Genomic DNA, 249,321 nt, shown 5'->3' with positions numbered 1-249,321 from the left:
TCCTCAGAAAAAATATAGATCGAAAATGGACGTTTATACCGGAAGTGGGGGGTAGGAGGGGGGAGGGGGTCTAAAAATTTTTTTTTGGGACCTTTTTACCATGTACTATAACATACCAAAAGCGCGTCAAGATCGGTGACATACGTGCGCACGGTTTTGTAAAAAAGTATTATTTTGACCCATATATATCTATAACTAAGCGAGAGAAATATTTCCGCGTCACTTTGTCGATAATTTTCCATACACGTAATATATCATCGCATAACCGATTGCTAATTTATCATATATATCGCAGCGGTGGGAGGGGGGGGGGGCACGATCGAAAAATTATTTTATATTACGCGTCGTGGTTCATCGTTCGAATTTCTATAAATAAACGATTAAGCGAATCGCCGTATTAATTTTTGCCTCGTCCTTTGTAACATATACGTCAATCGAAACAATTTCATTTCCCATTGGTTTTGAAATTTTAAATAACATACAACGACCATTTCGTATTTCAAGTTGTCATCCGTTCGCTTCCTTTAATTATTTTCCGCGTAATTCCTATTTTTCAATACCATACAAAATATCGACGTATATATTATAAGCCCCCCCTGAAGAAATGCCTGGCATGGAAATAAAATTCGCCGAAGGCGCGGTTCTCGTTTCTCGAGTAGATGGCTCGTGCTCGGTATATACTTTGCATTATGTACAAAAGCGAAGACACTTCTGAAATTGAACAAATAAATTGCTGACTGCGGCGAGCGGGGCTGGAATACAAGTTCGAAGAGCAAAGAATGAGTTATTTGAGTCTTGATAAATTTTTTATTCATTAAAAATGCATTACTCGTTATAACCATGTATATAATGATGTATACGATTTGTATATATATATTTATTATTATGTAACAAATAAGCATTCCTCCGATGCAATCGGGGACATTTATACATATATAATATTTATACGTTTTTTTTTGTTGTCATTTTGATATAATCGGGAACGAACATACACGGAGGATTATCATCTGAAAAAACACGTCGTTTTACGCTTCTTTTTTCTTTCTTTGAAATCATAATCGTAATAACAGCGATAATAATTAATCATCGAAAATCGTTCATGGTACAATTATTATCGAGTAAACGTGATCCCAAATATCCTATATATGTACACGTACACGCACGCGCGCGCACGATGTCAATTACACACATGTCGTCGTCGTCGTCGTCTCTTGCTCGTTGGTCCTGTATATATGTATGCGTGCAAATATCATGTCTCGATCAGATATATATATGTATGCCTCTGCACCTAGACACACACTCGTTTGACGATGATTATCATGCGCGCCGTATACACACGTAATAAGCGGGTTCGTACAGTGTATATGTGTGTGCACTTGCACCAACACACAGACACACACACAGATCAGATGTAATGACGCACCACGACCCCCTGCCTGCGATTGACCGCGCGTCTGCGTCTCCGGTGCCTGCAGAGCAGCTTCTTGAAGGCGTTGCGAAACTCCGGCGAGAAGACCGTGTAGATGGCCGGATTCAGGGTCGAGTTCAGATACCTGCCGAAACAACGGGAGCAACGTTATATTATTTCGTTTAAAAAAATAAATAAATGAATGAATGAAAATGAAGATAAAATTTGTCAGTCGCTGCGCGTACGAAGGGCTTGGTATATATATATGTAGAAATCAGCCCCTCGTAAATTGCGCGCGAGCACACTGCTAAATAAGTTGAGTAAATTACATTCGACGTCATTATACTACTGCGAGAGAGAGAAACAAAAGGCGACGACGATGTTTGCAGGCAAACAATCGGGGACGGCGAAAAGTAAATTCGAAACTCGCGCGCGCGCTCGACAGTCAGTCAGAGCAGTAGGTTAGCAGGTATATAGGTAGTGGTACACGAAACTCGATTAGTTTTTTTTTTTTTTTAAAGACGACGATACAATTGAATCAGGCGCAGTTAAATTAACCCCCTCCGCTGCTCGTGTATACCATATACTACTTTGTTGTATCAATTACGACTTTGAACGTTTTAATTGACGGGCTTTTAATCACTCGATGCTCGAGTGATTTTTTTATTTATTGAAAACGAGAGTCATTAGTATATCAGCCGTCAATGATGAATACATATTCTCTTTCATTCAGAAATTCAGGAGTAAAGTATATTCATGTGACTCTGATTATTTCTCCGGCCGTTGAGGCTTTGAAGCTGAATTTCTATACATTATAGTCATACATACGGGTGTATTATGTGGGTATGGCCGGTTCTTTATACATTACTGCTATATCGCTGCTCGTCCTTTAAAATCATTGCTCAAAAGTGTTACATATTTACGTACAGCCGTCGGTCAAAAATTCTGGCAAAAGTCGATTTATAAGAAGCATCGCAGACTTTCCTCGACGTGAAAGCACAATTAAATCGATCGATTTGCTTATAGATCTTTCATTCAGTAATTGGCAAATCGTTCCTAATGTTTTGAAGCGAAATTTCTTCGTTACGTTATAAATTCAAATAAGCGCCCTATACGTGTACAGTCGGTTCAGTACTCGTTACGACACCAAAGCGTAAACAATACATCTATATATCGCGCACCGTTTGCGGCACACCAGCAAGTTATTTTCGCGAGAATAAATAAAAAAAAAAAAAGTGAAAGTAAAGACTGATGTCCTCGCCCGAGAAGCGCATGAAAATGGCCGTGGACCAGCTCAACGATGATTTTGGCAAAAAGTTGAAGATCATCCGCGAGGAGTTCAGACGCGAGTGTTCCGAAAGGAGATACCAGTATCTTCACAATTCCTATTCCTTGTTCAAAGACATGAAGAATCGATCCGATCTCGTGGTCGCCATTCGGCGCTCGGAGATCGAGACTCTTCTCGATAAATCCGTGGAGTTCTGCGGCGAGGAGGCCGAGCACAAGTATCCGGGCAAAGATATCATCGAGTTCGTGGTCGGCAGCGGCTTCAAGGACGAGCCGGCCCCGGACCAGCTCGACGAGAACGGCGTGCCTAACTCGCGCCGAGCCACCCTCGTACATCGCGCGGCCGCATTCATATTCCCGGTGAGGGAAAAACTCATACCCGACCTGTTCGAGATCTACGACAGGGTAGACGTGAATTACGCCGACGAGACCGGCCTGACCCATTTCCACGTGGCCTGCGAGAACGGCTGCGTGGACGTGGTGAGGAGATTCCTCGAGCAGGGCCAGGTGGATCCGAATCTCGTGGCGACGGAGACGGGCGACTCGCCGCTCCACTTCGCCGTGAGGTACAACAAGCCGGAGGTGATCGAGATGCTGCTTGAGAGGGGCGCCGAGCCGAACGCGGCCAACGCCAAGGGATGGACGCCTCTGCACCAGATGAGCCAGGACTGGTTCGACGAGGACATGGCGAACAAGTTCCGCGAGATCGGCGAGAGGCTCTCGAAGCCCGTGGAGATCGACGCCAGGGACAAGGAGGGCAGGACGCCGCTGCACTTGGCCTTGCGATCCAGAGGCGACTGCGCCAAGACGGCGATCAAGTGGCTGCTGGAGAGAGGCGCCGATCCCAACGCGGCCAGCGAGAAGGGATTGACGCCCCTGCACGTGATTTGCGGCCGGAAGTACGACGACGACGTGACGGAGCTGTTCTTCAACGTCACCAAGGAATTGAACAAGCCGGTGCGGATCGACGCTAAGGACAAGTTGGGCCGCACGCCGCTGCAGTGGGCCGTGGCGACCCTCAAGCCGAGCGTGATCGGCGCCCTGGCGAAACGCGGCGCCGACCTTACCGGCTTCCAGTTTCCCAGCGAGGCCCACTTCGACGAGGCGTTCGGCGCCTTCAAGGATTACCACAAGCACGAGCTGAAGCTGCGTGTGGCGTCGGGCTTCTTGGCCACCCTCAAGAGCCTCGAGGAGAGGGCCGGCTACAAGCTGGCCCGCGGCGACGTGCTCACCATCATGAAGCTGTTCGTCGTGCACGGACTGCTCGACAAGTCGTCGGCCGCACAGTTCAAGCGGCTCTGGCGCGAGGACCAGGACTTCGTGAGCAAAGTGAAGAGCATCGAGATCGAGGCGAGCCTGACGCTGCACGACCTGTTGCGGCTGCGACCCGAGGAGGTGGCCAATCGTGTCGCGAGCATGGACTACCGCGACTTCTGGCGCAAGTGCCGACAGTGGCGGCTGCCCGACGAGCACAGAGAGGCCTGCGAGCAGCAGCTGTGCGAGTCGATTCTGAGATACTTCGTGCACCGCTGGACGCTGGATTCTTTCATCGAGCTCACGTGTTATTGACGCGCCGATTCAGCTGCTGCCGCTGCTGACCTGATCGGGTCGTCGATCGCAGCCGATCAAAGCCAAAGCTCTCGATAGCGATCGACATAATTGCGCTATTTTGTTTTTTGTGTCTTGCGTTATTAATTATTTCGGATTCATATAAATAGATTTAAACAACCGCTGCCACTCATAAAAATATTATCATTCCTATAATTCATTTATAAATATTAATAAAGCTATTTTTCAAACTTAAAACCCTGTGCAAAACAATTTAATTCTGATGTGTTTGAACTTTAATTTTTTCAAGACTTTATTTTTGTAAATTTTTCAAAATTTTTCTACTTTCATAGCTTGATGTTTTTAATCAATTAATTTTGACAAGTTTCAATTCTGATGGCTGTCTATAGACAGCTAACTTAATATTTTAGATTTACTTGTTCAAATTTCTAGTTTTTATTTGTCATTGAATTTTAAAAAAGAATTAATTTCATTTTTCATAGATACTTTTCGGTTAGCTACACGATTCCGTGATCATATGGAAAGAACAGAATAAGTAGCTGAGAAGATGACAGCTGTTATATACAAAAAAAAATTTTTTTTGATTCTTGCGAGTTTTCAAAACACCATCTGTTGATAGAATTTGAAAGTTTATGATCACATATGACACCTAATAAATGTTACGATGATACGAAATACTATGTAAAAGATATAGAAGAATAGATAATGAGGAACAGTTTAACCGTATACGAAGGCAAGGCCTAAACGTCGTACGGTGGACAAAGATATAAAAAAATTTTACAGGGTTTATTTATCAGTGTTTTGGTTGACGGAGTTTTTCTCTCGGTAAGCAATATACGTACGACTTGTAAAAGCAAGAAGCAGATGCTGCATGCAGCACATTGATTAATATTTTAGATTTACTTTATCGAATTTCTAGTTTTTATTTGTCATTGAATTTGAAAAAATGATTAGGCCTGCTGACGCGACGGTCTATGCAGGATACTTTTCTGAAGATTTTGAAGCCTATCAGGAACTTACACCTGAATAACTCTGATCTGAACGTTGTGCACAGTGCTGAAAGATTAAAATTGCAAAAATAAGCTATTTTAAGATGCAAAGGCCTATTTTGCAACCTTTTTTACATTTTTTAGGGCTCGAAGATGTCAAATTTATGTTGAAAATGTAGATTGATATTAAACTGTGGTTTATCTAAGAAAAAAGACGAAGAGGAATGAATCGATGTATGACTCCTCAATTAACTACAAACATCATTATACGAAAGTAGATACTGTAGATAGTAAATCTTGAAAAATTTGCAAAAAAAGCATGAAATTACAAATCACGGAAGGTTTGGAGAACTAAGCTCTAACTAACGAGGAAGAAAAGATTTCTCACGCTTATTTATTGAGGATTTGAATTTTTTATTTCGAGCTTCAGTATAATTTTGTTTTTTAATATAATATTTGTATTTGCGCGTATTTGGATAATTTTGTTCTCGATCAGACGCCGAAGGTAATGAATAAACATAATTGGCGAAACTCGTGGTTTTAATTTATTTATTCGATGGACCTTAAAAAAGTACAACGTTAAGAATCATCACACATTCAAAAATACTAGGAATATTCCCATCATGATCAACTTTCGATTGCAGTTGCCAAGCAAATATTACACAAATCTTCGTTCGTGAATGATTCGTCGATGATGATCTCACAGGACTCGAGTGGCAGTCGGTAATTGATCAGCTCCATGAAACACACCAGGGCCCAGTTGCGAAAAAATCTCCTCGACATTTTCTCGAAGAGATACACGTGACAAGCCTGACTGTACTTCTCGGGAAAGCAACGAAATTTTCTCTCGTGGTCCGAATTCAAGAGTAGCAGTCGTAGTGTTTCCGCCTCTTCGGGTCGCATTAGGATCAGGTCGTAGACCGACAGGTCCGCTTTTATCATTGTCCCTTTCGCGAATTTCACAAACTCCTCGTCGTTCAACAATTTTTCAACGGCTGGCGATTTCTCGAAAAATCTGTGCTTGGCGAAAAATTTCATCACTATCAGAACGTCGCTTCGGTCTGGCTCGTAACCTCCGCTCTCGAGAAATTCCATCGCGAGCAAAGCGTCGGAGGCCTTCTTCAATTTTAAAAAAAACCAACAATCAATCGGGTCGAAGCCCGCGCCGTAGTAATCCTCGGTGGGGAAAACGAAGCGAGCGATCTCGGCGCCACGATCCAAGAGCGCGCGGATCGCGCGCGGCTTGACGTTCGCCACGGCCCATTGCAGCGGTGTCCGGCCCAAATTGTCCTTCGCGTCGATCTGCAAAAGCTGACGATTGTCGTCGCAGATCTCGAAGAATTGTTCTACGCTAAAATAAAAGAGACAGTAGTTGTTTTTGCAAAGCAAGTGTAGAGCAGTCGATCCTTCCGCGTCCGTCAAGTTCGGATCGGCACCGTTTTTCAACAGTACCGCCACCATCCTCGCGTTGCTGTGGCGCAGCGCCAAGTGCAGCGGCGTGTTACCCTTACGGTCCCGAGCGTCGACGCGCACCCTGCGTCGCTGCGTTCGCTCGTCAACGATCTCGAACAACGTCTCCACGGAGAATCCAAAGCAAGCGTATCGGCTGCAAATGTCATGCAGAAGCGTCGATCCTTCCCGCTTTCTGGCCAGATCCGGATTGGCGCCTCGTCTCAGCAGCAGCTCGACCGTCTTCTTGCGTCCTGTTTGCGCGACCCAGTGTAGCGCCGTATAGCCCCATTTATCCCGGGCGTCCAAGTTCACCTTGCGCCCGATCGCGTCGCAGATCTCGAAGAACGCCTCCACCGAGTCGTCTCTTTTTTTGCAAACGATGTGCAGAGCCGTCTGTCCGTGCTTGTCGGCCGAGTTCGGATTCACGCCGCGTCTCAGCAGCGACTCGACCTTTTTTCCATCTCCGTCGCGCACAGCACCGCGCAACGCTTCCCGCTGTCGTTCCTCGAGCATCTCCGATATGAGCTCCGACAAGTCGTCGTCGTGAAATTTCTTGAAAAAGCGCAACGCCCTCGTCCATCGTTCGTAGAATCTTTCCGGCAACGCTGAATTGACGTCTGGTTCGGCGCATTTTCTCAGCAGCAATTTGGTCACGTTCGCGAGGCCGTGGTACACGGCTCTGGCCAGCAGCCCAGCGACCCGCTCCGTGTATTCGCCATTGCTGAGCTCGAGCATCGTCTTTACAAAGTCGGCGTCGTCGCACTGACCCGTGAAAAGGATTTGCAGAGGAGTCTGTCGTTTTGCATTGGGCGAGGTCGGCCTGGCGCCGCTTCTCAGCAGCATCTCGGCGATCTTCTTTCTGTGGTGGATCATCGCCAAGTGCAGCGGCGAGTCGAGTGTTTCCGGCACGGCGAGATTGGGGTCCTGGCCGAGTTCTAAAAATTTCTCGACGACGTCGTCGCAGCCGAACTGGACGGCCGCGTGGAAATGCGTCAATCCGGTCTCGTCGACGTAATTCGCGTCGCACTTGTATACTTGGAACAGCTCGCGGACTACGGCAGCCAAGTCGACGTGCTGAGAGCGTTTGGCCGCACGATGTATCGGCGTGGTTCGACGCAACTGTGGCTTGCCGTCTTGGTCGACTAATTGGGACACGTCCTCGTAGCCGCTGCGAACTACAAACTCAACGAATGCTCGATAACAGCTTCCGCCCTCGAAGATGTTTTTCACACAATCCGATAGAAGACACTCGATTTCTTCGGCTCGAAAAACGTGCAGTAGATTTGGAGGTTGGCCCGTCCAATTGCTGATGGAAGGCTCGAGTCGACGAAGAAATTCAAGTCTCTCGTTTTCGATACTCCAATCCATAGGATGATCCTCTTGAACGAGCTGGTCACAGACCGAACGAAACATTTTGCGCACTCACACACGGTACACAATATCACGAAATATTTTAATTTTAGTCGCGAGTGCCCCGCACGTGTTTACTCGGTCGATGTGATCTTCGTATGTAGCTGTTCACGTTGCGGCGTGGTAACTTGTACTATCTGCTTTTACTCCGCTGGACTTTTACTTTCTAATCTTTACCGAATGACGCGGCATATATACGAAACTACAGATGCGTTACAACGGCTACTTTCACCTAAAACTTGGATAGGCTGCGACTGCGACTGTTGCAACTGACCATTTGGTGCGCAACGAGGAAGACCACGTCAGCTACAGGCGACGAATCTTTTCCAAACATTTTTTTGGGGTCTCCTGAAGATGCATGATAATAAAGGCTTACTATGCTTCGTTTGGACCCATGGACCTTGAGGCTCTTTTTAAAAGCGTTTTCTATTTTATTCAGAAACCTTTTCGATTTTTTACTTCGAGAAACGAGCACTTGAACGAAAAAATGCAAAGACAAAGAAGTTTCAACCTTTCTGAAATAATCTGCTTAAACTTTTTAAAAATTTTTGGAATTATGCACCAATTTATTAAAGAAGTCCTAAAATCAATAAAAAAAACCAGCGGCCTCGGAACTTTTACTCCAAAAATGTGAGAGAAAGTTTTGACCAAATATTCAAAAAGTATTTGAGAGGGATGAAATCGATTGTTTCTCAAGGCATCGATGGATGTTGATGATCACATGAAAGCGACAGAACAAGTAGCCGACTTTTTGATCGAGGTTGGCTACTATGACGAGCCTGATCAGTCGATTCCACGTCGAATCACAGTAGTACATCATACGTATAACACCTGGATATGTTTCCTTGTCTCTTTCACATTTATGACAGAGTCGAGGTGAACTACAGCGACGAGACTCGGAGAACAGCTGTGCAGACGTCGCGAGGAGATTCCTCGAGCAGGGCCGGGTGGATCCGAATGTCATCGCGACGGGAACGGGCGACGCACCGCTGCCCTTTGCCGTGACTTCGATGACAGAGGGCGGTCAGAACGCGTAGGTGATGGGACTGCTTTTCAACAATGATACCGATATAAATCTCTGTAATACTCAGGGATGGATACCTCTACGCCAAATGAGCCACAAGTGATGTGAGGATTGTACTATGACGCAGCTGTGTTTTATACCAAAAAAACATTTTTTTGCTTCTTGCGAGTTTTCAAAACCCCACCTATTGATAGAATTTAAAAGTTCATGATCACATATGACACCTAAGGTTATGATATATAGAATAGATAATAAGGAACAGTTTAACCGTATACGCAGACAACGCCTAAACGTCGTACGGTGGACAACGATATAAAAACATTTTACAGTGTTTATTTATCAGTGTTATGTTTGAGGGAGTTTCTCTCTCGGTTAGCAATATACGTACGACTTGTAAAAGCAAGAAGCAGATGCTGCATGCAGCATTGTTTGTATTGATGCGCGACACTCGTACGAAACGAGTCGTTACATTGTCATTTGCTCCGGTGTACATGCATCAACAACATTGACGTACTGACAGCTTTGTGTAAGTATAGCCATCGATGCCACAATGAGCCGCTTTAGTATGCAATTCAATAAGTTGCGAGGCTATCGAAATCAACTTGGTGAAATACTGGTGCGACTTACGAGGAGACCACTCCAGCTCCGGGTCATGGATTTACTCCAAAAATTTTTTGGGGTCTCCTGGTACCCAATACTGAAGCTCCGTGCGCTTAATTTTATCTCGTGGGCCTTAGGGCCCATTTTTTAGAGGATTTTCCACATTATAAAAAATTTTTGTTATATTCTATATCGGTATAGAAGTACTTAAACGAAAAAGTGCAATAATAAAAAGTTTTAAATTTTTTCAAAGAATTTGCTTGAATTTTTTCAGAATTGTTGGGACCATCTACCACTCTCTGTGAGAAGTCCTGTTAAAATAGTAGTTTATTCAGTCGCCGAGAAGGGTAGAATGTAGGTATTTAAATAAATGATCTCTTGCGTCAATCGTACAGTTAAAAACAATGAACGTCTTTATTGGTAATTATAGTTAAAATTAAACGAATAAAAACAAAGACTACAATCCGACTCGCTCGTTACGCAGTGCGAGGCTGTCGCTATCGCGACCGATCGACGGACAATAACAATCGTGTCGCGCGCGAACTTATATATACGTAAATTTACGCGCGAAACTCTCGTTGACGGTTACAATTCTCAAACTAAACGTACAATTATGAAATATATCTAGCAGTCCTAAAATCTATAAAAAAAGCGTCAAATTCGGGCCTCTTGAATTAAGCGGTAGATGGTCCCAAAAATTCTGAAAAAATTCAAGCAAATTCTTTGAAAAATTTTAAAACTTTTTATCGTTGCACTTTTTCGTTTATGTACGATATAGAAAATGACAAAAAAAATTTTATAATGTGGAAAATCCTCTAAAAAAATGGGCCCTAAGGCCCATGAGATAAAACTAAGCACAGAGAGCTTCAGTATTGGGTACCAGGAGACCCCAAAAAATTTTGGAGCAAATCCATGACCCGGAGCTCGGGTGCTCTCCTTGATAGCGAAAAGTCGCTGGAAACTGAGCAAGCTTTTCGGAAACGCTGACTATTTTTTTTCCATAAGTCTCAATAAATTTATTTTCGTTCAATTTTCCACTTCATTAAAACAAACAAATTGTAAAAATTAATTAAATGCATCACCGTGTCTTTTCATTCAAACGAAAACTCTCTCTCTCTCTCTCCTCGTCGAATTAATCTTACCCGAGCCACTGAAAGAAGGCGAAGAGCAGGGCGTTGATGTCGCAATCCTGGCAGATGGGCAGCAGCAGGGCGATCGTGAAGAAGGGCATCCAGCAGACGACGAATGCCCCGGTGATGATGAACAGGGTCTTGGCGGCTTTGCGCTCGCGCCTCGAGTCGGCGGCGATCTTTTTGCGACGGGCCTGCGTCGTGGTCGAGGTCGCGCCGTAGGGCCGCCCTCCGGGCGACGACGCGTCCAGCTGCGTCGACGACATGTCCGGCTGCAGCTGCTGGTCCGCCTGATTATGATGATGATGATGATAGGACGTGCGCTCCGGCGACGTGTTGTTCGACGAGACGTTCGTGAAGACCGTCGTCGTGGTCTCGGCTGTCGGGAATGAAAGCGCAACGAATATTTCAGTTTTATTTTTGACGTATTCACTGGAAAATTTAACGAAAACTTCAACTTCTGTTGAAAAAAAGCTCATCTAATTCATCGGACTCAATTTGGAAATTGCGTACTTTTTTTTATCCTCCCCAAATTACGGGGTACTTTCGAGCACGTATTAAGCGCTGTGCTCTTCGTTCCGTGTCCGCGCGCGTTTATACCGGGGATGTCTCTTTCTATATCACAGCAGCAGCAGACAACCACAATTAATGATACTTATATATATTCTACCCGTGCTGCACGCGCGGCGGCTTGTGTACTTTCCTCGTATATATTTTCCCTTCCAATCGTATAATGGAATACAGTACCAATTAAGGGCCGTCTGATAGGCTCCTTAGTCAGATCTAACTGACAGCTCCTGCGAGAGAGAGAGAGAGAGAGAGAGAGAGAGTAAGTTGCGAGAAGTAAATCGAGGGGCATTTAAGACTCGGGAAATGTATAGTCCCTTGTAACTATGAAGTAATCGCGGATCGCTCGATCTATGTATCGTGTGTGGGTGCTCGAAATTTTGGACGCTTTATGCTAGACTTATATTTTTCTTCCTTTTTTCTTTTTCGATAATTCAAATGTCAACCGTGAAATTGCGAACAAATAAGAAACTGAAGAGAAAAAAAATCGTTCTCATCGCGCGATGTTTTCGTAGCAGCTTAAAATCCGATAATTGAAAGTGTGCGTGTGCGTGCGTGAGCGCTTGTAAGTTTGCCGAGCGAGAGAGAGAGAGCAAATTTTTCATTGATCCAATTTCGCGATGTACACGTATATCGAACGTAAAGGGTGGAAATAGGGGGTAGGTAAAGGACAGCGCACAGGTGAGATATGTGGAATATAAGCCGATGATCAGCGAAGATATTGCAATTACCTAAATCAACATAATACATGTACGTCGTTACGTGTAAATATATATCCATCGTCCTCGTGTGTGTGTGTGTGCTTTATCCCCCCGCGCGCGCACACCTGCATGCGTATAACTCAGCTCTCTCTCATTCGCCTGTTTCGGAATATATCGATTCGATCGATGCTCTCCTCCTCCCGCCCTCCCCGCAGTAAAAACTACATCGGTCCGATAAATTACTCATTTTTTTTTTTTCAACGATACGTCATCGGGGGGCTCCGAATACAGCATAAATTGCACGTACACAAAAGCAGCTGATATAATTCGGGCAAAGTTTTGCGCGCGAATCGAATTCCGTACTCATATAAAGCGCTTCTAAAATTCACTTTAACGGCAATTAATGAATCTCTCTATTATGTATATTTAATAATGCCGCGAGATCGCGAATAATTAGCTCGTCTTGTGATATAATTTTAATTAGACGCCGCGCGTCCGACGCCTCTCTCTCTCTTGCCTTTTTCATAACTTGTATTCATCATTTCTCATTTCCGCGCGATGTGTATATTATTATAAATGCAGCATAGGGTACGGTAGCTGATGTATTGTGTGTACTATACGCGCGAAGAGGACGACGTTGCGCGCCGTTCGGTACGATGTGTCACGCGGCTAACTGCCGCTGCCGCTGCTGCTGGAGGGAAATAATTATGAAAATTTTGATATACATCAGCCGGCGTTGTGCTTTTGTACGTGCGCGTGTCCGACCAAATACTTATGATGCAGCTCGTTGAATTGATTGCCACGCTGGTTAAAATATTTTCAATGTATCTCTCTCTCTCTCTCCTCGTTGAATATTAACGACGCGGGATTTTCCACGTTTTGACGTGCGGATATAACGAAATAATAATAAAAAGTAAAAAAAAAACGACGTATCTTTTTTTTGTAGCTCTATTGATCGTACACGGTATACGAAGCAGATTTTCTTGATGAACATCTGTAAATTTTTCAAAGCGGTAAGAATAAAATTTAAAAAAAAAGAGCTGAAACTGCACAGGATTAGTGTATCGCGTCTTCTGTATACCTTCTTCATTCGATCGAGTTTTTGAGAAGTTTCGTATCAATCGGTCAAACGGTGTCTTTCTACACAATACCGCATTGATCGAATTAAATCGAGCGCCGAACGAATTCGTGGGAAATTGCATTTTACTTCTTTTTTCCTCCTCCTCCTCCTCCTTCCCTCCACAGTCGCAAGCACATACTGGGCACGATATTAAGCTATTCGCGCGCGCTCTATACAGAATCGTTCGTGTATAGTATATGTTTTATCTGTACGTATAGAGATAATATTTTATAAACGCGTATAGCCAAATGCACAGCGCGAGTATCGCCCGGCCGAAAGTAATTAGATCTTCGATTTACGGCGATAATCCGTATATGTACCTACCGTTTCGCGCATTGTTTTGTATGTACATTTGCGTGTCCGTCTGCGCGCGAGCTTTTGAAAAACCCGATATATATATATATTTACGATTATGCTTATATAATTCAGCGCCGTGCGCTTGTATCCAGGCCTCGATAACAATACTCCAGCCTGGAATTTCCGTCTATTAGACGGATTTTTTTTTCGTTTCTTTTGGTAAATCGGAAAAATTTAGATCGGATTTGTGAGTTCCGTTGCGCCGATAAACGCATGATTAACTTAGCGCGATCGATTTTATATTCGTGCTTCAACGCGTCATCGTCTATGATGCTCCGCGTGTAATATTACGCAAGCCGCTCGCACGCTCGCAAATGCAAAATTTGCTCGGCGTACGGTGAACGATATTTATAACCTCCGACGCGTTCACGAAATCGCGAATTGATTATTTTAATTGCGTCGATCGGAGCCAAATATTATCTCTTTATATTTCGGATCTATTGTCGTTGCGAACGCGAGGGCATTTTTTTTTATATATAACGACGACGTCGACGTCTACGATAAACGTGGTACACCTCTCTGCGTTTCGATCCAGTTGTACATACGCGAGGCACGAGGGCTTTTACTTTTATTTTTATTTTCATTCGAAAATTACCTCGCGAATGGCTCGGAGTCTTGTCGGTACACGACACATAACGGAATATAAATAACGATGTATAAATTTTGTGCCTCTCTTCGCGCCACACACACAAGTCCGCGACAGTGTGTCCGTCTGTGCTTGTGTGTGTGTGTACGTCCGATGTATATAGCCTCAGAGAGTACAGAGCTAACGCGCGGAATAATAAACTTCCACCCTCGCACGCACATTATCATAAATAATAGAGAGTTCGATATGCGCATATAAAAGTTTTTATTTTAGAGATTCGAGTGTGCGTATTTTTTTTTTTTTTTTTTTTTTTTTACGAGATGAAGCTGGTATATATATGGTAGTAGAGCGCGCGGACACTGCGTAAGCATACGCGTACCATACGTATATATATATACATAAAGGAGGTTCCGCGCGCTGAAGAAACATCCGCGCGCGGCGAGCGGAATCTTGGAAAGAAAACTTTTATTCGCGTATCGAAGCGTCTATTTTTCATTTTCAATGTGTGCGCGTGTGTGTGCGCGCGCCTGTGCACACGTACATACATATATTTTTTTACACCCGCGAGGTATATGCCATGGCCCGTTGTGCGCGCGCCCGCGTTTGCAAACCAAAACTTTTTTTTCTTTGCTACATACGCAATAGCAGCAGCATCGGCGAGCGAGCGAGCGAAGAAAATAACATTTTCATGAAGTCAAGTGTACCGCTTCGAGGGTTTGTTATTACTTTTTTTTTATAAACCAAGCAGTCCAAGAGTGACGCATTATACAAGAGGCGAGCTTTTTTTTGTGTAGGCAGTGCGTCTGTTTCAGCACGAGCCTCGAGGCCCCGATTAACGCGCTCCCCTCCGTGTCAAGGCTGCACTGGTTTGAAGCGAATAAAAAAAAATAAGTAAATAAACAAATAAATAAAAAAAAAACAGGTACGATATACAGAGCCGGTCGCGGCGATATTTGCTTAAACTTTAACTCTTGCGAGCGGGTGGCAAACTGATTTACGATCGAAGCCGATACACCGTCGCCTGCTTGGTATATAGCTTTTGCATATACACACGAGCTCGGAGAAAGGTAGCTAAACGTTAACTGGCCTGGTGCGCGCGCGAGGCCCACCCCCATTTATTATCATCTAGTCGCCTTTCCGCGTCCCTTTCTCTCTCTCTCTCTCTCTCTCTCTCTTTTATATATAACTCCTCGCGTTATGTCGCGCAGTCGTATTGCACGAATAATATACCCGTGTGCGCCACCGTTGACTGTTATACACAATCGTATACTATATTTCACACGGACTCGCGAGCCGATAAGGCATTATAACGTGCGATATTATGCCCATATAATAAACGTATTGTGCGTCGAATGTTTCGGGAGGGTAATAATAATAATACGCGCCGTGTGTATTCAGTTTGTATATTGAAGCTAGCACAGCTCCTTGGGCTTCGAAGCTCGAGGTGCGATATTACACGAGTCATCTTTGTGTATACGCCTCGATATACCGATGATGACCGCTAGATGTTGTATATGCCTTTCCACAAACGATTCGGTCGAGCTGCTTTTATAAATCGTAGTCTCCGAAATCTATATGTCAATATAAAATATTATCATCGCTAGACCAACCGAAACTAAACTTTTTCGTCCCTGCGGCCAAAACGAAAAAGTTAATTGCTGCTGGGGGATTCATGAAAAATATTATACGCACACCTATGAAGCGAAAAAAGAAAGCCTCCGAGCACACGTTTATCAATCTCGGCTTCGCCTCGGCCGATAATTACGCACCGAGGCTTTCCAGTTTTTCGCTCCCTCGGCACGTAATATACTATATTTGAACATTGAAAATATATCATGGCAATTATAATTATTATTATTATTATTATTATTACATATACACGTTACCGGAAATGGTGGGCAGAGGCCTGCCTATCACGGCCACCACGGCCGCCGCTATGCCGCCGCTGGTCTGCGCCTGGGCCAGGGCGCCGCCGACCGCGTGGCTGCTGCCCATCTGCTTCGGCATCTGCATCAGGTTCGTCGTCGTCGCCGTGCTCGGGCCACCTCCCATCGGCCGAGTTTCTAGACGGAGTTACGATGTACATATATTACAATGTATTAATAATATATTTCATAAAGTTTCGAGCTTGCAGCGAGACGCGACGCGAGAGTCGAGACCGATGGCTCGTGTGTGTGCCCGGTGCAGTACGCCGCACGCAGTTTCTCCGGAGCACGTAGTACATGCATGCAAGCTCGTCGCGTCGCGCTGCAAGCTCTCTCGCATATATGCATGTTTGGTGGTGTTCGAGCAAGCCTGCACACGACTTGGACATTTTGTTTACGAGGCCACTGCTGCAAGAGAGAGAGAGTGGAGCTGTTGTGACGTACCATACTGCGCACCAGTGGCAGTAGGAGCTTCCGTGGCGCGCGCGGCAAGAGCATATCCAGATCCGCAGGCAATATAAACGCGTGCCACGCGCGTTACACACCGTTCGTATATATATATATATATCATTATTATTATTATTATATATACGTTATATTACATACGCCCGAGAGAGTCGGTGCGCTTGCCTTACAGCACGGACGTACTACATGTATACAGGTGCAGCAGCAGCGGCAGCTGTATTACAACTACATCCCATAGTTCGTACGGCGAACTATAATGCCGTAAAGTTACAACTACGTATATATAAGAGCGAAAGATAGATATACGGCCGAGATAGCATATGTAATAATATAGCTTCGGGCTAGGTCCTAGTAGTAGTCCTTGTTGTTGTTGTTTTCGCATAGTATATAACAATAATAATAGTTGCCCGCGAGAGTAAGAGATCAGATCGTGTACTACTACTACTGCAACTCGGGTAGGATCCCGACCTTTGGCGCGAGGAGGAGATGATGCAGCTATATACCACTGTATCAAGGACAAACGGACCTATAGACGCGCGGGAGGATTGTAATCTTTGGCGCGCCGTTGTTTCGATCGGGAAATACGAGAGTGACGCGCGTACGTATATTTTTGCGCGGTACTCCGCATGCCTTTACGACACACGATACATTTGCGCCGAAAATGATTCCTATATATGTGTATATACGGACAGAGCTTGAACGTTGCGTTCGATTCTCTGACGTACGTACGCACGCGATGGGTTTACCTTATCATTATATCGACGCGCCGCGGACGAGCTTTATAATTAGAATGATTTTGCGTACTTTACACGCACACATATATATTATATATATATACCTACGTTGTGCATCGGTCGACTGGCCCACTCGCTTGCGTATGCGCTTGCGGGCGGTCTGGAATATCCGCCAGTAGAGTATGAGTATGACGAGCAGCGGCAGGTAGAACGACGACACGGTGGCGAATATCTGCGGCAAAAGAGAGACAGACTGTGAGAGTATAACAACAACAAACAACAAACTCGCATCGACGATACAATTGATGAGATATATATAAGTACAAGGACAAACGTGTGCGGCGTGGCATTATATATATAGAAATCACGAATGCTGCTGTTTTCCGCTACTCCACTCGCGCAGCAGCAGCTCGTGATTTTACTTCCGAATCGACGAGAGAGAGAGAGAGAGAATTTCGTACGTGCGGAACGCGGTATATAGCTACTATAGTACTACTGTACTGTACTGTCGTCCTCGTCGTCTCTGATTGCTGCTGCGGCTGGTCGCTGCTGCTGCTGTAGCTCTAGCTCTCAAAGCATCTGATATATCCGCGCTGCAGCGGCAGCAACGTCGAATGTGGAACCTGATATAAATTTAAACTATGCCAGCTGCACGAATACGCAGATAGAGATGTATATATATCATCTTTCGTTGTGTACTACGTACGCAGTGTGTGTGTGTGTGTGTGTGTGTGTGTGTGTGTGTGGTCATACCCATCCCCCCAGTTCCTAGGGTTATATCCAGGCTAACATTTTGTTTTCCTATTTACTGCATGCATGCATGCATGTGTGTGTGTGTGTGTGTGTACATTACGTAGTGCAAAACGTAAGCTTACATCATTTGCGTAACTGCGCAATAATTAAGACGTTGCCGCTGCACCACCGCTTACTGCTTAATTTACAAATTATATATACTGTATATAATAGCTGAAATTGCTGCGCCGCGCGGACCCTCCCCGTGCACGCGATATATCCTCTCGCGCTTTATCATCGAAATATACAGACACAACACACAAACACACAAACACACGATACAACGAGTTGCATAGCTATGCGCCGCGCTCCATCCAGCCGCGCGCGTTATCATTAACGCGCTACATTATTTACAAATTACTGCTGCGCGCGAATTTCTGCCTGCGTAAACGCAATACTTACGTTCGCGCGTACGTAGCTATTTGTACGTTACGTGCATTTAAAAATTGTTTTAAAAAATAGCCACACATACCTGATAATACATGTCCTGGCTGACGAGGCAGGCCTTCTCCACGACGACGCGCTGCTCCCACTTGGGATCCTTCCAGCCCAGTAGGGGCGCGATACAGACGAGGAACGAGACGAGCCAGACGACGCCGATCATGAGGCCGATTCGGCGGGCCGTGCGGTGATGTATGTAGTCGATGTTCGTCACGGCCCAGTACCTATTTATGTAAAACGTACGTTTATAATAACGCAAAATTGTCAACTATAGCCGATGTAAACAACGAGTGCGTGTGTCTGAGTGTCCCGTCGATTTTTTTTTTTTTTTTTTTTTTGAGGGTAAACGTTTGCGTAAACCGAGCTAGCTGATGCCGAACTTTTACTGCGCTTCAGCAGCACATATAGCTATCCTCCCCTGTATATATAGCGATTTATGTATTATGCGCTCGCTCGCGCGCGATAAAACTTATAAACGCGCCCGGCCCCCGAAGTATTTTCCAAAGTTATATACATTTACGAAAATCTTCCGCGCCGATCGAAACAATCTTTCGTTATATAAACATATCGGAGCTGCGCCGCTGCTGCAAGCTCCTCCACGCGCACCAACTTGCTCGGTGCGGGCGCGCAAAGTTTGTATTCATTCGCACGTATTATCATTATTATTATTATAATATAGTTTAAGGCGCTCGCTTGTGTACCCAAGTAAATTACGTCCACCCATCTCCCTGTGCGAGATTTTTTTGCTTTGTTGCTTTATACAACGATACAGAATCGATTAATTCAGTGTAGTGCAAGAAAATTTTCGGCGGATTCTTCGCAAGCTCCAGAGCTTGCGGCAGTAGCGAATAATAGAGATGAAGTATATTTCGAAATCGTAAAAAGGCGTTGTAACGGCGGCAGCGTATAAACGAAAGAATATCTAAAAAAATAAAAACCTTTTCTGATCTTTCTCTCCCTCTTCCTCCTCCTATATCACCCCCACGCGCGCGTATTGGTGTATAACTCCGCGTGGGTATAGGTGCAGCAGCAGCAGCAGTAATCCGCTTGTTGGTACACGCGTATATATGAAAAATTGTACATACGTGAGTAATACAATGTGTTGATACTATCGCGCGTACTGCGTTCGGGCAGGGACGGAGGCCGAGGGAGGGAATGAAACACTGCGCCGAATAATAAACAAAAATTTCTATCGAGCGAAAATCAAATTTATGGACTTTACTTCGACTGAATACTGGTTAAAAATTATTTCTCTTGCTCTTGCTCTCTTGGGCACGCGCGTATAACGATTCCGACCGAAAAAAGAGAGAGAGAGGAAAAAAAACATTTCGAAAAAATCGCGCATTCGACGTGCGTAATATCAATCGATGAAAAAAAAAAAAAAAAAGAAAAAGCCGCATTGGTTACGTGTGGCGAACTACTGCTGCCATTACTATTGCCGCTGCCGCACATGCGACATTGTAAGTTTGAAAATCGTCGCGCGGTTACATGGGCGCTCGTACTATACACGTAATATACGGCTGGAATCAACAGTACGACGACAATAACAATAACAACAGCAACAACAAAAATCGAGGGTAAAAAAAAATTTAAATGTTTATTTTATTTACGATATACAAGCACCGTAATGGTTAAACGGGCAATTTTTACGCGAGTCAGCGGCAGTAGTAAAGCTCGCGCAGTAGCAGCGGCACACATGACTTTAAAAGATTGATTCCGTACACACGCACACATACCCACACACGCTCACACTGCAGAGCACGGAGAGTTTCGTGCCGGCGAGCTTGCGAGCTGCATACGAATCTATTTGATTGAACGTACAAAGAGGCGGTGAAATTGAATCGCGTTGCCACTCTCTCGCTCCCTCTGTGCCCAGAGAGAGAGAGAGTATAGTGAATTTTTCGACATCGCTGTAAACGCGGAGAAACGTTTTGAAATCCGACTGTGTAGCGCGTGGCACAAAAGTTCCTCTCTCTCTCTCTCGGCTGCCTTCGAGTTGAGAGCACGTGTGCACGTATGTGTGTGTCTGCGCGGATTATATATATATATATATATCGAAAGCTGCTGTATTATATAGAGGATTGTAATGCTTTGTGCGCGACGAAGTTTGATCGCGTCGAACTCGGCCGAAGATTAAGAACGTAATGTCGCGCATCTCGAGCGAGTGTATGTACCGGGTGTATACGAGGTAATTATTATTTTTCGACGAAAAAAAAAAAAATACTCGATGAATATCGAAGTAAGCGAAGGCGCTCGATATATGTATGTACGTGACTGCGTGAGAGATCCGATGTATGTACGAATCCAATCGACTGAGTGGCAGCACACAAGCATCATCATGGTGTCGACGATCCAATCGGTATTGCGATTTTAAAAGCCGTGCGCTGCGGCGTACATCGTCGCGAAAAATATCCGACAGATTCTTTTCTCCATTTATAAACCTTAGTAAGGCGCCCAGAATATAACATTACGCGCGATGTAATGTTATATAAGAGCAGGTCGACCAAATCGTTTATAGAAAGGCATGCGACATCTAGTGGTCATTGTTGGTACCAACGTAGAGAGATGACTGTAGATTCTCAGAGTCATTTTATTATTGTACCGAGAGTCGCGTAGTTTTATCGAGCTTTAGAAAAATACACCGTTCATTATATTAATTGTTATAAAATTTTAGTTAGTTTCGACACTATACGACGTGTTTAAAATTTCCTCAGTTCGGACAAATATTTATAAATTTGTTGTTCACAAATTTGTAAACTATCATCTCGGTTTTGTAGGTGTGTCAAATTTTATTCAACAAGCGTACAGACAATTTTTCCATCTCGACCTTGAGAGACCTTGATGAATTTTTCCCTCTTTCATCGTCCGCTCGGTAGCTGTTATAGAAATTTTTTTTCAAGGTTTTAATAACTTTCGCGAATTCCACAAATATAAGAGCTAATATTATTTCTATACAGCCAATTTAGAGAACAAAAAAAGGACTTATGGCGGATACCTTGAGTTCTTGAACTTTATGTAAGAACGGGTTGACTATGTCGTTTACGCAAAGGTGCACGACATCTCATAGTCATAATTGGCATTAACATTATGTGACTAAAAACACTAAGTATCGATCTAAAAATTGCGCCGGTATTGTTGTATCGAGATATCGTACGACTGTAATAATTGTAAACGCACAGAATTTTTTGAATTATCATTATAGTCATGTTGCATCATTATAAGTTGACTTATCCAAGCTTAAAAAATGGATCGTTTATTTTAATATTTTTCTTACATTTTTCGAGTTAAGACGACGCTATACCTTTGTTTTTTGAAAAAATCGATCATATTAAATTTCTGAAAGCAGGTTTGTTAATGTTCATTTTTACTGTAGTTTCGATCGGTCGTTGAATTCAACGAATCGTTACGCGTGCGTAACATCAGCTTCAAAGAAAGATAAAGACGATTTCTTTTAGATCTTGTCTGGCTTTTCTCAAAAATGCAGAATAAAATTAATTTTTCGATTATAATGTACAAAGGAGACAGTAAAATAAACAACATAGTATATGAAGACCACATTTGGATGTTAAAACTATAGATTATAAGAAGAGCTCGAATAATTTAATAGTGTATTTATTGGCGTTCATTTTATACATTGCCACGAGTAAATCGTTTGCGGAATGGCACGCGACATCTAATGGCCATTATAGAACATTATATACCACGATGACTCTGTGTTACTCTTAAAATCGCGCTGTAATCATTTTCATTTCATCATCGCGTCGAGCAAGCCACACCGTCCCAACGATTTGATTTCATGTTTTTTTGCCATAAAAGAGATTTAGAAGAAGAAGAAAAAAAAATCAAAGTTTCGATCGTCGCGATCAGCGTGAAATATTATAATCCATTAATTTATTATTCGGCGCGCATTATCATACGCATTGCGCCCATTGTGCAAATGGCAATTATCATAAAGCTTTTTGCGCAATTAATCGTCCAAGACATTATCGTTCCGGAGGGGGAGAGGCCAGGCCCGCGCCGTATATGCGCCCGAAAGCTCGTAAAACACAAATTAGAATGCGCGCACGAGCCCATTGTGAGAGATCGTATACAAGTGTGTCGCATAGTCTGTATGTGTGTGTGTGGAAAGCAAAGCAAAGCCTTCGTACCCCCCAAAAAAAAACAAAAAAACGAAGAATAAATCGCGCCTGGACGTTTTAATCATGCATTGAAAGAAGAGAGAGAGATGATATATCGGTGTCAAGAGCAAGCCACACGCGATCTTCTCGCTCCCTCTCTCTCAGGCTACCTTTGTATCATAAAAGCCTCGTGCGCCCATCAGGCCTTGATCAAAAAAATAGATGCGAAAATGAAGAGGTCTGGGCACACACACGTATCTATACACACGTATCTACACAATAGCTTAAACGACACAGAAAGAAAACAACAACGACAACAGCCCAGTTTATATATTAGACTATTGAAAAAGATGCATGGACGTGTGTCCGTGTATGTATAAAATGTATGCATGCGTGTGTACGTGTGTATCGTTAACCAACCTGTCGAGGGCAATGGCGACGAGATGCAGAATGGATGCAGTGCAGCATAATACATCACTGCTGGTCCACATGTCACATAACTTCGGACCGAGAGCCCATTCATGGGCCACCTCGTACAGAGCTCCTGCCAACAATACTTCACTAAAACGACTGTTTCTACACAAACACGCGCGCGCATCTATATATTACGCGATAATGGTTTAAAAGGGATTATTTTCGCGAGGGGTCATTATCGCGTCTAAACGCCGAGATTACAGCTGTATAACGCGTGTATCTGATTTAGTATAGTATCATCGAAAACCAAAAAGATCGTATCAGCGACGATCGAAATTTGACGCTCGAGCGATCGTTTGAAAATACACAATAACGCTTTCTAATAATCTTCGAGGTAAAGTATTATTACATGCATGTATGCATATCGTACATGCGGGCCCGCGCGCGGTGAAAAGTTTAGATTGTGTATCAAAACTTTTAGAATGCGTGTCGGCGGGGGGTGACTGCTGTAGGGCTATTACAATTTACAAGTTCGCGCATAACTTAACGAAAGGAATTACAAAATCATTATTATTATTATTATTATTATTAATACTTTTAATTTATCATGTATTATACAAAGTAATAAATGACGTTCTTACCCAAAGGCATGACGAGACAGGCGACGAGGAGATCGGCCACGGCCAGCGACAGTATCAGATAATTCGCCACGCTCTGCAAGTTGCGCTCGAGCAGTATGGCCGCGATAACGAACACGTTACCTGCGAAAAGAAGCACGAAATAAGAATGAATGAGAGTAAGTAGAGCTGCCGCTGGAAGAAATTCAAATTTATTTTACGTCCTATGGTGCAGTAGTATAAGCATAATATATAAGGCGCGCGCCGTACGCACGTCGTTTCTTTCGGGGGAATAATAATAACGTGGCGAGGTGGAAAAAAAAGGTGAGAGAGTAACATATTGGCGGGGGTTGCGGGCATTAAAAGTCGTATCGTCACACGAGCGAGAGAGATTACGTAGCGGTGTAAATTACGCAATATTTTTTTTCTTTTCGTCCCTCTCTCCCTCTCTTTGAGCGGCTCGCGATTATTAAAAATTAAGCGCGCGTACGTATAAGAGCTTGACGCTATATAGGGCGCGATATTACGACGCGATGTTTTTTTTTTCATCGCAGCGCGCGCAACGGTATCGTTACACGCGCCCGAACGTTGCGTTGTCCTTTACTCCTGTGTACAGCAACGCGTGGGTATACAATAACAGGGGTTTTTTACTTTTTTTTTTTTTTTTTTTTTTTTAAATACGGAGCAGAGCCAGAGCCAGTGCGAGCGGCAGTGCAGTAGCGAGAGCGCACGAGGTAAGCTTCGGTAATCCCATTTGCGTATACGCACAGCGGTGCACATACGGCATGCACCTACGTAGTAGTACATAACACACGACGATATCAATGTGTGACGTTGTTGTTGGCGTACGTTGCGCTCTGGTCGTGTATACACATATAGCGGCGGCATGTCGAGGCATTTTACCTACTATACTAACTCTGGCGCGAGATAACAAAAAAAAAGAAAGGGGAAAAAATTTTCTACCTTGTTTAACTATACTTTTATATAATAATATTCAGGAGCCTCGACGTCGTTGTAACGCGCTACACATATATTAAGAGTGAGCGCGAGGTTATACCACGCGTTCGAAATAGGATATAGAGTGATGAAGCGATACTGCTGTGCTGCTGCTGCTGCTGCTGCTGCTGCATCGGAATAAGTAACGAAACAAAAGAATAATATACCGCACTGCCGAGCACTAAAAAATTGCCTCGTTCTCCTTGCCTGGGCTTCGAGAAATGGATACACACTGCATATGCACACACACACATTTCGTCGATAGGTACTGGATATAAACTCGGGACTGCTTCTGCGATGCTGCGCACAGAGAGGAGAGAAAGGCATCGAGTTTTTTCCTGTGCATATGTAAAGTAGGTAGCAGGCAATCAGTTATTATCTTTTTTTCTTTATATACTCTCTACTTTTATCGCTTGGTAGTTGTTTTTCGGGGTGGTTTGTATTTAGGTTGGTGTGTTAAGGGTTTGATTATTTATTTTTAAGACAATCTAAGAAAAAATTACATTGATATAAAGCATTCTGAAAATTTGATTGTCTTAATGTATAACAAAATGGGACGCTTTTAATTATTAAGGACCATAAATAAACAAATAAATTGCTGACTTGATTGTAAACAACGATTTTCATATCGTCAATAGAATACTAATTATGTTTATAGGAAAACCAAATTAGTTTGAATGTTGCCTTTCCCGATGAAATAAGCCATAATAACACGAGGAAAATTGTACTCGTTCACTTTCTGAAGTAGAAGAATAAATCGTTTAATCTAGGCACCAAAATGGATACAAGTGAACGAAAATTCGAAGAAATCGTTTCAAAAGATAACTCGCGTGAACAAGATGTTGTTGTTTCAGGCGACAAAAAATACGTTAGTGATATTTGTCAGAAAACATTTACTCTACAATCAAGCATGATAATTCATCGAAACACAATTTACATTAAGCAAAAAGATTTTGCATGTGACAAGTGCGAAAAGACATTCGAGTTCCGAAGTCAATTGAGTAGACACCAAATATCAGTACACAAAGGCCACAACGATTTTGCATGCGACCAATGCGAGAAAAAATTTTTGAAAAAGTCGAGTTTGTTTACGCACCAAAAATTAGTGCACAAAGATCGCGACAATTTTTCATGCAACAAGTGCGAGAAAAAATTTGAAAATAAAGCAACTTTACTCAAGCACAACAAAATATTTCACGATGTTTTCAAAGACTTTTTATGTGAAAAGTGTGCGAAGAGATTTGTAAACAAACAGAATTTGCTCACACATATAAAGACGGTACACGAGCATCACCAAGATTACTTATGCGACAAGTGTGGAGAGAAATTTGGTCAAAAATCGCAATTGCTTTTTCATCAAAAGACAGTACACAAATTATTCAAAGATTACTCATGCGACGATTGCGAGAAAAAATTTGGAGAAAAATCGCATTTAAGAAGACACCAAAAGACAGTCCATCAAGGTCAGAAAGACTCCACAAGCAATAAGTGTGAGGAAAAATTTGGGAAAAAATCGACTTTGGTCGGCCATCTAAATACAGTACACGAAGTCTTTGAGAATAACGTTTGTGACAATTGTCAGAAGAAATTTACATCAAAATCTCATTTATTGACGCATCAAAGGACAGTACACGAAAATCGTAAAGACTACGCATGCGACAAGTGTGACAAGAAATTTGCACATAAATGTAATTTGCTCTTGCACATAAAAACAGTCCACGAGAGTCGAAAAGATTTTGTGTGTGACAAGTGCGAAAATAAATTTGGGAGGAAAACGACTTTGCTTACCCACCAAAGGCTAATACACGAAGGTCGGAAAGATTTTGCATGCAGTGAGTGCGAGAAGAAATTTGGACATAAATGTAATTTGCTCATGCACATGAAAACAGTCCATGAAAGTCGCAAAGATTTTGCATGCGACAAGTGTGAAAAGAAATTTGGACGAAATTCAGATTTGTTGAAGCACCAAAAGACAGTCCACGAAGGTTCTAAAGATTATGCTTGCGATCATTGCGAAAAAAAATTTGGATTTAAATCGACTTTGCTTTTGCACCAAAAGACAGTCCATGAAGGTCGAAAAGATCACGCTTGCGACAAGTGTGAGAAGAAATTTACACAAAAAAATCATTTGCTCATGCATATAATGGCAGTCCATGAAGGTCGAAAAGATTATTACCCATGCGAAAACTGTGATAAAAAATTCGTCAATAAATCGTATTTGATCAGACACCAGAAAACAGTCCACCAAGGTCGGAAAGATTTTGCCTGTGACAAGTGTGAGAAAAAATTTGGACAAAAATGTAATCTGGTTGCCCACCAAAAAACGGTGCACGAATTACGCAAAGATTTTGCTTGCGATAATTGCGAGACGAAATTGAGAAGTAAATTTGAGTTGTTGAAGCACCAAATGGTAGTGCATGAAGGTAGCAAAGATTTCGCGTGCGACAAGTGCGAGAAGAAATTTGGACGCAAAACGACTTTGTATTTGCACCAAAAGATAGTACACGAAGGTCGCAAAGATCACGTTTGCGATGAATGCGGGAAGAAATTTGGTAGAAAATCACATTTGCTCGACCACCAAAAGACGATACACGAAAAGCGTAAAGATATTGCATGCGATAGGTGTGGAAAAACATTTGGAAGACAATCATCTTTGTTCTCACACCAAAAGATTGTTCACGAAGGTGACAAACATTTCTTATGCGAAAAGTGCGGAAAGAAATTTGGACAAAAACCGGATTTGTTAGTGCATCAAAGGACAACACACGAAGGTCACAAAGATTATAAATGCGACAAGTGCGAGATGACATTTGGACAAAAAGGGAATTTGTTTAGGCACCAAACGAGATTTCATGAAGATCTGAACGATACGCATGCGATGAGTGCGGGAATAAATTTGAACTGAATTTAAGCTGGCTCTGAAAAACTGTCTACAAAACTGGCATAAATGGCTTATCTGACGAGTGCATTAGGATGTAAAATAAATCGTTCAATTCATTTCCTAAAAAAAATTCTCGAAGTTTTTTGCACATGTGATTAAATACAATAATTTCATTGCTTAAAAATATAATGTTATTCATCATAATTTATTGATTTATGAAAGCCAAAATTTAGCATGCGAAAATATGTAAAAAATAAGAATCAATTTGACCGATCATAGACGATTATGAAAAATATTTTAGACTTTGAGTTACAACAATATGTGCTAAATAACAAATTCGTATACTTAGTACCTTTTCATCAATTCTCAATCTTACGTCAGATTATAATCAAGTTTACATGAATAATTTATTGTCTATACGAATGACACGTACTTGTTACAGTCGTATGCTCCTTGCATTTCATCAGTGGAAAAACGAAAAATGCTGATTTTTTTCTTGCCAATTGTAAATATATAGAAAACTTATATAGATGTTCAATTAAAAGTTTTTCTGAAATTTTAATAAAAATTGCGTTCAATATGGATTGTGTCTCATTTGAACATCGCGCTCCAACTATCATTACACTTTAGTTTATTTTCGGGTTGGTATTTTATTTTTGAACCAGACAAACTTTCGTGTAGTGCTAATTAATACTCTCAGGGCATTATTTGGCTACTTGATTCTAGCAAACTTTTTATTTAACGATGTACTTCGCACATAAGAGTGCCTTCTAAAATTTGATCAATTCAATATAAAAAGTTCTCTAAAACTTTACCATTTCGAAAGTATACATTCCAGGTCAAAAGTCAAAGGTCCTCCGTAGATTTCTACGTCGGTGTTTCGAATTTCCACTTTTCAACCAGTTCAAAAATTGTAATCATAATGTATAAACAGATAAATAGGTAATTTAATTGTAGATGTTATGATTAGAAACGATTTTGATATCGACCGTTGACAGTAAAAACAAATTAGTTTGAATGTTGTCTTACTCGGTGAAACAAACCATAATAGCAAAAGATCAGTTATAATCATTCATTTTCCGTAACAGTAAATCGGTTATGTTAGACATCAAAATGGATACAAGTAAAATAAAATCGGAAGAAGTTGTCTCGGAAAATAATTCCAGTGGACACGACATTGTTGTTATGGACGACAAACAATATGTTTGTGATATTTGCCAGGAAGCATTTACACAAGAATCAAGCATGATAATCCATCGAAACACAATTCACAGTAAGCAAAAAATTTTTGAATGCGACAAATGCGAAAAGACATTCGAGTTCCGAAGTCATTTGAGTAGACACCAAATAACAGTACACAGAGGTCACAACGATTTTGTATGCGACCAGTGCGAGAAAAAATTTGTGAAAAAATCGAGTTTGTTCACGCACCAAAAATTAGTCCATAAAGATCGCGAAAATTTCACGTGCAACAAGTGCGAGCGAAAATTTGAAAATAAATCAACATTACTCAAGCACAACAAAATATTTCACGAAGTTCTCAAGGATTTCTTATGTGAAATGTGCGCGAAGAGATTTAGAAATAAACGAAGTTTGCTTATACACATAAAGACGGTACACGACGGTCGCAAAGATTTCACCTCGAGAGTCTTGAACATAACAACAGTCCATAATGGTCGTAAAGATTTAGAATGCGATGAGTGCAAGAAAACCTTTGAACGAAAATCTAATTTGCTTTTACACCAAAAAACAGTTCACAAAGGTTGGAGAAATTACGTATGTGACAAATGTGAGAAAAAATTTGGACATAAAAATACTTTGCTAATTCACCAAAGATTAATACATGAAAAACGTAAAGATTACGCATGCGATAAGTGCGAGAAAAAATTTGGACATAAATGTAATTTGCTCATGCACATGAAAACAGTCCATGAAAGTCGCAAAGATTTTGCATGTGACAAATGCGAGTGGAAATTTAGGGACAAAACAGATTTGACCAGGCATCGAACGATAGTCCACGTGACTCGCAAAAATTTCGAGTGCAATGAGTGCGAGAAGAAATATAGTCAAAAATCACATTTGGTTTTTCATCAAAAAACAATCCACGAAGGTCGAAAAGACTTCGCATGCGTAAAGTGCGAGAAGAAATTTGGAAGAAAATCACGTTTACTCTCTCACCAACGTGTAGTCCACGAAGGTAGGAGAGATTACGCATGCGACAATTGCGAGAAGAAATTTGGTCTAAAAATCAGTTTACTTAGGCACCAAAGAACAGTTCACGAAGGTTGTAAAGATCATATATGCGATAAGTGCGAGAAGAAATTTAGTTCTAAATCGAATTTGAACTTCCACCAAAAAACTATCCACGAAGGTTCCAACAAATTTGCATGCGGCTTTTGCGAAAAAAAATACGGGAGCAATTCTCATTTGCTCCAGCACATAACAACTGTTCACGAGGGTCGCAAAGATTTTGCATGTGACAAGTGCGAGAGAAATTTTGCAAAAAAATCGCATTTGTTTATGCACAAAAAAACAATTCACGAAGGTTGTAAAGACTACGCATGCGATCAATGCGAGAAAAAATTTACACAAAAAGCGAATTTGTTAATCCACCAAAGGTCAATACATGAAAAACGTAAAGATTTCGCGTGTGATAAATGCGAGAAGAAATTCGCAGATAAATCGTATATGGTCAGACACCAGAAAATAGTCCATGAAAATCGTAAAGATTTTGCATGCGACAAGTGCGAAAAGAAGTTTGCAACAAAATCGAATTTGTTTTTACACCAATGGACAATCCACGAAGGTCGAAAAGATTTCGCATGTGACAAGTGCGAAAAGAAATATACACAAAAAGGGAGTTTGCTCACCCATATAAAGATGGTCCACGATGGTCGCAAAGATTACGCATGTGACACGTGCGACATGAAATTTGGAGAGAAGGGGAAATTGATTAGACACCATAAAACAGTCCACAAATGACAAGTGTAAAGAGAAATTTGGACTTGAATGTAATTTGCGCAACCAACCAAATTGCAGTCAGCCCCGAAGGTCTTTTTATAAATTATCCTCAGTGAAAGTGCGAAAATAAATTTGGTACTATAGAATTTGAATTGACATTGAAAAACTTTTCATAAAATGTACGAATTATTTTTTAATAAAACCGCTAAATATCTCAATTTATGAAGAATAAGTGAACAAGCACATGAATTCTAATGAATAGTGGTAAAGAAATTTTAAGCGTCTTTCAATTTCAAATATGCGCAATCGCATCCAATCGTACGTCAGATTATAATCAAGTTTTTATAAGTAAAAGTTTTTATAAGTAACGCATCTACAGGAATGGCTAAAGCTTATTGCAGTCATGTGCTTTGAATAGTTTCTCGGAGAATAGCGATGATTTCATCATTGTCAATGTTAATATGTATGAATAGATATTTTTCTAATAATTCAATAATAAATTTTCCGAAATGATTAAGTCTTATTTTATATCAATTATAATTACACCTTTACTCGTGGGTTTCGACGAGGTGGTATTCTACTTTTGAACCGGATTTCGCGTGCTACTAATTACTACGCTCTGTGAATTTTTCGGCTACTTGGTTTCGGCAGCTCCCCATGCGCAACGATTGGCCGAGAATTTGTTTTACATCTTGTTAGGAGCTGTGACTGGAGGTCGAGCTTTTAATTGGCTACTGGATTTTTTATAATCCTCGCGTAATTATACGCGACTCTGAATCGATCCGACACGCGCTAGCGAAAAATTATGACAATTTTTCTTTTAATCCACCCCAGCCCATCATAAAAATTTAGGCGGTATTAGTTCATACTGCATAAGAGAGTTCTGTAAATTTTTCGATGCGTGAAAGTCCGGACGGAACTTGCTTCGAATTTGATTTTTATGTTTTTCTCCGTTGTAGCGAGCTCTCAAACTGCTCGGATCGGATAGAGCAGACCAGACTGACATGCCGAAGTATTTTTTTCTGAAATGTTGAGCAATTTCACGTAAAAAGGTCCGTAGAACTTTTTTTGCAAATGTAGCTTAGGACTGAGCTGGGAGTTTTTCAAATCCATCATCTATCGCCGAGTAATTATAAAGAAATTCAACGGGTAAAAACATTAATTCGTTTATTGATTTTAATTCTTCTCAAACGAAATTAATGCAAATATCACATTTTTACTATTGAATTTCCTTCTTAAAGTCACGTGTGCTATGCGAGAATGTACTGTATCGTTGTGAATTTAGAAATATACTTCTCTTTTGCACCTAGATGAATGACATTTTCATTGTAATTTCGGCATAATTTTAGCGATTGTCTCTATGCATTGCACATGACAATACATTACTGCTTACAGATAGTCGACGGTAGAGGGGGAAAGTATCTCTAAGGAGCTATATCAAAATCACAGAATAACCTCGCTAATTTTACACGAGTAGTGCGTTCGGTCGGAGGAATTCCTCAGTGAGCAAGTGTTTACGAATTGGTGTATTCGAGATACAGTGCTGTTGGCTACTCGTGGTGTTTAACCTCAAATATTTTTTCGGAGTATATCGTGAAAATTTACAGCGATTACACATAATCAAACGAGTGATGGAAAACATAGAGGACATAATTAGGTATTACTTTTTTTTTCGTTGATGCCATGATATTGTTTATAGCGATCGGTTAATCAATTGTTTGTTAATTCTCCAGAGTGAAGGAAGAACCGAAAGATGCAGGCGATGATAATATGTTGGATTCAGTGGGCTCTTGCAAAACCGAAAACTTTGAAACCTCGTCGTTTTATGAATCATCGGTGAGTTTAATGATTCAAATCATTTTCTGTTTTTCAATTATACAAAACTATTACCATAATTTTAATTTGTAGGCAAATCACGATAATGAAGCAACTGCGTTATCCGAAAAGTCGAATAAAAAAATATTCGTTGACTTTGAGTGCAAAAATGTTAAAACTGAACTAAAGCCTTTATTGGCAACCGTCTGCAAAACTGAATATCAAAATAGTCTACCTATTGTGAAAATTGAGAACGAAAATCAGATCAATGACATCGATGGAAAAATATTCATTGATTTTGAATGCAAAGATGTTAAATTTGAACTGAAGTCTAAATCGGAAACAAACTGCAAATCCGAGTATCAAAATGTTCAAACCCTTCTTAAAGTAGAAAACCAAATTCAGACAAATTACTTGAACGATGAATTTGGCGAATCGGAAAAGAAAAAAATATTGGCAAAAAGGAATGAAACCAAGTCGTTTCATAAGCTTAATGTGTGTGAAAAATCTTATGATGGAGAAGCGAGTACAACAACGAAAATCAATACGACACATAAGAGCAATAAACCGTATGAATGTGATTTTTGTCACAAATTATTTTCACAAAGAAGTAACTTAACTGTACACCGAAATTCAGTGAATAATCAAGGTAAACCCTTCGAATGTAAAATTTGTCACAAATCATTTGGATGCAAAGGTAACCTTAAATCTCATGTAATGACTGTACACGACGGCAAGCCCATAGAATGTGAAATCTGTCACAAATTATTTTCATACAAGAGTATATTGAAGAAACACGTGAGTTCAGTACATAGTCTTAGCAAACCCTTTGAGTGTGACACTTGTCAGAAATCATTTAGACAAAAAAGTGATCTCAAAATTCATAAAAATACATTACATAATCGTAGCAGACCCTTCGAATGTGAGATTTGTCACAAATCATTTGGATACCAAAGCCAGCTAAAGACTCACATAAACGCAGTTCACTATAAGAGCAAACCATTTGAGTGTGACATTTGTCATAAATCCTTTGGATACCCGCAACTAACCAAAAGTCACATTATGACAGTACATAATAATATCAAACCGTTCAAGTGTGAGATTTGTCACAAATCATTTGGAATACTGAAGGTTCTGAATAGGCACATAAATGCAGTACATTATCGGAGCAAACCCTTCGAATGTGACATTTGTAGCAAATCATTTGACCGGAAGTATACCCTCAAATTTCACATTAATACAGTACATATGCATAAAAAACCCAATGAGTGTGACATTTGTCACAAACCATTTGAACATAAAAGTCGACTCAAAATTCACATAGATACAGTACATATGCATAAAAAACCCTTCGAGTGTGATGTCTGTCACAAATCATTTGGACTAAAAAGTCACCTCAAGCGTCACATAAAAGCAGCACATGATCGGAGCAAACCTTTCGAATGAGAGATTCGAAATTCAAAACTCACATTAACGTAGTTCGTGATTGTACCAAAATTTGATAGTGTGAGATTTGTCCGGAGACAATTGGACGCAATTACACGAATACTTTCTATAATTTTGGAAAATCTTTCTCATAAATATCCTTTAATTTCTTCTTTAATAATAAACCATTTCAAACTGTCATTAATTTTGTTGTAATTATAAAAAACCTTCTACTCACCTTTCTTCCATTAATTAATTTAAACTAGCGGCGTTCCTCGCTCGCTAACGCTCGCTCGGTCTCAGATTGTTTCAAAGAAATTGTAAGAAATATTGGAGGAGTAAGAATATTATAAGACATATTTATGAAATATTTAAATTTTGAACAAATTTAGATGTTGAAACATAATAGAATATAATAGAATCATGTTTATCGATATATTATGTAATTGGTCATGATTCATTGAATACAAAATAACCCAAGAACTTGATAGATTTAACTTAACGAAACATCATTTCTCCTTCTCGTCTTAAATATAGCACAGTGACTTTCTAAAAGGGCTTTAATTTGTACGTCGAAATAGGTCTATGAAAAATTTGGAGATTAGTAGATTTAAAAAATAACTAAATAAAAAATCTGCTACACTTGAGTGGAAAAGAATTTAATTATAAAAATTTTGAGACCTAAAGGATCATTGATTAAATATTGATTAAATATTATCAAAATCATCTTGACAAGGACTTAAAGATTACAAGTCAATATATATGTATCCTGGATGAATTATAATAATAATAAGATCCACAGACATATTTTTTTTTGTACAAAAACCTGCAAAAACATATGTTATCTTCCGAAACAAAAAATTTTAATATTAATCCTTAATTTTCATGCTTTTGCATTTATAGGCATAAACACAGGTGTGTTTCCTTAAAGAAAGCAATCGTTTACGCTATAGTCGACATAATAAAGGTTTCTGATAAAAAATTTCCATGGCCTGAGAACGACAATCTTTATACTTTAATTTTCGATTCTTTTTTTATTATGAATTTTTTAATTTTCATTTTAGCGATGAAAATCTTTCACAGAATACAGACAAATACTCAAGATCATTGTACCCGTTCACTTGACTTATCTGTAATTATATACTTAAATAAACTAACTTGTCTGCTTTTAATTCATAAACATTAATATCTTTTTCTTTTACATTACTTTAAGATAAATAATAATTTTCAAATGTACATTTTTTTCTTGGTCGAAAGTCTAGTTTGATATATTGTTTTCGAATATGGGATAAATGAATTTTTATTAGAATCAACAAATAAAAGAAAGAAAAAGGTTATATTGAAAAAAGCCCTTTGGTCAGTCATATTAAAATTAATTCATAAACATTAATGGCTTTTTCGTTTACATTACTTTAAGATAAAGAATAATTTTCAAATGTACATTTTTTTCTTGTTCGAAAGTCTAGTTTGATATATTGTTTTCGAATATGGGATTAATGAATTTTTATTAGAATCAACAAATAAAAGAAAGTTCAAGTTCTTCGCCACAAACTCATCCGCGAGAACAGGAGAACCAAAAAATTCCCCGAAGAAGTTTCAACAGGTGCCAGAACGGGGACTCGGTGCACCAGGTCGACGCGTTCAAGATCTCCACCACAAACTCATCCGCGAGAGCAGGAGAACAAAAAAATTCCCCGAAAAAGTTCCAACGAGGGCCAGAACGGGGACTCGGTGCACCAGGTCGACACGTTCAAGTTCTTCGCCACAAACTCATCCGCGAGAACAGGAGAACCAAAAAATTCCCCGAAGAAGTTTCAACAGGTGCCAGAACGGGGACTCGGTGCACCAGGTCGACGCGTTCAAGATCTCCACCACAAACTCATCCGCGAGAGCAGGAGAAAAAAAAATTTCCCGAAGAAGTTCCAACAGAGGCCAGAACGTGCACGCCACAAAAGAAGAATGTGTAAAAAATGTAAAAAAAGGCTTAAAACGTGCGAAATCGTAAAAAACGACCAATTTTTTGGATATATATATATATTTATATATATGGGTCAAAATAATACTTTTTTACAAAACCGTGCGCACGTATATCACCGATCTTGACGCGCTTTTGGCATGTTATAGTACATGGTAAAAAGGTCCCAAAAAAAAATTTTTAGACCCCCTCCCCCCTCCTACCCCCCACTTCCGGTATAAACGTCCATTTTCGATCTATATTTTTTCTGAGGACATGAAGCAAGTAAAAAATCTGAAAAAATTCATAAAAATACTTTTCCACAATCCAAACAACCTTGAATTTTTTCAGATTTTTTGAGTGCTTCAGGCCTTCAGAAAAAATTATTGAAAATTTCAAAAATCGAGATACGGCGGTATGAGCCGATGTAGTACTCGGAAATTTTTTCAGTTATTTTTCGCATTAAAAAACATAACCTCAATTTTTTTCAGATTTTTTCAGATTACCTAACGCACCTTTTGAAGCCAAAAACCGATTTTTTTGACGAAAATAATTTTTTTAGGACAGTACGGAGCCTCGAAAAATCTGAAAAAAATTTTTTCTTGTTTTTTTCATCAAAATACGTAATCTCAAATTTTTTCAGATTTTTTAATTGAAGGCGATAGCTTCTAGGGCCGAAAAATGCTATTTTTAACAAAAAATGGTTCCTAGAACCCGATGGTTCCGGTGAAAAAATTTGAAAATATTTTTTTTGAATTCCTTGTCAAATTTTAATAAATTTTGACCGTTTCAAAAGTTCGATTGAAGCTTCCTAGCTCATTTTAGAGCATCAAACGAGTTTTATCATTCCTTAATGTCTTCAGAAACGTCTTCAGATATTTTGCACTAATCTTTGTCCTGCTCTAAAATGAGCTAGGAAGCTTCAATCGAACTTTTGAAACGGTCAAAATTTATTAAAATTTGACAAGGAATTCAAAAAAAATATTTTCAAATTTTTTCACCGGAACCATCGGGTTCTAGGAACCATTTTTTGTTAAAAATAGCATTTTTCGGCCCTAGAAGCTATCGCCTTCAATTAAAAAATCTGAAAAAATTTGAGATTACGTATTTTGATGAAAAAAACAAGAAAAAATTTTTTTCAGATTTTTCGAGGCTCCGTACTGTCCTAAAAAAATTATTTTCGTCAAAAAAATCGGTTTTTGGCTTCAAAAGGTGCGTTAGGTAATCTGAAAAAATCTGAAAAAAATTGAGGTTATGTTTTTTAATGCGAAAAATAACTGAAAAAATTTCCGAGTACTACATCGGCTCATACCGCCGTATCTCGATTTTTGAAATTTTCAATGATTTTATCTGAAGGCCTGAAGCACTCAAAAAATCTGAAAAAATTCAAGGTTGTTTGGATTGTGGAAAAGTATTTTTATGAATTTTTTCAGATTTTTTACTTGCTTCATGTCCTCAGAAAAAATATAGATCGAAAATGGACGTTTATACCGGAAGTGGGGGGTAGGAGGGGGGAGGGGGTCTAAAAATTTTTTTTTGGGACCTTTTTACCATGTACTATAACATGCCAAAAGCGCGTCAAGATCGGTGATATACGTGCGCACGGTTTTGTAAAAAAGTATTATTTTGACCCATATATATATATATATGTACATATATGTACATATATGTACATATATATTATATATAATATATAGATATATTATATAATATATACATATATGTATATATATGTTTTTTCTTTTTTTTTTAGAAATCGAAATCAGAAAAATTGGGGACGCAAAAACGTTTAAAAAGTTTTCAAGGAGTAATATATAGGATATAAAAAACAATTCAAAACATTTAAAAAAGAATACTTTTCATTTTCAGCATGTAAATTTTAAAATGTTCGAACGTTTTCAACATCTACTTCAGCCCAACGAAAAAAAAAACAAAAATTAAGTTTCTGCGGCATCGCTTATTTCGATTCTTTTCTACAACACCCGGTACAAAAATTTGTTTTCGAGTCCATCGCACAAGAGCTTTCCTCTCGGAGCAACCAAAATAAAAAAAAAGGTAAAAGAAAAATACGATACCGTCCAGACCGTGTGTTAGTGGATAAATCGTGGCAAGCATCGGAGATTAAAGCTCAACAGAGCTTGCGGCTCGTCGAGCTCTATCCACACGAGCCAGCGTTATTATTATTTTTATTTTATTTATTTTTTTCGAAATCAATTCGCTCGGAAAAGTCCTGCACTTCGACTTTGGCGTCAGGGAAACCAAAAGCACACGTCGTTTTACGCTTCGTTATACACCTCGCGCGATAACGCATCGCGTATTACATACAAATGTACATGTTTACGTACAAGATATTTACGTATAATAATAACGGTATCTCGCGGGCGTCGTGGGGTATTGGTACAGTAAACGTTCTCGCGCGCGATCGCTTGATAATGCCCTCGTACACAAGCAAACACATACACACTCTCATACACACGAGTGGCTTTGCGGCCTCCACTGCAGCAGCAGCTCTCCCTCTCACTAGCGCGCGTGAAAGATAATCTCGCTCGCAAGCTCTCGCGTCGTGCATATTATAAACGCGCGCCGCGGCCTCGCTCGCCTCGGCGTTGTTGTATTAAAAAAGAAAATCCGACTGATTTGATTAAGAATTTCGCTCGTCTACGTGAGCTCGCGCGCGCGACGGCAGCGGTACTACTATTACCGCCGTTACTGCTACTGCTGCTGCTTGGCAATTCGAAACTCAAGGGAAATTTGTTCGGGCGTTCAAGAGCGTGTTTACGGTATGCGTATAGCATAGCTGTATATGTATAAAGCAGCAGCAGCGATGTAACGACGAGAATGGCGTACTGACGCTGCAGGAGTAGGAGAGCTAGCTTTTTATGAATACGCAAAGTTGTTGGCCGAAGCACTTGTTTCGAGTTATAAAAGGCGAGAAATTGAGGTGCAGTTACAGCGGCAGCAATGACACGGCTCGATTGTTAGCTTTCTTCTTTCTCCTCGTCGTCGTCGTCGTCGTCGTCGATCTGTGTATGTGCGTGTATATATGTCACGCGGGAGCACTACCACCACCGACGAAGCCAGACTTTTTACTACTCCTCTTGATAACGTTTATAAAATATTTATTAAGCCCCGAGTCACGCGCAGATGTACCGGCATTCAAAATGGATTTTACACGCGGCGGCGGCGGCAGTCATAGCAGCAGTAGTAGCTTACGGCAGCAGCCCCCGAGCCGCCCAACCCCCAGAGCGGCTATACACGTATTATATACGCTCAGCAGCATCGGGAGAAACCCAGAGCACGTGTATATATAGACAGGCCCCGCTGGCATTGTCGGCACTTGAATAATTTCGGAGACGACGCGAGCGAGCTTGCGAGCTTGCGAGCGGCGCGGCAGGGCTTTGCAGAGAGAGAGAGAGAGAGACAGAGGAGGATCTCTTCTTGACGTGTACACACATATCTTTGTGTGTGTGTGTTTGTGTTCTCGCCGTGTCATATTCGAGCTCGTAGCTCTCTGTATATATAAGCTTGTGAATATGCATGTATATCATGAGCGGGGGAGGGAGGGAGGCCTCGCTGATTACCGATAACAAAGATCAACCCAGGTGTCCAAGTTTACCCTTCTCCCCTTTGTATTTTCCCTATGCCGTGTAGTAATACGCTTATATAATAGAGCTTTCGCGATATAGATAGGTGGTAGTGGTTGCACAGCACCGGCTGTCTCGCTCTCTCACTCACTCACTCACTCTCTCTGTGTACATGGACCCGAGAATCCCAATGCGAGTCCGCTCCAATAGTATATAGGATATATATAGAGAGAGAAAATTTTGCATGGTGGCGTCAGCTGCAAGGACTATTCTTCACATATACACACAGATGTATGTATGATATGTGTACCCTCCGGTGGAGCCGAGGCCAAAGCTCTTCTTCTTCTTCTTCTTCTTCTTTGTAGCGTGCACATATATAGTATATTTTCTATTGACGACAAAAAATCCGCTTCTTCCAAAGAGACGCATATGTGAGTGTGCACGTCGTATATAAAGGTCCTCCTGCTCCTCCTCTTTTATATATACGGGATAAAAATATACCCCCTCATCCGTGACTCAGCCCCGTGTAATTTTTATTATATGCGCGCAGCGTCTCCTGTATATACTTGCAGTGCTTCCCTGCTGCTTCTTTAGCTGTTGGACTTTTTTACGCAATCGTCCCTTTTTTTTTATTATTATTATCATTATTTCCGGAATAACGAATCGCATCTTCTTTTCTTTTCTTTCTTTTTATTTTAATTTCGAAGCGTTTCTCGAAAAATATATATAAAAATAGATACAAATATATAATAAATATCCGTAGAGGTTCTCCTTCGCTGCTGCTGGTGCACACAATGTTTGGTTTATATCGCGATAAAGACGATAAACGATCGTGAAAGTAGGGCTAGATACGTGAGAAATAGCTGCTATCGGTATAGCCTGGATGTATAATAAAATTAAGTTATAAAAGAGATTAGAAGATGTATATGTATCGGGTGTAGGGGCTGCAATGCACGTTCTTCTTTCTCGCCCCCCCTGCGCTATCGCTCGCGCTGGCTCTCTCTCAATTTATGCGATGTACATTTGGAAACTCGGAAATTAATCGTGCGCGCGCCTCGGCGAATGATATACCTCGTCGAGGATCGAAGTAAATTTAATACAAAAAAAGTAGCAGCAGCAGAGAGAGAGAGAGTTCAATGAGTTGGCTCTCATATTTTTCACATTTTTCTTTGTCCCCGTCGCGCCACTGCCGCTGCCTACTGCTGCTATACAACCGTAAAATTGGCCATGGTTCCCGAGGCCAATTTCTCTCTCTCTCTATATGCGCCTCGCTCGCGACAGATTCACTGAACTTTCATTTTTCAATACCATCCGGTCGTCCATCCGGGAGGCGCGAGCGTATACGTATAGGCGCACACACGCAAAAAAAAGCCCATGCGCGCGAATCGAGAGAGAGCTATAACTTGTAAAGTTAACGCGGTGTGTGCACCGATATATCTCATCGATTAGCGTGTGCCGATTTTTTTTCCCCTCGTTTTTTTTTTTTCGTTCTCGTCTCTTTTATTTCGAGCGAAGCTGCTGCTGCCGCTAATTTACGCGCGCTCACACATCGATCAGATAACATCATCTTTCCTCCGCCTGGCTAAAAAGATATATTAAATTCGTGTGTGTATATGTGTGTGTGTGTGTGTGTGTGTAAGGGGGCTTGCAAATTGCAAAAGTCTTAAATTGCGCCACGTACACTTTATTTCTATTAAAACTGGGTTACGCGCATATTTCACTCTCTCTCTCACCCTCACCGCGGCGGCTATATCTTGTCTTCTTTTAGGGTGAGTAAGAAGAAAAACCCCCGCAACATACACACACACACACACACACATACACACGATTATAAAACGAGCCGCGCCGCGCGCGATACAATATAGCAAATTGAAACATGCACGAAGTAGTCGCGTGCGTGTAGGATAAGAAACGTGTACGGGCGAGGCGAGCTGCCGCTGCACATGGGCCGAGCAACGCTAAACCTAATTAATTCAGAGAGAGAGAGAAAAAGGTAGACAGGCAAATTGTCAGCTAGATTAGCTTTAAACGAATTCTTTATCTTAGTCTTGTATTCATTTATCTCACTCTATAACTCGAGCAGCGCGGCGTTATACACAGCTACACAGCAGCAGCAGCTGCGCAAGCTTAGAGAACAACACGCTCTTATAATAAATTCTCGCTTTCTGCATTTTTAGTTACGTTCATTTTATTTTAATCGAGAGCAAAATGTCTATCCACTTTTCTCTCTCTCTCTCTCTCTCTGTCGACTTGTATATATACCGGTATTTTCGCTTCGCGTTGTTGATTCTGCGTTTAATCTGCCTGAAGAGGAGCGCGCGCCGAGCCGTAGCCTCGCGTCTATTAAAATGAACTCTCTCTCTCTCTCTTATATACATGAGCGCGCGCGCACAGGACCCGTGTGTATACGGAGCAACAACGAAAAAAAAAAACAAAAAAAAAAAAAAAAACGTANCAAAAAAAAAAAAAAAAAAAAAAAAAAAAAAATACGGAAAAAGAAAACTGCAGCAGCGGGAAATAAAAGCTCGTATTGTACACGCGAATTTTAGAGCTGGGACACAACAAAGTTTTTGAAATTCCAGTCTCATATAAAGGGTACATATAAATAGGAGGGGGCGTTTTTTGGAAAAATAGACATCTGTAATTTAACTTGGAGAGTCTCCGTCGGCGGCGGCGGCGGTCGACTCGTTGTAAATGCGACATCGCATTTCATGCTGCCCCGGGAGAGAGATAGAATCAAGGGCATTCGTTAGAGCTCGTATAGCAGAGATGGAGAGGCTGTCCTCCTCCTCCACCTCCTCCATGGCAAATACACACAACGTAGCAGTAGTACTAGTAGCGGTATTGACTCAGCATCTTCAAACATATATACCGCAGAGCTATATACTGACCACAGACTGCGACGAGGACGACGACGAGTAGTAGTACAACATATAGTACACATAAGTAAGAAGAAGTAGAAGAAGAAGGACTCACCTGTGCTTACACATATATACCGCGGCGACCGTAGGCTATGTACCAGTGAGATCAGTATTTGAGAGAGGAGAGGACGCGAGCAAACAATTTTTAATGAAAAAATTGTCCCTTTTACCCCCTACTAGGACGACGACGAGAGCACGTGAAAAGCTCAGAGCTCCTTTAGAAAGATAAAATTCTGCGCGCAATTCGCTCCTCTCGGCTCTCGCTTATTTTATTTTATTTTCAACTCCGCTCCCTTACCCTCTCTCGCCAAAGAGAAATGATATAAGGAGCTTTATTACGGACAATCTTCGTTGACCAATGTAAATACGTCGTCGTCTAGGTACTTTTCCATGCCTGCTGCCGCTCTCTTTTTCTCGTTTTCCATCCGAACGAGAGAGACGAGATCTTAATGTCGGCTAGCAGAGTGAAAATTCAATTTCGCCTCTATAGCCTCCCGGCGGCGGCAGCGGCCTAGCCTTCTCTCCCTCTTTTTTTCCTTTTATGCCCACGGATAGTGTCTTCTTTAACGACTCATATGTGTTTTTATGGTTACTACTCGCACGTCATAACACGAGCTCCCGGTTCGTAGCCGTAGCCGTAGCCACCGCCACCGTATGCGCAGTCGTTGGTATATATACAATACCACTGCGGCAGTTTTGATTTCCGATGGAAAAATTTTTACTCTCTTTCGCTCGCCCGCCAGTCAGTGAGAGAGAGAATGCAAAAAGCAAACGTGTAAAATTAGATTTTATTATGCGTTGCTGCCGCCACTGCTCCTCATTAGTCCGAGCAGCGCGTCGAGCGCGCGGAGAAAAATAAAGACAAAGCAGCAGCCAAAGCCAAAGCCAATATACTGGTTGTTGTGTGCGCGCGCGCGCGCGAGCCATAAAATTCGTAAGTTTTTTTTCGTGTCGTGCCGTAATCAATGAAGCAACAACGATACGCACCACAGGACGACGCATCGTTATTATTTTTGTGGTGGTAGTTTTCGAAACGCCCATAAAAAGGCAGTACAGCGCGTGGGCGAGATTGACATCTTTTTGCAATTTTTGCGAAAGTACCTCGAAACAAAATGAAATCTCACGACTTCTCTCTCTCTCTCTCTCTCTCTGTTGCCTCGTACGGTAACCCTTTGCTATATAGGTATATCAAGGATTGTGCTTGCAGCAGAGCTTGCAGCAGCTCTTATACTCCTCTCGGGGGGAGCCACGCCAACGCCGGGGCGATGTAACGCTCTAATTACGAAACTTCTCTTAATATTTATCTTGTAGCAGTGTAGCAGTTATGACGGGGGTACAAGAGAGCTTTTAACGAATGCTAGCGAAACGTTATTTTCTAGTTTTCCAGTTTTAAGTATATATGAGGCATTTCATGCGAAGTGTCCTAGCGTTTCGCCGCGCGGCCCAATTAAGCAAAATCACTCAGTTTCTAACTCACGTAAAAAGTATCAAAATATACTCAGAAAAAATAACTAACTAATGATTTCGATAGGAAATTTCCTCAGCTTTCCGATGGTGGGGTCAGATTTTCCGAAATTTTCCATTTTCCCCGAAAAAATTTGACATAAAGTTTAAAACGCAAATATCTCAAAAAGCCCATTTTTAAGATTTTTTTAAATAGTCCCAATCGAAAGCTGAGGAAATTTCCTAACTGTATGCAAGTTTTCAGAGTGTGCAATTAATTATTACTTAGTGAAACACAGCTGTGAACATCGGGCGCTCGGCCGCGCGGCGGTATGACGCCAGCCGCCGCGCCGTCAGCCATCGCGCGGCACCCACTGCCCTATTCTTGTGTATGACACGACTCTAATTTCTCTTTAAAAATTAAACAAATACATGATTTCGATGTATTTTTTTCTCAGCATTTCAATGGTGCGGTCAAATTTTCCAAAAATTTCATAACACGAAAGAAATGTAAATTACAAAAACTTTGAAAGTTTATGTCAAGTTTTTCCGGAGAAAATGAAAATTTTTGGAAAATTTGACCGCACCATTGAAATGCTGAGAAAAAAATACATCGAAATCATGTATTTGTTTAATTTTTAAAGAGAAATTAGAGTCGTGTCATACACAAGAATAGGGCAGTGGGTGCCGCGCGATGGCTGACGGCGCGGCGGCTGGCGTTATACCGCCGCGCGGCCGAGCGCCCGATGTTCACAGCTGTGTTTCACTAAGTAATAATCAATTGCACACTCTGAAAACTTGCATACAGTTAGGAAATTTCCTCAGCTTTCGATTGGGACTATTTAAAAAAATCTTAAAAATGGGCTTTTTGAGATATTTGCGTTTTAAACTTTATGTCAAATTTTTCCGGGGAAAATGGAAAATTTCGGAAAATCTGACTCCACCATCGGAAAGCTGAGGAAATTTCCTATCGAAATCATTAGTTAGTTATTTTTTCTGAGTATATTTTGATACTTTTTACGTGAGTTAGAAACTGAGTGATTTCGCTTAATTGGGCCACGCGGCGAAGCGCTAGGACACTTCGCATGAAATGCCTCATATATAACACGCTTTTAGCTAATACACTGCTGCTGCTCGCGCGCACATTTTCTATATCTGAATTTCAATTTTAAGCCGTGCGCGAAGAAGAAAAGAGTTCGAGCTCATCTCCCTCTCTCTCTACGACTCTGCGAATGTTAATCCTGGGAGGTAGTACACATATATATAAGATCGAGCAGGAGTCCCTCTGTGTGTGTGTGTACACTTTGCCGAAGATATAGCCAAGTTCTCTACAACTTATTCGAATTCTCTCGCTCGCTCGAGTTTACAATCTCTCTCCGACGTAGACGACGACGACTACGACGACGAGAGTCTAAATGTCGAACTGCCGAGGTAATTCGATTTGTTACGCATTCGCGAGGGATATTCATCGACGACGAGAGAGAGAAGATACGTCGCTCTGTGTGCGCCGGGTACGACTACGACGACGACGTGGTACTATATAATAAAAGAGACACGATCGGTTGAACGATTACAATTCGCGTATTATATAGTTTATAATTGAATGGTACTATACACCCCCGTGGCGGTGACGCTTGGTGCTGGTGCTGGTGGAATATTATATTGTAACCGAAGAAAAGGATACTAGCTGCTCGTATAACATAAATTTTCGACCGATAAAACGAAGGCTATTTTTCGTTACCGAAGATTACTTTTCCGTATCGTTTTTAATCAATTTTAAGAATTATCATCGCGTGTCTCTCCATTTGGAAAAATTATTTCCCGAACGCACACGAGGCTGGGGAGACGATCATTTTTCTTAGTTAGGAAGCGCGCGAACATTTCGAAATTAACACGAGAGCCGCGAGAGAGGAAAGTGCAGCGGTAACGAAAACTACGTTTTTATGTTTCGCGCGAGGTCTCCGAGGGCCTATCTTAAAGCTCGAAAAGTTTTGAACGCGCGAGAGTGAATTAAAAAAGGCACTCTCGCCTTTGATACGTACACCAGATAAATACCAATTAGCGGTCGTGCTATACCCGAATTGTACCCATATATATCGATAATGGCTGCTTTTCAGCAGAAATTTCGGCGAGTAAATATATATGAGGAACGAGAGAAAAGTATACGATCTTGTTTTCAATTTTTTTAATAATGGATATCGCGTTTGATATTTTTTCCTATTCCGAAAATCGAGTTATCCTACCTTCCTCTTCTTCTTCTTCTTCTTTTTTGATATTACGAAGCAAAGATGAAACGTACGCGGGGAAATGTAATTTGGGTGAATCCGAAACATCGCGTAGTATACTACTACTCTTGGAAAATGGATAAGACGGGGCGAGCGAGTATCGTACTCGCAATCGTCGATTTCTGCAAGTTTCAAACTCTCTCTCTCTTTCTACTACCGAAAAAAGCTCGATATCATTTCAAAACAAAGCGATCACACAGAGAGAGAGAGCATATTTTTATGCATCGAAACAATTCCAACTCTTGCTTACTCTATATTTCCAACTTATATGTACGTTCGTATATACTTTTTTCTTCGAAAGTCAAGGCGCAATCAATATTTAAATTCAATACGATGCTATATCCGTCTCTTACCAATTATCGTGGCGATGATGAGAAAGCTCAGGAGGATGGCTATGAGCACGGTGACGAGTAGATCGTAGTCGCCCAGGGTCTCGATGCTGACGTCGTCTTCCGGCCAAGTCGAACCGTTGCCACCGTCGCCGCCGCTGAAGTTGAAGGCAATGGGATACTCCGTCGACGACGAATCGTTCCACGTCGGCCAAGTCGCGTTGATCGACGTGCTGCGGGTCTGCGAACCCCATGACCACCATGTTTGCTCCCCACCCATAGCACTCTGCGGAGAAAAGATTCGTTTTGATGAATTAATCATTATAATTTGCCCTGTACGAGGCTGCAGTTTAAAGTTTTAAAAATGTTCGTTAAATTTTTGATTACGCGTTGTAGCTATTGCTCTGGTACTTTGATAAATAATGATACCTGTTGTGGCTCTTTATGAATGAAAAATAATCACGTTACATCAATTTTAATTAATCTGGCTTATGCCACGTCCGCATAAAATATTCTCGTATTAAATGCGACTATTTAATGAAAAATGTTGAATGTTCATTATTTAAAGGGATGCGTCGAGGATTACAATTTTTTTTTGCGAAATTTCGAGCGTTTAATGTATACGACTGTACTTACAGCGAACAATTTCAACTTTATCAATGTCGAATGACGGCGCGGGCATTAAATGCCATTTTCGTCTACTACTACTGCTACTTTTTAAATTAATTGGCTACAAAATATTATACAACTTAAAATGAGGTAAGCTAATGCCTCATCAACCCTTGGCTGCACAGCCTCGCGAGTTTATGGCTAATAATATTTCCACACACTTTACTATTAAGGAATATTATATATTTCCTGCACTGAAAACTTATATGCATTAAAATTATGTATTCCCGAGGAAATTAATGATACGCGCGTGTGAGCATTATTACGTTGTTTTTTTTTATTATTTCCTTGTTCAAGGACAAGAATCAATTTTAGTCAGTTGCGCGTCTCTCCGGTGAAAGGACACGAGGAAAACAACTTTCGGACTGTATCAACATCGGACAAAAAAAGCCACTCAGAAACGAGTCACTTTTTTGTACTTTTAATTTCACTGTTTTATTATTTTCCATATGCTCGCGCGCGTGGGAGGGAGAGTTTGCACACAAAAAAAAAAAAAATAATCAAGTTCGCAGGTAGATATAGACGGCGCATAGAAAGAGAATAGACCTTGTTAACCGCATTTTGATTAGATTTGAAAGATGTGAAAGCATGTGTGTGTGTATGCATGTTATATATCGTGTTCACCTCCGACGTGTAGAGAGAGAGAGAGAAAGAGAGAGACATCATGGGCAAACTATAACCACGTCGACCTTCGGCGCATCTCGCTGTACTGCTGCTGCTCACAATTCGAAAATTGAACTTTTGCCCGATGTACCGTGCAAAAAAATTTTGCATGTCAATGATTGTAAATAGGGTAAAATTCTCTCTCTCTCTCGTCGAACATCGAACGCGTTCCTGCCCTCCATTTCCCTCCCTTTCCCTTCCTCCTTCCTTCCTTCCTTCCTCGCCAGGTAATTATAGCCTTGTAATGAAGGGTATATTTCACGTTTCGCCGATGTTACGTGTACATATTTCTCTAGTGTTTGACAACGCGATAACGTGGTGTATACGCGCGCCCGGTCCAAACTTCATTATTACATATCTCTCGCGGACCTGGTGTGTATACGGAGGGAGAAAAAAAATTTACAAAAAATCCAATTATCGCGAAACGAAATGTAGGTTATGCTCGCGCGCGCGCGCGGCCCAAGTTATAATTTTTCATTTGAGAATTTTATCTACTGCCGCGATACCGAGTGTTCCACCACCACAACCGCGTTATGATGTATGTATCATTTTGTTGATTTTTTTATACCCATCAAAAAAAGCTCGAAGACACGGCCTGGCGGTGTCGGCAGCCTTTTAAATAATTCAAAAATAAATCTAAAGAAAGTGGCGCGGTGAATTTTTCCTAAAAAAAAAAAGAATGTATCTACGATACTCTCTTGTAAATTGTTGCTCATAAAAAATGTTGATAAGAAAAGTCGCTCGCGTGCGCGCTCTGAATGTGTGTGTGTTGTTGCCAGGAGGCTCAGCAGAGAGCGATATAAATTCACGAACTACACTTGACATTTTTCATGCCGATGGTAGGTAGGTAGGTAGGTACACACACATATATAGTAAAGAGTCGTGGTGGTATAGAAGCAACAGCAGCAGCGGCGGCAAAAGCAAATGTTAATGTCATGAGGTGCATCGGTAATTGTATTTCGTTGCTGACAGCAAACTACGGCAGCGCAGGGGGTAAAATACCAAGTTTTACGCCCCACTAAAAGCTTTTCAAATATGAGGGAAAGTCACACTATATTATGTGAGTGGGCCATCGATTCTATCCCTTCGTGTACAGCAGCACACTGCACAGGGGCAGGAGCGAGAGAGAGAGTGAACTTTTTAGCTTCTTCGCCGATAAATTTCATCCACGCGCGCGCGCGTGTGTATAACAAAAATATCTCTCTCTCAAGGCAGAGCACCAGCAGTAGCAGCGCAAAGTGATCGAAAAGTTTAAAAATGTCAGGTTTACAGAGGAAACCATAATTTTGCAGTGAAGAAATTTTTTATCATCGTCGTCATTTTTTTTTCTTTTCTTTTTTTTTTTACGCGAACGTGCTCCACCACTACGACGCGTTATAGGCCGCTCGCACGCACACGACGAGTATATGTAAATTTTCTCGAATCTCGGATGAAAAGAGGGGAATTTTTTTTTTTTTGCACTTTGCCGGGGCGGATAAAATGAATCGCGTTTCGAGGTCGATCGTACTAATTTTGACTCGGCGATACACGACGACGGGGCATTTTTTATTATGAAAATGAAAAGCTATACGTCGCGCTGGAAAAATGAACATTTTTAATTACACTCGTTTTACTCCGACGTGAAATTTTTGCTCCATGCCCTCCCCAAAAAAAGCTCCGCGCGTCTAATGGATTTGGAATTGGATACTCCGCGCGCACGAGGGTGGCTTCGATTATAATCTTGTAAAACGAGAGAATTACCTCTTAAAGAGCTTTAATAATTCGTGATCTTTTCGTTTTAATAAGCAGAAAAGAATTACGAAACAAAAAAAAATAATGATAATAACAATGCACGCCGCAACGGGTGCCTTTGTACTGCAATTAGCGCCCGTGTCATAATAGCAACGCGGCCAGCAGTTCTCGCGCTCGGGTCGTGCAGTGCCACGTGTGTACATCCAAAATAGCGCAGTGTATAATACGCAACAACACGTAAGAACAAAGATCCGGCCGAGCCAGAGCTTAAGCTCCAGCGTGCTATATACCGCAAGACTTGGTCTGTGTACCATACGGGGGGGGGGGGGGGGGGGGGGNGGGGGGGGGGGGGGGGGGGGGGGGGGGGAGGGGGTCGGCGCGAATTATTCGGTGTATTTCGTCGCTGTAAATAATTATTGTCTAGCGGAGCAACAAAGGCGAATATAATCTAGTCAACTTGGGGATCTCCTTATTAACCGGGGGTTCGCGCGATAAAAAAGAAGTTTAAATATGAATCAAAAATTTTACAAAAATTATATAAGGTATGATCTGTGTCGATGGAATAGACAATATTTTACGAATTTGAACTACCGATCAAGGCAAATTATTTATTATGAATGTATTGTAAGCGCATGTTAACTTTAAAAATCTACTTGAATTCGAAGTATTATTAGATTACTTGAACGTCGAAAGTCTGATTCTGTACTGAGATACAGCTATTTCCGTGAGCCTTTTTCCTATACTTTACGCGTTACATTTTTTCACACGTAAAGATTCATGGAAATAGCTGTATCTCAGTACAGAATCAGACTTTTGACGTTTGAATAATACAATGGAAAGAGGAGGGAAAGTCGTACTCAAAATTTCCAAAAAGAAATATTTAGTTTAAGGTGATATATAAGCTCATAAAGCTGTATGCTTTGATACATTATTAAGTTTTACTGTGCTCATATAATTTAGTAGTTGAGTTATCAGCGATTCCGGAAGAAAATGTTCCAAAAACCCGAACCCCCGTCGAACAACGAAGCCATTCGAACAGTACTTGGAGGTAAGCCTAATACGTATATTTTACATTGCTATGTTGTGCCTTTTCAGAAATATATTTGCCCTGATATGTACATGTAATCACATCCTCAACAGCGTACTTCTAGATGTGATATAAATCCTTAGTACATACTTTTACTGTAATATATTTTTTTCGTTTGTAATTTAGAAGTGATCGATGAGCCACCAACAGTATTTAGAACACAAGTTACAGAAAGATTTAACTACTCAACTTGACTACTTTCTCTGCGTGAAGCACATTTCGCCCCGTGCCACCTGGCGGTGACACGTCTAACTACCTCGCATACATTCCAATATAAGACTCGGGCAGCGATTCGCTATATCACTTGTCACATTACACTCGAAAGAGAGTTTTGATTTATAAAAAAGATGTGTAATTATCTACGTAAATTGTGACAACTGTCATGATTTTGACAACTCGTATAGGATAAATCTCCCGTGCTCATACTCATTCATTTTCTTACATTTTCATTCACAAGACTCGGTATATTTCTGTAAATTCATACAAACACTCCAATTGTCTTACATCAGTGCAGAGGACGATTAAATTTTACCGTTACACGTATGCATCTTTATCATTGTAACACGACTTTTTTTTTTTTGGAGAGGCCGGGAGTGGGTGGATACGGGTATTTATCGCATGCATGCGTGGGCATTCCCAACCCAACGAGAAATAATTCGAAATAATAAAAGTTTTCATCCGGTCGCGCGTAAAATAGACAGAGGGAGGAGGCCGGTGTGTTTCGTGCCTCCTCCCCCGCACACGCAAATACGTAACTCGAATTTTTAAGAGACAGAGTAAAGCAGATTATTATTTTTTCTGTTTTGCATTCGTAAACAATAGCCTCCCCCAGCGATAACAAAAGTTGAATATAATTTTGTGCGCGAGCGGGAGAACTTTTTTTCTCTCCAGCCTGTTTTTATTTATCTTTCAGCAGCAGCAGCAGCAGCAGTAGCAAAAGCAGTAGGAGAAACGATGCAATGAGCAGCAGCCGTCATCAGCGCCCATGCCTGGCAGAGGTGGTGGAGATTACAAATACCAATAAACAGTTTATTATGTTGGCCGGCCGCCGTTATCAGCTCAATAAATTGATTATAAAAGCCACTATAGTAGGAGAAAGGGAGGCATCGACAGACCTTATACACAGTATAGAATTTTTCATAGTCCTCAGGAATTCTTTGCGCGCAGTAATAGCGCAGCAAAAGCTGCGGTATATAGGCGACTGTTTCTCGATGTCGCGCGCGATGATGCTGCTCGTGCGTCGAGGGAGGGAGAAAGAAAAAAGAGTAGGAAATATATAGGTATTAACCGGGGGAAGAAATACAATCCACCGATTATATGTACTTTTCATTTTTCTAAAATGTCCGGTACACATCGTGCCACGGCCGTAGAGGCCAGCGGCGGCGGCAGCAGTCGAGAGTATGATTAACGACTTATGTGTCGTTAGGTAATTACTCTTTTGCACTCGACCTCACTCACTCTCTCTCTCTCTTGAGAGAGAGAGAGAGATGGAGGCACAGCAAATAAAACAAAAAACAAAAAAAGAAGGGAAAATAGAACCTATTATTGCACTATTTTTTTGCGTCAATATATATAAGATGACGACGCGAGCTTGCAGCGAGCTTAAACGCGCAGAAAAAAGCACACACCCGCAAAGTCAATCGATACATAAGAAATTGGGGGATTCCAATGAATACATCGTATTTAATCCCTCTCTCAATCAATCGGTAATAACAAACGCGACGAAAATTTGGGAGATTTAGCGTGCGATTATGTACATACATACATGGTAAGAGAGAAAGGCTATATAGTATACGAACGGCTCGTACATTCAAAGGGGGGCTTCTATATAGAGAGGAGAATCATATCGTACGCGCGCCGCTAATATAATACCGCAGCAGGCAGGAGCAGCATCGCTTCGATGTTTGGGGAGGAGGGTAAAGAGAGGCGCAGGTCGAGTCTCTCCCCCCTCACCGAACAAAGTTGTCAGGGTCCATTTGAGTATGAAATTGGATCCCGGAATCCCTTTTCAACAAACATAAATGGAATTTTGCTACTATAGGTAGCGCACGGCCAAATCCCTTGCCGATATATAATTAAGAATTCCCGTGCGCCGCGCGCGACAAATTCACACACACACAGACACACACTCACGTATAAACGCAGAGAGAGGGAGAGACGTGCGAAGAGTACAGCATAGAAAGCAAAGAAAGCAAGCACAGGCAAAGAAAAAAAATCTCATCGAAAAAGTTTTTAGTATATAAAGCACGGCGCGAGGCGCGCGGCACAGTAATAGCAAGTAGGTAGGTGTACGGCGCGCAGTGGGGCAGCAGTGGCAGGCAGGCAGGCAGAGGCGTATACGTATACATTCGGCATAGTCGGTCGGGGGGTTAGTAGGTATAACGGTATATAGAGTAGAGTCGCGCGGCACACAGTCGGGATAAAAGCAACAAGTTGGCACTTTAAAAAGGAACAAAAGCTGCTGCTGCTGCTGCTGCTGCTCTGGCAACTATTACTCAATCGGTGTACGCGGGGGGTGCACACGCACACACACACACACACACACAGAGCGTATAGTATATGGCCTAGGCTGCTGCATGCCACCCTCTCTCTCTCTCTCTCTATCTCGCGTGCTGCGTTCGAAAGAGGGAGAGAGAAAGAAAGTTAACCCAAAAGCAGAGAGTGAGTGAGTGAGAGAGAGAATGCGAGCATATACAGTGGTGCACACACCCGCAGCAGTAGTAGTAGTAGCGGAGAGCCTGACCCTTTCTCGAGGAGGCACGAGCGCGACCGACGACGACGACGACTACGGCCAAGTATTGGATGGCAATCGCCTGGCCTCTCCTCCTCCTCCTCCTATACACGTACGTGTAGATCGATATATCCATGTGTGTGTGTGTGCGTTGTACACTCTACTATACACGTGTGACGCAACGACCAACCCTTGGGCTCTCTCTCTCTCTCTCTCTCTCCGATGTGCGTATTATATACAACCGAAGTTCACGCGCGGGCTCGCAAGCGCAGCAGCAGCAACAGCAGCAGCAGTAGCAGCAGCAGCGGAGGCCCTTTATATACATCGTAAAATTGATGTGCACGAGGAACGACGACGTCGTCGTTCTTATGTACACATACACACACATGTCTATGTTATATACGCGTGGACGAAAGTTATCGAGCTTGCGAGACGCGCCGCGAGTACAATCGCCGCCTCCCTCGACCTACACCTCTTGACGAGCGCGTTGGGGAATAAATTTATTTTTTCGCTCTATGCGTACTTTTTTCGAGGATATATATTTTCCTTGATGCACACATGTATACATATCGAGGTACACATACATTATATTGTAAGAGACGTCATCCGTGCATATATATGTGTTACGTTATATACATATGCGATATAGGATTCGTGATGGAGTGCGCGTTGGTCTCTACCGCTGCTACTATTATACGACTATAGCTTTAGAGTGCGCCGCTCTGCTCTGGTCGTGCGTATCTGAATTTACGTGTGCTGCTGCTCTATACGTACTTATGCGCAAATTGAATTGAGCATTGCACGAAGAGTGCATGGTTATACACATGCGTCTGTGTGTATGTGGGTATAGGGTATAGGGTAGGGGGTAGAGAAGCTAGCCTAGCATCTAACTTGGATAATTTGGATACCCAGTTTCAGGACAGACTTTGAAATTCAATTTTCCGCGCGCGCGCGCCCCGCACGTGTGTGTGTGTACGTACTTATACCGTATATGTACATGTGCAGTGTTTGTATTAGAGTGCAGTGCGGCAACTGCCTCCCTTGCATATTATACAGCTGCAGCTCACGTGGACGACTACAACTACTACTACTGTAAGACTATTATTTTATTTAATATAAATCGATGGGCGCAGAGAGAGAAGGTAGGAGGGCGGAAGCTATTCGAGGGCAAGGATTTTTCGAGGTTTTTTTTTTGCCTTTAAGCAGGAGCGTGAGTCGATTCTCTCTCTCTCTCTCTCTACGTAATATAACGTCGACGTCGGGCAGGCGTACAAACAATTTGCTCTCGATAAAGAGCCGAGGCCCGTCGACGCTCTTTACTATATGCTCGCTCGCTCGCGCTCGCACGCGAACCCGTTTATAATAACGACGAATGGAACGGGCGGGAGTGCGCGCGTGCGAGCGAACGTGTCGTGCGGTGCATATACGACGACGTCTTCGTCAAAATTCAAGGGAAAAGTCTCTCTCTCTACTCTGTATGTGAAAGAGAGAGAGACGGAGGGAAATTTCGCGTTAAATTCATCGAGCGAGGGAGAGACTGCATAAAGAGAGAAGCGAGAATATATATCTATAGCGGTACCAGCAGCAGCTGCTGCTTTCCTTTTTTTTTTTTTTTTTATTATAGATATATCCCACCACGTGCACGCAGCGAAAGAGAGAGAGAAAGAGTACCACCGCTAGGAGCAGCAGCAGCTTCGCTCTTTCGAGCTTTCTATTGTCGTGGAGGCCATTGACGTCATCACGGTACAGCGGCGGCAGCGTAGCACCAGTGCAATCTCTTGCCCTAGGGCACACACATCTCTTCCTCCGTATATATAGCTATATATATACGCAAGATTACACAGATGCGCGGCACATTCATGCCTTTACGAGAGACACAGAGAGAGAGAGAATATATATATGGCGTATATAAAATATATATATATTCTTATACTCCTCTCTCGCGAGCGCTATATCTATGTTTTTCTCGTTTTCCCTCCTTTTGAGTAGCGCTAGAGCTAGCTCTCTAGCGAGCTTTCGCGCGCGCTATACTGTTTATTTACTATATCACACACACACTGACGGGACAGAAGGCGGGAGCTTCTGCTGCTGCTGTGCGGCTAACTGTGCGTTGGCTTTCTAGCTCTCTCTCTCGCTCGACAATGAGTATATATGCACACGCACATTTTACAATTCGAGTCGTGTAACGCCTTTTTTTCTTAATTAATTTTTCCCTTTTTGCATTAATTATCGTTACAATTTTATCATCCTCAACGTTGTTATATATATATAATCGCGTCAAAGACATGTACACACACTCTTGCAAGTTGGGTGCGGGTTTGTTCTAGTAACAATTAACTTTGTAACCGAAGCGCGAGCAGCGAGGACGAATAATATTTCTCTCTTTCAACGCGATAATTATCTCTCCGCGAAATCTTATATACCGTATAGACTTGAAAATGATTTTCTCCGGGTGTAATTGGCTTTTTTTATTTTATTTCGAAAAATTAAGAGCTCAATTTATATTACGAAGGATTTGGAAATTCATGAGCTTTGCTGCTGCAAGCTCGAAACGAGAGAGAGATTGTCAAAGTGTCACGGATCAAAGTATAAAAAAGAAGCAAAAAAAAAAAGAAGAAGGAGAAAATTGTAATTTTCTAAGCTTTGATTCCTTTTATGGGCGCGAGTAGCTGAAATATTCATTGTTTCTACCGTGTATAACGAACGGGACTTGTCTGAGCCCAATGATAAAATTTAAATGAATGGAGGAAGGAGGCGGCGGCGGCGGCTCTTTTTTTTTTATCTAACCCACTCCCCGAGAAATCGTTGAAAAGTCATTTAAAAACGTTCTCTCTCATTTTTTTTTTATTTCTCACGGTTGAAACTTCGACGATCGTTACAAACGATCGCTTTATTTTTATTATGAAAAAAAAGACAACGTATCGTTGCGCAAAACGAGTATGAACAATTTTTTCGATAAAAAATACAAGTGAAGCAAATAAAGAAGCGAATATTTACCTTTACGATTGAGATAAGAGAGCATCTCCAGCATATTATTTCAACGATTCGACCGCGCCTCGAAGAAGACCCGACGACTCGTGACGGCTGCAGCTGCGTGACTACGACTACGATGATGATGACGATGATGATGATCGTCGTTGCCGTCGTCCTCCGCTTCCTCCTCGTCGTAGTTTTTCACCTCGTCCATCGAAGTCATCCTCGCGGAACGTGAAAAATTATCCTCCCATTACTCCTCTCCAGCGGGGACACGATTTTTTTCCTCTTTCACTTATATATTAATATACAAAAACTATAATCGAATCGGCAAGAATTTATCCGTATCTATTTGTCCAGGCGCGATCGCACGCCTCGCACCTGCCGATGTACGCCTCGATCAAAGTGTTCGCCGAATGAAGCAGCAGTACAATTAGAGCGAAGAAACAGCAGAGGAGACAGAGCAGAAAACGAAGATCGCTCTCCGAAGCTTCTCCTCGTAACGGACGCCTCGAAAAATCCACGATGAAACAAGAGAGAAAGAGAGAAAGAGAGGGTAAGAGAGAGAGAGTGACTGACTACCGACCGACCGCTGCCTGGCGTCGTCGAGCACGTGCGAGTTGAACGGAGAATCGCGCTGAACTGCACAATGTAAGGTGCAATTTGCTCTACCGCTGGCCGGCTGGCGCGCAAGCGCTTCGCAAACGACGACGACGTACAGAGACTACTGCTGCTGCTGCTGCTGCTGCTGCTGCTGCTGTGAAATTGTGTGCCTTCATTGTATATAGATATATGTATGTGTGCGTGTGTATAAAGGCATCCCCCATGCTCTCCAGCATATAGTAGCATAAGAGAGAATATATATAGCTCTCGAGCGCGCGCAAGCTCGCGCGCAGCGATATGTATAAATTGTATGCGTGTGTTTCAAACTGCCAATATCTTCTGGCTGTTTATACTCGCCTACATACACACGTACATCGCGGAGAAGCGCACGTTGTAATATTATAGCATTTACATTTTCGCGCGCTACAGAGAGTGAGATATGCGGCAGTGGTTAACTTCGGCAGCTGCTGCTGCTGCTATTGTTGCAGTTAACACACTGGCGTGAGTACGTTACAATCACGATCTTCGCGACGACGTAACTTTGACGATGGTATATGATTCTTAATAATAAACTTGTGCGCTGCACTCGTGCGATTGCAGTCAGTAGCGATAATTATTTTTCATCGTATTGTTTTACTTTATATCGGTGGCCGAGTAATAAAATGATGACGATGACGAGTTCGAATAGCCACGTTAATAACCATACACACCATCCTTTGCGATTCGCTACGGCGACTATATACGTATATTATCTATCTATTTTCCTCGAATAAATCGAATTTTTCAAGAGTGAATAATTTTCCTTCGCGTGGTTATAGCAGGTCGCCGTAGTACAGTCTCTGGCTCGCGCGCGCGCCGCTAAACGATGAAGAATGGAAAAAAAGCGCGACTAATGAAAAAAGCATATTCGCTCGCTCTCTCTCTCCCGAGACAGCCGAGACAATCGCAGGGAATGAAAAAATTTTTGATTTATCGAAGTAATTTTTTAGATATCGATTAGAGTTTCGACATAGTTTTCTTTCCTCCACTCCCTCTCCCCCGAGCTGCCTGAAAATCGTAGTCTTCAGCGAGCGGTAGTTTTCGAACTGTTGATTCTCGCGTGCGAGCGCGCGCGAGGTGAATACGACATAGCTACTTTATCGATATTTTTTTTTAAAAAGTATGAAAAAAATCCAAGTTGCGTTGACGACTTTGTAGCCGAAGCTCGAGAATAGACAGCTGTTCAAGGATGTAAGGATTTCTAAGAGCTCATGCATGTGGTAATTTTACAAATTTTCTATTTCGCGACGTAGTTCGCATGTATGCGACGAAAATTGAATTCCGAGTTTATTCATTTTCAATCATTTATAACTCAAAAACTACGCACGCGTTTCAGGAGGGCGGAAATTTTCTGCGAAGCTTTCACTCTTTTAAAATGATGCGAACTGAATAAGAAATTGGTTCTCTCTCTGGGCGGCACCGCGAAAGCCGCACCACCGACGCTTCAAAATTTTTGCAGCGGAAATTTTTTTTTTAACTCGCACAGAGAGAGAGCGACGCGTCAATATCGCCTCGAGCGCAAAAGCATAAAAGTATACGTTCGACTTTTCAAAGGGTAAGGGTTAAATTATGACGGTGAATGTAATAATTAAAAAACGGATACGAGAACGAAGCGTATTCAGATAAATAAGATTCTGATGATTAAAAAATTATCTTTAAAAAAAAAATCCGTTTGTTGTTTTGTTTGCTAAAAGAAGAGATTGAATCTTTTTTCAAAATTGTAATCTCTCGCAATCCTCCTATTGTGTAAAAAATACTCCTTTTTTTTTCATTTCACAATCCTTTTATGACTACTTTTTAAACAATAAAAACCCATTTATTCCTCGAACGACCCGCGTTGTAAAAGTCGCGATTGTAAATTATTCAACCGATCGTTTATTACTCATATTACTAATCCAAAGTGCAACGATCTAAATTCCAGACGGATGAGTACATGCATTATCGGATCTCTAAATATGTATATTTCGGCTGGCTCGAGAGCCACGGAAAGATATTTTAGAATTTTCAAAGTCAAAACTTCCTCCGAGTGTCATCTTGACGTACACTTGAATATATCTTACCTTATTATATATACCTGCCTTCCGACCGCTCGTGCAGTTTGCCCGCAAGTTTGACGCGAAAAGCCAACGCGATGTTTTTCAAATTAAAACCGACTCAAAGCCCGAGACTTATTTTACGACGTATTTAAAATTATATATAAAACGCGATGTAAAGCTCGTATTATAACGTGGGCGAATTATGTTTATTTTCAGCTGAATAAAGTATACAAATCGAAATAGGTTGCTCCGCACACGTGCCGTGATTTTGCCTCATTGTCCGGCTTAACGAGCTGTCGTTTTATATTTTGCATTTTATTTCATATTTATCGTCCACGCGTACAAGCCGTAAATGGGTGTGTAACTATTTATAAAGTTCGATTCAATTTTTGCGCTGCGCGTGATCGACGCACATACATCGGTAAATATACCAGTAAACGTCAAGCTTCGACTTATTTTTTGTTTCTTCTCACCCCTCGTTACGCGTATATTTTCCCCGCAATGCCCGGCGATACATATTCAAATTATCCACGGGTGCTCGCATCATATATACTTTTCCCACGCGCGCGCACGGGTCAAATAGATAATAATACAACGCGCGGAGAGAAGGGGATATATATATGGGATAATTTATTCACACGCGATTCTCGCAATCAATGTTAATATTTGAATATGCAAGAGGTCGCCCCCCGCGCCGTCGTGTGCTCGGGTATAGAGGACTCTAAACGAGAACTAACTGTCGCGTCAGTCGGATCGTTGGGATCCGATGCGGGTGTACTGTATACCGTTATATATACTGTACTGCTGCTGCTGCTGCTGCTGTATATGCAGTCAGGCGCGGCTCACACAGGATCCTCCGCAAATATACTTGAGGTATACCTGAGTTGTTCCTATAGTTTGGAGCTGTGTGTGTGTGTACACCGGCATATATATACTATATATAAGCTTAACGAATGATTGCGGAACCGAATGATCCGGTCAGTACACACACGCACACTCCAAACAACAAAAATAATAAAGTCGTTTACGCTGCGGTTACTTTTGCGATCGATAGTTCGAATTTTCTCCGCGTTGTAGGCTTGTTGTTTTTTTAACGAAAATGGCTTTTCCACGCCGCGCCGAGTGCAAAAAAAAACTCTCGGCACTTTTTAAATCTTTCGCAAAAGTAAAAGCTGTTCCCCTGGAATTGGAACGAGAGAAGGATTTTACGATCTATCTGACAAAAATCCATTACCCTTGATATTTTGAAGAACCGGTGCAACAAAAAAAAAGTTATAAAGCTTATCATCAATAATTTATGAAAGCGTGCGGGCTTCCGAAATATCGAAGCTACTTAATGACAAAAAAAAACCTTCTTGACCCGCATTATTTATCAATATTATTTTTTACCAATTTTATAAAACCATTCACAAATTATGTATTGCGTAAATACGTTTCAAAACAATCATTAATTATCGTTCGATCGAGCTCTCGGAGTTGAATAAATTCAATTCAGAGCCGAGGATAAAGGGTAAGATCGTGTGATTTCTTTGAGATTATTCTTTTTTTTTCGGCTAAACAAATAGGTTTTAATAAGTCGGTCGTATTATATAAGTCTCTCGGGTGTATATAGCGTCGCTCTCTCTCTATATATATACCGAATAAATTGTGAAAGGTGCGCAAGCCGGAGAGAGCTTGATAGGACAATCAAGAGTTGGCCATTGAGTCGAAAGAGCGAGAAAAAGGTGGAAAAACAAAGGGAAACTAAAATAAAATCCTCCTCCCTTCAAAAAAAAATAGAAAGAGAAAAAAAAGACTCAGGCGTGATTGTAAGAGCTCGAATCATTAAGAATTTTTATTGCGCATTAAATCAAGCGGAATAGTTTTGTTATACATATAGGCAGGAGCTCAATAAGAAAATAGAAATGTTCGATCTGTAAAACTTCCCTCTCTCTGGCCCTTGTTGTAGTTCGCGTGGTAGCCGATGTAAACCATATTTTTATTCTCTTTCCCCCCCTGCAGCCCTTCGAGCCAGTGATAAAGTATCTGTGCCGTAGCCAGCCCAGAGAGTTTCTGGCCCTACGCCCAGTGTGATACGGCCAATTTACGGACACACATACACGAGCTGCCGCACTGCACCGGTGCAGTGCAGCGGTTGGTTTTCACGCTAGCAACGATAAGCTCACATTCATTATGTGTAAATACAACATTTCGAACGGTTGATTTCGACACGTACATATATGGGTCAGATTCAGAATTTTTCAAATAAACCTGCGGGCGAGGTTCACGGATTTTCCTGAAATTTTGGTATGTTATAGTACATGATAAAAAAGTGCCAAAACCAAAATTTTGGACCCCCTCCCCCCTCCTACCCCCCTCCTCCCCTATAGACGTCCATTTTCTATCTATATTTTTTCTGAAGGCCTGAAGCTATTAAAAAATCTGAAAAAATTCATGAAGGTACTTTTCAACAATCCAAACAATCTTGAATTTTTTCAGATTTTTCGAGTGCTTCAGGCCTTCAGAAAAAATCATTGAAAATTTAAATTATTTTATTTTCGGTGAAATGGTTCGATGTACCAGACCGGAGTATTTTTTTCTGAATTCTGACGTCAAAAAACGATTCCTTGAATTTTTTCAGAATTTTTCATTCATGTCCATTCAGCCTAGAGCTGAAAAACCGCTTTTTTTCACGAAAATAATTTTTTTAAGGCGCTACGGAGCCTCAAAAAATCTGGAAAAATTTTTTTCTCATTTTGTTCATCAAAATACATAATCTCAAATTTTTTCAGATTTTTTAATTGAAGGCGATAGCGTCTGGAGCCGAAAAACGTTATTTTTAACAAAAAAGGTTCCTGGAACCCGATGGTTCCGGTAAAAAAATTTGAAAAAATTTTTTTTGAATTCCTTGTCAAATTTTAATAAATTTTGACCGTCGCAAAATTTCGATTGGAGCTTCCTAGCTCATTCTAGAGCATAACAAAGATTAATGCGAAATTCTGAAGACATTCATCATATTTAAATTTTTTTCAGATGTCTTCAGAATTTCGCATTAATCTTTGTTATGCTCTAGAATGAGCTAGGAAGCTCCAATCGAAATTTTGCGACGGTCAAAATTTATTAAAATTTGACAAGGAATTCAAAAAAAATTTTTTCAAATTTTTTTACCGGAACCATTGGGTTCCAGGAACCTTTTTTGTTAAAAATAACGTTTTTCGGCTCCAGGCGCTATCGCCTTCGATTAAAAAATCTGAAAAAATTTGAGATTATGTATTTTGATGAACAAAATGAGAAAAAATTTTTTCCAGATTTTTTGAGGCTCCGTAGCGCCTTAAAAAAATTATTTTCGTGAAAAAAAGCGGGTTTTCAGCTCTAGGCTGAATGGACATGAATGAAAAATTCTGAAAAAATTCAAGGAATCATTTTTTGACGTCAAAATTCAGAAAAAAATACTCCGGTTTGGTACATCGAACCATTTCACCGAAAATAAAATAATTTAAATTTTCAATGATTTTTTCTGAAGGCCTGAAGCACTCGAAAAATCTGAAAAAATTCAAGATTGTTTGGATTGTTAAAAAGTACCTTCATGAATTTTTTCAGATTTTTTAATAGCTTCAGGCCTTCAGAAAAAATATAGATCGAAAATGGACGTTTATACCGGAAGTGGGGGGTAGGAGGGGGGAGGGGGTCCAAAATTTTGGTTTTGGCACTTTTTTATCATGTACTATAACATACCAAAATTTCAGGAAAATCCGTGAACCTCGCCCGCAGGTTTATTTGAAAAATTCTGAATCTGACCCATATATATATAATAATAATAAAAACGGAAAAAAGGTCGAACGCGTTTATTTAAAGCTGTATATACAGTATCGGAATTTTTCAATCTGCGCGCGCGCGCGGCAAGATACAACGCTGCGTATATAAACTTTTGTTGACATTTTTGTAAATGAAATATATACTCCTCCCGCGATCGGGATCGTTGCAAAATTATCGAGCGTAACGCGATACGAAAAAATACAACGAATTTCGGCCCTTTATTTCGAGTGTATACGATAATAAAAACGACGACACAGGCGTTCGAGCGTATACCGATACGCCAGTAGGCGAGCGGGAGGTTGCCAAAAAGTCGCTTAGAAAGGGGACATACCGACCACGGAGAGGGGAGTGGCTAAACGACATGATTCCTTACGTATTTTTCGTCGCTGAATCCGAATATAAAATTTATTTTACTCTAAAATTTCAGCGTCATGGAGAAAAACGCGATTTTCATGAAAATCGCGGTATTATGAATTTCTCATTTTTTCGAGTTCAACTCGCTGTAACTTTTTTTGTAGTAAATATTTTTTGATGAAATTTTAACAGCATATTCTAGCACTCAAAAGGAAGAAAATAGCGTCAAGCAGGTGTCGAAAAGTTTATTAGAACCAAAGATATGATTTTTTGAACATAAAAAACGCGAATTCACGAATTCTTAACTTCGGATTAAAAAGTTGAGTGACGAAATTTCGAAATTCAAAATATAAACTTCATAGCACTAAAATATATAGTATAAGGAAGTTTTTGGTAAAATTTGAGATCAAAATATTAATTAGGGAAGAAATGGCAAGAGTTTCAATATTAGCGCACCGAGCGCGCGCTCGCCGCGCATGCAGCGCAGCAGCCGCCTCGCCGGCTAGCGTTGCGCGTTGGCCCGTGTAATGGTGCATACAGTTTAATAATTAATATACGAAATCCATTTCATCGTTTTTATTGAACATATGATCAAATCTGAAAATAAAATTCAGTTTCGTTAACAAAAAAAGGTGAAATTTTTTTTTGCGTGCCCAGCGGCCCGGACCCCCGCAAATTGTTCATAGGACCTTCAGAAGTGAAAAAAAAACGCGTGAACGTGAAATTTAAAAATAGTTAATTTTTTTGGGGTCACTTTTGTGTTTTAGATGCCGAAAAGTCATCTTTACACGAAAATACGACTTATTGCTCGATTTCCAAGTCGTTGGAAAAGTATCAAAAATCATCTAAAAAGTTTAACTTACCACTGCATTCGATAGGAAATTTCCTCAGCTTTCCGATTGTACTATTCGATTTTCGGAAATATCAAATTTTCACCGCGAAAATCGCCACCAAACATTGATGGCTAAATATGTCAAAAAATTCAGTACGGAAAAAGTGAAATTTTGGATAATTGTTGATTTTTCCTTGTGAAAATGAAATTAATCGGGAAATCTAACTGCACCATGAGAAAGCTGAGAAAATTCCCTATCGAAAGCATGTCTTCATTTATTTTTTCAGACAAATTACAATCCTTTACAAGCGTATTTTGATTGTCCTGTTCTCCGTTTTTTCAGAGCGGTCTTGAGGTTTTTAGCGTTGCACGGTTCGCTACAATCAAAATTCGCTCGTAATAAGACTCAAAAAATAAATGAAGATATGCTTTCGATAGGGAATTTCCTCAGCTTTCTTATGGTGCAGTTAGATTTCCCGATTAATTTCATTTTCACAAGTAAAAATCAAAAATAAGCCATAAAAAGCACTTTTTGTTAACGATATGTTCAATAAAAACGATGAAATGGATTTCGTATATTAATTATTAAACTGTATGCACCATTACACGGGCCAACGCGCAACGCTAGCCGGCGAGGCGGCTGCTGCGCTGCATGCGCGGCGAGCGCGCGCTCGGTGCGCTAATATTGAAACTCTTGCCATTTCTTCCCTAATTAATATTTTGATCTCAAATTTTACCAAAAACTTCCTTATACTATATATTTTAGTGCTGTGAAGTTTATATTTTGAATTTCGAAATTTCGTCACTCAACTTTTTAATCCGAAGTTAAGTATTCGTGAATTCGCGTTTTTTATGTTCAAAAAATCATATCTTCGGTTCTAATAAACTTTTCGACACCTGCTTGACGCTATTTTCTTTCTTTTGAGTGCTAGAATATGCTGTTAAAATTTCATCAAAAAATATTTACTACAAAAAAAGTTACAGCGAGTTGAACTCGAAAAAATGAGAAATTCATTATACCGCGATTTTCATGAAAATCGCGTTTTTCTCCATGACGCTGAAATTTTAGAGTAAAATAAATTTCATATTCGGATTCAGCGACGAAAAATACGTAAGGAATCATGTCGTTTAGCCACTCCCCTCTCCGTGGTCGGTCAACCCTGTTTTTTGGGTAACCTCCCGCTCGCCTACAGTGATTAACTACTTGAGAGTGCGTATGTTCGCGCGCTCGTGTGTGTGTGTGTGCGCTGGGCTACTCTCTACTACCTCACCTATACACCTTAATATTATCAAATTAATCATTGTCAGAGCAGCGGCAGCAGCGCCCCCCGTGTCAATTATGAATTTCGCACTCGCCGCCGCGAAACGAGACGTATACTACTACTACGCGTCGACGCGCGCGAGAATTGAAATAATTTCCTCGACGTTGCGGGCTTATATTATATTACCGAAGTTACGCGAAAAATTAAAATCGTCGTAACCGATGTAATTTATTTATAACGCCAGATTTATCTTGCAAGAATTCGAGTATATATACGCGCAGTGGTTTACGTGTATATATTCGTGCCCGACCGACACGTTGACTTTCACTACTTGGCGTGTAGCTATACTACTTGCTACAAATTCTCTCTCTCTCTCTCTCCCGTCTTTCCTTCTTCCGTCATTATATTCCGCGCATAAATAGCATTTTTTACATGGCTCGCTCGTTTTTTTTATCATTTTTATTTTTCTTGTAATATACTCTCCACGCAGCGCAATTTTTATCCTCTCGAAGGCCACAAATTATCCGCGCAATTTCGCGTCGATATCACATTTTTCCCCCCTTTCTCTCGTAAGTAGATCTATTAACATCCGCAGTTGGAACTCTCTCGGATTATGAAGAATAATTTGCTCGATCGGCAGGGGGGTGGTCATAATTATTATTATTATTATTTTTCTTCTTATTCTTCTTCTTCTTCTAACGTCCTCCCAACGCAGCTTGTCAGTCAGCTTATCCGCTCGCTACACACTAGTCTCTCTCTCTATATATATATCGTCCGATTCCTTACCTTCAGCTTTTAACTTTTAACGACACTTTTTACTTTTCTCTCACACTCCGCCGCCGAGAAGCAGCAGCACAAGCAGTAGCAGGTTTATCTTTCAAGGGCTTCATCGAAACTTGGTAATCTCTCGGAGTTCTTCAGATGTGTGCTGTGTGTGCAGCAGCAGTCGACGCGGAGGCCAAGAAGCGTGCTGTATCCACCACGCCTGTCTGATCGAATGCATTTTGCGCGTTGATTCTAATGCCACTAGTTCAGCAGCAGCACAAAATAACTTTTATCTCGATCGAGGCAAGTTTGTGTGTCGATGTAGCCAACAGCAGCAGCAGCCGTAAACCCGTGTATATATACACAACGTTATGCTCGTCCTGCTGGATATAATCTTTCTTGATGTTCTCTATTCGCATTTGTGTGTGGCGCTGCTTCGTAGATACACGATAATCATTGAGGAAATTAGCATGACTCGTATTTCAAATAAAAAAAGAAAGGGTAAATGGTGATTTCGGAGAATCAAAAATTCCGTACGGAGATAACTTGACGACGAGGACGACATTCCCCATACACATTGATTTATTCCGAATTATAGCCAGTTTTGATGCACGACTCGCGCGTGCTTCGAATAATGAATATTATCCGTCGAATTCTTATACACACGCGCGCGCACACACACGGTAGACGCGTTGCAGCGGCCTTTTTTTTGTGCGCTCTCGCAGTCTGCCTGCGCAGCAGCAGCACGTGTTGGTTCCTCGCTCGGTTATTATTAGTTTTTACAACTACTCGCGCGAGCGAGCTCTCGAGCTTTAATTCCTCGTATTAAATTAATAAATTTGTGCGGCGAAAATGCAATTTAGAATTATACTTACTTCTCTACCTCCTCCATGCGCCGCGCGTCGTAACAGCTGTTGGCTTTTTCTTCTCTTTCTCTTGGCGCTGCGGAGCAGCAGCGACTCGTTATACCCTCGCGCCGCGTTTAATTTGAGTTAAAAAATCGATACTAAGCAAAAAGGGATTAGATTAAATGAAATAATCCCGTTTATATCTTGCGTTAAATTGTTACGTGTAAAGCGTTATATGTAGGGTACGACTTAAAAGCCGGAGAATAAGACTCTTGATTCAAGATGTATAAATAATCTGGTCTTTAAAGTCTGAGATGTATATAACGAGATCTATATCCGAGAGGGAGAGAGAGGCCAACTAATGCACTTGTTGCTACTTTACTCGGCTACATACTTTTCGCTATATATATATACACACGTTCGTTTGTGTGTATTATGGCCCCCCGCATTGACGCGAGCGCGAATCGATTTCGCATTATATTCGGGCTGCGCGACACGTTTCCTCGTGCTCTGGATCCAGCTGCTGCATTATTATCGCGTGTATATCATATATATTTTTTTGCAAAATTCAGGAAAATTCGAGAAGAGTATCTCTATCTGGGGGGCCATTATTACGTAGCTCCGCGCGATCCGATCAGCGAAATGATATAACGAGCGTGTACAGCGATGAAAGAGCTCTCTTCGGAAAATTATTGAAATACGTGTCCTACCGACGTCGCTACTGCTGCTGCTGCTGCGCATTATTATGATTATATATCACTCGTCGAGGTGTCCGCGCGTACTTATCGTTGCCGAGCAAAAGACGCGAACCCGGCTGAATTTTCGATAACGGCGGAATTAGGGAGCTGCTGAGCTTCCTCGAGGAGCTGCTGAGAGAGCTGAAGTTTTTCCCGAAAAAAATTTTGGTCCTAAACGCGGCCACGGCGACCCTCGAAAAATATTTACGAGCGTTAAGGGCGCGGCAGGAAAAAAATTCTTATCGCGAAAGGACGAGAGAGAGAGGAAAAGGACGGAAAACTTTATAAGCGCGTTACACGAAAAAACGCTTCACACCACGTCCGCGCGTGTATTGTTTCTCTCTTCAAAAAAAAAAAAGAAGAAAAAGAAAAATCTCTACTCGTCGTCGTCGTCGTCGTGAAAATTAAGGCTACATAATGAAAGCAACTTCAAAATAGCACTCAATCTTTCCATCATTTTAGCTTTCACTGTTCGTCGATCCCCACCACCACCACCCTTCTCTTTTCTCCCTTCGTTCCACCACCGCCACTGTCGACGACTTTGCTTTCTTGCTCTCATACGCGTTTTCCTTCGTCGAAGCTCTGCCATTGTCTCTCTCTCTCTCTCTCTCTCTTGCTCTGGGTTCGAGTAGTTTGCTGCTGCTGCAGCAGCAGCAGCACTACAGCGAGGCAAAGTTCAAGTGGGCGTAACAAGAGAGAGAGAGAGTACGAGGGGGTGAAAGAGACTGTGCGAGGCAACGTGCGCAAATTGACGTGAAACTCGAAGAGAACGTTAGAGAGAGAGAGAGAGAGAGAGAGAGCAAGAGAGACCAGGTAGGCCGACTCGATAAATCACAAATCGTGTCGAAATGTATCATGCCGAGAATTTCAAGTACTGTTAAACCTATCTTCACCTCCAAACCAATAAGTGGGTCGTTTTTTGCCCTCCCCTCTCTCTTCTCTTCGCTCTTCTCTTACTCTCTCTCTCTATCTTTGCAGCTTCGCGAAATTAGGTATACACACATTTGCCGCGAGCTTATGGGCTCTCCTTATCGCTTCCGCATCAATTACTCGTAAATATGCATTATACTTACACTCATCGACGGCTTATTACGAGAGCTGGTGTTGAGACAAAAAAAAACGCTGAAAACATAATCGTATGATTTTTTTTCTGTTTGACATTTTTATTATTCTTAAAAATTCAACGACAATTCTTTTTTTTTTTCACCATTTTTCTCTGTGTGTATAATCTCGGTTTCTTTCTGTTTTTTTTTTGTTAAGATTGAAGATCTACAGAATATTATTGTACGTGATACATGGACGTCGTAAATATAATAGCTTGAATTTTTTTTTGCCCCTTTTTAATCCAAAATGAAATATATATTTATATACTTTTTTTTTTGTTATGCACATATTTCAACGCAATCAACACATGATCTATGCCTTACTACTATTGCAATACATGTTATAAACTTCTGGTTTTTTTTTTCATTACTTCGTAAATTCTTCGTATATAATATCGTACACAGTTTTTTTTTTCACACACACTCAACAGTGACAACAACACAACGCACACACCTTTCGCATTCAGTCGGCAAACATTTTTTTTCCGCGTCACAAATAATCTATTTTATTTTTTTTACTGTTTTTACTTTTTTTTTCATCTCCGTACGTGTGAAATTTTTTTTTTCGATACTCATAAGGCATTGGCGAGAATACAATAAAAATATATTCATCTGAAATGTGTGTGTGTGTGTGTGTGTGTTTCATCGTAACGGATCAACGAAAGTGTATACATGATCGGCGCGTTCAGCGCAGCTATAATGGCTTTAGAGCTGCGTGGCGTTACAATTTAAAAATCGTAGTAGACTCAATTTAGTTAGTTATCCGGGCATTCAATCAATTTCCATTTTAATTCATTCGTGATTCGTCGAAAACTTATTATTCTCTCTCGGCGAGTACATGACCTGCACATTGTTTTTAATTTTTTTACTTTATTTTTGAAAATCTAGACGAACTTTTGCTCTTTTTTTATTTCATAATAATTCAATTTTATTCATCAGTTTCGCTTGTTACATCCATTACTATCAACATTTATCCAACGGAATTTCCATACAATAAAACGCAACATCGATTTTGATTACTTTTTGTAAAACATTTGTACATTTGCAAAATATAATATACATTTATCGAGATATGCGAGTGTTTATATCCATAGATGCGATATTTTATTTACTTTACTACAATAATCCATCTCTTTAATCGTTAATGCCTAAACAGTTTCTCATTTATTTTACATGGTATTTTCGTACTACGATGATCGATGTATGGTGTAGTGCATAATGATTATGTAATTCGTGTCGTGAATGATAGCTCAGTGTTACGTGTACGTATAAAGTGTCAGAAACGGTGCTTTACCCCGCTTCATAATAAATCTAAGGAAATTTACCACTTTGCAGACGCGCGATAAAACGAGATTGAACTTTTATAATTCAGGGGGGAGAGCAGTAGCAGCATCAGCAGCAGCAGCAGCAGCAGCAGCACAGAGAGCGAGAGAGTACTTAAGCCACATTCGAGAATCATTATATGAATATAATAATATTGATTGGACAGTTCGGGGAAGGGGAGGCTAAGCTCGTCCAATAATGGTACACACAGTATGCGGTGTACAAAGAGGTGGTTTGATCTTGCTGCCTCTCTCTCGGCCCTGCGCGCATAAAGCGTAATGCACTAATTTTGTAGCATGCCTAGGTGTATGCATATGCACATATATAGCTTAGAGAGGAGAGGAGAGAACTGAAAAAGGGAAATATTTGAACGTGCGGTTTAATACTCGTGGTTAAATTTTTGTTCGTATACGATTTTCCATTTCGTAATTGCTGAAAATACTACTACTACTGCTGCCCGATGTAGATTCGAGGAGTTACTTTATATACCCATTGAAACGTATTATTATCTTTGAAGTATTTTTAAAGAAAAATATTTTTCTAAATTGAAAAAATATTGCGCGATTCTTTTTTTTGCAATTCTCCTTTTGTTTCGAAATACCTTTCGCCCTTTATTTTTATTTTTTTTTTTGCGTTAAATTCAATTCATTTCGCGCGAAGCTTTTTTCCCCGCCGGAATCCTATTTATTATCTCGCAAATCGTAACAGGCAATTACCATAGATTTACTTGACGCGCGTATCAGTGTATAGCTTTTTGGAATAGCAGCAGCGGCGCTGCTGGAAGCACAGAGAGCAGCAGCAGCGACTATTTTTCTTGCTCGCGCCATGGTCGAAAGTTTCGGGACGCGACGCGCTGCTCGTTACTCAAGAGTACGGACACTCGCTTTGACATTTTTGTATTTGATTTAACTGTAGCAGCTCTCACTCTCTCTACCTACGAAAGCGCGGAGGACGCGCGACACAAAGCCTTTCACGCTGGATTGACGTTCAGTCGAGCTTCGCAGGGGAATTTATATCGCGGCGTAAGTTACGCGTAGCTGATCGCGCGAAAGGATGATACGTAAAGCGTAATGATAGATTTCGGATGTAACGATGTATTTTTGTGTCTCTCTCTCTCTCTCGGTGTGTAATGTCTGCGGGCGCAACACGTGTGGCAAATATCGTGTAACGGAAAATATCGGCCAAACTAGGTGGAAGATCGTGTAAGCTGTTTCGAAGTCTCGCGTAGAAGTTTTTCATTACGTTTTTGGAAAGTCTGGCGAACGCGCGTAAATTTCCGGATCACTTTTTGGAGGGAATTTGAAATATCGCCGTCTGAAAAGTGGTAAGATTAAATTTGCTCCCATCGGTCGAATTACAAAAGTTTTTCAATTTTTGGCAATAATAAAGAGATTTGGAGAAAGGAATTTAGCTGTGAACGATTTTTTTTTAAATAATAAACGCTTCAAAAACCATTATAAAGTAAGTTTGCTATTTGAAATTTAATTTCAAACAAATCTGGACATCGAGGTTGGATCTAAGTACCTGATTTAAGTCGGCTTGGGTAGTGCCCAGGATTGGATGAATGCGTTTTCACTATTTTGAAAATGTACTTTTCTGCGAACTTTTTTTGACGCGCCAACGTAAGATTTTTCAGTTTAACGTAACTTTTAGCGCGTAAACGAGCAGTATTGATAAAAATAGTCAGAACACATTCTTTCAATACCTGGGTGCTTACCAAAGCCTTGGACATACCAATTTCGCCGTTGCTTTTGATCATAAAAATGGTAAGCATGGAAAAAATAATGAAGGACCATCATCCCCTATTTCCAAGACCGGCCTTGCCGAGGGTACCGTTTATTTTTTAGGAAGAAAATTTTTTTAACCTTATTTTTGCCAATCAAAGTAAAAAACGATGTCTTTACGCGACGGTACTTTATTATTTCTAATTTTTGGCATCCTTGACGCACGTCTAGTCCACTTTCAACTACAAAAAGGCCTCCTGGAGGTTTACCAATTCTACTGATTCGACACACCTTTAATTCAAATCAATCGCATTAAGTTGTATCTGTAAAAAAGCAAGCAATATTTTGTAACTTTCAGGATATTGGATTTTCGTCGCTATGCAACAATAATATGGACAATACACACGGTTTTCGATGTTTCAATGCTCCGTGCCAACGTATTTGGCATTTTTTCCGCGAAATCCGCTTATTAGTTAATGGCTTACCCGATGCTTGTAGATTCCGAATCTACGAAAAAAACATATGAACCTTCAACCCTGCAAGAACTTTCTTTTCCCTTTATTTACTCTAGAAATAAAATAATTTTCTATTTAAAGTCGAGAAATTTATTATATGTACAAGACACGTGGTTTTCAACGTTTTTAGAGCCACCGAGCACAAATTTGTTGATATATTTAGTGATTGATTAAAAAAATCAAAACTGAAAATTCGAATTTTTCGATAATGTTTTTCAATTCCGAAAAAATATATAAAAGACATAATTTATATAATTGTATATTATTTAAATCGAACATTGATTTTAATTTTACTTGTATAGTAGAGACCGCTTAAGGAATCACAAAGAAATAAATGTTATTATTATTATAACCAGTTGACTCTTTCAAGTGCAGTAGCAAGAAGTAAACATGAACATTAATGAAAAACATAGTCATGTGAAGATTAATCCTTGATCTAAACTTAATAAGATAAAACCAAAACAAAATAATAATTCGTAGACGTTTGCTGGTGTTCGTTAGGCATTTTCAAAACAATATTTATTTATAAATATTATTATTTTTATTAAGAAAAAGTAAAAAATTAAACAAATTCGTCAATTTATTTTCGTTTTATACTTGAAACCGTGTAAAAAAATTCTCCATTCGATGACTTTAAAATTCGATTAGTTCAATTTTGCTGCCAAACTTGATACTGGCAATTCTAATAATTGGCTCTTTACCAACATATTTTTGTCACGCACTTCGACAACATTATTTTTGTAAAACTTTTTCTTCGTCTTTATCTTTACTAGTTCTTTACCCTTTAAGATTTTTATTTTCATTTATAATGCAAGCCGATTCTACTTCGAGGCGATTTAATAATTATCACCCATCAGTGGCTGTGAAATTCCTAACTATGCTGCTATTTAACCTGGGCATTTTTTAATTCAATCAAATTGATTCAATTAATTTGTTTCGAAGAAACTTAATATTTAGCTTAAACAACTAAGCTTTAAGTTTTATCTATGTTAACTCAATGATTTTTCATTGGAGTTTGATTCAAATAATGGGATTCTTAAAACAATAAACTAAACTCAGGACCTAACGTAATCAACTTGATTTCTTTTTTTGTTTTAAATATTAATTTCGAGTTCGATTCTATTAAACAAGATGATATTAATCTGCTCATAAAGGCAGTCGAAAATTATAGATTCTACATGGAGTTATACACAAAATAATCAAATTTTGACAAAAGGGATTACAAATTTGCGATTAGTGGCTCTAAAGTCGCCGTAAACTACATGCCTGGAAGCATATAATATAAATCTCGAATTTAAATAGAAAAGTGATCAATAAATTTGTAAAAATAAAAAAGCGGGAAAAAAAAGATCGAACAACGTTAACTGTTCATATATTTTTTTACGTAGTTACGTAATCCGCAACAATCGGAAAGTTATTAACGAATAAGCGAATCTAGCGAAAGAAATGTCAAACACGTTAACACGAACCAAGGCAACATCGAGAACCGTGTATATCATCGACATATCATTGTTGGATATAGACGAAAATCCAATATCCGAAGTGCTACAAAATGTTGCTTACCCATTTACAGGTACAAATTAGTACAATTGCTTTGAATAAAAACGTGCGTCAAATCAGTCGAACGAGTAAACATCGAGGAAGCTTTTTATGTAGTTGAAAGTGGATTAAGCGTACCCAAGGGTGGCGATAACAAGAAATAATAACGACACCGATGCGGGAAGATATCGTTTTTAACTTCAGCTGGCAGAAATAAGGTTAAAAAAATTTGCTTCTCAAGAAATAAACACCACCACCGGAAAGAACGATATCAAAAACAGGGAATATGGTACTTTATTATTTTTCCCTCCCAACATTTTCATGGTTAAAAACAACTGCGAATTCGGTATGTCCAAACCCTGCCCTCCTGACGTTAATGGGTTAATGGTACTTAGGTTCATTACGCAAAAAAGGACGTAAGTTTCTTGTAAAATTTATTTTTCTTGCGTTTAAGCTGTGTTATTAAAACTAAATAATAAACAAATGAAATTATTATTACTCTGATTCATGCGTGCAGAAATATAAAAATGTGAAATAGTGTAATGGGTCAAGAGTTTTGTAGAAAATATATGTGTTAGAGTTTTAATCTTTTTGTAACCGTGTAAGTTGAAGATTTACTTTTATATTTTACTTGAAACATTTAGCAATGGAATGCAGTAAATGAGTATATGATGAAAAAGTATGTGTTATGTTTTTGCGTACATTTTGATTATTTACAAATGGTAGAATAGTAGAAGTTTTCTTGGTCACATTATGATAGATGAAAATCGTTGATTTAGGGGAAGAAACATTTTCAAGGATTATTTTTATACTTTTGCAGCAGTTGGGATACGAAGAGAATCGGCTTGCTTGCGTAACATTATTTATATACTATATTGTGGATATATCTGAACATCTTGAACGTTATTTACTTATAACGATATAAAATACCGACGTATAAAAGTTTACTAATATCAAATAAATGCACCTCTCGTTCCGATCGAACATAAGGTTCACTAGTAACTTTACTTTTTTTTTTTTTAGTAATTTCACAGCCTTCAACCTATAATAATCAAGGTTTTGATGTTTTTGAAAGAACGTTGATTTTGATGATAAGGGAGACCGCCCTACCGCAGGTGCACTCGAGAAATTTTCGATCGTAATTAAAATTTAACGAATCAAAATCGTGTGCGCTCGAACTTTTTTTGAAAAATGTAACTTTTTTTTTCTAATGTAAATGAGGATTAAAAAAATTTTGTTCAAGGCTCCGGAAAAAGTTACGAGGGTGGTGCGTGCCACGTCATTACGCGACACTCGACTAATTTACCAATAATTTTAATTATCATAATATAAATATCGAGCGACGTAGAAAATTGCAGTGCACCGTGACAAGTCAATCTCCCTCATCTGAAAATAATGAAAAATACTTTATCCTTCGATACAAGTTGAAACGATCGTCAATCTGTATAAAATCTAATAAGTTCGTAAATACGGTATATATATAACTTTATATATTTTTGGCACTCTTTCTTAATATACATGAAAAATGTTTTAGTTATTTATTTTTTAAGCATATCTCATTCTCTGAAACTTAACACTTCATTTACGCCCAGGTTCCGATTATTATTATAATAATTATTATTATTTATTATTTTTATCATTATTATTTTCGTAATATTTTAGCTTATATGTACAATAAACTTCGACGTTCGAACGATTACACGTTCGATCTCTCTCATCTCCTTCACTCTAATAAATACTGATCTGGTCTCTTCGCATTACATACCTCTTGGGAACAAGGAGAAATGCAAATTTTCTTACTACATAGTTCATCCGAGCGAAATTGTAAATAAAAATAACAAACTCTCTCTCCTGTAACGTCGCTGAAATTTGCATCGTGGCGCGCGCACGAACGAGCGAGTTCACGAATCTCACCGAAGTTTACAACACCCAACAACGAAAACGAGAGACGCATGTACACGCGTCGATACACCAGCTAAATAAAAAAATACAGTCCCGTCTGTCGCAACGGGTTTACGTATATATCCCAAAGTTCAAACTATATGCACATATTATATATTTTGATTCGTTTATGTATACCAAGTCCTCAAACCTTTGCACGACATCGGAGAGATATTCAGCGTCCGGCACCGGGCCTCGGCGGTACCGCATTACCTATGCGGAGTATGCGCTTGAACGCCTGCCGAAACTCGGGCGAGAATATCGTGTAGATGATCGGATTGAGGGTGCTGTTGAAGTAGCCGAGCCACAAAAACACCGAGGCGACGAGATCCGGCGGCTGACAGCTCGAGCACATTGCCTGCAGCAGGGCGACGAGAAAGAAGGGCAGCCAGCAGGCGACGAAGGCCCCGGTGATGATGGCCAGGGTCTTGGCCGCTTTGCGCTCGCGCTTCGATTCCAGACTCTCGCGGGCGATCTTGCGAGTCGACAGTGCGCTGCAGGCTTGTTGCTGTTGTGGTGGTGCTGTGTTCGTCACGGTCGTTGTCACCGTCGAGTTCGGACTCATCGTCGTCGTCGTCGTCGTCATTGTCAGAGTAACTGTGGTGTTGGCGGTCGTAGTCGGTTGGGTCGATGTCGGCTGCTCCGCCCCCGCAGCAGCAAGATTAGAAGTTGGAGCAGCGGCGGCAGTGGCGGCGGCGGTGGCGTTCGATCCGTTGTAAGACGACGATTTTTCCGGAGATACGGACGAGTGCTCGGGCGTCGAGCGAGATATCGTGAACGCCGTCGTCGACTCCTCTCTCGAGCTAATTTGACAAAGTAACGTATAGAGATAGAGAGAGATGTTGGTTGAAGGTGCTTTTGTTTAATTAATTTAATGAAGACTCGCGAGAGTGATCGATGGGTAAGAGGCGATTATTTTTTTCTTTTTTTTTTATACAGTAGTACGAATCGTAACGAGAGGATATAATTTAATTCGAATTAAAAGTACGTGTACTATCTGCTTAAATGAAATAATAATAAAGCGCGCATAATTGCCGAACGTAGCTTCATTTGCACAATTTACAATTATATATACGCGTAATTTAATTAGTTTTACATGATGAAACAATAACTCGAATTCGGAAAATAATTATCAAGATGAAATTGTTGATAATTATAATATAGTTCCATATATCGAAAAAAATTTCAGGTCAAATCGCATAGAGATCGAGTTTTTCATTTCGAATGCTGATCAAATTTTCTCTTATTCTCTGCAGCTAACGTCGCACATAGCTCGCGCGCAGTACGCCGTAATTTATAATATGATACACAGAGGCTGTTCTGCTGGTGGTGGTGGTGCTGCTACTGCTCTGCGTTACATATCACGAAGCAATTTCGTTATTTAACCGGACAAGCCGCCGGAGTACTCGAGCGCGCGCGCACGCAACGCGGCGGACTATATATTTTTTGGGGAAAAATTTTACGTGATGAATGGAAAAGATCGTTTCCCACTCTGGAGACTATAGATCAAATTTTTATGAAAAACAAGGAGAAAAAATAAATAAATAAAGCTCTGGTCTAATATACTGGTACATCATTTTGCGATACGAGATATATATAACGTTTGTTTTTTGTTTCCTTGTAAATTTAAAACTTTTTCGCTCGGTTGACTAACTAATCCTTATCCTTTGCGTATAGTTTGCGTATACATTCGCGCGATAATTAGCGTTAAGTAAACAAGTAATAGCTGTAATTGAATCGAGGATTACAACAAACAAACGTGCGAACGTGCATACGTAAGTATACGAGTATTATTGCAACGACAAAAACGTATAATTGAAAGTAAACTGGATGAGAGCCTCGGTTAAAGATTAAAATCGAAAAGGGAAAAATACTCGGAGCTCGAGCCCACCACCACCGCTACTACCACCCGCATCACGTATTATATTTAATCGTAACGCAGGTTAATATGCTATCCTTAAGCTGATTTAAACTTCGAGACTTGGGCGGAGAAAGTTTGGTATTATAAGCATCGAGTGTATATGTATATAGCGCACGGTATATACGTACCCTTTCTTCACGAGCCTGAGTAGTCCGTGACGCTCGCGCTGCGGCTGTATTATCGTGCCGGGCCGCTTGCGTATTCGTCGCCTCGCCGCCTGGAATATCCTCCAGTAGAGCACGAGTATGACCAGCAGCGGCAGATAGAACGTCGCGCAGGTGGCGAATATCTATATGTGCGAACAATTTTTTTAACATAAGTCATTCATTCATTTCCTGGGTGTTATTGATGTTTTTTATAATGACGATGATCCGTCGTACTTGATAGGCAGGATCTTGGGAGACGAGGCAGCGACCGGCGGCGATGCGATCCAGGTAGCCCGGATCCTTCCAGCCGAGCTGGGGCGCCACCGAGACGCCCAGCGCCACCACCCACACCGCCACGATGAGAAATATGATTCTGCGAGGATTTCGTGCCTGATGACGACGATACAAGAGCAAAAAAAAAACAGTATTTAGATTGGTACTCGTATCGAAGAACTATTCGATGTATACATTTGTTTTTTAATGAGTTGTCATAAATTATTTAGATCGAATTCTTCAATTTGCAGCATGGCATACGGATGATAGGGAATTAGCGAGCGCGCGCGAATCCGCGTCGAATAGACGACTACGACGACGACTACGTAGACGTGTATGTGCAAAGGAAGAGGAAAGAAGAAGAAGAAGAAAAAAAAAATTGACATCATTTCGATGAAATTGAATTTTATGTGATGAATCTGACAATCTATTCGTTGCCGCGCTCGCTGTCTCATGCTGTACTGCTGCTGCTGCGTACTACTGTATATGTATATACGAGATGGGAAAGCGACGAGTGCAATCAAAAGGCATGTACACATCTCTCCCTCTCTATATAATACGGAGCATATACTTTTTGTCTCGTTGTATTCGCGCGTAATAAAATGTGCCATTTGATCGAGTGTACCCGTCAATTTTTTTTCAAGAACTCGATGATTTCGCGCGCCCTTTTTTCGTCGATTGTTTCAAAACTGCCAATTAATTTATTGGCTTCGTTATACGAATCTATTCGCGAGTATTTTGAATGAATAAGATAAGAAATGAATAATTTACGTCGAATTTAATTTCAATCTGTATCAGTTGTAATGTACTTAAGGCGATCCAATGTAACGAAACGTCTTCTCTTTCGCGATTGGATTACCATCTCTCAAACGACGCGGGTTATTGAGTTTTGCACTTTCTCCAAACTATAAATAATTAACTGCGAAAATTATGATCTTCAACGCGTTAAAGTCCGTCGCGTTGTTTGTTTTGTTTTGTTTTTTTTTTTCAGCGCCATGTAACGAAGTGCTTCAGTTTATTTTCTTCTGTACGCCGAGGCCTCGAGAAAAGAATCCACGAGCAGAGAAACTTGCGAGCTCGAGTTTTATTACGTTTATTACGTGCATTACGCTCGCGCGAACTTGCGCTACGTTTGGCGCGTTGTAAGGCGGGCCCGCCGCCACCGACGCATTCATTTAAAAACTTGTAAATGATAAATATATGCACACGGAGCTTGGCGCGTTGCTGTAGTTTTGAACCAACGGGTGAAAATTTATATTTTATTTGCCAACTTACACGAGTTGAATTTTCGCGAAAACTGCGAATATTATTTAACGCGTTACACGGACGGCGAGTTCCAGCGCGAGAAAATTCAGCCAGCAGCGAAAAAGCAACAAAGGGCACGTGCAACAACAGCAGCAGCAGCAAAAAAGAGAGAAAAAGAAACATGCGTCATTGTGCGGTCGTATCAATTAACCTGTATATAATTCAGATCGGTGACTGCCCAATATCTGTCGACCGCAATAGCCACCAAATGCAATATCGAGGCGGTGCAGCAGAGTACGTCGCTGCTGGTCCACATATCGCACAGCTCCGGCCCCAGAGACCATCCCGAGTTTATCTGCAACAGTCAACCAAAGCCACGTGAGCGGAATAAGAGTGGATCAGAGGTATAACGACGAAATTAACGGCAAAAAATAATCACAATATAAACGTGGGTATGTTATCCGGGTGGATCGTATCCGGGGCTTAGTTACAGATTCGTTTATTCGGGGGCTAATAACATAGTTAGCCGCGGGAATAGATGAAGATTAATTATGTCCCGACATTCGGGGGGGTACGAAATGTTGGGTATACGCGTACTTTTAATGAAGTACGTGAAAAATTGATTCTCGAATTAATAATTTCCAGTACGTCTACTTTAATTGAGATTGTTTACGCGCGTCGTCGCTAAACAGCTACGTCGAATACACGACTCGCTGAATTGTAAAATGCTCCCCCTCGCGCGAGCCTTATAATCTCGATCGGGTCTCTCACTCTCTTGCTCGATGAAACTCTAATCGATCCGTAAATAAGTTAAAGAAGAGACAGGAAGAGTACATCGGGACGCTATTTCCGGGCTATCATGCAGCTCTTCCACTTTATGTACGCAGTCGTCCCGCGCGCACCCAAATAGAATTTTCTTATTTCCTTTTGCGTAAGTTTTATGTGACTTGCGACGAGGAAGATCTATTTGCCGGATGTCAGTTTCTCTCTCTTTCTATTTCCCTACGTAGTAGTAGTATAGGTACGCAAAATGCAATTCGCACCGATGTTAATTGAATGCGATTTTCATTTAATCGTTATATAATATAGTCGAGCTCTCGTATACGCGAGTTGGAGAGATTTTCATATTTATTAAAATCAAATAAAGGGCAATATTGCGCGTTTGGAATTATTACGATTATGAAGTAGTACGTAGGTAGTAGTAGCAGTATGGGGGGAGAGAGAGCTTCGCAATTCAGTGATTCAAAATTGATTGTTGAAAGTACCGAGATTTAGACCCCGAATGCCGGAAAGGGCTTAAATATCGAAATTATTGAAATGCCTTTCTCCCGCACTGTACTAGCACTGGCACTGCAGTGCTGTGGCGTGCACGTTGAATTGAAAAGCTAGTTCGACAATGCTTAATTGTCATAGAGGCATCTTATTGAGTATGTGGGGATCGCTATGAAGGTCGATGGAAAGATGGTTTTCATCATGACAATTAAATCATCTGTCGCATTCGACTCTTCTACATACGTACGTATGTGTGTAGGAAGGAAGGAAAATTAGTAATAATTCCAGCTAGAATTTCGAAATTATTTCTACGAGAACGAATCGTATTTACGGTAATGAGTTGAAAATATAGACGCAATTTATTTAAAAAATTATCGCGAGTATTTTTTTTTTCTCGTTTAACGCAGCGACCATGACTTTCGCAACCTGTATGTATTACTGCGCGACAAAAAAGGGACTCAGTCGTTTCATTCATTGAGCCGGGGATGGGGCTGCAGAGAATGAAACTTCTGGGGCTACAAGCTAATTTGGACTAACTTTTTATATATGATTACCAGCTTACTCACCTCAATCACTGTTAAAGTGTACTACGAGTCAGATAAAATGGAGTAGTTAAAAGTATTATTGCGAGCAGCTTCGGTTGGATAAAATGATTCATGGTGCGCAGGCATAAATATATTCATCATCATTTTACCGTTGTAATTTTTTTGTTAATTCATTTAATTAGCAAAAAGCCAATAGAGACTTAATTATCTTTACAGGGTCACAACACTGGTAGCAATGTTCAAGATTAATTATGGCTCATTAATCAAAAAATGACCATTAAAAATGTAATTGACTTGTTTTGGGCGACTTTTGGGTTACAATTAAGTTACAAGTATCGAGCGCATTTTAAATTAACTGAAAGTGACACTTGCATTGTTTAACAAGATTTGGACTAGTTTTCAACTACTTAAAATACGACAATACTACTTGACTTCGCCACTAGATGGCGAGGTCTCTTATTAGTAAATCTGCAAGTGGTAAAGAGAAAATAATTGTATAAGTGATGATGTGATTGTAACTGTGCAATTATTATAGCAAATTACAATTTTTGAATTTATAACAGAAATTAAAATTGTAATTTGTAATTGGTAATACTTTTGGATTCAATAAAGTGATGAAAATACTCCTCGTTGGGTGACACGCACCTTAATATAAAAACAAAGTTGTATAAGTCAACGCGTAAAAATTTTCTAAATATTTATTCACAAGCGCAGTGAAGCTGAAATCAAAATCATACACGTTAACTTTACCCGGTATATTCGCGATTTATAAATTGCTCCCAACGTAAAAATTAGTTCCCCTCCCAAACGCGGTGCACACGATGTTGCAGCTTCGCAACGGGCGCGAGAAAAGCTCGCAGATTCCCTCGCGCGAGATTAGCTATTAGCGCGCGAATACAAATACGAACTTAAAAATAGTGCCAGTAGGTCGAGAAACGAAATTTGAAAAATACATCGGATGGGCGAGAACGTTTTCGCACGGGTTTCGAGATTAAACTTTCGCTCCTTTTATTTTTTATTTCGCGAAGTAGACCTCTTTTGTTTAAATGTTATCTTTGTTTGTGGGTCATGAATTATGTAGTTCGATTTTTCAAACGAATTTTTTTTTTCTTTCTAGTTACACGCTGGCAACGATGCCATTTTTTTTAAATGAAAAGCAATCGAAAGACTCCGCTATAGGGCGCAATATTGCAGTTTATGAAATTTGCAGTTCTAGTACGGCCAATTATGACGTAATGGTAAGATCGCATCTACATTGTAAATATTTCTACAGCCCATTTTGATGATTATTTTAACGTTAAAATATTTTCCTGCAAATAACAAAGATTCAGGTGGTGAATTTTAGTGATGAATCTTTAATGCATAAAAAATGAGTAATTGTTTGAAAATTTTTCTTTTGAAAAAAAAAATACTCCACACGAGCGTATAACACGAGCGTAAATATTACAAATCAACTAAAGACGAGAGAGAAGAAAGACGAGGGAAAGAAGAGTTTAATACCAAGAATGGACTTTCAAGTAGTCATACATCAAGCTCATTCGTAGCCTCTTTCCTTGATACGCTATCTTTACTCTCGATAAAAGTATTTCGTAATTTTGGAATATTATAAATAAAGGGTACGCGCAATCTCACTTTGAATTTTCGAGCGTATGTAAATTTATATTATTGCATTAAATATATCGAGCTACATTATTTAGGGAATAAAAATATAAAAATCTTTTTCTTTCCGTATCTTGCAGTGTACACAATTTCGTGCCATGAAATATCTGACTTATTCCGGTGTGCGCCCTATTGTCAGAATCGGTGTAATGGTAACGACTAAAGTAGCAAAATTCAACGAAAGTCGCGTTTCACTTTTTTGCACGACAAGCTTTGCTATGCCTCTCCCTCCCCTTTTCTTCGCTATCTGTTTTTTCTCCATCCCTCTCCCCCCACTTCTTCTTTATTTCTATCCGTCTCTCACTCTCTCCCTCTTTATCCGTACAATTTATCACTTCGAAATGAATCTTTTACTTTTTATCTAGCAATATAATTATTTATATTGCTAGATTTACGCTACTACCCGCCCAATTAATCAACTGCGTTGTACCATGGGAGTTTTTTTTTATGGGTGATCCGAAAACTTGATCTCGGACTACTCTCTGTCTGACAGTTCTGAAATTGAACGCACAATAACTTTCTCAATTTTATGTTGATATAAATTTCTGAGGATAAATAATGTGGAAAAATTGAATTGTTGCTTGCGATTTCTTTTTTTTCTGTTATATTTTTTATGCTCATGCGAATAGCCACGGCAAAGAGCTCACGCAATTCTTTTTTTTGTTGAAACTGGCTTCGTTTTTCATTTATTTCAGTCGTATGAGCAGTTTTTATCGAATTTTAAATCTTCTGGCAATAGAATGGAGGGGGATTCAAAATTGAATAAAATAACGATGAATAAGATTCGTTTGCCGTTTTAAATTCTGATACACAAATAGTTGGTTCCACGGGTGATTTAAAAAAAAAACAATAATTCTTGAATGAATGAATATTAATCCGAATGTTTTGATAAAGAATATGAAATACGCGATACACGACTCGATCAATTTTCACGCACGCGATCGTTCATAAAGAGCGCGAAATTAATTTCTCCGACATATTGCGGTAAACAAGAAAATTCAAGCCATATATTTTAAGTACTTGTCAAAGAGTTTGCGTTACAGTCTAAACGAAATATAAATGCTCATAGTAAATTCTTGAATTTAAATTCATTTTATTGATGCGACATAAAAAAACTTAAGCTCGGTATTGAAAAAATCGCGTTTAATTTAGCGACAAAGTTTTTGGTTTCAACCACAACAGCAACAAAAACAACAACAACAACAACAACAACAACAATAGAAACAGTCGCGCGAATGAATGTAAACACGCATAAAAAGGCGCCTTTGATTCGGCGCGGGGTAGCGATCGGGCGCTTCATTTGCTATAAAAATCTCGGCGATGAATGATTACAAAAGTTAACATAGCTTTATGCTCGATTGTTCGCTTTATATTTTATCTATTGTCTTTCTTTTAAATAGAGAGTGCACTAAGAGATTATCTCCTACTGCAGCGAACGGGCCGCGCGCGCGGTATATATATGGTACGCATGGGGCGGGGGTGTATACGCTCGCGCACACGACTTTTGTTTGTGTTCCCACGGCAATAAAAAAAAGTAAAAATAAAAATAAAAAAACAACACCAACCACCACTCGCTGCGCTGTGTCGTTCAAAAGATTTTTTGCGCCGTATCATCATCGATATCGAAACTTTTAGTGTAAAAAAGGATTACGGTATTTCGCTTTATTTTGATTTTCCTATTTTTCTGAATAAATTTCCAAAAGCTACTTATTTTTTTTATCAATTTATAGAGTTGATACTTTTTGCCCACGAGCGAGTTTGATTTTCTGTTAAATATTGCCCGCGTGAGTGTGTGTGTGTGTGTGTACACGATTGAGGTCCTGCAGCCGATCGATGATATGGTTATTTACGTTTTCTATCTAAGCCGTTAATGCCTCGGCACATGTGGGTGATGCCGTGATTTGTGGGCAAAAGACAATTTAACTCTCTGCTACACGAGATTGAGTTACACGCGATTAACATGTAGCTCATGCCGCCGCTGGCCTCTATATACACAGAGAGTATATACTTTTATCTCTGCGTAAGGAGTATCGAAAAAATTGAAACGAATGATTCATCGTTGTCGATTCGACTCTCGCCACCACCGAGTACAGCCAGAGGAGATTTTCCATCGCCACTTCTTCTCCGATTTTGATGCTTTTTTATTTCGTGTATTTTTATGTATTTCGTATATTACTGGAAAATATTGATTTTCAAAAATAACGTTTGAGACTCACCTCGTAAATGGCTCCTAAAGGCATTACCAAGCATGCGACCATGAGGTCCGCTACGGCCAGGCTAACTATCAAGTAATTTGCCACTGATTGCAAGTTGCGTTCCTTGAAAATAGCTGCTATCACAAACCCGTTGCCTGTCGACACACAAGCGCGTACGAGAAAGTTTGTTTATTAGAAAACACTTTTTTTACATCATTTTTTTTATGCTCGATCATTAAAAATTAATGAATCGAATGATTATGAAAAATTCGTTCGTTCGGTGGACAACGTTACACGATCAAAAGGAACACTTTAAAAATTCAAATAATTGATAAATCATAACCATTGACCACTGGTACGAACAATACTTACAATGCCCACTCGTGCCTGCAAAAATTTATTTAATATTATACTATATCGAAGTCAAATAACGAATCAACGAACATACGTAAATGTGAACCACCACCGATATTACGTAGCCTCAAAGTAAGAAGCAGATAGTCTAAGCGTCTGCGGTCTGGCGGCAAAGTGGTAAACACAGGTTTATCGAGTAGCGCAAGATCGATGAGGTGCGAGGGATATATTCTCGCTTAAAAACCCTTATACTATACGAGCTCGGAAGCGAAGATCGCGCAAACGAACGGAAAACGCAGACACGCACACACACACACGCCCCATATCGAAGGATAGCAGAGACATCGTAATACGTACGTACGCTAACAAGGCACTCGCGTTCGCAGAAAATCATCGTCAGAAGTTGGATCGCTGGGGGTGAATTTGGTGGAGATTAGTCGCTGATTTATCGCCGAGTGGAATTGTAAGAGCTAAATTGATTAGAGGAGTAGCCCACCGAGATAACGATAAAGCGTTATGTACCCCGAAGTGCTCGATCGAACCCGAAATTCGATAATATATGGAGAGAAAAATCCAGAGCTCTCCTCGAGCATCGAGAAAGCTTACGATGATACGGAAGTTACTCGGTACTCGATAACAGGCCTAATAACGATTTCTTTTTTTCGTACTAATCGCTAAACAATGGAGTTAGAGAGCCGCGTGGGCCAATTTTTTTGCGCCCCTTAATTTATGCTCGTTTTTCCAGCCATACCTACGCGTACACGTATTCTCATCCTCGACGAGAGAGCCTCCGTGTCTGCTTTATGAATCCCAAGCGATAAAGGCGCGCTGCAGCAGAGCTCTAGGCACACACACACACACACACACACGTGGCACACATAGACACACACCGCACGTACATTACTTAAGTCGAGAACGGGGTAAGCGTATCGATTAGCTCTATGTGCTCTGCTCCGCTCTGCTCTGCTCTCTCTCTGTCTCTCGGTCGCGTCGTCGAGGATATAGAGACTTTGAAAAAAATTAGATTAGCGTGACAAGTCGGTGTTACACACAAAGTATGTACATTTTATATATATTATATTTTTACAACGTGTTTTTCCGAGTCCGCTTATTTTACTCTCTCTCTGACTACGGAGGGGGTATATTTTGTTTTGTACCTTTTAATCGATGGATTATAAAGGCGAAATTTTATAAAACTTTTATTTCGCGATTGCACACCGAAGGTTCTCTACGACTAAAAATATTTTGCCCCATAAAAGGGAACGATCGTTTTATATTTATTGCCACTTCTTCAAGATCTTGCATGTATAGTGCATCTATGTAAGTTACTCTCGATCACTTGCCAAGAGAGCTGCTGCTGCTGATCGCTATTTCAGTAACACACTCACGAGTTTGGATAATATTAATAAGTTAAACTATGGTGATTAGCGTAGCCGAACTTCGAAAAGGGACATCCTCCTCCTGCTCCACCTCCTCTTTGGGCTCTTGAATCTTTGACGCGATAGATTAATAGATATACTTCAAAGGGGCCACACGACTCCGTCTTCTCTATCTATTTATCTCTCGGCGAAAACTTCGATGCTAGAGTGCCAACACTTCGTATCGCGTCTAACTTTCCCCGTCGAGGGTTAATTTCTTTTTCTTCTTCTTTTTTTTTGGCCTTTCTTTCGCGGTTGAGAGCCTATATATATAAACGTATGATCGAGCGACTCTTGGGTGTGCGAGAGTAACAACAACGCATTTAAAATGTTAAGATATCAGAGAGAGCGAGTAAGAGAGAGAGAAAAGGGCGCGGCATAACGGCGGTAGTAGTGTTGCCGCTACCGCTACTACTCCTGCTGCTGCTGATGCTCTGCCCGTCAAGTGCACGAATACAAACATATTGCAATATGCCACGCGCGTAGTTGCGTTTGCTCACGAGCTCGCGCGAGCGCACGAATAAACAGAGAGAGAGAGTGAGGCAGAGTAAAGAGTGGGAGAGCTATTGGAGTGGCATGTCTATCAAGACGGCCGTAAAAGTAGATTTTTTTCTCTCTCTCTTTCTCTCTCTTCTCTTTCTGCGTTTGGCTATATACACGTATAACCACGCGGGGGCCGTAAAAAACCGAAATTTCAACAGAGAGAGAGAGAGAGAGAAATAATTTTTCTCTTTTCCGTACGCGAAATTATATAGCGTTGCTAACTCGCTCGTGAGATCTAATAATATCCTTTTGCGTGCGCGCGTGTGTGCCCTCTGGAGCGATTTTTTCTCTCTCGCAAAGTGTCATAATTCCAAAAACACACTTACAATTAGCGAATTAGAACAGCGTTAAAAAAATTGAATCATATATACGTTCTCTTACCGAAAGCGGTCGTAAATATCATAAGGAGGAGTACGAAGGCTGAGACAATGGCAGTGACATCGTAATTCAACAAATAATTCGACGCCGAGCTCGCGTTGTTCGTGGCCAGCTCCAGAGGTTGCAGCTGCATCAACGAGGCGTTGTCATTCTTCTCCAGGGCATCCATGATGAAGATGACCGATCAGCTCTTCCGTATTGATTGCATCGTGCGTGGGGATTTTTATCTGCAAAAATATAAAATCGTTCGATCACCATTACGTATCGATGCAACGTAATTTTGTTGATTAAAATCGGTTAATGTCAATCGCGAATCAGTAATTTTAATTCGTAAGCTCTATTAAATTGGGGATTGATTCGAGAATAATACATCTAACAATTATTGGAAATATGATTATAATTAAACGGCCCGCGCGTCGAGTGTTAGTAGTTAAATCGGTATGAATCGCGCGCGGCTTCGAGTATAAGAGCGCGCGCGCACGAGCGAGTAATTTTATACCATTTATATATATAACAACGATGAATTTTAAAAAAGCAGCAGCGGCAGCACGCAAAAGGAAGGAAAATCGATACGTGTGTATACGGATGTATCAGTAATTGAAGGGGCACACGCCGGGGCAGTACGGCAACGATCAAATGTTATACATCGTAAAAACGCTCCAATTAATCCGAGTCGATGCTGCCTGCTGCTGTTAGCTGGGTGTAAGTCGCTAACAATTGCGCGCGCCCCCCACTCGGAGTAGCATTCAAATGAATTGGACATCGGCAACTTTGAAAAAAATGGATAACGAAGATTCGTGTACGCGCGTATGCGAGAGAGCAATTACATAAAAACTTTAACGCGCGCGGCGGTATAATAGATTTTTCGGTGAACTCTTCGCAAACAAACGGAAAAAATATATCGGGTTTATTTTCTCGACCGTGTAGTATATATGCGCAAATAAGCGATTCGCAAACGCGACGGGGTTATTAGAAGGTATTCAAAACATATTTTATGCGCTGCGAGACTGATTACTAGTCCTCGAGGACGTCTAAGTTGAAGATGCGAGACGTGTAGCAACGGCGGCAACATCGAGGCAGGAGCTCGTACGTGTAAGTAATGAAGAACCGCCGCTGCGTATATGAGAGGCTACATACCAAAACTAAAGCCATTAGCATCAGCTCTTTGTCGCGCGCGAGAGTATTGGACACATAAGTGGAATTATAGTTAATTATTGGATGAGTTAGTTTGAATTTGCAGCTTTGCGAGCCTCTCGGGTGTATATACGCGTCTTTGCGCTCGTAAAACAAAAAAAAGAAAAAGAAAATCGCTCGCGTAATAATCGTAAATATTCACCTGCCAACGAGATCCATTAAACTATTTATCAAAGGTACTTAACGGGTTTGCTAATGATATCGTTTACGACAGCTTCCCGCGTTTACAAGGTGGATGAGTAGTATCGGCTTATTATTCCTTCGTATTATCCTCGGCGCGCGTACATCAATATTTTCTTCCGTTTGCATGAATTATAGACGCAGCGCGACAGCTCATTGGCGCGCTCGATGTTTTTGACACATATGATTCAACGTTATATTTACAAATTGTTCCCACTCGATGATGTCGGAATCGCGTCGTTTTGTTTATTAAAAAAAAAAAAAATGATCGCTACCCAAATATTTACCTTCGCTATTTATTCGCCATAAATATCGTTATTTTTTTTTTTTTTTATACTCTTATAAGCTTGTTAAACTGGATGGGGGAAGAGTTCGGGGCATCGAACCGATAGCTATGGGGGATACATAACGTCGGCTTTATACCGCGAGAGAGATCATTTATAATATGAGAAAATATGGTCTCTCCTCTCGCTATTCGCATAACATCGTAAGCTCTTTGATAATATTTGTAATTCCAGAATTGAAGCGATTAAAACGTTAGAGCTGGTAACGCTCGAACACGCTCGAACAATTATTTTAGTCCTGCTGCTGTTGCTGCTGCTGCTGTTGTGTGTATTAGTATAAAGCAGCTTTCGGGAGAGAGAGAGAGAGAGAGACTATTAGTATCCCCGGGTACAGGAGTAACCGAACTTGACGGTATGTCACTAATTACATATACCGAGCAGATGCCCATTAAAATCTCCGGGCGCGTGAAATTTTTAAGCCAATCGTGTTTTTTCTCATCACTTAACGCCGCAATGCGAATTGGATAAAAAACGAGATTCGTTCGTTTATACGTACGTTTATTTTTTTTTGGTCGTAGAAAAGTTTTAAGAATATGCACAACGGAACGCGAGGCAGCCGCAGCAGCAGCAGCACCGGCCAGAGCGAGTGTATTTTTTAGTAGATTAAATTTTTACGCTTGCGTAAAACTTTTACGCCGTGGAGGAGTTGATACCTAATATTGCATTAAGTGTAAAAACATGCAAATGAAATTTGCCTGGACAGGCGTTTGAAAGAAAAAGGCACGAACAAAAAAAAACAACAAAAAAATTGAAAATTACAATCTTTTTGAAATAATACGCTGTTACGGGGGGATAATGGAAAAAGTGCATCCCTCCTCTGACGCAGTTACATGACCATTTAATTATAAAATCTAATTTTTTACGAGAGAATAAAATTAAAATTTTATCAGCCGCGCGTCTGTGCCGGTCCGTGGGTCTCTGCGCGTTTAACAGCGAGCAAATCTAAATGATATTGATTTAAAAGGGAAACCTGCAGCACTTTTAGCGCGCCGTATATAGTTTGTAGATTTCTCTACCCCCGTGTGGTAACGTTATAAAAATGTACCCAAGGGGAGAATGTAAAATTTATATTTTCTCAAAAAACAAACGTCATTTCATGCCGGTGGTGGTGGGATCTAAGTCAACATTCGGCGTTGACATAATAGCGAATAATCTCTCGGTAGCAATTATTATTTGTTATATAAACTGTTCGGGGGACGCGCGCGCGCAACGCGACGGTTCATTATTCGCAAATTGAACTCAATTTCCGTTATCATTCATGACGTCCATGGAAGATTATGCAAGATGCCGAGAGCGAGGGAATTTATTATTTTGCGTTTAAAAATGCTCGAGATTGGATGTACAGTTTAAAACGAGTATACGTAAAAAGTTATAAAATGTAAAGCATGGGATATCCTCCGGATGAAGCTGAGGCGTGGTACAGTGACTCGTGATCGGTTTGTTAAAAAAAAAAGCTAACGACGCGTGCGCAGCTCGCTGATGACGTATATATCGCTAGTCTCTCTTAAAAAAAAAAAAAAAAAAGGAAAGAAAAAAAAGGAAGAAAAAACACAAGACGCTATTACCATCTTATATACGAGTGGTGTCAAGCTGCACTGCACACGTTAAGAAGAAGAAGAAGAAGGAGACGATGCGTTATTATTATGGGCAAGGGTGCGCGACTATACGCGCACCTATATACTTTATGTTTATATCAAGTAAGAGCGTTTCGTATAACGGTTATACAATCGATCGTGTGTCGAGAATCGCCAAAGCTCCGACCGTATTTTTCTTAATATCTTAAATTTTAAGGATGCGACGTTTCGCTCGCAAGAGGGGAAAAATCAACCGTGTAATAAATGGGGAAAAATAAAAAAAAAAAAATAAGGGAAACGATCAATTAGCCTAATTTCATCGTCGTACGTGGCGATTATAAATATGAAATTAAGAAACTTTGTGAATCAGCTCGCACGGACGCGCGTACAAACAATTTTATACAAGTATATTATCGTTTAAAATTGTTTCGTCGCTGAAATTCGCGTTTAATCCTCTCCACCCCACCTCCGAATCGATGCTTCATAAAATACAGCTAATCGCAAACTTTTTTCTTCTTTCGTTAATGCGATAGGTGCGCGCAAATAACTACAGTAAAAGTATTTCGCATTTTTTGCGTGGCTCTTTAAAACATCAAAATCCCGGCTACGCGACGAGCTTCGAGGCGCGTTTGAGTTTTACCATATTCATGCTCCATGAGCGTAATATAATGAATAAACATGTTTCACAGTTTAATTCAAGTGTTAAAACGTGTGTATGTATATATACTCTTACCGACTTACGGCGGCTGCAACACGCTGGGCTACTGCTACTATACTACCTACCTACCTACCTACCCATGCTCCGCCAGCCAAGTGTTTCTCTTTATGCAATCCAATTAGTGCTCGTTATACTTTTTTATTTTGTTGATTTTTCGCGCGCGCGCGTGAAGCAGAGAGAAGAGTGTGATACTCGAGAGAGATAGACTGACAGACGGGCGGAGAGCCTTTTTCTTTGATGAGAAATAGAATGTATATATGTAGAGCGTAAAAAAGGAGGTTGAAAATTTGATGGTTTTGAAATTCAAATGATATGACGTATGTATATAAGTTAATTTCTGTACGCCGGGCTAATTCGCTTGTACTTTGTCGTATTACCTTGGGCCAGGGGCGATTTTCTTAACGTTTCGCGAGGAAAGTTTACGGGGGGGAGGTAAACTCCGAAACTGCGCTGCTATTTTATGTTTTACTTTCAAACGTTCCTGATATTTGAACGTCGAATAGATTAAAATGGCAAGTTGGCGCTGCTCGGCGACGCACGAAATGAGAAACTTTTGTACATTGTCGATTACACATTTTCGTTCTCGAAAGTCTCGCGCATGAAATCAAATTTGCAATTGGCTATTTTTTTGACATTACACGTTAAAATATCGTACATGCATGGGTGGTACAATCAATGAAATATGAATCATAATAGACCGCGGAGTGATTTATCGTTAGTAATTAGTCCATTATATATAGATAATTGCCCCGCTCGCCAACCTCGAGTCTTCGCGTCTATACCGTACACTTTTTTATGTGGTTCGATCGATCAAAACGAGAAGTCGAGGATGTATTCGGTCGAGTTATATACATCGAGTGTAGGCTCTTTAATAAAGAGGAAAGAAATAAAATTACTTTCAGCCGCTGTAAAAAATTGACAGAGTGAAATGTATTACGTTGTTACGTACATTTCAACGATGAAAATGTCATATTTCGCGCTCTGCGTTCGATTGCTAATTGATTCGTTTGTATATACATTTCCACGAGGTGATTTCGAGAATTGTAAATACGTATCGGGTATCACAAGGGTGCTACACTATTTGAAATAACGGCATTTTTCGAAAGCCCATTTTATTATACCGGAGAGCCACTTATATAGCTCGCGAGAGAGAGTAAAACAAAAACAATTTAAAGTTGTAAACGAAAAATTGATAACTTTTTTTCCGATGCTAACCCAAATATTTAATCCCAAAAAGATGTAAAATTGGATAGTGCAAAGTATAAGCGCGGGGCACGTAACCCGTTACCGCGGAAAATTTCCTCGATAGTTGAGAAATTCAAATTAGCTTTTTAAGAAAGTATTATAAACCCTCCTTCCAACCCCCCTCCAAGTAAGTGCTTATTTCGAATGATTATACGATGTTTTAAAAGTTTCTTCATCGTTACTGGCAAACACAAACACCATCCCACACACACCAACACTCGCGATAACAAAAAAAGTTTTCGATCGGAATAATTTTGTGTGTTTGGCGAGTGGCTGGGGCTATCCAACTGAAAATATTTAATATTCTTTTTGATTTTTAACACACACACACACACGCCACACGCACAAGCACACGCACCCACGATGAAAAATCCATATCGCTCGGCGAACTATATGTATAGAGCCCATTCCTGAACACGGAGCTCTCACGCGCGCGCGGGAGGAAACTTATATTTCTTTTCCGTGGGAGTATGCGCGCGAGCTCTCTCAGATTGATATCGAGCTTCAAACTTTTAATGCCGCGCGTGCGGATAATACAAAAATCCATATCTAATACACCACGCGCTTGTCGTTTTTTTCTCTCTCTCTCTCTCTCTTTTTTGCGTGATACTTTTGCGCGCGTGCAAAAAAAAAAAGAAGAGAAGAAAATGAAAAAAAAAAAGAAGAGGGAGGAGAAGTTGTGATAAAACAAGAACATTCTTTTTACTATCTTTAAACTTCTAACAAGTGCGATCCCTTTTACGAGTACTCGAATATAATCTAAGTGTACGAGCTTACACGGCATCAAAAGTACACGACTCTCTCTCTCACTTGCTCGCTCCCAAACATTTTGAGAGGTCATGATTCAGAGCGGCGGTAGTGGCAGCGGAGGAGGAGGACCCCCCACATACACATACACAGCAGCAGCCCGTGAGTGAGCGAGAGAGAGTCTCACTCAACTAAACTGCGCACGGGCGAAAAAAGGTGGGTAGAAAACTCCGCGCGCCCGGGTAAGAATGAAAAACTTTTTTGATTCTGACGAGCACTGTGTGCAGCGGCGGCAGCAGCAGCAGAGAACCTTCTTTTATCTAAATTGTCAAGACCACTGCGCCGTTGTGTGTTATACTTGGGGTATACAGGGCAGAAGGAAACTAGAAAGAGGGAATAAAGAGGGTAGACGGAGAATGACAGAAGAAAGAGAAGGCGAAGGAGAAGGAGAAGAGTGAATGAAAGTAGAAGAGAAGAGAAGAGAGAGAGTGAGAAAGAGCCAAGTTGAAATTACAATAGACCATTTCAACTGTGCAGGCAGTCGTGACTATATACTTTTACGGAACGCCAACGTTTTACGTATACAGATATGTTGTTCATTTATACAATTACTTCAGTCGCGCGCGCCAGCAGCAGCAGCAGCAGCAAACTTTGTTGTTGCCCCCCGAGATTATTTTTGAAACAACCCCATTAATTTTTTATAGAAGAATTAATTGCTCCAATAACAAAGGCGAGCAATTAAATGCCCGACGACGTAATATAGATATACATCGCGCGATTGTCCTCGCCCGATGTAACGCCGTTTCGTAATCTAGGGTACGCGCGCGCGAGCTTTTCTCAAGTACATTTATATATAAATATAATACTCTTCTCCTCCGCGCGGCAGCTTATTATCGTAAATATAAATGCGTCGCTGCTGCGCTCTTTGTGCTGCGCGCCGCCCGCAAAGTGCACCAAATTTATACAGCTATATACACGCCGAATATTTCGGGCTGTAAAAAAAAAACCTCGCCCGCGCGTATTAAGATATTTTCGTGTTACATTCCCGCGGTGGTGGAATAGTAAAAAAAAAAAAAAAAACTCGGAAAAATTCGTGAAAAATAAAATTTTTTTACATCCATTCGACGCGAGTCGAGTTTCGAGAAGAGAGAGAGGGTGGGAGGGGGAGGAGGAGTTAGGGCAGAGAGAACAAACTGAATTTACTGCGAATGCCAGTTGATTTACATGTATTCGCGTTTTCCCCGAGCCTTATTGAGCTCACTTGTTGGACATCCTTTGGCTGCACGCCAAAATATCTGCAATACTCTCTCTCTCTCTATCCACCAGCACTCCGCGCAACCATATGCTGGCTCTGGCTTGAGCTCGGCTGGCACGCGAAGGTATTTAAAATCCGACCGTAACATTTGTTTAAGATTGTTAAATTTTAATTGTAAATTTACTCGGTGCCGTGCAATTTTCAATAAGCAAATACACTGCTTTTATGCGCATTACCTAGGTCGTAAAACCCTATATTTACGGTGTTTTCGAAAAAGGATACAACCTTTTTTTTTTTTCGCTACGACCGGTTTAAATTTTCATCTTCTTTTGATCGAAGCGCCGTGGGTAAGTGGCATTTTATAGCGCGAATCCATTCTCTCGGCCGGTGAAGAGAGTTGATTGCACTTAACATGTAACGACAAGCGATTAATTTAATAAATTGATTAATTTGAAAGCTTCGCCCGCGCGCTAAGGCTGGCTATATATATATTGAAACAGCGCCGAACGAAATGAAAAAAAAAAAAAAAAACCAAAGAGTCAAAATGAAAACCTTAATTATGAATACGCAGAGTCGTTACACGATCGCATAAAAGTGTTATTTATTACCGAGGCAAGAGTCGAATGCGACATTTCGACAGAAATTCATTAAAATTTCGTCCCTTTGCGCGTCGCGCAATGATAATTGTTTCACGATTTAGGTAAATAATGACTTTCGACGTTGGACGACGCAGCGGCCCGCGGAACTGGAAATTGGACAGATTTGATTTTTGCCCCCGATGGAATGCTGCACGATCAAAGGGCGCAATAATTTACTACGCCCGATTTACTTTTGAATCATCTCGCTGTTGTTTCGAAAGATTACTCGATGAACGACCCAATTACGGACTTTTTAAACGCTGTATTAATATTTATGCTTACGATTCGTCGATGATAACTCTCGTTTTCTTTCCGCCTACACCCCCATTCACGAGCGCTCGGCAATTTTCGCCGCCCGCCCGCGCCCGAGTACTATAGAGATATCGCGTCAATGGGGACGGAGGGAGGGAGGGGGGTTAAAACTTGGCACAATCTATCTCTATTGTATGCGTACTCGGCCGCAAGACCACCATATACACCGTCGTCGTCGGCGAGAGAGAACTTGGAAGTAGTTTCTCGTCTGTGGTCTTATATACTCGCGCGGCGCACACGCGAGAGCTTGGCTCCTATAGCTGGGAGTGTAAACTAGGAATCAAAATCATGTTTATTTTATGGGGTGGCCCATACACACGCTACACACACACAAAAGGCCTAATTTCACGCGCGCGATTAATACACAGCGTCTGCAACATAAATCATCTCTGCGTAATAATGAGGCCGGATGCAAAGGCACACGCATTTTTGGTATGGACTGTACTTGATAAAAGCAAAGTGTAATACTTGTAAAATAATTTCGAGATGGAATATAAAATAATATCTGTGATTGCCCCTCGCCTCGTGTTTATATTTACTGCTATACTTAAATTCAAATGTCATGCCGCATTAAACTCGCGAATAGACATCGTGGGTTAACCGAGGATGATTAATACGTCGTCTACTTTGAGGAAGAGTAGTTGAAAATAATTATGCTTTGAATTCATAACTATCTATCTTGGTTGAAACGAGATACAAAAATTCATTCTAATTAATTATAATAAAATGTACTTGTGTATTACCACTATCCTTTCTTACCGGTTACATTTTCCTCTTAATAAGCCAACGCCATTTCTGTTTTTCAACCAACCCCCGTATACATGTTAATCTGTGCAAAGGGCACGAGTACATATATATAAGCGCTAAAGTTGAAGCTCTTCTTTTTCAAGCATAGTTGTAGTTAAGTACTTTTGTTTCCGTATATATAAGCTGTACATTTTTAGGAGCTGCGGTGCCCTCCTGTGTATAAAATCATGGGTTTAATTTTCTTATCTCGTTTCTCTCGCAGTTAATTTCCAGCCAGCGCGCTCGTCGTCGTATCGCGGTTGAAGTGTTTATGTTTACTCTTTCTCTCTCTCTCTCTCTCTCGAAAGAACAAATCGATACGCTTCGGAAAATAAATACACCACTGTACTACCAATGCTGCTGCTATAGGGTCCGCGGCTCTTGTGTGACTGATACTGGCAATTCGCGAAACATAAAAAGAGAGAGAGAGAGAAAAGAGGAAGAAAAAATATAAAAAAAAGGCATAATAAGAAAACACAGTGGAAAACAACATAAAATTTGTCATCAAAATCACTATAGCTCTGATCGATCCGTACTGGCGCGCGCGCGCAAATCCGCAGAATTATTTGTGCACTTCGGATTAATGGATGGGACAGAGCAAAAAAAAAAATATCGAGTTAAAAAATAAAGTTGATCGTTTTAACATTGAGCTATCGGAACTCGGAGCATAAATTGTTTTTTGTTTTTTGTCGAAATAGTTATTGTTGATGCGCATGGTTCGTAGAGAGTTATATCGATACGCAGATTTACAACGTACGACAGAGCCCGGAATCGCGCCGTATATACCTTGTTTATGTATGTATAGGTACACGTAAAAAATCTCAAACAGAAATAACTTTCGAGTGTCCAAGGAGTTATTACTCGGTAAGAATTTTTAAATTTTCGAGCGCGCGCGAGAAATAGTTCAAGGACTGCGTCAACAACTTTTGGATCGTACTTGTCGGTTTGATTTTTATTTTAATTTCGTATTATATACCATTTGTTAAGTAGAACCACACGATTATACCCCCAGTCTAGTTTATACGAAACTTCGAAGAAAGTATTTTTGCACAATTTCAGAGATCGAGGTATAAAAATTCATCGAGTCGTGTTTGTTCTTTTTTTAATCAATCCACTCGTAAGGAATTTCAAAACTCGGGGCTTCTTCGAAGATTAAACACAAAAAAAATCACCCCTTACACGCCCAAACGGAATGGTAAAACACGGGTACGGTAGCGAGAGAAGGAAAAAAAAACATTGATTAGTTTAATAACTCATTTCGAGAAATATAAAGTGAAGTAAAGTAAAAAAAAAAAAAAGAAGCGATGGTAAAATTATACGCGCGCAGCGATCATTCTTATAAATCACGAAAAAAAGCCGATGAAACTCTTATACGAGAGCAGCAGCAGTAGCAGCAGCGCCATGTGTGTGAGCTCTGCAGCGAGCCTTTATACTCTCTCGGAGGAGCGTTCACATTAATCAGAGATTGTCTGCTAGCTCCGCGAATTGTTCTCGCCTGCAACTGCAGCTGCAGCAGCAGCAGCTCGCACCGAAATTATCCGCGCGAGAGTTTCTATAGGACTCTCTCTCTGTCTCTCTATAGCACTCAGGAATCGGCAATATTACAATTAACGCTAAATAGTATTATCTCGTGAATTAATGAACTACTTAATGAATGCTACGATTCCTTCTTCTCTCTCATTTTTTTTCTTCTTCTCTACTTCTCTTTTGAAATTTTGTGCTGCCAGCGTGAAAAACTCTCCCTCTTCCTGTCTCTCTCGCTCCTACCGAATACACGTCAGGAATTCCAAATGAACTTATTTACATTTTTATCTAATAATAACTAATGGTCAAAGTAAAATATTTCCCAGCGAGTCAGAGCGAGAGAGAGAGAGAACCTTAGAAATGTTAAATAAGCAACTACATAAATTTTGGACGCACACGTTAATTAAGAACTCAAACTTGAACGTGAGCGCGCGCGGTAGGTGCGCTCGCTCGCTCGCGTACAGTAGCTAGCTAGCAGTAGCAGCAGCAGTAGTAGCTATACTAGCTAGCTGCTGTTGTAATGATTTTCAAACTTGTGCCAAGGGCTTTTCAAGTCTTAAGTTTCAAACGACTGCTTATAAATTTCCATATAATTTTACACTTGAAAATTTCGGGACAAATCACATTACACTTGTTACAAAGGATTAATTTATTTTATTTTTTTTTCTCTCTCTCCCTTTCGTTCGACTCGTGCGCGCGGCTGGGCTAAAAGAGAAAAATTACGCGAAAACGATGCCATATACGGGGCAATTGATATTTTTAAAATTGTTTTCTTTTTTTTTCATCTTCCCGCCGGCTCACAAAGCGTTTAAAAAGCTACATCTTTTGTGAACTATCAAACTCGAATATTACCAAGAAAGAAGCTGGCAGCGCGGCGTGCTTATGAAATTTTTTTTTTTTTCAAGTAGCAGTAGTAGTTCACAGCACCACGCGTTCAATGCTGGGGCTGCTTTTACGAGGATAGTCCTATAAAATTTTGAAAGAACGACCTCGCGCTTTAAAAAAGAAAAATCTCTTTCTTACTAATTTTTCTGCGCGCTACACGCGGCGTATGCGCGGAAAAAAGGCTGTAAAAAATTGTTCTTCTCCCGAGCATCGGCTCGATATTACTCGCGTATTAATTGAAATGAAAAAAAAAGACTACCCCCTGCTTCGTTATATACTCGTATACAAGTACAAGAGTATCTCTCTAATTAATTGGATGTTAATATTGCCAATCGATCAGATCCACTGGAGCACGAGAATTAATATTTTAAACAATCGCGAGCTCGAGCTCAGGCTCGAGAGAGATAGGTGCGAAATTATGAAGAAACGAATGAAGAGGAAAAAGAGAAAGAAAGAGGGTAAGAGAGAGAGAGAAAAAAAGCAGTGCGACGATCTCGCGCAATCGGATAACAAAAGGGATCTCTCTCTAATTACCTCTTTCTCGCTTCTCTGTATGCCTGAGTGAACGTAACTATTCGAGCGCTCCTCTCTCTCCCTCAGGAGGGGGCTAAAGAACTCACCTCTCGTATATACCGTCAGCAAAAGTAGTAGCAGCAGCGGTACAGCAGCGGCAGTTCGTAGCTACGAAGCAGCAGCGGCAGCAGCGTTTTGTGTTGTTCGAGAACTGCCAGCGAACGACGCAGCGGACGACCGGACAAAAGCCACTCGCAGCAGCAGTAGCAGCAGCAGTTGGAGCTCGTCTCATCATTGACTTTTCTTTTTTTTTTGGGTAAAATAAATTCACCGTAAGAATCGAGCAGCAGCCGTCCTTGTTGTTAGAAACATAGCGCACTTATTTGAAACTCGTCTTGGTGGTCGTCGCTCGACTCGACGACGCAGCGCACTCGTCGAAACGATCGGGTCCCACGACGACGATGAACAAGGAGGAGGTCGCTCCGGGAGGACGAAGTCGATTGTTAACGCATCGCAGTTTCATGATTACAATCGGTTAGTTAGTTAGTAGTATTAAAGTGCGTGAAAGCGCGCGAGAGACGACGAGCTTTGAATTTGGCGCGCGCGCTCACGGATTTTCAAATATATCGCAACGGCGAGCGAGCTAGAGTTGCCTCTGCACAGTTTTAGTTATTATCGCTGCTTCTGTACAGAAATTCATCACGAATATAAAGGAAAATTTAACGGCAGATCGTTTCACAGTCACACACGCACTTATTTGACAGCTCAATGTACGTAAGCGCGAGATAGTACAGGATGTGTGCGGGCACACTCGACCGCGGACAGACTCTCTGCCTCTGCTCTCTCTCTCTGTACTCTCGTCGGCCCTATGCGCTATACTATCGCTGCTGGCGCTGCGAGCAGCGAGTTTATACCCTCCGATCCTCCGAGTAGAGTAGAGAGTAGAGAGCAGAGTAGTCCCTCTCTCGTGTGCGCCGCCACCACCACCACCACCACCTCCCTCGGCACAGCAGCATACGACGACGACGACGACGACGACGACGATGCCACTGCCCCTATGCAAACGGTCCGTCTCTCTCCCTCTCGCTGTATATATATACGGGACAGCGCAGCGTCGAACCGGCTATATAGCAGCAGAGAGAGAGAGAGAGAAGGGAGGCAAAATGCCATTGCGCCACGCCGCTTGCAACGCAGCGCAGCCAAGCAATAGCGCAGAGCGAGAGGTGCATGTGCGGAGGCTGCTGCTGCTATATACGTATCCGCAAGTGTAGTATCGCGCGTGCTATATACTCTCTCTCTCTCCACGACGACGACGACGACAATGCTCGGCAAGCGCTAAAGCTGCAGCTGAGAGAAAAGCTGCTGTGCTGCTGCTGGCGCAGGCGTACTATAGCACGAAAATCGCATCCACGATGCCGTCGCTGCCTCCTCCTCCTCTCAGCCCCCCGCCGACCAACCGCCCCCGCTTACACATCCCTCCATCCGATCTCTCTCTACTCTACTCTCTCTCGCTCGTGCCTTTTTCTTTTCTGCAGTTTCTCTCACTCTCCACCGACTCCCCATATACATAAGCTTTTCCGTGCTATTTCCGTTGCTCGCTCTCTATACCACGCTCTATCTCTCTCTCTCTTTATCTCTTTTCGCTAGACTGCAATAATATATGATCTATAAATGTGCCGCCCGCGCGCTGACTATAATAAGGACAACTTGCCCGTGTATATGTGTGTGCGTGTGTGTGAAGCTTGCGATGCTGCTGCTTCTGCTGGCCCCATAAAAAATCCTCTCTCTCTCTCTCGCTCTCCTTTTTACCCGATGTTTCTTCCTTTTACTTATATATAATATATATCCTCGACATTTCGTTTCTCTCGCGCGCAGCTCGCGACGTGTCTCACACGTGCTTGCTTGCTTGCCTCGCTGCAGAGAGCCCCGGAGTGCTTGTGCATTTCCTATGAGGATTTATATATAGCGCGTATAACGCAATGAAACGCGAGACGATCCCAATCAAATATATCCTCTTCTACCCCCAGACTGTACCCCCTAAAACATTCATTTAAAAACTCATTTCATCCTCTCTCTCTGGCGCACGTGTATATATAGTATATACAGAAGGATCGCGCAAATGCCATGCCACGCGCTCGACGCGCAAGTATAGAGTAGCGTAGCGTAGAGAGAGAGAGAGAGAGATACCACAAGATAGACGCTCCAATTAAATAAAACTTTTGTCATCATTTCAAAGAGGCGCGCGGGACACACACACCACGCGCTGCACAGCAGCACCCGACTTTCGGGGCTAGGCCATCTCTCTCTATTCCGTTGTATCGAGGTTTGCGCGTTGTTTGGGAGTGGATATTTGAGTTTCTGACGCGTCTTATTCGAAACTGTGCTCCGCGAGAAAGCTGTCGATAATTTATAACCGAAAAAGTAGAGTGCACCCCTCACCTACCTACCTATACACTAACAAGTCGATTCGAGCGCGAGGCTGTGTGCGCGGCGTCCGTGAAATGTCAAAAGTCCGCTTTTGTACATGATATATTCAAGTTAATTAGAAAAAAAAAGAATATTGTATATATCCATTGTCAGTCATGAAACATTCAAGAGAGAGAGAGAGAGAGAGTATTTGCATTTTTATTCGCGGATATTATGCACGCGGGTAAAAATTTCATCGATCACGTAGTCTTCCCCGCCACTGATAACTACTTCGTTTGTGTGTGTGTGTATGTGTGTGTGTGTGTGTTTTAGTATATATATAACGAATTGCATAAATTATTTTATTTGACGGCGTTACGGCACGAAATAATGCTCTAAATAGTCGTGCACCCGTTATAATATACTTGCGGCTCTCGATCGGCGCACGCCCGGCTCATCCTCATTTTCGGATGTACTACTTTATAGGCTCGTTTCCTCGCTCACCCCGTTTACTTTTTATCTCTTTTCTATCCTTTTCCTTTTTTTTTTAACTAAATCCACAACCGCGATGATTTGAATCGATTTCGCGTTTCTCGTTTTAAAATTGAACACCTCGGCTCGATTCACTGCAAACGTGTGTGTATATGTGTGTGCGTCAGAAATTCCAATACATCCCCTCTCAGCAGCAGCAACAGCGCGAGCGTGTGTGTGTATCTGAATTTGAAATTAGATTTTTCAAATTAAATGCCGAAACTCGTTTTTTCGGGGAACGCGGATTTAGAGAGAGACAGAGAGGAAAGACGCGAGCAGTTGTTGCGCTGCGCTCGCGGGAGGAGTTTTACAAGAATGTTTTCTCTGTATTGTCTCGACTCGAATCTCGTTTCACCGATAAATAAAAAACAAAAAAAAAAACGACACAGAAGGAAAAAAGGAAAATTTCAGCGAGAATAGCTCAAGGAGTTTATATTCACTCGCGCTACGCTACTACGCAACAAGAAAAGAAAACAACCGAAAAGTCCCGTTGCGTATGTTGCACCGAACGAAACGTACTACGCGGAACTCTTTCTCTCTCTCTCTGAGACGTCGGATTCAGAGCAGAGCAGCCCCCGGTAATTCTCTTGTGTATAAAACGCAACGCAACAACGACGACGAAGAAGAAAAAAAAGAGATTCATACGTCAATGCAGCATAACCGAAATGCAGAAGCTCCACGAGCTATCCTCGCTTTAGCATTATCTCGGTTAATTTATTTCTCGGCGGAGGTTAAATAATTGATGCCGAGCGATTGTAAAATTTAATTTCGCAAAAGTAGGAGTCGAACCATCATTGCCGAGGTAATTCGTCTTCTCTCTCGGCACAGCAGCAGCAAGCCGCACTACCTACCTACCACCTATATCCCGAGGAGGCGAATCGTCGTTAAGGCACACCATTGATTAAAGGAGAGCGTCTGTCCCCGCCGCCGCCGCCGACACGTCACACACAGTTCAAAATTTTCAATACTATTTTACACCGAAGTTTTCAACAACTTTTATATTAAAAGAGTACGCGCCGATATCGATCGCGACGCCCTTTGTGTCGCGCTCGCTCGCGTATATATAGTTTTCACAAATTGACTTCTTACTTTTTTTATAAAATTATTATCATTACGTATAAAGAATGCGGGATAATTAATGTTAGCCATTAGTGTTCGACTTTGCGAAATTGTCTAAATATTTATCGTTAAAAAATATGTAAATAATCGCTTTAATTTTCACAGCGAGCACACGGACGAACCTGGAGTAACAAAAGATAATTATACCGAGAGAAAGAGAGAGAGAGAACCGTTTAATACCTACGATGCGGCTCTCTCGAGGGCTCGTATAAAACGGCTTTTTGTTTAAATGGAAAATAATACTGAGAGGGCCGTAGCCGCCGTAGCCACCGCAGGAACGTGTAAGGCTCCTGAGTTAATATAAAAGCAGAGACCCTACAATGGAACTTGGCGGCGGCGGTGGTGTGCGGTGGCCAAAACGAGAAATGGTCAGTGAGAGCAGCAAGAGTCTCGTATCACTCTTTTGGCGAACACACACACACACACAGACGGGCCAAGGTATTTCAAATTTTCCATACAGGCCGCGCGCGCGAGCATATATGTAGATAAGTAATCTCTTCTTCTGTCTGCGGCAGAAAACCAATCTAACTCTCCCTGCCACGGTGGGGGGGGGGTAAGGATATGTGTGTCTCTCGGCCCCCTACTCGAAGGTATTATACCAGCAGCGAAACGTACGATATTTTAATTTTTGGAAAAAAACGCTCTTATCGAGTCGCGATCGGACGAGCGATATCGAATCTTGGGTTTCATAATGTATACGGAATGTAATATCGATCGAGCTTTAACAAATTGTTGTGTGATTTACAACAGCCCGCCACTTTATTACCATAAAAAGTACATAAAAAAAACACACACACAACAGCGCGGCAATCATTGTTTCGGTCGTATATTCTAAAATACCGTGTGTACTTGGAATAAGTGTGAAAAATTTGAATTTCAAAGTACTCGAAGAGTAGAGAGAGGGCAAAAAAGAGCTGCCGCCGCTGTGACACGCACTCCGGTAATTCCTTTGTTTTAATGGCGATTCTCACCGCGGTGAAAAATTCACTGCGTTTTTAGATTGATTACAGAGCCGTGTGCCACCGCGCGAGTAGAGAGAGAGCAGCTGCGCGTTTCTGATACGTCAGTCTCAGGCATTTTCTCCGACTATATCGGCTGAAAGCGCAACTCGCAACCGCGCCAACGAATTGATAAACTATATGGGCAGACAGGAAGAGAGACTGCGAGTTGGCGAAAGTAAAACAACAGCCAAAAAAATGTGGATGAAGAAAATCTCGTGCTTATAACTAGAGTTTCCTATATTTTATTATTTATAGTGCCGTATGAACAAATTTTCAACGCTTAGAGATTCATATGTTCGAGATTTGTTTTGCCGTTCGCGAGAGAGGGAGGAGATGATTTCCTCGTGAATATATAGTTCAGGCCGATGATAGATGTTCACGCTCGAACGACGACTAAAAAGCGATTTTTCTTTTTTTTTTCTCTCTGTCGAGAGAAACGGCAAAACTATTATGCGATTAAATCAAAGGATATTCGCCTATTGAATATTCGCTCTCTCTCTCTCGCAGTGACAATTAAGTCGAGCTCGCTCGTCGGAAAGAGAGAGACAGAGAGTAGGAAAAAAACTTTTTTTTCTCTCTCTCTTTCATGCATGTGCAACGAGCAGCGGCAGCAGCAGCCCTCCGAGCTGCTTAAGGCTCTCCAAGAGTTCGCAATAGATTTACTCGTAAACAAGGACGACGACGACGACGCTCTTGACTCTCTGCCTCTAACTTTTCGCGAGAAAAGAATTAAAAGATCGGCGAGTCTCGCGCGGAAATGAATTAAAGTTTCGGCCTCTCTCTCTCTCTCTCTCTCTGCGCAAGTGCTCAGTTATTATACGATTAATGTTTCCTCAAAAGTGCGTGATCCTGTATGAAAAAAAAAAAATTGATAAGCTGTCAAAAGATATCTCTCTCTCTCTCTGTCGACGCGCATTTTCTGATATTTTCGCTCGACTCTTTTACAAAAAAAAAAGTCTTTCGCGCAAGTTTTTCTGCCTCACGGTGCGTAGTAGTAGTAGTAGTACGGTATATTTGTTCCCATCGCGTTTTAGGTCAGGCTTTATTTTACGCGCGCGCCTTCGGCTAAAACCCCATTCTTTTCCCCCGAGCCAAAGTCCGAGAGAGAGAGCGAAGCTTATTCCTTGTATTCGTTTATATACCCAAGCTGCAGTATTAGCACAGCAGCAGCAGAGAATATCGTGAAGTCAAAAAAGAAAAAAAAAAAGAAAATCGAAAGTATCGTTTCTATCTCTCGCGCTCACTCAGGTCTAATCTTTCGATTAATAGAAAATGACGATTATAACGCTGAGCTTTTCATGGGGTTCATTATACGAGAAACATTTCTTATCTCTAAATTTTTTTGTTATTTATACAAGCTTTCTCATGCTTCTGCGGAGTTTCGCGAAATGCTCACATCACTAGTTTCAAAAGCACAAACCCTCGGCTTGACAGAGAAAACCCAACTTTTTTCTCTCTGTCTCTGTCTCTCTTCCTTCCTTCCTTCTTCTTTTTTTGTTGCTAAAGCTTTGGGCTTTGTGGGTGGGTTAATGCCTTTTTGAAACATTTATATATATTTTTCCCCGGCTCTCTAAGCCTGGGTGCAGTTACGTATAAACGTACACAATAAAGCGTTTACCTTACTCTCTTTTACAATGTATATATACACACAATATGTATTCGATACGCTTATTCCTTATTCAAAAGCTGCACCTACAACAAAGACAAAAATATACATGTATACACATTCGCATGGAAAATGTCGGACACGGTCTTTACGTATAGCGAAAAGTAAATCGAGCATTATTTCCCGGACGATCATCGTGTCTGTATAATAATACGTGTGTGTGCGCGCTTTCAAATAATCTATTTTCCAAATTAATTTATCTCAAAGTCGCCGAGTAAGCGCTCGAGGCGTGTAGTTACAGAGCCACACACACAGACACATATAAGTGAAGAGATGGAGAGTATAAGGAGGAGGAGGAAGGCGCGCACATGTATATGCATACATGCACAGACGTTTATCTTCGGCCTTCTGCTGCTGCTGCTGCTACTGCTATATACCCTCTCACACTCCCTCTTAATGGGTTAACGTCGATCTTCAAGCGCCTCCGCCTTCGCTCTCGAGGGCTCTATATACGAAGTGGCGTGTGCAGTTTCGTTTTCTTGCATTTTCCCACTCTCTCTCTCCTTTCTCTGTCTCTTACTCCCTCTCTCTTTCCCTACCTACCCTTCTAGCTTGCCTCGCACTCTATAAAATGCGAAATCTCACGAGGTTATGCGAGAAAAGCTGCGCAACTGCTGCTGCTTTTCTCGGGTATACTACATTTACCTTAGGATAGCGAGGGAGAGAGAGAGAGAGACAGAGAAAGAGAGAGAGAGAGCTATATATATGTCTTCTGCCTTCTAGCTGTGTCGCTGCTGCTGCTGCCACTGCTGCTCTTTTCATATGAAAATTGTGCAATAGAAATTTATGCTGACCCAAAAGAAGTGTATATTCTCGGTGGCGCGGCGGCGGCGTGGTGCGAACGTATTCACTGTCAACGATACAGTTTTAGTACTCGGTATAGATAGAGCTTCAGTCATGAATTTTATTTTTATTTTATTTTATTTTATTTTATTTTTTTTTTGCCGCCACCTATACCTATCCTCCTGCGACGACGACGACGACTACTACTACTCGCTAACGCGAGTATTGATTTTGTTCAATTTACACCGACGTCCGTATTTCACTCCTAGGGGTTAGTCTTTGATACAGAGCGAAGAGCTGTAGAGACAGCGGGGGCGCCCCAACCCGAGAAAATTATCGCTATCGTCTGCTTTTGATTTTCGCAAAATAAGATGTACGATAAATAAACAATCGACGCTTGATTAATGATTATAAATCCAGAGCCAGACATTGAATGAGATAAATAACGTTACGCAGTTTTTTCTTTTTTATATAGCAGATGTTACGTGAAATTTCAAATAAAAAATGTATATAAATACATCCAGTAATTTTTTTTTCTCTATATAATGGAGCAAAATATTATGAATAAATGTTTAATACTTTAATCTCGAGATAATCCTCGCATGACCATTGCCGTTATTCAGCAGGTGTTTCCCTCTCCTCTCGTCGTCCTCGTCATCCGGGTAAAAAGGCGCAAAGCTCGACAACGTTCGCTCTCTCTGCTGTACTCCAGCTAAATTCCGTTTCTAGTTGCCATTATCCTTCTTTTTTCCTCTTTTTTTTTTTTATTTTTATTTTGCCTCTCTCTCTTCCTTTTTCCGTCATTCGTCCATTAAATTAAAAAATAAATGGGTGTTCCGCCAAGTGATCCTTTCTTGACCGATACAGCATTTGCCGTCCTCGTCGTCGTCGCTGTCCGGGCACGAGTCGATGCCCACGCCCGAGTCGTCGTTCTCTACCTCGTCTCGCAAGTAGAAAAAGTAAGGAATTTCTTCCTGGGGGACCGCTTGTTGCTGCTGCTGCTGCCCGGCGGATTTCTCAACGATTTCTTCTATTACCTTTACGGATATACGGAGGATGATGATGAAAAAAAAAAGAGAGAAGAGAGAAAAGGAAAAGAATGGAAGAGAGCTTTTCTCTATTTTACCTACCCCATAAGAGCCACTAGTGCTGCTGCTGCTGCTGCTACGACTACTACTTTTTTTGACTCGAGCACTTTTATCGAGATAAAGGATCAAATTCTAGTTATTTGAATGTTCAAATATGATTGATGCCTGGAGGAGAGAGCTCGCGCGAGAGAATCTCAGTCAAAGTTTATTACAAACGTTATATGGACGATAATAAATCTTTATAGTTAGTCGGCTATACTACCGAGAGGCTTTGTAGAGAAGTAGTAGCAGCAGCAGCAGCAGAAATGGATTACGCTGATTTTTCTCTTTCCTCCCTACACTTTCTGCGCAAGTAAAGAAAAAGATCGCGAGGCCAAATGTTCATTGCGTTATCATTTCAATTTAACCCTCTTTGTGCGCAAAAATAATAAAACTTACATCATACTTTCGCTCGCCGAGAGAGCGAGTGAGTGAGGAAGCTAAAAGCTGTATACTCTCTCTCGGATGGCCGTCTATTATTTTTCTACAGTAATACTAAGCACGCGAGAGAAGCAGCAGCAGCCGAGAGAGCCGAGAGGTGGGAGAGAGAGAGATGCCTCGCGACAACTATTGAAAAACTTCAGTTAAGAACTTTGAAAATAGAAATTACAAATGATAGACAGAAGCGACCGAGAGACGACAGAGGAGAGATGGCCGGTTCGCGATCTAAAGCTTTTTTGAACTTTTCGAGGCCTACGCTCTGCTCTGCTCTCTACGCGTCACAGCTCATATTCATTTAAATTGGTTTGGACTTGTGTCCCCGGAATGGATTACGGCGAGCGCGGCTTTCTTTCTTCGCGTTTATGCTCGAGAAAATAATTCGAGGACTTGTTAAAATAATATCCGTTGAGAATTTGAATTTTATAAAGAGAAAAAAAAATGGAAATGATTAATAAATAAATAATTGATAAGAGTGAGAGTCGAAGAAAGATTTTCTCGTTCGACGCGGATATAAGAAACGAGCTGTAAAATTCCGTTCGCGTCAAATTGTTCTTGATCGAATCAACCGAGTCCGAAGTCATTATTGTCGATTTGGATAATCAAATACTCCTAATTAGTTCGCGTACCAAAAAATTCTCGCGCGCGCCAAATTAAATTAATTAGATCTACGCGGAGAAAGAGGCGAATGAAATTTATGGCTGTGCTCCAGACAACCTCGCGCGAGTATAACATTGACACAAAAAATTTTTGGCCTGCGCAAAAGGATAGGAGCGAAAATATAGAAAACCTACCCTGTTGGCAGTTGTTATCCAATGATTGTAAAGTAATTTGTACAATTTCGCTCGGCGTTTGAAATCATCCACAATTTTCAGCATCTCGAACTCGTCTCTCGGCAAAGGTATAATCTGCAAAATAAATAATCTCCTTTTTATATATTGGCGGAAAAAATGAGACACGAGAAATTCCCATATCAGCTGACTCTCGCACTCTCCCTCTCGGGGATATATAGAAAATTGACGTCTGTGCGCGCTGCTTTGAATAATTTGAGCTTGTATCGAAAAAAAAGTAGTAGCAGCAGCAGCAAAGTGAAGAGAGAGAGAGAGAGAGAGAGAGAAGATATTCATAGCTTCGTGTGCCATGTAGCACATATATGTTTACCTTAGGAGTTTTTTCAGTTTTTCCATTGACGAGATTATCTTTTTTCTCGTTCTTTCCTTCTGCTTCTTCTGGCAGACCACCGCAACATCTGTTAGTTGCTGCTCTTCTTTTCCTGCAGGTCGTCGTCGCCGCCGTCGGCACAATGCCAATTGAAGTGGCTGACTTTGTGTCCACGGCGCTCCTTTGTTCTTCCTCGCTTTTTTGTACTTCATTGATCGCATTGTTGTCCGACTCGAGATTTTTGGTCTCATTGTCCGCGGCGCAAATTTCTAACCGTCATAAACTTGGCTGTAATTTTGCTTGTTTACTCCCCGGGCGACCGAAGCAAGTTTTTTTATTATTTTTTTTTTCATATATATAAAAATCGATGCTAAATTAATTTTGCAGACAAAGTTTTGAGCAGCGGTCGAATCGTTGCATTAATAAAACAAAAGCGTTCGTTAAAATTAAACGATTTGCCTAACTTTATACGAGCGGAAGACGGGGAGGAATATGATATAAAAAAAAAATCCAACGCGGTGCAGCGCCGCTCGCGTTACCCCCCTGCTTTAAAATAACGTTCGACATAATAGGCATTCGCTCATTATGCATTGGACGTGAAAGGTGGTTAATCATGTTTCGAGTGGCAATTTGCAACCTGAGCAAAGAGAGGAGAGGAAGCTTCGATCCGTGCACGAGATATATGTATATAAGCTCTGGCGCGCAGGCTTGAAAATTATACTAGATGCGCGTGTTAGTTTGAAGATGATCGCTACTACCGAGATACATAATTTTGCGAATATTTTTTTTTACCTCCCCGAGTTTTTCTTATATACAAGTATATAAATATATCGAAAACAAATTACCTGACGTCTCGATGCGTTTAAACGGGTCATCGGCTTCCTTCGGAATAAAAAAAAAAAAGTGAATAGCGGATTATGTTTAATCGATATTCTCAAGTACACGCGGGCAAAATTGTTCACAAATTTAATATTCAAATTTTCAACGTATACACAGCGAACGATATACTTCGAAGAAAAAAAAAAGTTATATATTATATTTTACGTACGAACCTCGAGTTCGGCCGGGTTTCTAGCTCTAATCAAGCTGTTATTCATTCTCGAAGCTAAATCAATATGAGAGTCGAGCCAGCTCTGCCATTCGTTCAGGCTTTTATCAGCTACTTTCAGCATCCACGATGACCATAAACGAGCGTCTTCTTCCGATATCAATTCCCACTGAATCTCTTCCGGTGCTATTTGTCTGTGTTCCACCACCACCCCACCACCACCGCCGCCATCATTTTTCAACATTTAATTGCGTCAAATGGGTTATTTATTTGAAGAATAAAAGAGACACGAACGAAAAAAAAAAAAATTAATTTCGAACGCCGATGTCGAACGAAAGAAAATAATTAATTCAACACTTCGCTGGTCAATCATTCGAATTTGCCTAATCGCATGAGTCATTAGTAAGCTTCGCCGTATTGATCAGCCAATAAATCGTCGTTAGCGAACAGACTCTACTACTGCTAGTAGTAGACTCCATCCCGCCTAATACGTGCCTCTGCACTCGGGCGCAGTGCGGAACGAGAGCAGCAGTGGTAGTAGTAGCAGTAGAAAAAAAAAAGAGGAACGAGGAAGAAAAGATATCGGCTGCTACTGCTCGTCGACTACTGTGTCCGTTATCTATATATGCAACTAGAAAATCTATGAACCCCCCCGTGTCCAAATTTATAGCCAATTAGTTAAGGCAGGAGCTTGATCAACATGAGGGCAGTGAATACATATTTGTATTCGCGAGAGTCGAGAGCTCCGCAAACCGTGAAAATGATCGATTTAATTGCTGTTTTCTGCAGTGCGATATACGCGACGATCGAATCATAGCGAGGACGATAAAAAAAAATTTACATCGTAAATACTTGCTACGACCGTGTTGAAAAAAGTAGTAACCCAAGAATTATAGATTATCCTTACAACTTTCTGATCTGCGGTCCTTCCTCCTTCGAAGCGATCAGAGCCACCGGATCGATCTGAAAATTGAACGATACAACAATTTGTGAAAAACATTGTGTTCGTAGAATTTTTCTTTTTTTGTTTCATTTCATCGCGCACCTTCAACTCGCATAATAACACTTTTTTTTAGAGCGGCTTGAGAGTATTTTTTACACTCTCTCTCCCTCTAGCGAGCTGCTGCTTCACATTTTCTGTCTTTTGTACGAACGTGACGTATCGGTGATTTCTCTCAAGTATCAATCATCCTCAATTTTTTTTTAATGGGGAAGAGAGAGAGTGAGAGAGAAAATTTCAAAATTGACAGAGTCAGCAATTGAAATTTATTTCAGTTTTATTTTCCATCCGCGCGAGCTCCATAATTGTTCGGAGGAGAAAAAAAAATTGTAGCAAATTTTTTATATCCCCCCACAAGCAATATTCTCTCTCGGGTGATGAAAAGAAATCGTCATCGATTTAATATCGTTATATAGACGACGCGCATTGAAAACTATACAACTCGCACACACAATAATGCACATACATCGTATGGAAATAATTTTCTAAGAAAATTTCGCACGCTCGCGTACACGCTCGCGCGCGCGGGGATTCAAATTTATTCCTTCGGCCCGGCTTAACAAGATGAGAAGAAAAGGGGTGGCGCAGCAGCAGCGGTACAAAAAAAGGAGGAGGAGAAGAAGAAATCCCGGCGTGCTCGCGCGCGCTCACACACACGCAACGTGTGCGCGTTTTTATTTATTTTTTTTTACTTTTCCTCCTCCTCCTCCTCCTGCTTTTTTTTCGTGCCGTGACAAAATGGAACAATACGCGGGGAATGAAACCGCGCGTAGCATCATATGCTCGGCTTGACATTTTTTTTATTGTCAAGCGTTGGCACGGAAAAAATGCCGTAGCCGTAGCCGCCGTGTGCATATGTATACGTGTCAGTTGAAACGTGTTGACACATCTATATATGGCATTCAAAATATACATGAGCGCGCGAGGACAGCTAGCTAATGTCTGCTGCTGCTGTGTGTGAACGATTATACACGTTTTATACTCGTGATTCCTCGGATATAAACTGACTCTCATTGATTGCTAAAATTTTCGAAATTTCAACTTCAATGGGACACCTATTAGCGATTATTTCAACTAGAAGGGAGGAAGAGAGAGAGAGCTTGATTTCCGATCCTCTCTCTCTCTCTGCTACCCGCTCGCGAGCTATATAATTCCATTTAAAACTTGTCACTGGCATCTCTCGAGCTTGCGCGCGTGCCCCCCACACACACTGCAGCTAAGCTTTTACAGCGCACGAGAGGCATCATTGTTCATAAATCCTCCGCACGGAAATAAATACTAAATCACTGCGCCGAATAATACATGAAATATGTTTTTTTTTTCTCTCTCTCGTGCTCCAGTTGCGAAGCTCGTTCGAGCTTTATAAAAAAAAAATCATTTCGGCGTCTCGTTCTCGACCGCGAACACACATACACGCGTAATACGTGCTGCTGCTGCTGCTGCTGCTGCATGAAAGCAGAGAGAAGAAAAAAAAAGAAAAAAAAGAAAGAGGCAAAACAAAACTTGGTAAATATTAAAGAGCTTCGAGTCACCTCTAATTTGCTGTGAAACTTTTAAAGAATTTCGAAACCAAGGTTAACGAGCTTAAATTATACCTTAACTTTCGTGTATATGTATACGTGTATCGGCTGCACACGTTTATCGATTCGGTCAGCTCTCTATTGCGTGTGTCGGTGGTGTGCACGCAGAGATCAGAACCAGACATACACGAAAAAGCAATTTTTCTGCTATTAAATGTTAAAAATGTCATAAGAAACTTCTAAACTGCAAGAAAGAAAGAGAGAGAGAGAGACGGGGAGCGAATTTTCGCACCGCAGCCGCGTAGCTGCCGCTGCTGCGAAGCTTTCATTTTTTAGAAAGCGAAACTACCTCGAGCCCGCCACTATGCTTATATACACGTTACTCAAGAAGTTACTTTTTTTTCGAAGGGACTTTTCATAGGTTTTATGGCATTTTCAGAGCTTTGTAAAAGAGAAACTGTTCAATCTTGCGGGGGTGCTGTTTTTCTTTTTTCTTTTTTTTTCCCGTCTTTTTTTTTACTTTTTTAATTCAGAGTAATGTTCGAAATTTTTTCGCGCGCGCGCGCGCGGTACATATATACGAGCGGGCGCGAGATATGAAACTAAACTGGGAGGAAATAAAGCGATGTTATCGCGCGCGGGAAAACTTTTATTTCGGAATTTTTTTTTTCTCGCAAACCCAAATACGACCTACGATTATATTTTCAGGGGCATTTAACCGAAACATAGGTTTCTTTTACTGAAATCACTTTTTCTCGCGGCCGTTAATATACTTCAATGTATATACGGTCTAAATGGTGCGTGTTCAAGGAGAAAAAAAGCTAGAGAGAGAGAGAGCGGGACAAAGAGCGAGCGAGCGAGAAAAAGAGAGGTAAAGGGCGAGTCTGATAGAGAGAAAGAGAGTAAAAAGAAACAAGTCAATAGAGGTTCGAGAAAGTACGACCTAAGGCTATATTCCCGGGTTTTAATATTTTCCCTGTCATGGTTTAATATGTCACGGCTGAAAATTCTCTACTACTTTTTTTCCATCTCCTCTCTCTCCTCCTACCTCTGTTTTGTGCCTTGCTATCATTTTTTCAGCTCATTACTCTAATCCTGATGCCGAATAATTTTAAAGTTGTCAAGCGCTGGTAAACCAGGCAGAGAGGAGAGGGATACATTATGTTTGAGGTAAGCCAGCAAGATTCACACGCGTAGATAGAATGCGACGTACGCAGTTTGCATTTTTGCACCTTATTATGTGTCGCGTCGTGTACGTGAAAAAAATAGAAACCCGCCTCCCCCAAAAAAGAAGCAAGAAGGAAAGGAAGAGAGAAAGAAAAAAATGAACCGGCGAACTTTGGGGGAGGCAAAAAATTATTTTCTGCTATTGAAATAACTCGCACGAAGAATATGGAAAAGAAAGCTGAAAAAATATACACAGCTAGTTGCCTGCCTGTGCTGTGCTAGCTAGCTAGCTCGCCACCAGCAGCAGCAACAGCATCAGCCTCGTCGTCGTCGTCGTGTTCTCTTCGTCTCATTTTTCAACAGGTATGTTTGCAATTTTAGACAGAACAAGAAAAAAAAAGAAGAGAGAGAGGAGCGGGAGTAGCATGAAAAAAATTAGAAAATGGCTCGCGATAAATAATGGAGAGAAAGAGAGAGAAAAGAAACAGCTTCTGTACGAGGAGTTTTTTGATAAAACCGCAATTATCTTTTTCAAATATTGTCACAGAGAGCTGCTGCCGCTACTGCCGCTGGTACGAGTTTACGCGCTGCGAAAACGAAATTAGACTTTGACTAATAATTACTTCCTCGAAGCTCTTCTCCGCTCGTCAATTCGAGTTGGCAGAAGACCACACAAGCACACGTAGTAGCGGCTGCTGTTGCTGCTCATTTGAGTGACGCGTTGTCGTTGTAGTACATCAGACAGCACAGAGAAACGATTATTTAGCGCAGTGTGTGTATAGTCAAACACGATCCTCGAGCGCGAATAAATACGCGCGCTAAAAACCGCCTCTCGCGCGTTTATCGCGTTACCGATAATAATTCAACGTTTGTTTTTCTCTCCTTCTTCTGTTTCGCGCGCGACACGTTGAAAATGCACACAACACTCACGTGTCTGTGTGTGTATGTTATACACGAGCGGCGATTCATCCGCGTTACGCTCGCGACGCACACCTGTGCCAATTAAACGCGCGAGATATATAACTCACGAAAATGTATGGCCGTATACGCGTATGTATATATAATTAGACGCGCTTTTTCCAATAAATACAATGGATTACTCGTCTCGTTTGTTGTTATTGTTGTTGTTGCTGTCGATCTCGCGGACGATTTACTTTCTGACGCTCGTTCGCGTATTATATTTATATACATTTCAAATCGATTTTATATCGGCGATATACGAGTCGAGCAGCGTGGTATAATTTGCACCAGTGGATAATAATAATTAGTTTAAAACGCCGCTGCTGCTGCGCAACGCGCGTTTATCGATGTAAATAGAGCAATGGAGCTCGATCATCCGGCGCGAGCAGATAGATGTATGTACGTACGTACGCGAATTTCACGGGCCACGAGGAGCTTACTAGTGTATGTGTGTGTGTTATATCGAATGAGGGGGGCCAATTATAATTCAATCACTTGTCGAGTCTCGTTACACGCGGCAGCAGCACGACGTACCACTACTACCGCTGCTGCTACGATCGGAGATAGGGCAGTGCGCGCGCGTGAAATGAGCAGCGAGCAAGCGCATACACGCGAGAGAGAGAGAGAGAGAGAGAAAAGCTCTCCAAATTTTATGTACGCTAGAGCTTGGGAATATGGGTGAGCTTTTTTACGCCCTCCGAAAAAAGGAGGAAGCAAAAGGCTATATAAATTAACGGGTCACGCGGTAATGGTACAATTACACGCGCGCCGTACTATACGCCCAGACAAAACACATGGGTGGGTGTGTGTGTATATAATACGGCATGAAAGAGAGATGTATATTGGGCGACGAAGGCATGCGCTTACTACGCATACATCGCATTCGAGTTATCTTCGCCATGGCCAAAAATATACCCTCGAACGGTGTGGTGCGGTGAGAGTAACGCTGTATGCCCATATAGCCCGCCTGGTACTATAGAGAGAGAGAACGCCGGTACTAGTATGGATATAGGCGGCGGCGGTTCTGGCTATATACGCGCGACCGAAGGCGCATGAATATGGATATTATGGATGGGTGGCAGCATGAATAACCTTCTGGAAATACCTGCGAGCATTGAGCCAAATATACATAGAGAGAGAGAGACCGCGCGTATAATCATGTGCTGCTGCTGCTGCTGCTTCTGCTTCTGCTGCCGCTCGGTTATATATGATATATCTATATATCACTAGGTATATGTACGGCGTAGAGGAGCAGAAGCAGAGCTCCACCATACGTATATAACACAATGATTCATAAGCGAAATGGATATGATCCGTATATGTATGTGTGCTACGCTAGATAACGCGAAAGGCTCGCATGGGTAGAGAGAGATAGATACGATGCGCTATGCTCTTAAGAAAAGTTCGAGAGCGCCTTTTTCTTTCGGTCTTGATCTTTTTATTTTTTTTCGTCGTCGTTGTTGTTGTTGTTTGTTTTTCTCGCTTATAAAGAGATTAGTTTCTCTCCCTCTCAACACGAGTGCAGTTTACATATATTTATGTCTTGGCTCGCGCGGGTGGTGGTGTAGAGTAGGTGGAGGAGAGCAACCTCGCGGCGCGTCGCGAGTCATTGAAAGAGAGCAGAGCGCGATGCGACTGCGGAGGTGCACGCAAAAGAGAGAAAGAGCGAAAAAGACGACACGGAGCCAAAGGAGAATCAAAAGCGTATGTGTGTGTATGCAAAAGAGAAGCGGCAGCGGTGGCACTGCGTGCAGCCAGCAGCAAGCCCCAGCTACTACTACTACTACCTACTACCTATGCTATAGTAGATATATACGGCTCTCTGCGCTCCGCCAGAAATAACTAATAAGATATTCACTTGAAGACGGGCGGCCATCCGGCCCGGACGACGGTGCGCGGTGCGTTCCTTATATACCTTTATATACACTAAACTCTCGCTCTCGATAATTACTTTCTTTCTTTTCTTTTATTTTTTTTTTGCAAAAAAAGTTTTCTTACGGAAACTCAGACACACACACACGTACCACTAGCACGTCATACATCGACACCTACTTTTTCATTTTTTTTTATTTCGTATCAAAAGTCGACATTGCAATCGTTGCGAGCCATCAACGAGCTGGGGGTTATATACCGTGCGCGCATTCGTAGGTATCTTTTTTTTTTTTTTTGCATCTAGATCATGCGAGTGAGTGCGTGTTTTCTATACGCGAGTGTCAGCCAGTGGGGGGGCACAAGGCCTAGCAACAGCAACAGCCCCTTTTTTCGAGTTGTATATAAGAAAAAATTTGCAGTGACAGTGCTTTATACGTATACTATATACAATAACTATACTACAACTACGGGTGAAAAAGTTTAATGGGTCGTCGCTCTCGCGCGCGCTCCGTGTGTGCGGATGCGCGCTGCTAAAAGTTCGCGCAACCAAAAAAGAAAAAGTGAAAGTGTCGTTGTTGAACCAAAGAAAAAAAAATCACAGCCTTTTTTTCTGCCATCGTCTCTCTCTATCGTCGAGTCTCGACAAAAATTCAAAAGTGTATCCACGCATATAAATTCGCAGTCAAGCTCTACGGCTCTCGTATTATAATGCATAAGCGGGCCAGATATTTTCCGTCAATTTCTGCTGCTACTGGTGCTGCTGCTGCTGCTACAAGCGTTGCGCATTTTACGCGCAGCTATAAGAGACAGAAGGAGAGAGAGTGATAGAGAGCTTAATAGCGCATTATATATATGACGATGAATACGGGAAATGCAACCGTTCGAAACATCACTCACATAAGTATAATCCTCCAATTAAAATAGTCTAGCCGTATGCGTGGTATGTATATATATGATACAAAAGTTCAAGCGGCTGTCTGTGCATGCGTGTGTATGTGTGTGTGTGTTCTAGATAGGTATAATATTTGTCACTAATTCAGACTTCATACTTAGAATTAACGGTCGAGTTGCATGCACGTATGCGTGCCTAAAGATAGACTTTTCAACGAATTCTAAGTATATTTGTCACTGCAGCTTGTGTGCGAGTATGCCTGTGCCGCAGCAGGCAAGGCGGAATGTCTTCTATACCGTAACGCGCGCGTTTTTGCGCGAAACATTTTTAGACCCGATTGTTTTTTATTTTTTTTTACTTTTTTGTCCATTTCGAAGCGGCCGTTTTATTATATTCGAGTACCTTTCAAGAGTTTTTAATCGTCCGCACGCGTAGTAATAGTCCGCAGCCAGCCGGCTATCGAGCTATTCTCTTTGAGCTTTCGGTCGGGGCGGCGCGCTGCGTAAAAACAAAAATCGACGTAAGTTCCGGTCAAATAATTTCGGGCAAAGTTTCGCTCGTCCGCGCTATATACCGCTATTCACTTTGAAAGCAGAAATCCGTTCGACCTGTAGCATAGTATACATGTGCATGTGCGTGTATATAGTTCGAGTATGTGTGCCGCGTGTGCGTATATACGTTCTCGAGAGAGAGAGAGAGTTTCGCCCTCGTCCCTTCTATATTTAAGTGTTAGATAATCTAAGGGGGCACGCATGCCTCTTGGCCGACGCTGCTGCTTGCTGCTGCAGCAAAGTCGCGTCGTGTTTAGTTACTCTAAAACTGTACTACTACTACAGGCAGCAAAAAGCAGCAGCAACGGCAGCAGACATGCCACCGCCGCTCAACTCACCGCGAGAGAGAAACGTTAGAAAGCTTTAAAGCTCTTCTCTCTCTCTCTCTTCCCGGCAGCTGCAGCCTCTGTATATAATATAAGCAGCAGCGGCGGCATGATACTACTGCTGCTGCTTGTACGTCGTGTAAGCCCGAGCGCAGGCGAATTTCGAGATCGTTTCCCTGCACGCGCGCAAGCTCTCCCACTGATGCCACACAGTCGATCCGTTTTGATGTGTATATACGCGAATATATTAAAAAAGGCTCGCCTCCTCGTGAGCTTGCGCGCGCGCGCGATTGATCATTTGGCTGCTCTGCGCAACTTTATACTACAACCGAGCTTTCGAGAGGAAAGAAAAAATGAAATCAGAGTACGGACGAGCTTTTTGAGACAACGAGCGAGCGAGCAGCGCAGCGTCTCATCCGAGATAAATTACTCTCTTTCTCTCTCTCCGCAACGCGCGCGTATAAAATGTGGATGTATACTTTAAGCTAACGCGCGTGTGTCTGTGCGCGCGCCTGCGAGTGAGCACATTGACAAGTCTCTCTCTCTCTCTGCGCTAAGCCGGCCATAGAGAGTCGTCTGTCTCTCTTTTGTACGTGTGCGAGTAGGTACACGATGTCGTCGTCGTCGTCGTCGTCGAGGCCAAACATACTTAGAGCGGATAAGCACATGAGTCATTCTCTTACTCTTCTCTCTCTGTGCTTTACGAAGCTTTTACTCTCTCTGTATACTTGTATATGTGTGTGCCGCGTATACATCTGCACGCGACGCGACGTACGTACGTATACACGACACGAGAATACTTTCGCATGCGAGCTGCTACAATTTTCGCGCTGCCGAGCCGCGTTAATATAGTAATCAGGTGTTTGCTCGCTCGTATACGCCTCTCCCCCTACCTCTAGCCTAGCTCTCTGTGTTTTTCTTTCTTCTCCTCCTCATTTTTTTTCTTTTTCTTTTTTTTTTTCGTTGTTCATCTTCTTACTCTCATAGTCGCGCTCGTTTTCTTCTGATACGCCTCTCTCGCTCGCTCTTGCTCGCACTTTTTCTTCTCTCCTCTCCTCTGTATACACATATCGCTCTATACGCGTTATACGCGTATTGTACCGTATATACACACGCGTACACACCCACGCCTCTTATGTACGAGCACGAACGGGCTCGTGTGGAGGTATTTTTCCATTCTCGCTCGCTCGCGTCGGGGCCAAAACTTGATCAAAAAAATGTTTGCCCCGAAAATTTGTCTTTTATATATGCGTGCTCACACTACTCGTGACGCAACAACACCGTACGAATCGTGCCGGCCCATCATCATCCCTCCGAATGCTGCTATTTTTTTTCTTGTTTTTCGTCGTCGCATCACGCAGAAAACAGGGATTCTCGCGGAATAACAGAGCACTTTGCGCGCGAGATATACATATTTTGTTTACACACGGATAACACAGAAAAATAAGCCTGCTCTCTCTAGCGCACGGAAAAAAGTTTCGTCCGTGCAATAAGGGCGCGTAGGTAGCGAGTACATAATATTTGCTCTTCGATATCGAGGCGCGTGGGCGCGCGGGCGTGAATAACGAATCGTCGTTGTTGCGCGATTGCGTGGGTGGGCTCGCGTGATCGTGCACGCACAAAAATTAAGGAAGCAAATCGGAGGGAAATCGCAAAAATAGGAATATAGCGAGGACGACTACTGTATTTACGCGCGCGTGCGAACGCAAAATTTTTCGTTACGTTGTTGTTGTTGTTTTTCCCGAAAAACTACCTACGGAATAGTACACAGAGCGAGCGAGCCATCACGCACACGCCAATGTCAATATTTTTCTCGCGCGCAGTTTTCGACGCAGTGTACGTGCAAGCTCATACGCAAATATCGAGTGTACCGAGAGAGAGAGAGAGAGAGAGAGCTATTTGCTACATAATACACTTCGAAAGAGAGTTTCGAGGCTTAGCTGACGCGCGCGTGGCGTATAGCGTGTTCAAGACGATTCTCTCACACCCTCTATTCTGTCTGTCTGGCTCTGCATTATACACCACTCATCCCCTTTTCGCATACGATGCGCCACGATCAGGCACTCGTCGTCGTATCATCGTCACGTATATATTTCTAACTAATTGAATGAGCCTTTATCTTTGCCTATCGCGTGCATGGCATCGATTCCTCGCGTTTCTCGCGTACGTACATAAGATGATGTGTATAACGTGTCGTCGAGAGCTGTCGCATAATTGTCAAGTTTCCCTCCTTCGCGAATTTCTCACCGCAGATCGCGAATCGTTGTACTTCTCGCGCATCAAACTATGAAAAGGACATGAATCATCGTCGTCGTCGTCGAGTAGCGATGTAAACCTAGAACCGATTCATTCGCTGCTGCTGCTGCTGAAAAAAATATCAACCTGCAGCTCGCGTCGCTAAATAATTCGTTCGCGACCGTACTCTGAGTGTCTTACCTATATACACACACACGCACACGCACGCGAGAGACTATGATGCATCTGTTGCTACTTAAGCGACGATTTTCCAATGCCGCGTTCGCAACTCGGCTATATATATCCGCAACGCTGCTGCACGCAGCGGCACTTGATAAATGAGCCGCATTGAACGTCGCGTCGCGCGGGCATTGTGCGCTGCGATGCATCGCGCGCATCGATGTTTACCTATCAATTTCGCGTCGGCGTCGGAGGAAGTATACGATCGCCACCTGTGCCGCAGTGATGCGTGTGTGCGTGTCTGTGTGTGTGTGCATTATTATGACCTTGACACCCGCGCTTATAGCTGCACCTATATTATATACACATAGGCGGCTCTCACTGTCACGGCGCGCACATTATCGCGCCGGTAAAAAGGCCGACGTTGTTCGCCGAGTCCGTGGCCTTACAAAACAGAGTCACCGGCTACGACAATTATTATAATTATTCCGCATACGCGTTTCGCTCTCGTGCTATCGATATCCCGTTTGATACGACTCCAATTTCTTTCGTTACGTGTATATATTTCTCGACTTTCCTTTGAATTTTTTCTCTCTCTCTCTCTCTCTCTCTCTTTCCATCTCATCGATGTGTATCTCGTATATAATATAAAATAAATTTTTTTCCCTCTACATAATATCGAGAGCGTATACATATCCGTTATATACCGTATATATGTGTGTGTGTATACTGCACGCGCTAACTAGCAATTCGATTTGCTTCCATCGCAGCAGCACCTCCATATCCGCACCTATTTCTATATACATCATCATCATCGTCATATATATAGGAAAAGCATACAAGGGCGTAGGACGAAAGAGTCTCGCGCTGCGTGGAATTGCGAAGGGGCTCGAGCGAGCGAGGAGAGACATCAATCTTTACTCTCTTCTCGTTCGCGCGCAACTTCATATAATTTCTCCAATGTGTGACGACGCGCGAGCGAGCACAAACTTATGAGCCCTAGACTAGCACACACACACACACACACACACACACATGCACACGGGCGCGCATTAACTCGCTTTCGCAGCAGCATATAAGACTCGCGCGGAGGCTCTCTTTTCACTGCAGCTGCAGGTCGCGCGCGAGGTGTGTGTGTACGTATGTTTGTGTGTAAGTCTTGAGAGGGGTAATATACTGGCCTGGCTTGGGGGAGCGTAGAAAAGCACACGGAAATTCACAATAATGCGCGCGCGCCCAGAGAGAGAGATGAAATATTTTATTGCTTAAGCGTAAAAAAAAATAAAGAGAGAGAGAGAGAGATGGATAGACAAAAGGAGAGAAAAAAGATTGCAATGGAAATGAAACGCGCGTGTTTTCCTGAGCTTTTTCCTTCTCTTCTCTCTCCTCTCTGTTCCTTTTTTTATTTTTATTTTTCCTTTTTTTCAATCGTTTTTCTTCGCGGTTTAGTTTTCTAAAGTGCAGCGAGTGCAGAGAGAGAGAGAGAGAGAGAGAGAGACAGAAAGAGAGCTAAAGCAAAGCAAAGCAGAGGAGCAGAGCAAAGCAAAGCAGGAGCAGCAGCGGCAAAAAAAAAACAACAGAAGAGATATACGACTTTATTCATAATGAGGGTGGCCCAGGCTCTCGCGTTGCGTGTTGGCTTTAGTTTCGAATAAAAATGGTTATTTAAACCTTGATCCGCGGAGCAGAGCAGCAGCAGAGAGCAGAGCAACGAAAATCACGAGTTCTGATTTAATTAACACACACACACACACGCCCACACATAAATACACACACGAGATCCACGAGTTTCACGTGTCTCGGACATTTTCATTCATTGTGACGTTTGTTTTGTTTTATTTATGCTTTCTTTTTTTGGTCTCGCTGCAGCTGACACCCACATCAGCGCCGGACTTTCGTTTCTCTCAAGAGGATACAGGTTCGGGGCCCCATTGACTGAGGGGGGCCCCCCCGAACCAACGGGACCGAGGAACCGCCTCGGGCGGCAACTCCAACGCAAAAAAAAACCGGTGAGTACGTGTATATATTTATTATACTTTATTAATGTGCTTCGTCGCGCTGTTCTTTCCCGTATATATACCATAATATAATAAAATTGGATTAATGAAAGGAAAGGAGGACCGGGTGTCGCGCAATCAAAACGTAATTTATATAGTGTCGAATCCTCTTTTTTTTTTGTCATTTTTTTTTCTATATACACATGCACACACGGGCGCGTCGACGACGACGAAGCACATCCTTAAAACGGATGATGAAAAATTCGATAATCGGTATTGGAAAGTGCGCAGTCTATGTGTGTGTGTGTATGTGTGTGTGACCTATATAGCTAGAGAGAGTATATAGTATATATAACGTTGAAAGAGCAAAGAGAGAGAGGGACATGCACACACGGTGAGTTACATATAACGCCGATGATATAGTTCTGGTACACACACGTAGTGCTGCTGCTGCAACGCCGTGTTTAATCAATTTCCGTCACCCTCTCTCTTTGGTGCCATTGACTGTGTGTGCTGTGCTGTGCTGTGTGCACTACCATGTGTGTGCGCTGCACCGCCTGCTACTGGGGAGCTTTTCGAATGCTATTAGTTATAAGTGATTACCGGCGTTTGTGGAATTAAAAATTGACGTTTTGAGTGGTCGCGCGTGCAGCAGCTAGTAGTAGTAGCACTTCATTGTAGCAGCAGCAGCAGGCCGGGGCGAAAAAGGTCTAAAATTCAGGAGGGAGATAGAGATTTTATTTACACGCGACTCTCTCTATCTCGTGCGCGCGAGCTATATATGTGACGCTTTGTTGCCCATTGTTTTATTCAATTGCTCGAGCTCTGCTTTAAAATTAGTAGACCTCGTACGGCTAAAGGTCTCTACCCGACTCGAATTGGCTCGACATTTTTTCTGTAAAAATATTATATAACAGTATCAACAAGTTTACATATATTCAAGGCATTAATTTAAACGCGTCATTAATGGTCCACTGCACGCGCTGTGCTAGATATCTAGCGCTGTCTATCCGTACGTACTTTCTTTCCCTTCTTTTTAAGATATTTTATAGGTAGGGTGAGAGAGTGAGAGCAAAAGTATAAATTGCACTTTTCAAGTGTAGCCGTAGCCGTCGTAGCAGCTAGCCTTATAGCCTAGCCGACACGGCGGAGCAGAGTATAAGAAGTGCGAGTTTGCAAATGAGACGAGATATTAATTATAATTAATTCGTATTTCAAGCGGAGAGAGAGAGAGAGAGAGGCCAACTAAGTTTGTGCCGCCTCGTGCCTTCTAAAATATCTTATCATTTCGCCCAGAGAGAGAGAGAGAGAGAGAGAGACAGAGTGTGGCGTACACTACTGACTGTGCTTCTGCTGCTGCCGCTGCTGCTAGTAGTACTGCTGCTTCAGCGCAACGGAGAGTGAGAGAAAGGTAACTTTCTCGCTGTGTGTGCAGCGAGCAGCGAGAATCTCCGCCGCCGCCGCCGCGACGAGAACTTACTTAATCTAGAACTTGAATAGTTTTTCCCTTTCTCTCCTCTTTCTCTCTCTCTCTCTCTCTCTCTCTGGCTTGTCTCGCGCGTATCAAGTCGTATAGTCGTTGACTGTGGAAAGACAAAGCCAAGAAGAAGAAGAAGAAGAAGGACATTTGTGTACTTGACCGAGAGAAAGTAACGAGACTGGCGACTTATCTGCACACGCATGGGAGTAGAGAGCTTTTTATGCATTACGATTATGTGCTTTCTCCCCCGAGGGCTGGATATGGTCATCTCGTATCTCTCTCTTTCTCTCTACATGTGCGTGCAGAGAGTTCAGCTCGCCGCCGGCAGCAGCAGCAGCGCGACTATTTTATGAATCGGAAAAACGGCGCGGGCGGAAGAAAAAGAAGAAGAAGAAGAAGAAAAAAAACGAACTGCGCTTGACCAAAACAGCTCGCGAGAGTGGATGACGCTGCTCTTTATTTGCATGCGCGCGGAAACTTTTTTTACACTCTTTACACCTCGCGCGCATAGCCGTGGTGGAACACACACGCGAAATAAACCAAAGTTCCCTTATTTTTTTTTTTTTTTTTATCATCTCACGGTATTAAAAAATAAACTACCCTCGTAAATTACCTCGAAATGATGAATGTTATTTTGTATTACTTTGGTGACAGGCTTTAGATGGTGGCGGCAACGGCAACGGCAGCGCAGGGGCATGATCTCAAATAACGGTCAGAGGCCAGCAGCCCGCCGCCCCATGATTTATAGCTTCGAAAACGATAAAAGGATATTCATCTTGAGAGAGAGAGAGAGAGTTCAGTTTAAAACTTACTTCCCCCGTCTTTTTTTCCACTCTCTCTCTCTCTCGCGCGAACATTTGCTCTTATCAAAAATGGGAAAGCTCATTTCTATATAGAGAGCAGAGCTGCAAGCTCACACACACGATATCGCGAAAATAATGTTCCGGCAGTCAGCGCGCGCGTCACGTTACTTATATATTATAAAGCGCGCTGCTTATTTTATCAGCCGCCGAAATGATCCCTCCACCACCCGTATACGTACGATATGTGTATTAATATATAAATCAGTTATTCGGAGCTTAAAGTTGCTAATTCGACGACGAGCTCCTGCCTGCACCAGCAGCAGCGGCAGCAGCGCCACACGTATAAATTGGTAATTTTGCAAATACGTACGTGCCGCTATGTAAATTCATCGTTGCATTATATGGTATACACGGCACCGCTTAGTCAATATATAATATAGTTCGTAGCGACTTTCATGTATGCGTGTGTGTGTGTGTGGGTGCGTAGTTCGAATCGATAGGCGCGCGCTCGCTACACACATAAAGTAGAATTAGAGAAGTGTCCATACAGCAGCAGGAGGAGAGAGCGCAGCGGCGAACGAGTGCAGCGCGTGGAGCGCAAGCTCGATCAGCGACTTACCCACTGCTGGATAGTAACAGTGAGCAGCAGCGCCGCGCGAGCTTTTTTCGACCTTACCGACGTTATCTTTCTTACTCCTCCTGCTGCACGCGACGGTAAGCTGCGAAAGAGAGAGAGTAACACAAAAAAAAGTCATTATCACGTACGAGTATTATGATACGAGCTTGGCGGGTTCGAGCGCGCGACGACTCGAAACGAGCGATACAATGTATAAATCTATTTCGATCCGCGAGTTTCAACACACACACACACATGTGAGCTTTTTGCTACTCTCATTATTGATTTTTCGGGACGCTCGCCGAGCATATATCATCCAAGTTATAACGCAAGGGCAGAGATAAAAAAGGTATATGGAGTAGAGTGTAAGCGCTTCTGTCTCTCCGTCTCTCTAAGCGCGTGTCGCGTAAGCGCGCGAGAAAAGAAAAACAACAAGAGTGAGCGCGCGGGCGATTGAAAATAAAAACCGGAGCGCGTCGAACCGAGAGCTACTGCTACTGTGGCTGTGGCTGTGCTTGCGAGAAAGCGACCACTGGAAAACTGCTGCTGTGTGTGTGGAGGTGTCGCGCGCTAAAAATAAAAGGGACCTGACTCTCTCTCTCTCGGAATCGTGGTTCGACGACGACGACGACGTATAACGAACGGACTGCCAGCCAAGCCAAGCCAAGCCACAGCCGAGCCAAGAGAGAGACGACTCGTGTGCGTGTGCGTATATCTCTATCAGTATCCGATTCAATCTCGATCGGGTGGCCAACCCAACCCAACGAACGTAGACGCAAGCTCATTTGCATTGCGCGACGCCGAGTGTCGCTGTGGTGCGAGCGCAAAAAAGTAGTGCGCGCTTCAAACTTTTCTTTTTTTTGTATTTATTTACACGAGTCAATCAGTGTGTGTGTTTAGCAATACGTCGTAGTGATAGACGTATAGATTAAGTGATTTACCCATTAGTAGTGCATCTTTCTCTTGTGTTTTCGTGCGTGCGCGTGCTTTTGTGTGCGTGTGTGTGTGCAGTGTGCGATGCCGATCGGTAGTGCCTGAAGTGAATCCACCGCCAAGCCGAGATTTTTTTTTAATCGTCACGAGTGTAATTACTAGTACAGGACAGAAAAAAGGTAAAGCTTTATTTTCTCATCTCTCGGTAGACTTGATACAAAGCACTTTTTCACGCCGCGTTGCACACTCGAATACTGCGCGTACACAATGAGAGAGAAAGAGAGAGAGAGAGAGAGAGAGAGAGAGAGAGCTCCCCAGAAATGGCACTGTACACACACTGGACAAAGAAAAATATTCGTCTAAATTTAAAAGCGGCTACGGATGATCGGCTAAGAGAGAGCAGCGTCATAGCTTAAAGACAGTATATACGTGACGCGATTTTACAATAATTATTACGTATTGTATATACGAGAGATGACGTTTGTCTCTCGGTTTATTACTCTCTCTCTCTCTCTACTACTACGCGGCTCGATCGATCGAATTTTTACCCGATTTCTCTTATCGAGCGGCAAAAAAGCTTGATATCGAGATACAATAAAGATTAGGGAGCTTAGAGGCGTTCGATCATTCAATATTTCGAACGTGCGTATCGCGTAATGATGTGTCCGGCCTGTCGTATATTACGTATATAATAATCAGCGATGAGCAAAAATTTTTCAGATAGATATACAAATTATTAAAGAGTCGATTCCACGCGTATAGAAATCTAAAAGTAGCCGCGGAGAGAGAAAGAAGCGTGCTCGTCGGAAAAATTACCCACTATATAAATAAAAAACAAAGCATCTCTCGACAGAGACAAAAGGAGAGCGAGAAAGAAAGAAAGAGAAAGAGAAAAAAGTGATTATATGCCAAAACGGTATGTAGCAGTAGTAGTAGAAGAGTCGGAGTCTGCCTCGCGCTACCAACTTTGTTTTGAACTCTCCAAAACGGCGTATTAATATACGCGCGCACACGTACGCGCGGATTTGCGGATGCCGAGAGCAGCAGCAGCAGCAGCAGCAACAGCAGCAACAGCCGTCCAATTGGGATTGACCGAAAAAGCTTTAAGCTCCGAAAGAGAGAGAAAGACTCTCGAGCGCACGAAGCGCTTTATATATTTTTTAACTGAAAATAATTCAACTGAAATACAGACCCACCGAAAATCACGCATACACGCGCGCGGGCAGAGAAACGTCGTCACCTACTCAACTCGAACTCGAAGCACGGATCATATACAGGCAAGCTATATACGTGTTTTGTCGAAATGCGTATAAAAATAAACCGCGCGACGACCCACCGAAATCGATGAATTATTACCTCGGCGCGCGGGGCAAGTCGTGCGTGGCAAGATCGTTTAATTGCTCGACTCGACTCGCGCGCAGGTAAAACTCGTATGTACCTAAGATCGTTCGATGACTAACGAATCCGTGTATATCCAACTTATATGGAGCAAATAATAAACTAGGAAGCTTTACAACTACCGCGACTCGCGCAGAAAAGTCTCGAAAATGAGCCGGAAGACAAAAAATAGAAAAGCCAAGTGAGCTAAGCATAAGCGTATAAGCGAGCGATGATAAATGAAAAGTGACGCAAAAAGTTTTTCAATGGCAGCGGTGGCGGCGCGCGTGAGTGAAATGCTGCCGCAGCCGTGTGTGGCGTCATTGATCTATCTCTAAATTTCAATTTTAAAAACCCCTACCGCCGCAGTTCGTAAGAGTAGCAGTAGTAGTAGTAGTACGAAGCAACAGCGGCAATTTGCTGCCGAGTTTTAGACGGAAAGAGGATTAAAATAAAACCGAAGGCGAGTGTTTAGGTAAACATCGCGCTTTATCCCACCCTGACACACGCGTGTATCGCGCTCGCGGCTATATCGTATGTATACGCAAAAGCTTCTGCTGCTGCTGCTGCTGCTGCTGATGCTCGGTACAGCACAGAGTAAAAACGCGGAGAATCTTGCCACTCGGACAAACACCCGTAAGCTCGACTAGATACAGAGAAAGAGAGAGGGAGAGAATTTGATTCGATGCATAATATTTGATGGTAGGTAATCTAAGAAGCAAATGTCAACGATGGCTTTGGTCAGCAAAACATGTCGATTTACGTTTTTTGTACGTCGATAAAGTAACTACGATTGTAAGAAACTATCTTTTCAAAATTGTCTTTTGACTTATGCCATTACTTCAGCTTTGCCACTTGCAGATTTACCAATAAAGATACTCGCCGCCATCTAGCGGTCGAAATTGGCTCTAAATACGATTGAATTTATATTATATATGAATTTTTGGTGTACATTGCGGCACTCGCTCTTTTTTTTCCTTTTGCCTCGCTCGACCGATGTATAAAATGTTATTTCAGACTTGTAATTAAAAAATGACATGCGAGTTCTGCCTTAGTGGAGCATCTCGTTATCGCGAGACTCAGTTTCATCAAACTTGAGCCGTCTAGAAAGTTTTATAGTTTTATAATATTTCTTTGTTGCGGAGGTAGATACAAATGCATGCGCAGCACGACTTAAAATTTTTACATATTTTTTAAGCAGTTCAGGCGCCCATGTTACCACTAGCCGTATACAATATCTAATTGGTTTAACCAGTGTTTGCTTAGTACTTGGATCAATCCGGAAAGCTTCAAAGTGCTTGAACTTATACAATTTTTGTTACTTTATCACTAGCAGATTTAGAAACAACGGTACTCGCCATCTGGTGGTGGAGGCTCAAACTAGCATTATTGTGTTTCAAGTAATTGAAACCCAGACTAAATTTTTTTAAAACGCTTAAATTGTCATTTTCAAGTCATTTAAAATTTGCTTAATATTTGTTACTTAATTTTTATGAAAATTGTAAATGTATTTTAAAACTTTTATAAGGTCATTTTTCGATCATTGAGCAATCATTACTATCGAGCGTCTCCACCGAAGCGACGACGATTATTTGACCTAATCAAAAGTTACGTCTCGCTATTTAAATACACGCATCATCAAAGTCAGACGAATATTTCAAATTGAAACGTTCAATTTACGAAATGTACCGGTACTAAAAGTCAAAAAGTTCGCAATTTTTGAGGGGAAAGAGAGAAAAATCACTACACCGCCGCACGTTGATGATTTTTGTGTGGGGGCCACGAGACCTACATAAATATACATTATAATCCCTATAATATAACCGCGAGATAGGTATTCTCGAGCTTTTGAGCACATTTTATTATTCGTGAAATATTTGTCAAGATCTCGTTTCACGGAGCGCGTGTATTGCGAAATTTCTCTCTCTCTCTCTCTCTCTCTCTCTCTCTCATTTTGCTCGGATCGGCCCGAGGATTTTCACACCGTTTCGAAGAGCAAGGCCGAACGATTTTTAAAATACATTTATACACTCCAACCAGATGGTAAAATAGCTGCAATGTCGCTCGATTCTTTACTTCCTCGATATATTTACTTTCGTGAGTGGCATCTTTTTTCTGCAACCAACCCAAAAAAAAGGTCGATAAATATTTCACGCGTTGGCGTATCGAATCACAAAAGAGGTGGCAATGATATGTTTGTCGAGTGCACTCGGTAATTCGAAAATGTAAGAGAGTACTTACACAGCGACGATATATTTTATTTTTCTTGTAAACGCGTTGGGAACCTCGTATTTATTTTTATTACGAATATTTTTCACCGTACGAGATATTCCGATTTTTTGAGGTAGTCGAGTGAACTTATTTTCAAGAATATACGGCATTGACAAAGATTCAGCTTTGATAATGTCGGTTCTTATTCTCGCTGTACGCGAACTACTTGGGTGCGCAGTAATTTTCCTTTACTCCCAATGTTAGTACAGTTATACCCATTCATTATCATTATGATTAATTAGTATCTATTTCGAAGGCGACTGTCTGTTTAACGCAGATTGATCGAATCCAAAATATTCACGCGCTGCTCGAATTTCAGAAATCCAAAGTTTTTCCAGTGCCGTCAATTTATTTACCGAAAAAAATTATGAATTTTATATAATCTATAATGAGCTTTGCGAATCATAATAGATTATTAAACGAACGATTTTTTGTACAATATGATATAAAATATGTATCGTAAGCCAGCTTTGTTGATGATCGAATCGATTTTCGTGATAATCCACAGATATAGAGGATGGAGCAGTTCGAGCAACTGCTGACGTGTGCCATCTGCTTGGATCGCTACAGAAACCCAAAATTGTTACCATGCCAACACAGCTTCTGCATGGAGCCGTGCATGGACGGGCTGGTCGATTACGTGCGTCGACAGGTCAAATGTCCGGAATGTCGCGCGGAACATCGCATACCCTACCAAGTAAGTTTATCATCAATGGCTCGGGCGCGCGATTCTACTTTGCTCATTTTTTCATACATGCTTTTTGTTTTTCTTAATTAATCAAAGGGCGTCCAAGCCTTCCCGACCAACGTGACGCTGCAGCGCTTCCTCGAGCTGCACATCGAGATCACGGGCGAGCTGCCCGATCCCACCTCGGGCCAGATCATGGAGCGCTGCAGCGTCTGCTCGGAGAAGAGCTACTGCAACACCTGCGCCCACTGCGAGAAAAAGTGCTGCCCCGAGTGCAAGGACGAGCACGTCAAGATACTGCGTAAAAACATCGTCAGCATAAACTCGCAGGTAAGTTTTACAACGTTACAGACTTTACGGCGGCGGGGGGAGAATTAAGAGATGAAAAAAACATAGGCGACTATGCGCACGACGACGAACGACGAGACTTATAAATAGCTATTAAATTGTGCCGTGTATAGAGCCGGTAGCAGCAGCAACTTGCGCGCCGCATCTTATACACACACGCGCGTAAGCACGAGGTGCGCTGCAATATACATAATATAAAAACGACTCTTTGTTTCGTGAGACTCGAGTATACGGCGCGCTAATGAAACGATTTTTTGTACAGCAAACTCTTCGGTGCTTATAAGAGAGAGAGAGCATCCATAATTAGAATCGACGCGCGGAAAAGAGCTTTTCAAGCTGTTATATACCCCCAGCCGTCGTCCGTTGCCTTCTTGAAAATTATTATAACGTCGAGTCGAGATAACGGCGCGTTTAAAATTTCATACATTATATCCTCTCTGCGTTATATACGATATATACATATAATGCAGGCGTGTGCTTTTCCTCGAGTATCGCTTTTCTTCTCTCGCGTCGAGAGTGTCTATCGCTCGCTCGGAAACTTTATCGTTATCCCGAGATTGTAATACGTACCTCTTGTAGCGCAGCGACTGTAACGTTCTCGGCGTACTGGCCGGCGACGTTGCCCCTCGGATCGTAATTGCAGACGACGTAGGTCTTGCCCTCGGCCGTCACCGCCACCCCGACCCCGAGCTTGCAGCTCGACTTCCAGACGAGTTGGGTGAAATTTTTACAGGCCTCGAGCTGCTCTTGGCCGCCGGCACTGTCTCCCGCGGCGAAATCGTATTGACGATTTTCTCCGTACCTATATGCAATTAATCGCGATGAAGACGATGACGTGGAAAATTAATGAAAAATCTGCGTCTGCTTTACTGACCAACTGTGGACCGCGACTTGGGGCGCGCACCACTGGCCGGGTCCGCAGCTTCCCACGTACAGATTCTCCCCGTAACAATTTTCCGGCCGAGGTTCAAGATTATCCTTCTTAGCGAGAGCGTCTGCCCAGTCTTGCGCAAAAGCGGATAACTTTGGTTTTACACACACGTAAAATTGTACATATGTAGTGTTTTGTGTGCGAAAGAGAGAGAGGACGAGAAAATTTCGTGCATGACAATTTGCTCGGTTTTTCATTGCCTTTTTGAAAGACAAAAAAAATAAAAATCAATCGAAATACCTTGATGTCGAGAACCAAGTCGGGCGAACAATGCAGAGAGCGGAGCGTATTGTGCAGCTTAAGACATTCTTCGGCGAATTGAGCTTTGCTTTTGATTCATAATGGGGCAAGGGTTTTGAATTTGATCAGATATAAAGCTGTTCGATAGAGTTAGATAGAGATGCGTGAAGGAGGAAAAAATCAAGCTTACTTGGCCATTGTTGTTATTATTATTTTCTGTTTATATTTTATTTAAAAACACATAATTTTGAAGCGAAAAATTGGCAGAGGTTAGGGACTTGGAATTTTCTGTGACAAGTTGTTTATGTCATCCGAACCGTTTTGAATGGTTTCGCTTTTTTCTATACCTCCTAACTTCAAGCCCTATACACTCCTTCGCGCGTCGACGTTCCCTTTCAGATTATTTTCTCGCTCGTATTTTCATACGCATGTAAATGTAAAAAGCTCCCTTTTATTCACCGTACATCCTCGAAGAAGATATTAATTTAAATCGAGTTACATCTTACGAGTTTATTGCAGTTACTGCGAGGAAATTTTCATTCAACTCGCCCCAGCTATAGCTCGTTTTCTTTACAAAGTCGCGAAAATAGAACGCGAAATAAAGAATCATTCGAAAAGTTGGATTTTTTTATTTGAATAAAAATCCTTCTCGGTATCTCTCGATGACGTTCCGGATATCGACGTCGATTGCGCGCCCTGCACAGCTTGATAACGCGCGCGCGCGCCCATATAGCTCGTAAATTAATATTTTTCAAAGTACGTTGTATATTATACGATCGGAGGGGTATTGAAAATACTCTCGGTACCATTGTCAACGACGAAGACGACGACGACGAGGACGACCATTTCCTACAAGTCAATTCTCAACTGAGAATGTTAATAAAAAAAAAAGGGTCGAATCTCGCGATCTTTGCGAGATCGAGAACGCTTCTCTCTTTTTTTCCAATTCTGCGTTTTCGTACTTCACGGTTTTATATTGATTTTTTTTTCCTCGTCATCTCGTATATAAGTTCAATGAAAAATCCGGCGAGATAATGGAAAAAAAAAATCTCCGAGTTTACATTATCGAAAAATTGAATAATATCGAATTTTCTCCGTTACGACTCGCGCGCAGACAATCGCGAGAAAAAAAGACAGACGGACAGACGGACGTGCCTTTAGTTTGTTTGCTTTGCCGCGTACACTTTCAAGGGTTGAAAAGATAAAAGCACACTCGCGCACACATGCACGCGCGCGAGGTTAAAAGGCTATCGTAATTTCTCGGTAAACACGTCAATTAAGTTGATGTAACGTTTTTATCATCGCTGTTTCTTTTTACTATACATAGGTTCGACGAGCATTGCACAGACTGCAGGAGACCTTGGCCCAGGTGGAAAAGAACACGGTGGCGCTGCAGACGAACGCGGCGTCGGTCAGCGAGGAGGTCGACGAGATCTATCGCAGGCTGAACAAGGCCCTCAAAGACCGCACCGAGGTGCTGAGGTGCGAGATCGATCGTTACTTGGGCCAGGAACTGAAGAGCCTGATACACCTGAAGGAGAATCTCGAGCAGGAGATCGCCAACATACAGAGCAATTGCGACCTGGCCGATCAGCACATCAACGAGAACGTGCCCTGGGACGACAACGAGCTGCTGGACACCAAGGAGCTGTTTTTGAGGACCCTCGAGTTCATCAGGTATATAAGTCAGCTCGATACACACACGTACACATTTACCCTCGAATGGATCGCGTTTCGTGTATACGTACGTTTAATTGCCGCCACTCACTCGCTCTATTTCTCGGATAAAAGCTTTCGATCGCGCGCGATGCACTTAGAGAGAGGAGCTTGCGAGAGGAAAAATGCTCGCGCTCGATCGATGTATCCCTAGCCCGATTTAGCAGTATCTACTTTCGAGGAAACAATTTACGATCGGAATATTTTCAGATCCAAATTATTGTTAAATCGGTTATTTTAATCGAACGCAACAATCGAGACGAGCTTTTTATAATTATAAGGGATCGAGCGAAAGGAATAAAACGCGAAGCTCGTGTATACAGAGCTTAATGCAACGCGCCTATAAAGATAAACTCACGCGCGCGCCAACAGCCCACCGGTACAGAATCGCATAAATTCTATGTATATATCGCGTACACCTATAACTTTTCTTCTTCTTCTTCTTCTTTTAAATCGTCTAATAAAATGGGTGACGAAAACGTTTAACGATTATACATACACAGTCATATACATAAAATTGTCATTAATAGCCCGCCCCCGCCTTAACGTTCGACCTAATTTATACTCGAAAGAAATGTGTGTTAGACACGCTACGTATATAGGGGGGCTGCTGCTGCTGCAGAATCCATGCCCCCTGCAAGAATATACGTCGTCGCGCTAATCTCACGCGTTGAATTTCTCTCTCTCTCTGTCGGTGAAATGCGAAACGTTGGAAGCAGCATCAGCTCCTTGACCCAGAGAGACAGAGAAACACATACCGAACCCATGGCCCAGATAAGCCTCGCGCGCGTTGATTAAGCCCCTATATAATTCGGGCGATCGGATTACCGCGCTCGCGCCCCTATACTGCATCGTATTCATTCATCGAAAACCCTCTCTGCAAATTTCGCACTCGCCACATTATCATCATTATTATCATCATCGTTATTCTCTTTACAGGAATTTCGAGTACGAGGCCGGCGACTACACGCGCCGCATGCGCTTCGTCATGACGCACGAGCCGAATCAGCTGGTGCTGCACGTAGCCGGCTACGGCGAGCTCAACATCAAGCCCGAGGGCAATACATCGGCGCTGCTGGGCGGCGTCGGTGGCGGCGGTGTCGGCGGCTCGAGCAGCCTCACGGTGCCAGGCAGCGGCGGCTCGCCGGGGCTCATGCGCAGCAAGTCCGACCATCGGCTGGCCTCGCAGTACCGCAGCCAGCAGGACGACGACCGCTCCCATGGCAGGAACCGCTACGTACCCGACTACGAGTGAGTACATCAACAAACTCTTTTTTTATTAATCGTAGAGACGAGAGATAGTTTTGTTGGATACACCTGCGAGTGCGAGCAGCGGTAGTGTGTTTCAATCGCGTTGATGCGTCGAGGCTGCTGCTGCTTAGTACATAGAGATAACAATAAATATAGAGAGATAAAAAGGCGTTTTATCGAGTTCGATATGTGTGTATGTGTGTGCGTGGGGAGGGTATATACATATGTAGAGCAATACCACCGTCGTTGTGTTGTGTTATGATGCCTCGGCGCGCGCGCGCGCGGATCAATATATACACGCAGCCGCCGCCACCACAGCACGGTTGCTTGAACCTTGCGCAGTACAGACCGAGCTTGCAGAAAGCTCGACTTCATCCATCCAGCCAGCGCGCCACTTCCGCGTTTTATATACCTTTTTTTTATTTTACGTGCTCTCTCTCTCTCTCTCTCTCTTCGCGATCTACGTTCGGATTTTTCCGACTCGATCACGAAAAGCAAAAAAAGAAAAGAAAAACACACGACGATTCGTATGATATAAGTACGCGCACGCAAATCTCTCGATGTATTATTGTAATTGGCGTTGACTTTGGTGCTGCGGCGGCAGTAAAATCGATGCTGGCCCTAATCCGCGGCCACCTTCGTACGAGCTGTAGTACGTACACAGGCAGGCAGGCAGCAACACGTCGAATGTCACGAGGGTGGGAGCTTTTTGCACGGCACCGAGTTAGCGAGAAATAAATGCGATCTCGTTAGTCGCGCTTCACCTCGCCTATGCATTTGTCACTTATTGCATGCCTTTGTGTACAAGCGCGCACCTGAACGCTTTTACCTTACCTTGAATTTGCAGAGAGAGATTATGTGTACGAGCGATCAAGTGCAGGGCTGCATTCAAGCACACATGTATATGCGTTGTATGAGAGAGAGATTTTAACAATTGCACGTAGTTCTCGAGCAAGGTAGTGTAAGGGATTAATGATAAAATAGGGGCGGTAAATAAGTTTCGTATGACGAATTAAAAAATTAAAATTGCGTCATACGTATAATTTAATTATAGGGTCTATGTATACATCCAGCTGCTGTACTTTGTTTACATTGAGTGATGAAATTACGGGCGAAAGCTCGAACACTTATCTGGGAGCTTTAATATAAGAGTCTATGACTAAAAGATAATATTTTCTTTCGATGCCTCGTTAGACTACGGTACAAATTACTTTAAATTATACAATCGTCAAGACCATATGTCGAATTGATTATACCGCTCAAATTTGGCACTCGGCAAATATATCAGCTATTACTCGTGTGTATATCGGATCTAGTCGTCTCGTTACTGCTCGCCGAATACATCTATAATATATAATGTATCGTAACGAGGAACTCGAGTTTGCTCCACTTTGAGTTAGGTAAATTGCACGTATACGCGCCTACGTAAATACACGCGGGAACTGTACCGAACCGACGCGTCCTCGGCGCGCGAATAAGCTAATCGAGAAAATTTAATAAACGTTAAATTATGTCTGCGCCTGTCTCTCTTTCTCTTTTGAGCAATGCGCGCGCGTGTGTGGGGGAAAAAAAGCAGGCAGACGTGCGGATAGAGAGAAATGTGAAATAATTGATTTTGACACCCACCCGCGCGCCGTATCGATGTGTAAATACGCGCCTAGCGCGCAACTTTGCCCAATTTGATGGACGGACAGACACAGCAGCGGCAGCGCCACACACGCTGCGACTCTAAATTTACGCGATCGGCACGCGGCTGGCTCTAAGTTTATATGCGCGATTTCGCCAGAGCTTTTTTTTTCATATAAACACGGAGAAGCGTGCAAAATCAATAGATTTCGGGCAGCAGCAGCAGCTTGACTATACAACATGTGCTATGTGTGTGTGTGTGTGTAATGGCATCTCCGCGTATATACACAGCCTTGACCCGCAACGAAAGCTCCAAAAATACATTATCGTACACAGCGAGCCGCGAATCATCATCTTGCACTCTCTCTTATTGCTCATCTTTTCTTTCTTCTTCCATTCCCTTTCTTATTTTCCTTACCACTCCCTCCTCCCAATACTGTAGATACGACACCCCGGAGTACGAAGCGCCTCGGTCGCGTTCCCGCTACCGGTCGCGCTTTATGCGCAATCGGGAAGGCGACGACTCGGACGGCGGCGACGGCAGCGGCGGCCAGAACACGAGCACGACCTCGGGCCGCTCCGGCACGTCGGTGCGCTTTAACGCGCCCAACAGCGGTGGAGGGGATCATCATCATCATCACTCGGCGAGGGAGCATCGGGAGCGCGTGCTCGACACCGAGGACGCCTCGCGCGGCCCGCTCTCCGGCATATTCCGCTTGACCGACTCGCCCAGAGTCATCAAGAAACTCAACGAATGCGAGCGCGCCGGCAAGCGCAAGAAGAGCGAGCAGCAGACAACGCAGCAGCAAGCGGCTGCCGCGGCGGCGGCTAATCAGCCCAAACAACAGGTAAATTATAACTCCAGATTATCGCTATGGTTAGCGTTTATTTATTTTCTTGTTTGAATATAACTTTTCTTTGCGCTCTGCATCGGGCTGTATATACTCGAGTTAAAAACGCGGTTGTTTACAGCCAAACACCGAGACACTGAAGAAATTCGTGCGTGCCCTCGGAAAGAGCTTGACGCCGAATTATCTCGGTATCTGTTTCATGTGCTGGATTTTCGTCGCTTGTGCCAGGGCAACCGATAAATAATAACTACCATTGATTCATTATCATTGTTAAACAAAATCAATCGCATTAATAAACATAGCTTTTTTATTGAAAAATAAATACATGAAATTTTTAATTATTAAATAATTTTTTTTTCTTTTGCATGATTCAGTTTACGATCGCTACCGCTTATTTCCCCATATACATACTTTTCAACAGGTACACAGAGAGAAGCAGAGATCCCCCCAAAAGAAAGAGAAAAATGAAATATAGCCCGCACATTTCTCGTCTAGCTTTTGTCGAGTGTGTCAAGGCCACGACCGAAAACCACTTAGCTCTAGTCTTTCTCTCCCTCCCTCCCTCCCCCGCCATAGAAAAGTAAACACGGTAAAAGTTAGCGCACGATGTTATAACGCCACGACTCGTTTTCTCTAATTTGCTCAGATTCAGCCGGGACAGGGACGCAACAAGAGCAGCACGCCGTTCGTCGGGCGCCAAGTGAGCGAGGACGACGAGATATCGCGCATCAAGAAGCTGAACAAGAACGCGCCGGGTGAGCCGCGTCAACCCACACCAGCGGCAACAGCAGCAGCCGTCCAAGAGAGCTTGGCCGAGCAGGAGAGGCGAGCAGCGACACCGACGAGCACCAGCACGAGTCCGGCCGCCAGGCGTACGACCAGCCGGGAGCGCGACACCGAATTGGCCGAGGAGACGAGTAGCAGCAGCAGCAGAAAGACCCCTTCGAGGTAATCATCGTCGTCGAGCGAGCGAGCGAGCTCCTCTCCCCACTCTCCACGAGAGTAGACGCACACGATACAAAGAGCAGCATGTGCTTTTCGTTTGCTTCGAGCAAACAATCGATCCCCAGACTCTGTTTTTTTTCCTTTCTGTTTGTATATACTGACTTTTACACTTGTGTGCTACAGCCGAAAAACATCGAGCGAGTTGCATGGCAGTGGTACCGGCGGCGTCGCTGGCGGACGCAGCAACTCGTCCGAGTCGACGGGCAGCACCGAGAGCGCCGGCGGCGGTGGCTCGAGCATCAGGAGCACCGGCGCGCCCTTCACCACCGAGGAAATGAAACAAAAGTTCCTGGCGAGATCGCCCCAGAACACGAGCAGCAGTAGCGCGACAGCCGGATCGTTGGGCTCGAATCGCTCGTCACCGGTGACGAGTAGCGCTGCTACCACCGCTACTACACCGAGACCGTTCCAGAGCCGATTTCTAGGTAAATTACGTCTGCGTGCATTTTTCCGTGTGTGAATTTTTTTTTCACTTGAAAATATATATCATTATTAAAAAAACGAAGGAGTATTATCATGCGGCATCGACAAAGGTAGGCGATTTGTACAATTTTTTTTTTGTTTCAACATTATTTCGACTACGATCGTAACGAAATTATAAATACGATAAAAATAGAAAGATGAGCACATGGAAAACTTTTGAGTAATACCAACCGATACCGCCCGTTTCCATACTTAAAAATCTCGAGCTTTTTTTGTCGAAAGCTCGCGCTTTCTTCGCGTTGCACAACGCGTAAAAGACCCCACCACGTGCGCGCGGTTTCAAGGATTTTCGTTTTACGGTATATCACACGCTCAACGCGAGCTTTTTTATCTTTTTGTACAAATTATTTTTTCGATGACGCAATCGAAAGAAATGAATAACGATAATACCGTTGGGTGAGAGAACGGCACACACGAGATCGGCGAGCTACATTGGCATTTGACTTCTGTTTGCGTCCAGGTAATCGGACGACGACACCCACGCCGTCGACCACAACCACTCCAGAAAGCAAAACTAGCAGCAGCAGCAACGGCAGTAGCTCACTGACATCGACACCGGCAGCGGTGTCGAAGAGCCGCAGCGAGGAGGAGGAGGACGACGACGACGAGGAGACGAGCAGCTCGTCCGAGGAGACCGAGTCCGAGAGCGAGGAGGATTCCGAGCCAGAGGCTACGCCGGCGACTCCAACGAGATCGTCCGTACCCTCGTCGCCACTGAGTACCAGCGGTACAGGCGGTGGTGGCTACAAACGCAACGAGTCAGCCATGTCGCGCACCGACATAGGGCCTCTGCTGGCCCGCAGCGCCGAGGCCAGGCGCGGCAGCAAGGAAGACTCGCCGAGCACGAGGCAAGCATCAGCGGCAGATGCGCAGAACGACAGCAACGAATTGTTATTGTCGTCGTCGCCGGCGGCTCTGGACGACGCCCAGGCCGCGCGCGAGAACGAGACTAATCGCAAACTAGAGTCCAAGCGAATTTTCCAAGCCCGAAAGAAGGCCTTTAAGAAAACCGCCGGCAGAGTTGCCATTGGCGTTTGCGAGACTCTCTTTGGCTGATTACTTTCGCTGCTCGCGCGCACCCCGATTGTCCGTGTGTGCGGTGTTGTTGTTTGATGTTGTGATTGCTTGGGTGTTTTGTTGTTTTGTTTTTTTTTTTGGTCCTGAAAATCGGTTGATCCGAATTTCGAGCTTATACATAACGATTAACACAACTATATATATACTTAACGTTTCTTGTGCTGGAACACGCTCTAATTCATAGATAACAAAAAAGACGAAAGAAGAACCTAACCAAATTTATTTATTGAAATTCATAATTGCACGACGGAGTGAAGGGAAAGGATCGCTTGTAAAGACGTATACGAAATTAACCACACGATTACAAGCGATCTTTTTCCGCAAGCTCTCGATCGTGCGCGCTTTTGAACTAAACAGTACAAAATGAAACTGCCAATAAATAACCCTCGGAACCTGAAATATATTAACAAAGTGCGTGAAAATCGATCGAAAAATCTTTTCATTCATTACGTGAAATTATATATATTATAAAAATTATATTATAGATATATAAATTATATATAGATATGAATTATATATATACACGCGCGCGCGCTAAATATTACTAATATAAAAGCGTACATATATTACATTAATCGAATTAATTTGTAAGCTAATTAACAACGTTTGATACGATGTTTAACACTAGATTATGTTACATGCCACAGAATTGCATTTTACATGCATCAAATCTATATGATATATTTACATGTGGGAGAGAGAGGAAGAAAAAAGCAGACGCATGTCGAACGTGGATCCAGGTGTATATTACTTAAAAAGTATCGACCAAAGTATAACGTGATACTGCAGACTGGACAGAAATCGTCGAAAAAAAGAAACTTACTATGATTTTTACTACATTGTGATTGTAAATTATAAATAAGTGGGAAGATGCGAATTTTTTCCCACTCGAACCTATGGTCTAAAACAAAACTACTCTCTTGGTGGTGCTCTTTTTAGAAATCAGATGTACCTTTTTTTAAAAAATCGATGAAAAAGAAAAAACAGAAAAAGAAATATCTGTGCTGCATATATTTCCACGTGCATAAAATACCAAGATGCTTTTTAGTAATATGACTAGGAGACATTGTGAATCATCATCTCTCGTTTATATTTAAACGATACAACGGCAAGCGCATATAAATAGTATTTTGTCCGACGAAAAAGAGAGACGCTATTAACTAATTTTTATAAAAAAAAAGAAGAAATCTAACTTGGTTCCGTTTGACATAGTTTTTAATGCCAATTGTTGTTTTATACGTTCTTTTTTTTAAAAATCACTTTAAGTAATTGTTTTGAAAAAGATATGACTTTAATTTTAACTCTATATAGGTATTTTAAGACTAATTCGAGTCTTAACAATTAGGAAAAATTTTATTCGTGTTATTCCTTTAACAATGGAAACTAATTTGTTCAGTATTATAATTAATCGAAACATATTATATGAATATTAAATATATATATTAGGCTGGTCCTGAATCGACAAGTAGTACTTAATCATGCGTGAATCGCTACATGTATACCAATAATATACTATTTACTAAAAATGGGCTTCACTCCAAATCTCTAAGGATACCATCTAACGAAAAAAACCGTGACGATTTTTCAACGATTAGGAAGTTGTCGCGGTACGAAGTTTCTCGATAGATAATTACGATATTTTTCAATGTTGACGGTCGAGAAGGAGCTCGAGAAAAAGGAATTTATCTTTTTTAGGATACATGGATGATTCACGACTTTGATAGTCGCCAAAGTGTAAAAATAAAAAAATTCGAAATTTATTTTATTATCATTATGTTCAATAAAAATGTTACCTACATGAAATGCCTTTATTTATTCTGCCTCTGTACCAATTACAAGCTGACACGCCTTGTAACATAGAGTAATGATTGTATATCGAAAGTATCGATTGAAAAAAAAAGGAGAAAATTGTGTGCAATATAGATCTATGTATCCTTAGAGACGTACGAGTGATGCCAGAAAAGAAAAAAAAGCTCTATATAAAAGAAAATTATATTTAATATAAATGTTGTTTTTTGGATCATTAACGAACAAAGTATATGTGTATGTGATAATACATAAACATTACGCCTTGGCCAATTCAAACGATTGGCCAGATAATACCTATTTAGCTATAATCGCAGTACACATTGATAAATACTAAGTCACTATATACGTTATATTAATATGTAAACGTGAATACCTGCACATTGATTGTTAAAAAAAAAAGTATTAATTCTATATTATTAAATGAAAATTCATATATATTATCTGTTAACGAAAACGATATACGGAAAAAAAGAAACTATTTTCAACTAATGAAACATAACTGCACAGAAAAAAAATAAACGAATTATCATCAATGATCCATATAGACGAAATGTATAAACGTAAACATATATATAAATACATACTTATCACCTCGGTGCAAATTATTAACAATTGTGATAACGATGTGGAAAAAAAAGTTTAAAACTGTAACAAAAAAAAAAATTGTATTATTTATACGCGAACTCATTCGTAACTCGACATTATGTAAAATAAGTTTGCGGAATAATTGTTTATTATTATAAGTGATTCATTATTCAACAAATGCTATTGTGATAAAAAAATATAGCGCGCTTGAAATGAGTTTGACACATCTAATTATTGATTTCTTCCATTTCTAATCTGCATTTAATTAGTCATTACCGTCTAATTAGTTCATACGATTTTTTCTTTTCCTGTCTCTTAACACGTTTTTAAAAACTCTAATTTCTTTTCATTGCCATCGTCGAAGTTTATTTTTTTTGATTTTGTTTGAAATTTTGTTTTGGCTAATAATTTTTTAACACATTAATTATTAATCATTTTACCCAACAGCAATTATTTTGCATATGAGCAACTTTCAGAGACACACTGAGTGTAAATAAAAATTTCACTCGTCTTTGAAAATTGATCAATCAATTTGAGCCAGAACTAACATCGAGTGAACTGACAACAACAACAACACCAAAAAATCCAAAGATCGGCTCGTTAAACGGCCACCTCAACTTTTTTTCTGTCTGTTTCTTCTCAGCAGCAGGTACGGCACTCCGAGGAGCAGTCCAGCCCAGACAACGACTCCGCCGGCGAGTAGTACCACGGCATCATCGTCATCGGCAGCGGCATCAACGACGACGCCCTCGTCCTCGTCCACGTCGTCGACGTCGACGCCGGGCGGCTACACCAGCAGGTTCGTAACAAGCGACCGCACAATTCACGACTTCGTTTCTAATTCCAGTAATCCCCTGGATCATAACGCTCATTCTAGGGCATTAACTACTACTACTACCGTACGTGACGACAATGATGACGACGACGTTGACGTCGACGAAGACGATGACGACGACGACGCGGACCGCTACGACGACGATAATAACGACGCAATTAATAAAAACGACGCATTAAGTAGTAGTAGCTCTGAATCGTCGTCGTCGTCCACGGCGGACGAGGATAACGACGATAATGACGACGTAGCGAGCGATAGCGATGTCGATAGAAACAAAAAAAGCGAACGGTTGTTGTTGTTGTCCGATGGGGAAGCGGTGGCGGCGGCGGCGTCCTCATCGTCCTCGTCCAGCGTCAGTAGTCAACGCGATAGGCCAGTTGTTGTTGTTCCTAGCGATCTAAAAAACAATGATAATCGTCACGGCGACGTGGACAGTGATCTAACGAGTAATCGTAATAATGATAATTGTTTAAACGCTACTACTGCCAGCAGTGGTAGTGGCGGTTGCGACGACGCGCATCGACTGTTACAAAGCACCCATCAGAGTCGCGAAGAGTTAGCGGGGCTCGATAACGATGACAATAATAATAGCAATAGCGAGAGTGTCGAGAGTTCAGCGGCGGCAGCAGAGAGTAGTAGGCCGTCGGTCGGCGTTAAAATTTTTATCGAGGGCAAACAGTGGACCTCGCTTGAGGACAATAATAACACTATCGCTGACGAGACGAGGAACGAAGACGATGATAATGATGATGATGAGTGGCCAAGGAGACGAAAGCTGGATCGGAATCTGCTGCACGTCGTCCGAGATGATGATGATAGCGATGATGATGATGATGATGACGACGAAGACGACGACAGCGACGAAGACGACCAAGACAGCAATGATGATGATGATGAAGAAGAGAGCGAAGAAGAAGAAGATGAAGAGGATGATGATGATGATGATGACGCGAGCAGTGACGACGACGCCGAAAGCGTCAATAAAACTGTTAGCGAGGATCAAAGAGGTACAAATACCATAACTAACGAAAATAACGTTTTGCACAGTGACAACGATGATAATGACACTGAGAGTAGTAGTGGTGGTAGAAATAGTGACGGGGGGAATAGCAACGACAATAACGTAGACGACGCGTTGTCGTCGTCGTCGCCGAGAACGTCGTCGGTGAGCAGCGACCGAAGTCGCTCGTCCTTCACCAAAGCCGCCATCCTCGTCAAGGATCAGGCGTCGCTGTTCGACGAGAACGGCTGGGTCGTCTCGGACGATCAGCTCGTCACGGACGACGCGCGCTTCGGTAATAACAATAATAATAATAATAAAAGGACGATGGACGACGATGCAAAAAAAAACGAGATTAACAATAATAACGACCGGACCAAAATACGCAATAACGTCGAGACGTTGAGCGGAGGTGGTGGTGGTGGTGTTGCGGCGGTGGAAGGCCGCAGGTGGAGCATAGGCGAAAACGGTTGGGTCATTGTCGTCGATCACGACGACGACGACGACGACGATCGAAAGTCAAGCGGAATGATCGAAGTCGCCGCTAACTCGCCGGAACGGGATGATGACGATGATCACGTAACGACGGCCGATGCTGGTGGTGGTGCTTTGCTGACAGCGTCCTTGTGCGACGGCGCTACTAAGATTAGTAGGAACGATCGCCCCGAGGACGACAATGATTGCGCGACGAACGACGCGAGTTTACCCATGAAAATGGTAACCACCGTACTCTGTGTTTCCGTTCTGTGTTGTAGCGTTCTAATCAATATGTTTATGTGATTGATATTATTATTATTATATACAAAAAAGAAAAAAACAAATAATCGAGACGAAGATATATTTTATATATTGATCGATGAGATCTATGAGCCGTCGGATTGATTACATCTCGCACCGAGAAAACGTCAATTTCTTTTGATTAGCAACTTGTTTATAGAAGCTCGAATTTCAATTGACTTGGGGTTTTTTAATTTTTTATTTTTGCATTGTATTTTATATATAACGGAGAGACAGGCCACGTTGCATTTAAATTGAAACGAAAGCATTTACAGCTACCATGTATCATTTCATTGCATTCCTGAAAATTCCTATATAGTTTCATATTTTAATTTATATTCACATCGTTCAAAATATTAATCCGTCACAATAGCATCATTTATTACCAATCAGTCTTTTGAAATTCGTCTTTTCTGCTTTATTGTCTGATTCATAAGTTATTGTTTTTCAAGCAACCATTATGATTTAGACACATAACGATTTTTTATAAACTTCGTTCCAATCATGAAATTGATAACAGATGAGTTTCATCCAAAAAAGAAAAAAAGAAAAATAAAAATTTGAAAGGCACGCGTTTTGTATTGCCGACTCTAAATAATAATTTGTGGACATCCATTGATTAATTACTGAATAAAGTCTTTATCCTCAATAACATTATTTTTATACTTGGGAAAATCAATTCATTGTGATTTCGATGCTTTGATTAAATCCTTCGATGAAACGCGATCAATAAAAATTGTAAATATTTTGTTTAATTCACGTAGATAATGTCTATATAGTCTTGTAGATGTTTTTCTAAATGTTGATTAATAATTATGTGATTTGACATCCAAAACCACTTTAAACTACCGAAAGACTGTTTTTTTTTCCTTTATTTTTTTAGAATCTGTTTGTTTAAAAAAGTGTTTGTGTTTAATAAAAGAAAAAGTTAAGAAGAGAGCCTAGAGTCTTGTGTGTTACAAACGAGATTAATTACATTCTCAAAAGACGGTTCGACCAAAGTACATTAGAATTTTATTTTAATGTCTCGGCTGAATATTAAAAACATTTATATAATGCTCACGCCCGAAACTACTGGCTACGTAAATATTTTGTACACACGACGAAATTTGCTATGAACATTTTGAACCATCTCTCTCTCTTGCTGGATTGGTAAATAAAGTTAACGTGTCAGTGTTAAACGAGCTTTATTTATTTACCTTTACAAAAACCGTCCTTGATTCTACCGTTCTCTTCTTCTCTTTTTTTTTTCTTTTGTGCAGTCGATTCCACCGCTTATTAAAAATAACCTTCTTTGCTCGTAAAAAAGAAAACGAAGTTACCAAAACGATGACGCGCTAGGCTTGTTTTGCCTTTAAGTACGAAATTTCGAAACTGCGTTGTCAGTCGCCTAGTAAATAATAAATAATAACTAATGCTTATTTGTTAATCAATAACGATCCACACTAACGCCGATTACGATGGAATAATGCTTTTACTCTGTATACCGATGTATTACCACGAACGAATCTTCAAAAAAAAAAATCTGTCATTCACAGAATCTTGCTTTATTAAGACACTAAAAACAAATAGCTTGTGACGTTTGCATAACCACGCAAACACATGTACGTTAAAAAAAATTTGATCAACGTTTTGTTATTTATTCCTTGTTTTTCTTTACTGAAACAAAAAGCTCGCCAACTGTCATTGAGCATTTCTCGCACATTATAGAGATAATGATAATAATCGATCGCTCTTTAGGACGATTTGTAAATCGAAAAGAAATGAAAGAATCACGTTGAAAAGTCATATCAGATCACTCTCTCTTCTATCTCAATCTCTCTCTACCACAAAAACGTCGTGGGATAGTATCGGCATACAAAAGCATGTGACGATTGATTGGCCTGCAGCAGCGTCATCATCATGCACATACCATCATCGTGAACCAAAAAAAAAACCAAAAAAAAAAAAAAAAAAAAAAATTCACCTNATCCAAAAAAAAAAAAAAAAAAGAAAATTCACCTCTCGAGGGGGCAGCACGCAACAATGAATAACCGCGGAAAAATTCCCGATTTTCTTGGCAATATTTCAGATTTCTGAACAAGAGCAGATCTCAAGCGGCCTTGAACAGCAGCAACAACTCGACGGATTCTCGCAACAATCAACCGAGCAGCAATCTCAGCAGCAGACACGATCGCGAAATCCCGGAGCCGCTGGACCTGAGCAGCAGCAGCGGCGCCAGCAACCAGCAGGACTCGAGCATGTCGCCGAGGTCGCGCTACGCGGCGATCAAGGAGAGGCGCCAGCGCCTGGCGAGATCGCGCAGCAGCCACAACTTCGGTGGCGAGGACCTGGACATAGAGGAGGACCCGCCCTCGCCGACGACCCAGTCCCCGAACGCCTATCTGGCGGCCAAGTACGGCGTGGGCTCGGAGCTGGCGAGGTCGCGCAGCACCCATGCGCTCAAGTCGCGGGAGGCCAGTCCAGATCGCGATCGTCCCGGCGCCGAGAAAGACGGCGCCGCGCTCAGCTCATGGGCCAGATATCTCAAAAACAAGTACGGTAACCGCTCCTCCGCCAAAGACAAAGAACCGCCCTCGACAGCCTCGTCCATGCCATCGTCAAGGTAACGTACCGCGACGAGACTTTTCTCTCTCTCGTCTTCTATACTGACAATTTTATAAAATGTATATACGGTATACTTTGATCCTGAAATACGCAAATTTTGATAGTACTTTATGCGACAGCGAAGCAGAGCATTATACAATAATACGATTCACCCTGTTACTCAATCAAAACTACACTACCTAGATAAATTGGAGTTAGTTTTTGTGTCTCAAGCATAGTTGAATTAAAGGTCGGGGTATGGTTTTAATTTTTTTCTTCTCTTTTCTTCGTTCAAGGAAAGATCTATTTATTATAATAATAAGAATTAAATTTTGTATGGTTTAGATAATAATTATTAATTTATTGAGAAAGAGGAAAACTACTCTAGTAGAAGTGCTCAACATTAAAAATGGCCTAATAACTAAATAATCACTACTCTAAATTTTTTAAAAACATTATTTGACATATTTTTGGCAAGTTTTCTGCTACAATGATGTTGCATATATTAAGCACATTTTAAATGATCTAATTTCCAACCACTTCAAATACGATAATATTACTTCAAGCCTTCACCACTAGATGGCAAAAATTTTTATTTTTAAATCTGCAAGTTGCAAAGTAAAAATAAATGTATAAATCAAGCACAGGTATGATGATATGATCTATTACTGGTATGTTCATATCATGTCATTGAAAAAACGTGGAAAATTATGGACATTAAATGTTGGAAAGACGTTTAATTTTTGTAAGTTTATGATATTTAGTCTCAATGACCATGAAACTTCTTTTTCTAAAAAATAGCCATAAAATGTTATGCATTTCTACAATGGGTAGCAAAGTGAAACCAAATTTCTACCTTTAATCCAGATATATTTAGACCAAAACTGAGTCTGATCTTAATTTCTATTTTAGACTGAAATCCGTTTTAATTAAAAGAGTATATATACAATTGTATACTTCCGAATCTGACTTATCGTTTTATCATGTAGTAATTGTTACACGATTATTTATTGAATCTAGGATAAAATCGAATGTCGTATAATCTTAGTACAAATTCTCAATGATTCATCATTTGTAGCGAATCTAACCTAGTATTTTTATCCCTTTTTTCAGACGCTATAGATATTGATTATCGTAAGACACCGTTCAAGTTCAATACTGTGATCAAGCATGATGTTTATAAAAAAACAATTTCCACTGTAAATCTGACAACTCAAACTCATGTTGTTGAAGTATAAGTCAATTGTTATCCTATTAAAGTTGTATTCGAAATAAATTTTGACAAGAATATTCGCAGTAATTTAATTATGCTACAAATACTTTTTTCTAATTTGTTTAACTTCGTTTTAACACAATTACTAATATTTGAGTCAGATTAGAAGTAATTCTGAAAAATATAATCAAATTTTCTTAACTCAACGCAAGCATTAAAAAAAAAATTACTGCTTAAAAAAAACAGCATTAGCTTTTTACTTTTGACTAAATTATAAATGGTAATAAATTGAATCGCAGTTGTATGTAAATAGACTGCAAACATAGATTTATTTTTTCATTAATCATCGTAATTTTATTAATATTTTTAAAATGTAAAAAAATCATACATAATCAACATTCAAATCAGTTTCTGATGTCATTTCAGTGAAATTGTTTAAAAGAAATAACAAACTATTTATATACGAACGAAACGCAATAACAACAGAATACTTATACCAATTAAAACAACATTTCTACTTCACGACGATTTTTTAAGCATTTTTTGTTGAACAATCAAACTATGTATTGAATTTTGCTTTTTTCAAAGCGGCTCAAAACGTCCGCAAATTGAACTAAAACACATTTTTATTTCGTTTTTAGACGCGTGGAAGATAAAATCAGTGCCTTATCTAATTTATTGAAAGAAAATAAGTATCGTGTGGGCGGGTAAGAAAAATTCCCTCTTGTATGTCAGTGATGAAAAATGATTTTTTTCCGAAGTTCCTACCATAATAATGATTTTTTTCATCAACATTGAACATCTTACCTGTTGTAGTTAACCATAAGGTTGCTTTTCTCTTGAAAGGGCCACCTTCAACTTGTATATAATTGATGATAAAGGTGCATGATTTTTGGGTAGATTAGAAGTGCACTTAAAATCCCATCATTTTTAGATACATTTCGAAATTATTGAGAAAATGTTCAACTGACAAATAATAGTCATTTTTGTAATAATCGTTTTAATTTTCATTTTATAAAAAAAAATATGTTCATCCCCTTTCAAACTAAAATGATATAAATATGTCGATTCGTCGTGTGTATTTAATACTCATCGAGGTTTTTTAAACTAAAAACAGTGATCATATGTAGAAAAATTGAATAATCTTTCCATTGACATTTAATATGCTCCTTGCAGTCATATGAAAGATACCAAAAATGAGTTTTTATTTTTTTCTAGACGATTGGGAGATAAACTCAATGGTGCATCTAATTCATTGAATGAAAACAAATATCACGTGGGGTAAGAATCTGACCCCCCAAAAATCCCCGTTTACAGATTTATTGCATTTGAGACACGAAAGCTTTATTGATCATTGCAATTTTTAATTGCTGCAACCTTGTGCTGTAATCCCCTTATACCCTCCATTCAAAGAAGTAATGAAAAACTTCGACTGAATAATTGTTCTAAAATAGCAATAGCAAAGAAATGAAATGCAGCAAAAATAATTTTGCCCCGCAGCTTGTGAGCACGAATGCCTACCTGTAAATATCGCGATAAAGATCTCCATGCATATAATTTAGATTTTACAATTGAATAATGCGTGTATAATTGTCATGTGTATATATTAGTTGTAAATATAGTTTGATAATAATAACTTTAAGTATTTCATTTTTATTTTACTTTAACATATTACGTAAAGGTGTGTACCGCTGTAAATTAAAAAAAAAACATCCCAATGTCGGGGTAAGAGACAACCATCATGCTCACGTGAAAAATATGAATTTTTTTTTGTAGCAGCAGCGCAAGTTCGGCCTCACGAAGACTATCCTTAGGGCTACCTCTGAGACACAACGCAGGACAAGCCTCCTTCGAATCTTCTGACGACGATCAAAAAAACCCGTCAGGCTCCCCCACGTCCCCTACAGCAGCTCCCGCTATACCCGCGGCAGCAGGTTCCTCCACTAGGTGAGCACGATCTTTTTTTTTTTTGTTTACATTATTGGAGAAAAATAAATAAAAAAATAACAAATATGCATCGAACGCGCGTGACAAAATGATTTCCGAACGACGCGGCGATTATAAAAATGAAAAATAGGGAACGAGACGTCACGCCGCAGACACGAAAAAACATGTGATTTTTCGTGCGCGCGGGTATATAGGTAGCGGCACAGCACAGCACGGCGGTTATGAGAATTCGGCGTATTGTAGAAGCAAATATCAAATCTGAAATCTAATCTTGACGTAAAGACTATTCGCCGAGCCAAATGGATTTCTGCTTAGATAGCACGAAATAAACTCTTCGTTTTCCCTCCGCCGCCGCCACCGCTCAACGTGCAGCTTACGCGCTACGTCGAGAGGAGTATGGTATAAGAGAGAGGAAAAAAAGTGTATACCAGTACCCGCGCGCGCGTTGAAGTAGTACAGAGACACGATGACGTCAGAGCCTTTTTTCTGCGATTCTCTCTCTCTCTTTCTTATTTTCTCTCGTTCTTCATCCGATAGGAGTGAAAGAGAGACCTTTTTGGATCGCGGGCTCGGTGCCAAAATTTCTGCAGCTCCGACGACGACGACGACTATAGCTCCGGGGAAAGCAGCTCTGCCGCCGCTGCCTCGCGTTCATATTTGACGGTTGCGCGCGTGCAAAGCTTTTCCCACTTTGATGTATTTTCGAAAAGAAAAAAAAAAAAAATTTTTTTTTTTATACACCCGATCCTTTTGGCTTTTTTCAACTATGTAATATAATGAGAATGCGTTGTTTATTTTTTGTTGTTGAAACCACACAGGGGGAAGTACCTGCTGAAGCAACGGCAGCTGTTTAAATTTGGGATGCGGGGGAGCGAGGCCGGATGTTTTACGTGGCCGAGAGGTCTCGCGGTCGGCCCCGACAACTCCATCGTCGTGGCCGACAGCTCGAACCATCGCGTTCAAGTGAGTACATGCCTGCAATAACGTACGATGACTCTGCACCTCTTCTTTATACTCACATTGTTTTTTTCAGGTCTTCGACGGCAAAGGCAACTTTGTGAGGGAGTTCGGTTCGTATGGCAGCGCGGAGGGCGAATTCGATTGTTTGGCCGGCGTGGCCGTGAACCGAATCGGCCAGTTCATCATAGCCGACCGCTACAATCACCGTATACAAGTGTTCGACCCGTCGGGCCGCTTCCTGCGGGCCTTCGGCTTTCAGGGCTCGGCCGACGGCCGCTTCAATTATCCCTGGGGCATCACCACCGACGCACTGGGCTTCATTTACGTCTGCGACAAGGAGAACCATCGGGTACAGGTGTTCCAGTCGGACGGCACGTTCGTCGGCAAGTTCGGCAGCTGCGGCTCGGGCCGCGGCCAGCTCGAGCATCCGCACTACATCGCGGTCAGCAGCACGAATCGCGTCATCGTCAGCGACAGCAACAATCATCGGGTGCAGATATTCGACGTGAACGGCCAGGTGCTCAAGGCCTTCGGCAGCGAGGGCTCGGACGAGGGACAGTTCAAGTTTCCGCGCGGCGTCGCGGTCGACGATCAGGGCTTCATCGTCGTGGCGGACTCGGGCAACAATCGCGTGCAGATCTTCACGCCCGAGGGCGCCTTCCTCAAGGCCTTCGGCAACTGGGGCTGCGGCGACGGCGAGTTCAAGGGCCTCGAGGGCGTAGCCGTCACCTCGGCCGGCAACATCGTCGTCTGCGATCGCGAGAATCATCGCGTGCAGATATTCTGATGACGATGACGATGATGATGATGATGACGCGCGTACACACACACCTGCACAGCTTTTTTTCGTCGTTACGACAAAACTTGTTGAATCTTTTTATTGTAAATTTTCTAATCAACAACGTTATCTTTTCTTCGCCTCAACGAGCCACGTTCATTGCGCTCTCGTATTCTCAGTTGTTTGTTCTCGTCGAGGCGAGCGAAAAAGATTCGCGAAATTTTCTAATTGATCAAGATCGTTGAATTATTTTAATCGGATTGTTCTTTTTTTCTTATCATTACGCAACACAAAAAAAAAACTCGATCGATATCCATATAACTCGTAATCGAACAAAAAAGATTTCAGGGATTTTCACTTTCTTTATAAAAGCTGTGGCCCGATGTAGAATTCTTGGCTTTTCATCGTGAAGGAGAATTAAATTCGAGTGTCAATCCGTCTGATCTCTTGATTATGCTCTTATTTATTGGTACGAGTTGTATGCTTGTAAAACATAATTAGACAAATAGGAAATAAAATTTATACACTGAGTGTCTGTCGTTCGAATTATAATTTATAATTTATATCGTTGTGAATTTTCAAAAGTATCAATTTACGGTATGTGGTATGTGCAATTTATATATTGAACAAAACAAGAAAACAGGATAATCAAAGTGCGCCGAGTTCACATTACTTTATGAACTATATAGTGAAAATAATATAAAAGATACGAAGAACACATTTTTATTTTTACTTTTGAAAAATGACGACACACAACATTTGTACTGTTTGTATGCTTCGAATAAATCATTAATGAAAACATTTTCAACTGACAATTTTTCTTGTTATTTTCTCACGAACCGAGTCGCTATTATAATACAATCACCGTATAATTATTCGCGGTACATATACGTAATAATAAGAGACGAGGGCGGGGACGGGGTTCGTAATAAGCATATTTAATGAACTTGTCAATAGAAGCTATAAGTCAATAAATATATATAATTTATTAAATGCAATGATGAAATGGTGTAACAATGGGGGGGCACCAGATGCCTTGGTGTGAGTCTGTAGAACACGATCGTCACACAAACTTATTACAATGCATGGTAATTAATCATAATGCTATATTATAATCGGTAAAAAGAAACGGGCGCGCGGGGCCGTAGGTTAATTGGCTCGCGCGCACCCCCGCAATATGTGGTATCCACAATACCCCCTTATTAGAAATATGTAGATAAAATATTTTCATTATTTACATTAGTTGAACGTTTAGTCATCGAGTACATAAATAAATCATGATACACGCAATGATTTTACTTTTTTTACTTGTTCTTTTTTTCTGCTGTGTTTTTTTTTTGCTTCTTGAACGCAACGACGAATTCGCAAATAATTCATAAATCGATAAGATTTGTAATAAATTTTTCATCCTCCCAAACAACTTTGGAACGTATCCTTCTTTAACATTTAAAATTTTAGAAGAAGAGAATATAAACTTCGATATATTTGTATTTTTCGAATAACAAAAGAATTTTTTCTTCTATACACTTTATGCGTACCTCGACACGCAGTCTAAGCTTCACATCGATCTTCGATTGATAGATTTTAAATCAATTACAATAAATCACTGAAATAATTGTTGTATTCACCATAGAACTGGATATCGGAATTTTACCATTCGAAGGAATTCCTTTCTCAGTTTCTAATTTTTCAATATATAATAGAGAATTGAAATCAATCCGAAGAGATTAAGTCAAGTGAGAAAAAATGAAGTGCCGAAATAATCGAGTACAAAAATGATCGCTTAGTTTTATCATTCATCCCCATTGATATTACCTAAAAGCTTATAATTTATTACGTAGAAAAGTCGTTGAATATGAAAAAATTACATGTTCAGAATAAAATTTTTTCAACGTACATTGGTTCCACCTTAAAGAGATATTTTCTTAAATCTAAAACTTAGTCGAAAACATTTCAACGGTTTTCCTTATTTTTTTTTTTTTTCTTTAATCATTATGAGTATTGAACGGATGATTCAAAATCTTTTATAGACGTCAGACACAAGCGGACGGACAAGTAGATGATATAATAAGTGTTAACTATCCATTTTTATTTTATCCATTTCGTTTAACTTTTTTTTGTATTAAAATCTTTTATGTTTGTTATTTTTAATATTTCATGACCTTTTAATGCCCTACAGAAGAAAAATTCTGCTACTGTAGCAAAAAATTAGTATTTATTAAGATTGTTTTAGCAGAAATTTTTCAATTGCAGGGATACATACTTTTGGATGGTTAAGCTTATTCGAGTACTCGACGAATTCGGCACTTCTAGCGCAATAATAGGGCTCGAATGTTTAAGTTATAATTTACTAATATCTTTCGATGACACCACTTTTCGTTTGCAAATCTTTGAAAACTTTAATTAAGTTAATTAATTCGTATCATCGATTTCTAGGATATTTTATTATATTTCTTTTCGTGAGCGCTACATGTTTGTTTTTGCAATTCTATCAAGTTACGTTCGAAATATTGAAATATATGTTTTATAGAATTATTAATCATCTTTGCCTAATGATTTTTTATTGATTAACAAAATTTATAATTTTATAATTTTTTTTGATAAAAGAATCCTGACTTGCCTCCATACTTTCTCGAATAAACAAGCAAATTTCAGAATCTTATAAGTACTAGTCATTTTTTACGTATGTTTCGTGAATTCGAGCTGCTTTATGAATTATGCTTCATTTTTACAGAGCAAAAATCGGACTAAATGGTAGCAATTAGGCTATGCATCTTCTACGTATTAGCAGATCATCTTTGATAACCCTCTGAGTGAAAATTCTTCCTTTAGTTCTCAAAGAGTCAAGAATATTGAATTTCCGAGTTATGGATTTCGATTCGGCATGTATTTTTCTATTTTAATTTCGAGTTTGATTTAATAAACGGAAATCTTTAGTAAGCATACGAAGGCTCACGGGTCTCTGTTTGAAAATCATTAACTTAATGGTGCCGATTCAAAATCTTTGGATATTCCAAAAACTTCAAGTCAATATCACCGAAATTCATAAAGCGGAAATCCTATATTAATAATACTTTTTGAAATATTTAAGAAAATTTTAAGAAAAACATTACAATCTCTGGAAGTTTATTAATTTAAAACTCTTCTTTTATCGACCTAAATTTAAGGTCATAAACGAACATTCTCATGCTCATTGTCCTCCAAAATATCATTCTGAATTGTTGTACATTTTTTTTATTCTTTCATTCAAATTTGGAAAAAAGTAATAATAGATTTTTTTTTAACAGTACTCGCCATGCAATTCATACTATTCAACTTATTCTACTCATGGCTTTATTTATGATCAAAAAATACTTGTTTGGATTTGTGAATATTGGTTGCTTTGGCAATCATAAACATGATTTTTTGTATTCAAATAGTGTTATAATTATCTAACGATACAAATCTTATAGATAGAGCTGTCCAAGGTCGCAAATTTTTTTTTATAATCAAAATTTGATTGTCATCTATTCAAAACTGTTTATTATATATTTTTTATGATTGAGCTTTATCGATTATTTAATTGTCTATTCATTATTTGAAGGAAAATTCTCGACCGATTGAACAGCTCCTAGAGAGAAAAGGTTATTTAATCGATTTGATCAATAAAGTTCATAATCGTAGATTTTATCAATTCATTAGTATTTTTAAGTTATGGTGTTTTTTGAATTATCATTAAATAGTATTAAATTCGTTTCGTGGCTTCCACGTAAAGTTAATCCTCGTCTATAATTTTTTCGTCGTCCAAGATTATTTGCTCTAAAATAATGTTTCATAGTGTTTATGTGTTACCTCGATCGACGGAGCAGCTTTAAAAAAATGTAGAGCAAATTATCAATAGGGTAAAATCGTCAGACTCGGTAGCATGAAAATGCTCGTTGAAATTGATCCTCGCGCGATCCATATACGGCACATTGCAAAAGTCCAGGCTCTTTGTCCATTACCATTAACATCCGTTTCTTTATGTTTACTGACCAAGTAAAGAATTCACGGAGGCGAATAAAAAAGTTCAATTTCTTAATTTATCGAGATGGGTGCAAATTTAATGACCGCAAAAAACGAGTAGCCTATGCCAATAAAAATAATGCACCTCGCCCATTGCCAAAAATGTCGGCGAATGATTGAATCGCTGCCAGATTGGCTTTATCTTTGTTAAACCGGAGTTACATTTCGAGAGGCAAATTATGCGATTTCGTTAGAAAAATTATTTCATCTCGACTGAATGCAGATTTTTAAGTGAAAAAAAAGAAGGAAGAGCAAAAAAATTCGGTAGTCATAACGAGAGAAAGACTAAAGTATATATGTACAAGTTGAATTTTTGTAAGGAAGAAAATCCTGCAGTAAGCACCTATGCCCCAACTATTTATACACTTCACTCCGATCCTTAAATCTTTTTCTTGCGTTTCTCAATCGATCAAGATGTTCCGGGGTATAAAAACTCGACAGCGAGAACGAACATATTTGGAAATACTTTCTTGGATCACTATGAGATTTATCACAATGTAAATTATCATGTTTTTTTTTTTGTATTATTTCTTAAGAACCAACAGGAACGCAGGGCTTTTTTCGGCTTATACATTAATTGTGCCAAACTTTTCAATCTTCATTTTTTATCCGTTTTTTTTTTTGACGTTCGAGCACGCATGCCAGAAATAATTTTCTTCAAGTTTCGCTCATTCGTTTTCATCCATCTGTACAATTTGTATAAGGTCGAGACTGCTGTACAATATTGCATACCGTCAAATCCGTAGGCACAGCGAGATAAAAGCGGTATAGGTGCAAGTCACAGGATATATAAATTCTCGAAACCGACTTACTTTCAAAAACCCTTTCGAAGCAACTTCTGGAAAAAATCGTTCCGTCGCAGATTTGACGGCGCGGCAGAGTTAATTATTATTATTATTATTATTTATACGCTAATGACAAAATCTTAGCCACCCCCCTTTTCCACCTGTCAATCTTAGCTCGTGTACGTATTTAGTGAATGAATAATTTTTATTTATTTTTTTTTTAATTTTAATTGGAAAAAGGCCTTCCTCGTTGATATTTTCGTTCTCTTTATCATTTTTCTAGCATTTTGTATGTAAGCGGGAAAAATCGAAGAAGATATCGAAAAAATCGAAAGTCTATTGCATTAACTATTTTTCTCCTCGTTTCTTTATCAAGAATCTATATATAATAATATATTTATTTAAAAATTTGTCTTTCCTAATGATATATGTATGCGCTTCCCAGGCATACCTCTTCAGGCGCGCTTTTTCTCATGCATACACACGCTCGTACACGCACACATATACGCGCTTGCGCATACATATTTTTACACTGTATTTATAATAGATAGATAGATAGATTCTTTGTCAATTGCAAAAATATCTAGAATAGCTTGGAATCTTCGCTTCAGACGAGGCTGCGCGTTCCTATGAATTTATAAATTTGTTCTATTCGTATGTTTAAACTTCTTATAGAAATATGAAAGCTCGTTACTCTATAACACATTACAAATATGTTTTTGTAAAGTCTTTGCTATTTATTCACAATTGTCTATGTTTAATATTACTTCATTCGTAATAATTTTATTTTAAGTAACTATTGTTTAAGAAAAAGATCAAAGAGATTCGGTTATATAAGAATTATATTGGAAAAAATTTTTTATGGAATTCTTATGCAGTTCATTGGAGATTTAGCTATATATATAATATTCTTATTATTTTTTTTTCTTCTTTCAAATGAACCCTTGGAGTATTTAGATGATGAAAAATTCCGAAGCTGTAAAACTCATACTACTTGAATCGCCTCTTGGATGCGAGTTTTTAATTATTTTTCTCTCCTCTCGAAAGGTTTTCGATTATCCTTAAATAATCCTAGTTATTCTCGTTATCGTAATGATATATCAAAGACCGTCGCGGTACACGCCGCGCGCGGTTATTTACCGCCTTGGGATATTTTAATTTTTTTATTCATTTATTTTTTTCGCTACGCGCCTCGTTTCGCAAATATTCAAAAGAGCAAATGTATACATATGTGTTAGTATCACGTGAAAAAGTATCCTAAAAGTGAATCATTGTTATTATTATTATTTATTTTTTTTGTCTACGACATTAATTGGTGCTTTGCGCCGCGCCATTATAATTACCTTTCTCCCGTGTAAATATCACAAACGCACCGAGGAAATATTTCGAAGCGCTCGGCAAATTGAAAAAAAAATTCGAAAAAGATGTGTCTGTGGGTGTCTGTGTATGTATTGCACCAATCGTTACATTTAGCTTCACGCGCTGCGCGGGGCATCGATGAAATCTCGATTCGTCGTTGGCTGCGGCGCGCGCGCGAGTTCGAATTTTATATCTTTATACGAACGCGAGCTTTAAAACACTGTGGCGCGATTTAAATCATTCGGAATCGGTTTGTTCTCTCGCTCTCGCGCACGAGGAAAAGGCCATAATATTGAAACTTATTTCTGTTTGGCTCCTCTCGAGCGAACTTTATATTACCTCGTTCGTCTTCTTTTGTTCGCGCCCGAGATATCTCGTGGTACGTACATGTATTATACGCGCGATGCCCCGGAATATACAAAAAAAAAAGTCAATCTATCTAAGATTGGTATAAGGTATGTATGTACTTATTTACCGATTTGCGTTGCAGAGTGCACCGTATTGGTGTATGTGTATAAGTGTCTGTGTGTGTGTAGCACCAATTACCTTTTATTTCGAAGCCGTAATTTATACGGGATAGAACTGATACTTGGACTTCGCGACCGAGTTCGCTTCTTCTATCTTATAAACCGAGCATGTGTAAAGTCCATTTCCAGCGACTTATATGGCAGCCGCGTACATATATTTCTTCTGAATTTTCTGAATTACGTCGAGGTCGCGGACTTGCCTTTCAACGCACCTATTCGTCATCGGTATCGAGCTTGCATTGGGTTTGTTATTATATTCGATCGAGACAAATTCACGTTTATATGTATGGACGATTTTGTTCGAACTGACTCTCTGCTGGTCATCCTGCGATATTGAACGTGTCTTCGTATAAAAATAGAAACAATAGCGTCGATCGAACCAACTTTCGCCCTCTGGAGGAAAACTTCCTAGAAAAGTCAGTTCGATTTTCAACGTTTTTTTTATGATTAAAATATTCATTTATTATATTGTGTTTGTGTGTGTATGTGTTTGTGTGAGTGTAATTGTGACGCGTACAATTGAACTACGACTGAATTATCGTCCTTAGATTTTTTTCATTTCCCCCCTTCTTCGTTATACGTACGTAATCGGGTTTTATATCCAAGCCGATCATATGCGTTACGCACAAAAGCCTACATGATAATGAACACGATGATATCCGCTAGATAACGATAATAATGAAATTACTTGATGTAATGTTGTATATATTTGCTCGATTAAGCACGCCTCGAACACGTCAGTCAAAGCCGTCGCGCTGCAGCTGGACTTTTATTTTTTTTAAAAAAACGTCGTTCATTTTATTTATTTATTGTATTTTTTTTTCGTGACGTTTCGATTCCTCCGCCTTGGCAAAGAACTTCGCATATAATTCTCGAATGACTCAACAATCGACTCTCGTAATACAGCCGCCTTATACCGGATAACGGTTGATTTAGAAACTAATCTCTACGGTTTTATATTGCACTCGGGACTGCCGCTGCACACCTTTTCGCGCGCGCACACACGCGAGCTGAGAGTAAAAACCCAACGCGGTTAACAAGTGATTTACCGTATATATATTACAATTGCTTTTCTTTTTTTTTAAGTTTTAACAGACGAATAAACATTATATGTACAAGCGAAATATAAAAAAAAAACGAATATTTATCTACTAGAGACGTGGATTTGTATCGCAGAGCTGCTTCTAGCATTATATTGTAAAATTTTAACCGCGGATCAACGATCCGCAAATAAACGAGCGCGCTCGAGTCGGTGATTTTTTAATCGCCATCTACAGTCTTCAACTTTGATTTTTATACATATTTATATATAATGCCGACGCGCAATTTCGCGTCGATTAAAATTTTTTCTCATTTTAAAAATGGGCTGCGACGGAGACAGAGATAGTCGTGGTAGTTGCGCTTCCGCGAAAAGCGAATGTTTGGAAAAAACGCATCCGAAACTGCTGCGAAAAAGGTATGGTTAAAATTTACTCTACTCTACCCTATCGAATTATTGTATATCAATTATTATTGTGGTTGTTACATAGTAATTGTTGTTGTCCTTGTGTTGTTCTTATTATCATTTTTCAATTATCTATCCAAGTCGTCTATATAATATCTCGAACTACGGTACCTACGCAATCGTTATAGGATCACCGTTACCTAGGAGTAAAAGCGAATTTCATTATTATTATTATTTTTTTTATTCTTACGAACGTGTCTCGGAGAGTCGGAGCGCGCGGGTGCAGAGAGAGAGTTGGATTATTAATATTATAACGTGTCGTTACGCACGCGGGAATGCTGCTATACATACGACGCGGCGGCGGCGGCGGCGGCTAACAATATATTTCGGCAGGTCCGCTTTAAATTTTTCAGGTACTCGATTACGCTGCTTTTGTGTTTTATACGTGTATATATATCCGATCGGCCGCATTACCGAGCGTATCGGGTATATATATACCATAAAGAAAAGCTTTTCTTATGTGACCCCCCCCGTCTACCCTACCCTACTACTCGGAGCTCCTCGTGTGCACCGCACCTTATCTTCATATATATATTACGAGAGAAATTGTAATTAATAACGAATTACGTATAGCACTTTATTCAGATCGCGTTAGTATAAAAAATTTTTTCACTAAGCAGAGGTGTATTTTTTTTTCTCGCGTACTCTCGCTTTTTTACTCCGGAGAGAGAGGCTCGAGCGAAGTTCCTTTCGTAATATATAATATATATATATCGCGGAGAGCGAGATCGAAAGAGAGAGCGAAATTTGCTCCTTTTCAGCGCGGCACACGGTAGTATAAAGAGATTTTAATTAAGTAAGGGATAAAAAGTTTACGAGGCCTATAGTTGGAAGGGGATTTGTTGATCTACGTACGTCAACGTCACGCGGGGGTATGTAGGTAGTAGTATTAGTAGTAGTAGTAGTTAGTCAAGGAAGAAATTTTTTTATTTTTATCTTTTCGGTGAATTAGTTTTCCGAAAAATTTCAAAGTAGAAAATTGCCCTAGCGATTACGTAATTGTGTGTGTGAGTTATTGTTAATTTTTTTTTTGTTCTCATATGAATCTATAGAAATTTATAATCGTATTATTTTATTTATTTATTTTTTCTTACGTAATAATTAAAGAGATGCGAAAAGTAATTAACCGTTTTCTCGATTATTCTTTGGTTTTTTCTTATATTTTGGCTTTGGTGTTTTCGTTTCACTTCTTCTTCTTCTTCTTCGTGCTTCAAACGGCAGTCTGACTGCGCAGAGTCGGCGACAGCTCGAACATGCTCGATTGCTGATGATGATGAACCAGATGCTGCTGTTGTTGCTGCTGCTGTTGATGATGACGTAGGTGCTGATGTTGATGTTGATGTTGATGCTGCGTAGGCGTAAGCTGCTGCTGTAGGCTCGACTGACAGTCGACTAGTAGGTCATCTCGGGACACGGGTCGACTGCCAGACCGACACCTGGGCTAGATGAGCGCCAGCTTGGGTGGACAGCAGCCACCCTGGAAGTGTCCGGCTCCGCCGGTTGGCTCGCGCTCTCGCTTGCGACGGCTCTGGCGCTCTGCAGTCTGCAAAGACGCACGACGGGGGGCGGCGTCGAGAAGCAGAGAAAACGACTTTTGTATTATGGTACAGGCATACCTCCTTACACGCGGTTTACCCTTATACGCGGATTGCCAAATGCGACGATGTCTCGTTATACGCGGATAAGTTTACGTTATACGCGGTTCAAGACGGTCGAAAATTTCTAAAACTCCAATAAAAAAAAAAGAAAAGTTATGAATTTGGCTGAAAAATTGAAAATTCTAAATTTAATCAGAGAAGGGGAGTGTATTGCTACTATTGCTACGAGCTTTGAGGTCAATTCGACGCTGTTAAGGAAGAGTAGCACGTTTCTATACATTTTTAAATGTAAACGTGCTAGTCTTCCTTAACAGCGTCGAATTAGTCGACTATTCGAACTCTGTAGATTTTTATATTGATATATTTATGTAAAATAAAAAGTCTCTATTAAAGATTCGATTTTTCTCTCATTATACGCGGATTTCGTTGTACGCGGAACTTTTCCGGAACGTAACCCCCGCGTATAACGAGGTACGTCTGTATACGATAATTTCGGTAGTTCGTAACGCAGCCGCTACGAGGCGACGCGAGGCACGCGCCGCGAACGCGCGGACAAATTCGTAAACGGTAGCGAATAAGTAACGCAATTCAAAAAAAAATTGGTACGGTATTTTTTTTTGTATGAAACAGAACGCAATTTTAAACACCACGCGATTCGTGACTTACGACTATCGACTATTATACTTCTCTATTTCTCGTCTTTCTGTTTTCCCAGGTGAAAAATATGACAAAAGATCTTAAATAAGTTCCTATACGAGATCACACATATGATCGTACACAAGATCTTGTGCAAGATCTGGCCTACGATAATCGACACAAGATCTTATATAAGTTCTTGTGTCAGATCGTATGTTAGAACTTATATGCTTTGATATTTCAGAATCCTAATGATTTACATACCTGACGGAGGAGGTGTACCAAGAATTACTTTAAGATGGTTCATTAAGTAATAAAGTATGGAAATGTATATTAAATAATAACAAATTATCAGATTTTTAATCGAGGAATTATTTTATTTTTAAGTTTCAAAAATGATTACATTTTTAAGTGCAACCTAACATAGATAGGTTTATTATTAAACATTTTCTACATCTAATTGACCAAGAAAACTCTAGGTTTTTTACGAATCAACTTACAGCTGGTTTTCACAAAATACACTTAAAAAACATATTTGATCTGATGATAGTCGAAGATGAAAAATAACCTAAGAACGGGTGTAGCACCTGAAACATGAATTTTATGAAAAATTACCACTTTCTTGGTGAATTCATGTATGTGTATTTATGCATGTATTATATTAGTATTAGAATAATAAGGTTATTTTGTTTATTAACTACATTACAAATCACTTATCTTATAAAGATGCTACAATCCGGCTCTGCTGCGACACTGCTTCTGTTGCAACTGCTTCTGCTGTTTCTTCAATTTTTTCACGAAAATCACTTGCTACGGTCGACGCCACGCAGATGACAGCGTTCTATCTCTGGTCAGTGACCGATAACTACCAAACTATTCACACTAGAATATATATTCTAAACCAGTTAAAAATTGATGTGAAATATATTATTTATATTTGGAAACACTTTTAAGATCGCTGTTATGCTGTTATTGGCGTGAATAATTTGGTAATTGTCGGTTACAAACGAGAGACAGAGCGCTGCTGCGTACGGCGCACGCTAATCTGCGTGGCGTCGACCGTAGCAAGTGATTTTCGTGAAAAAATTGAAGAAACAGCAGAAGCAGTTGCAACAGAAGCAGTGTCGCAGCAGAGCCGGATTGTAGCATCTTTATAAGATAAGTGATTTGTAATGTAGTTAATAAACAAAATAACCTTATTATTCTAATACTAATATAATACATGCATAAATACACATACATGAATTCACCAAGAAAGTGGTAATTTTTCATAAAATTCATGTTTCAGGTGCTACACCCGTTCTTAGGTTATTTTTCATCTTCGACTATCATCAGATCAAATATGTTTTTTAAGTGTATTTTGTGAAAACCAGCTGTAAGTTGATTCGTAAAAAACCTAGAGTTTTCTTGGTCAATTAGATGTAGAAAATGTTTAATAATAAACCTATCTATGTTAGGTCGCACTTAAAAATGTAATCATTTTTGAAACTTGAAAATAAAATAATTCCTCGATTAAAAATCTGATAATTTGTTATTATTTAATATAAATTTCCATACTTTATTACTTAATGAACAATCTTAAAGTAATTCTTGGTACACCTCCTCCGTCAGGTATGAAAATTATTAGGATTCTTAAATATCAAAGTATATAAGTTTTAACATACGATCTGACACAAGAACTTATATAAGATCTTGTGTCGATTATCGTAGGCCAGATCTTGCACAAGATCTTGTGTACGATCATATGTGTGATCTCGTATAGGAACTTATTTAAGATCTTTTGTCATATTCTTCACCTGGGTTGGTGTATAATACGCGCGAAAGTTTTGCAGCTGCATCGTATAACAATTATTCCTCGTTCATACGGTGTATTTAGTACAGTATCCCCTATACTTTTATCGCGCGGTGATTATATGAATGGCTGTACGATGCTGATACTTACCGGTCGCGAGTCGTCCCACGACAGGCTGAGTTGCAGGGAAAAACAAAAGGAGTCATCGTTAGTTGAAACAGCGTTATTAGTATCAAAAATCACACACACTCTTACACAATGCTCAAGGTTAATAACGTTATACACAGGCACGTGCGAATCTACGATGCATATTATACGAGGGATAAGGCAAGTGGTGCTAGGATTCCAACTCGTACGCAAAGTTTGCAGACGAGCAAAGCGACTACGTAGATATTCCAACTACTATATAACGGAGACAGGAGACCGTCGGTGGGTGAAACTCACTTAATTTTTGATTGCCGCATGAACTGTTGAATTTTGCGCGCCGCCTGGTGGGCCGCCTGCTGCTGCACGGCCTGCTGTCGCGCGCTCGCGGCTACTCCGGGACGCGAGCGGTAATTCCTGTAGTTGCTCTGTATGACCATGGCGGCTTTTGTCGCTTGTCTGAAGGCACACAAGCAAACACACACATATATATAGTATTAAGCGGAGGGACACAAAGTCCTCGGTAAGCCGCGTGATTTGATTCTCAATAATACGTGGCTGTGCGAGAGCTCCTCTGACCAACTTCTCGGAGGCTCTTTAACTTTTCAACGACGATGATTTATATACACACTTTTTTTATGGATTATAAAGAGAGAACGCGCAGGACCTCTCCTTGACTTTTTTTTTACTTACTTACTTACTTACTTTCTTTCTTTCGCTCGAGCGAATTATTGCGGAACGGAGTTATTTGTAAATTCGTAAAACTTTTAATTGATTCGGAAAAAAAAGAGTGAGGTGCTCACCGGGTAATCGAAAGAATTAATAAAGTCTCTTTCGTTTTAATTTTTACGAATCGTTTCCGAATCGAAGATCGATATAGGCGTCGAGGAGTTCCCAAATCGACCTCGCGTTTATTCCTGCGTACGATCTTTTACACGCAGCTTACAAGTTTCCTCCTCCCTCCCTCCCAAAAAAAAAAAATAATTAAAATACAGCAAAATTACCCTGTCTCGGCTACATCTCCCTTCGGCGAGATGGAGAGGCGGGTCAACAAACAAAAACAAGAGGGAAAAGGACGAAAAGTTCGTTTAAGAAAACAAAAAGTACGAGCAAAAAAAAATATTGTTGAAAGTAGTACTAAAAAAGACGACGACGCGCGCGAGGCGGCCGAATTTGGCCAAGGGTTGGTCGCTCCTATAGCACAGTACAAAATGTATGTATATAAGTATATGCAAGGACTCTCTATATACAGTGTGTCTCTGCTATATACATACAGGGTCCCTATCGTCCTCCTCGCGGGTAAGAAAGAGGGAGAGAAAGAAGGAAAAGGAAGGGAGTAGTAGTAGTAGAGGAGGGCAGAGGGCAAAGAGAGAGAGAGAAAACGTATAGCTAAGCTAAAGGCAGCCAAAGTCGTATTAATTTAATGCCAGCTTAATTTCGTATTCGGTCCGTCGTATAGCGCGGCAACGGCGGCAGCGAGCAAGAAACGAAGGAAACTAAAACCCCCCTACTACTACTCTTTCTTTCCCCGGCTCGCTCCTCGGGTCGTCCTGTGCTGCTGCTGCTGCTGCAAAGTTTCCGAATTATTTACGATGGCAATTAAAAGTTCAACGCTGCCGCACGCGCGCGCCGCCGGACAGGGAGTGAGCCTTCTCCGCTGAGCTGCTGCTATACATATAGGCCTCTTGCTCTCTCTCTCGCGAGTCGTCGCACGGGACACTTTGTCTGCGGGGTAAGAAAAGAAGCTCTCACGAACGAGACGACGACGCGGCACACACGGCACGGCACACGCATAATCGTAACTTATTTCGTCAAGACGCTCTCGGTGCGGTGCCCACAAAGACGGAGAAAGAGAGAGAGACCGCGTGTCGCGAGGGACCGTCGCGAGAGCCGAGAATAACTGATGATCATAAGCTGCTATTAAGTTCCTCTCGACTTTGCCGAGTGATAATAATATCTATTATGAATGGGGGAGAGAAGGAGGAGGAAGGTACGAGGACTTGTAAGACAATGTGCCATTTGGCCCTTTCGACTCCTATCTCTTTCTCTCTTGATACTACTGTGCTATGTACGCGAGACTTTATGCGCGTTTATCTTCTGATCAGTGGCGACGCACGCACGGTATATTAAGCTCGCGCAACGACTTTCAGCAGATTTTCCACGGCACTGGAGATTTATATTACTATACACTCACGTGTGATAGGCAAACTGCTTGTGTCGCCTGTAGTACTGCTGTATGAGTACGGCCGCGTGTCGCTCGGCCTCCTCCTGCCTCTGTCTGCCCTTGTAGCTCCTGTAGGCCTTCTGTATCATGCGCGCCGCCTGGTACAGCTCGCGCTGCTCCCGATCCGACAGCGTCAGTCGCGAGAGGTCGGCCTCGCCGCCACCTCCGGATCCTTCCGAATTGCTCGTGGCGGCTATGGCCGCGCTGCCGATTATCTTGTCGGTCGAGCAGCTGCTCTGCTGCTGTTGGCTGCTACCGGAGCAACCAGTATTAGAACTACTGCCTCCGCCTCCGTCCAGCTGCAGCTGGAGAAAGTCGCAGAAGTCGTCGGTGGTCGGGGGCGGCGAGGGCGAGTCCGGCGTCAGGCAGCTGCTCGACGGCGACGAGGGACTGGCCTCGGCGTCCACGTCCGAGACCGAGGTGGCGCCGCCGCTGCAGTCGCGATACGAGTCGAACAGCTCGCCCGCGTCGATGGGCTATATAATTGACCCGGGTGGAAGAAAGAGTCGAATACGTGAATAAAAGTGTATCGCGTAGGATTTGATTCGCCTCGTGTATATAGCTCACCATTTGCTCCATAAGAGCGTCCTCGAGGGGAGACAGGGACATTCGTGGCGAGGTCGGTGACGACGTCGCCACCTCGCACTGCTCCCTCTTGATGCGGTCCGGCAGAGCCGCGATTATCTTCTCGGCCAAGGTCAGAACTTTTGCGTCCTCTTCCCCTGTAAACGTAATAGGCGGGTGGTTTAATTTTTTTTCATTCGTTTTTAAACGTACACGTTAAAAACGGGCGTATTACACTCATATATGGCCACAGTGAATAGGAAAAATAATTATTACATTTAGTATTCCTTTTATAATGTTATGAAATTTTACAATTGCTTTCCTCCAGTTACTTGCATTTATTTATTAGTTTAATGATACTTTAAATTTATGAAAGCTGGTCGCATGCATACTTTAAATTATTTACACTTTGAACTCGTTCAAAGGAAATAAAAGTAGGCTTTGATTTAACGTTCTACGCTGACCAATGATTTTAACAATCATGCTACATCGAACAATGCACGAGTAATCGCAACAACCATATGAAGTAACTAAAAAATAAAGTAAAAATAGGCAGTTCGCCAATTCGAAAGTTTTAATATTATTTTTTTAATTTTGATATTCCATTTGTTTGTTCTCTTTTGATTCTACATCTTTTTAAATGAACATTTGAATACCACGCCGTAATCTATACACACTGTACAGAGTGACATCGATACAACCTCAACGGTGAAAGTAGTGTGGTGGGGGGGCTCTGCCTATGCCAGCTCACACGTAACTATTATTATGATGATTATCACGCCTCTTAAAACAGAAACAATCTCTAATACACTAGATTCACGCTTGAGGTCGTTTGTGTGTAAAATAGACATAATAAGTGATTTGTGTATGTCTCGATCGAAAAAAATGATGAATTTTTTTTTTTAATTCAATTGTTTTCATGAATTATAGTTTTTCTTTAATTAATTCGGAGCTGATATGACTCCGAATTTAGCCGAGCCGTAACTGCTCCGAATTCAGCGTAACAGCGATTGCTCCGTTTTTTCGGAGTCGCGTTTGCTCCGAATTTTTCGGAGTCGCTATTTTTCGATTTTTTTTCGCCTTTTGGCTCCAATTTCCAAGTCTTCAGTAGTATAGTGGTCAGTATCCCCGCCTGTCACGCGGGAGACCGGGGTTCGATTCCCCGCTGGAGAGACTTTTTGCTTTTGTAAACCATATTTTGAATAACGCCGTCAAAATCACTTACTTATAGGTCTCGTTCTTTATTTTTCATAAAAAAGTCAATTTTTGACTCGTTTGAGGCAATAATCTCAACTATTTGTCAATCGTTTAGGCCGTTGTCTCGCTTATTTTTATTTTAACACAAAAATCAAAGTACAATTCTGCAAGCAAGGTTGTATTTTAATAGATAAAATCATACCCCGATGGGCGAGAGCCAACGGTGATTTATCACTCCGCGCTAGCAGCTCCATATCGTCCAAAAAAGATATCGACGAACAACCACCTGCGTAAAGTTTTTTTTACCCACGTATTTTTACAAAACCAACTCGTACGAGTGCATTTATTTTAGTTTATTTGAAAATCAAGCGTTGAAGATCACAAAAGTGTACGTAAAGTTGGATAAAAATTTTTTTATACCGGTCATTATGGCTCGATGAATTAATGATCAACGATACTACATAATTGAACTTACAATAGGCGAGATCGAGTCCGCTATCTTGCGACAGTCTCCTCGGACTCGGGCTGGCCGGCTTCAAGAACAGCTTCTCGTCCTGCCTGTGCGCCTCCAAACGATCGAGCTCGTCGGCGATGGCGTGGTAGCCGTTCTCCGCGGCCAACTCGGTCGCGCTCTTGCCCCGACAGTCCCTCACTCGCAGTCCCATCGCGTTCCATCTGCGGAGCCGTCGAATTTTTACTCATCCCGAACGCACACATTCTCATAATATGAAAAAAGGCTCGAAACCGACCTGTAGAGTATACGGGCCGTATCGGCGTGTCCAGCTGCGCAGGCCCAGGCGAGGGGCGTCAGTCCCGCGGCGTCCTGCCTCAGCGCGTCGACCTCGGCGTCCAGCACACCGCTGGGGTTCTCGGCGCGCCAGTGCAGCAGGGCGCAGGCGAGCCTCGAGTAGCCGAGACCCGCGGCTAGGTGCAGCAGCGTCGGGCCGCCCGACTGCAGGGGCTCGGCGCCGTTGCGCCACGGACGGATCACCGCGTCCTGGCAGTAGGCCACCAGTCGCTCCTCGAGATGGGCGGCGGGCGAGGGCGGACCAGGGCCCTGCAGCCTCGTCTCCACGTCCGCCAGTCGGTCGAGCAGGGCCTTCTCCGGGCTGGGCTCGTTCTGGGGCGCGCGCCTGTACTCGAAGGCGACGCTGTCGGAGACGACGTAGCCGTCGCAGGCCACCTGGAGCGAGGCGACGCCCGCCGAGTGCGCGGGGCAGCGGCAGCGCAGCACGCCCGGCTGGACCAGGCACGCCTCCACGGGCTCGCCGTCGAACAGTATCGAGTAGGACTGCGACGTGTTGCCCGTCCACGGGCCCGCCACCAGCACCTATAATGATAATAATACGATTGCTGCTTTTTATCGCTCTTGTATAATAACGGTGGAATTTGTGCGCGAGACAATTGTAAAGAGATAGCCACGTCGTTGGGCACGAAAAAAGAAACACAGCTCGTCGACTCATTAATCAGCGAACTTATGGCAATTAATACTCGTTTTAATGGCCACTTGCAGCAGCCACCGCTCGACACACATTCTTTCGTACACTGCTCGCGCAGTAAAAAAAGCTCGTCCACCGCAGTATCGAGGACACATAATGCGGCGCGCGCGTTAGAAAGAAGGAATAAAAGCTCCCCACTTCCCACAAAACTGTGTGTTACAAAGTCATAATAATGGCCCGTGAAACCGATGACTCATCGAACGCGTTCAAGATTTCCGCGTGTATAATTCGTTCTCTGTCGTCGCAAATATCGTTTTGAATATAAGCTCGCTGGCGAAGGGCAGCTTTTGTGAACGCGTTACCCCGCTAGTACCGCCGCCTCGGGCGTGCTGCTGCTGTACATTGTGCAATAAATGAGGGTGATTTACGGCGCTGCAGCTAGCAGCTTGCAGGCAGGCAGCTACGATAATACCGACCTTAACGCCACCCTCGGTGTAGCTCCACTCCGGGCTGTACTCGGCTATGTGGACGGTGCTGCTGCTGCTGCTGCTGTTGCCCGGAGAGGCATTGCTGGCCGAGAGACAATGAGCTGCTGCCTCGTTATCCGGACTGATGCAGTGCTGCTGCTGTTGCTGCTGCTGCTGCTGCTGTTGTTGTTGCTGTTGATGATGATGATGATGATGTTGCTGATGTTGCTGTTGTTGATGTTGATGTTGATGTTGTTGCTGCTGTCGTTGTTGCTGCTGATGAAGGTGATGCTGATGATGCTGCTGCTGGTGATGGTTTGTGCTGTCAGTCTTGTTGCCAGCCGCCGCTACTGCCGTCGCTGCTTCGGCCTCGGTGGCGGCGGCTGCGGCTGCGGCGGCGGCCGCCGCGTCGAAGTCGTGCAGCTCCGGCAGATCGCTGAACATGTCGAAGGCGTCGAGATTGACCAGCACGTCGTCGGTCGAGTCGATGAAGTCCATCGGATTGATGATGCTGTTGTCGGCCGGCGACGGCGACGGCGACGAGTGATGATGGTGCACCATGTTGGCCGACAAGGTGCGCTGTATGTCCTCCTGGCTGAGGTCCAGCGTCTCCACGAAGTCCGCTACGACCCCCGCGCCGGAGGTGGCGGGAGGAGCACCGCCTGATTGCTGCTGCTGCTGCTGACCCGAGCAGTCCGACAGCATGCCGCTTCTGCTTCATTTTTTTCAAATTAATATGTATTATAGTGATAATTTACGAGAGAATAATAGAGACTTACCCGTGACTACTGCTGTCCTTGGAGTCGATGTCGTGCAGCTTCTGGTGCTCGTGATCGAGCGAAGTCTGTCGCACGACGAGTTGCTGATGCTGCTGCTGCTGATGGTGTTGCTGTTGTTGCTCCGTTTGCTGTTGCACCTGATGCAGCTCCAGCGGACTCTGCGCCTGAGTCTGGGACGTGGGCGACTGTTGCTGCGACTGCGGCTGATGCGTCTGTTGCTGCTGCTGCTGCTGCTGTTGATGATGATACGGCTGACTGTTGAGTATGAGCAGACCACCGCCGCCTTGAATCTGCTGCAGGCTCAGCACCAGGGGGGCGGCCTGCTGATTCGCCGCGGAGTGCGAGTGCCTCGAGTAGACTCGGGGCGTCGTCGCGGACGAGCTCGGGTGCTGACCGCCGGTCGTCGACGAGACCTGCCCAAATATTTTTTTGTTATCATTCGTACGTTTCGCAACGAAATTATGACAACGAAAATTTTCATCGAAATTTTGTTTCAATTTACAAATGCTTCTCTCGCAGTCTATTTTAATATTATCGAGACGAATTTTCTATAATTATTTGAACGCGATACGGTAGAAGCATTTGTAAATTAAATAAACGATAGAAGCATTTTTGTTGCCATAATTGCATTATCATTCGACAAAACAAACCTGATTGTCCGGGGTGAGTCTTCTGGGCGCCAATTGGGTGGCCGCGCTGGAACCGGCATTGGAAGCTCTCTGCCGGTCGAGCAGCTGCGACACGATCATGTCCACGGGATGATGCGCGCCGCCACCGGGTTGCTGCAGGCCGCCGTGCGTATTATTATTAGTAGCACCGCCGGTTCCATCGGTGCCGGCGACGTCGTCCGCGCCGCTGAGAAACATCGGCCTCAGCTGGCAGGTGAGCTCGTCCCGGGTCCACTCCTTCTTGTCGGCGGGGAGCGCGAGACAGGGCGGCAGCGCGGCCAGTTTGGCGTCGCCGTCCGGATACGGCACGTTGAGGTAGTGCACCAGCACCACGTCCGGATTCTGCAGCAGCCAGTAGCAGCGACGATGGAAGGTGGGCAGAATGGCCGAGTGCACGTAGCAGCCGTAGATGCACTCCACGCCTTGGACCTGATTGTGCGTGCCGGAAAATGGATTTGTTTTAGAAATCGCGAAAAGTTTCAAAAACGGACGCTAGGCGTCTTTTGCGTCGGTTTGACGGATCTCGATGATAGATTTGACCAGTTTATAATTTAAAACGACACTTCCGCTCAACATGAGTCATCAGGAGTCCCTTATACCTATCTATGGATACTTTGTATATTCAGCGACAAAACGATCTCGCGCTTACCTTGAGCTTCATGTGATCTTCTCTGGTAGTTTTGCCGTCCTTGCGCTTCTTCCAGCAGTAGCCGTCTCGTCGATAGCGGACCTTCTTTCGCGAGTAGAGCAGCATCGAGCCGCTGCGCGGCCGCACCTTCACCTCGCGACTCTGCCATTCCGCGTGACGCTGAAAGCTGATCAGGATCGCCGCGATTTCCTGCAACGCGGAAAGAATTGATTGTTTCTCTCTTTCGATCTCAACGAAAGTTAAAAGGTATCAAATATCGATTTTTGTATGGTTAAAGTAATTTTTTAGAATATATCTCCTCGATGATTACGGTAGAAGGTAAGTTTCGCAAAATCAAGTTTTATTTTTGGGAAATTTTTATACGAATCATATGTTCACGGCGTTTTCGGTGTAGTCTCAATGACGTTCGAGTAGTACAATTCCTGCCTGCCTACAGTCGACAGTGGAGGGGGAAGGTATTGCGAAGGAGCTATCATCGTCGCGAAATCATCTCGCTAACGTTGCGAATCGTGCGTACGCAGTTACTGGCGAGAAATTCCTCGGTGAGCAAGTGTTTACAAATTGGTGTATTCGAGATACAGTGCTGTTGGCTACTCGTACCGTTTAACCTCAAATATTTTCTCGGTGTTTTTAGTGAAAATTCACAGCAATAACTCATCATCGAGCGAGCGATGGAGAACGAAGAGGACGAAATAAGGTATGAATGTTTTTTTTACATGTCATGACAATTACTTTTAAGGGATTACTTCATAAAACTGTATTTTTTTAGAGTAAAGAAAGAACCGGATGAAGGCGACGACATTGGCAATTCGATGAACTCTTGCGAAACCAAACAAAATAAAACATTCACATTCGATGAATCATCAGTGAGTCTAATAATTTGAATAATTTTCGGTTTTTTACAATCAAAAACTGTTGCACAATTTCAATTTTAGGAAAATTACACAAACGAGGCTATTGCGTTGAACGAAGAAATGGATAAGAATATGCAAATAGATTTTGAATGCAGAAATTTCAAACGTGAACGGAAGCCTTCATTGCAAACTGTCTTCAAAACAGAGTATCAAAGTTATCTACCTGTTGTGAAAATAGAAAACGAAAATCAGACCAATGAAAAAATATCCATTGATTTTGAGTGCAGAGATTTTGAATTGGAACTGAAGTCTGAATCGACAAAAAACTGCAAATCTGAGCTTCAAAGTTTTCATACCATTGGGAAGATAGAAAACCAAATTCAGACAAATTACTTGAACGATGATTTTGGCGAATCCGAAGAGGTTGAAATATTGTCGGAAAAAACTCAAACCAAGTTATTTCATAAGCGAAATTTTTTATATAAAAGATCTTATGAAGGAAAAACAAGTTCAAGAACAAAAATTAATACGACACAAAAAGGCAATACACCATATGAATGCAATAATTGCAACAAATTTTTTTCACGCAGAAGTAACTTAATCGCACACCGAAATTCAGTGCATAATCAACATAAACCCTTCGAATGTGAGATTTGTCATAAATCATTTGGATACAAAAATGTCCTCAATTCTCACATTAATGGAGTACACAATCGGATTAAACCATTTGAGTGTGATATTTGTCATAAATCATTTAAATACAAGGGTGAAATCAAAGTTCACATAAATGCAGTACATGGTCGTATAAAACTTTTCGAATGTGATATTTGTCATAAATCATTTGGATACCAGAATGTACTAAAAAATCACATTGAGGCAATACATGATAAAAGCAAACCCTTTGAATGTGATATTTGTCACAAAGCATTTGGACTCAGAGGCAATCTCAAAACTCATATAAATGCAGTACATAATCAGAGCAAACCCTTTGAATGTGATATTTGCCACAAAGCATTTGGATACAAAGGAGACCTCAAGAAACACGTAAATGCAGTACATAATCAGAGCGAACCCTTCGAATCTGATATTTATCACAAAGCATTTGGACGAAAAGATAACCTTAGAAATCACATAAAGGGAGTACATATTCGCAGTAAACTTTTTGAGTGTGAGATTTGTCATAAATCATTTGGATACAAAAATCATCTTAAAGGTCATCTAAATGCCGTCCATGATCGTAGCAAACCCTTTGAGTGTGTAATTTGCCACAAATCATTTGGCCGCAAGGATTACCTTAAATCTCACTTAAATGCAGTACATGATGGGAGCAAACCCTTCGAATGTGATATTTGTCACAAATCATTTGGACTAAAAGGTAACCTCAAAACTCATATAAATGTAGTACATATTCGCAGCACACCCTTTGAATGTCATATTTGTCACAAATCATATGGTCGCAAGGATAGCCTCAGAAATCACATAAAGGGAGTACATGATCGTAGCAAACCCTTCGAATGTGATATTTGTCACAAATCATTTGGACGAAATGATGTCCTTAAACTTCACATCGATGTAGTGCACAATCGCAGCAAATCCATCGAATGTAAGATTTGTCAAAAATCATTTGCATACAAAGGTAGCCTCAATAGGCACATAAAATTAGTTCATAATCGTAGCATATCCTTCGGGTGTGAGATATGTCAAAAATCGTTTTTTCAAAAGGGTGACCTCAGAACTCACATTAAAGTAGTACACGATTGTAGCAAATCTTGAAAGTGTGAGATTTTCTCGAAAAACTTTGAACATAACAATAAAATATTTTAAACTTCTATTGATTATGCTGTGATTTTTAAAAACCTTTTCTTTCTTTACATCAACTAAAATATAAAAATTATCTACTAAGTGTCTATTCCCTGTTAGTAACAAACTTCACATGCTGACTCCTTCGACTGATTCCCGTACATGTAAAAAATTCATTTTCTTTTGTTTTTTTAAATGTTGCTCACATCTTGTTTTAATATTGATCATTATGAAATAGAAAAATGTTTTATTTTATTAGCATTCTCTGACAATTACAGAAATAAATCCCATGTTCAAGCAAAAGCTCTAGTTATTTGCAGCGGTTTTTCACTTCTCATTTTTTCTCAAAGTTGAAAAAATAACATTAATTGAATCACGAATAATCTACATGATAGGCTCTTAAAACGTCCGAAATCAGCATAAATCAGCAAGTTCTTGAAAAAAAAAGAGAGAGAAGAAAAAAAAGATCTACGGAATAAGTGTATAACGATGGATAAAATTCGAGTAACACGAACTTCTTCATCTTGAAATTCGTTTGGCGAACGTAACGGTAGGAGCAATCGTGCCAGAGTGTTCAAAGCGAGGAAATTAGGATGCCGGACGCGATGCGCGTCCCCGCAGGACTTTGCTCAGACTACGTATACACGCGCGGAAGGAGAGAGAGAGAGAGATAGAAAAAAAAGGGCAGGAAAAGGCGAAGGAGAGGCGAGGGAGAGAGAGATAACATCGAAAAAGATGTGAGAGCGTTAAGATTCTCACGTCACTTGTCCGGATCTGGAGAGGTGTATATAAGGAAGACGAGAGAGAAGGATGATGGTAAAAGCAAGCGAGCGCGCGCGAGAGAGAGAAATAGAGAAATGCTCGGGGCTATATAACCGTTTCGGGGGGGAGGGAAGAGGAAAAAGTGAGATTGAAAGAATAAAAAGTGAGCGGAATCGATGATGCACTGTTATTTTAGGCGCTTCGCTATCTTTCTCAAATATGGCTAAGTGAATGTGTGTATCAGCGACGAGCGCCCGCGCGCGGGAGAGCTTCGAGAGCTTAGCACGTGCTGGGAATATTTTTTTGCCGTGGCCGACCATACACAGACGTACATACGTACATACATACACACACACGAGAGCTTGCAAGCTCTCGTGCAACGAGGGCTATGTAGGCGAATCAGAATCTAACTTTCGACTCTGATGGTTCTATTTTTCACGGCTATTATAGTTCTGTAATTTTCATTAGTTGCTTTTTATATATAAGAATGAAATAAATTTTAAAGTAAATATTGATGAAAAATGGCTTTGAAAAAAAACAAAGGAAAAAGAGGTCAAATTAAAAAAAAAAAACAGTACTCGATCGTTATTTTGAATTTTCAAGTTAATTAATGGGTAGACACGTTCTTTGATTTTTTTTTTATTCACAAACAACCTGCACAAAGAGCATCTGTGCATACTGCATTTTTTAATCAGGGACAAAGTGCCAAGAAAAACACTGCCCATACATTGTGAAAGCTAAGAGGTGTTGCTGGATATAATTAATACCGAAAATTGAAATGTTATTGTTAATTTTTTTATTAAATTTGTTAAAAAAATTAATAGAGTATCGAATAAGGATTACTTCGCTTCAATCGTAAAATCATTTTATCATCCACAAAAGGCTCTTGATCGAACCAAAAGAGATATCGTTTCGCGAAAATTATCAAAATAGAAGCCGATAGGTCGATGAAATTCAATAAAAACAATCACAAAACTCGCCCGCAAAGAACTCGAGAAAACTTATCGCGGGATATACATTCGACTGCCGCGTATAACCCTCCCCGCATAAATCTTCATTCACTTTCATTTATCCAGCTTTCCGTATACCCTTATACGTACGCTCCTCAAAAACCCTCTCCTTTTTCACTCGCATAGGAAAAATATTCAAGCCTCGCTCGAGAATTTTGCTATTATCGCGGCGGCAGCCTGTGCCTCCGCCCGCGTGTATAAAGCTTCATAAAGCAAGTGCATCTGTATAATATGCGTGAGCACGATTTACGGGGATTGAGAGCTAGAGAGAGAGTAAGATAGAAGAGGTTGACATGCACCGCAAGGATCTGTCCCTCAAGTTTTCGGCGGCAGCGGAGGGGGAGAAGAGCGAGGCTTGCTTGCTTGCGGCGCTCGCGCGCGTGCACACGAAGAAGAAGACGAAGAAGACGACGACGACGACGACGCGAAGAGCCCCGGGGAGTTTTCCTGTCAGAAAACTACCGCCAAGGTAAGAATGATGGTTATAAATATAAATATGTGTGAGAAATAAAATATTTCACGTATAGTGGCGGCGGCACCAGTACGTCAGCGGATTTTGGCGCGCGCGCGCGCGAGCATAAGCCCCATAAAAAGTGACACAAAAATATACAATATGTTAAATAATGGCGGTTGGTTCAAGCCGCGGCGTGATAGTGACAGCTATTACCGCGCATAAAATTTTATTCCTCTCGATTTGCGCGAGGAACGAAAATAGCACACGTATGTACACAACGCGTTCGTCGATTATTTCGTAATTTAATTCTCGCTCCGATGAAAATGAGATATCGCGCGCGCGGTAGACTCTTTGTTTTAACGAATTACTCGCGATTTTTTTTTGTACCCCTCGTCGTGCGCGCCTGCGGTAATAAGTTTCGGGTGGAAAACAACGCAAAACTTTTTGATGTTGTTGTTGTTGTTGTTTGGCGAAAAATGCAGAGCTGGAAACATTACGATTTGCGTGTCTCTTTGCGGACAGCAACAGCAGCAGCAGCAACGACGACAATCACCACTCCGACAGTTAACTACACGTTCAAGTTCAGAGCTACATTTTTGCTCTCTCGCTTACTCCCGGGGGAGAGAAAAGTAGAAAGAACATTCTAAACGTGTTCTGCTTGTAAATATCGGCCTGAAGTTTCTTGAAATGTAGGTGTACATTAGAGTGAAGAAGTAGAAAAAAAAAGGAGAGAGAGCCTTTTAGCGTGTTGATCGAGGCAAAGGAAAAAAGTCTGATTACAAGTGTTATTGAGATTTTTCCCACCGCTTAATTGATCATTTGCATCGTTGCCTTTGATATTCAATTAGTTTTTTTTGTGAAATTTTAGATAAAAATGAAATACTCTACCTAATTTTATAATTATCGCGTAAAATCTCGCTAGCCCGAATAATATTTTGAAGCCGCGAAATTATTTATCGAAGCTCGAGAAAAACTACAAGTTATAACAGTTAAGAAACTTAGCGCGCGCGAGAGCACTATTCCCTGGGCGCAAAAATCACTTGTAAATTTGAAGCCTTGTTCATAAAAATATTTACTCGCACAGCCCACCACCACTGTGTGCCACCACCACCAGCCGCCCAAGTTGTTCGCCAACATTAAGTCGCTCTCACGGAAAAACTTTTCGCATTAAGGGGATCCTTTTCTTTTCTTTCCCTTTTTTTTTTTTGGCGCTAGAAAATCGAGTTCAAAATAATTGATCGAACTACTTCACCCGCCACACACACACACGCGCGAGTAGTAACACGCCAAGTTACGCTTAAAAACAATAATACAATTCCGACGATGGCGCACGATTAAAGCCTCGGAGCTTGAAATTCGTTTCTTTTTCTATTCATTCATTTTTTAAAGAATTTTTTCGGTGTAAATATTCCAATCTGAATTCGACGGTATCCGATTTCTCGCGTAATATGGAAACGACTCTGGCACATACAATTATACCTACCTATCATCCCTTACATCGTAATAGAAGCAATAAAAACTTATCTCAATTTGACATAACACTGAATCAAGTGAAATTTCTTAAATTGTTTTCTCGCTTATGTACACACTCTGAGGCGGCTCTGTGCGAGAGAGAAAGCCCCCCCCCGAATGATAGATGTGTCGGTATGTCGTACCCCCGACGAAGCAAATGAGGCTTCTCATGCAAATTTTCCTTTTATATACCTGGCATATCGAAACTACTTTTCGTGTAGCAGCAGCCACGTTACGATTTGAAAGGGGTCGAGTAGTTATATTTATGAGGCGGTTTGCTATTATGCAAATTAATTTTTCGGGTTATAATGAATAGTAGAAACCTCGTCGTCGTCGTGGGGTACATTATATATAGGACTTATCCCCCACTCCTCCTCCTTCTCTCGTTCCTTACGTTCTCCGCGTGTAATAATACAAAAATGCTTTTTACTTTTTGCGCACCTCGAGCTCTCGTTCTTTGATACGGGTACTACGGGCCGCACGGGCCGCCGCCGCCGCCGCCTTGCACGCCTCATTTATATGAAACGTCTCTCGCCGAGGTTTGCATAATAAGTAATTTCACCGACAAATTGCAAGACAATCAGATATATGATATGTCTAATTACACACGCTCCTTTTTATTATTATTATTTTTTTCCTCTCTCTCTGTTCTTTCTACACGCAGGACAGATCTAGAAAAATTATTGCGTGCCGAATTGTAACTGCCCCCGCGTTGGCGCTGGCTCGCTCGCGCGCGCTAAGTGTATTTTCTCCTTCTTATCTTTTTCGCTCCTTTTCGCGTACGTATACATTATTCAAATTATGCCGCGAGGCCAAATTGGCCGGCAATAATCGCCTGTGTGACAATTTAATATTGCTATGCCTTATTCATGTGAAATTTCTCCTTCGCGCTCGGCCGTGTGGAAATATAGTAGTGTATATAGAGTAGTAAGTAAGTAAGTAGCGGCGGTGTGCGCGCCATTTATCACGAAAAAATCTGCATAGCTATTCTCTCGCTCTCTCGACTGCCACGTAATTAGTAATTATTCGGAATACGAGCGAAGCGATAAGACTGTGTGTAGAGCGAGGTTTTATTGATACTAATTGTTTCGCGGTGTTTACAATCGCTTCTTTTTTTTTTTTTTTACTTTGTATAAATTGAATAATTGAATTGTTTACTTTCTTCTCTTTTTTCGATTACGAAAACCACTTTGGTACGCTCATTTGCATCGGATTCGAGTGACAAGATTTTCATATACGCAGCCACTCGATATGTAGATGATACGCGTATACTTGGACTAAATTTCGTGTTATGTAGCTGGGTCTGTCGGTCGGCTTCTTGAACTCGAACCTCCGCCGCTCGCTCAGTAGCTCCCCGATAGTATTCGGGTGCAAAGAAGCGCGTGCCAAGGCAATAGATTCGCCTTCCTCTCTTTCTTTCTTACATGCCCGCGCGCGCGGCCCTATAGCGATGGTATACAACACAGCTTCCTCTAGCGTGAGAAACGGAAGCGATGTGTCCTTCTGATTTATGTCAAACTAAGGAAATCGGTAAATCCGCCCTTTATAGCTTCCGTCTGCCTATATATACTTGTGTGTGTGTGTGTGTGTGTGTGGGTGTGCGAGCGACCGACTTCGATGTGTACGGCGCATGAACGAGGCTACTGCTACTGCACGGCGAACAGAAAATGAGCTTGAGCATAATACGAGAGCGCCGCTTCGAAGCGCAAAATGTATTTCCCCAACCGAGCGTAAATGGGATTTAACAATTCGTTGCAATTAGAGTCGATTCTGGCTCGCTCGTGCGCGCGACTCTTCATTTATATATGTATATGAACGCGTGTATATTTATTTATATTTGCGTAAGTGCCACAAAATACAGCTTTCGCGTCGATTCTTCGTCGCACGCGCATTACGTTGAAACGCGTCCCTGTTTACCGCCACCACGAGCTAACGCACACACACACACGAGTGGTATCGATTATTTAAATTGAAAAAAAAACAGCGAGATAGTTACAACAATTTGTTCATCTTGAGGGCCGAGAAATATTTTATGTAATGATTACATTCTTTGCAACGCGGATGAAGAATTAGCACACGTGAGCCTGCGCGTATTATTGTACACTCGAAAGTCTTGGGCGCAATAAAACGTTTCGACCGTAACCATGGGTAACAACAATACATCGGGAGGCATGCGCTTCGCTTATATACATAGCAGTAGTAGTAGTAGTAGTAGTATTTATATAGTAGACGAAGCAACAGCGGCGGCGGACAGCTGACGCACACCGACGTCCCTGCGATATATATTTTATATATAACAAGCTGCTGCTGCTGCTGCTGCTGCTGCTGCTCTTCTCCAACGCGCGCGTGTGATGATGCCGTATAGTTATATAGTAGTTGTGTATACGTATATTTCGAGAAACGAGAAAAATAAAGTAAAAATTTTATATATATACCGAAACTCGCGCGCGAAGCTCGTGCACTTATGAAAACTTTGACGGAGCCGACGCTGCCGACGCCTGACTGCTGCCGTTGTTCTCTCTCTCTCTCTCGCTTCGAGCAAAACGATATATATCGTGGCACAATTATATTTCGGGCAGCTATTTTTTGTCTATTACACGACTGTAAAGAGTTGAGTGTAATTCGCAACGTTTCTTTACTCCCCCACGAAAAGAGCGGATGGCATTCTCGTTGCAATGATTTTGAGGGAAACAAAATGAAAATTGTTGTTGTTGTTGTTGTCGTCGTCGCGCGCGCGACTCGAACTCGAATATATTTTTGGAAAACGCGCAGCGGCAGCCAACGACAAAAAACTTGCAAAAATTTCGGTATGTTTGGTACTTTAGCGCCAAAATTTACTTTCGTCCGTTATAAAGAGTCGCGTATATAAAATTCCACCAACTCTCCACCACGCGGCGGCATTAGACGCGAATTTCAATTATAAACAGTGTCAGAAGCAGATAATTCTCCCTGCTGTTGGTTAGCATGCACACACACACATTTATGTGCTTGCAAGCTCGCGCGAGCGCGCGCGGGAGTGTATAGATAACAAAATAAAGAAGAATCTTTCATCCCCGCGCCTACCCCTCCACCCCTCCACCCACCTCATGTTTAGGAGGCCTCGCCGCTCGCGAAAACCACGAAATTCGTTGGCACATACCTTTGCCCTGTTACCCTTTTTTCGGGGCGGCAAGAATAGCGCCGCTGCTGCTGCTCTTTGTGTGTGTGTGTGTGTGTGTGGGTGCCTAGGCTCGCGCGAGAGGATATATAGAAAAGGAAGCAAAAAAAAAGAAAAAAGAAATTGTACGAAACGCGCGCATAAAAAATGTATAGCCAAAGCTAGGTGAAGAATTTCCAAATAGAATTCTCTTTTCTGCGGACGTTTCGTTTTTTTTTCTACCCTATCCTTTTCTGTTGCTCTTTTAGTTTCCTCGGGATATCTACACACACACACACTGGCCTCTATATAGCCCGCTCGGCGCTCGGCTTTTTTTCAGGCTAGATCTCTCGATGCAGATACCAAAAAACCGCATCTACTTACTGTTTACCCCCGCGCGCTTTGTCCGCGCAGTACTTTTTGACTCGCGCGCGATGCCTGATGATAATTGCAATAATGGCCAAGGATGCGTTGCGTTCGGTCTAAAATTTTGTATTCCGAGTTATTTCAGTCTCTGAAAAAGCCATAAAACGTATAGAAAATATTCGAGTATAAACGGCTTAGTAGCAGTAATGCGATATTTTTATTACTTGTTGCTTTTTCCAGACGGTATAAGAGTCAAATATACGATCCGAGCTCGAAAAGTATACATTTTTATACGAAAACAACATCGACCGCAAATCATACGGATAAAAGTGCCCTATATAGTGCGAGATATCTTTTCGAGTTTACAGTTTAGGTCACGGCGAGATATAACACACAAACTACGAAGCAAAAATGGAAGAACAAGGGGGAGCTTAATATACATCCGTGAATTAGATTAAAAAGGTCTACTAAGGTAGTGGTACCAGCGAGTAGCAGCAGCAGCAGAAGCAGCAGCGAAGCGAACCTATAAAAATTACTCTAAGCCACATAATAAATTTCACTGATCCCTCTAACGTGCTAGCTACTATACACGGGTCGCCCCAAGGATTTCTCGAGGCTTTCAAATTTCTTTACTCGCGAGCAAGCACATCCAAAGCGAGTAGAGCGAAAGAGAGAGAGAGAGAGAGAGCCTATATGCAAATAAGCAGTCTCGAGCGCAGCTCTCTTTCTCGCACCAGCTTTTCGGTGGGCTCTTTCCTAGCATTTAATAAAGTTAAGCACTCGGAGATTCTGTCCTCGCAATTTATTTTATCTGTTGTCCACTGTTTCTCGGGAAAAAGTATATGTTATATATTCCCCGGAGTAATAGATAAAAGTTCGAGATGGGGTTTTCATAATTGTTTTACTTTTTGGCGTTTTTTTCAACTTGCAAATATATCGGCAATTCGACGATATACTATTTGTCTGACGGTATACTATGTTTTACTACTTAAAGATCGAATCGCTTTTCGAAATTTGAAGAAAAAAACCTTCCCGTCTATTCGCAGGTAAATATCTGAAACTCAACGATCTCATAGCTAATTACGGATGAAGTTCCCCCAGTGGGTTGCCACTCGGTCAATCAACACCATTGCGGAAAGCTGATTATCCCCCGAGTCATCCCGGACGGCGAATAATGTATCGCAATAGATCCTATCGCGAATCGTCTGCGTTAACAAGTTACAGTAACTGAAAGTATCTCGGAGGGCGAATCTCGGGGTAGAGCCCTTATATATACGAGTTTACGCGTTTACCCAACGATAAATAATTTCGAAACGCAGCGCCACTTTCTTCGCGTTTTGAGGAATGTCGGTTGTTGTTGTTTTTTTCGAGTGAATTCAAAATCACATCTGACCCATTGTAGCTTTCGATTATTTAAAGAACCGAAAATTCGAGAGAGATAGAGAGAAAAACGTACGAAGCCATTTATCAATGCCACGACACATTTCTTCGAACGCATTGATTAATTAATAAATGAGGTTGGACGGAGAGCGAGAAAAATAAATCGGGTTAAAATCGGAAAAAAAAACGAAAAAAAAAAACGTCGACATGACAAGAGAGAGAGAGCCGAGGGCCACTCCGGAGTGCCACCGCGCCCATATGATGTACAGCGCACGCAACACATAGCGTACATGCATGCATGCATACATGTTGTATACGTGTATCGACTCGTCGTCGTCGTTCGTCGTCGTCGTTGCCGGAGTCTGTCTCTTTTCTATAAAGTATTCCTCTGACGACGACAAAGTCGTCGCCAATAAAATGTCTCAGCGCCAAGAAAGTTTTACACGCGTTGCATACGCTATACCGTATGCACGAAAGAAGGAGACGACGACGACGACCGCAACCACACGTGAAGAAGTCAAAAAGATACGCGACAACGACTGAGGAGAGGAGAAGAGGACCGAGACGACGACGAAAAGGGAACAAGTCTGCGTGCATAACTCGCGAACAAAAGCCTAAGATAGACACATTGGAAGGCAATAAATCGTTTCTCGGGAATCGTCTCGAAAATAATTTAGTCCCCGTGTCTTCTGCAATATGGGTTTTGCTTCGCCTGCTGCTGCCGTATATAGGTAGTAAGCAACAATACACTCTATTATGTACATAACGAGATGTATCTACGCTCATTCATCTTGTCGAGGTTTGATCGCGCGCATAGCATACGTGAGCTGCTGCTGTGCATGTTTGGTATATCGTGTGGGGTAAAAATTTAGCCAATTTCGCCGAGGATCGTCTTTGTCGTCCTCTTGAGGACACTTAATAGGCTTGTACAAACACAGACTGAAGGGCCACCGCCGCCGCCGCCGACTACTACTGCCTGCTGCTGGAATCTCCCTATACGGCGATATTTCATTGAAAAGGGAATACAAAACGGGGAAGGCAGCGGCGTACATGTATGCATCACCCTCGCGCACACATTATACACACAAACGCAGGTATGTATATACGTGCGCGTATGGACGTCGACGAATTTGTCCCTCTCTCTCGGCTCGGCTCGGCTATGGTAGTGGTAGTAGTACACAATTGACCTGGGCGCGCGCGCTACGCTCGTATTATATGCAGGCGGGCGCGTTATAACCGAGACCGAGATTGCCGGGGACCGATAAGACGAGTGGCCGGTACCTTTAATATACGTATACGCCACTTATTCAATGTGTGGTAATGAAAAATTTTACGCCTCAACGTTGTATACACGTTGAGTGTGTGTATGTTTAAGATAAAACGTCGTATCCTGTGTGTGCGATTTTCGCGTAAAATCACAAAGCGTACGAAACTTTCGATGAAAACATCGAAATATATTTAACGTTTTCTCTCTCTCTCTCTCTCTCTCTCTCTACCAAAAAATTCCGATCTCTCTCTATAAGTAACTAATGGAAATCGATCGTGTGCGCTAAAAACTGACTACTAACCGATATATGTGTAGTATGTTCGACTGCTGCTGCTGCGAACGTATTTTTACACGAGTAAAAAAGGGGGACCGCTGCTGCTGCACACGCCACCGGAGTGTCAAATCTTTTGACTTAACGCGAGTTTTTTCGGCGGAGGACGGAGGGAAGGGTTGAAAAATCTCGGAGATTGGTTTTCACTCTCACACACACACACATATGGACAAAACTAACGTTATCACGCGCGCAAGTTGGGTGTAAGTGTGTGCAGCGCGCAGCTGCCAAAAAAACGTCAGAAATTATATTTCAACTTCTTTTTTTGGTGTGCGGGCAAAAGACGCACGACGAGCTCACGGGGTATAGTACCTGATGATTTACTACACTTTAAAAAGTCTTTGAATTTTGTTTATACCGTCTCTCTCTACACCGGTGCTTGCTTGGGCTTGCGCAAGCGTGTGTGAAAACTAGGTAAAAACTGTCATACATCTTCTCTCTCTCTCTCTCTCTCTCTCTCTCTCTCTCGGGCTTCTCTCTCACAATATGCTGGATATCAAAATGAAAATTTTTAAGCTCCGTAACGCACTCCGGCCTCTAACGGGCTGCGCGCCTCCTTGAAAACTTTTTCTCTTTGAGACGAGAGCGCGACGTGTATGAGAATATCGTCGTGATCCCGAAGCTTGATCCATCAAAAATCCGAGAGTATGCATACGCGCGAAATATATAAAACATAATATCGCGCGTCACGCCTGCTGTAATAGACCCTAGAACAAGACGGACTACTGCTTCACGCACACACATATCGAAATCCAAAATTACACTCGTGCGAGAGGCGCAAAACAAGTTACTTCTCTTTTCAGGGAAAATTTCATCATATCGCACACGTATACACTACGAGAGACGCACAACACAATAGCTCCTTACCGCGAAATCAAAAGAGAAAACGAATAATAAAGAGAATACAAAGGCAACGAAGTAGAAGAAGAAGAAGTATAAGTATAAGAAGAAGCAGCATGAAAGAGATATATGTAGGAGCTATAGAGGAAAAAGCGAGGGAAAGTCTCGCATGTGCAGCAGCAGCAGCGGGTGGGAGAAAACGCGGCTATTCACACACGTGTGTTGACACGGGGCTGCATGTGCATCTAAGCGGTATCTTGGTCTACTTCTTCGGGGATATAACGTCGCCGACGACGACGACGACGACGTGGGAGCCCGGCCGCCTTTCACACTGCTGCTGCTCTCGCTCGCTCTCTCGAAAACCACAAAAGCTCATTAATCTTACGCGCGCCAAAGGCTAAATCGTGTGGCGGATGTCACGCAATGTGGATATGTATATAAGCGGCACACGAGTATACATTCAGAGCTTCGGGCGGGGAGTAGCTCTATGTGTATAGAGAGAGAGCTCCTTTTCGTGCCACACACACACACACACACAGCTACTCGCTCACCGCTTTTAAATCTATCAATATTGTCCTTTTCCTTAATCGATTTCTCCTCGCTCCTCGCGCTGCTGCTGCTGCTGCCTGTCAATCTCATCTTTAAATTCTCGTCCGTTTTCCGAACTCCCTAGCGAGCGAGTCTCAGAGATTTATTATGTATATAAAGTGTATATATATCGAGATGAAACATTTTTCAACGACAGCATAATTTTCTTCTGCCAACGCGTGCGAAAGTATACGATGCTAAATCCGTATAACTCAACGATTTAAAAAAATGAAAAAATAACGATAAAAAAACTTCTGATTCTTTTTCTCAATTAATAGCGTCCAAGTAGTATCACGAGCGCGCGCGCGCGAGCTCACCGTCGGACTGGCAGTTAAATGGAGTTACGGAGTTACTTTCTCGGTGACACAGCTCGCCGAGCAGCAGCCGTAGAGTTACTCATTTGATGATGTGGTCCGCGCAGCAGCAGCAAGCATCGCATCGCGTCGCAGCTGCTACTGCTGCGATTTATGAACTGTAACGACCTCGACGTATACGAGAGAGAGAGAGAGAGAGAGCTGTCTTAATATAGCCTCGGCAGCGCAAATTTTAAATGCTTCAATTATATACGATATCGGTTTAAAAAAAAATAGCTTTACCCTTATAAACGGATTTGTCGTTTTACTGAAAAATCAAAAGCTCGCGTATATCTACTTATTATTCGGGCCATCTTCGGTCTCCGCCGCCAGATGGCGAGTACCTTTCGCGCGTAAATCCGCAAGTGGCCAAGCCAAAACAATTGTATAAGTTGATTAGTGTCAGGACTGACAATTATAATTTGCGCATTTTCCGAAAAACTACGAAGTTCACGTCTTCGATGTAAAAATGCTCTTTCATAGTCCGACTACAGAAACGAGCTAAAAGTCGAACTTAAAAAAGTCGAACATTAATTTCCAAAATATCCTTCAAAATATGTACATGAGAAACGCGATTTAAAGAAAAACAATATAACGTCGCGTGAAACACTTTCTCGCGAGCTTGCGCGCGTAGAATAATATTATTGTTTCTCTTTCTCTTATACCCACGCGGCGGCGGCACGAGCTTTCCACGCGGCAGCAACGTCGTCGTCGTCGTCGGGGTTATAATTCTACGCACGGTTTTTTCCAATTACACCTTGGCACGAGTCGCTACCACTTCTTCTTCGTCTTCTTCATCCCAATTACTCACGAGAGCCCTTTACTGTCGCTAGTAGAGCTAGAGCAAAAGAGAGAGAGTGGCAACCTATAGAGGTGCCTCTCTCTCTTGCACTCGGGAAACGCGCGCGCGGGTAAGAGAGAAAGAGAGAGAGAGAGAGAGAGAGAGCGCTATTGATCGGAGGCCAAGCGGGGTCAGCCAACGAGTCGCTATATGACTCGAGCTGCTGCTGCTGCTGCTGCTGCTGCTGCTGTAAGTGTGAGTCTGTGTATTATGTACGTGTGTAGTCCAGCACACTCACTCGCACACACATTTTTCGTCTATGTGTCTGTGTGCATGTGTGAGCTTGTAGTTTGCACGTGCTGCTGTTGCTCGCGCTGCTAGCCCCCCCACTCACCCCCAATAAGAGAGAACTACCCCCGCACTCGCACATTCTACTTTAAAAAGAGCCCGCGCGCGCACGCGGACTCTCGCAGGATTTTTCATTCCTTCTGTATTTTTACTTTTACTTCGACGATAATGAAAAAGAAAAAAAAAGAAAGAATCTCTGATCGATGATCGATAACTGTAGGTGTGATCTTTGACATAGGGAATTTGGACGCTCCGGCGCGGATTAGCTTTGAATTCGGGGATGAATGCGAGAGAGAGAGAGCAGCAACGAGCGTCTGCAAATAATTGGACCAACTCGCTGGAACCTTTCATGTACTAGGGTTATATATATTATATATATATAAATGAAAACTGACCGCCATTTGACCTTCCACCCCATTCTCTCTTGCTCTCTCTCGGTGCAATTTACTCGCGCGGAATAATCATAAGGTAATACCTACTTCGTCAGGCCACTCAATTGAGCGTTAAAATTAGTTTTAATAGCTCGGGCAGGCGCGTGCTGCCGCTGCAAGCTCGTTTCTTTTTTTCTTTTTTTTTTTTAATGAAAAATTTCTCTTACGCCTCTCAACCATTCATTTTCGCCACCATGGGCTCGGTGGGTTGGTGAAAAAAAGAGAGAGAGATAGAGATAGAGAGGTAGGCAAAATTTACACGTAGATATCCCAGTAGCAGTAGCAATGTGCTGCAAAAATTCCCGAGCCAGCCCCCCCGAAAAAAGCGAACGAAAAACTCTGAGCTTTGAACATCTCTTTTGCTCTCTCTCTCTCTCTCTCTCTCTCTCTCGCTGCTGCTACTACATGTGCGTACGGTACATTGCTTTTTCTCGTTTTCTCGTGTGTTGCATACATAGGCATTAGTTTCTCACACTCTCTCTCTCTCTCACTGCGCTCTGCTGACTATTACGCGACTATACACACGCGGCGCGTATGGTGTGCGCTGTGTGCTGTATGCTGCTAGGGCGAGAGGGAAGCGAGATAACATCAACGGCGTTAACCAGCCAAAACTCGCCGCCCCCCGCTTCATCCTTAATATACGAGTATCGCGAGTACTTATGTGTGCACGCGTAAAATATATAGCGTAAAAAGCCCTATTTATGTTTACGAATTAACTAAGTATTCACATTCGCATTTATTTATTATTCTAGCTCGTGTGTGTGTGTAAGAGCGAGTTACCCACTTTTTTATTTCGACCCCACGCGCTCGCTCACTCGCTCGCTCCTTTGCACGTTTTTAACGCTCGCGCGCGATATTATTTAAATTACTCCTTCGTTGGCTGGCTGCTAGAGCGCTATATATACCATATAAGTGCGAGAGCTCGGGCTCTGATGTTTTATTATGTTTAAGAGGTTTAATTTATTAGGCTTTTTAAAAAGGTATTTTTGACGTTGCGTTGGGGATACTACTAAAACAATTTTAATTTTCTCACTCCCAACGCCGAAAAAAAAAAAAGAAAAAAATTGAAATTGTTGCAAAATTAATAGTCAACAAGCTGAAGGACGCGCCACAGAGAGAGGACTGTAGTAATAAGCGCAGACGCAAGGCCGGAGAAAGAAAAGATAAAGTTCGAGCATGCGGTGTAAGCGAAAATTCTTTGTGTGTAATGGCCGCATGTACGTATGACGATATATACCGTAAACATATTTTTGATAGCTTTTTGTAATTTTTGTTGTTTCTTACGTGTACCAAAAAAATGCTAATTTTTAAACGCGTCGAGCAGAAAATAACTTTTTTTTTCGTGTATAATACTTTGTTTGCTTCGAAGCGCTTTTAAAGAGGGTATAATGTACAATCGTTCAAGCCTCGGCAAACACACGGTGATTGTGCATTTTTCAATACCAAAACGCACGCAATACGTGTAATGTAAATTTTGCGCGCGACAAAGATTAAGAGTGCGGCGGGGGGTGGTAGTGGTGGTGGAGGTGCAAGAAAAAAAATCATTCACTTTATTACTTTATTTTTTCGCAATTATCTTTATCGTAGAGCGATCGAAAAACAACACGTCGTTGCCTCGTTGCGTCGAATCGATTAAACGCGTCTTTAAAAGTTTATCACGATATATAAATACAAAAGAGTCGCCGATGAATTACCGACGATTTCCGCTTTCGAATAATTTGTGCGCACACGGTTTATTTATCCGAGAACTTCGCCCCGATGCTTCGATGGCTCTCTCTTCCTTCTCTCGATCAAGTTAGCTTTTAACCCTCCTTTCCCCCCGCGCCTCGCTATATATGTATGTACGTTTTGTCCTTTTGTGTCTCTCGATCGGGAGGCGGCTCCTCCTCCTCCTTCTTCTTCTTGCTCGAGTAGACGACGAGACGTTTCGAGGGAAATCTTAGAAAATTATTTCGGACGAGTGGACATGAACATTGGTCACTTACCTCATTGGTATTCCATCGATGCCTTTGTGTAGGAAAATGCTCCGCACGCGGCAGCGTCTCCAAATTTTCTGGCAGCTTGATCGGATCTCCATCTACGGACATACCAGACGGGTCTTGGGTCATACAAAATACATAAATTCTATACAGCAAATAAATATCGATAAAAAATGCAACAGAGCTAGTATTATTCCGATCTATTTACTTTTTCTCTCTCTCCTTTTTCTTTTTGTTATTTATCATTATTGTTATGGAAATGACGCGATAATCGCGCGCACTGAAACAAATGTAAGTGTCAGAAAGTAGTAAGGACAGCTAAATTTGAAGTCGAGGAGGGGCGCGGCGGGAATGCGAAATAAAGTTCCAAATGAACCATACAGATAAAATTTATTTAATCGATAAAAAGTTATGACGGTATTTTCCCAAGGCGAATACGTTATTACAGAGAAACGCAAGCCCCACGGGCTGTGCGTGCACAAAAGGAACGGTCTTAGCAATGCCAAAACTTAACACATAGTAACTTTTTTTTTCTCCTCCCGCCCGACTTTTAACTTATTATTATTATTGCTATTACGTCGACTTTAATTCATGTTCGTGTAGAAGTAATACTTGAATGATTACAAGGTTCGATCGAATAATTAAAAAGAAAAAGTATACCACAGTGATTTAAATTAAAACGAATTAGTTGTATTTCTATTTCCGACGGAATTGACGATGAACGATTAAAATATCATTATGATGGTTAAAGTAATTATATAAAGCGAAATCACGTATAATTAAATCTTGAAAGTGCCATTAGAATAAACGCACGAGAGCAAATAAATAATAGATCATGTTCAAAGACAAAACCCTCGCGACGAATGTTGGTAGTAATAGCCTGGCTAATTTACTCGTGCATACGCGATTATCCGATTACGATTGACAATTCCAAAAGGTTCCATCTGAAAGGACTTTGATCTCAACAGATGTAATGTTCATTTAATCAGAGCCGATTACCAATTAAGATTAGAAAATGTGCACATACTTTATTACATCTGGGTCACTCCGTTATGTTTCGAAAAATCAGAAATGAAATCGTTACAAGCTGTATACACTTTATCAACGTAACAACGGAACAAAAGTCGTCCGGAGGCGCGCGCGAAGTTACAAAATTTTAATTTTTTACTTTTACTTCGGTATATTGTATCCCTTTCGAATTCTCGGTAAGGTGTATTAGCAAATTTCCAACTCCTAAAACTTTTGATTTTACTCCGGGTAAAGTGTTTTTTTTTTCTCTCTCTCACCCCCTTCAAGTTAAGCACGAAAGCACAGAATTTATCATAACAAAGTTAAAGCTCTTCTGTATATAGAACGAGAGAGAAATACTATGTGCCTGACGCGAGCTACTATATAGGCACTCGAGAAAGCACACACAACACGCGAACACAGACACACACACACACACAGAGTACAGCAGTAGCTGTATATAGAGCAAAGACACCCATATCTGGTACCGTAAATATTCTTCCTTCTCTCTTCGGTTCATTATCAATTCAAATGACCAAAACAAAGGCAAAAATACGTACGCCTGTACAGCTCTCGCGATGTCTATTCGGTAGGCTATACACACACGTATACGAAGGTATAGAAGGTGTACATTAACATCTGCACGTCAAAGGTGCATATAAACGTTGAGGATCGTTATACGAGGCGAATGACGGAGTAGAAAAATCGTAGACGTCGAGGGCGCGAGCATGTAAGCATCGGGGGAGGCGAAGGGGCGCTCGCTTACCAACGTGTTGTAACTCTGTATACATAACAGTGTAGCGTAGCGGAGTTGGCGTTCGTTAGAGCTCATTCCATCCACATCGAGTTCTCTCTCGGAGCTCGTCTATAATTTACATACCACCGTTTCATCAAGATTACTCTCTCTCTGCGATGTGTCGTGGTGGGATTCGCGCCGTGTGCTGTGCTGTGTGTAGCTCGTTAATCGGTACCGGGACAAATATCGGGATAGGATTTATACTTCGCTGCGAGAAAATGTGTCGCGTCGACGATGATGCCGTTTTTTTATGGTCGATCAGTGAAATTTTTTCCAATTCCGTCGGAATTTGTTTAAAAATCTCATCTACCTCCGTTTATATACAATCGGAAAGTAAAACAGAGATTTCGTTTCAATTTCGAACGTGTGACACATATTTTTTGTGCAGCTAAAAATATAATCATAATTTTGTATACCCCACGGAGAATACGATCCTTTACGTTTTCATTTTGTTGTAACAAAAAAAAGAGAGAGAGAAAGTTTCGCGAAAAGCTGCTTTTTTTGCGCGCGCGCGAATCGAAACTCCACTACAGTTTTACACCGAAGCCTAATTTAAAAAAAGCGGGTATCGTGCCCACAGACAATTTCCATCGTTTTTATTGGTATAATCTCCTTTCTCGCCCTCCGCGGCCCCCTGCACCCACCCATCCCTCGTCTGCCCGCGTGTCGTTCGCGGCAACTGCGAGGAATAACTTTTGATGCATTCGCATAAAGAAAAAAGAAAAAAATCACTGCCTCGATAAGATCAATTTACATTGGAGTTTCTTTGGTGTGGGGGGGTATATATACTTGGGTGCGAAGCACGTGTGTTCGAAGAAAGATCGATCGTTGTTGATGCAATTTTCATGATTCATCGTGCGAATCATTAATTTTCATTAAAGAAATGTAGCCTCAGCCACGCGCGCCGCCATATATATACTCCCAAGTAATTTTATCAACGTTTTAGCTAATTCGTACGGATCTCCGACCGAGATAAAGACCCAAACTCAATGAAAACATCCCAACCCTGCCCCTCGAGTTTAATACCTCGAAGAAAACTCCGAGATTGGAGATTAAAGAAAGAAAGAAGCGGAGTAAGAAGAAAAAAAGGAAGAGAAAAGAAAAGAGCGGAACTTACTCGGTGCTAAAGGCGTGGGATAAGACGCGTGATAAACAACGCGCTGGTGTCCAGACGCGTGGCCATGAAATCCAGCCATCTTGCTCGTCCGGTTCTTGTTATTATTATTATTGTTGTTGTTACGATGATGATTCGTGTTTTTTTTATCGTCGTCGGCACAGCCACTACTACCACTACCACTATCGCCAGCTGCAGCTCCCGCGCGTACGACGACCAGTCTATTGCAGTAACGACCTCTCATCAAAGCTAGATGTAGAGCCTCGCCGTCGTGGTCGTCCGTATCGCTGCTACTTGGAACCACGTGGGGCTCGATAAAACCAGCAGTGCTACCAAGAGGCTATCCGCTATCGCTCGCAGAGCTGCCTGAATTAAAATTATAGCGATCGTCGCTGCGGTCGACAGTCGACGGGCGATCGTCGCCGCCCGCGCAATTATCGTAATTGTCCTCGTGTAAGCCGCCGCTACAGCTAACGTTAATACCATCGCTTCGTTTAACGAAGCCGATGTACTTGTGCAGGCGAAAGTATTCGCCGATCGCGGATGACTGCTTGAATTTCGTCGTGATCGTCTTTGTGTCGTTGGCCCACTGACGACGAGCCACAACAGCATTGTTGTTGCCGCTGCTGCTGCCGCCGCCGCTGCCACCGCGTGGTATCGCAGACGACGCGGACGCGGACGACGACGATGACGGCGACCACGTGGCTACTGCTCGTTGTTTATTATTGCCGTTATTGTTATGACTCTCGGCAGTAGTGGTAGCTGCCAGTGTAACTGTTATTTTAAAAACGAGCCGAGGCCCTTATTTACGTCGCACTCGTGCGTAACTCTTGGATTAAAATCACGCGCGTTCGGTCGGTCTGACCAGTCTCTGATACTTATCACTTAAAACAAAGTATTCGTTGTGCTTATTCACTTTTCTCTTAATGTAGGCATTGGCATTTTCTTCATTTACTTTATTTTTTATTTAAACCGTGTGTGAGATGACTCGTGTACGTGGGGACCTCCACGTGTGTTTGGGCACTAAAGGCTTCAAAAAGGCACACCGCACTACCTTATTACCGAAGCGCACTGTTAAGACGCGATAATGCTGATTATCGAAGACTTGATTACTTATTATTTATTATTATTATTACTTTAAGTTTTGAAATAGAGTCAGAATTATAAGAGAGTTAAGTGAGATAGAGAGAGAAAAAAGGAGCAAGGAGTTTTAGGCTTTGAGAAATAGAGACACTGGGCTAAAAATTTTCTCGTGCTTTCTGATGCGTGTGCACCACGCGATACGTAGATGCGTTTTTTAGTCGCTCGCTCGCTGCTGCCGCTGTTTCTGCTACCCCACATCCGCGAAAAAACTCTCTTCTCTCTCTCTATATATGTGTCTTTTGAGCAGTGGAGCGAAGTCGAGAGTGTAAGGGAGAGAGAGCGAGAGAGAAGCAGATGAAAACTGGAACTATCACCGTAAACGGATTTTATTCACATAGACACACGCGCGCGTACGAGTCACTTATGTAACACACTTTTCTTTTTTCTTTCTTCTTCCTCCTCCTACGACTCCTCTACTTTTTTACTCGTACATCAGACGCGCGGATGTGCAGTCAGTGTATTTTGCGAAAAACACTTTTTTATCGAACTCGTGTGTATGTGTGTGCGGGCGGACAGGCTGCTGTCAGTCTCTCTCTTTCTTTTACATCCTTTTTCTTCCTTTTTCACTTTGTCTTCGGTCGTCGTCGTCGTCCTTGTTATTCCGTCTCTTCTTTCTCCTTGATTATTATTTACATGAAAAACAGGGAAGAAATCGCAAAGACAGAGAGGAAGGAGCTTTCGGAGCTTGCGAGTCGTCGATTCGTCAAGTTCTATTTATCACACAACAACAACAACCAAACGTCGTTGACGGAGATAGGCCTTCCGAGAGCGAGATTGATAGATAGAGTAGATACAAGTAGATATTATTTTGGTGTTAATCGTAATGTATATAAGGCCGCGCTCGCGCGACAGCGAGAGCAACAACGAAGTGAGATTATAGGAGTGAGAGATAGATAGAGAAGTGTGTCGTTTGACACAGCACAGTTGACAGATAGTAGTTGGATGTAAGTGACAGCTTTTCGGAGAACGAGAGAGAGATAGAGAAGTGACGTTGGATAGTAGTAGTATACACTAGTGGTATATAGACAGAATAAAGATGTTGACGTTGTTGCCCCGCGTGTCTGCTCCCGAGCGGCGGGAGCCGCAGAGTGAGGAGCCTATAGAGCCGAGCAGCAGCTCGGCACCAGCAGAGCCAGAGTAGCACGAACGAGAACGAGCGAGCGAGCGAACGAACACACGACGTGGAAGAAGTAAGAGAGAGAGAGAGAGAGAGAGAGAGCGACTACAACCAACCCCCCTCCCCTCGCACTACTACTCTCGGTTGGCATTGCATTGGGGCACGGGGTGCATGTGCACGAGGGCTGCTGCTGCTGCTGCCTAGTTGCATCGCTTCTGCTACTGCTGGCTTTCAACTGGTAGTGGTTGCACGTCGGAGGGCACACACATACACACGCACGTAAATTCATACACGTATAGGCACACGCACGTTGTATACCCTAGAGAGAGCGGAGAGCAGTGTAACACACCATCGCGCGCGAGTGGTGCGCGCGCGCGCGCCAACGCTTGCCTCCGATCGTCGTCGCCAGTCGAGGCCAGTAAGAGAGACGGAGACAGAGAGAGAGAGAGAGAGAGAGATTTGGTGGCGGTGCACACGGGAGGGAGGGAGGCCATAGGGGGCAGAGCTTTTCAGTTTGCGCGGGCGCACTTTGAACCTTTTGGCTCGTGCCAGCACAGAGAGAGCTTATACATATATCTGTTTTGTCTGTGTGGGTGTGTGTAAGCTCGTGCTTTGCAGGACCCTACCATGTGTCTGTGTGTGTAAGTATGCTATAGCATACATACATGCATATAAGAATCCTGCACTGAGAAATCGCGCATATATTCCGCTCACATTTCCGTGCCACAGTCGCGCGCGCTCACGCTCACGCTTATGCGAGAGGAGCCGCTGCCGCTCTCACGCTGCGAGTTTCGGAGAGAAAAAACACACCTGGAGCCCTCTCTCTCTCGTGCACGCGTGATCTAGGTCCTTTTCGCCCCCTTACTGCTGCTAAAAAGTCGAGAGAGAGGCGAGCGACATCACGTGGAAAAGCAATAAGTCAATCCCCCGCAGATTTTTTATGCGCGCGAATATATCTACTACTGGTGGAGGAGCTACACGAAGCTACGTGTGGCAGGCGCAGGACTTTCCAGAGTCAGAGAGGTGCAGAGAGACTACCAACGCGGGGGTCTGTGGGAGGGAAGGACGAGCGACGAAGAGCGATATCGATGAATAATTTGACCGCACAGGCGGCTTCTCCGCCGACGTTATACCGAAAAGTGTGTGCGACTTCCTTCTCTCTCCCTCGCTCTCTCTCTCGGTATTGCTCGACTGCTAAATTATTCCTTGTCGCGTAGATATTTCCCAATGTCTAAGGATGTCTGTAGCTATATATATACGATGTTGTATATATCGCGCAAAAGCTCGAGAGCTTGCAGCAGCAGCGGTGGTACACATTTTTTTCATCTTTTTATCTCTCGCACACGCTGCCGTACGCTCTCTTTCTCGTGCGCCCGCTGCACACCAAAACAGCAGCAGCAGCAGCAGCGGGATGATATTATGCTTTATTTTACCTATGAATTTATCACGCGCACGTGGTCAACAGCTGCCACGCTCGCATACACATATACACACGCTTACATTATATGTGTGCAGGCGCGAAACATTCGATTCTTTTATACCCTCCTCCTCGCGTTACGTATGATATAACGTATTAAAGTGTGCTCGCACATCATCTATATACATGTAGCGCCTTTAATTCTAATTTTAATTAATTGCAGAGTGTTAGATCGTGTGCTGCACACATAACGCAGTTAACACTTATCTCCTCGTACTATCGACGAGCGAGAAAGCGAGTGTGTGTGTGTGTGTGTGTATAAATTATTTTTCATCTGTATAATTACGATGGGCCGCCGCTTTTCCCATCGCGGAAATTGCCGGCGAGAGAGAGAGCCGCGTGTGCTTCTTATTTGCACCTCGCCTCGAAGGCGGGCGCCTTATAATATACTCGCCCTTCGCGCGGGTTACACACGTAGCTCGCACTAAATTACATCGCGCACACGCACGCACGTATGGTACCTGTGGGTAATCAAACGCGCGCGCACGAGCTTAGATGCATTGTTTTCGCAGATAATTCTAATCAATCAGTTTGAAGGATTTTGCGCGCGTTAAAGGGGGTGAGCGCGGAGCTATATTATGAAAATTCGCACGAGGATCTCTCTCTGCACGTTACGTTTATTCGAGCCTGCGCATCAGCTATATAAATATACAGAGCTGCAGGGTGAGAGAGATATATAGTATAAATTTGGCTGCGAATCGTGGCGTTGGTGTTGTCGACTGACTGACCTACAAAACGGCCAAGTTATTTCCTTGCGTACAGAGCGCGGATCCGTATACACCCCGAAATTAAACAACTGTAAATTGCATTACACTCGCGCGCGGAGCAGCGCCCCAGCGATATACGCGTTACGGCGAAAGTTTATGTATAAAACAGAAATGACAGTTGCAAATAATTTCTGCCATACAGTCGAAAAACAGCGCGATGTCGTTTTATCGTATACGCTCATTTGAACGATCCTCCACGCAATACAGCTACGCAACTCTATCATGCATATGTATACGATCATTCCGGGGAATCGCAATGAAGTTAATCGCTCGGTAATTCAGTGGCGGCGGCGCACGTGTATAGCAGCAGCGGCAGACGAGCTGTATATACATAGCTGTATCGTCGAGTCAAATGAGCTAATCAGTACATCATTATATAGCCGGCTGCGTAGCGATCGTCCAACGACGTAACAGAGATCGAGGGCTTCAGCCCATTGGTACTACGGCTATACGTATGTATGTATGTACGAGAGAACCCAGAGCTACGTATATATACGGTATCCTCTGGACCGCGCGCGTACACGTATATACGCGTGTAAAGAGAAACACAGTCGGGGCAGACATACATATGCACGTGCACGCGCGGAAAGTGCGAGAGGCGATGCATGTGGCAGGGCAGGGGGGGAGGACCAACGAAATTAAGCACAGCGGCGGCAGAGAGCCCCCCCGAGCGTGTGTGTGCGGCTGCGGAGCTCTGCTCGCCAGGCCCGCAGCCTTGTGGTGCTTGCACGCATACGACTATAGTCGTGTCCGTGTACGTAAGGGCTAAAAAGGCAACTGTACCATATTCTCTAGCCTCTCTGCTGCTGCCTAGGATATGTGTATATGTACGCAAAAGAGCACGCAGCAGCTCCTGCATGCCGCACCGCAGCAGTAACGGCTCCGACGAATGACCGATGAATGGGATTATTTGCTTGAATAATGCAAAGGGATGCGAGTGTGTACTATATCGAAGCGATTCTAATACGACCTTTAAATTTTCAATAAAACTTGAGAGATGATTATCAAATAAATAGAACTTCGATCCGTATCGGCTCGTAGCTAGGAATGCTTCGCACACGAGACAGAAGAATAACAACAACGACGACGACGAAAACAATAAACAGAAAAAAAATAAGCAATTCGATATTCCAACGCGCGCCCGCTGCTGCTGCCATGTGCCGTTGCCATGGATATTGATTGGGGAAACGCGAAGCGCAAAATATTTTGACATCTCTCTTTCTCGCGCTCGCGCGTCCCGGCACGAATTCGTTCTCGTTCTTTAAATACCTCCTGCACTGTACTTTTTTTATACGCGTTTTCTCGCGCGAAATTCGCCCGTAGTCGCACAACGACTACTACGACGACGGCCCTATATGGTAGTAGTAGATCCTGTATTGATATTCCATTGAATGGGGGGGCACAAAGCTCGACGATCGCAGAAAGGCTCCGCGCTGCGTTGTTCCACGTGTGTGTGTATATAGATATAGGAGGTCGGTACGGTAATAGCTTTTGTTTCGCGCGCGAGCGACGTCGAGCTTCCTGTATGTACTTTTTTCTCATGAAGGCCGTCACACTTTTTTCCTTGCCCGAGCTCTCGCTCGCGTTGGTTCCATTCTAATGGAGATTTGAGGGATGATTCGTTTTCTTTTTTTTTTCCTTTATATATTTTTTTTTTGCTCTCTTTTGGGTAATCGTATTTTTGCTGCGTAACCCCGTTATATATAGACGTTACAACGCGCTGCGCCGCACGAGAATTAGCGACGTTAGTCAATTTCGGAAAAATTTTTCAACTCTCGATTCCCTTGTATACTTTTTATCGTGTAAAAAAAAAAGGAAAATAGCTCGCGGATTAGAGTTATAGTGTTGTAACGACCAACACCTTTGGTTTTTCTCTGTGCGTTGCTGCGCGCGAGCTTCTGGCGACAACAGAGCACTAGAATAGTCTAGGTAGTTCGTTTGCGCCTTAATTAAAGCAGCGAGTGCCGCGCGCTGCACACGTATATAGTGGGCTCTAGCCGACTCGAGAGGTCTAAATCTGCGCGAGTCTCGAGCTGAAATAGGCAGAGCTGTGCTCTGTATGTGTGTGTGTGGATCGCTGCTGAGAGGGCCAGGGATTAAGAAAATTAGAGGAAAGAAAACGAGAGGGACGACAATGGGCGAGACGAGTCGTTCGTGTTAGAAATAAAAAAAAAAGAAAGAAAGAAAGAGGCACCGACAAACTCGTGCTGCGTCTTTGCAAAGCGACTCGAAGTGATAATAATGATTATCTCGCGATCGAATCTTGATGCAATAGTTCGTGCGCGCTGCATCGTATTGTGTCCCGTTAACACCGAGCAAAACAGTGGATATAGACAGCAGTACACCGCACGGGTCACAGCTGCTGCTGGATTCGAACTTTGAAGGAAGTGTCGCTCGCGATCTGCGATTCGTTGTTGCTATATACATTCACAGCAAAAAGGGATAGGGAGAAAAGTTTTCTCTCTGTGCGTCTGCGAATGTCTTCGAATGCCTCTGCTGCCGCTGATACTGCTGCCACCTATCAGTGACCTCCGGTGCAGTCGGTGTATTATATTTATAAGCCAGCGAGAGAGAAATTCAAGGATCAATGCGCGCGATAAGTTATAGATGAATATATGGGCGGGGGCGGCGGCGAGGAGGAGGCTGACTTCGCTCGCAAAGCCATATTTTTATAAGCGTTCAACGAAAATGTCTCTTTTAATCCTTTCATTTTTGTACTCGCGGGAAAATGTCGTCGGCTCGTTAGATCGAGAATTCGTTTACAACTGGTGACTAAGTGCCAAGCCCCTCTATAAAGCACCACCATCAAAGTAGATAAAATTCCTCCGTTTAGCCATAAAAAAAGCAGCCATAAGAATTTGCAGCGCGCGATATGCTGCTGCCGCTCGCCGAGGATTAGAGTTTTAAGCATTAGTTTTTCACGCGGAGACCCAGAGGGCTAGCTGGTTAAGCCGCGGATGAACTCGAGAGAGAGATCCCATTTCGAAATAAGACGGTTCGAAGGGCGAGTTTATTTTTTCTTCCCTCGTCTCGTGTGTAAAAAATCGCGCGTCGTTTAAGAGATGCACTCGCGGCGATAACGTTGCATCTTATACACGAATAAAGTCGAATAATAATGGCAGCGGCTACAGACGGCGCGCGCGGCAAGGACGCAAGTATAGACAAGATTGACTCGAGTTTCCGTTGGGATCGACACATACCGTCCTCTCTCTCTCTCATTTTTATCTTTTTCGTCCAGCGCGTTCGGACTCGACGCATTGTGTTACGTCCCTTTTGTCTTTTCCTCTCGGTCATTCAACATTCTGGAGACGCGAGTACGTGTTGTGCTTCGCAGAGAGAAGAGAGAGAATTGCTTGATTTTAAAAGAAAGCAAAAAAAAATAAAAATAAAGAAGGAAAAAGAAGCTGAACACACCGGGAAAAAACCTTTGCTACATGTTTCGAGAGTAAATCGAGGCCTGCACCCAAGCAGCATCCAGCCAGCCAGCTGCTGCTGTTGGGTTTTTTTTTCGGCAGTTCGACTTTCGATTGTGGATTGAGAAAAGCTCAAGACAACAATGTGTATGTGTGTGGGTGCTCTAGGTTGAGAATGAAGTCTGCGTGCCGCCAATAGCGCCGCTTTTCTCTCGACCTTCTCTCTGCCGATATATACACTTTGAACCGCTTGAGCGGCGCTAATTCGATGATTGATTTATTCATTGTGTCGAAGACGTCGACGAGGACAATAAAAGGGGCAATTAGTTTTTCATTATTCTGCCAACGACGATCGATGCGCGATCATCGTCATTCCTCTCTTGGCTAGTGTACGATTTATGCAATTTTATTGGCGCGTCGACTTAACGACTTTTACGGGGGCAGCAGCAGCAGCAGCAGTAGCCAATAGCCCGTATAGGATTGAATAAAATTTAAAGGATACTTTCCCCGCGCGCAGTTCCACGCGTTTCTCACAAGGCGGACGGATATTTCAATTTATATATTATGTAAACGTGGATGCACGATTCGGGGCTGCGGGGCTAGTTGGTTTTACTTCTTCTTCTTTCTTTTTTTTTGATGATGAAATCGCTCATAAATATATCACGTTATATTCTCCGGCGAACTTATCTTTTATCTTTAAGCTCGGGGTCTACGCCGGGGCTGTATAAGATCGATGTTTAGCTTCGGGAACTACGACGACGACGACGACGACGACGAGGCTTGTTCAGGTACGTCGCTTACAATCGAATGGCTCGGGCTATACAAGTATGTTTATGATCATATGTATATATACCCACCCTCTTTCCCTCTGCCCTCCCTCCTCTCTCTCGGCTTAACGTTTTAGGGTTATATATGACGTGGAGCAGTATTGGAGCTCTGAAAGCTATTCCAAGAATATATACGACGGGAGGGCCCCCGCAAGCTCTTGAAAGAGAGAGAGAGAGAGACTAGAGCTTTGATGTTTATTATGTGTTTAAGACGGTAATATATCCGCCTCTTTTCTATCTTTTAAAAAGTCAATAATATTCCAATTTAATTTAATGGCATCGATTAAACAAAACTCGAAAACTGCGTTGATCGCTTTCTTCGAATTTTTTATTTCGCTATATACTTTATTCGCGATTGACACAATCGCAAGTGTCAAAATAGCGCAGCTTCTCTATACATTGTCCTTGGAGATCTTTTGTGTGTTTAGTGTACGTCGCTTCGAAAAATGTAGACTCGACCGACGGAGAATGAATCTCGGTCAAAACGGAAATGCACTGTGGAAATGATTTTTTCGCATATAAAAACTACGTGCACTATTTCGATCTCCGCGTTGATAAATCGCATCAAATAACAAAAATAAATTCGTAACTTCTATATGATATACGAGAGAGCTCAATCTCTCTCTCTCGAAGCGAAGGTCATCGCGCGCCCACGGATAAAAGTAAACAATATAAAATCCGACCAACACTCGTCATATCGCGCGCGCATATTTTTGCCTCTCGAGTGAATAATTATAAGATACACGCGCTGTTTTGTTTACGTGGACCGATTCAATCGTCGATCCCTCTTCGCGAATTACTTTTTCATTAACGTATCGGCAACAACACAATTATATGTACACCCTGTCCACCCCCGCACTAGCACTAGAGAAAATACAATAATCTTTCGAAAACGCGGGAAGGTACTTGAAAATCCGCGCGTCGCTTATGCGCTCTCGCTCGCGACACACAAATAAATGAATGACAACAACAACGACAAAAAAAGCTCGCCCCAAAAAAATCTCGCTCTTTTGCACACCCAACGAGATAAAACAAAATTGAATTACAAACGTTAGCTCTTTTCCACCCTGTATAGGTGCCCCTTTTCTCTCTACACGCACACACACACACACGTATATCTATATAATTTCGCGCAGTGGCTCGTCGTCGCGCGCTCGGAATGTCGCGCGGAATGCAATATCCGCCCGTAAACTCTATGACGCGCCAGGCAGCAGTGCTGCGACCTGTGCTGGGCGCACCAGGACAGAGAGAGAGAGAGAGAGAGAGAAAAGTGGAATTCAAGTCCAGGCAAGTGTGCAGGGCCGTGTACTACCACCTATAACTAGTACAATACCTGCTTGGCGGGCGAACGATTATAATGGGTCCAGGCAGAGATAGAGATTCTTCGACTTTTTAATTTTCAATTTCAACTCTCTCTCTGTCTCTCGGCTATCTATATATATAGGGGCGGCTTGGCTGCAGCAAATTATATGCATTTCCATATTCACGGCCCCCCTAAACTGCTCCTTCATATAGATATATATACCATACAATACGTTTATAGCTGCAATTGGCGCGCGAACGAGCAAGGGGTGTATATATAAGGTATATAGGTGCCTATATACTATATACCTGGTATCGCGTTAAGTGTAAGCTCGCACACACCGTGCGCTAGAGGGCAAGTGTATATATACACGTATATGCGGGCTGCAAGTGCGTGTCGAGCGCATTACTGTATATATTTCTTGCCACTACACTGCGAGACTCGTAGATTATATCGCCGTATTGGCTGAATTATAGGCGCGGGGCCAGCAACTTTCAAAGAAAAGCTGTGTGTGTATATGTAGCATTGCTTATATTATACGAGAATCGAAACGGTGGCGGCGGCGGCGGCCGGTGGCTCGCGCGCACCCCGCGTAAACAAAGTGTAAAAATAGAGAATCTCTCCAGCCCGCGCGTATACATACGGTAAAGTATGCAAGAGGTGTATTATATGCCCCGCTGCACACACCAAAACTTTTACCCCCTCACCCATCCCAGTGTGTATGCGTGTAACTGCAACGACGCGGCGTATAAAGCTAGAAAAAGAGAGAGAGAGAGGGACATACTACTATACAGAGTCAAGAGTGGGAGGAGGAGGAGCTCGCGCGCGCGAGGCAAAGTTATATCTCGGGGAAGCAACATAAACCAAAATGTATAGTAGTGCTTCGGTGCTACTACTGGTTACAGGCTCTCTTACCTATATGTAGGTACGTATATAGGCTCTCTCGCGCTTTGCTCAGCCGTTGGTATATAATCGTAAACTATAATCCCAATTACGGAGGACGTCGGAATTATCTGCGGTAGCAGATTTCGAGCTTACGCTACACGCACACATGTACACGTGGTGGAGCTGCACTAGCTCTGTACCACCCTCCCACGTGTGTGCGCATACGTGTGCTACGGTACACGATACATGCGTACATATAGTAGCAGAGGCAGTTACCTTACACACACACACACACACATATGCGTACGCGTATTTGCGTGTAACACGCACATGGCTATACATAAGGTGTGTACTTAAGCGCATTTGCTAAATGCGTAAGTAGGCTCTTGTCACGATCGCGCCTAAGCCAGTTCAATTTTGTCTTAAGGCGCCGCCGCCGCCGCTGCTTAGCTTTGCTCCAGCGCATTAAAACGCTTAATCCTGCAGCGAGCGTAGTACGCGTGTAAGTATACGAGGCGAAAGTGAAACGAAGAGAAAATTTAATCGGGCAGAAAGAGAGAGAGAAACTGCACAACGATTCTCCTCGATTCTGATTCATATAATTCGGTAGGTGCGTAATTCACTTACCGATGAGAAGCGACTGCTTGCTGCCGTTGCTCGCAAGCGAGTCCTGATGTTTAACCTCGGCCGAGCCGCTGCCGTTTTTTACGTTAGGGGCGACATCGCCGCCATCGAGGACGATGTCATCCTTGCCACCGACGACGACTACGACACCAGCGGCGGCGTTACCATTTCGTTGCTTGACGTTGTTGTTGCTACTGCTACTACTGCTACTACTGCTAGTGGTAGTGTTGGTAGCCGCGTCGACGACGACACTGCTAATGGATCCTTTGGCGTTTGTGGCCAAGACGTTGACCGCAGACACGACGACATTGCTGTTAGCGACTCCGCCGTTGCTGCTCTTCTCTAATTCCACCGCTTGTTTTGCCTATACGCGCACACGTGTGCACCAGAGGAATAAAATACATTTTAGCGATTTATTATCTTATCATGTCGAGTTTGCTTATTTTTTGTAATTTCATCGGTTGAGCAATTGATATTTAGCTATCTTACCCCGAAACTAAAGCGGGAGAATTTCGCGACGCAAACAACGTCGTCTAATTCTCTACTGTAATATTCACGAGCCCTACGTAGCAGTAGTAGTAGTCAAGATACGAACCTGTATCAAGGCAGAAGAAGAAGAAGACGATCGGGGAGCGGCGGCAGCAGCGGCAGCAGCAACGTTGGTAGCGGCGGTAGCAGTGGCTACGACGACGATGCGGTTCTGGTTGTGGTCGGCTGTCGCCGCCGCGAAACCATTGCCACCGCCGAGCTCGAGGCTGCCGCTGATATTTTGCTTGCTGCCTACGACGATGTTGCTGCTAATGGCGTTGCTGCCGGCGTCTACTAGGCTCGCTTCCGGATTAAGGAGCGTCGTCGGGCGCTGATGCTGCTGCTGCTGCCGGCGGATAACGAGTAGACTGCCCGCCGGCTCGAGCACCACCAGCTGGCGCATACCAAACTTCGTCAGTGCCGTGGTGGAGTTGTTGTTGTTGCTGGTCGTCGTCGCCGTTTCTGATTCTACTGTCGTTGTTGTTGTTAAACAGCAGTCGAAAGTTCAGCCTCCCTCAGTTCGCTGAAATTTTCCAATCCTCCGATCGTAATAGCAATAGGTACCTCGGCCAAAGGATGCTCTGCAACACGATAAATTTTATAAGATATGTCTTTCTTTCGGGCAATATTATTGAGCGATTATCGACGGGGGTGAAGGTATACATTCATCGATAGCGTGTATGTATGTGTGTATGCGAGTATATAGGTGCAGCGCAGCAGCGGCGGCGAGACGATGAAAATTAAAATTCAAGGGAGCTCGCCCTTCAACGGATCGCCCAATCAAGCCTGGCAGCGGAGAGTCTAATTCATTAATGAGCCACTTTTCAGCACACGCCAGTATATAGCATAGCGGCGTATAACCCGCCAAACGAACGGCTCAAACATTTCTCTCTCTCTCTCTCTCTTTCGCGCGCTTAACGTGCTAGTGGCTGCGCTCTAGTGTCCGGTAAAATCAATACTTTAACTGGCCTCTCTCTCTCGTTCTCTCGTGCCTTCTATTACAAGCTCTGTAATTTTCTAACCGTTATTTTCACACCCACACACGAGATCATTGCTATTAAAACTATTATTCTATATATATAACGGAAATTTCGTTCCAGTGAAAATCGCCCGTAAATATCGATTGTAAATTTCTTTAGACAACTGACTGTTTAAAAGTATCAATTATAATCGCAGAAGATCGTTTCGACAATAGTAGAAAAAAAGAAAAATCACTATTCATACGGATCGCTCGAAGCCAGCAGCGAAATTCTGCTGACTCTCGCAAGTTCAGACGTGGATGTGTGCGTGTGTATGTGTGCAACGACGAGGAACACCACCACCAGCAGCAACCACGTCGTGATCGCAAGTATATAAGAGTAAAAGCAATAAAAAATGTACGGACAAAAAATCAGGCGAGCTTGCGAGCTTGCGCGCGCGAAAAAAGGGACGCGCGATCGCAATCGCGTTGCACGACTGAACAATGGAGCTATGTGCGTTTTGTTTTTTTTTTTATATACGATCGCGGCTTGTATACGTTTTATATACGGACTCGCGCGCGCGTGCGATTATTATTATGCGTTATGTATCGATGCGAAATGGCGAGTTATATATTTCGTACGACACGATGACGATGTGCTCGATTTTAATGAAATATATATATTTTACACGCAGATTTACATCTCCCTGGAGAGAAAAATGGTACGATTCGAGCGAAATCCCGATTCGATATCCAAAGACGTGTGGGTGAGCTTTTTTTTTGTGTGCCCTGTGTGTTCGTTTGACTTTTCGTAATACGCTCACTTATAAGTCGAAGAATAAAGAGTCAACAATGAAAATTGTAGCGAGGGAAAGGAAGAGAGAGAGAGAGAGACAGAGACAGAGAAGAGAGAAAGGAAAGAGTAAAAGCTTGAAATTCCGAGTTGGCAAACGCAAAGGAGGAGGCACGACGCCGTGTGTCGGAATTTGCAAAAGCATGTTCCGTCCTTTCTCTCTCTCCCTCTCGTGCTATTACAGTATGTGCGCCGCTGCCGCTGCTGCTGCTGTGCTCTCGCGTTCAGTTTGGCCCTTGCCTCTGCTGTACCAGAGAGAGAGAGAGAGAGAGACTAACTGGGTCAGCTGAAAAGTCGACCTACTTAAAAACAAAACTATTTACTGCCTCATCTTTTGTACATTAATTCGACTAATCTTGCGAGGTACGTGGCTTGCGCGCATTTCGGAATTGCGCGCACTTACACACACAATTCGTAATTGGAATTAGAACGAAAAATCGTCGCGAAGACTTTCTTTTCTTGAATTAACCGACGTTGGGAGGGGTATTTAATAAGCCTGCGTGTAACACGATGATAAGCACGAATCGTTCGCACAGTGGCAGTAAAAGAATCGCGCGCGTCGGTAAATGATATTCTTTTCAAGCGCGCGCTCAGAGCGAATCGTTAGCTCATTATGAGTTTTCTTCGCCGACTGCGCGAAAGCTCGGTGGCTGTAGCGCGCGAATACGAATACAATGATTTATTAATGAAGCCTCCCCCTCCCCTTCCATTTAATTCGCTGTAGTTTATGCAACATGAATTATTAATGGCTCGCGAGAGAAAGGTAAGTACGCTGTAAAACATTTATCGGTTTTCGCGCTGTAACCTGCCAAAGCTCCTTTTCTCTCTTCTCGCGAAAGCGAAGAACGAAAAAGCTGGCTTTTTTTCGGCGGAGTCTCAAAATCTCGAAGATTTTTTTGGCGAAGATGGGTTAAAGGTCGTAAAAAATATAAAAAATTCTACCCTGGCGTATCTTATACTTATATTCCGACAAATTTCGTGACACGAATTCACGACGACGAAAAAGTATACATGAATTTTAAAAGCGAAGAGGCTAACAAACGCCGAAGTGTACATCGAAACGTATATAATACGGGGTAGACGAGATGCGCGCGGGACGCGATATTTTATTTTACATAACGCATACATTTATATAGTCTCGATGCAAATGCAAATAACGAGGCAGCGCCGAGCGATGAGAGTAACGCGATCCCACTTATGGGCGGTGCGCGCACAGATGCTCGTCGGGCTCACCGAGAGAGCGAGAGAGAATATTTGCGCGCCGATGTAATTCGTGTAACACCGGCTATACGTATAATACGTGTCTCGCACTCGGGGCCGCCGCTACAATATACCACGCGAGCGATGCAAAATGTACGTATCATTTCCATTCGGAGGCAGAGCAGAGCCATGTACACAGAGCTCCGGCTGCACCCCGAGAGGTATACCGACGAGAAAGAGAGATAGCTTAAAATTACCACCTACGTATGATGATGACGATGATATTACAATCGTCGGGGTGGCCCTCTCGATGTGAAGAAATAAAGTACGAGACGATTTGTTCTTATTTTCCGTCGATCTACTCGAACTCTGTATACGTCGCAGAGTAAATTGTATCAAAGTAAAAAATATACAAATATTCATAAAGTCACATTTTCTCGCGCGATGATCAAATTTTCCCACGAATATAATTATTTCTCATCTCGCCCACTTTTATGCAGTTAAGCTGCTTACACACACCCACCTACGTATATATTATATATAAAATGCATTCTATGCAACGCTTTTGCAAGCACACGTACTACCTCTACGCGTGTCTCTGCTGGGCGCGCTGGATAAATTTTGCAAAAGGCCTGTCCTCGGAGTCCATCTCTCTCTCAGCTCGGCCCTTTGTTCCGACTCTCTCTCTCTCTCTACACTGCTAGATATACATATACCCGTAATCAACCAACCCATTAACCCGTTTTATGTTCGAGGAACATGATCTATTTATAGAGAGTAGTATCACGTTGTAGGGTTGTTTGGAGTCCTCTCTCGCTGCAAGCTCGCTCGCAAGCTCACGTACGTGTATGCGCGTCGCGTATGTATACATACGCTACTTATGGAGCGCCCTTTCCTCGCTCTCGCACCATCTCTCTCCTTTTCCCTTTTTCCCTCGGTGTATATATACGTATATACACAGAAACGCGCGAAACACTCTTGTAACGAGATAGACGACACTTCATACCGAGGGATCCCGCGCGCGCGCGTATATAGAGAAGGGCTTGTTCATTCACAGACACACGCGCGCGAGCGAACGAGCCTTACTTACATACACTTGTGCTTAAAAATCTAGACTCACTTTGTGAATATATTATACCTTTTACTTCTCTCGTGCCTAAGCAGGCAGGCGTAGCGCCTTATGCATCTTGACACTCGCAGCAGCAGCAGCAGCTAGCGAGCTCTGTATAAGCAGTACAGCACGTCGACTTAGCGCGCGCGCGCGTTGTTTGTTTTTTTTTTTTTTTTTTTTCATCATCTCGCGCGTTCCATATATATATATAGGATGTAATACGACGAGCGTCCAGCGCTCCGAATATAATGTATTAATTAAACGTCTGTGAGAAAATTTCGCCGAGTATAACGAGCTACAACTACTGCTGTGTGTATAAGCTGGCTTATATAATATAAAAAAGATTTTTTTTGTAACTTTTCTCCGCGCTCGCGCCAGCGTCGTTCTGTATATAAAAAAGCTCGAAAAGCTCCAATTGCCAGTCGCTCTCTATTATTCTATCCTCTTTCTCTGTCTCTCTCTCTCTCGCGCGCTCGCCTCGATGTTTCTTTCATTTTTATATTATTTGTATCAATATCGAATGATCAAGGAAGGGTACTATATACAGGCAATGCTGCCTATATAGCATGCAGTGACATATAAGACAGCAGACGTACAATATATACTCGGAGAGAAAGAGAGAGAGCGAGTCGCGGTACAGAAATCGAAGAGAGAGAGAGAGAGATACTTGGCAACGAAATTGCAAAGTTGCGGCACGTGCAGACCCCGAAAGGACTTGAGTATCCAGGCCGAGTAGTGGAAGCGCGCGCGCGCGGCGTAGGCGACTTCGATAGAGAGACGAAGAAGAAGAAGAAGAAGCGAGCAGCAAAAAAAAAAGGAAGGAAGGAAGGAAAGAGAGAGAGAGAGAGAAAAAGTACATACACACAGCCGAAGGAACGAACGAACGAACGAAATCGCGAAAAAACTAACTGGGGGGATACAATTTGCAACGCCTAAAGATTAAAATCGGCCAACTCGCATCGAGTCTCGGCTTGTGCTGCTGTGTATCTCGATGACGTATCTTATCGATGTATATACACATAGGGAGAAATACGTTGTTCGATTCTCGAACTAACTCGCTGTGTGTGTGTGTGTTTAACGATCATCTGCGTGTGGGCGTGTACCATCGGACTTAGGTATATAGCTAATAAACAAAAAAATAAATAAAAGACAAACGAGGATATTTAGAGGGCCGGCATTGTGCATAGGTACGTGAGCTATACGCGATGCAACGGATCGACTCGGGACGTAACATTTTTCAGAACGGAAAAAGGGGACGCTTGAAAAAAGAAGAAAAAGAGCCGCGATTATTCCCTTTGCGACGCATATACACGGTATAAACGAGATTTAATTGGAAATACATATCCCGTATACAGCACGTATACAACGGTCGACCGGCGCAGCGTAAAAATAAGAAGAAAAAATGGTCGCACACAAATTTTTCGCGCGCGCGCGAGACAGAGAGAGAGCTGTAAAGGCAGCTTGATCGAGAGTTACAATATGTTAAAACCATCAGTCGCGCGCGCAGTGTATATATCTATAGAAAGCCCTCTATAAACCGATATAATACTAAAATAGGAAGAAAGAGCAGTGCAGAGGGGGGTATTCAACGAGGGCACGCACATAGAGCTACTCGCTGTTGGAGAGCGAGCGAGGTGAAAGACACGAGCAATAAATGACAATGAGGAGAGTAAAAGGTAGTTTCTGGTAGCAGTCAGAGAGAGGCTTGTGCCATGTAGACGAGGTATAAAGAGAAGCGCGGCGTATATATATATATAGCCGTTAGGAGGAGGAAAAGGGAATCGTTTGAACGCATCACTGATTTTATCGCGCGCGCGACTCTCTCTGCGCGTACCTAATGAGTATGGGTACACCAAGAGAGAGAGAGAGAGAAAAGCTCTTTTTACGTTTATATATCTATGTATATACGACTCTCGAGCACTTGGAGAGCTTTATTTATGTAGATTGTTTACAATTAAGGCTAACGTATACAACGGTGGGCGCCATGCGCTTATTTTGAGATTTTGTGTATGTGTCTGTGTGTCTGTGAGTGTTCGTTGTTGCAGTTGAAGCTGTAGTGGTATAGGCAGTTGTGCGCTACAGCAGCACCACCACCGATCTGTGTGCGTGTGGACAAATTAAAAGTGTACATTATGTATCCTTCCAAGAGTGCAGCAAGCACCGGGGCAGTTAATTTTTGGTCAAAATTTCGACTCTTCGGTGTGGCGAAAGTCGGTAGAAATATTTGCTCGCGTGGGCCCACACACACACACACACACACACAGACAGTCGGTGCAGAAAGAGGAGTAATAGAGAGAAAGAACGAGAAACAAAAAGAGAGAGAGAGAGAGAGAGAGTTGATGTAGAAAAAGTTTTCAAATAAAGTTCCCGCATGTTGGAAGAAAAGCTTGCCCAAACCTTTAACCCATCCAACATTGTGTCTTTCTCTCTCTCTCTCTCACTCTCGCACACACTAAAAACTTTTGTAAAAAGCAATTTCACACATTCGGGCTTCTAAGAGAGCGAGAGAGAGAGAGAGAGAGGAGACGTGATGAATTTTATTCGTTTCGTACGGTAGCTCCGAACATAACAAGATCCGCCGTTGCCGCCACACGGCCAACGCTGTGCGCGCGGCACACGATCGTTTTTGATAGTGACACGACGACTAGGACTCTGCTATGTTCCAACCCCATATCCTTTACCTCCTTCGTACTGCCTATACAGAGTCGGCCCCGTTATATAGCACACACATACACACAAAGGTATATAAGTTTCCGTCTCGACCGTACGTACGTACTATATATACGGGAGACTCAATGAACGACGAGTAAGTGAAACTATTAAAAAAAGCTCGAGCCTATACCGTAGAAGAAGAATAAAAAGAGAGAGAGAAGTCGACCGGTTCGTTTTTCTGCCAATCAATGCTTGTACACAGCCATTCGTACGAGGACGAGGAATCAAGCGCGCGTTTCCGTACATACGACAAACTTTACTCCATTGCGAAGTGAAAACTTTGATCGTAGGTTGATTTTTTTTTACTTCTCCATACCGATCGGAGGTTAATGATTTTCTCATGAATGTAAGCGATCCACGCGCCGCTAATGATTAGAACGCACGAATGTTATACTCGACGCAGAGAAATTTTGGATAAAGTTAAAATATTCCGTTTTAATTCAACCCTGAGCAATCGTGTAACAATCACGAGATATATATTTTTTTTTTGGCAACGCGTCTGTAACTACATCGAATACGTGCAATTGAATGAGAAACTATTCGTTACAGCGTTGATTTTATAATAACATTTTACATCTCGCTACGCATGTACGCACAAATTTGCCACACAATTGATTCGCGCAATCAGTCGAGCACCGCACACACGCGAATCGCGCGATAACTAATCGGGCGCGAGTTTTTTACGCTCTCGAGCTTGCGATTTCGTTTTGATTCGCGCTATAATCTCGGACAAAAATCATCGCGTTTCACCCGAGGCAAGCGCAAACGGTTGTTTAGCTCATTCGAGTCCGCGTGTGCGCCGATCCAGCCAAGGCAGCAACGTGTACCGGTGAATAAGTATCGCTTATTTACGTATATACACATATACGTGTGTCCTACGAGGAAAAGTCGTGATACTCGTTGGCGGCGGCGCTCCCGTGAGCTTGCGAGGCACGATCGGCGAGAGATCGTGTATGTGTGTGTGTGTGTGCAATACCAGCGGGTCTGCATACGCTTGTCGAATCAATGTGCAATGCCACACACTCACACACACACACGCATACACAGACACGCAGTAGAGAGAGAAAGAGCGGCCGTACAACTGGGTTTTAAACCGACACCCGTGTATGCACACACACACGCACACGTGTATATTAGATTTACAGAGCGAGTTTAACAAGCAGAAAATACGTGCCGGGGCTCGGTGCTATATACTACTACTCTCTCTCTCTCTCTGGGTTGTGTGTGGGTGCGCGCGGTGTGCAAGGGTCATATACAGCAAGACTGTTTGATCAATCCATTAGACCGAGTCACGAAAAGCTCTTTCGGCTTGGCTTTCGTGTACAGTGTGACGTACACACACACACAGAAAGGTAGAGAGACAGACATCGGTGCGAGCGGCTCCGCGTGTACTATTCCGTGTATATATACGTAGAATCGCATAATGTAGCCTGGCACAGGAGACGACGACGACGACGACGAGATAGGCCGGGGGGGGTTGGGTACGAGACCGAATGTATTTTCAACAATTGCCATAAAGGGGGAGGAATACGACCCGAGTACAGGCAGTAGCTAGCAAGTAGCAAGTAGCAGAGCTTTCGGGGCCTAAGCCAGAGCTACACTAGCCCGGCCGATTGTTCCGGCCTACATTTTTACTCGCGCGCGCGCGGGGTATATAAGCCGCCGCCTCGAGAGAGAGAGAGAGAACTGCACTTTACGAGTGGTGGAGAACCGGTCTCTCACCGACACCATCGCGACAACGACTGAAAAGTATACACACACTGACTGTGTGTATTGCTCGAGCGATCGCCGCTTGTTTATATATATTGTATAACAGCCTCGCTGCAAGCTCAACTCGACTATACTACTACTACTACTACTACTACTTGGCTTGTTTTTCGAGATGTCGTGTACTACGTACATATAATAACAAGTCTAAAAGTATATATATACGCGCGCACAGACCCTTCGCGCGCTTATATGAATGATACCGCGCGTGGGTATATAGGTGGGGGATGATGGGCGATATAATAAAGCTCGCGCGCGCGCGCCCAAGCGACACCTTCGCACAATGCCTACTTGGTTTTCGCGCGCGCAAAGCGAGCATGTACAATTTCTACCTATACAATGCATGTGTGTGTACGTGTGACGATAACCTTGGCTATGACGATCGTTTTGGCCCTAAACAGCGTGTGATAGAGAACGATGTGCAGTGGCGGCGGGGGTGGTGGCAGCAGCAGCAGCTCGACACGATTTATACTTATCGGAACTCGCGTATACGCGGCGGCCTCGATGAAAATCAATTTCAAACTGTGCGACTGCAACTTATATATACGTACGCGATCGAGCGCTGCGTGTGCATGATATAAAAGCTCGTGTGTGTGTGTGTGTTAGTGAGTGTGCGGGCGCGTTTGAAATATGCACCACGAGCTCTCTCTCTCTCTCTCTCTCGCTTGGCCCTTCCCTGTCCCTGTCACCCTTATATTGTGTCACACACGCTGCTGCTGCACCCGCACCCATGCGCGCGCGAGCGACTTGTTTTGTTTACGCTGCTTTGGACTATTAACAAAGCGAATTCTCGATGACTCTTGACGCACGCACGCATGGCAGAGGCCCGACGACGACGACGACGACGAATAAAATGCCCTGCTGCCAGCCGGTAAATGAGCTTTATCGCGTCATGCTCGTAGCACGCCTATATATAGAACACGAGCCCAGATTTTTCGATACAAGCGCGGGACGAGAGTTTAGAGATTTTCGTCGTTTTACGTATTACAACGATAATATACACTCCGATCGCTACGTTTGGAAATTTACCAAAACTCGCGGTCGATCCTTGTTTGTCCGACTCCGTGTGTGCGTTTATGCGTGTGTGTGACTTGTCAGTTCTAATCTTTCTCTCTCTCTTTGTACCCATGCGTGCGTCCCAACGGTGCGCACTGTTTAATTTTGCCACGCGCGCGCGCGGTGGGTCAATTTTATTTGTACAAGCTCGTGTCACAATTACGAAATTACTCGATGCGAGTGGTCGTTTTGAATTAAAAATCGATTGTCGAAGCGACGAACGAATTAATTAGAAAATAATTATGATAAAAATTAACTTCTGGCTCAAAGTACAAATAGATTTATCCATCGTGATGTAATGTTGGGTTTAAATGCTTTTTGCTGTATTTTTTTATACAACTTCTTGCTTTTAACTAAGAAAATGAATTGATTTGGTATTGACAAAAGAATTTGTTTGATTTTTTTTAAATGAAGCTTAAATAAAATAAAAATAAATATAAAACGAGTTCAATTTTTATGTTTCAATGTATTTATTAGAAAAATAATTTATTCTAATTATATGGGCTACATGAAATATTTAAAAATACAACTAGACATTACAAAATGTTACAAAAATACAATTAGACATTATGAAATATTACAAAAATACAATTAGACATTATGAAATATTACAAAAATACAACTAGACATTAAAAAATATTACAAAAATACAACTAGACATTAAAAAATGTTACAAAAATAAAAAATAAGTAAAACTAGCTTGACGATTTTACAGCAGTGAGTCGGGACTCAGCTTCCAACGCCGGAAAAATCCTCTCAGCATCTTGTCGCAGAGAAACACGTCGCAGTGGTGGCACAATCCGTCCGGCAGCACCCACAGCTCGTAGGAACGCGCGAAATCGTAGCACATCTTGAACGACAGCAGCTCGCCGGCCAGCTCCTCGGCCGGCATCCGGATCACGTCGTGCAGGGTCAGGCCCGTGTTGTCGTTCTTGATCGTCATCTGTCTCGCCTTGGCCGCGAACCTCTCGTTGACCAGCAAAATGTCCTCGATCCTCGGGCCCTCCGACGACGCTGTCCTGAAGAATCCGTACTTGGCGAAGAGTCTCGCGAGCGTCAGGGCGTCGCTGCGCTGCAACTCGTAGCCGTTCCTCTCGAGGCTCTCGATGATCAGCAGTGCCGCCGAAGCCAGCAGCAGCTTCAGCTCGTTCTCCTTCTTCTGGTCCTGCTCGAACTCCTTCAGTCTCGCCTCGAAGTCGCTCTCACCAGGGAAAACGAAGTCGGACAGATCGGCTCCGTTGGCGAGCAGCACGTCGACGGTGTGCGACAGCAGATTCGCCACGGCGTACTGCAGGGGCGTCCGGCCCTCGGCGTCTATCGCGTCGACGTTCACCTCCTGCTGCCTCTCTTGGTTGACCTCGAAAAACATCTCCACGAGGTCGTTCATGTCGTCGTCGTAGCAGTGCTGCCTGCGACAGATCAGATGTAACGGCGTCGAGCCCTGCTGGTCGGCGAGATTCTGATCGGCCCCGTTGCGCAGCAGAAACTTGATCAACGACTTCTCGCGGCAGTAGCTGTCGATGGCCCAGTGCAGCGGCGTCCTACCTCGACTGTCCCAGGCGTTGACGTTGGCCGGCTGGTACTTGCTGTCGTCGCCCGGATGCAGCAGCAGCTTGGCCACCTCGCCGTCCGAGCTGCCGCCGCCCTGGCACATGACGTGCAGCGGCGTCTGGCCCAGGTGATTGGTCGCGTTGGCGTTGGCCACGCGCATCAGCAGATAGACCACGTAGCCGCAGTCGTTCTGCACGGCCAGATGAAGCGGCCTGTCGCCCGTCTCGCTCACCCGACAGTTGGGATCCTGGCCGAGGAAGAGGAAGAGTCCGACCTCGTAGTGGCAGTTGAAGAGACACGCGACGTGGAAATGAGTAAGCCCCGTCTCAACGTCGACGTAGTTGACGTCGAAGCGATCGTAGATCCTGAAGAGCAGAGGCACGAGCTGGCGGTAATTCTTTTTGGCGGCTTCGTGAAGCGCCGTGGTCTTGCGCACGTAGACGGTGCGCGAGCTGCGCGGCCACGACGACGTGAACACGGAGTCGTCGTCGTCGCCGTCGTCGTCGTCCTTCGTGTTGTACTCGCTGTAGCCGGTGTGCCTGACGAAGCCGATCAACGACCTCGTCTCGTACGGGTGGTCGTCGAAGCTCTTGACGGACTCCTGGAGAAGCCAGTCGATCTCTTGGCGCTCGAAGATGCCGAGCAGACGCGGCATCGGGCCCCTCACGTTCTCGAGCAGCGGATAAATCTCGTTGAGAAGCTGGCGTCTCTCCTCTTTGAACTGCCAGTTGGTGGCTGCTCGCAGATTTCTCAACACGTCCGCGGTGCTCTCGAGTTGTTGGGCCATGATTATATATATATCACTTGCTCTCTCGGGCACGACACGATAATAGTAGTTTATTAAAAAAAAAAAATCGAAATATATTACTCTTTGTACACTTTTTCACTCGGTACAGCTGCAGACAATGCGGGAGATGTCTCTCTTCGAGACGTCTTCACCTTACAGAGTCGTATCGAGCACTGTAATAATTTTTTCACAGATCCGTATACGAGCACGTGTAGTGCTTAAAACAGCTGCTCGAAACGGGTAAAAAATAGAAAGTTTGGATCTCTAGCCTATATACAGTGGGGGTCACCTCGTGCGTGCGCGCGCCCGAGTCTTACGCAGCGATAATAACAATAGCATATGGCTATAAGGCTATAAGCATGGGCGTCGCGACTCGCGCAGCATCTACGATTTCTAATAGCCGTCGATCGAACCTATAACGAATTTGACTGCGTGTACAAGAATAAAGCGTCGTTTTCTTTTCTTTTTTTTTCTGAGCAACGCGCTTAGACGGACTAAGACATGCCTAAACACGCACAAACACGTGGTGTTGCACCATGTACGAGTCTAAATACGATATAAAGTTTTACAATAGTACGTAAAACATTATGTTTTTTTGTTCAATTGTTCGTTTAAAAGATTGAAATGATGTTATAAACAATATATCCATAAACACGAGGTACTGCACCATGTGCGAGTCTAAATACGAGATAAAGTTTTACAATAACCCGTATGTAAAACATGATGTTTTTTTGTTTCATTGGTCGTTTAAAAGATTGAAATGATATTATAATCAATTTATCCATTATTATAGGGGAATAGCAAAGCCAGCGTGTAAATCAAATTTTTGAATTAATTTGTCTGAAACCTTCCTATCAAATTAAATAAAGTTTACGACCATGTGGTGGCTAATAAAAACAGAAAGTAAGCACTGTATTTGAACGTTTGATTTGTAACGTATTACAGCGATATAACGTTAAATAATTTTTTTTAAAAGATTTTTGTTTGACAAACAAATCGTTGAAATGAAGAGTTGAACATTTTTTTTAGGGTTAATCTCCTCGTGATCGTGTAATTTATTTTATGTCATGAAGATACTTGAATTATTATTTTTTCATTAACAAAAACTAATGCAGATGAAAGTTATGCACCAAAATAATTACTTCATAAGAAGTGTCGTCGAAAATTGTTACTCTCCAATTTTGAACCATGAGGCGTATGATGAGAGCAAAGACTTTGAACACGTGCGAAGTCCTAGGTTATTGTATATTTTTTTAAATCGAAGTTTCTGTTGCATTAATTTTTGCCGACAATATGAAGGAAATAATATTTTTTTGTAGTCATTATATTTGCAATATAATTCTTTTTGTTGAAAATATTTTGAAATTGATAGCCTTTGCGGGCAAAAAAGAAATAAAAGTTCTCGACGATTTTGTTAGATGTGATAGTTTTCATTGGGAATTTTGAGAGTGATTGTTTTTTTTAATGACACCGATACTAGTATCTAAAGAAAAAGAGCATATTTCATAAAAATTATTGACAAATGCCCTCGACATTTTTATGCAATTTTTCAAAATACAAAGTCGACCTAAAAACTGAGAAACATAATTATAAACTCATACGTGATCGAACGAGTCGATATATACTTTCATCCGAAGCAAGATAACTAACGAATTTTTCGTTCCGTCAGCAAATTTTCCCCCCTCCGCTTACGACTGCGCATAGGGCTCTAAAATCGTTTCGATGTCGTGTCGCGCGCGATATGCGCACTCGTTTTATGAACTCGACCACGGCGGTTCGACTTTCAACTGGAATAATTTCTAAAAAAAAAAAAACAAAAAAATAAGAATAAGCTCGGCGTATCGTCGCAAACAAATTAGTAAAAGTAATTTTACATTATCGCGTACCACTGAACTATATATAAGTTCGAGCGTAATTATAATTATAAACTACGCAAACAGAGTGTTGTTTTGCAGGAAACCGCAGCGACATCGAACAACTGCACGCGCTCAAGAGTTCGAGAAAAGCTGTTCTTTTCTTTTTCAACTTTTCTCTAAACTGCAGCACAGGCACAGTTTAGGTTTTTTGCTTCTCCCTCTGTTCCAGAGACAGATTACGCCATCTTCGTTGAGTTTCTTTAAAGTGATATATACGCAGCTCCTCGAATAAAATAAAATAGCTTTTAAAAGTATATACGACGACTGGTTGGCTGGCTGGGGTGCACAGCAGCAGCAGCAGCATTGCACACACAGGCAGTCAAGGGTCAAGAACTGGGCAAGTACGCGTATACATTTGCAAAACAAGGTTTCTCTAACTTCTTACAGGATTAGCTCGAGGCTTCTTCGTCGTCGTCGTCGTCTTCTTCTTTTCCAGTTGTTTAATGCATAACGTAATCGCCTTCTTAAGGGTATATACGTAGACACGCAGAAAACTTATATACTTGTATATTATACGACGCGGAGTGTGCGCGCCTTTAAATACTTTAGCATTATAAAATTGTGCGCTCGCGTTTCAACTGCCTCGTGTAATATATATATAGATAGTAACACACTAGAGATTGAGAAGAGTAGAGAACTTGACTGCGAAGCGAGAGACAGAGAGAGAGAGAGAAAACAAAAGTACTTTTATGTAATGTAAGCACACGAGTACATTCTGGATTCGCGAAAAGAGAACTAATTTAGTTCTCGCGCTCGAGAATTTTACTTTCGAACCAAAAACGACAAAAGCTCGACGTCGGACATCGATATCGATCATGCATTATTATAATATACGCGCGACGAGCCGTGTATGATTTAGCGTGCGTCTATATAACACAAGTTTTCACAAAGTATATAAACTGCACGGCAACGATCGACGAGCGTGCACGAGCACACACGGCTTAATATAAATCGACCGATAGGCTAATTCCCTGCCGTCGCCTACATCATTATATTTTCGCTTTTGGCCCGTTAATGAGTGACGTTATCAATTTGGCCGTTTTAACTGCTCCGCGGCGGTTCTGTATATATACACGCATACACGTGTGCATTATACATATACGTATATAATAATAATAATACAAGCGGCAGGGAATGATATGTGCACGCAGGCACGCGGGGAATGGCAATTCGACGTGTTCGAAATTCGTCCACACGATGATAATAAAGTTTAATCGCGCGATGTATGTGTATATGTGTCACGCTCGGCTGGCAAAGGAAGAGTCAAAAATGTCGAAGGCTTTAAAAGTCATATTAGAAATGTGAAGGATATTTTATGAGAGTAAAAGAGTTACATAAAACACATTTTGGAAGAAAATTTGTTGTTAGATTTATGTTGATGTTAAATATAATTAAAATTACAAAACGATCCGTATTTTATATCGTTGAATCGCACGCCCGAGGCCTAGTGTCGAACATAAGCATACATAAACATGGAAAATATAGCTAACAAAACCTCAAACTCGATGTATATCAATAAACACTTATTATATGAATATATAATCGTGAGTGGTATCGAGCTCGCGACCAACCCTCTCGAGTTTCGCGAAATATGTATCGCACACACACACACACACACGCATACATTTTCGGCTCTTCTTGTGCGCGTTTCTCAACATCGTTGGTAACGCAAATTTTGGCGCTGACTCGTAATCGATATCAGCTATTTTTTCGCAAAAAACTTTCGCGCATAACGTCGTCGTCGTGCTTTACAATAGTAAAATTTGAGAATATATATAACACGAAACCATCGGGGCGGGCCAAATTCTGAACGATAGATCCTCTCCAAAAATTTAGAATCTATATACGTATTTGTGCCAATGAATGGCCTTCGAAAGCTCGAGCGAACGTTATACGATAAATTCTTGTACGTACTGTAAAAGTAATCGACTATCTCACTCACTCTCGCTCTTGCTCGCTCGAGTCGGAGAAGAGTGTGGCAATAAAGTTACGTTAAACGATGGAAAATCGTGTGTATGTGTGTGTGTGTGCGGGTAGAGAGAAAAAAAAAGAAGGGGGGTAACCGACAGTTTGTTCATAATTGCGAAAGCTTCTCTCTATGTATATATAAGAAGCAAAAGAAATATCGCGCGTAGCGTAGGTAAACACGCATCCCAGCCGCCTATAGACACTTAATGCCGCTAAATGAGATAATTTAGTTGAAAATGGATTTCGAAGTCCCTCAATATCATCACCGAGCGTGTGTGTGTATATATATCTGCAGCGGATGAATGTACGCCGGAGGGGGTGGTGGTGGGGTGTCGCGCGAGCAAAGAAAAATGTGCGCTCGCACAGAGAGAGAGAAGCAAAATAAGGCATGCACACACGTTCTTACCATTCATAATTTCACTACTTTTTTTTTTATTCTCTCTCTCGTGCCCTTCTTTTTAATGCTCGCCTATACATTTACATTTGTGAACTTGGTTGAAACAAATGTCCCGAAAGACGCCAGCTGTGTATATACGTATACGATACTACGGATAATACGAGGCGAGATTTACAACGAGGCGGCCCCGCGCGCATAGCATTTCGATAGCGAAAATTATGATTTATCATTATAGGCGCGCGAAAATCATGCATCAGAAAGAGCTCCGGATTGAATAACGATTATGCAACACGGCAGGCAGGCAGGCAGCAGCAGCAGCGGGGCAGCAGCTTTCTGGAACGGTCCGCGCGTAGTAGGCGTCGGACATTTTTTTTTTCTTTTTTCCTCGAAAACCGTGTTGAGAAAATAAGATTAAAAAGAGAAAAAAAGAGGGTAAAAAAGAGGCGCTAGAAGAAAAACACGTATAGAGACGTTACGAGCTTGCAGCGGTAGTACAGCGGCAGATTGACACGAGTCGAAACGCGAAACGGCACGAGCTTTTCACGCGTGTGCTTGTTATGTATAAGCCCGAGCAGTAGCAGCACACAGACAGCTGACTACTACTACTACTACTCTCGTACTATACAGAGAGCTCGGGGGAGGCAAAAAAAAAAAAAAAACAACACACAGACACGAGCGCACGCACAGCAATCAACGCGATGTTATATACCGTGTTAAAATTTTTCGGTATACGTATGTATATATAGTATATACACGCGCTTTTTCGAGCGAACGCGTAAATATGCATGCTGCTGCGAAAAGCACAAAACGAAGGCCGACGACGACGACTATACGCGCCGTTTTGTGTATATTATTATTACACGGGGGGCGAGCATATATATACAGGCAAAAATGAGACCGAAGCTTTTCTCTCGCGTGGTAAAAAGGCTATCTCACTACTACTACTACTATTGGTAGTATTAGGAGAGTTAAAATTAGCAAAGAGAGAGAGAAAGTCGCGAATAACGCAAGATATGCTTGTGTATGTGCGTGTGTGTAGGTGAGCGTGTTGCAACCAAGTCTCGACTCACGTGTTGATGAATTCCGTGCGAGCTGGCGGCTACTCGTCGACGATGTCGTTTTGCACGAGCTGCTGCTGCTCCGCGACGCGAGCTCTCGCCGATGTCGACCAACGACAACATGATTCTCTTTCTTTTCTCGTCTCGGCTGTTTCACTCGGAGACACCACCGAGTTGTTTTTTTTTTTTATATTTATTATTACAGCATGTTTACACAGAGACACGCGCACCCACGTATATACACACAAACGCGGGGATTTTTTTTTTATTATTATTACTATCGTTCGTGTATAACTTTTATTATGACACGTAGCTGCGTGGGTTAAAGCTCTCGTTGCAATATTAATCGTCCGATTGAACTGCTGCTGCTGCTGCCGCTGACGTTGGTTTGGCCCTCCGCGAACGTTTTTTATCGTGGCATGTGCCCATGACGATGATGTGGGGAGGCACACGGAAAGTGTATATATGTCGTAAGAATACGCGCGCAGCAGCAGCACAACAAAACAACAACAGCACCGACTCGCGACGACGACGACACGATGTGATCGCTGTTGCACACGGACACACGGACTACACACACTAACTCGCTCGAAAGCTCTCCTCTCTCGAAAGTCCCCGAGAGCAGCAGCAGCAGCGGTATAGTAGTCGACGATATATATTATATGTATAGGATAGGTAGGTAATTGTAGTAGTAGCAAACAACACACACACACACTGCGTGGCTGTACAGTGCACTCCGCGCGCAATGGCCAAAGACAGAGAGACGGGGTTAAAGAGAGAGACAGACAGGTGTTGTATATAGACAAACAGACACACAGACGGAGGAGAGCGCGAGGGAGAGAGAGAGAGAAAAAAAGGAGAAGAGAGAGAGAGAGAGACACGATGACCTAGCGTGTGCAGCGCACGGCAACTCGGTGCACCCAATTTCTGCTGCTACTCGCGGGGGGGATCTGCGTGGTGAACCCCCGCGCGCCGCGAGTCGCATGCGCTCAGCAGAAGACTCTATTCGTAGCGAATTTTGCACTCCTCGCGAGGTTAGAGTGCCCTTTCGAATGCAGCACCGCGACAATACGAACGAGAGCTTTTTTTCGAATTCGATTCGATGATCGACCGTTGGATGCATACATACGTGCGTGTCTTTTTGTATGGAGGTATAATAACGATACACTGGTGATTTAACACTAATCATTATTTATTTTTCAATTCATTATATATTGACAATTTACACATTTGATTACAACCGAATGAAAAATGGTACAATTTTTGTTCATTCCAGCGCGATTAAAAAAATAAAAATAAAATTAAAGGAAAAAAAAAAATTTAAAGGTGTTTTACAGATTCTACGCGTATTTCAATGCACATGATTATTTTGCCCGACCGAGAGTAATAACGATGACGTTATTGCTCTCGGCCAGAGAGCGAAAAATGGTACGCACGTATATGCACACGCGTATGACCTTTTCCAGGTTGACTGTGCAAAAAAAAAGCCAGCGGACGCTCGTTCTCGTGCGAGACGCGTCCGGGGACTCTTTCTTTTGTGGCCAAGGTACACACACGCGCGATACACGACGTACGACTTTCCTTTACATAAAAGACCAAAAATTAGGACTCGATTTTCCAGGCAAACAATTGATTTGACTCATCTATGAATACTTGATCATAATTTTTCTCCTTTTCCAATACGAGAAAAAGAGTTGATTTTAAAAAAAGAAGCAAATATCATTAAAGGGGTTGTATAAATATAGTTAACAATAACGATGCGACAATAAAAACTTGTTGGTCATGTTGTAGAGAACGATCGTAACCGATATCGATAACTGATATTGATGCATGGTAACAGTGATCTTCGTCAGAATCAGTTTACGTGAAACTTTTCAACGTCAGAACTTTTACTGAGCATTTTAAATATTGATATCGTTTGTTTTTTTTTACTTTGTTTTTAAAATTATAATCTCCAGTCAATTTAAAAAAAAATTCCAGCTATATTAACTAAGCAGATCCTTTTTGAACTTATGAAGACAATAAAGTAATAAATACTTATGAAGCTAATGATCATGTTTTCTTCATTAGATTAAATACAATAACATTGTGGGATTCAATTGTTGCAGGCAAACACGATTATATATAATAAATCATGCAGCTTCATTATATCTTTAGCATCTTGTCTCATAGAGACCACTTCTACCAATGTATCTAACCCATTTAATGACATCATGGTCTGAGTAATTCAACTTTGATTCAAAGACTTTCAAGTATCGTACTTTAAATCCAGAAGGGGCAAAAGGTACTTCGAAATTCATGGATATTGGAGGACGCGTCCACTTTTTCTTAGTATCAGTTTCCAACAGATCGATTTCTGCTGATAATTGAGTCTCCTTCATACCTGCCATCCTTTTGATTTTCCATACAATGGCATTTTCAGAAGCCTTGTATTTAGCTTTTCCCTTTAGGCAAATGAGTTGTACTCCGGCTGTATTCAACGGAGTAGGAACACGTACTTCAATTTTTTGTCCTAACAAGGATGGCTTGAAATTCGATTTTAAAACCGCTTTTACTTCCATTTTGGTACGACCAACTTCACGAACGAGGGGGATAACTCGGAACGGCAATGAAATATCTTTTGTTGTGCGATACCTGTCAGCAAAAAAGAAAACAATTCAAGATTAGCTTTTGTTAAAATACTTATGAAATGCAATAAAAACCAAAAAAAAAGTATAAAAAAAACCTCATCAGTTCAAATTCTCCATCTGGTGGTATAAAACTAATGGAATGTTCTGTTTCAAATTTGGAAAGTTTGACACATTGATGAAACTGACAATCATCAATAACTACAACAGGTTTTCCAGATCGAGCACCAGTTGGATCATCACCGCCAACATTTCCTAATCCTCCACTTCCTTTCATGCCTTTGGCTTCCATAACAATCTTATCATTGATACCAAATTTACACTCTGGCATTCCTGATAAATATGATTTCATTACAACCTAAGCAAAAAATGAGGATAATTAAATTTAAATCAATAGATCAAATATTTGACATATAAGATATACACTATTACCTTTCCAGCAACATGAGCACTGAGAACTTGTCCTTGCGGACTCATCAACAAATTTACATATTCTAATACATCCAAAAACAATTCATTGCGTCGATATTTGATGCCTTCTCTTCTCCAGCCGATTTGTCCAGTAACTTGAGATGTTATTTGTGCTTGTTCTTCTTTTGTTGCTGATTTCACTCCCTGTTGAGTAATGAAGGTCTTCAGAACCCCTGTGTCACAATTTTGGGGATATCCAAAATCAAGAATTTCTAGAGGCAAAAAGAACAAATAACATTATTTCAAAGTCTTTGATGAAGAATTATTAGACTATATACTAAATAACAAATATATAGGTTTACTACTTACCATCAAGAAGCTCATAAATTAAAACAAAGTTATTCTTAATGTTTTCTTCAGAGATTTTGCCAAAGTAAGATTGCATGACATCAATGATCTTCAGCAAAAACTCAAACACCATAGCGGCATTGACATTTTGCTTCGTAACAGCTGCCAACCAGATATTGGCTCTCTTGATATGAAAGAACGATGTTCTGGCAATATTCGTCACAGGAGATCTGACTTGCTGCCTGGCATGAATGACATTCACTCTGAACGCATCCACAGCATTTCGACCAATGTCATCCCTGTACACCCGAGAGATTAAAACCTCTCCCTTGTGATTGTAAACAAACAGGCCACCAATCATCTTGGCGTTGTTGCAATTTGTCGCTTGGTTGAGTTATTTTTTACCTGTAACAAGTTTATTTTTAGTACGAGTTTAAAAAATGCATCATCACATATAAATGTTGCACTGACAAAAAAAAGAGTAATCTAATTGCTGCATGAATACTTGAGCACATTCAAATTACACATAAAACATACAAATTGGAATAGAACGAGAAGTTGTTCAATTGGTTAATTTTTGAGAGCCATTACATTCCACACAATTATTTTATCAGTTTACGATAACAATGCACAAACGAGTATAAAAAAACTTATCGAAAAACTTATCGAATACACACACAGAGATCCTGGTGTCATGGTACAAGCAAGTACATCGATGCCAAGTAACACGTCAACCAGCAAAAGTCAATACAAGCAGCAGAATCAAAACAGCATTAATACAATAGCGGCCCGTGCATATGTATCTTAATCGATAAAGAGGAAACGATCACAGGCACATATTATTCGGAGTCGTGTCGTGCGTACACGCCCCTTTTGATCTTCGCTTTGAGCGTTCGTAAATCAGCCAAGCGTGGTGTGCTATGTAAACGTCGAGAGAGAAAGAACTCGAAAGAAAGCATCATCGTCTGACACGCAGACACGATGATTATTTTATTATTGTGCGAGATTTAATTTCGAGACAGACGCTTCGCTGCTGCTGCTGTTGTTGATACATCTCATACATGGCAAGGATTCAATGCTGAGACTAAGCATCATTGAGCAACTGTTAAAATACAGATACTGCTCGCCTCGTATTGTAACGTCATTGTATGCGCTGCCCGTTACATTATATAGGAAAGACAGAATAGAGAGGCGTTCAGCCACAGCATAAATAAACCCGTGTGCAACACACTACTGCTATCGATCCTGCGCCGGATAAAACGCCTCCCCGAGAGACTTTCCGAGATAGTGTACAACAAGCAGCAGCAGCACACAAGGAGGAGAAAATGTATGCCAAAACGAGAATCGATAATCAAGCGCCGCGAAGCTGCTGCTGCTGCTGCGTGAGAACCACCTTCGCGTTGTGTCAAATTTTCAATAATATTATTTACTTACCGCATACTCGGGGCCCTATATATGGGATACGACGAGGGCCGAAATTCAAAGAATCTGTCTCTCTGGACACTCCGCGATATTCGCTGCACGCACGCACGCACACACACACGGAATTGATGGCGAGCCGCGAGTTTATCGTCGTGCAGAAAAATTCGCTGCTGCTGCCTGACTGCCTGCCTCGGTGCTAGGCTGACATCATTTTGTGTCAGTGTGTGTACCGAGTACGTTTGTGTGTGTGTGTGTGTGTGTGGTAGGTGATTGTGTCGCTGGCTGCCGCCGTTGCGAGCGCTGAAAGTCTACTTCGACCAGCGTTGCGATTTTGCGAAGAGCTAAATTACATTGGCTGCCACGGCTTTGAGCGGAGACTGTTCTACGTTATCGACGTGCACGCAGCAACCTCAAACTGAAGAAATACTTCTGTAAAACGTTTTTATAATTATTTTGATACATTGATAAAAAAATTGTTATGAACTATCATATGCTATTTTTTATTAATACGTATTAATTAATTTATTTGCCTCGATTTAAGTGCGTAAAAAATGTCGTATTTTGTGCTAACACAAATTATTACGAACAGAGTATTTTATTTTACATCCGTATTATGCATTATTTTTACACAAAAAAACACGAATATAGATGTTTCACGTCAAAAAATATACAATAATAGATTTCTGGTACGTATTAAATGAATTTAAAAAAAACATTTCGTCCGTTTGCGTTTACAACATTTTCTGCTTTGTACAATGTATATTTTTTTATGTATCAGCGCATGTTAGAATAAACATTTCATATTTAGAATAATTATACTTTCTTTCCATTTATTATTATTCATAATTATATTCATAGCCCTTTTCGCTAATATATCGGTTAGCCACTGCGTGCGCGTCGATAAGGTAGAACAGTCTCCGCTTGAAGCCGTAGTAGCCATTGTAATTTAGCTCTTCACAACGCTGGCTCCGGGGGCCAGCAGACAGCCGTTACCGTACTGCAGATATATGAGCGTGGACACTTGCGCAGGGATGCATTTTCGGCTTTCCCATCTAATTTACATTGAAAAATGAATCTGCGATTATTTTAATTAATTCACATTATATTTGGAATCTGTTCAATCCTAATATCGGAGCAGTTTACAAGGATTTGTTAAAAAAAAAAACATTTAATCGGATAACTAAAAGTAAAATAAAAAGATTATGTATGTGTGCAACTGATATTAATTGTTTATTGGCTCTTAACAATAAACAATAAGGGGAGCAGCTTTTTAACCGGCAGCATAGGGACAAGGTTTTCGTTCCCTATCCATCCGTACTAATAACATTATCAATATTAAGGGTCCTCCATACACACTCGGTCGGTAACTATATTCGCGTATTTTGTACCCATTTTTTTCATTTAGTATACAACCTATGGTCTTGAAATTTTCTGGGAGTGATCATGAAACTAATACAAATGTGCCTATGAAGCTATTTTTTCAGATAATTAAAAAAAAATTTTTACAATATTTATATGAAAAAATAGCTTCATAGGCACATTTGTATTAGTTTCATGATCACTCCCAAAAAATTTCAAGACCATAGGTTGTATACTAAATGAAAAAAATGGGTACAAAATACGCGAATATAGTTACCGACCGAGTGTGTATAGAGGACCCTTAAATAAAAGTGCGAACTGCACAGAGCTCGTAACTGCGCCGGTGTTGTATTTCCAGTCGGGTGGAGGCGCCCCGCGCCACGGGTTACGCGCATAGTCAATGGATCATAGACGAGTACACATGCATATGGTCAGTACCAAAGAAGATAGACACGTATAGAAGCACAGAACTATAGGCGCGATTGAGGCTGGCTCATATGGTACCAAAACCAACTTCAAGGGGGCGCGGCGAGCAACCTAAGCCTGTAATGTATAACCAACATTTAGTCCCTTAGTTACCAAAGTCTTCGTGGTCGAGTGGTCAAGCGCTCGGCTTCGTCTTTTGCGTCGAGCGGTCGGGCCTTGGTTCAATCCCAGGCCGCAGATATTTTTTTTTACATTTTTTTCTCAAATTACAAAGAATAAAGTAAGGATTTCGTTTTTAGCTCATATTGGTCGTAAAATTAAAATTGCATTGATAATCAAACGTTTTTTTTCATGTTCTTTTTTCTACAAAAAAATAAAAAATCACATTTAATTCAAACGCAAATTAAATTAAATTAATGTATATTTAGACGCCTCGAAAAAAAATTTCGTGTCAATTTCGTTAAATGAAGTTTCTTTTTTATGAAAATATCTCTGACTCCAATTTTAAATGGACCGTATCGCTTGATTATTATTTTTCACATTTAAAAAAAACCCTCAATAAATAAATAAATTTATCAGAGTATTTTTAATTTTATAAGCAATATTAGCTAGAAGCGAAATCCTTACTTTATTCTTTGTAATTTGAGAAAAAAATGTAAAAAAAAATATCTGCGGCCTGGGATTGAACCAAGGCCCGACCACTCGACGCAAAAGACGAAGCCGAGCGCTAGACCACTCGACCACAAAGATTTTGGTAACCGGTGGACTAAATGTTGCTTATACATTACAGGCTTAGGTTGCTCGCCGCGCCCCCTTGAAGTTGGTTTTGGTATCATATGAGCCAGCCTCAATTTTTAGTTAAGCTCTGGGCTTCTATACGTGTCTATCTTCTTTGTCAGTACACATTGCGACGCCGCAGCGTGAACAGTTCTGAAAGATCGTGCGTCAACCGAAGTAAGTGCTTTTCGTGAATTAGTACGACAAACGATGAGCGTGTACAAAAGCGAATTTGTGGGTTGTCATCTCCACCAACAAAAGTTTGACAGATTGAGGAAGATACGTGAAAAGGTCAATTGGGACATTGAAGAGGAGCGACAGGACAACTTTTTTCTCGGTCAACTTTACCTCTTATTGAGCGATTGGAAGTGCCAATATCAGGCCGAAGAAATCAACTGGCTTCTCACGGAATCCATTACTTTTCGTGACGAAGAGGATTACAATCGTTCAGGAGAACTAATCATTAAATTCGTGGCTAACAGCGGCTACAAATATCAGCCTAAAATTGAGCAAGACGGTAAGCCACGTGTGCATCGAACTACAGCACTGCATCATGTGGCTAGGAGCGGATTTCTTAATAATGACATCATGGTCCGTGAGCTTTTTAAAATTTACAATAATTTCAACATTAATTACACCGACTCGTCCGGCCTGACTAATTTCCATGTGGCCTGCGCTTTCGGCTGCGATGATGTCGTCGAGAAATTTCTCGAGCTCGGCCAAGATCCCAATCTCCTCGTGCATGAGATAGGCTATTCTGCGCTACACTTGGCTTTGGCCTATGACAGAAGGAATGTGGCACGATTGCTGCTCAAGAGTGGCGCCAATCCGAACTTGGCCAATCCAGAGGGATCGACGGCTTTGCACCTAATATGCAAGATGGATCGTCCTAAGGCCTTAATGAAGTCATTCCTTAAGATCTGCCTCGAAAAACGTCAACCGTTGCTGCTCGACGCCCAGGACAAGGAGGGTAAAACAGCTTTGCACTTGGCTCTGGAGAACGGACGTACGAATATCGCCAAATGGTTGCTGAGAAAAGGTGCAGATCCTACCTTGGCCAATCCAGAGGGATCGACTGCTTTGCACCTCATATGCAAAATGAATCACCCTAAGGCCTTAATGAATTTAATCCTCAAGAAGTGCCTCGGAAAACGTCAACCGTTGCCGCTCGACGCCCAGAACAAGGAGGGTAAAACAGCACTACACTTGGCTCTGGAGAAAGGACACAGGGAAGTAGTACAGTTGCTGCTTGAAAGAGGCGCCGACCCTAACTTGGCCCATCCAGAGGGATTGACTGCTTTGCAACTCATATGCAAAATGGATAGTTCTTATGCCTTAATGAGGCTGCTGTTCGAGATCAGCGACAAAAAAAATCAACCATTGCCGCTTGACGCCCAGGACAAGGAGGGTAAAACAGCGCTACACTTGGCTCTAGGAAAGTTTCATGGAAATATCGCCGATTGGTTGCTGATAAAAGGTGCCAATCCAAATTTGGCCGACAACAAGGGATCGACAGCTCTGCATATCATTTGCAAGATGATCGGATTTAATTACTTGGCGCATCGGCTGTTCGAGATCAGCGACGAAAAACATCGAGAGGTGCTAGTCGATGCACAGGACAATGAGGGTAACACACCATTGCACTTTGCTATATTGAACCACGACGAATATATAATGGCACGATTGCTGCTGGGAAGAGGGGCCAATCCAACATTAGCCAATAAGGATGGACAGATACCCCTGCACATCGCTCGCTTTTGGTATAACGACGTTGAATTGCTCGGGATATTTTTCGAGCTTACCAACGCCAAATACCATTCGGGACAGTTAAACGCCAAGGACATATTGGGTAGGACACCGTTGCACAGGGCTCTTAAACTCAATAAAGTAATAGTGTCCGAATATCTGCTAAGGCTAGGCGCAGATCCACATTTGACTGACGGTCTAGGAAATACGGCTTTGCACGTCATGTCAAAGGATTCCCACAACGAAGATTTGGTGGAGATGTTCTTCAAGGTTAACGAGGAGTTAAATCAGCATTTGCAGATCGATGCTACAGACACGTTAGGTAGGACACCGCTGAGCTTGGCTCTTGAGTGTGGCAACAAGAAGATGATCGAGCAGCTGATGAGACGCGGCGCAGACCTGAAGCTGGCCATAGAAAATGATGAATGGACGCCGCTGCACTTCGTCTGCTCGAGGCCCTCCGGCAACGACGTGGCGGGGTTATTCTTAAAAATAATGAACGAAGATAGACGTGAAACGGTGCTGATCGATACGAGGGACGGGTTCGGTCGGACCCCACTGCAATATGCCGTAGCGAGTTTATCGCCGAATACCATCGATGTTCTACTGGATCACGGCGCCGATTTGTCCAACTTCGTTTTCCCATCCGAGAGAAGATTCGACCAAGGCGTTCAAGCGAACGGCCGCATAAACATAAAAGTAACGTCCGGCATTTTGGCCGTCGTCGAGCGCCTCGAGACTAGAGGATACGAGCTTAGCCGATCGGACGCCCTGATGATCATGAATCTGTTTGCCAAGCACAAATTGTTCGTCAAGTCGGCGGATCTTGAAGTTCTCAATTGGCAGGACCACGAGGAGGTCACGAGAGAAGCCAAAGAGACGATGATAAGTCCGAGTCTTTCGCTCTACGACCTGCTCCACTTGCGACCTAAGGACGTGGCAAAACGAATCACCTTCAAGGAATTCTTCGAGTTCGCCCGGGATTCGGAAAAATTGTGGATGCTCCGCAAAAAAGGGTTTGAGGCGCGCGTCGTCGCGCATCTGTGCGAGAAATTATCCAGAAGATTTTTCCAGAGCTATGCGTTGTACCCCTTTTGGGATCTGATACATAAGCGGCTGCCGTTTGAGTGCTGTGACTTCATCCTTGACAATGTAATGAACGAAGTCTTGTATAACATTTTCTTGATAGCTGGCGAGTGAAGCTCGTGATGGGTAGAAGCATAATTGGTGTATATTTTTATGTTCGTTGTTAAATATTGTACTTTTATTATAAAATTCAAATAAAGAAACTGAAAATAACGATTTGAATTTATTAATTTCATAAAATTCAGCCTATTAAGGAATCTTTTCTAAAGATTTTGATTCCGGTTAGGGATCCTCACATAACTAACTCTGATTTAAACCTTGTGCACAGTGCTGAAAGGCTAAAACTGCTATTTTAAGATGCCAAGGCTTCTTCTGTAATTTTTTTCACATTTTTTAGGGCTGAAAGATGTCAATTTTATATTGAAAAAGTATATTGACATTAAATGTAGACTGACAATTTTATGTTAAATGTGGCTTATAACACAATTCAAAAATGACATTCAGTCTTCATCGAGAACAACCAAGGATCATCGCAAGCAGCCAACGACTTTCACCAGTGAGAAGACCAATATATGAATAAGTATGCGTGTGTCTATTGTTAACTGTCCATGATAATTATTATAGACCATGTCAATATAAATTATTATGTAAATCACAACCAAAAAACTCTTATTTTTTATTATCACTCCACCTCAGTGACAAGGGTAATAATATATTACTGCCCTAGGCCACTAAAAATGGAAAAGTCTCAGGGTACGTGTAATTAGTGGCAGAGGCGAAGCTCAGGTTGATGAACACGTAGCCGGTGGCTTTTTTTCGCAGCATGGACCTGTATATTATTTTTGGAAAGAACATTCAAAGTACACGCGATATCAGCCATCAAAAATTGGTCTCAATAAATAATTACCATGCAAAGGAGCATAGAATAAAAATGCATATTTTACATTATCATTAATGAATAATAAATTGCTTTTTATAATTTGAATTCAAAATACAAGTAAGTTTCGAAAAAATTATTTAAAAAAATACAAATACACAAGCATTTTATGTTTAGAACTAATCAAAATGTTCGATTTTAATTCATGAATATCTCAAATGTCTGAAACAGCAAGACTTAAAATTTCATGATAATTTCTGAAAAACTTATTGGAAAAAGAGCTACAAGTCGGCTCTGGTTTGATAACGTCTGATAATTGGACTAATTTAAAATTCTAAAATAAAGCTCAAACAACTCCCTATAGCGAACATTTAAAATGGATCAAATCGTTAAATATTTATAATTTTTATTTCTCTAATTTCTTACTCAATTTTTACTTGAAGATTATAATAAAATCTAAAATAAAAGGAAAAAAATCTTCAAATTACTCTACCTCCTCATCGTTTCATTAGAAGATTTATTTTGAATAAACGCGGCGCGGCACAGTGACACCGCCAGTGGCGCCAGCTACCAGTACCAGCTGACAGCAGACCGCAGACGGTGCTTCTAACTTGTGCTTGATACTATACACGAGGTTTTCACTCGTTGCTATTTTTTATTTTTTTTGTGTAATTTGTGTAAACAATATTAGTCAAATGGAAACGAAAATGGAAACAGAAGTAGAAAAAAATATGTTGTCAACATATATCGAGAAAAGAATTGAAGAATCATTGTTCATAAAAATGTTGGAAAATTCCGAGGTACCACAAACGTTGCTTTACTTTTTTACCACGTGCTTCTTCTATCCTACTAATATTATTTATTATGAATACGTTTTTTCAGACTACCGACGTGAGTGTTTATGTCCAAGAAAATTTGTCAAAGGTGACCATGAAAAAATGGAAAACTGTATTGGAGCAATACACAAGAGATGCCCAGAAGACTGAAAGAAAATGGTAATATTTTGAATTAAGTTTTGTTTGTAATTTCTATTTTCTTGCGTTTATTCATGAATCATTTTTATTTTAGTTCCCTGAGTAAAATCATCAAATGCGTCCTGGAGAGTTTTCAGTATAACAAAATTAACAATTTTCAAAAATGTAAGCATTTATTTTTATTACTGTAAGAATCAATTGAGAAAGTTATTGTAATATTATATTTCAATTCTAGTTTTCGATAAGTATATGGATTTATTTGGAGAATTGCTTCCTCAAGCTCTGCAACAGTATCTTCAAGTAAATGATGATGTAAAACCTCATAAATCTGAATCGTTCAAAACTATCGAAAAGTCTCTAAAGATATATTTCATCAGTTTGTTGAAGGTAAAGTAAAACTAAATTAACATATTCCTTGACTGGGGAAGTATTTAATGTTTACATATTTTTTAAATTTTAGGCAGCAGCAAAAGAAGATAAACTCCAAAGTTTAGACTTTTTCTCCCACTTGTTGGAAATGTTACCTTTTGTTGAAAGTTTTTCTGAATTACACGAACCTATTCTGTGTATCGTATTAGCACACTGGGATGTCGATTCAGAATTTGAAATATTGTTGGAGGTTGAAAAGTGTTTAATTGCAATTCTATCAAATCAAAAATTCAATGTTGATGTAGAATCCTTGTTCGAGGTAAATAGTTGAAGATTTTTCTAAGTATTTAACAACTTAATGAGTCTTTACTGACCTTAAGTAACTTTGATTTCAGGGTATGTTAGTGAAGTACACAAAATGTAAAGAATTTGCAACTCAACTAAGCACTGACGAAGATATTGAAAGCTATTTTGCAGTAATGAAGAATATGAAAAATTTTATGGTGCAATATTTTCTACTTCAAACTGACATAACTTACAAAATAGCTTTCACTCATCTTCTGCACATGGGAAAAATGATCGATGAAGCTCACTTACAACCAGCCGTAAGTAAAATTTTATGGTTTTTCAGTTTTAGATCATCTTTCAAGTATAACAATACATCATAATATTTATTTACAGAAACATTATCAAGATATTTACAACTGGGCGTACATTAGCAAGTTAGAAATTTTTTCTGAAGTAGCCTCTAAGGCACAGGAACCATCAACTTTACGTCAACTCATTGACCCAGTATCACAAGTAAGTTTAAGCTTTTGAAAAAATAATTACTGTAATTTTGCTCTAATATTTATTCTTAAATTTTTTCAAATTATTACAGATGATAGAGAAAGTTATAAGGCTTATGCCTAGTGTAAAATTTTATCCTCTGAGATTTCACTGCATTAAAATGCTGATAAATATTTGTAAAAATGCTCAAGTATATTTCCGAATTTATCCATTCCTGACAGAGGTACTGGAAAAATTCGATTTCAATAGAACAGTAAAAAGTCCACGATGGGAACCAATGTCGCCATGGATTCTTTTAACCAGATTGCAATCTCCCTCGCGCCACGAAGATGTCGAAGATGCATTCAGGGACGCCGTGGTCAACGTAATTTACGAATTGATTCTGGAATTCGCACAATCTCAAAGCCATTGCTGCTACTTCCCGGACGCGGCTATTCACGTTCTTCACAAACTCCAGATCTTTCTGGATAGATGCGAAACTCCGCTCTATACGGAAAAAATGAAACAGCTTCGCGACAAGATCATAGAAAATTGCCAGTTTATCGTGGAGAACAGGAGCAACGTCACTCTCAGCCTCACGGACATGCATAAAATACTGTCTTGGGAGTCGCACATAAAAAATTCTGGCACAACGCTGAACGCTTTTGCAAATCAGCGAATAAAGAAAGGGAAGAATTACCTACCGTTGTAATATCCAAATCTCACGTACAGAGTAAGTCGCTGAATTAGGTGTAGAAAGTTATTGACAATTAATGGTGACAATCATTGTTCATCGATAGCTAACATTTAGTTATCATACATGTAAATTAATTTTTTTATGACTGTTGATCGAGTGTACAATATTTTATATTAATATTGATTTATTAAAAAATTAAAAAGAAATTGAAATGAAAGTTTTGTATTCTACTTCTCTCAAAATGTCATCGATATTCATACCTTCGGGAAATAAAAATCTGTACATTTTTAAAATTGCATCTTCAATCGTCCAAAACTACAGACAAATCGAGTCATTAAACATCGACGATCGTACGGTATTCCAAGCGACGCAGATTCTCTACGCGGTTACGTTGTAATCTTCGTTATAGTTATATATATAAACTCGCGGATACTTAATCCGTTGGCGTGTAAGCGGCCGCACACGCATTCAACATCGTCTAACGGGGAGAGTGTTTATATTAGACTTTTACGAGCTTACTCTATAGCTTTTCTGGAAGGCGCCGCCGACGCCACCGAGTATAAATTCAAAAGCAGCAGCGGAGGGAGAAGCTTTGCACGAGCCGCGAATACGGAAATCTCTCCTTTGTGGCATCATCGCCACATCGTCTTATAGCCAGTTCGGAGCGAGAGCTTTGGAGAGATCCGCGTTTTTAAAGCGCGGCAGTGAGCTCATCGCCGCGAGTGCGATCGTGCAAGTGCAAAAAAGCTCGAAAGCTCGCGCAGGCCGCCGGCTGGAACACGAGCGAGCTTTTAATTTTATCCCATGCCACTGCTCCGATGCAGCAGCGGTAGCGACTGTGCCAAATTATAAAAAAAAAAAAAAAGTTATTCTCGATCGTGGTGGCGTCCGGCTTGACGCGCGAGTGGTGCGTGGGTGTGTGAAAAGCCGAAGCGCACGAAAAAAATGATCGAGTTTCGCGGTGGTCATTTGTCGAAGCAATGATGGAGAGCAGCAGCAATGACGAGAAGCATCAGCAACAGGAGGATCCGGCGGCAGCTCGGAACAAGCCGATACGATTGCCGCGGGCCGAGACACTGGCCAAAATCAAATCCATCGCTGGCCACGGAGGCCTCCTGGCTACCCTCATGATTTACTGTCTCATCGGTGGCGTAGTGAGTTGTCTCAATTGTCTTGTAATTTTTTCAACGATCTTAAAAAAGCTCTGTTGGACCTTACACACGACAGTTCCGGGTACGGATAAAATTGAGTCCTCGTAGCGTTCCGCCTCTTTTTTTTTTATAATAGTCTCGAGTAAAAAAAGAAAATTTGTCACTCGCAATTTAATTTATGCACAGGCGAGTTTGTTTTGAAATATAATATTTGATAAAACTTTTTGGTCGCGATCGTACGACGAAAAACGATCAATGAACCGATAAAAATAGAATTTTTCTTCTTTTTTTTTGTTTTGTTTTATTTTGTCTGACAAAATATTCATATAGGAAGAAGATAATTATTATCATTTTGTTTTCCAAAAATACCGATGTTTTTGTTTGATTCGCGGTCGTACGATTTTCAAACCCTTTCTGGGATGATAGTAAACTCTAGCAAACTTTTTGAGCACGAACAAACGTTTATCGTAACGCCGATTCCGATCGAACGACCTTCCGACCGTAAAAACGTCATAATTCATTCGCTTATTATTAAAGCACGTGCTTTAATAAGATGGGAAAGAGATCTACGCGTCATATTTTTGCGCGTAAACATCCCACGTGCGAGCGACCCAATTCCGTCGTCGTCTTCGGCGGCATGTAAACTCTCGGAATATGCGCGGCGTTTATATATAAAAGTAATATGGAACGTTGCGAGCGCGTAACTCGGTTTACTTTTGACTCTCTTACAACTCGCTCGTACGTATACAAAAAACTATTTTCGTTGTTTTCTCGCGCCATTGTCCGCCGTCGTCTCCGCGTTTGGAGCATTTCGCGGATCTTCTCCTCCACCGGAGAAATATAACGATGTTTTAAGAAGAATAAAAGAGCCCTTTCGATACATCATCGAATCGGTCGCGGCTCGAATTATATAAATATATGAAAATGAAAAACCGCACGATTAGAGTTGGACAATCCATCATAAACACTCGCAGACTAGATTTCGGGTTCTGTGTCACATGGTACTTATGGATCGCTTGCTCAATGTCGCCTCGCTGTCGCTTAAAAATAAAAAAAAATAAATAATAAAAATAAGAAAACCCTCACGGTCGGTCGATCGGTCGTTGATCATCGCTCGCTGACGCTGACGCGAGACGCGTACACGACGACAGCGACATGACACGCGTGTTCGTAGACCAAATAATTTCGTTTCCCGCGAACGCGAGCGACGTAACTAATTTTTTTGACTTTTATAAATATGAGCTAAGCCATATAACGAGTTTGATGTGCTTGAGAACAAAGTTGAAACCAAGCATGTACTCAAAAAATGAAAATCCACAACTCGTGGATCTATAGAGACTTAAAAAGTTGCAATTTCATTTTTTCTAGGGGTCAAACCAGAGTTAAGTCTTGTAAATTAAAAAAGATGAAAATTGAATGTTAAAATTGAAATTTTTTAGTTTTTGATGTAAGACAATGTTTTTGCATCGGCAAAGATATCTCTAGAAGCTAGAAGAATTCAAATTAGTCCAATATTCATCTATAATGACTTATGATTCCAATGTCTTGTAAGGTATACGCCCCTATTTTCGATCAAATTTAAATCAATTTTTTACTAATTTGAACTCTTGGGGTCACAATAATTTTTAATAGTATTTTTCTCTATACTTAAGTTGAGTAGATGTACACAATTTTGATAGCCTTTTCAACAGTTTCTGTTCCACTCGAGTGTAAGAGAAGAATATAACAAAAATTTAAATATCTCAAGATTGGCCAGAAGAATTGCTTTCATTTATGCATCGCAGGACTTTGGATCAATTTAAATGATTAAATACACATAATTTTAAATCAAAAACAAAAAAATTCTACATTCAATTTTCATATTGTTTTTAATTTACACGATCGACACACAAGTGTGTCCCCTCATAATGTTATTCTATTCGATGTGTGCCCCACGCAGGTGTTCCGCATACTCGAGCTGCCCGCCGAGACCGAGCGCATCATCGAGCTCAAGGAGATCCTGCTGCTGCGACGCAAGGCGCTGCTGGCCTCGTTCAACAACGCCAGCAGCGGCAGCGGCAGCTTCGCGGATCTCGCCGACTGGGAGGACGCCGTGCTGCGCCCGTACGAGGCGGCCCTGCAGAACGCCGCGCGCTCCAACTTCATGGTGGAGTACATACCGCGGGTGAGCGAGTCCCGCGGCGACGACAGGCCCTATCAGCTGGTGAACGAGCGCTGGTCCATACTGCAGGCCGTGTTCTTCGCCAGCACCATCATCACCACCATAGGCTACGGCAATCTCTATCCGACGACCTTCTTCGGCCGGCTGTTCTGCGTGCTGTTCGCCCTGATCGGCATACCGCTGACGCTCACGGTGATCGCCGACTACGGCCAGCTGTTCGCCGACGCGGTCAGTGCGATATCGCGCAAGCTCAAGGCCAGACTGCCGCAGGATCTGTTGAGGAGATGCGTGCCGGCCAACGACACCTTCAACAAGTCGCTCGGTCAGTGTACATATATCGATTTGCGGTATACCGATTTTTTGAATAATCTAGAGAAAAAATTTATATTACTTGATCCGCGTAATAAAACATGGTTAATGTCTACGTCCATATCACTTTGAAAACTACGGTTCTCGTCCGATCACCGAATATAAGCAAAATTGAGCGCGGTTAGTACTTGGATGGGTGACCGCCTGGGAACCCCGCGTGACGTAGGTACCCTATCTTTTGACTTTTTTTCGAGTGCTCCAATTTTTGAACTCCGAATAAACGTTAATTTAATTTTATCGAAAAATCTTTATTTAAAAACATCCAAAGATATGTACTGAAAATACCATCAAGTCATTTTCCCAAGTGTATATTGCACGAGATTGCGACACAAGCTAATGGCTAATAATTATGATTTTGTTGCTTTCGCAGGAGCTCTGTTCGCGGTCGGCCTGCTGTTCGTCTATCTGGCCTGCGGCGCCGCCATATTCATGCTCTGGGAGACGCAGTGGAGCTTCTTCGAGGGTTTTTACTTTTGCTTCGTCACCATGACCACCATCGGCTTCGGTGACATTGTCCCCAGTGAGTACCCGCGTATACTTTTTTCTCTCTCTCACGGTCGATCGAATCTCTCACATCGCGTATTTTTTTACTTGCACACACAGCCAATCCCAAGTACATGCTCTTCTGCACGGGCTACATTCTGGTGGGTCTCGCGCTCACCAGCACCATAATCGAGCTCGTACGACGCCAGTACGCCAGCTCGTGGAGACGGCTGCAGGCCCTCAGCGGCCCGCTGGCCGACGCGCTCAAAAAAATCGGCGAGCAGGCCGGTGGCGACATTTCCGTCCTGCAAACCGATCTCAGGTAAGATACAACGACGCGACGACTCTGTGCTCGGCCAATACTCGATCTTTTCAATCTAATCGCTTAATTTTATGGATATTGCAGAAAATTATTGAACATGTCGATGAATCCGAAGCGCCAGAAAAATGGCCTGATGGGAGGACACGCGAAGGACAGCGAAGTCGACGAGGCTATCGAGGCGATACTGCGCGATCTGGCCAGCGGTCGGAGTCGCAATATCGCCCTGAGAAATCAGCATCAAAACGCACTGGTACAGATAATCATCTACGAGTCGAGCGTTTGAATGATTTTTCACTTTCTTCGAGTGACATAATGTCTAATTCTTTGTAAGAAAAATAGTAGATAATATATTTTTGAGAAAAAAAAAACGATGCATTGGCACAACAACGGCTGTACGCGGTCGAGGTACAACGTTTTTTTCTAATTGAACTTGTAAATATGTGTAAGTCTTACCTTTGATCATTGCGAATAAAAAAACCTTCATTAATAAAAAAAAGTTCTCCGCATTAATAAACAAAGTATTTAAGGTACAATAATGTTAAGTTCAGTACTTTCTTTACCTAGTTTTCTTAATAAGCCGATACTTGAATTAATCGAAAAAAATTGAATTGAAAGTTTTTACGAAATATTGAAAAAAATGCTTGAAAAAGATAAAATACAGAAAAAATAATAATATATTTTTGATTTATCAACTTTTATTGATAAAATGATCGTGATAGTTCCAACCATAAATTTAAGCAATCGCGATGAAAACAAAAATTGAAGTCACCAAATATGCAAAGTAAGGATCATATTATTTTAGGATTACGAAATATATTACCAAAATGTATCGGCTGTAACGTCGCCTACGAATAGGCCACAAAATTCAAAACTTCGAAAACCTCCAAAACGCCTGCCCATAGGCAGCCCGTCTTACATGCAGCTCCGCGAGCTACTCGGGACTTTCCGAACGCCCCGGCGCCCAGCTGTAAGAAGTCTAACGCCTTTATTTACGACCGCCATAACACTCAACGGTTACATTTTTCGACAAAGAAAAAGGCCACATCGAACGATCGAGAAAACGAACGTTCGAGAATATGAAAACACATGGCAAATATTTCTAACCGATATGTAAAACGCCCGAATTATTTAATAACTAATATTCACTCCGAATCAGCCTCAGATTGAGACCGATACACCTCGATTTCTACAGACTCTCTTTTCTTTCATAAAACCTCTCCCTGCCTCCCGCAATAAACAATAAGTCCATAAACAATTTAAGTTACAATAAACAGCCAATGTTAACGTGAGGAACAGCGGGACAACCGAAATAGCAACGAACAGCTAAGTATAACATTTACCCTATGATGTAACAAACCAATTAAAAAAGAACAATTAATAACAATTATTTGCAACTGAATAAACATAATTACAACATCACTTGTAAGTACAATGTTCGAGAACATTCGATGGTCGGCTTGGAAATTGGAAAAGGACAGAGAGACAAAACCTTCGGCGCAACGTCGTCATACGACAGATTGGGCCTATCAAAGCTCTCAAAGAGTAATAAAAATCTCAGCCGCCGAAAGCCAGCGTCGACTAAGTCACCAAAAGCTTCAGTCGACTCTGCCTATTCGTGCTCCAGCATTCTAACAGTACAGATGTACACTAAAATCGCGCTCCGCGAGTAAAAGTGAAGTGCTCTTAACAACTTATAGTATAGAGCTCACTGTCCGGCCCCAACTTCCAAGCCGCCATCCAGTTCGCTTGTACAACTAATCAACGAAAATGTAAGTCTACGTATAATGTCTTAAATAAACTCTCTATTTTCTTTATATAAAACTACTCTCTCTCAATTCTTGCTATCCACCTACAAACATGCTACGCTAAATAAGTAATAATAAACCTAATACATTCACTGCCGACCTGGCGATGAACGAGTAATCGTTTCGCCGGGTCGAACGTGTTCCTCTTCCATACAAATACACGTCGCTCGCAAGTCGCCGGTCCTCAGCCGACCTCTTGTGTCTCGTCTCCTCGTGGACGTGGCACGAGAAAAGGCTAAAATCGTTATCCGAGGCCACGCGAACCTTCGGTTTGCAACACTAAGTCCCTTCTGGACGTTACAAAAATGGCGACCTTGCCAGGATGATTTTCGATAGCCTAAAGCTGAATCGCAACGGCCACTTGAGAGTCGACGTGTCGTATAAGAGCTTAAAAACTAACGCTAAAATTTCAACTCTCTTCTCTTCCTCAATACTTCTTTCCAAACACTACAGCTACACACAAAGAGTAGATACGAGCTGCAACAGCTCACGTCGTGGCCCTGCTAAAGTTTCAAGAGTAAAGTAGTCGCAGCATTAGAGTCAAAAATTAATAAAATCAGAGAAGTACAACACATATACTTTTTAAACTCATGTCCGCGAGAACGGGTCTCAAAAATACTATTTTCTCTTACGAAAAGATTACAAGTAGTCGAAATTTCTTTGTTACAAATCAAACGAGTGCCGTTCCCGTACGCAATTTTAAAACGACATTCTTTTTTACGGATTCAACACGCATACGCGTAATGACTTTCTCTTCGCTTGTTAGTGGCGACACGCACACGACCTCACTTATAGGCGTGGCCAATTTTACCGACTGTGCCCGCTGCTACACCAGTGGGCGTAGCAAACTCTACCGACCGCGCCCGTGCGCTTGGTTTTCACCTAACGACACATCTACGCACATAACTTTCATACCGACCAGACTCGGTACTAATAGAAGCGTCGGTAAAAAGAGACGCGACAGAAAAAAATATGAACACATACCACTATATACACCTCGGTGTGACTCTTTTAATAATTTTATCACTGTCCAGGGCTAACGAATCCCATTACAAAAGAAAAATCAACTATCGCGAATCGATCAAATTAAAAAGAAACTCAAAGCAATTGAATCTGATAAAGCTTGTGGACTTCGGCTCCTACAGCCACATGAAAAGAATAAAATCATCTGCCAACAATTCAAAGACGCGGCCGCGTAACCAAAAAGATTTAAACTCTCAATTCAGAAAAAATTGAAAATCAAAAAAAAATTGTAACAATTAACATATGAAAATGTTGAAATTAAATAAAAACTATAAATAAATTTTAACTTCGTCTTGCTGGTAATTAAATGTATAACTTTACTTACACTCTCTACAAAATACGTTCAAAGCTACACTCATGCTTTGAATCCGGACATTGGCCATTTTTAATATTCAGGGCCCTGATATTGGAGATAACCGAAAGAGGAATCTTTCCTTTTGACTGCCGTGACTTTCTCAGGAAGGAAGCGCGTGCGGACGAAATGCCTATCTCAGGAAATGGTCGATCTCTGGACACGCGCGCGTGAACCATAACGCTGAATACACACTTTGGACCAAAGAGCCATATTATTTAATCGAAAGTAACATACTTTCGGGCGGAAATAGCCACATATCTACTGGGCCACAGAGCCATACTATTGGGCCACACGGAGCCACATATAATTTTTCACTGACGGTCTGAGACCACATATAATTTTTCACTGACGGTCTGAGACCACATATAATTTTTCACTGACGGCCTGAGGCCATATATCCCTGACGAGGCGAACCAAAGTATTCTCATACTTTGTAGCATCAATTGTTAATCATTTCTACTATAATTGGGGTCGACACCAATTTTTGGATAAACGAAAAGTGATATTTTCCTTTTTGAACGACTTGACTGATCACCAAGCGAACAAAATTGCCTATCCGAGTTGGAATGATTATCAGAAAAACTCGAGTACAATCATAAAAAAAAAAAACGTTTCTAAAGAATACAGATCGATATGTTTATTTTCGGAGTCAAAGTCACTCCAGGCCAAAAAGAGCCAGTTAATCTTTATTTTCGGAGTCAACGTCACTCCAGGCCGAAAAGAGCCAGTTAATCTTTATTTTCGGAGTCAAAGTCACTCCAGGCCGAAAAGAGCCAGTTAATCTTTATTTATGTTTCAATTACACACTAGCAAGCGATGAATTAATTATTATCTATTTATAACGAATAAACATTACGTACTTTCAAAATCTGGTTTTACAATAACGATACTCTGGAAACTAGAATTCATTAACCTTATTAGACGAAGAGATAAACATTAAATACAAATAATTACGATTTTTACAAGTAAACTGTTTTTCAGGATACACACTTTGAAATCTCTTTGTGTACTTGTGTCATGGTTAAGTAGTAGATTAACCTTACCGAATTAGAAGATACAGTAAAATCAAAGTCATCTGACGAGGAAAAAGACAAAGGAATCTCGAGTATTAGCCTCTGAAACTAATTCATTAATTTCCACAACACAAAAAGTCAATACGCATTCATCAACACAACCTAGTCTCTTCCGTTACGGAGAAGAGCCCCGTTATTCCTACACGTCCCAACACCCCAACTGTTCCTGTTGTTCAAACGTTTCCCACCACTCCTATCGCTAAGAACCGAGCAACAATGACGGATAATTACGTAAAATTGAAAGATGCTCTCGCTACTGTATCCGTCTTCGATGGAAATACAACCGGGTTAGAAGAATTCCTTGAGTCGATTGACTTCGCGTATAGCCTTATAGACCCTAAAGAGCAAAAGTCATTTGCAAAAATAGCCCAAACAAAGATATGCCCCGAAGCTAGAAAGGCTTTAAAAAATAAAGTAATTGTTACGGTGGAGGAACTTAAAAGACAACTTAGATACTTATACCCTACTGGCTTATCTGTTAGTTCGCTTCAAGGTTTACTAGCTCAACAATTTCAAAAGGAAGGCGAGAGTGTACTCACTTTTTCAAATAAGATCCGCGCTCTTGGCGCCCAAATATTGCAAGTAAAAGGAAGCTCGACACCTGCGAGTAAAGATTTTGAGGAAGACGTTAGAGCAACCCAAGTAGAGTCTTTGAAAAAAGGGTTGCTTGATAACATTTCTGTGAGATTAATCAATAGTACTGATATTGACGCCTTAGTGAGAGATGCAATTAGAATCGAAAAAGAACTTGAAGTGAAAAAACAGATAAAGCGTAAGCTAGAGAAACAGTGCGATAAATGCGACGGTATAGGCCACTCCACTGAAGATTGTCGCGTAAAAAGAGTTGACGCATTATTGTCAGCAAACCCAGCCCTTCAGGCCACTAATAGTAACAACCAAACAACGCACATCATGTGTGGTTATTGTAAAAATCCCGGATTTGTGATAGATAGGTGCTATAATCACGCATTTAACCAGCTACGAGGACAGACTAAACCGTCTGTAGGCCGTTTTAATCATATTCAATCGGTGTGCACCAAATGCGGCAAGTCTAATCATACAACGGACCGATGTCTTGATCATATTATCTGCAATTATTGTAAAAATCACGGTCACGTGCTTCGGAATTGTAAAATAAGACAAAAGACAAAACAAAAAACGTAAAATCACACTCGTTCAAGGGAGCAGACCAACATAAATCGCGTTTAAAGTACAATGGCAACTAGGACCACCTCTTGAACGAATCGGTATCGTACCTCTAAATAGATTACACCACATTCAAATACACCTAAGTACACGCTCTCTTTATTTTTCTTCGCCTGTCTTCTATCAGCCACCCTCTGTTTGACTAACAAGATAATTATGCAATTATGACTTCAATTATACATGACTCAATAATACTCACAAAACCTATGCAATAATGATGAAATTTCAAAGTTCGATTAAGAGGAAAAACGAAAATATTACACAAATGTTTAACAATCATTACAGTTAATAACAACAGTATCATCAATTACATAGTACGTGAATCTATATAAAAGTGTCACACAACTAGATAAAAGTCTCAAACGCTTTCGGATAAAACGAGCTAAACCCAGTTCTAAAGAAAATAAATTTTCGAAGTAAAAATCAAAAATAAACTGAACACAAGTACTTAATGAATTTTCCTCGACGCCAAACTATCGAAAGTGTAATACGTAAAGAACCATAGACTTTCATTTCTTGAACACTAAACTTAAACATTAAGATAAACACATTCGCAAACAACTCTAAACTTTGAAATTTACATCCTAATTTGCGTTTTGAATTTTAATTATGAATGAATATTAATATATTATTTATGTTATAGAATTGGCCAATTTTCAAAGGAATAAAATTACTTAAATAATGAACGTGATCACAAAGATATTTGTCCCTTGTGAGACAATTGTACTATAAAGAACGTCAACAGTAAACCATTCAATAATTAAGTTAACAAAACACTTTTCAGTTCAAACCAAATAAAAATCGGAAACTGTTATAACCAATATGATACATGATGAATAATTAGATACTTTCTCGCGCTAATGAACCGAATAACTTCGCTTTCAAATACCAATAAAAATGAAAAAATAATTGAAAACTATTCCGGATAAATCACAATTCCTATTCACCTTTTTTCTATCACGGTTACCTAATTGAATTTTAA

The 249,321-nt window shown here is 41.8% G+C and overlaps 10 protein-coding genes, 1 non-coding gene and 1 pseudogene across 22 annotated transcripts; 8 read left to right on the top strand and 4 right to left on the bottom strand.

Annotated features, from left to right (window-relative positions):
- Positions 1-1,206: 1,206 nt before the first annotated feature.
- LOC106654232 (5-hydroxytryptamine receptor-like) lies at positions 1,207-56,774 on the bottom strand. Of its 3 annotated transcripts, none has more exons than XM_014374005.2 (9): positions 56,179-56,774; positions 46,325-46,586; positions 23,731-23,850; positions 23,096-23,219; positions 18,589-18,781; positions 17,433-17,556; positions 16,087-16,263; positions 10,882-11,248; positions 1,207-1,553 (listed from the first exon to the last, which is right to left on the bottom strand). In XM_014374005.2, the coding sequence occupies exons 2-9, from the start codon at positions 46,578-46,580 to the stop codon at positions 1,406-1,408; spliced, it is 1,509 nt and encodes a 502-aa protein (XP_014229491.1). In that variant the 5' UTR covers positions 46,581-46,586; positions 56,179-56,774; the 3' UTR covers positions 1,207-1,405. The 3 variants fall into 3 exon arrangements, with proteins under 3 accessions (XP_014229491.1, XP_014229490.1, XP_023314607.1); XM_014374004.2 differs by lacking the exon at positions 56,179-56,774 and adding an exon at positions 47,594-47,659; XM_023458839.1 differs by lacking the exon at positions 56,179-56,774 and adding an exon at positions 47,594-47,659 and having other exon boundaries at positions 23,096-23,216.
- On the top strand, positions 2,516-4,501 carry LOC111693633 (ankyrin-2-like). Its single transcript, XM_023458838.1, has one exon. The coding sequence runs from the start codon at positions 2,660-2,662 to the stop codon at positions 4,262-4,264; it is 1,605 nt and encodes a 534-aa protein (XP_023314606.1). The 5' UTR covers positions 2,516-2,659; the 3' UTR covers positions 4,265-4,501.
- LOC106654233 (zinc finger protein OZF-like) lies at positions 32,032-33,985 on the top strand. The gene is made up of 3 exons (XM_014374006.2): positions 32,032-32,201; positions 32,278-32,380; positions 32,453-33,985. The coding sequence occupies exons 1-3, from the start codon at positions 32,176-32,178 to the stop codon at positions 33,803-33,805; spliced, it is 1,482 nt and encodes a 493-aa protein (XP_014229492.1). The 5' UTR covers positions 32,032-32,175; the 3' UTR covers positions 33,806-33,985.
- Positions 56,775-73,762: 16,988 nt separating the features above from the next.
- Positions 73,763-99,649, bottom strand: LOC106654043 (5-hydroxytryptamine receptor-like). Its single transcript, XM_023458845.1, has 8 exons — positions 99,542-99,649; positions 87,523-87,746; positions 84,848-84,981; positions 79,367-79,510; positions 77,872-78,027; positions 77,620-77,780; positions 76,274-76,373; positions 73,763-76,210 (listed from the first exon to the last, which is right to left on the bottom strand). The coding sequence occupies exons 2-8, from the start codon at positions 87,686-87,688 to the stop codon at positions 75,746-75,748; spliced, it is 1,326 nt and encodes a 441-aa protein (XP_023314613.1). The 5' UTR covers positions 87,689-87,746; positions 99,542-99,649; the 3' UTR covers positions 73,763-75,745.
- A 17,512-nt stretch (positions 99,650-117,161) lies between these two features.
- Positions 117,162-154,412, top strand: LOC106654178 (RING finger protein nhl-1). 9 transcript variants are annotated; one of them, XM_014373919.2, is made up of 17 exons: positions 117,162-117,259; positions 123,287-123,426; positions 131,403-131,591; positions 131,679-131,912; positions 134,429-134,778; positions 135,757-136,068; positions 138,137-138,542; positions 139,192-139,493; positions 139,674-139,975; positions 140,494-140,881; positions 144,151-144,303; positions 148,188-148,721; positions 150,557-150,622; positions 151,134-151,196; positions 151,692-151,862; positions 152,681-152,825; positions 152,896-154,412. In XM_014373919.2, the coding sequence occupies exons 3-17, from the start codon at positions 131,412-131,414 to the stop codon at positions 153,607-153,609; spliced, it is 4,320 nt and encodes a 1,439-aa protein (XP_014229405.1). In that variant the 5' UTR covers positions 117,162-117,259; positions 123,287-123,426; positions 131,403-131,411; the 3' UTR covers positions 153,610-154,412. The 9 variants fall into 9 exon arrangements, with proteins under 9 accessions (XP_014229405.1, XP_014229406.1, XP_014229404.1 ...); XM_014373920.2 differs by having other exon boundaries at positions 144,148-144,303; positions 151,695-151,862; XM_014373918.2 differs by having other exon boundaries at positions 144,148-144,303.
- Positions 154,413-158,538: 4,126 nt separating this feature from the next.
- LOC106654177 (calmodulin-binding transcription activator 2) lies at positions 158,539-225,380 on the bottom strand. Its single transcript, XM_023458871.1, has 16 exons — positions 224,517-225,380; positions 207,238-207,751; positions 206,646-207,006; positions 192,175-192,266; positions 173,977-174,165; positions 173,310-173,756; positions 172,660-173,072; positions 172,188-172,595; positions 171,890-171,950; positions 170,724-171,304; positions 170,450-170,649; positions 170,177-170,260; positions 168,781-168,935; positions 168,184-168,689; positions 166,290-166,448; positions 158,539-163,362 (listed from the first exon to the last, which is right to left on the bottom strand). The coding sequence occupies exons 2-16, from the start codon at positions 207,571-207,573 to the stop codon at positions 163,212-163,214; spliced, it is 4,143 nt and encodes a 1,380-aa protein (XP_023314639.1). The 5' UTR covers positions 207,574-207,751; positions 224,517-225,380; the 3' UTR covers positions 158,539-163,211.
- On the top strand, positions 169,879-169,950 carry Trnad-guc. The gene has a single exon. It is a non-coding gene; the product is annotated as a tRNA-Asp (tRNA).
- A 1,045-nt stretch (positions 225,381-226,425) lies between the features above and the next one.
- Positions 226,426-229,543, bottom strand: LOC106654101 (AP-2 complex subunit mu). 2 transcript variants are annotated; one of them, XM_014373804.2, is made up of 5 exons: positions 229,325-229,543; positions 227,912-228,295; positions 227,564-227,814; positions 227,230-227,489; positions 226,426-227,138 (listed from the first exon to the last, which is right to left on the bottom strand). In XM_014373804.2, exons 2-5 carry the CDS (start codon positions 228,249-228,251, stop codon positions 226,658-226,660), a joined length of 1,332 nt encoding a protein of 443 aa, XP_014229290.1. In that variant the 5' UTR covers positions 228,252-228,295; positions 229,325-229,543; the 3' UTR covers positions 226,426-226,657. The 2 variants fall into 2 exon arrangements, with proteins under 2 accessions (XP_014229290.1, XP_014229291.1); XM_014373805.2 differs by lacking the exon at positions 229,325-229,543 and adding an exon at positions 228,568-228,781.
- A 2,468-nt stretch (positions 229,544-232,011) lies between these two features.
- LOC106654042 (ankyrin-3-like) lies at positions 232,012-234,820 on the top strand. The gene has a single exon (XM_014373730.2). It carries the CDS (start codon positions 232,085-232,087, stop codon positions 234,818-234,820), a length of 2,736 nt encoding a protein of 911 aa, XP_014229216.1. The 5' UTR covers positions 232,012-232,084.
- A 1,373-nt stretch (positions 234,821-236,193) lies between these two features.
- On the top strand, positions 236,194-238,575 carry LOC106654150 (nucleolar complex protein 2 homolog). The gene is made up of 8 exons (XM_014373875.2): positions 236,194-236,383; positions 236,466-236,578; positions 236,652-236,722; positions 236,793-236,944; positions 237,018-237,245; positions 237,322-237,531; positions 237,608-237,727; positions 237,807-238,575. The coding sequence occupies exons 1-8, from the start codon at positions 236,279-236,281 to the stop codon at positions 238,404-238,406; spliced, it is 1,599 nt and encodes a 532-aa protein (XP_014229361.1). The 5' UTR covers positions 236,194-236,278; the 3' UTR covers positions 238,407-238,575.
- Positions 238,576-239,119: 544 nt separating this feature from the next.
- On the top strand, positions 239,120-243,349 carry LOC106654041 (TWiK family of potassium channels protein 7-like). Its single transcript, XM_014373729.2, has 5 exons — positions 239,120-239,545; positions 241,482-242,025; positions 242,443-242,592; positions 242,676-242,877; positions 242,962-243,349. Exons 1-5 carry the CDS (start codon positions 239,372-239,374, stop codon positions 243,158-243,160), a joined length of 1,269 nt encoding a protein of 422 aa, XP_014229215.2. The 5' UTR covers positions 239,120-239,371; the 3' UTR covers positions 243,161-243,349.
- LOC111693647 lies at positions 242,123-242,241 on the top strand (annotated as a pseudogene).
- Positions 243,350-249,321: the final 5,972 nt, after the last annotated feature.

The sequence above is a fragment of the Trichogramma pretiosum genome, unplaced genomic scaffold (genome assembly GCF_000599845.2).
Source record: "Trichogramma pretiosum strain Unisexual culture from Peru unplaced genomic scaffold, Tpre_2.0 scaffold25, whole genome shotgun sequence".
Classification (NCBI taxonomy): domain Eukaryota; kingdom Metazoa; phylum Arthropoda; class Insecta; order Hymenoptera; family Trichogrammatidae; genus Trichogramma; species Trichogramma pretiosum.
The sequence above is the reverse complement of the archived record's forward strand: the minus strand, read 5'-3'. Positions and strand labels throughout refer to the sequence as shown.

What these genes read in the sequence shown, in the direction of transcription:
- LOC111693633 (XM_023458838.1), top strand. Translation starts at nt 2,660, where the DNA reads ATGTCCTCGCCCGAGAAGCGCATGAAAATGGCCGTGGACCAGCTCAAC.
- LOC106654233 (XM_014374006.2), top strand. Translation starts at nt 32,176, where the DNA reads ATGGAAAACATAGAGGACATAATTAG. An exon ending in AACATAGAGGACATAATTAG is followed by an intron (nt 32,202 to 32,277) that starts GTATTACTTTTT and finishes TTAATTCTCCAG; the next exon opens with AGTGAAGGAAGAACCGAAAG. An exon ending in CGTCGTTTTATGAATCATCG is followed by an intron (nt 32,381 to 32,452) that starts GTGAGTTTAATG and finishes TTTAATTTGTAG; the next exon opens with GCAAATCACGATAATGAAGC.
- LOC106654232 (XM_014374004.2), bottom strand. Translation starts at nt 47,635, where the DNA reads ATGATGTCTCTCTCTTTCTCTCTCTCTCTCTACACGTCGGAG. An exon ending in TCTCTCTCTACACGTCGGAG is followed by an intron (nt 46,587 to 47,593) that starts GTGAACACGATA and finishes TTTTCTCCGCAG; the next exon opens with AGTGCTATGGGTGGGGAGCA. An exon ending in GCCTCTGCCCACCATTTCCG is followed by an intron (nt 11,249 to 16,086) that starts GTAACGTGTATA and finishes CATTCCCGACAG; the next exon opens with CCGAGACCACGACGACGGTC.
- LOC106654043 (XM_023458845.1), bottom strand. Translation starts at nt 87,688, where the DNA reads ATGGATGCCCTGGAGAAGAATGACAACGCCTCGTTGATGCAGCTGCAA. An exon ending in CCGATCTGAATTATATACAG is followed by an intron (nt 78,028 to 79,366) that starts GTTAATTGATAC and finishes CGTCGTCATCAG; the next exon opens with GCACGAAATCCTCGCAGAAT. An exon ending in CGTCTTACAACGGATCGAAC is followed by an intron (nt 76,211 to 76,273) that starts GCCACCGCCGCC and finishes GCGGGGGCGGAG; the next exon opens with CAGCCGACATCGACCCAACC.
- LOC106654178 (XM_014373918.2), top strand. Translation starts at nt 131,412, where the DNA reads ATGGAGCAGTTCGAGCAACTGCTGACGTGTGCCATCTGCTTGGATCGC. An exon ending in CCGGGCGGCTACACCAGCAG is followed by an intron (nt 144,304 to 148,187) that starts GTTCGTAACAAG and finishes GCAATATTTCAG; the next exon opens with ATTTCTGAACAAGAGCAGAT. An exon ending in AATAAGTATCGTGTGGGCGG is followed by an intron (nt 150,623 to 151,133) that starts GTAAGAAAAATT and finishes ATTTTTTTCTAG; the next exon opens with ACGATTGGGAGATAAACTCA.
- LOC106654177 (XM_023458871.1), bottom strand. Translation starts at nt 207,573, where the DNA reads ATGCGCCAGCTGGTGGTGCTCGAGCCGGCGGGCAGTCTACTCGTTATC. An exon ending in GACTCACCCCGGACAATCAG is followed by an intron (nt 173,073 to 173,309) that starts GTTTGTTTTGTC and finishes ATATTTGGGCAG; the next exon opens with GTCTCGTCGACGACCGGCGG. An exon ending in ATGCGGCAATCAAAAATTAA is followed by an intron (nt 163,363 to 166,289) that starts GTGAGTTTCACC and finishes GCGTCTTTGCAG; the next exon opens with ACTGCAGAGCGCCAGAGCCG.
- LOC106654101 (XM_014373804.2), bottom strand. Translation starts at nt 228,251, where the DNA reads ATGATTGGTGGCCTGTTTGTTTACAATCACAAGGGAGAGGTTTTAATC. An exon ending in GTGCTCATGTTGCTGGAAAG is followed by an intron (nt 227,490 to 227,563) that starts GTAATAGTGTAT and finishes TTTTTTGCTTAG; the next exon opens with GTTGTAATGAAATCATATTT. An exon ending in GGAGAATTTGAACTGATGAG is followed by an intron (nt 227,139 to 227,229) that starts GTTTTTTTTATA and finishes TTTTGCTGACAG; the next exon opens with GTATCGCACAACAAAAGATA.
- LOC106654042 (XM_014373730.2), top strand. Translation starts at nt 232,085, where the DNA reads ATGAGCGTGTACAAAAGCGAATTTGTGGGTTGTCATCTCCACCAACAA.
- LOC106654150 (XM_014373875.2), top strand. Translation starts at nt 236,279, where the DNA reads ATGGAAACGAAAATGGAAACAGAAGTAGAAAAAAATATGTTGTCAACA. An exon ending in AAATGTTGGAAAATTCCGAG is followed by an intron (nt 236,384 to 236,465) that starts GTACCACAAACG and finishes ACGTTTTTTCAG; the next exon opens with ACTACCGACGTGAGTGTTTA. An exon ending in TCATTGACCCAGTATCACAA is followed by an intron (nt 237,728 to 237,806) that starts GTAAGTTTAAGC and finishes AAATTATTACAG; the next exon opens with ATGATAGAGAAAGTTATAAG.
- LOC106654041 (XM_014373729.2), top strand. Translation starts at nt 239,372, where the DNA reads ATGATGGAGAGCAGCAGCAATGACGAGAAGCATCAGCAACAGGAGGAT. An exon ending in CACCTTCAACAAGTCGCTCG is followed by an intron (nt 242,026 to 242,442) that starts GTCAGTGTACAT and finishes TTGCTTTCGCAG; the next exon opens with GAGCTCTGTTCGCGGTCGGC. An exon ending in GTCCTGCAAACCGATCTCAG is followed by an intron (nt 242,878 to 242,961) that starts GTAAGATACAAC and finishes TGGATATTGCAG; the next exon opens with AAAATTATTGAACATGTCGA.